The 221,855-nt window shown below is 44.6% G+C and overlaps 6 protein-coding genes across 15 annotated transcripts in view; 4 read left to right on the top strand and 2 right to left on the bottom strand.

The window, feature by feature from the left end:
- The first annotated feature begins 3,926 nt into the window (after window positions 1–3,926).
- Window positions 3,927–27,240, top strand: SNUPN (snurportin 1). Of its 3 annotated transcripts, XM_027571474.2 has the most exons (10): window positions 3,993–4,176; window positions 5,588–5,641; window positions 7,911–8,073; window positions 11,238–11,385; window positions 17,509–17,613; window positions 18,587–18,683; window positions 20,263–20,360; window positions 23,051–23,128; window positions 24,652–24,732; window positions 26,657–27,240. In XM_027571474.2, the coding sequence occupies exons 3-10, from the start codon at window positions 7,916–7,918 to the stop codon at window positions 26,975–26,977; spliced, it is 1,086 nt and encodes a 361-aa protein (XP_027427275.1). In that variant the 5' UTR covers window positions 3,993–4,176; window positions 5,588–5,641; window positions 7,911–7,915; the 3' UTR covers window positions 26,978–27,240. The 3 variants fall into 3 exon arrangements, with proteins under 3 accessions (XP_027427274.1, XP_027427275.1, XP_027427273.1); XM_027571473.2 differs by lacking the exon at window positions 5,588–5,641 and having other exon boundaries at window positions 3,927–4,059; XM_027571472.2 differs by lacking the exon at window positions 5,588–5,641 and having other exon boundaries at window positions 3,995–4,176.
- A 13,538-nt stretch (window positions 27,241–40,778) lies between these two features.
- Window positions 40,779–117,470, top strand: PTPN9 (protein tyrosine phosphatase non-receptor type 9). Of its 2 annotated transcripts, XM_027569918.2 has the most exons (14): window positions 40,806–40,928; window positions 78,304–78,447; window positions 80,285–80,374; window positions 81,084–81,208; window positions 86,184–86,289; window positions 94,190–94,300; window positions 96,452–96,518; window positions 96,633–96,780; window positions 103,092–103,185; window positions 108,513–108,579; window positions 112,963–113,041; window positions 113,998–114,148; window positions 114,566–114,773; window positions 115,579–117,470. In XM_027569918.2, the coding sequence occupies exons 1-14, from the start codon at window positions 40,866–40,868 to the stop codon at window positions 115,791–115,793; spliced, it is 1,668 nt and encodes a 555-aa protein (XP_027425719.1). In that variant the 5' UTR covers window positions 40,806–40,865; the 3' UTR covers window positions 115,794–117,470. The 2 variants fall into 2 exon arrangements, with proteins under 2 accessions (XP_027425718.1, XP_027425719.1); XM_027569917.2 differs by having other exon boundaries at window positions 40,779–40,928; window positions 96,452–96,780.
- A 12,597-nt stretch (window positions 117,471–130,067) lies between these two features.
- SIN3A (SIN3 transcription regulator family member A) lies at window positions 130,068–197,113 on the top strand. 2 transcript variants are annotated; one of them, XM_027571235.2, is made up of 21 exons: window positions 130,068–130,324; window positions 146,269–146,490; window positions 150,397–150,573; window positions 154,931–155,037; window positions 155,755–156,037; window positions 157,088–157,339; window positions 158,844–158,996; window positions 159,117–159,275; window positions 161,055–161,144; window positions 163,879–163,997; window positions 164,762–164,972; window positions 165,278–165,394; window positions 167,729–167,967; window positions 169,619–169,802; window positions 170,766–171,339; window positions 174,019–174,188; window positions 178,809–178,982; window positions 184,409–184,501; window positions 185,409–185,503; window positions 191,741–191,948; window positions 194,105–197,113. In XM_027571235.2, the coding sequence occupies exons 2-21, from the start codon at window positions 146,302–146,304 to the stop codon at window positions 194,333–194,335; spliced, it is 3,825 nt and encodes a 1,274-aa protein (XP_027427036.1). In that variant the 5' UTR covers window positions 130,068–130,324; window positions 146,269–146,301; the 3' UTR covers window positions 194,336–197,113. The 2 variants fall into 2 exon arrangements, with proteins under 2 accessions (XP_027427036.1, XP_027427037.1); XM_027571236.2 differs by lacking the exon at window positions 130,068–130,324 and adding an exon at window positions 135,859–135,937.
- Window positions 197,114–197,446: 333 nt separating this feature from the next.
- Window positions 197,447–208,974, top strand: MAN2C1 (mannosidase alpha class 2C member 1). 5 transcript variants are annotated; one of them, XM_027571238.2, is made up of 26 exons: window positions 197,447–197,671; window positions 197,946–198,071; window positions 198,504–198,627; window positions 199,993–200,063; window positions 201,178–201,355; window positions 201,695–201,884; window positions 203,168–203,274; window positions 203,445–203,555; window positions 203,861–203,953; window positions 204,125–204,205; window positions 204,387–204,482; window positions 204,584–204,990; window positions 205,107–205,230; window positions 205,551–205,672; window positions 205,756–205,841; window positions 205,968–206,123; window positions 206,320–206,417; window positions 206,587–206,681; window positions 206,917–207,021; window positions 207,104–207,260; window positions 207,355–207,498; window positions 207,861–207,970; window positions 208,095–208,174; window positions 208,284–208,432; window positions 208,516–208,625; window positions 208,699–208,970. In XM_027571238.2, the coding sequence occupies exons 1-26, from the start codon at window positions 197,571–197,573 to the stop codon at window positions 208,823–208,825; spliced, it is 3,348 nt and encodes a 1,115-aa protein (XP_027427039.1). In that variant the 5' UTR covers window positions 197,447–197,570; the 3' UTR covers window positions 208,826–208,970. The 5 variants fall into 5 exon arrangements, with proteins under 5 accessions (XP_027427039.1, XP_027427040.1, XP_027427042.1 ...); XM_027571239.2 differs by having other exon boundaries at window positions 204,089–204,205; window positions 204,584–204,729; window positions 208,699–208,969; XM_027571241.2 differs by having other exon boundaries at window positions 204,089–204,205; window positions 204,584–204,729; window positions 206,307–206,417; window positions 206,549–206,681; window positions 208,699–208,969.
- Window positions 208,975–209,603: 629 nt separating this feature from the next.
- Window positions 209,604–216,232, bottom strand: NEIL1 (nei like DNA glycosylase 1). Its single transcript, XM_027571244.2, has 10 exons — window positions 215,804–216,232; window positions 214,336–214,791; window positions 211,860–211,979; window positions 211,705–211,768; window positions 211,365–211,464; window positions 210,848–210,975; window positions 210,458–210,485; window positions 210,216–210,277; window positions 209,905–210,070; window positions 209,604–209,743 (listed from the first exon to the last, which is right to left on the bottom strand). The coding sequence occupies exons 2-10, from the start codon at window positions 214,767–214,769 to the stop codon at window positions 209,673–209,675; spliced, it is 1,173 nt and encodes a 390-aa protein (XP_027427045.1). The 5' UTR covers window positions 214,770–214,791; window positions 215,804–216,232; the 3' UTR covers window positions 209,604–209,672.
- A 5,277-nt stretch (window positions 216,233–221,509) lies between these two features.
- COMMD4 (COMM domain containing 4) overlaps window positions 221,510–221,855 on the bottom strand; it is a 5,620-nt gene continuing 5,274 nt past the window's right edge. For both annotated transcript variants that reach the window (XM_027571245.1, XM_027571246.1), the window contains one exon: window positions 221,510–221,786. In XM_027571245.1, coding sequence (XP_027427046.1) covers window positions 221,746–221,786 — 41 coding nt within the window. In that variant the 3' untranslated portion in view covers window positions 221,510–221,745. The remainder of the gene's footprint in view (window positions 221,787–221,855) is intronic.

Raw genomic sequence — 221,855 nt, 5'->3', positions numbered from 1 at the left:
AGGGCTGGGACTCTTCCCAGCCTGGGAGGTGAGAGGGCAACGTGGAGATGAACCAAGTCACCCATTCAGGTCACCAGCTGAAAATCAGGAGCAAAACAAGACCCCCTTAAAATACACAGCACGCAATGTCTCATGGGCTAAAGATAAGGAACTTTGGACTCACTAGGGCCTGGATTAAAATCATGGCCCATCACCTTCTGACTGTACTGTGACCTGGGCAAGCACTTTTATCTACAGGGAAGAGACTCTTGGGCTCACCTAATTAGAAATTGACATACTTATGATTAAGTAAATCAGAAGGGAAAGGTTATCTTATAACAAGAAGTTATGTACTGGGGCGCCTCGGTAGCTCAGTCGTTAAGCGTCTGCCTTCAGCTCACGTCATGGTCCCAGGGTCCTGGGATCGAGCCCCGCATCAGGCTCCCTGCTCCGCGGGAAGCCTGCTTCTCCCTCTCCCACTCCCCCTGCTTGTGTTCCCTCTCTCGCTGTGTCTCTCTCTGTCGAATAAATAAATAAAATCTTAAAAAAAAAAACAAAATAAGAAGTTATGTACTAACAAAACAAGATTTTTGAGGATTTACTCTGTGCCAGGTACTATCCTAATCACCTTACCTGGATTATGTCACTTAACTATAACCGTCTTGGGAGGTAGGTGCTATTATTAGCCACATGGGGGAGGAAACTGAGGCATATGTAGGTGAAATAAGTCACATAGGCCACAGAGCCAGCCAGTAGGTGAGTCTGGATTTGGACTCATGCCATCCAGCTCCAGAACACAAGACCTGAACCACTCTGACATGCTTCCTCTCACCCAGAGCTGGGCCTTAGGGAACTTGTGGGAGTGGGGGAGAAGGGGTTTGGCCCCCTGAGCTTTAGGGTCTCCTGTGCCTGCAGTTTCTGCACCCTGGCTCGCACAACACCTGTTAATACATGACTTTGCCACCCTCTCATGTCAGAGTCTCCCTCCTCCCACAACTGGCTGAAGAAAGCCTCTCTTACATGGTCACCAAGTGGGCGGTGAGAAGCACTGGTCCTCAAGATGGCTTAGATGGTACAGGGCCTAGGCCTTAAATCATATCAAATTACATGGGGAGAAAGCTGTTCCCTTTTCAATTCTCTTTCAGTTTCAGTAACCTCAGGGGAAGGTCTTGGCTGTATAACTCTTGCTACCTCCTCCCCCACTTTGAGAACAGTAAGCCCTCTCAGTTTTTTTTCTGGATATATCCCAAAGGCAGCCCTCCTGCCACAACTTGAGTGCAAGCCCCGCTCACTGGCCTCCTGATCACCACGGGGACTTCAGTCCTCCATTGAGTAGCCAGGATGAGCTCTTTCAAGCTCAAATTTCGTTATCTCATAACTTTAAAAACCTCCATCTGCAATGCAGATAAAATCCAAACTCCTGGCTATGGCCTACAGGCTTCTGCATCCCACCTGCCTCTGTGACCTCATCTCCCCAGTGCCTCCCCTTCCTCCTATGCCTCCTGTCCACCTCCTCACACAAAGCCTCTCTAGAAATGCATTCAATCTCCCTGTCCTCAGGGATGGCTCCTTTCCATTATTCAGGTCTTGACGCAAATGTCACCTCCTGAGAAGAGTTCCCTGAATACTGACCCCAGCAGCCCCACCCACTCCCTCTCAACCCAGCCACCTGAGCTCCTTAACACTGGTCTGCACCCACCTATAGCACCTATCTCTTGGCTTTCTCTACCACACAACTAGGCTGTAAGGTCCTGGAGGGTGGGGACTAGGTCAGTCTTGGTCATTTTGGTATTTCCTGTGCTTGGCTCAGTACCTAACCAACAGCAGACATTAAACGCATATCTGTTAATTGACCGATGACAGAGTGATACTCGGGGGTCCTCCTGAGAGCCTCTTCTTTTGGAAATGGCTGGCAACCTTCCTGCTCTTGAGGTCCTCTTTTTTAGGTTGGGATTCTCCCACCAGTGGGCACTTACCAGATGATTTTAGGGGGTGCACAGATTCCACCTTAAATAACATTGAATCATGGAGAAAGGGGAACTTCCCTCTTCCGTTCTCTTTGAATTTTCCTGATTATACAAGAGAAAAATTCTGTTAGTGTTACTCCTTATCACTTCTCTAACACTTGCTAATCTCAGATTCTTACAAAGTCCTCAGTTTCACAGTTTTCTGCACATGCTGATATTTAGCTAGATTATAACATTATACTATTTTCACTGTGTATATATTTTATAGATACTTTGTTAAAGTGGGAAGTGATTTAAGGTAATGCTATGGCGTACCTCTTTTAAATAAATGTATTTAGGGTTTTTTTAAATAGCAAATTGATTTAAAGACTTCAAACACAGGTGTATGTGTCTGTGGCCAGTATTGTGAAGGTGGGGTGCCACTGGTGATAGTTGGGGGACCTCTCACTGTTCCAGGCAGAGCAGGCCCTTCTGGAACACAGACTGGCTCCAAATGAGCCCCTGGACCAAGTGCCATTTAGTTTGTTCAGTGATATGAGAAGTTTTCAGCTGAGTATGAATGAACTTTTTCCCTGGACCTCAGTGCATGAATTTGGGGGACCTCTTTGTCAATCTCAGTCTATTTTGCTTTAATGTGTAGGGCCTCTGTTCTTTTCTGTGCAGTTCTGACCACTTGGTATGACCACCATGGTCATGAGTAGAGAATGGTGGATCCAGAACACAAAATACTTAAAGCCTGATGTCAAAGTTCCCTAGTGAAGTCAGGCCCTGGCCTTTTCTTTGTCCGTCATATAAACCAGGCAAACATGAGCTGTTATTTGTGGATGCACCAAATAAATAACCTAGTGCACAGCTTTGCTCAGCCCAACTATTGAAAGACAGAACTCAGCTACATAAATTCTGAGGTCCAAAAAATTGGGTCTTCCAGGGCCCTAAACACCCTTTACCCTGTGTCAGTCGGATCTCCTGTTCTTTTTAGTCCAAATGGATGGTGTTAGGTATTTAAAATATGCAGCAAGTATACATCTTGGCATTCCCTGGAATCAAAATGTGCCAGCTTTGTGTATTTTCTGTAGTATACTAATATCCAATTTCTAAGTCAAACATTCAGCAAATTCAAATGTTTGGCTTGAAAGCTGTGTGACTTTGGCCAAGTACTTACCCTCTCTGAGCTTCAGTCTACTTCCTTGTGTTATTTGAAGATTAAAGGAGATAATGCATGTGAAGCAGTGTCTGGCATTCAATAAATGGCTGTCATATTTTTAGTTTGCATCTCATCAGGCCCCTCCGTCGAAGAGGCTGCACTCTAATTTGATTAGCTCTCCAAACTAAATCTCGGCTGCTTCCCCTCGACCCCTTGCAGTTATTCAGTCATTTCTTTACCAAGCTCTACTGAGTGCCATGTTTTGTGCTGGACGCTGCCTACCTAAGCAGGAATCAAGCCAGGTCCCCGCCATTGCCAAGCCCACAGCCGAGTAAGAAAGAGACTCCCAAACGGAGCAAATGGGCTGTAATCGAGGTATGTCGCCAGTGTAGTCAGAGCGAATGCGGCGGGAATGTCTAATTGAGACTTAGGGGTGCGACGAGTCGATGGAGAGGGGTTGTCATTCAGGTAACTGGCACTGTCCGTACAAAAAGCACAAGCACAGGAGAGGGAGCAGACGGCTGGTGTACCCCTAAAGCCCGGGTGGATCTGGCGCAAGCTTCAGGACCCGGGGGCCGGAGGGCTTTGAATGCTCGGCCCCGATTTCGGGGTTCCTCCCACTGGCAAAAGGAGCCCGGAGGAGCTTGTGCTCAGGAATGAAGCCTCGGTGAGGCCAAGTCACCTTGCAGGAATGGTTCCGGACGTGCATCACAAGAGCCAGGACCCCTGTTCCGACCGACGGATAAAACGCCAGCCCTTGAAGGCGGAAATAACGGCCCGCGAACTACCGGACAGCGACTGCGCTACCGGTATTCACGACGGTGGGCGGAACCGGAAACTCCGGGCGCGTGGCGGGTGGGCCTGGCTGCGCGGCTGCGGCCCAGGGGGCGGGCCCGGCTCTCCCTGGGCCACTGATTGGTCGGCCCCCGGCAGCAGCGGCCGCGGCTCCTGGAACTGTCATCTCCGCCGGTGAGTCCTGGGTTCGAGCCTGGGCCCTGCTGGCTCCCGAATTGCTCCTCGGCGCCCGGCTGTGACTCCATCTGGCCGGCTAGCACTGATCCAGACTATCGGGCCAGGACCCCTCAGGTAGTCTTTGTGGGGGAGGGGCGAATCATGAGTGGCCTACGGGACCTCGTCCCTAGAGAACGGTAATGCGGCGCTGTGGTGGGGAGGACGACTGAGTGGAGCAGGTAGAGGCCAGAGGCTGAAGCCCGGTGGAGGCCTCGATCCCGGACTGAGGGGTGGGAGGGGGAGGAGGCGGCAGCAGAGGCGGCAGGGGACGCGCGTGGGTCTGGACGAGACCACCCAGGATAAGGTCAGAACCCTTGCAAGCAGGACCATCCAAGGAATTGATTAAAAGCTCAGGAGCCAGCCAAGAACAGCCGTAAAGGTACAGAGGGCCGCCCCAGTATCCAAGGCGTGTTTAATGATTTTGTGATTCTTGGCAGAACGGGAGGCCACACCGAGATAAAGCGTGATACGACCTAATAAGTGTATTTTATTTGAGGGCATTACTTTGATAAGCTGAAGAAATAATTAATTTTTTTTAAAGAGCGTATTTTGGAAGTGTTTAGATGTATACAAAAGTCAGTAAAACACGGGAAATAGCATACCATTATGGATCCCAAGTACTCATCACCCAGCCTCACTCACAAATGGCCACCCTGGTTGCGTTACAAATATGTTAAGATTCGCCTCAAATCCATACCGATAATATGTCAATCTTAAGTTTAAAAAAAAAAGTTCCTTTTGTGGCGCCTGGGTGGCTCAGTCGTTAAGAGTCTGCCTTCGGCTCAGGTCATGGTCCCAGGGTCCTGGGATAGAGCCCCGCCTCGGACTCCCTGCTCCGCGGGAAGCTTGCTTCTCCCTCTCCCACTTCCCCTGCTTGTGTTCCTGCTCTCGCTATCTCTCTCTCTGTCAAATAAATAAATAAAATCTTTAAAAGAAAAAAAAGTTCCTTTCATTTTAATGGGTATAGAGGTTCAGTTTTGCAAGATGAGAAGAGTTCTGAAAATTGGTTGCACAGCAACTACTGAACTGTAACTTAAAAATGGTTAAGATGGCATATTTTATGTCATGGGTTTTAACCACAATTTTTTTAAAGTTCCTTTCAAATTAAAAAAAAATGCTGCAAATTAGGGGGAAAATCTGACTTCAAATGTGCAATGGAAAGTAACTCATTGCCAAGGAGAGGCCCATAGAATTGTTTTTAGCTATGGAGGCTCTGGAATGAACCTGTTGGTTTTGGTGCTCAAAGCAGGGGGACCCTGCCTGAGGTGGAGTTTAAGCCTTGGTGGTGCCCTCTGGTTTATTCTAGACCTGAAGGGTTAGGCCAGCCTGGCTTTGCCAGTCGGATTTCCCCCATACGTTTCTCTTTCTTACACTCTGAGGCACACCTTTAACCCTTAGCTAAGCTCCTATGCCACTTCTTCCCTTCATTCACAGGAGGCTGAGTGAAGTGTGAATTCACCTTTTTCTCTCCATTCTCATTCTTTAGGGCACACCTGGGTACTCTGTCTCCAATCTACTCCATTTCCCAAATGTACCACAGGTCAGTCTTTCACACTCCTTGGTGTTAACTGGTAGGCAGCCTTCTACATTCTAGCTCTTTTCCAAGTGAGTCCTGCATGGATAGCCCTGAAACCTTCCTTTTGTCCACCCCAAACAAAATAAAACAAACTATAAAATGAGAAAGCAACTGCCAGGTTTGGGTTTTGGGCTCCCCCTGTCTTGCTCTGGGGCCCCAGGACCAGCTATTTTCTTACTGTAAGTTGGCTTTTATTAGAGAGTCAAACAACAATTGGATAAAATTTGCATCAGAAAGTTATATTACAGGGCCACCTGGACGGCTCAGCTGGTGGAGCATGTGACTCTTGCTCTCAGGGTTGTGAGTTCAAGCCCCACATTAGGTACAGAGTTTTAAAAAATAAAATACAGGCACCTGGGTGGCTCAGTTGAGCGTCTGCCTTCAGCTCAGGTCATGACCCTAGGGTCCTGGGATCTAGCCCCATATTAGGGTCCCTGCTCAGCAGGAAGCCTGCTTCTCGCTCTCCCTCTCTCTCTGCCTGCCACTCCGCATACTTGTGTTCTCTCTCTCTCAAGTACATAAAATCTTTATTTATTTTTTAAAGGTTTTATTTATTTATTTGACAGAGAGAGACACAGCGAGAGAGGGAACACAAGCAGGGGGAGTGGGAGAGGGAGAAGCAGGCCCACCGCAGAGCAAGGAGCCCGATGCGGGGCTCGATCCCAGGACCCCGAGATCATGACCCGAGCCGAAGGCCGACGCCCAATGACTGAGCCACCCAGGCGCCCATACATAAAACCTTTTAAAAAATAAAATAAGGGGGCACCTGGGTGGCTCAGTCGTTAAGCGTCTGCCTTCAGCTCAGGTCATGATCCCAGGGTCCTGGGATCGAGCCCCGCATCGGGCTCCCTGCTCCGCGGGAGGCCTGCTTCTCCCTCTCCCACTCCCCCTGCTTGTGTTTCTCTCTCTCTCTCTCTCTCTCTCTCTCTGTGTGTGTCAAATAAATAAATAACATCTTGAAAAAAAATAACTTCACAATGTCAAGATAATTTAAAAAAAATAAAATAAAATAAAAATAAAATAAAATAAGGAGGGGTGCCTGGGTGGCTCAGTTGGTTAAGCGACCACCTTTGGCTCAGGTCATGATCCTGGAGTCCTGGGATCGAGTCCCACATCAGGCTCCCTGCTCAGCAGGGAGTCTGCTTCTCCCTCTGACCCTCTTCCCTCTCGTACTCTCTATCTCTCATTCTCTCTCTCTCAAATAAATAAATAAAATCTTTAATAAAAAAATAATTAAGGGGCGCCTGAGTGGCTCAGTTGTTAAGCATCTGCCTTCGGCTCAGGTCATGATCTCAGGGTCCTGGGATCGAGCCCCGCATCAGGCTCCCTACTCCGTGGGAAGCCTGCTTCTCCCTCTCCCACTCCCCCTGCGTGGGTTCTCTCTCTCGCTGTGTCTCACTCTGTCAAATAAATAAATAAAATCTTTTTTTAAAAATAATAAATAAATAAAATAATTAAAAAATAAAATAAAATAAAATAAGGAGCCTGTTTCTCCCTCTGCCAGCCCCTCCCTCAGCTTGTACTCTCTCTCTCCTTCTCTAACAAATAAATAAATAAAATCTTAAAAAAAAAAAGAAAATAAAGGATGCCTGGGTGGCTCAGTCAGTTAGGTGTCTGCCTTTGGCTCAGGTCATGATCCCAGGGTCTTGGGATCGAGTCCCGCAGTGGGCTCCTTGGTCCGTGGGGAGCCTGCTTCTCCCTCTGCCTGCCTCTCCCTCTGCTTGTGCTCGCTCTCTCTCTCTTTCTCTCTAACAAATAAATAAATAAAACCCTTTAAAAAATTAAATAAATAAAATGTATGCCTTAAAGAAATAAGTTATATTATTGAGTAATGGCTATTTAGAACTATTCAGGAAAAAATTAGGCACTTGATCACATCACTAGATGTTAATGATGGTAAAAATGAACTAGTGACAGGGCTGCTGGTAATGAATGACAGAGCAAAAGTTAGATTCAGTCACAGGGTGAACTTGCTTAGTGTTCGATGTGTACATTTATATCTGTTCACTGAGAGCTCTTAAGATGATCATTATTAAAATATCTGCAGGAAATAATGCTGTTGCTCATATATAACTCATTTACCTTTAACTTCCTTTTTCCCCATAGAAACAGTTGTGATTTTGGATTAAGTGAGTTTTTGTTAGGAATGTAGCCATCATGTTACATCATAACTGCCTGTACACAGGAGGTGATATGAAATCAATGAACTGTTTTCTTATGTTTTCCTTTGTAGGGAAGATGGAAGAGCTGAGTCAAGCCCTGGCTAGTAGCTTTTCTGTGTCTCAAGATCTGAACAGCACAGCTGCCCCACACCCCCGCCTGTCCCAGTACAAGTCCAAGCACAGTTCCTTGGAGCAGAGTGAGCGGCGCCGCCGGTTATTGGAACTGCAGAAATCGTAAGGGATGCTTTAACTCTTTGGTCTCTTTCTTCAGGCTGGGAGCTGTGAACCAATCAGGAGGCTCTAGGTCTGTCTCCTCAAAGTAGACCCTTTTATAGGTACATGTTGCCCATGGGATTGGGAGGGGTAAATCCTAGCAGAGGTAGACATCCTTTACACCGAAAGCTTAGGAAAAGATGGAAACGTAGGGAGAGACTGAAGTTTGAAAGCAAAAGCTGTTATTTGGTTAAATTTTTCTTATTTTCCTGGCAGCAGTACTGAGCTTTGCGATTTAGGGACTTGTGAAAGCCACGCCCAGACTTCCACTCCCCACATTCCCTGTGTGGCTTCTGCACTCTGAATCCTGGCATTGGTGTGGTCTTCCTGTCTGCCTTCAGCCCAAATGTTTCTGTGGAGCCCTTGAGAGCTCAATACAAATAATTCCGCAGGGAATCTGAGGAAATGTCTTCCATACACTGAATCCTCAATGCCAAGATGAGCAAGCAGGGGGAGAGAGCAGGATAGGAGTGTTTGAGGCTGGGCTGCCCTGAAGGCAGGGCCTGTCCATTTATCCTGAGTACAACATGGGCCTCCTCTTGGTCATAGGAATTGAGGATTCGAAGGAACTATTAACAGTACACAGTTTCTCTATGGTCTGCATTCGGCCCAGTGCTGCATCATTGGATGTGTTTAGCAGAAATGGTTCCCTGTGGCCTCTGGGTTGCTTGCAGATTACATTCTCAGATCACCTCCCCTGCTCCACACCCCCACCTCTGTTGTTTAAAAGTTATTTTGGAATAAGTAACACATTAATTGTATGTATTCACATGCAAAATTCAAAATTTGTAAGAATATATGGTGAAAAGTCTCCATCCCAGTATGATGCTAAGTGAAATAAGTCAGACTGAAAAAGAAATACCATGATTTCACTCATATGTGGACTCTGAATAATAAATAAATAAACAAACAAAAAGTAGAATTGGACCATAAACACAGAGAACAAATTGGTGGTTGCCAGAGGGGAGGGGGTAGGAGAATGGGCAAAATGGGCGAAGGGGAGTGGGAGAGGCAGGCCTCCAGTTAATGGAATGAATGAGTCACGGGAATAAAAGTCACAGTGTGGGGAATACAGTCAATGATATTTAATAGTGTTGTAGTAGCTACACTTGTGGTGAGCACAGGATAACATAGAGAAGTTGCATCAGTGTATGTTCACCTGAAACTAATGTAACATTGTGTGTCAGCTATACTAAAAAAAAAAAAATTTTAAAGAAAATAAAGTCTCCCTCTCAATTCTGTCCTCTGGCCTTTCAGTTCCTCTCCCATATTATAGTTTCTTTTGTATCTTTCCAAAGATATTCTGTGCAGATATGAGCAAGTGTGTGGTTGTATGTATATATAACATTTTTTTAAACAATTAGTGTACAGACACTGTTCTGCACATTTTATTTAAAAGCAGTTTTTAGAGAGATTCTATATCAGTACCATCTCATTCCTTTATTATGGTACCAGGTATTCTAGTGAATGGATATTTCATAATGTAATCTAACCAATCCCCTACTGATGGGCATCTGGGTAGTTTCTTCTCTTGTGATTACAAACAGTACATGGGAAAGAACCATGGATATGCATCCTGTGCACATGTACAAGTACACCAGCTCTTCCTCATTCTTGAAATAAAAGACCATTGTGCTCGCATGTGCTCTCCGTGGTGTGCACCTTCATGGGAATGTGCATGAACTCGTGTGTGTGTTTGAGAGGAAACCACTGAGCTGGTCTCCTTGCCTCAGTGGTGGATCTTGCTTTAGCATTGAGGAAACCAAGTGCAGGAGGTTACATGGTATCTACAAATCACTTTGGAACAATCAGATTCCAAACACTTCTTATTCTTTCTTTTTCATTTTTTTTAAGATTTTACTTCTTTATGAGAGAGAGCATGAGCTTGGGGAGGATGGAGTGGGAGGGAGAGGGAGAGAGAGAATCTCAAACCAGACTCCATGTTGAGCACTCAGTCCAACGACCTCAAGACCACAACCTGAGCCGAAACCAAGAGTCAGACGCTCAACCAACTGAGCCACCCAAGCACCCCAGTTCTTATTCTTTTTTAATCAATTGCCCAAGCTTTCTAGAATATGTATTTTTTTAATGAGGGTAAAAATAAAGGGAAATAAGTATAAAGATATATTAAATTGAGGGACGCCTGGGGTTTCCTCCCCCACTCGTTCCAGCTTTTACTCTCTCTCTCAAATAAAAAATTTCTTCAAAGATTTTATTTATTTATTTGAGAGAGAGGGAGAGCACAGAGGGAGAGGGAGAAGCAGACTCCCTGCTCAGGAGAGAGCCCAACTTGGGGCTCGATACCAGGACCCTGAGATTATGACCTGAGCTGAAGGCAGATGCTTAACCGACTGAGCCACCCAGGTGCCCCAAATAAAGAAAATCTTAAAAAAAAAAAGAAAAAAAGAAATGGAAGAAGGCCTGGATGCTCCTCAGAAAGCTGTATAAATTAGGGGCACCTGGGTGACTCAGGCAGTTAAGTGTCTGCGTTCTGCTCAGGTCATGATCCCAGGATCCTGGGATCAAGCCCCGCATCAGGTTCCCTGCTCAGCAGAGAGCCTGCTTCTCTCGCTGTCCATCTGCTGCTCCCCCTGCTTGTGCTCTCTCTCTCTCTGTGTCAAATAAATAAATTAATTAAATATTTTTAAAAATAAAAAAAGAAAGCTGTATAAATTGGAAAGTCCCAGAAGTGGTTCTTGTTTTAAACTCCTCACCACATTTCAGTGATTCCTCTCTTCAATCACTGGGGGCCTTTGGATGAGATGCCTGCCCGACAGGAAAGTGTCAGCTCCAAGGGGGGTAGAGATGTGAATCTGGAATGGGGTGGGCAGGAGCGGGGTCAGCCTTTCCAGCTAGTGAACCTTGAAGATTCCTTTCAATATGTTACTCTGCCTGTTTTTAGGAAACTGAGGAAGGCCGATTGTGTTCAGAGGAGGCTTCCTACCTAGGACCAGTGAGGGGGCCATCACTAGGTTAGCCTTAACATAGGAAATTCTACCATCTCTGCCACTAGAATCCCCAAGGTGATCCTGAATTTGAAACGTCTGAGTTAAAAGTAAATTTGTCACATTGTAGAGGGTCTTCCTAGGAGACAAAGGCCTGTCCTTGTGCCTTCTTTTCTCCAGCAAGCGGCTGGATTACGTGAATCATGCCAGAAGACTGGCTGAAGATGACTGGACAGGAATGGAGAGTGAGGAAGAGGAAGATAAGAAAGATGATGAAGAGATGGACGTTGACACTGGCAAGAAGTTACCAAAACGCTATGCTAATCAAGTGAGTAGTCCAGGGAAGGTGAGGCCCAGGTCCAGCCCCACTGAAGTAAATGTTCCTGTAAAGAGAGAAGGAGACAGGAGGAAGGAATGGGGGACTTCAAAGAAGCTGCTTTACATGCATAAAGTGTATGGACTTAGAGAAGAAATGGCTTATGGTGTCATGTGCTGAAGGGGGGGGTCACTGAAGGAGGCTGTGGGTGCTGGGTTTGAGAACCTTTACCCCATACTATAACCAAAGGTCACCAGCCTTCTGCAGAAAGCCCCTGAGCTATTGCTACACTACAAGAGTCCCTGCACTTGTCATTTCTTAGTGGTCGTTGTAGGGCAACTCTAGATTGGGCCTGCCCAGGCTAGCACTGCCCCCATCCTACCTCCTAGGTTAGTAGTCTTTCCTGAGCAGTAGACTAACATGTCAGCCTTGGATCTTCACATTCAGATGGTGGAAGGTGGGCAGAACAGCTGCCCTTGAATATGGGGTGCCTGGCCAGCAATGCCAGGCCAGCCCATTCATTGGCCTACATGTGGTTGAGGCCATGAAACAACAGATGACTATGACAAACTTGACTAAGTGGCCTATTGATTGCAGAAAGAAACCAGTGTGGTTTGTGGAGCTATAGGGGGAGCAGGCATGAAGACTGTCAGTGCTTCAGGCAGTCCAGGTATTCCAGAGGCAGTGTATGGGTCCAAGTGGGGCCAGGGCTCTACCTGGCTATTATATTCTCTCTATAACCCAAGTGTCTTGTCACTTCAGAATCCTGTCCCACCTTAGGATATGGTTTCTGGGGGCGCCTGGGTGGCTCAGTCGGTTAAGCGTCTGCCTTCAGCTCACGTCATGATCCCAGAGTCCTGGGATCAAGCTCTGCATCAGGCTCTCTGCTCAGCGGGGAGCCTGCTTCTCCCTCTCCCTCTGCCTTCTGCTCCCCCTGCTTGTTCTCTCTCTCTGTGCCAAATAAATAAATAAAATCTTTAAAAAATATATGGTTTCTGGGTATACACACTCCCATCTTCTTTCTGTGCCCCCAGTACAGCACAGATAACATCTTCTATGACAAAGTGCAGTTCAGTCCTGTTCAGCAAGCATTGTTGAAGACCCTGCTCTGTAGTAAGCTAGGCTATGTGTGGGAAGATGGACAAGGGTCAGAAATGGCCCTTGTACTCCTGGAATAGTTGGAGATGATGGTTTTTGCTATAAGAAAGTGAGATTAGCTAATAGCGAGGAAGGAAGTAGGATTGTGAAATCAGGAAAAGGTTAATGAAAGAGGAGGCAGCTTGTTTCTTTTTTAAAGATTTTATTTATTTATTTGCAAGAGGGAGAGAGTATGTGCATGAGCTGGTGGAGGGGCAGAGGGAGAAGCAGACTCCCTGCTGAGCAGGGAAGCCCGACACAGGGGCAGGGCTCACCCCAGGACCCCGGAATCATGACCTGAGCCAAAGGCAGCCACTTAACCCACTGAGCCACCCAGGCGCCCCAGGAGGAGGTAGGACATTGACAGGCAGACGTGCAGAGCACTCCAGGGCCTTCCAGGCAGCAGGAAGAGGAAGAGCAAGAGCCCTATGGTGTGCTGAGAGCAGCGTGCAGGCCAGTGAGGATGGAGCAGCATAGGGCTGGGAGGAGGAATACAGCAGAAACATCTGCGGGAGTACAGACTGTGTTTTAGATTGTGGGGAACCACCGAGAATTTTTGAGCCAGGGACAGAGCTGGGACTTTGTATGGCATGCACGTCCATGTATAGAAGGACCTGGAAGAGAGAGTCTGGAGTAGGGAGCTTAGCTTTGCTAAAACACTCTGCTGCTGGTGCTGAGGGCAGTGAGGGTGCGAAGGAAATGAGGTAATGAGTGTGAGAAGTGTCGCCACGATGAATGGACAAAATTTAACAGTGGACCGGATAGAAGAGGCAGTGTGAGAAGTGGTTAATTATTTAAGCTCTGAAGTCCCATCGACCTGACCTCAAAATCAGGCTCCTTGTTGACCTTGAGCAAGTTATTTAACTGCTCTAAGTCTCTGGTTTCTTATCTGTAGAATGGGGATAGCCTCCTTCAGTAGTATTTCACAGGATTGTTAGAAGGATTGAAGCAGATAATGTACCCTAAATACCGAGCGCAGAGCCCATAATAGATGTCCCACAAATATTAGCTACTGTTTTTTTAAACAGCCGTGTTGAGATAAATTCACATACCATACAATTCACACATTTACAGGATACAATTCAGTGTTTTTTAGTCTAGTCACAGGGTTGTGCAGCCATTACCACTCTCTAATTCCAGAACATTTTCATCACCCCCAAAAGGACCCTCATACCCATCGGTAGTCAACTCCCATTCTTCCTTTCCCCCAGCCCTTAACAGTCAGTAATCTACTTTCTGTCTCTCTGGATTCGCCTCTTCTGGACATGTGCTATAAGTGGAATCAAATGAGATGTGCTCTTTGTGTCTGTTTTTTTTCACTTAGCATAAGGTTTTTTAAGTTCATCTGTGTTGGAGTGTGCATTAGAACTTCGTTTCTTTTTATTCCCAGACAATGTTCTGTTGTCCAGATACCCGGCATTTGGCTGGTCTACCCATCAGGTGGTGGCATTTGAGTTGCTCCCACTTTCTGGCTGTTGTGAATAATAAAGCTGCTGTGCATAGTCACGAACAAGTTTTTGCATGGATATGTTTTTATTTCTCTTTGGCATATACCTGGGAATGGAATTACTAGATCATTCTATGTTTGACGTTTTGAGGAGCTACCAGACTGTTTTCCAAAGTGACTAGAGCATTTTACATTCCCACCAGCAGTGTATGAGGGCTCCAATGTCTCCACATCTTTGCCAATGCTTTTTATTGTCCATCCTTTTGAGTATAGCCATCCTAGAGGGTATGAAGTGGTGTCTCATGGTTTTGATTTGCATTTCCTTGAGGACTGATGATATCGAGCATCTTTTTATGTGCTTATTAACCATTTGTATATCTTCTTTGGAGAAATGTCTATGCCCATTTTTTTTCTTTTAGAGGGGGAGAGAGAGAGAGAGAGAGAAAGAAAGAGAGAAAGAGGAGGGGCAGAGGGAGAGGGAGAGAGAGAATCTCAAGCAGGCTCCACGCCCAGCACAGAGCCTGACAAGGGCTCAATCTCACAACCCTGATTATGACCTGAGCCAAAATCAAGAGTCGGATGCTTAACTGACTGAGCCACTCAGGCACCCCTCTATGCCCATTTAATTGAGTTGTCTTTTATTATTAAGTGGTAAGAGTTCTTTATATGTTCTAGATACAAGTCTCTTATCAGGGGGCACCTGAGGGGCTCAGTCGGTTAAGCATCTGCCTTCAGCTAAGGTCATGATCCCCAGGGCCTCGGATCAAGCCCCCATAAGGCTCCCTGCTCAGTGGGGAGCCTGCTTCTCCCTCTCCCTCTGCCTTTCGCTCCCTCTGCTTGTGCTCCTCTCTCTCTCTCTCCCCCTGTCAAATAAATAAATAAAATCTTAAAAACAACATAACAATCTCTTATCAGATACATAATTTGCAATATTTTCTCCCATTCTGTGGGTTGTCTTTTTACTTTCTTGATGGTATTACAGGCAGCACTGAAGTTTTAAATTTTGATGTAGTCTTATTTATCCTTTGTGTTGTCACTTGTGCTTTTGGTGGTGTAACACTACCATTCTTTAAGGATGTGTTGATTATGCTTGGTTTAAGATTCGGTAACAGAGAATGGTATTGCCATTAACAGGGCTACAGGATGCAGAGGGGAAGTAGGGGGGTTTCAGGGATGGAAGCTACTTGGGTGACCAAAGACCATGAATCCTGTTTTGGGGACCCTGAGTTTAAGGTACAGAGGGAGTAAGCAGAGAAAGAGATACCACGTGGATGGCTGGAAATACAGGTCTGGAGAAAAGGAAAGCAGTCTGGACATGAAAAGGCAGGAGAATTGGGGTACCTGGCTGGCTCAGTCAGTGAAGCGTGTGACTCTTGATCTCGGGGTTGTGAGTTTGTGCCCCGTGTTGGGTGTAGAGCTTACTTAAGAAAACAAAAGCAAGGACAGAAAAGAAACAGAAGGAGAATTGGGGGGTGTCCTCTCAGAAGTGGCAGGTGAAGCTGCAGAAGTAGTTGCGACCTAGCCCCGAGCGGACAACCTCTGAGAGAAAAGAAAAGGAACCTAAGACAGCCTCCTGAAGATTCTCTACATGTTTTGGGGGAGTGTGTGGAGGAGCGTTTGGAGGAAAAAAAAGAATAGCACTGGCTCACACGGCCAAAGGGACATGTGTCGAGGATGAGGAGGTGGTGACATGAGCAGTGGAGCAAGGGGGATAAGGGGGAGGAGAGAGAAGAGAGACACGTGGCAGCAAGCGGGTCCCTGACGGCCTCTGAACGGGCTGCGGGGTAGCAAATCTGGACTGAAGGTGTCAGAGTGGGCGGGAGGGCAGCATCTAGAAATATGAAGTCGTCTTAAGAAGGACGAAGTGGGATACTTTAACAGAAATGCAGAGTGATAAAATGTTTTCATTTTTGTTTTGTTTTTGAAGATTAGGGCGTGAGCATTTTGTGGGCCAAGGGGAAGGAGAGATGAAAGATTCTGTGGGGGCGATTCGTTGATAGGCCAGTCTCTGTGTAATGGGAGGAATTGTGAGCCAAGAGTGGAAGAGTTATTCTTTGCAAAATTCATTTCACCACCACCACCACCCCCCCCTTTTTTTTAGTTTAAATTTTGTTAGTTACCATACAGTGCAATATTGGTTTCTGGAGTAGAATTCAGCGATTCGTCACTTCCATACAGTACCCAGTGCTCATCACAAGTGCCTTCCTTAATACCCATCAGCCATCTAGCCCATCCCCTACCCACCTCCCTCCGTCACCCCTCAGTTTGTTCTCTATCATTAAGAGTCACTTATGGCTTATTTCCCTCTCTCCTTTTTTTCTTTTCCCCCTTCCCATATGTTCATCTGTTTTCTTTCTTAAATTCCACATAGGAGTGAGATCATATGGTATTTGTCTTTCTCTAACTGATTTATTTCACATAGCATAATACACTCTAGCTCCATCCACGTCATTGCAAATGGCAAGATTTCATTTTTTTTTAAGATTTTATTTATTTGAGAGAGAGAGAGAATGAGAGAGAGAGAGCATGAGAGAGGGGCAGAGGGAGAAGCAGACTCCTTGCTGAGCAGGAAGCCCCACACGGGACTCGATCCTGGGACTCCAGGATCATGACCTGAGCCGGAGGCAGTCGCTTAACCAACTGAACCACCCAGGCACCCCGCAAGATTTCATTCTTCACCCCCCCTTTCTTGAGGCAGATTTCCTAACATCCTTTGTACAGTATTTGGGGTCACCAGTTTGGGAAATGATGATCTAGATTAAGAGCATCTCAAGGTCAGGGACCTTATTCATCTCTGAGGTATAGCCCCTGGAACATAATAGTTATGAGAACAGCAGGTGGATGGACAAAGTAAGAGGAAGAAGGAGGTCCTGTCACCCAGACACAGGAGGCGAGGTAGTAAGAATGTACTATGGAGGGGCGCCTGGGTGGCTCAGTTGGTTGGGCGACTGCCTTCGGCTCAGGTCATGATCCTGGAGTCCCGGGATCGAGTCCCACATCGGGCTTCCTGCTCAGCGGGTAGCCTGCTTCTCCCTCTGACCCTCTTCCCTCTCGTGCTTTCTATCTCTCATTCTCTCTCTCTCTGAAATAAATAAATAAAATAAAATAAAAAAGAAACATCTCTCAAAAAAAAAAAAGAAAAGAATGTACTATGGATGCAGGAAATGAAGACGAGGAGAGAAGTTGAAGCTCACAGTGAGCGGCCTCCATTCTGTCAGCTGAGACAAGTCGACTAAGAGCAAGTGGGCAGAGGTCTACCATCAGCCTTATATGTATTTTCATTATATATATATATATATATATATATATATATATATATATATATATATATATATATATAGGATGTGAATTCTTTGTCACTGCAAACATTGCAGCAGCACACCCCTGTTGGTTTTTTTTTTAATATTTCATTTTTCTAAGTAATCTCTCCACCCAAGTGGGGCTTGAATTCACAACCCTGGGAGATCAAGAGTTGCATGCTCTACCAACTGATCAAGCTGGGCAGCCCCCACCCCTGTTGATTTTTAATGCCATTTTTTTTGTGTTCCCAGTTGATGCTGTCTGAGTGGTTAATTGATGTCCCTTCAGATTTGGGGCAAGAATGGATTGTGGTCGTGTGCCCTGTTGGAAAAAGAGCCCTGATTGTGGCCTCCAGGGTGAGTTGCTTCTTCCTCCCTATCCCAGCATGCTGGTCTATAGCAGGAGGAATTCTTTGCACTTTGTGTTCCTTTTTTTTTTGGTGGGCAGCAAAGCGAGGTTTATTGAGTGATAGCAAAGTGATAGTACAAAGCTCCCAAGGAGGAAGGGGACCCGATTGGGTTGCCACTGGAGTTTCTAAGTCTAGGGGGTTTTATGGGCTTGTTAGCGGGCTGTTTTCATCTGATGAACCCTCCCTGCGCCTGTCATCGAATCAGGTTTTTGTCATCTACCTATCACATGAGAAAGGGTGGAGGGCTCCTTCAGGGTGGTGTAAGATCCTTTCAAGGGTGGTTTCTCTTAGGGCGGGGGCCTCTTGTCCCTACCTGTCTGCCTTCCAACTGTCCTTCATCATTCCCCCCTCTGAAGAGGTAATCGTAACTGCTGTTAGGGAAGAAGGATGACAACCGTTCATAGCTACCTTCTGCTGGTCAGGGGCATCTCGTCCCGATCTATCAAGAGGTCCCCTGTGGATGTCTGGTTTGACCTCCATGTGAGGCTCCATCTGAACCACCATTTGGAGTTTGATGACCTTTATTGGTTAGTTGTCCTTAATGGTGGTGGAGATCCCGGACGAGCCCCCATAAATGTTTCAGGATTTTTTTCTCCATCGGTGCCCATGGTTCTTGGTCTCATCACTTCGAAAAATGAAGAGGTAGACCAGACAGAGTAGTGGGCAGCAAAGCAAGGTTTATTGAGCGACAGCAAAGTGCTAGTACAAAGCTCCCGAGGAGGGAGTGTGCCTGAAGGGTTGCCCACACTTTGCGTTCCATAGCTGCTGCAGCAGCTGTGCCTGGCATGGGGGTTGAAATGCTTTCCTTCCGGGAGGATTTGCTGAGAGCCATCTTTGGGCTGATGACACCTCTGCAGATTGTGGAAGCAAGAGGGTAAGGAGACCTTGATACCTAATGGGAATGGTAACTTTCCACACAGGGTTCTACCAGCGCCTACACCAAGAGTGGTTACTGTGTCAACAGGTTTTCTTCCCTTCTGCCAGGAGGCAATAGGCGAAACTCAACAACAGCAAAAGGTACCTACATGAAATCATCTATTTATTAAGTTTGTTTGTTTGTTTGTTTAGAAATATATATATTTTTTTACATAATCTTTACACCCAACAGGGGTTCAAACTCACCACCCCAAGATCAAGAGTCACATGCTCTACCAAGTGAGCCTGCCAGGTGCCCCTATTTATTAAGTTTATAATTAGTAAAAGACAGTGGAAGGTCCTTGGTTACTTGCTTTAAAGACTCACTCTGAAAGCATACCTTTGAAACTGTACATCTGGATTCAGGCCATCTTCTTCAAGGTCAGGCCTCCTCAACTGCAGAATAGATGCAGCCCTGTGAGGCCTGCTGGGGAACAAATCCCTGAATTAAAATCGACACACCTTCCCTGTGGACATCCATTACAAGGTGACATGTGCAGTTTTGGGGGGTTAGGTTCCTCAGAATGCCGAGCGTAAAGTACAGTGAGCTGTTGCTGGGGCTTCCTGCCAAATTCCCTTTTCTCCTTTATCGTTGTTCTAACCTTAGCCTCTCCTTCCAACCTAGGCTCAGCTGAGGAGACTAAGATCATGGAGGTTAAATCACTTGCCAACAGCCGTTCATTGAAGTGGCAGAGCTGGGCCTGAACCCTGTTCTCTTCCCTGCCTGCTCAGGCTCCCTTGGTGTGCTTGGTACTGAGCCTAGACTTTTCTGTTTGCTTTTGGAGTGCTTCACACGTGAACTTTGGTTCACCCATCCTCATGTCTTTCCCCTACTCCTTATACACATTCCTAGCTCTATTCACCTCGCTTGCCTGCTTGTTGCCCACATGTGCCCCGTTCGTTCTACCTATAGACCTTTGTTCACGCCACATCAGTATTCTGGTCTGAAATGCCATTCCACCTCCCCTCTGCCCTGTTGTTTTAATCCTCTGATCCCGGAAGACTACGTTCACGTACCATCTCTTCTGTGAAGCATTTCCTGCTATGCCAGTCTCCCTCTTCTGGAATTCCTGTTGCTCTTAGTTTGTGTTGTATAGTTCAGCTCTTGGTTCTTTTCTCTATGATCATCTTATCTCCTTAACTGGATTGTCACTTCCTTAAGGGCAGGGACTATTTATGGTTAATATTCCCCACAGAGCACACCACATATGATAGGAACTCAAAAGTGCATGTAAGGGGCGCCTGGGTGGCTCAGTCGTTAGGCGTCTGCCTTCGGCTCAGGTCATGATCCCAGAGTCCTGGGATCAAGCCCTGTATCAGGCTCCCCACTCTGCAGGAAGCCTGTTTCTCCCTCTCCCACTCCCCCTGCTTGTGTTCCCTCTCTTGCTGTGTCTCTCTCTGTCAGATAAATAAAATCTTTAAAAAAAGAAAAGTGCATGTAAATTAAAATGGATTACTTGCTTTTGGACTGGAGCTTTTCTAAGGTGAGTAAATGTCCCAGTTTATCTAAAAGTTTAGAATTCCCACCTCGCTTAAGGGTTGCCTTGATCTCTCTCATGCTGTCCTACTCACATCACCCTTACGCGCACCAGGAACAAGAAAGGGCCATGAAGAACTTTCTCCCTAATGAACTCTGATTGGAAGGGGTACCCTGTACTGACTTTCTGCTCTGTATCCCCAGACTACACCATTCTGGACTGCATTTACAGCGAGGTGAACCAGACCTACTATGTTCTGGACGTGATGTGCTGGCGGGGACACCCTTTTTATGACTGCCAGGTAAGGATTGATACTCTCCTCATATCTTCTCCTGTTTTCTCCTCTCCTCCCAGGAAAGTGGCTCAGCATGTGGGTTTGGTACGTGACCAGCTTCTTGGTGTGCACAGGATGTGGTATATCAAGAACATTATCTAATGTTCCTTGCATCTTTGAATGTGTTTAAATTAGCTTCATTAAAAAAAAAAAAAGAAGTAGGAGGAATTAAGGGAAGTACAGCAATTCTTGAGGGGAGGAAAGAGTGAAACAGAGCAGAGGGGTAGGCTAGGACTTTGTAGAAGCTGCCGCCGCCGCCCTGCCTCCCCAGAGTGGGGGAGGATTGCTGGCAGGGGAGACTGTGGGCAACAGGGATGCCACCTTGTGCAGGCAGCACAAGGAAGAGAAGGTGGAATTAAGTCACCACCGAAGAGTCTCCAGCCAGCTCTGCTGCCTCACCAACCACATCCTGACCCTGAAAACAGAAGGGCCTCCTTTGTATGACACAATGGCGCAAATCTCTGAGGGGTGAGCTCTGGAAGGAGATTTTCCAAGTGAGAGTGAGGAGATGCCCCAATATTCTCCCCTCAAGTTTCACCTTCCCCCAAGGTTTTTCTGAGATCGGTGATTCCTATGAGTGACGGTGGCAGTCATTGGAGTGAGGCTGGGTCAGCCCCTCAGACTCCACTTCTGTTCCCCACACTCCCCCATCATTGTCTCAGTTTTCTAGTGGTTAGAAATGCAAATTCCCAGACCTACTGAATGAGAAACTCTGGGGTCAACTCATGTTTGTTTGTTTTTTTTTAAAAGATTTTATTTAGGGCGCCTGGGTGGCTCAGTTGGTTGGGCGACTGCCTTCGGCTCGGGTCATGGTCCCGGAGTCCCGGGATCGAGTCCCACATCGGGCTCCCTGCTCAGTAAGGGAGCCTGCTTCTCCCTCTGACCCTCCCCCCTCTCATGTACTCTCTCTCTCTCTCATTCTCTCTCTCTCAAATAAATAAATAAATCTTTAAAAAAAAAAAATAAAAAATAAAAGATTTTATTTATTCATTTTAGACACAGAGATACAGAGAGAGAGAGAGAGAGAGCATGAGCAGGGGAAAAGCAGAGGGAGAGGGAGAAGCAGGCTCCCCGCCGAGCCAGGAGCCCAATGTGGGGCTCGATCCCAGGACCCCGGGATCATGACCTGAGCCGAAGGCAAACGTTTAACCATCTGAGCCACCCAGGTGCCCCTCAACTCATGTTTTAACAAACCTCCAGGCAATCTTCATGCAGGCCCAAGTGTGAGAATCACGGGTTGTCACTATAGGCTGTTTCTTTCCGTAGCCATTAGCCGAAGCGTGATTTTCCAAAGCATGCTGCTAGATGGTGGTGCTTCAGAATTCGAATACATGCCTCATTCTAACAATATAGCTAAGACTTGCATTGCCAAGCACTTTCTAAGCACTATCTCACTGAAGCCCTTACAACAGCTCCATAAGGTGAGTACTGTTGTCATTCCTCATATAGGTATGGAAGCTGAGAACCACAGATGGTGAGTACCTTGCTCTAGTGCAGAGCCACACCTAAAACTCAGATCTCATAAATTTAATCTAGAACATATTTTTCTTTAATTCTGCTGAAGGATGTTTTATAACATGTATTCACAACTTGTAAATTTGGATACTAAAATTACCTGTATTTCGGGGTGCCTGGGTGGCTCAGTGGGTTAAGCATCTGCCTTCGGCTCAGGTCATGATCCTGGAGTCCTGGGATTGAGCCTTAGGTCGGGCTGCCTGCTCAGCGAGGAGTCTGCTTCTCCCTCTGCCCTTCCCCCTGCTTATGCACACACGCTCTCTCTCTCTCAAATAAATAAAATCTTTAAATAAATAAAATTACCTGTGTTTCTGTAATATATAGAATAGACTTTTTTTATTTTTAAGAGCAAAATAATGTACAAGAAACAAAAGGCACTTAATGGCTACAGAAGTATACATATCAGTAATTCAGAGAATAAAGTAGTTTATGAGAAGTTACAACTATATAGTAGTTTCCTATCCTCAGAATTAAAATAAAACAAAGGTTGGGGTGCCTGGGTGGCTCAGTCATTAAGCGTCTGCCTTCGGCTCAGGTCCTGATCCCAGGGTCCTGGGATCGAGCCCCACATTGGGCTCCATGCTCAGTGGGAAGCCTGCTTCTCCCTCTCCCACTCCCCCTGCTTGTGTTCCCTCTCTCGCTGTGTCTCTCTCTGTCAAATGAATAAATAAAATCTTTAAAAAAAACAATAAAATAAAACAAAGGTTAACATAATGTGCTTTGGAGTTAGAGTCCTGGGTCACCTTGTATTTTCTATGGGGAAATGATATAAGCTCTGTGAGCCTCAGAGTCTTCACCTATAGAATGGAAATAATGGCAATCCAATTCTCAGAGTGTGGTTGAGGATTAATAAGATTATGTGCATAAAGTCCTTAGCATGGAGCCTGACACAAAGTAGGCCATCAGTAATATATGTTGGCTCAACTGCTTTTAAAAATCTTATTGGGTTTTAAGAAAAAATCTTCAAAGATTTTATAAACATTTTCCTGACCTTATGGCAGTGTTTGAAGGGACAATGAGGTAATGATAGAGGAGCTTAGGTCTCTATAAATTAGGTGGCCATTTAGAATGGGGTGTTTTTGTTCAGATTATAGTTTGAAATGAGCAGCATTTCATCTTTCTATTTCCCTTCTCTGTGGCAGACTGATTTCCGATTCTACTGGATGCATTCAAAGTTACCAGAAGAACAAGGACTGGGAGAGAAAACCAAGCTTAATCCCGTAAGGCCTGGTGTTAGGACTATAGGATTCTTTAGGGGGATTGGTTTGGATTGTTCTATTATCTGAATATAATCATTATAAATGAAATTATCTTGTTGTTGAGGCAGCGTGGCACAACGAGAAGGATGTGGGCTTAACAGTCATCCAGATCTGAACTAGTTTTGGCTTTAACAATTACTAGCTAAAGTTAATAACCTCAGTTGGCCTTAATTTCTTCATCTGTGTTATAGGGTTAATAACACCTACTTTACCGGGTTGTTCTAAGAACCAAGTGATACAAATGAGCAAGTTCTCCTAACATGATACTTACGGTAGTCACTCAGTAAATAGTGGTTGATATAAAATGCTAATCACTGTAACTGATATAAAATGCTAATAGCTCTCGTACAGTGGTTCTCAAACTGTAGCATGTGTCAGCAGTATCTGGAGGCTTGGTAAACATAGATGCCTGGGCTTCCTCGCCTAAGTTTCTGAATCAGTAGGTCAGGGTGAGCCTGAGGATTTGCATTTCTAACAAGTTCCCCAGTGTTGCTGGTACTGCTAGTCCGCGGACCACACTTTGAGAACCTCTGTTCTTGTATCTGAGCTGAGAGTGACCTCATCTAGTCAGCTGCCTCATTTTACAGATGAGGATAAGCTCAGAGAGGGGACTGCCTTCCCCAAGGTCCCACAGCCCAGGATGACAGCCCATGTGTCTTTGCTACCCACTCAGCGATGAAATATGTGACAGCTGTGTTCAGGGCATTTTATTAGCAAAGCCCCATAGATTGGCATTTGCTTGGATTGCTTACAACACTTTTAAAGGGATTCGGATAACCAATTACAGGACAGTAAATGGGGTCAGTATCCAGTGATGTTACCAGAAAGGTCTTGAAAGAACATATATTGAGGAAGGGGAACATGGGAGCAGCTGGGTCTGAAATGTTCTGAGTGCTCTGCATGTATTATCTCACTGAACCCGTGCAACAACCCTATGAGGGAGATACTTTTATTATCCTGTTTTATAGATGGGACAGCAGAGGCATATACAGATGAAATGATTGGCAGAGTTGGGAGTCAAACCCAAGCAATCTGACTTTAGAGTTTTAGTCCTAATCACTTTGTTACACTGTTCAGTCTAAAAATCCTTGCTGATGTGAAAGGGGCTGCACTAGTCCTTCTTTAGCACTGTCATATGGCTTCGAGAATAACATACAGTCCCTAAACCTAGCACAGGACAGTGGTTGTCAGTCCTGGTTGTGTGTCAAAATCAACTGGATAGCTTTAAAAAAAAAATGCCTGGGACCCAGGCCAATTCAGTCAGAGTCTCGGGGTGGGGCCTGGGCTTCAGTGATTTTTAAGAGTTCCCCTGGTGATTCTTGTGGATAAAGCAAGGTTGAGGACTACCAACCCGGTAATTCATAGGGTGGAGGCGGGTAGGGAAGGATGAGACTGAACTTTTCTTCTTTGATACAATTTTTCACTTGCTGGAACCAATACTATTTGTAACATGTACTAATTCTTTGCTCTAATTTATATTTTAGTTTAAATTTGTGGGGCTAAAGAATTTCCCTTGTACTCCTGAGAGCCTGTGTAAGGTGCTGTCTATGGATTTCCCTTTTGAGGTAACAACTATTGTCTTTATTGCTCTGACCCGATTGCAGGATGCAGGGACCCTTGGCTACACAGAGTCTTAGGATATCCTCTGACTTTGCTGTGTCAGAGCATCAGAGAAGGGCTGAAAGCTGATTCCTGGGAAAGGATGTGCCACTGCCCTTCAGAGCCTCAGCTCCACCCTGCTAGTTAAGTCAGAATGCCAGGGCTGGAAGGGCCCTGCAAGGACAGCTCATCTACACCCCTCATTGTACATATGGAGAGGCAGGGGTGCAGGGAGGGCCAAGGCTTCCATTCCCAGGTCCTTCTTGGGTGCCTGTTTCCTGCTACGAGCCTGATAGCCAGGCCCCTTGTTTGACTGCCATAGCTGATGGTAAAGTTGGGGGCTCCTGTGACTGACAGACCAAGGGGGCACGAACTCCTTATCCTCCCTCCCGAGAGTAGATGGTCCCTGGGGGTGGCGCTGCTTGCTGAGCAGTGGCACGGCAGCAGGGTGACCAACCTGCCCTGGTTTGTCCAAATCTTTCCCAGTTTAGCACTGCAAGTCTCATGTCCCTAGAAGTTCCTCAGTCCTCGGCAATCTCTTGTCATCCTCAGAACCTGCAGTTACCCTCTCCAGGCTCAGCACACAACCTTTCCTTTGCCCCTCATACCCTTTAAAATTCTGCCTCGTCACCCACAAGTATTTGCTTGAACTCGATATAATTTTGCTAAAAGGATCACAGCTTCCCAAATGAGGAAATGGCAAAAGCCAAGTTGCCTTCATTTCTGGGAGTCAATTAAGAAGGTGGTAAAAACACCATCTTTATTTATAATCCTTATGCCCCAGTGACAATAAATGCTTTTTAGAGATGAGTCACTGAATCATGGAAAAGAAAATGTGGGACTGTAGGAGGTCTTCCCGTTGAGAAAAACTGAGTTTCCCAGAACATAGCTTGCAGACAATTTAGGGGGAGGTTAGGCAGCCAACAATGGCATGGGGAGCAGGGCTTCCTGACAGCCTGTTTCCCCTGTGCTCAGCAGTCCAGCATCTTGGAGGGGCCTGTCCAATTCCCCTGCTTTGTTCCCTGTGTGGAGCACATTCCCCATTACAGAGACATCTGAGTGGTGAAAAGTGCATGGGATCTGGGGACAGAAAACCTGGGTTCAAGTTGAATTTCTGCTTCATACTGTATTTTTATTTTTATTTAATTATTTTATTTTAAAAAGATTTTTATTTATTTACTTGAGAGAGAGAGTGAGCAAGAGAAAGAAAGAGCACACGCCAAGGAAGAGGCAGAGGGAGAGGGAGAAGCAGGCTCCCCACCAAGTAGGGAGCCCAGTGTGGGGCTCAATCCCAGGACCCTAGGATCATGACCTGAGCCAAAGATAGACACTTAACCAACTGAGTCACCCAGGTGCCCCTATTTTTTTTTTTAAGATTTATTTATTTGAGAGAGAGAGAGAGAGCCCGAGCGGAAGGGGCAGAGGGAGAGGAAGAGAGACTCTCAAGCAGACATCGTGCTGAGCATGGAGCCCAATGCGGGGCTTGATCTCACAGACTCTGAGATCATGACCCGAGCTGAAACCAAGAGTCGGACACTCAACCAACTCTGCCACCCAGGCTCCCCCATACTGTGTTTTTAGGGAGGACCCCAGAACTAGCCCTAGCCCCTTTTCTTAAACACCCTCAGCAGTGGGTAAGAGGATAAAGTAGTGGGTAGCAAGCACCCTGCAAACAAGAAAGTGCTATTTATGTTTTTATTTTCTAAAATTTAGTTACTAGGCCATTTCTTCATTTAGAGAAATTGCATGTGTGAGAAACAAGGATTCTTTTTTCCCTGGCAGTGATCCAGGAAAGGGAGTTGGCACCCTAGAGCTGCCCCGGTGTGCATGGACTCTCCTGGAACATGGGGCCCGGGAAGTCATTTTGGTCCCTGGTTTCCCCTTTTATAGGTAGATGGACTTCTCTTCTACCACAAGCAGACCCACTATAGCCCTGGAAGCACTCCTCTGGTGGGCTGGCTGCGCCCCTACATGGTGTCCGATGTTCTTGGCATAGCCGTGCCAGCCGGCCCGCTGACCACCAAGCCAGAATATGCTGGGCACCAGCTCCAGCAGATTATTGAGCACAAGAGGAGCCAGGAAGGCATGAAGGAGAATGTCACACACAAGGCGTCTGAGAACGGACGCTATGAGTTGGAACACCTGTCTACCCCCAAGCTGAAGAGCCCTCCCCATAGCCTGGACCCCCCTGGGAGCTTCATGGAGAACTGAACAGGGTGGCTCCTTGGGGAGTCACAGGATGGTGCTTCATCCCAAAAAGAAGTCTGGGGAGGAAGACAGTGACAACAACAGGTTATTTCATTTTAGAGTGGCCTTTCCAAAGCCACTCCAGTTGGCTACTGCTTATCTCCTATCTGAAATGCTGGCTCAGACCGTTGAGAGAGGTTCCCAGATTGGGTGGTCTTTGGATTTGAACAGTAATTCCTGTGAAAAGTGTATCCCAGATATCCACAATGTAAATATATGTAATTCTTATGAAAGAAGTTGTTTGTGGTTCTTAAACTTCAGATGGTCGTGACCCTCCCTCACCTTCCCCCCCCCCCCCGCCCCCAGGCTACCTAAACCATGACTGTTCAAGTCTTGGCCCATTTCACTGTTTTTAGCACTTAAGCATTCAGCTGAGTTTCCAGTCGCTGCTGTTAGTAACGTCATTTTCTAAACGGTCTTACCAGGAACTGCAGTTCTTGGTATTTGAATATGTTCCCTCTTCTGAGAAGTGTGATTCTCTTTGGTTTAGACAATGCCAGAGATAAAATGCAAATGGAGTTCATTCACAACTTCAACAAACATTGCGCCTTTCAGAAGATAAGCCTTGTGCTAGGCCCCAGTGATGTAGAGGGGGTTATGCAGATAGGTAGGACTCAGACCCTGCCCTTGAGGATTAACAGTCCGGTTGAGGAAAGAAACCCACCGGCATGGTGGTGAGAAGATTGCTTTCCGGCTGAAAGATGCAGAGAACCCTGGGCGGGAAAGCAGAGGGAGGCTCCTTAGAGGAGGTTTGGAGCTAGACTGAGGCTCGGAGCAGGACAGAAAGGGCTCTGCAGAGGAGGAGAGCAGGAGTTTCTCACAGAGGCAGGAGAGTATGCAGTTGCCCCCTCTGGAGCGGGGTCAGACTCGCTCTGGGACCTGAAGCAGGTTCAGCATGCCTCAGGCTTAAATGTGGGTTGGGGAGCTACCCAGGAGGAGGCTGGAGAGAGAGGTGGGCCTGGGTATTCTGCAGAGGTTTTAGATTTTATGTCATGGCAGAGCTTTGAGCAGGCCAGATCCATTTAGATTTGTAAACTAGGGCTCTTTGGCAGCTGTGGCAGTGGAAGATAGTGTCTAAAACTAACCAATTCATTTCTGCTCTGTGTTCAGGAAATGTGTCCCCATTTCCCGTGGCCTCAATCTGCTGCTCACACTGCTTTCCACCTTTCTAGGATTTCTTTTATCAGACAAAAAGAGTTCACTATTTTACTCCCACAATACTAGCTAGTGTCCTGTGGACAAAATTTTGGAGGCATGCAGGTCGGATCTTGTCTGACTTGCAGTTGGTTCCTTTGGGTTGATTAATTCTGGGAACAGATCTGGGCAGAAGTTGTGGTTAAGTGGAGCCTGATTACACAAATTCAGCACATCAGTGGAACTAGCCTCAGTGTTGGGCTTTTACAGAGCTGCTCAAGCTGACTCTATAAAATCGGAGAAGGAAGACAACACCCCCCCCCCATAATGATCCTGCTGGCTGCAGATTTAAGCATGCCTACATCAATAAGCTCTTTTCTGAATTTGGGTCAATGCTGCAATAGGAACATTGTATTCCTCTTGCCAAGAAGCATGTTGTCAGCTGCCTAGACGCTACATGATCTTCCCAAGGAGAATGCACTAGTCTGTGCTCTTAGCAAGCCAACTGTATCATTTCAGGAGCTGCGCATGCTAGCTAGTCTCAGTAGAGACTTGGCTGGGCCCTGCTCAGAAATAAGCATGTCTGGAGAGACTATTTCCACAAAAGGACACTCTTGGGAGACAGATGCACGAGTCACAGAATATACCAGGCAAACGTACAACCGAGCACAACTTGATATTGTTGAATGATAGCTTGAAGGATGTATTTCAGAGGAGTACCCCTTCTATTTTTAACTGAGGAGTCAATATTATCAATCACTGAATAGCATGTCCTCTGGTCATATTTCTTGTGAATTGTAAAACCACCTCCTGCCACCTGTTTCAAAGATGGCTGTGTAAATAAGTTGTTGTGATTGGATATTAGTTTTCTGGCCACCCTTCTGAATAGCGACCAGTTTCTTTTTTTGTGGAATTATCTCTTCCTTATGCAGTGTGATCTGATGGGACTGTATCTGGGGGAACTGCGCTCCTTTAGCCAAACATCAGGCTCATGACTCAAGATGGACCAATCACCTGCTCCTTACCAGGAATCTGTATCCTGAGCAGAGGAACAAAGAAAGTGAATCCGTTGGAATCCATTTATTTTGCTCTCGGAAAGGTAGGGGGTGTTGCTTGTTCTTGCTATTAAACCAACGAGCACCCAGTAAATTCAGTCTTGCTTAAATTAGCCGGAGCTGATTTCTGGGCTTGCAACCAAAGAATCCTAGCTGATACTATTGGCCGTGGCCTATCCTGCTTGCCTTGGCTAGAGGGCCAGCTTGGCATGAGTTAACTGAGGACTACTAGTTGAGATCACCTATTTCATCTCAAGTGCCATTGGAACCCACACACCTGGAAAAGAGTAGGCTTTTCAAACAGTTGATACAAAGTAAGCAGTCCTGGTTGTTTTACTGTTAACTCAGAAATCCATGCTAGGTTCTTTTTTTTTTTTTTTAAGATTTTTTTTTTATTTATTTATTTTGAGAGAGAGAGAATGAGAGACAGAGAGCACAAGAGGGAAGAGGGTCAGAGGGAGAAGCAGACTCCCCGCCGGGCAGGGAGCCCGATGCGGGACTCGATCCCAGGACTCCAGGATCATGACCTGAGCCGAAGGCAGTCACTTAACCAACTGAGCCACCCAGGCGCCCTCCATGCTAGGTTCTAATGCCTGCATCAAAGAGTTGGTGTCATCCTAATTCACTTGTGTTTGATATTAGTTTGTCTATAATCACTGTTTTTTTTCTTTTAAAGATTTTATTTATTTATTTGACAGAGAGAGAGCGAGAGAGGGAACACAAGCAGGGGGAGTGAGAGAGGGAGAAGCAGGCTTCCCGCTGAGCAGGGAGCCCGATGCAGGGCTTGATCCCAGGACCCTGGGATCATGACCTGAGCCGAAGGCAGACGCTTAACGACTGAGCCACCCAGGCGCCCACTGTTTTTTCACTAGTTCACTTCACACTTACTTGTGTCAGAAATCTGACTTCTGTTCCTACCACTTTTGGGTGCTCTCATCAAGGGACTGGTGTTCTCCTCTTTTCCAAATGTAAGGGACATTTCCCAGCCTTTCTCTTTCCTAGCTTCAGCTGCTGTATATGTGCTGATGCCTTCCCTACGCTCTAGCCTGGTCTATATATCTCACTCCTTACCAGTCAATCTCCCAGTCATTTCAAACTTGGCACATCCCAAACTGAACTCATTATCTCTCCCCCACAGTCCCTCTCAATCATGCTCTCTTCCGGCGATCCTTGTCTTTGTTAATAGCATTTAGTCACCCCAGCTAGGAACCTAGCTATTATTCTGATGATTCCTGTCCATTCCTTACCTTTCACAGCTAGTAGTCACCCAATCCTTTAAACTCCACCTTTCTCTTCTTCATTTCCTCTATGACCTAAAGCCTTAATTCAAGTCTTCATCATCCTGGAGTACTGCCAGAGTTTCTTACCTAGTTTCCGTGCCACTAATCCTCCCCCCGCTGCCATCCACTCCTGCCATAACTGGCAGAGTGATCCTTCCTAAAAATGCGTTGCTTCAAGGATTTCCCATTGCCTACAAGCTTCTCAGCCTGCCGTGCAAGTTTCTTCATGACCTGGCCTTAGCATATCTGTCCAGCCTCATAAATTACCTTCCTTCCTTTGCTGCCTCCTCTCCCGTGATGCTGCTTTACAGTTCCTTGTACAAAAACATGTGTTTCATACCACATCCTCCCACCCCCACCACCATGTCCCTCTTCACTCAGACTTCATTCATCTGGTAAATGTATCTACTCATCTTTGGAAAACTCCATTCAACAGATACCTGGTTGAACCTTTACCTCTGCAGGTAGAATTAGCCATTCTCATGTTTGTGCCCTCCCCATCCCACTGCATATATCTCTCTCTCCCAAATTTAGGGATAGTCCTCAAGACCACACTTAGGTTTGATAATTCACCAGAAGAACTCACTTAAAGCTGTTATATTCACAGATAGAGTTTGTGACAGTGTTAGGAAACAGATTAGTCAGCAGAGGGAAGAAATGCATGGGGCAGAGTCCTGAAAATCCCAAATGTGAATCTTCCAGTTTTCCTCTCCCAGTAGAATCATGAATAGCATTAACTTCCCTGGGACCTGTGTATGATAGTACTCAGGGAGTACTGCCAACCAGAGAATTTCACCTGAGCCTTGGTGTCCCAAGTTTTTATTGGAACTTGGTCATTTGGACCTGGTTGGCTGACCTCAGTCTCCAGACTCTCCAGAGGTCTAGCTGATAACACAGGATCCAAAGTCCTCCTTTCCCCCAGTCACATTGCTAGGCTATCTGGTGTGGCCAAAGACCCCTAGGCAAACAAACTTTCTTAGGACATTTCAAAGGCTTAGAGGTTATTTCCTAGGAGCCAAGGGCAAAGGCCAACTTCCCTTTGAGCAAGATTAAATTCCTTACTACACACTCCATTAGATTGCAAGCTTTTTTTTTCAAAGATTTTTATTTATTCATTTGACAGAGAGAGGGAGAGCGTGTGTGCACAAGTAGTCAGAGCAGTAGGCAGAGGGAGAGGGAGAAGCAGCCTCCCGGCTGAGGAGAGAGCCCAACTCGGAGCTCGATCCCAAGACCCCAGGAACATGACCTGAGCCAAAGGCAGTTCTGCTTAACCGACTGAGCCACCCAGGCGCCCCTAGATTGCAAACTCTTTCAGGTCAGAGACCTGGTCTTATTCATCTTTAGCTCCCCAATGCCTGGCATTTATTAAAATGTTGGTTGGGTGGGGCCGCCTGGGTGGCTTAGTCATTAAGCATCTGCCTTCAGCTCAGGTCATGATCCCAGGGTCCTGGGATGGAGCCCCACATTGGGCTCCCTGCTCCGCAGGAAGCCTGCTTCTCCGTCTCCCACTCCGCCTGCCTGTGTTCCCTTTCTCGCTGTGTCTCTCTCTGTCAAATAAATAAAAAATCTTTAAGGGGCGCCTGGGTGGCTCAGTCGTTGAGCGTCTGCCTTCGGCTCAGGTCATGATCCCAGGGTCCTGGGATCGAGCCCCACATTGGGCAACCTGCTCGGTGGGAAGCCTGCTTCTCCCTCTCCCACTCCCCCTGCTTGTGTTCCCTCTCTCGCTGTGTCTCTCTCTGTCAAATAAATTTAAAAAATCTTAAAAAAAATCTTTAAAAAAATGTTGCTTGGGTGAATGAGATGATGAGCTGGAATGAGAAGGCAGTCTGAGGGACAGTCCCTCTTCTCTTCTGCACAGAGCAGTGACCCTGGAGAGGAGGCTGAGTGGAAGTCTGTGGTGGGCTGCTAATGGGTGGATGGATATGCTGCAGAGTTCTAAAAACAAGTACTATATTTAGTTCTCCGAATGTGCTTAAAAGGACAACCTAAAAACTTCTCATACATTGGAGGAGGGAAAGAAATGATCTTCATAGCTACAGATTTCCTCTCTAGTAAGGAAGTGAGCAAAAACCTCACAATACATATTTTTAAGCAGATATGGCCTTTTGTTTTATGCATTCTGCTATGTAGGGCAGGAAAAGTGGACAAAAGCCTGGAGATCTTGGCAAGAGTATGACTGCTTGTTTTGGTAAGATGGGCTGATTTCTGAGTTTCTATCCTGTCTGAGGATTCTGTGATTATACCCAGTGCTTATGTCAAAAAAGAAGAAAATTTATTTTTTTTAAAGATTTTATTTATTTATTTTAGAGAGAGTGCATGTGCGTACAGGGGGCAAGGGCAGAGGGAGAGGGAGAAAGAGTCTTTTTTTTTTTTAAGATTTATTTTTATTTTGAGAGAGTGAGAATGAGAGAGAGAGAGAGAGCACATGAGAGGGGGGAGGGCCAGAGGGAGAAGCAGGTTCCCCGCTGAGCAGGAAGCCTGATGTGGGACTCAATCCTGGGACTCCAGGATCATGATCTGAGCCGAAGGCAGTCGCTTAACCAACTGAGCCACCCAGGCGCCCGAGAAAGAGTCTTAAGTAGACCCTGCACTGAGCATGGAGCCCGTAGATCTCACGACCTTGAGATCACAACCCGAGCTGAAACCAAGAGTCTGACGCTTAACGGACTGCGCCACCCAGGCACCTGGAGAACCAAATTAATTTAAAATTTTTGTTTCCGGGGCGCCTGGGTGGCTCAGTCCTTGAGTGTCTGCCTTGGGCTCAGATCGTGGTCCTGGGGTCCTGGGATCGAGCCCCACATCGGGCTCCCAGCTCGGCGGGGAGCCTGCTTCTCCCTCTCCCACTCCCCCTGCTTGTGTTCCCTCTCTCGCTGTGTCTCTCTCTGTCGAATGAATAAATAAAATCTTAAAATAAAATAAAATAAAATAAAATTTTTGTTTCCCCACCAAGTCCTGAGAGGTTTGGTCTTGGGTGTTGCTTTGATTGTGACTCACCCTCTACGCCCCTCCCCAGTGGGTTTACTGCAAGGCAGAGGCAAGAGGAGGGGCCTGGGGGAGCTGGAGGTTGGCGGTAGTGAAGATGAATCAAGAGTGGCCTCAGGCAGGAAATGACTGAGGGAAGAGACAGAGTCCCTAATCTAGGATGTGTGCCTTTGTTTCTCACATCCATTCCCAGTGATAGTGATTATTTTGAAAAGTGGATTTTTGTGTCTGTTTTGAGGAGGTAGAAAAGTGGCCAGAGACAACCTGGGAAACTGGGGGGTAGGCCTCACTATGGGGCCCAGCCCAGAGGCATTCTCCTCATCCTCAGAGACAGTATGGAACCAGAAGAGACAAAATTTGAAACCTATAGAGTTCTTCTGGCCAAGTGTTGGCACAGACCACTAGCATTTGTAGCAAGCTCCTTTCCAGCTGGCTGGAGGTCCCTTCAAGCCTCTCCCTCTGCTTTTGCCCTGCAGGTTTTCTCCTCTGTCAAACTGGGGAAATAAAAGGTGGAACTCCAGTCTGTCAGTTCTGCTTCTTGCTGGCAACGTTAACAAAAGCTTTTGTAAGGGAGGAAGTTGAAACTGGTTCAGACAAGGTTCTGTCTATTTGTGGACTTAACTTATCCCTTCTGTTCTGGACTCCTGTTAACACAGATAAGTCAAAGTGAGTGAAAGCAGTGTAACTCAGATGGTACCTCCCTCTTACACTGAATGTTTTTTTACAAGCAACGAAGTATCCAGGGTAACCAAACCAGTTTGGTATTCTTTGATAAAAATTGGACCTCGTTGGCTGGGAAAGGACAGATCCATTCTTTCAGCAAACATTGAGCACCACCTGCTGTGTACAGTGTATCGCACTAGGTTCTGAAGAGAGAGGAGTGACTAAGACATGTTCCCTACCCCCAAGGAGCTCATGGTCTAGTGGGAGAAATGGGCAAGGAAGCAAATAATTGTCCTCAGAGTGTTAGGTAAACTGCAGACACAGGTGTCAGATACAAAAGTAACATAGAATAGTGTCTGATTAGCTTGTGATTTAGGAGTGGTGCATAGGATGTCAGATGAGAAAATTGAATGTGGAAAGAGACAGCTCATGTTCTAGTTTAAAAAGAAGACAGAAGCAAAACAGTCAAGAACAGCAATAGGGAAGGATGGTCCCTGGAGCATTTTGGGTAATGGGGGAATGTAATCTACATGGGATAGGGTTTTTCACCTTCCTTGCAAAGCACACCTTCCGCCATTCTACTGGTGATAGATTTAGCCTATGAGTAAATAAGAAAAAAAGTCCCCCCTAGACATCGGTTAGCAGTATGATCTTATTTAGCCTGTATCTGTTTGCCTTTTAGAAAAAAGGCAGTAAGAATTTGGGGGGGAATCTTTTATAGCCAAAGCATGTGTGTATAACACAACATATCTTTTCCATAGGCAGTAGACATTTTGGAGCAATGTTTGAGAGGAGCTTTGGATTTTATTTTATTTTGTTTTAAGATTTTATTTATTTATTTGACAGAGAGAGAGGGAGAGAGGCAGTGGGAGAGGGAGAAGCAGACTCCCCGCTGAGCAGGGAGCCCAATATGGGGCTCGATCACAGGACCTTGGGATCAGGGCCTGAGCCAAAGGCAGATAATTAACTGGCTGAGCCACCCGGGCACCACATGAGCTTTGGATTTTATTTTATTTTATTTATTTTTATTTTTTATTTTTTATTTATTTTTTTAAAGATTTTATTTATTTGACAGAGAGAGACAGTGAGAGAGGGAACACAAGCAGGGGGAGTGGGAGAGGGAGAAGCAGGCTTTCCTCTGAGCAGAGAGTCCAATGCGGGGCTCGATCCCAGGACCCTGGGATCATGACCTGAGCCGAAGGCAGACGCTTAACAACTGAGCCACCCAGGTGCCCCAAGCTTTGGATTTTAGAAGTAAAGGTGTTTTGGGGGAAAGTGTTGTAAAATTCCAATCACAGTTTTGGAAATATCTCTTTTCCAAACAAATATACCTGAGCAAGTATAAGAAAGGCAGGAGAAAATGGCAAGCTAGAGGTCTCAGAGTTAAGGTGGCTGTCTTTTTAAGTTTTATTTCATTTATTTATTTTTGTAAGGTGGCTGTCTTCACTGATTCAGTCATTTAACACATTTATGAAGGGCCTGCCTACTGGGTACTAGGCTCTAGAGTCTGAGGGGCCAGGGGCCAACAAGACAGAGGTGGTTCCGGCCTTCCTGGAGCTTATAGTCTAGTAGTACAGGCAGAGACTAGGCTGATGGACATGGAAACAAGAGCACAGTTAGAAACTGTGATCGGCTCTCTGATAAAAAAAATAATAAGAGGGAGAGAGAGGGCAACAGGGCGTCTAATTCAGTTTAGGGAGTAGCCAAGGAAGATCTTGCTAAGGAAGTGACTTTTGAGCTGAGACCTTAAGGATGAGTCACATTTGTCTGGTGAAGAAGGTGGGAGGAAGCGGAGGAAAAGCTTTCTAGACAGAGACCTGAAACCTTTGCTTTAAAAGCAAAAGACAAAAGTGCAATTCATAACACACCTCCCCCCAAGGTTCCCTCTTTGTCATGTATTTTCTACTTTCAGATTTCAGTTCATGTTAATTTAATAAAAATGTGATTTGGGGGGGCGCCCGATTAGGTCAGTCATTGGAGCGTCTGCCTTCGGCTCTGGTCATGATCCTGGGGTCCTGGGATTGAGCCCCATATTGGGCTCCTTCCTCGGCGGGGAGCCTGCTTCTCCCTCTCCCTCTGGCCTGCTGTGCTCTCTCTCTCTCTCTCTCTCTCTCTCTCTCTCTCTCTCGGTGTCAAATGGATAAATAAAATCTTTAAAAAAATTTTCATTTTGTCTGTCACCTACACTCCCCCAACCCTACCCTCACCTACCTCCCAAGGCCCTGTAGCCAAGCATTAAAAAATCTGAGGAGGCTATGTAAATACATGTGGATCTACCTTGATGTTTTTTTTTAAATGAGGATAATTTCAGCTATCTCATACTGAGATGGTGAGATTAGATGAATGAAAGTCATGTAGAACAGTGCCTGGCACATGATAGGGACATAATGAATAAATACGAACTTATTTCAGTGTATATGTGTACTATAGTATATTTATTGAGTTTTCTACTGATGGGCCATTATATTGTTTCCAGTCTTTTGCTATTAGAAACCATTTGGCCTCTCTAAGATTTAACTGAGCAGGATGACAGTAGCATACTTGATTTTGTTGGTTCAAGCCTGTGGTTAAAGGCAAGACTTTGTACTCTGGTTCTCCTGAGATGACCACTCAGAGCAAATCCAGCCAGCTCCCTTGCACTTAGTTTTGTTACCCATGTGTCTGCTCAGAAACTTCCGAACGTTGTCCTCTTAGGACTGTGATATGCAAGCAGTTCTGGAGAACTGTTCCCTTACACACCCACACGCCCACACACACAGCTGTGCCTCCAAAAACACTGCTGAGTTCTCTTTCCTAGCTCGCTCTGTGAAACCTTTCCCTTTATTAACTCTCTTCACCAGATCACTGTACTAGGAGTTTGAATGCCTGGATCCAAGTTCTAGCTCAATACTAATCAATTAGCTGTGAATCTGGACAAATCACTGACCCCTGGTGTCCTGAGGATCACTAGGCAAAACCTCTCCTGTGTCCACTCAGTGGTGTGTACTGCTCAGGTCCTGCCATTTCCTACTCCAGCTTCATCCTTTTTTTTTTTTTTAAAGATTTTATTTATTTATTTGAAAGAGAGAGAGAGCACAAGCGGGGGTGGAGTATAGGAGAGGGAGAAGTGGTGCTCCCTCCTGGGACCCGGGATCACGACCTGAGCCGAAGGCAGACGCTTAACCGACTGAGCCACCCAGGCGCCCCACTCCAGCTTAGTCCTAGAGCCATTTGCCTGCTCTGGGAGAAAAACTATATTTAAGTTATTATTAAAATTTTGGGGGAAAGGTTATATATCCACATGCAAAATTTAAACACAGACACACTATGCCATTAGAAGCCAAAATAGTGGTTAGTCTTGAGGAGAGTAGGGACTAGGAGGGGACATAGGGGGACTTTGGCAAGTCGGGAATGTTCTCTTTCTTGATCTGTGTGCTGGTTACATGGGTGAAAAGTCATCATGTTGTATACTTACATTTTCTCCTTTCTGTATGCATATTATACTTCAATAAAAAGTTTTTTTTTTGAAGATTTTATTTATTTATTCATAAGAGACACAGAGAGAGAGAGAGATAGAGAGGCAGAGGGAGAAGCAGGCTCCCAAGGAGCAGGGAGCCCGATGTGGGACTCGATCCCAGGACCCTGGGATCATGACCTGAGCCGAAGGCAGACGCTCAACCATCTGAGCCACCCAGGCACCCACTTCAATAAAAAGTTAAAAAAAATAAACCAACCAAACAATTTAAAATGTACAAAAGACCATATAGGGAAAAGTCTCTTTCCCTTCTTTCCCCTCTTGAAAGATGCAGTGACCTTTCTTGTGTATCCTGCCAAACCTTTTCTATCTATAAGTAAGTTTATATGTTCTTTTTTTCCCTTTGTACAAATGACATCATTATGTACACTATTTGAGTCTTGCTGTTTCCACTTTACAATATAACTCAAGGATCATTCCATATCCTTACATGTGGAAGAGACCATGTCTTTTTTTTTTTTTTTTAAAGATTTTATTTATTTAATTGACAGAGAGAGACAGAGAGAGAGGGAACACAAGCAGGGGGAGTGGGAGAGGGAGAAGCAGGCCTCCCGCCGAGCAGGGAGCCCGATGCGGGGCTCGATCCCAGGACCCTGGGACCATGACCGGAGCTGAAGGCAGTTGCTTAACCAACTGAGCCACCCAGGCGCCCCGAGACCATGTCTTCTTCATTGTAGTAACCCCAGTGGATAGCCCAGTGCATGGCATAAAAATATACTTGTTTAATAAATAGACTGTCATCCAGAGGAGTATCTGGTTGCAATACTGAAACTGTAACTCTTGTATGGGATGATGACTTACCTGAGATAGAAACACATCCAAGTACCAGGGGTTACTTGTTTTATTCATAGCAAATTATGCCCAGAGACTGAGATTATCTTTGCCAATAATTTAACACAGGTTCACTGCAGGAATTATAACTTATAATATTTCATAAGCCAGTAGCATACAGGATAATGTCTCTTAATAAGTCAATAAAGAAATAACATACTCTAAACCAATGATAGATTAATTACACCGTTGTTTCAGGCAAAGGGACAATGAAAGAAATAAAGTCCAAATTTAGATGATGTGTACATTTCTACCAGTTGGTTCTTGGTAGAGTCAGCCCTTCCAAATAAAAGTGAGCTATCAGCTGCCAGGTTTGGTCCCTCTCTGCTTGGGGCATGTGGCTAGCAGGCTACAGCACCAGTGTTGGCAGGCAGAGTGGGTTGCTCCGAAGGTTATCACTCCAGGAATATTTACAAGTCTTGTGCCATTGTCTACAAGGAGTAGCCTGGCCACCGCTGGAACAGATATCCCTTCTCTTCCTCAAACTGCTGTACAGCTTAACACCACTGCTAACCATGAGTAGCCTGGCCACAGTAGGAACAAAGTTGTCTCAAGATCTTTGGAGAGCCATTAAGGTCAGTGAATAGCCTTGCCCAAACTGAACACTCTAGGGTTACTGGTCAAACCTCCTGGTTTTTAAAGTTTAAAAGTCCATCATATGATGGACACCACTGCTGTTACTATGGTGTCAGTGATGTAATGGTCCTCTCCATTCAGGGTGCAAGAGTTCGATAAGAAAGTCCTAATACCCAACTTCAAAAGAATTTCATCAAAACAAATTCAAACCACAAATAACTTTGTCCAAAACAAGCTTTCAAAACATAGATTTGAAATCGTGACAAGTCAGTGCACAATACTTTTCTAACCAAGGGCAACCTGAAGTTCCTATTGCAATGATGCAAAAATGAGGTGAAGTCAGAGGTTGCTTCTGAAGTCCTAGAAGGAGCACCAGAAGCCAGAGCACCTTCCTCAGTTGTCTGCAGATCTCTCCCTTGGGTCTCTCTCCTAGCTCTCCAGGGCTTCAGCCCTTGGGACTACCTGTTGCTTGTTAGCTGGATCCCTTTTGGAATATTTCTTTTTGGTCTGAAATGATGCAACAACAACACAGCAGACCAGCCCTGCCTTCCCTGTGCCTCTCAAACTGACTCCAAGACTGTATCCTGTAACACCCCCAAGCTCTTTGCTGTGATTGCCAGAGTGAAAATCCAAGGTTTGCAAAGGTTGCGTGATTCCTGAATGAAGTTTGAAATCGGGTGCTGTTCTTGTGAGGTACTAAAATCAGCTGTACCGGCGAGGGATTACAGGATACCGCCGGCAAAGAGAACGAGAGCGCGCGCGCGCCTCGATGAGCAGGGTCTGTTCCCTCACCAGACATCCTGGAACTCGCAGGCAACATTTCCAGGGTCTTCCAGTCACAAGTGACATGGAGCTAGACGAGGATGGTGGGCCCCTCACACGTCGGGGGTAGCAGCTAATAACTCCGGCGAGGTGCCCGTCAGCAGCTCGTTTTCAAACGAATGTATTCTCTTCCTCCTCCACGGAGCTGAACCGTAAAACTCACGCCCCTTTCTCCCTCGTTCTTCGTCCCCGCACCCCGCGGCGACGCCGAAGCCCCTCCCCGCGCGGGTCCCTCCGGTCTCCCCTCCCCCTCCCCCTGCTTCCCCCGCCCGGGCTCCTCTCTGTCTCCCCCTCCCGGACAGCGTCCGCGCGCGGCCGGCTCTCTCCGCCGCCTGTTTGTGAATGAGGCGCTCGGTTTCTCAATGGAGCCGCGGGGGGCTCGGGCGGACGCAGCGCGGCCGCAGCGCTGGCCCTGAGCCCGGAGGGGGGCGCCTCTTCCTCGCTCCCTCTCCCCGTCCCTCCCTCTCTCCGCCGCGGCTTTTGAGGAACGGGGCTGAGAGGCCGTTGCGCAGGTCGCCGGGGCCCCGAGGACGACTCCTCACGCTCTGGAGGAGCAGGAGCGCGGCGGGGGAAGGCAGGACGCCGAGGAGGCCAGCGGCCTTCGGGAAATTTCCGCCGCGACCCTCCGCTCTGGGCGTAGAAAGTTCTTGAGTTCCTATTTCCTTTTTAAATCCCGCTCGACTATTAGCTCCTCGTCGGCACTTTGGTTCGGTTTTGTTTTTTTTTTTCCGGGAGAGGAGGGGGAGTGCGGGGAAAGGAACGAAGAAAATAAAAAAGGATTTCCGCTCCGAAGAGAGCGACAGTTGTGAGAGCTTTTCCTTCAGGAGACAGAAGCGGCGTTCGCGGCCGCCGCGGCCGCCCGGCCCCGCCGGCCCCACCATGCGCGAGCCGGCCTCGCGCTGCTGAGGCGCGGAGACGCGGAAGCGGCGGCCGGCGGCACCCGGCTCCCCGCGCTCCCAGGCGCGTTCGGTCGGCCGGGCGGCGGCGGCGGCGGGATGGAGCCCGCGACCGCGCCCCAGCCCGACATGGCGCCGGAGCTGACCCCGGAGGAGGAGCAGGTAAGCGGGCCCCTGGCCGCGGCGGTGGGTGTGTCCGGACCCCCGAGGCCTAGGCCGGCCCTCTGCCCGCCGAGGCGGCGCGCTCCACGGCCCCCGGTGCCCCTTCCCCCGGCGACCGCGCCCCAGGCCGTCAGTCCCCGACCCGGCGGACGCCGCTGGACGCGGCTCCCGGCCACCTCTGTTCTTGAGGCTTGCGGGCCTCACATCGCCCCCTCCCCCCGTTCCGATGGTAATTAAAGTTCCTCGGACCGGGGGGGGGCCTCCCTGTCCCTCTGACCACCCCCAACCGGTAGGTTTGCTGAACACCTACTTGTCCTCTGGCCCCTCCACCCCTATAAATGTTCAGCTTTTTTACTTGAGGGTTTGTGGTTTTTTTAAGGACAGGCAAAGCCCCAGTTTGGGGGGAGGGCCCTTGCGGGTACCATCCCCCCTCCGGAGGAGAGTGGTGGTAGGCACTGGGTACATAGATGCCCTAGATTTGGCTGTGGCAGGCCTGCTTAGGCAGATTCTGGAAGATCCAGGCCCTTTCATGTTCCCGAAGTCCCTGGCCTGGACCGCCCTATTCAGCTCTCTCAGACTGGGCGCATCCCTTCACCCCCAGTTCCCTGCCCCCCATCTCATCTCGCTGTCTCCATCTTTCTGGAGTCTACATTGAGCTCCATTGTCCCTTAAAGCTTATGACCTTCAGTTCCCTGAAGGAAGTGGTTTGCGGTGTCATTCTGGGGGTTTGGGTAAGGGAAAAGCCCAGGGGCGTTGTAACTTTCCCTCCCCCACCTTCCTTCTGGGGAGACACGGACAGCTCCTTCAGGGGAAGATCGGAAAGTCTGCAGGCTGAGATTGGGAACCCTAAAGCCTTTTCGCTGTCTCTTCCTTGGCACTGCCCATCCCCAGCCCTGGCTATGCTCAAATATAGCCATAGTCTGATTTCATATTAAAACAACAACAACAAAAACCCCGAAATAAAAAAGATGAACCGTACTGGTAACTCATTTCAAGCTCTTCAGCCCTTATTCGTAAGGACCACTTTTGGTAGCACAGTCTCTAGGTTGGAGACAGTCTGGTTTTACAAACTAATTTTTAAAAAGCTCTTGACTTTTCTCCTCATTTGTGGAGATGACATTTTTCACATTTGGCCTCAGACCACTGTCTTGCCTTTTCACGCCTTGAGATAAAATCAGCATGGGAGAAAAAAAGAATTCTGCTCTGTACAAGCAGTGGTAACATCCTGGTAATTGCAGTTGAGTGTTAATAAAATGCTTGTCAGGGCCTAGTGCAAGCAGGTGGCCAAGGAGCCCCTCTCGTTTCAGAATTAGGGAAATACTTCAGTACTATGGTGTGATGTTTTAGATTGATTTTATTTTATTTTTTTTAAACTTATTTATTTATTCATGAGAGAGAGAGAGGCAGAGGGAGAAGCAGGCTCCCAAGGAGCAGGGAGCCTGATGTGGGACTCGATCCCAGGACCCTGGGATCATGAACTGAGCTGAAGGCAGACGCTTAAACATCTGAGCCACCCAGGCGCTCCTAGATTGATTTTAAAGAGGCAACACTTGTTCAGTTCTTTTCCTTGGATTAGTTAGAGTTTCTATGTTTCTAATACTTCAAGGCATTAGTATTCCACTATGAAAGTGGCACTAGGGTGCACATTAAAAAAAATTAAAACTAAGGAAAGTAAATATTTAAGTATTGAAGTATTGATAAAGTCGGTGCTTTACTCTGCATAGAATATATACATATACCAGTGTGTTTAGTAAAAATCTTTTACAGTGAATAACGTGATGGGCATTAACAAGAACTGGATGGGAACAGTAAAATACATATTAAGATCAACAAGGAATGTGGGGTTTTTAAACCTACAAAATGTCACATTTTCTACAGGCATTTCAAAATGTTGAAACAAAAATAGCATAATTCCAATAGTAATGCCTGATAAAATGTCATATTTTAGTTTAATATCACATAAGAGCACTCTTTACTGTTAAGCTTTATTTAAAATGTTTACCTTAAGCAGCAGCAAATTCATTAGTCTTATCTAAGTAGTCATCATGGGAAATGACACATTCATTCCATAATGCTGCCCCATTGCTCAAACCAGTTTTAGAACTCATTTGGAGTTGATTTCAAAGCTTATGGCAGAATCTTTGAAATATCTTCAGTGTTGGAAGCATTTTGCACTTTTGAGAGTCAATTTGATTTTCAGAAATAGCAAAAAGTCTTTTGGAACCCTATATCATAAGTAAAGTAGCATATCCCGCTGGGTTAACACAGGTTCAGGCAAAAGTAAAATGCATTTATGCTTTTTGGTCCTTTTGAGGGTAAGTAACCAACTACCTTAAAGATGTTCTGGAGCAGATCTCTCCTGAATATAGATATCCTTCTGTACAGTCATGTGAATCAGAAACCCAGAAGTTTTCTTGGACAGCTTGCTCTCCCTCAGCCCCTGTACACAACACATCATCAGATTTTTCTGAGTATCTCTTGAATTTATCTACTTCTTCCACTACCACCATCACCCTACTCCCCAAGCTATTGTCATATCTTGACAGAACTTTTGTTTCCCACGTGATCTATTTGCATTCCTTTGCTCTTATTCGAGAAGGCAAAGGCAAATTGCAAATCTAATTGCATCTTCCCTTTAGTCTCTGTCCCTAAAATAAGCATTTATAAAACCCTTCAGTGGCTTTTCACTTCTCTTGGGATATTACAACTCTTGAACATGATCTACAATGCCTCAGCCCCTGTGTGGTCTAGAGCCCTAGCTAATTCTCACACCTCATCTTTCCTCCCAACACCCTGGCCCTTTGGTCCCCTATTCTTGCTGTTTTTTCCTGCTACCGGGTCTTTGCACAAACTGCTTTCCCCTGTCTGGAAACAGCCTCAACTGTTAACTCCCTCTTCAGCCTTCAGCTCTTAGCTTTTGCTTCCTCAGGAAGGCCTTCCTTGATCTCCCCAATTAGTTTAGATCTGTGTTACTGGCTCTTAGAGTACCATGTACTGTCCTTTATATCACTTATCACAAGTTTACACTATTTGTGGGATTGCATGACTGGAAGCTCCATGAGGATCAGAACTGTGTCTGCTTTTGCTCACTATCATAACGTACGTTGCCTAGCATAATGGCTGGCAGTTAGTGTATGGACATTCTGGAAATACTTGTGGAACGAAGAGTGGTTCTGTACATGAATTGTACACAGGGAGCATCATCTCCTTTCAGAGGGGCTTATAAAAATATGGGCATTGTTTATTTTTTTATTTTTTTAATTTAATTTTTTTTTAAGATTTTATTTATTTATTTGACAGAGAGAGACACAGCGAGAGAGGGAACACAAGCAGGGGGAGTGGGAGAGGGAGAAGCAGACTTCCCGCCCAGCAGGGAGCCCGATGTGGGACTCGATCCCAGAACCCTGGGATCATGACCTGAGCCGAAGGCAGATGCTTAATGACTGAGCCACCCAGGTGCCCGGGCATTGTTTATTTTGATATGCTAAGGATATTGTTCATTTTGATATATATGTCTAAAGGTCATCATTATTGCTTCATAGTCTCCTTTCCTATCTAGGCATGTGTTGAACTATTATACCAAATCTTCATTTTTTTTATTCATTTTTTAATTTATTTTATTTTATTTTATTTTTTTTTTATTTTCTTCATTTTTTTTAAAAGATTTTATTTATTTATTTGAGAGAGAGAGCGAGCGAGAGAAGAGAGAGCACAAGCCGGAGGAGGGAGGACCAGAGGGAGAAGGAGAAACAGACTCCCCACTGAGCAGGGAGCCCGATGCAGTGCAGTGCAGGGCTCCATCTCAGGACCCTGGGATCATGACCTGAGCGGAAGGCAGATGCTTAACTGACTGAGCCACCCAGGCGCCCCCCCACATCCTTATTTGTAACTTTGATGTTCCTTGCCTTTATTTTCTCAGTTCTCAGTAATTACAGAGCCTACAATTGAGTTACAAGAAAAAGTGTGCTTTGCCTTTAAGGGGCTTACGTGAATAACAACAGGGTAATAACAGTAACTGTTTCCTGAGCTCCTGCTTTGAGTCCAGCTCTGTGCTGGGCATTTCACATACAATTAATCCTCACAAGATTGGAATTATTATCTCATTTTTCAAATAAAAAAACTCAGACTAAGAGAAGGAAGTTGCCCAAGGTCAGTCCCATAGCTAACAAGTGATGGAACCATGATTTCCACTCAGATCTGGGTTATTCTGCCTCCACTGCAAAGGTTCCCTCTATTAGACTACGTAACCTCTCATGAAGCGGTTAGTCAACTTACTAAAATGTCTACATGGACATATACTAGCCAGTTTTGTTGGTTTTGGAATTGATGTGTGTATATTTGGTTTTGATTATGATTCTTAAAATATGGTTTGAAAAATGCACAGAAGAGGGGTGCCTGGGTGGCTCAGTCAGTTAAGCATCTGTCTTCAGTTCCGGTCATGATCTCGGGGTCCTGGGATAGAGCCTGGTGCCTGGCTCCCTGCTCAGCGGGAAGTCTGCTTCTCCCTCTCCCTCTGCCCCTGCTTGTGCTCTCCCTCTCTTGCTCACTCTCAAATAAATAAATAAAATATATTTTTTTAATGCACAGAAGAAAAATTTTGGAAACCTTTATTCAGACCTATGTATTATCAACAGAGACATATCATCTAGTCTATGCAAGAAATTGTGATGAAAGTACTCTGGGGAAAAAATGTGTTCCTTTTTTGTTTTGTTTTGTTTTTAAGATTTTTATTTATTTCAGACAGAGTGAGAGAGTGCATGAGCAGGGGGAGCAGCAGAGGGAGAGGGAGAAGCAGGCTCCCCGCTGAGCAGGGAGCCACATGCAGGGCTCCATCCCAGACCCTGGGATCATGACCTGAGCTGAAGGTAGATGCTTAACTGACTGAGCCACCCAAGTGCCCCCCCCCCAAAATGTGTTCTTTAAGATAGAATTGACAGCTCTCCATTTTGAGATGGTCACAATAAAAATTTAATTTTTTGATATCTTCTTTATCTTTTGTACAAGAGAAATAACTATTCATGGGGCCAAGTATGAAGAATATTATCTCTCCAAACTTTAAAAAGCCAGGTGTTTTGTATCAGGAATGCATTTTTTGTGTTTATGTGTAAATATAAAAGCCTTTCTTAATGGGCTGGCAAAATTGTAAATCTGGCTGTATGAAGGGTAATTTCTGCATATCAGTACTTATCTTCATTTTTTTTTTTAAAGATTTTATTTATTTATTTGACAGAGTGAGACATAGCGAGAGAGAGAGAGAACCCAGGCAGGGGGAGTAGGAGAGGGAGAAGCAGGCTTCCCACGGAGCAGGGAGCCTGATGCGGGGCTCGATCCCAGGACGCTGAGATCATGACCTGAGCGGAAGGCAGACGCTTAACGACTGAGCCACCCAGGCGCCCCAGTACTTATCTTCATTCTTAATGTTGTTTTTTTTTTCTTTTCCATGGACCAATCTAAGTTATTTTTTTAAGCCATCTCCTCCCATAAGCAAAGGGATGAAAGATCAGTATATTGGTCATCATTTGATCAAGTAAGGAAGGTGAGCTTAAGATCCCATAGACTTTTCTTTTTTAAAAAAAATTTTATTTATTTATTTGACAGAGAGGGAACACAAGCAGTGGGAGTGGGAGAGGGAAAAGCAGGCTCCCCGCTGAGCAGGGAGCCTGATGCGGGGCTTGATCTCAGGATCCTGGGATCATGACCTGGGCCAAAGGCAAACGTTTAACGACTGAGCCACCCAGGCACCCCAGTCCCACGGTCCCATAGACTTTTTTGGTCCATGTGCAGAGTCATGGTCCAAACCAGTGCTGTGGTCCCCACTGGGTGGTGGTCCAGGTTCTCTTTATTCATCTTCATAGCAGGTTGGAAGTGGATTCACATGAGACTTATGGAATAGAGTATGAGTACCGTCTCCCTGGGGAAAGGGCTTGGCCCTGGTGCAGAGATGAGGGTGGGCGATTGTGCTCTCTGATGTGACTTGAGGAAGACATTCAGCATGCTCACTCCCATGCCAGGGAGCTCTATGAAGCACCTGTGAAGTAGGTGAGGGCCTTCCACATGCGAGCTGAGCCCTCCTTGTCATGGGCGCCACTCGACATGGCTGTGCCCTGGATGGACCTAGCAGTGCGGACAGTGGGACGCAGCTGCCGCCACTGCCGCAATTTTCGACCTCCATTCTTACTATGTTATTAATTGTCTTAATTTTACTTGCTCAGAGCGTATACTTACATCTGTAAGTGGACCTGAAGTTGGTAATTTTATTGAATTTTCTATGTAATTATAATTAACTTGACCATCACGGATTATTAAAGATTTCCTCATCTGTTCTAGGTCTAAAACCTACAGAAAGTTAAGTGGGGCTCCCTGGGTTACATCTGTTTGGGCATAAATTGTGAGGAGAACTCCCTCTTCGTAATAAGCCATAAAATAAAGATTCAGCTAGGATTCTAAGGATATTCGAATTCTGCAATAGCTTTTTAGGGTCTTTTGATTTTGCATGGATTTCCCAGTAGTGATTGATAAGATAGAATAGAGTAGTTTTCTAAAATACTTATGCATTTATACATATTTTCATTTTAGACCAAAGATGGTTTTAATAACTTTGTATGGTGCTTCTCTCACATTAAAAATAATTCATGAATTTCTTTAAAGTTGCTGTAACAAATAATATTTATATTCAAAACCTCTAAAGAAAATTCCTAATTTATTTTTTATTTTTTAAAGATTTTATTTATTTATTTATTTATTTATTTATTTATTTATTTATTTATTTAACAGAGAGAGAGACAGCAAGAGAGGGAACACAAGCAGGGGGAGTGGGAAAGGGAGAAGCAGGCTTCCCATGGAGCAGGGAGCCCAACGTGGGGCTGGATCCCAGGACCCTGGGATCATGACCTGAGCCAAAGACGCTTAACAACTGAGCCACCCACGCGCCCCAAGAAAATTCCTATTTTAGAGTTAATGTTGTTTAGAGCATTATTGTAAGGATAATAAGCTAGTGCATGTAGAACACTTACCTAGTAAGCACTCTGTAAAGTTAGCCATTATCATGATATTCTCTGTTTTTGAATAGTGAAAGTTTTTAGAGCCAAGTTAGGTTAAACTAATCCCAAGGGGGAAAATATTTGTATTCACCCTGGGGACCATCACTTAGCATGGATTCATATGAATGTCAGGAAATAGTTATCTTGTGGGGCCCTGGGTGGCTCAGTCTGTTGGGTGGCCCACTCTTGATTTCAGCTCAGGTCTTGATCTCAGCTCAGGGTCCTGAGGCCCAGCATGGAGCCTAATTAAAAAAATAAATGAATAGGGCTGCCTGGGTGACTCAGTCGGTTAAGTGTCTGCCTTCAGCTCAGGTCATGATCCCAGACTGCTGGGATCAAGTCCCACATTGGGCTCCCTGCTCTTAGGGGAGTCTGCTTCTCCCTCTCCCTCTGCCTGCTGCTCCCCCTGCTTGTGCTCTTTCTCTCTCTGTCAAATAAAATCTTAAAAAAAAAAAATAAATGAGTAAAATAAAAATAGTTATCTTGCAACTTTATAATGTAGTTTCAAAAACCTAGTCTAATTCTGTGCTGTGGTTTGTGTTCTTATAACAGGGATCATCTAAAGTTAAAATTTTAACTGCCTTGCAGTGGACTTCAGAGATTTTTGGCATTTTTCCCAAGGGCAAGGGTTTTGTGCTGGTTCTTGTGGCCAAGAACTTCCCTTTTCCCACAGCCTCACATGTCCTGTGCTAAATGTCATCTGTCCCCCCAGAAGTAACCATACGTCAAGGACCAGATGATTCATAATGTTAAGTAGAGGCCTTCCAGAAAGGGAAAGAAGATGAGGGAAAGGTGAAGAATTCTCATTATTTTTGTTATTGCCCGTAACTACTGATGTTGTAATTAATAATCAAGTGAAAATCTCATCTGGATGTGAGAATTTTACTCTGTTAACAAATTTCTGAGCATATCAAGGGTCTTTGACTTCACTTTTGTGAATGTTAAGGAACCTGGAGGTTTTCTCAAAGGAACCTGACCTTTAGTACTTATTAATGAGTTGAAATGTAAGACAGACCATGCTTTGGAAAGGAGCTGAACTGTTTCACAGAGGTAATAGTTAAAACTCCTCGTAGGTCAGTACATTTGAGTCTCATTCTCTGACTTGTATACCTTTATTATATTGGAAAAGACTTAATAATGTTGGGATACTCCAATTTTGTCTTTTAAATATTAAGCCTCGTTTTATTTTATTTTTAATTTATTTTAATTTTTAATTTTTAATTTAATTTAATTTTTTTATTTTTTTTAAAGATTTTATTTATTTATTTGAGAGAGAGAGAATGAGAGACAGAGAGCATGAGAGGGAGGAGAGTCAGAGGGAGAAGCAGACTCCCCGCCCAGCAGGGAGCCCGATGCGGGACCCGATCCCAGGATCACGACCCGAGCCGAAGGCAGTCGCCCAACCAACTGAGCCACCCAGGCGCCCTATTTTTATTTTTTTAAGTAAACTCTGCTCCCAATGTGGGGCTTGAACTCACAACTCGGGAGATCAAGAGTCACATGCTCTACCGACTGAGCCAGCCAGGTTCCTCATTTAAGCCTCATAGCAGAATGGCTCATCCACAGCAGTGTCAAGATTAGACGCCATTACCCTAACTCTGATTATTTGTTCAGATACTAAAATCTGCAGTGCAATTTCAACCATTTCATACTTTTCCTTCCATCCTGCCTTGATGTCTCCCATAACTTATGTCTCCCATAACGTATTTTCTTTTTCCAAATCAATCATTATCACATTTGCCCCCTATGCATACTTCTGTATAAGAGCTCCTTGGTTGCTCTTTCTGGCCACTCGAATAGTCACTGTTTTGTTTTGTTTTTTAAAATTTTATTTGCGAGGGGGGGTTATGAGTGCACACGACTGAGCAGGGGAAGGGCAAAGGGAGAAAATCTCAAGCAGACTCTACACTGAGTGGGAGGGCTTCATGCAGGGCTCCATGTGGGGCTTGATCCCATGACCCTGAGATCATGACTCTGAAATCATGACCTGAGTGGAAACTAAGAGCTGGATGCTTAACAACCTGCGCCACCCGGACGCCCCTGGAATAGTCACTGTTTTCTATTCCTCTTCCTCTGGAGTAGGGGCAGATGTTCCTCAAACTGGTCATTTAGCCTGCACTCTTCAGAGCTGGAGGGCTGGTACCTTCTGGAACGAGCACTTTCATATCTGACTTTGAAAAGATCTCCTGAGTACCTAACTGAGACGGCACGGGATAGGCAGCAGAATAGGGGTGAGAGTCTGAGAAGTTCTCGAGCCCATGGGAAGAGTTTTTGTTAAAGATTGGTTATCTCTTAGATCCAGATTATAAAATAGACCAAAACAGTAGATTAGAAGTGACTTTTTTTTTTAGTTTCTCCTTCTAAGAAAAGCATTCCATTTTTCTCTAGGAAAGACAGTTTCTGTTTTATGTATTGGTTTCCTCTGAAATACCAAACCCATTCAAAACACACATGCATAGTTCTTGCCTTTTTATCCAGCACGGGTGCCACAGATCTGACTAGGCTTATGGAATTATTATGATACCAGAATTTATTCTCAGAATTGGTAGGCAGATTTTAAAGAGAGCCATCTCTGACTTTCGTACTGAGGTTTCTAGGGACATTAATCTATGAATTACTTGTTCATTCCTTGAACAACTGGCTAATCTTTACCTTTGCATTTGCTTTCATATACGTCATTATTACATGATATACATCATTATTAAAATAATCCTTTAAAAATAGTCTTTTTAGATTCTTTGCAATGACCATATGTTTCTTTTATAATTAAAATCAGTAACATCTTGTAAAAGGTGCTGCATGCTCTATACAAGTTTGAGGTTAAGTTATTAAGTGCTGAGATCCCAGTATTTAAAATTAATGCAAATCTGACCTTTTTTTTTAAAGATTTTTTTATCTATTTGACACAGAGAGAGAACGAGAGGGAATACAAGCAGGGGGAGTGGGAGAGGGAGAAGCAGGCTTCCTGCTGAGCAGGCAGCCCGATGTGGGGCTCCATCCCAGGACCCTGAGATCATGACCTGAGCCTAAGGCAAACGATTAACAACTGAGCCACCCAGGCGCCCCTGACCTTTTTCTAAACAGAACTATTTGCAAGTAAAACCTGGGCCTTTGGGGAGGTGATGGCAATGAGTCTTAAGTAAACATCAGGAATCCCCAGCTTCCTTTGTGGCTCCAGGAGTTTTATTTTATATAAGTAAAATCCCTTACAGTTACAAAATGCTCAATAAATAGTTGTGATGATGGTATTCTTGTTCCCTGTGCTACAGGAAACAAAATTTTTTTTTTTCAGATAAGAATAGGAAGAAAAATTAAGAATCTGACTTTGTAGCAATGAGCTGGGTGATTTCAAGATTGTCTGACTTCTGGCAGTTACCATGCATGAGTAATGTATCTACAAGATGGTAGCAGGGCTGCCTGTAACTCATTTTATGCTGTTAACACTTTCTGTACCATCCATTGGTTCACTGATTAATTTCTTGGGTTATAGATTACCTTTAGGTACATTGGTCATCGTCTTTTTTTTTTTTTCCAGATAAAACTTTAAAAGGTCGTCTGATCTAAAAATGACTCATACGTGGAGTGCAAAGAATAACAACTTATCTGCCATATCTTTCATAAACAGCCTTATAGCCTTTGTGAAAACATTCTCATTCCATTGTTTATCTCAGTGGTTCTCAACCACCATGATTTCAAACACCCCCCACCCCCAAACAAATGTCTCTGTCTAGAGATACATTTGATTGTCACATTTGGAGGGTACTACTGGCATCTAGTGGGTAGAGGCCAGGAATGCTGCTAAACATCCTATAATGTATAGTACAGCTCACCACAACCAAGAATTACTGACCCAAACTGGCAATAGTGCCAAGGTTAAGAAACCCTAGTTTAGGGGCGCCTGGGTGGCTCAGATGGTTAAGCATCTGCCTTCGGCTCAGGTCATGATCCCAGGGTCCTGGGATCGAGTCCCACATCGGGCTCCCTGCTAGGTGGGGAGCCTGCTTCTCCCTCTGCCTCTGCCTCTCTCTCTCTCTGTCTGACTCTCATGAATAAATAAATAAAACATTTAAAAAAATATTAAAAAAAACTCTATATCTGAAGGACTTTGTAGTTCTTAGGAACAGAGATACAAGTTCATACTTTTTAGTTAAAGATAGGTTTTTGGCTAACACATTTAGTATTTATTCAGATATGTATCCCCAGATAATGATTTCAGGCATTAACTTTACCTACTGAAAAAATGAAAAACTCTAGTCTATTATTTTATAGCATAACTATCCCGCAGGATAAAATGAGCCATTTAGATGGGTTTTCAGAGATGGGGGGATTTTATAGGACTAGCAGAACACTACTGAGCTCTGTCATGTAATGATAATAATGGGAAGTGTCAGTTTTGCTTTCCCCTCTTAATGTTTCTGAGTTTCTGTTTCCCAGGAGAGTAAGGTGATTATTATGTATCAGTCTCCTCCTTTTCATGTTAATGTTCACTGAGAGGAAGATTATAAACAAAATACAATTTGTTCATTCAGCAATCATTTATTGTCCACTGTGTACCCAGTTCTTGAACATGGATGAGGGGCTCTCTGTCTTTGAGGAATTGCCCTCTAGTTCTCTCTGAGCAGTTCTTGAATTGTGGGGTTACCCACCAAGGAAAAGAACCTCTTTCTTATACATAGTGAGGGCAGGGTCTCAGTCTTCTCTGCATCCTTAGTATACATTGTGAGAGTTCAAAATACATTTACTGAAGAATGAGTGAAACTATATTGAAATTCTTCACATAACCCATGAAGCTGGTATTTTGCTCAGGATGATTGTCTTTGTGATAATAGAGATGATGTTCAAAAGCTTTCAGTAATTTACCAAGAAGACAACTCTGACTAAATGCAGTGCTCTTTCTAGTAAACTTCATCTGTTTTACCTACATATTTCTGTGTATGACATACCTATATACATATACACCAAAAATAGCTCTCTTGGCTTTTGGGGATTGAACGTTCCTGGTTTCTGCCCTTCACAAGTTTTCCTACAGAGATGGGGCTACATTGTTACTAGCTGCTTGTTGTACATTTATTTTTTTTAAAGATTATTTATTATTTATTTATTTATTAGAGATCACAAGTAGGCAGAGAGGCAGGGAGAGGGAGAGGGAGAAGCAGGCTCCCCGCCAAGCAGAGAGCCTGATGCTGGGCTCAATCCCAGGACCCTGAGATCACGACCTGAGCCGAAGGCAGACACCCAAATGACTGAGCCACCCAGGCAGCCCTTATTGTACATTTATTTATGAAAGAAAGCATATGCTTTAATGGGGTTATCGAACTTGGGGGTTCGTGTAGGCCTCTGGCTGTACCTCTCGGAATGTCATAAGTCTCCTTTGCCTTTATAAATCCAGTCATTAGTTTTCTATATGTAATGTTTAATCTTTCATATATAAACATCAGCATAATGGGGAAGCATATATAGTATACTTGCCTACTAATAACTAGGATGAAACTACAGCTTTTTAAATTGTTTTTCCCATGATACCTACACATTGCCCGTTTTTGTTTTTTTTTTGGCTGTGCTTAAGCTCCTAGTAGAGTTTATTTCTCAACTCTTTTTTTTTTTAAAGATTTTATTTATTTATTCATGAGAGAGGGAGAGAGAGAGAGAGAGAAGCAGAGGGAGAAGCAGGCTCCCAAGGAGCAGGGAGCCCGATGCGGGACTCGATCCCAGGACCCTGGGATCATGACCTGAGCTGAAGGCAGACGCTTAAGCATCTGAGCCACCCAGGTGCCCCTATTTCTCAATTCTTGCCAAGTGTAAAAGTAGAGGAAAATTTTTCCAAAAAAACAAAAAGGATTTTTTTCTCCTTGTTTTTACTTACCTTTTTTTTTAAAGATTTTTTTATTTATTTGAGAGAGAGAGAGAGAACACAAGTGGGGTGAGGGGCAGAAGCAGAATCTGACTCTGCTGAGCAGATAGCCCAATGCGGGGCTCAATCCCAGAACTCTGGGATCATGACCTGAGCTGAAGCCAGACCCTTAACCAACTGAGCCAGACAGGTGCCCCTTGTTTTTACTTCCTGTACTCACAGATTTTCTCTTTCTTAGATTCATAAAGGAAAAAAAAAAGTTACTGAGAGGAAGTCCTGAAACCTTGAACATAATACATGAGCACAAGAAAACAGTTTTATTTGGGAAAAGTTGTTTCACTGAGAGTTTAGCTCTTCCATGCCAGGAAAACCCCAAAAGTGAAGAGAAAATTGTATTTCTGATGAGGTCAAGGACTTAAAAGTGATATAGCTATCAAGATTAAAATATCCAGGATTTCCAGCATACTTTTGTTTTCAAAAACATAACCATCCATCTTTTTTTTCTTTAGCTACCCAAAGCATCATTTTCTTTTTTCAAATTTACAAAAAATTTTAAATTTTTATTTACTTTTAAGATTTTAGTTATTTATTTGACAGAGAGCACAAGCAGGGGGAAGGGCAGGCAGAGGGAGAGGAAAAGCAGGCTCCCCACTGAGCAAGGAGCCTGATGTGGGGTTCAGTCCCATGACCTGAGCCGAAGGCAGCTGCTTAACTGACTGAGCCACCTAGGCTTGCCCCCCAAAGCATCGTTTTCTTTCTTGGTTGATGTCAACCTAAGGAAATGCTAGCTTTGGAGGTGATTTTTTAGAAAATTAGAAGCAACTGGAAATTTGTGTTTTGAATGAAAATGCTTGGAACTCTAGTCAGAACCTCTAATTGGTTTTTTTTTTTAAGATTTTCATTTATTTATTTGAGAGAGAGAATGAGAGATAGAGAGCACGAGAGGGAAGAGGGTCAGAGGGAGAAGCAGACTCCCCACTGAGCGGGGAGCCCGATGCGGAACTCGATCCCAGGACCCTGGGATCATGACCTGAGCCGAAGGCAGTCACTTAACCAACTGAGCCACCCAGGTGCCCCAGAACCTCTGATTGTTGTGGTGCTGTCCTTATAGTGCTTCAAATACTGGTAAAAGTCCACATCAAAACTTGTGATAATAACAGTGGCTAAGCATTACCTACTAGGATGGCTATAATTTTTTTTTTTTTTTAAGAAAGAAAATAACAAGAATTGGCACTCTTGGTGGGAATATAGAATGGTGCAGCCACTGTGGAAAACAGTTTGGTGGTTTCTCAAAAGATTAAACATAACAACTACCATATGACCCAGCAATTTTACTGCTAGCTGTATGTCCATGTCATAGCAACATTATTCACAATAACCCAAAGGTAGAAGCAACTTGAGACTCCATTGACAGATGGATAAACGAAATGGGGTATGTACATACAATGGAATATTATTTAGTCTTAAAAAGGAATGAAATTTTGATATATGCTACGATGTAGATGAACCTCAAAAACACTGTGCTTATTGGGGCACCTGGCTGGCTCAGCTGGTGGAGCATGTTGACTCTTATCTCTGGGTTGTGAGTCCAAGCCCCACAATGGGTGGAGAGAATACTTAAGAATAATATCCTGGGGACGCCTGGGTGGTTCAGACAGTTAAGCGTCTGCCTCGGGCTCAGGTCATGATCCCAGGTTCCTGGAATCAAGTCCCATATCTGGCTCCTTGCTTGGCAGGGAGCCTGCTTCTCCCTCTGCCTGCCACTCCCCCTGCTTGTGCTTGCTTTCTTTCTCTCTCTCTCTCTCTCTCTCTGGCAAATAAATAAAGTATATTTTTTAAGATTTTATTTGTCAGAGCACAAGCAGGGGGAGCTCAGGCAGAGGGAGAAGCAGGCCCCCTGCTGAGCAAGGAGCCCGGTGAGGGACAATAAATAAAATCTTAGAAAAAAAATAAAATAAAATCTTAAAAAAAACAAACCCAAACCCACTATGCTTATTGAAATACGCTGGACACAGAAATTATAATTCTATTTACATGAGGAAACTAGAATTGGTAAATTTATAGAGAGAAAATAGAGCAGTAGGGGCTGGGGGGAGATGGGAAAGAGGATTATTGTTTAATGGGTACAGAGTTTTGTTGGGGTTGATGAAAAAGTTTGGGCATATATAGTGGTGATGGTTACCCAACATTGTGACTGTATTTAATGCCATTGATTTGTATACTTAGGAATGGCAAAAATAATAAATGTTATGTATATATTTTACCACAATGAAATAATGGCTAAGTACTATTCTAAGTGTTTTTACAGGTGTTAATTCATTTAATGAATAGCATGAGGCATAGGAAGGAGAATAGGTGTTCATTCCGCTTCTGGTTTGGCTGCTGATTTTGAACCTAGAATCACTTATGTAAGTGCCATTTCTTGGTTACAGAATGTATCTATGTTAATAATTTGTTAGGATGTAAATTGTAATGTTTTAAACTCCTGAATATTTCACCTGTGAGATCCAGTTGAGGTCTACTGTGTAGCAGAAGAAGGAGTTTTCTTTGTAGGACAAAGCACTGAATGTTATGATGCAAACGGACCTGATTTTATAGCATCTTCCTTTCCCCTGCCCCACTCCTAATATAGTTCTGGGAATGACTTGAACTATTACTGATCTAGAGCAGTGGTTCTCAAAGAGTGGTCTCCAGACTAGCAACATGAGCATGCCCTGGGAGCTTGTTAAAAATGCACATATTCAAGTCTCACCCCATACCTACTGAATCAGTAAGGTACAACAATCTGCATTTTAACAGGCCTCACTCAAGTTTGAGAACTAGTGATCTAGAGAATAAGTAGAGTGCTGTTGCCTTAGTGGGGGAACCATCTAAAAGTTTAGATACCTAGGCTCACTTCAGGAAGAGAAGACCTGGATTTACAAATTGAGTCTAGAACTAGTTTGAACTGGATGAAAGCTCCAGGAATTATCTGATTCTAAATTAGAACTGTACTGTTCCGTGGTAAAGGGACAGTAAGACAAAGCTCTCAAAAGACTAGCATTTACCGTGGTTTCTCTCATCCAAAGAAAGAGCAGAGCCTCTGTCTACTTGAGAAATAGAAATGGAACCACAATGTCTACATGGTTAAAACAGCAGGACATTGAGACACCTGATGTCCATTGCAGATGCATTCCCTAGAGAGATGCTTGGCTTCCAAGGGAGTACTGAATGAAAGGAGACACAGGCTGTTTTGATTCAGCCAGGAAAACCTGCCAACTTTGACAAGGCTATTCCACAGGGAAGCTTGTGTTATTGCAATGTCAGTTGCCCTGATAATCTGGACCTAGGAGTTACCAGATTTTATTTTCTGGGTCCTGCCAGGGAGCTGAGCCCAGTTCTAATTGGAATTGAAAATGGGGCGCTGCAGTGAGGACAACCAGATTGCAGTTAGCTTTTCCAGACTTCCTTCTTTGTAGGTTTACAAGTGGCCCCTTAGGTACAATAAACTGTTCTACTTGTACTATTTTATGAGCATGCATAGGTTTGCCCCTGAGTTGCTCTGATAGCTTCCTTAGGTTGGGAAGTATTGATCCAGTAAGTTTGAAATGGCTGAGGTCTGCGATGGCTGATGTTGCCTAATGCAGTCTTCTGGCCAGCTGTATCCTTCAGGGGTAATGGAGCTGCAGGGTATGGAGACATGTAGGAAGAGCCCCAGTTTCTTGAGTATGTGATGAAGACTTAGGATTCAGTTACCTAAGGCACAAGTTGTGGGGCTTATCTCAGGAAAAAAGCAAGGGGCTAGTTAAATTTGGTGTAGATTAGCAGTAGCAGGTCTAATCTACAGGCCAGGGCCAGATTAGCAACAGGTCTGACATGCCAGGTCCTAGAGTTTTAAGCTAGAAGTCATCAGGTCACTCCTGTCAGATCCATGTGACATTGGCAAAATTGAATTTGAGGTGCATGTGGGGAGAGGTTAGAGGGGAAGAGGGAGAGAAAGATGGAGAAAAAGGAGATGAAGATGAAGGGAGAAATATTTTAGTTATTGAGAAACAGAAGCAGTTGAAGGGTTATTTCAGTTGTGTGAAGTGGAGGAAATAGAGAACCAGAAAGGAAGGAACTAGTTGCTATGTTTTCTTTTTTTCCCTAGTTAACTATGTTTTCAAAGCTTCTCAGCATTCTGATCTTTTCTGAATTGATTGTAATTTGCCAGTGACCTTCTTAAAATTTAGCACTTCAGGATTGAAGACGGTCTTACAAGTAAAGTCTGATAGGCCTCCTTGTTTTGGGCTTACTTGTTTTGGACACTGTGCTTCTCTAATGTGTTCCCAATTTGCAATAATTTTTGGCAGTCTTAGCAAACTGTTGACTCATAGGTTCAAGTCAACTGAGATCCCTAAGTCTTTTTTTTTTTTTAAGATTTTATTTATTTGACAGAGACACAGTGAGAGAGGGAACACAAGCAGGGGGAGTGAGAGGGAGAAGCAGGCTTCCCGCTGAGCAGGGAGCCCAATGTGGGGCTCAATCCCAAGACCCCCCAGGACCCTGGGATCATGACCTGAGCCAAAGGCAGACGCTTAATGACTGAGCCACCCAGGCGCCCCCTCTAAGTCTTTTCTTATGTGTTTCTGTTAAATTTCTTCTGGTGCTTCTAAAATTGATTTTCTTGCACTTATCCTATATAAATTTCATTTTGTTAGATTGAATGTTCACTGAACATTTTGTGAACATTTTTGTTAAGCCTTATGTGCCAAGAACTTTACAAATACTACCGTTTCTCCCATCTTCAACAATTCTGTGAGGTATAATTCCACTTTTATAGAGTAGAAATTAAGGCTCAAAGAAGTTAAGTAATTTGCTTGCATTCAAAACAATGAATTGATAGAATCTGGTATTCACACCCATCTTACTGACTCCAAAGCCTCTTGCTTTTGAATATCATCCTTGGCCATTGTTTGATCCTGTTTTGATCTTTGAGATCTGTGTTCTATTTTAAATATATTTGTTCTCTTAGCTAAAGGCCCTCTCATATGGTCAGCATGACCCACTGCTGTTACCTTAATCATTTATAAGCAGTGGGACCAGGCCAGAGATGGATGCAGAGCAAATCAAGGAAAAGAGCACGGCCTTTAGAGTCAGATTTGGTTTTGGAATCTTGGTTGTGTCATCCCAAGTGCTGTGTGACATGGCAAGGTCCTTAACTTGTCTAGGCCTCTGTTTCCTTATATGTAAAATGCCTTAATACCTACAAATTGGCCTGTTGGAAAGGGTGAATAAAACATGGATGCATAGTGCTTTCGCATTTTCCCAGCTGCTACCCACTCCAGTTGGTTAAGGAAGGGGCGAACTAAACAACCAGAAGAGGGGCGCATGGTGGCTCAGTCTGCCTTCAGCTCAGGTCATGATCTCGGGCTCCCTGCTCAGCAGGGAGCCTGCTCCTCCCACTCTCTCGCCCCGCCTCATGTGCCCGTGTGCCCGCTCTCTCTCAAATAAATAAATAAAAAATAACCAGAAGAAGCCTGAAAGGTCATTCTAGGGGAAAAAAAATCTAAAGGACATGGACATCCTCGCATACTGTAGGCATTCAATAAACATTAGTCTACTCATCTCCCTCCTTTCAGGGAATTCCTTTAAAAATCTTTTTATTTTGGGGGTGCCTGGGTGGCTCAGTTGGTTAAGCATCCAACTCTTGATTTTGGCTCAGGTCATGATCTCAGGGTCATTGGATCAAGCCCTGAGTTGGGCTCTATGCTGGGGGTGGAGCCTGCTTAAGATTATTTCTCTCCGGGGTCGCCTGGGTGGCTCAGTCGTTAAGCATCTGCCTTCGGCTCGGGTCATGATCCCAGGGTCCTGGGATCAAGCCCCGCATCATGCTCCCTGCTCAGCGGGAAGCCTGCTTCTCCCTCTCCCACTCCCCCTGCTTGTGTTCCCTCTCTCACTGTCTCTCTCTGTCAAATACATAAATAAAATCTTTAAAAAAAAAAAAAAGATTGTTTCTCTCCTTCTCCCTCTGCCTCTCCCCCGCAGGAGTTCTCTCTCCCTCTCCCTTTCTCTCTCAAAAAGAAAAAAACAAAAAACAAAAAATATATATATATAATCTTTTTTATATGCTTTAAAAATCCATCCTCCCACTGCAATCCTATTGCTCTTGGGATTTTTCTCTTTTCCTCTATTATCAGTTTTGAGCTCTCATAATCAGCTTGGCAAGTGTTCAGGCAAACATGTTCTTCCTACTCCCTGTGAACAGCACTCTGAGAGCCCATAATCTTTTATACATTTACTCATCCGAATGGTGCCAAGCACTGTGCTTGGTGTTGAGTATGCAGTTGTGAGCCTGGAAGACGTGGCCCCTGCACTTCCCTAAACTTAGAGTCTAATGGGAGCTTAGATAGTAGCATAAGCTTTTATAATACTGTGTGCCTGGCTGGAAGGCGGTAAAAACTTACAGGATAAAGAAGTAGGATTTAGGGGCGCCTGGGTGGCTCAGTCGGTTAACTTAATAACACAGTCATTAAGCAGCTGTGTTCGGCTCAGGTCATGATCCCAGGGTACTGGGATTCAGTCCCACATCAGGCTCCCTGCTCAGCGGGGAGCCTGCTTCTCCCTCTGCCTGCCACTCTCCCTACTTGTGCTCTCTCTGACAAATAAATAAAATCTTAAAAAAAAAAAAGACGAAGGATTTAGAACTGACACCTAAAGAGTGATAAGGAGTAAACCAGGTTTGGGTGTAGGGGAAGAAGAATGTTCTAGTATGATCTGGAAAGTCAACTCCAATTTATTGACAGACACATGTCTCCTTTCTTTTCTAAGGTCTCAGCTATCCATTGGAAAAACAGATGAACGTTGTTAGCAAAGGCCTCCCTAACCCAGCAGGTCCTCCATGTCCTTTAGATTTTTTTCCCCTAGAATGACTTTTCAGGCTTCTTCTGGTTGTTTATTTTTTAAAGATTTTATTTATTTATTAGAGAGCAGGCACATGGGAGGGGTGGGGGAGTGGGAGAAGCAGGCTCCCCGCTGAGCAGGGAGCCTGAGATCATGACCTGAGCTGAAGGCAGACTGAGCCACTAGGCGCCCCTCTTCTGGTTGTTTAGTTCGCCCCTTCATTAACCAACTGGAGTGGGTAGCAGCTGGGAAAATGCCTTCAGGTTTTTCTTTAAGGACAGTGACCAACTATCCCTTCCGTCCCGCCCCCCCCCATTCCCCTTGACTCCATCTGGGAACCTGGATGATTGTACCCTTGCTGATGGTGAGGAGCTTTCTGTTTATTCTCCAGATTTCTGTTTTCTTCTTTTTCTCCTCTGTATTATAGTCTCCTACCCCCATCTCTCTTTCTCTCTCTCTTTTTTTTTAAAGATTTTATTTATTTATTCATGAGAGACAGAGAGAGAGAGAGAGAAGCAGAGGGAGAAGCAGGCTCCCAAGGAGCAGGGAGCCTGATGTGGGACTCGATCCCAGGACCCTGGGATCATGACCTGAGCTGAAGGCAGACGCTCAACCATCTGAGCCACCCAGGCGCCCCTCTCTCTTTTTTTTAAGATTATTTATTTATTTATTTGACAGAGAAAGACGCAGCGAGAGAGGGAACACAAGCAGGGGGAGTGAGAGAGGGAGAAGCCGACTTCCCACTGAGCAGGGAACCCGATGTGGGACACGATCCTAGGCCTCTGGGATCATGACGTGAGCCGAAGGCGGACGCATAACTGACTGAGCCACCCAGGCGCCCCTGCCCCCATCTCTTGACATGAATTTTCTCTTACGACAATTTAGAAATGTTTACTTCCTTGCTTTCTTGTTGAATCATTTCCTCCATGGTCTCTGAGAGTTCTTCATTCTCTTTGATAAATTTTATCTGGAGAGTCAGGTTTTTAAGCCTGAGAGGAGAGATGCGAGCTTGTGTTTACTAAACAGGCTTTTCACAAATGCCTCCAGCAAGAAAGTGAGCGTGACACAATTTCTGCAGTGCCTTGGCGCATCCCCTGTTTAGGGCTAGGAGTTCCTTTTTTTTTTTAATTATTTTTTTGACAAAGATAGAGACAGCGAGAGCAGGAACACAAGCAGGGGGAGTGGGAGTGGAAGACGCAGGCTTCCTGCCAAGGAGGCAGGGAGCCCGATGCGGGGCTTGATCCCGGGATGTTGGGATCATGACCTGAGCCAAAGGCAGATGCCTAACCGCTGAGCCACCCAGGTGCCCCTACGGCTAGGAGTTCCTAAAAGCAACTATAATCGTTTGTCCCTTTGTAGAGCTCCCTAACTCATTCCCTTTTGCCCTGATATGAAGACTGTCAACAATCATTTGGTGGCATAGTTTAAAATACTTTACAAAAGCATTATGTTCAAATATCCCTATTATATATATTTTAGTTGAAAGCTATATAAAATTAATAACATTTTATTTTTTTTGAGTAAATGTAGCCACATGATTTAAACTTAAAAAGGTACAGAAGAGAAAATGGTAAATATTCCCTTCTCTTGCCATGTCTGTGAGCCACCTAGCTCTTCTCTGAGATGTAGACTGCCCCAAGAGAGGCCACTTTGGCAAGAACATTATTTTGGGTTAAAAGTAATCAAAACCCAGCGGATGCAGGAAAAGCTATCTTCCTGGTCCTCAGCTGCCTAAATTTACATTGGAAAGGAGAGCCTATACAAGGAAGAGAGCTATTAACACAGGCTCCCCTTTACCTAAGAAACTTATCTGCATAATAGGGCAACCTTTGTTTTTCAAAATCTCTTTTCACCTTCCTGCTGTTGGCTTTCTTCCCCTTTGTATCCTCAGACCTACCCCTCTCCTTAGCTCCTGTAAACTTCATGTTGTCTCATTGCCTTTGGAATTTCTTGTCTGTGTGGATTCCCCATATATACTCTATTAAATTTTACTTTCTCCTATTAATCTGTCTGATGTCAATTTGATACTAAGTCCATCTAGAAGGACCTTGAAGGGCAGAGTAAGGTCTTTTTTTCCCCTGACAGAGACAACCGGTGTCACCAGTTCTTATATATTCTTCCAGAGTAATTTTGGGTCTAGGCAAACACATGACATATATATTATCTGACAAGATGTCTTGTATTTCTCAAGGCCACTTAGGGAGTGGAAAGACTATAGGATTTGAAAAGACTTAAATTCAAACCTAAAAACCTTAGCTCTGTCATTTATTAGTTGAGTGACTTTGGGCAACTTGCTTATTAATAAGCTCTGTGTGCTTTCTTCATGTGGTTAATAATACTTAGCTTGCCAAGGCTGTTGAGTATGTTGTGGTACATTTCCTTCTTTGGTGCATGTTAAATGCTTCACACCTGGGTGGTACCTTTGTTATTTCTTGCTGCACCATACTCGTTGGCCTGTGTGAACTGGGAGAAGGAAGAAGTGAATGGATTTAAATTGCTTTCTTTACTGTAATATGTGATAAATGCTCTCCTACATATGGATGGGAATCATGAGCCAGCAGAGACAGAAATAGCATTTTGAAAGGAATAGGCCGCCAGGAGGGTGGCACGCCGTGATCTTATAGTGGTTATAGTACTCTGCGTTGTGAAAGGAATAGAACGTCTTTTGCTCCTCAATTGAAGACTGGCTATTCCTGATCTGGGGCCTTCACATTTGACTTTTGGAGTGCTTGATAAACCCTAGCCCTTCACTCCACTGGTTAGGAAGTTTTTAACACGGGAGATTTTCACTTTTAATAGCTCAATTAACTCTGGCCCTTCTGTATTGCCTGAAGCTTTGGACTCCTGTGAGAAGCTTAAAACTTGATCAGCCCTACTTTGAGTTTCCTGCTGTTCAGTTCCTGGTGTGATGGTAATCCTTTTTTTTTTTTTTAAGATTTTATTTATTTATTTGACAGAGAGAGACGCAGCAAGAGAGGGAACACAAGCAGGGGGAGTGGGAGAGAGAGAAGCAGGCTTCCTGCGGAGCAGGGAGCCCAATGCGGGGCTGGATCCCAGGACCCCAGGATCACGACCTGAGCCAAAGGCAGATGCTTAACAACTGAGCCACCGAGGCACCCCTGATGTTAATCCTTTTAATAGCAGTTAGCTCTTTTTTCTTTTTGGTTCTTACACAGTGCTCGATGTAATAGATGGAAGAGTCTGGGGTTTAGTACCATTCCCATTTTATTTCATCAGGACGTTGGTTATCTTGCTTTAGCATTTTTTAAAGTAAACTGTAATTTCATTTTATTTGTTTGTTTTTCAGTAATCTCTGCATCCAGTGTGGAGCTTGAACTTGACCCTAAGATCCAGAGTCACATGCTCTACCTACTGAGCAGCCAGGTATCCCTGGCCTTAGTATTTTTGATGGGATTTGTAGGGCTTTGCGTTTGAAGTTCACTTGGTCTCTTCATACGTAAAAGAGATTTTGTATCTTGCAATACATGGATATCAGAGGGGTACCTGGGTGGCTCAGGAGGTTAAGCATCTGCCTTAGGCTCAGGTCATGATCCAGGGTCCTGAGATTAAGCCCCTGCTTAGCGGGGAGTCTGCTTCTCCCTCTCCCTCTGCCTGCCCTTCTGCCTACTTGTGATCTCTCTCTCTCTCTTTGTCAAATAAATAAATAAAATCTTAAAAAAAAAATACATGGATACCAGAATAAAGAGACTTGATAATGTGGGGTTATTTTTTAAAGTAAGAGAATTTTTGAATACCCACCATGCAGTGTTCTAAGCCGCTGGTTGTGAGTTCCCAAAGTCACTGGTTCTGAGTTATCCAGATTGCCAGGAGTAGTCTTACTAATGATTTATCTTTCATAAACAGATACATTTACTGTATCTTCTGAAGGGACTTGGTATTTGAAATATTGGTAAAGAGAACCTAATTGGAGAACCACTGGAAGATAGAAATGTTTACCCATTATAATATATGGGCCTAGGAATTGTATGTCATGTCTTATGAGGAAGAGTGAGATACAGAATTTCTTTTATTACAGAAGAAAAAATTTTGGAAACATTAAAATATCCTGTAGTTTCTCTAACTTTTTGAAGGATAGCATTAAAAAAAGAAAGAGGAGGGGCGCGTGGGTGGCTCAGTTGTTAAGCATCTGCTTTTGGCTCAGGTCCTGATCCCAGCGTCCTGGGATCAAGGCCCACATCGGGCTCCCTGCTCAGCGGGAAGCCTGCTTCTCCCTCTCCCATTCCTCCTGCTTGTGTTCCCTCTCTCACTGTCTCTCCGTCAAATAAATAAATAAAACTTTCAGAAAAAAAAAAAAGAAAGAGGGGCTCCGGGGTGGCTCAGTCAGTTGAGCATCCAACTGTTGATTTTGACTCAGGTCATGATCTTGGGGTTGTGGGATCAAGCCCTTCAGTGGGAGGGCTTGGGATTCTCTCCCTCTGCCCCTCCCCCTGCTCGCTTGCGTGCTCTCGCTCTCTCTCACACACACAAACACACACAAATAAAATATTAAAAAAAAAATGGGGGCGCCTGGGTGGCTCAGGCGTTAAGCATCTGCCTTCGGCTCGGGTCATGATCCCAGGGTCCTGGGATCGAGCCCCACATCGGGCTCCCTGCTCAGCGGGAAGCCTGCTTCTCCCTCTCCCACTCCCCCTGCTTGTATTCCCTTTCTCGCTGTGTCTCTCTGTCAAATAAATAAAATCTCTAAAAAAAGAAAATTAAAAAAACAGAAAATGACGATGAAAATAATTTTTAAACAGTTTTATCCATGGGGGGCATCTGGGTGGCTCAGTTGGTTAAGTGTCAGAGTCTTGATTTCTGCTCGGGTTATGTTTTCCACGTTGTAAGTTTGAGCCCTGATTCGGGCTCCATGCTGGGTGTGGAGCCTAATTAAGATTCTTTCTCCCTCTCCCTCTGCCCCTCCCCACCTAAAAAAAACTTCTATCCATGTTAAAAAAAAATAGTTTGGTCCTTGGAAATAGAGCAGTTAAGTAGAAACAATGAAGGAAAAGTGAGTGAAAGAGGACTTCAGCTACCTCCATTTTGACCTCAAACTTTTAAATTGACTAAATTCTTTCCAGCTTATCTCTTAACTCAGGCAAAAGACCCTGGGGCAAAGCATCCTGTATTAGGAACCGAAAGGACTCCCTCAAGGAATAAGGACTCCCCTGAGCAGCAAGACAATGTGATTGACTTCAAGACAATTTTCAACTTGACATTTATTTCCTACCTGTGTGTACGCACCCACCTTTGTCCCACACTTTGCTGATGTAAACCTGAAGTATTTTCGCCACTTCGGAGACAGTCTTTTGAGACTCTGGTCCACTCTCTTCCCAGGGTCGGCTTTGCTGCAATTACCTCCTTTCTTGTTTCATTACCACTTGTCTCTGTGCCTCAGCATTCTGTCAGTGGCTAGTGGCAGAACCTGGTCTGTTTGGGTCCCCTGGAGCAAGGTGTTCTTGTGCCCCTGCCCTCCCTTCAATGAGTAGAATAAACTTGAGCATACTATAAATACTTTTTTTAAAAAAGTGATGTGAAGCAGGTCTGATTGAAAGCACTACCCGCCTTCCTGTATATATTTTTTGGCAGCTCTAAGAATGATCCAGGAGCTGACCCCAGCTGGAGGTAGATTAGAAATGCACATGATAAACCACTGAAAGGTGGAGGTAGACTAGAAACGCACATGATAAACCACTGAAAGGTTAACAGTTTTTTACTTGGTTAATTGATCTATGGTATATTCATTTTTTTAATGAAAAAATTGTTTTTTCTTTTTAAGAAATAAATGAAAAACACACCTGTCAGAGTGGCTAATATGAAAAACAAGAAACAACAAGTGTTGGTGAGGATGTGGAGAACTAGCAACCCTCCTGCACTATTGGTGGGAATGCAAACTGGTGCAGCCACTGTGGAAAATACTATTGGAGGGTCCTTAAAAAACTAAAAATAGAGCTACCCAGGCGCCTGGGTGGTTCAGTCTGTTAAGCGTCTGCCTTTGGCTCAGGTCATGATCCCAGAGTCCTGGGATCTAGCCCAGAGTTGAGCTCCCTGCTCAGCGGGGAGCCTGCTTCTCCTTCTTCTTCTGTTCTCCGCTCCCCCCCCCCCCCCCCCCCCCCCGCCGTGCTTGCTTGCATGATCACTCAAATAAAATCTTTTTTTAAGGCTTTTTTTTTAAGATTTTATTTATTTATTTGACAGAGAGAGAAAGCAAGAGAGGGAACACAAGCAGGGGGAGTGGGAGAGGGAGAAGCAGGCTCCTGCCTGAGCAGGAAGCCCGATGTGGGGCTCGATCCCAGAACCCTGGGATCACAACCTGAGCTGAAGGCAGACGCTTAACGACTGAGCCACCCAGGCGCCCCAAGAAAATCTTTAAAAAAAATAAAATAAAATAGAGCTACCCTGCGATCCAGTAATTCCACTACTGGGTATTTACCCAGGGAATATAAAAACACTAATTCAAAGGGATACATGCCACTCCTATGTTTATTGCAGCATTATTTACAATAGCCAATATATGGAATCAGCCCAAAATGTCCATCAGTTGATGAATGGATAAAGATGTGTGTGTGTAGATACACATACACACACATACACACACACAGAGGAATATTATTCAGCCATAAAAAAGAATGAAATCTTGGCATTTGCAACAACATGAATGGATCTAGAGAGTATTGTGCTAAGTGAAATACGCCAGTCAGAGAAAGACAAATACCATATGATTTCACTCATATTTGGAATTTAAGAAAGAAATGAACAAAGGAAAAAAAAGAGAGAGAGACAAGCCAAAGAACAGACTCAGAACTTTAGAGAATAGATGGTTACCAGGGAGTTGGTGGGTGAGTGGATGGGTGAAATAGGTGATGGGGATTAAGAGTACACTTATCATCATGAGCACTAACTAAGATACGGATTTGTTAAATCACTATATGATACACCTGAAACTAATATAACTACGTTAACTGGAATTAAATTTTTTTGAAAAGGAAAATAAATGAAAAAGTTATTGCCGTTAAAATGAGGACCATTTAGGGGCGCCTGGGTGGCTCAGTTGGTTAAGCGACTGCCTTCGGCTCAGGTCATGATCCTGGAGTCCTGGGATCGAGTCCCACATCGGGCTCCCTGCTCAGCAGGGAGTCTGCTTCTCCCTCTGACCCTCTTCCCTCTCGTACTCTCTCTCATTCTCTCTCTCAAATAAAAAAAAAAAAAAAAATCTTTAAAAAAAAAAATGAGGACCATTTACAGTTAGAAATGGCTGTACAAATTTGGTTTTAATTTCCAGCTTTTTTTGATTAGAAATTTGGAGGTCCAAATGTCCATGGAGGTTTTGATTTTTTTTCATTTTTAGAAAGTTTTTAGTGGTAATAGTAATTATAGTATAATTTAAGTATATATATATTTAAATTTTATTTATTTATTTGACAGAGATCACAAGTAGGCAGGCAGGCAGGCAGAGGGAGAGGGAGAAGCAGGCTCCCCACTGAGCAGGGAACCCAATGCAGGGCTCGATCCCAGGAACGCTGGGATCATGACCTGAGCCGAAGGCAGACGCTTAACCAACTGAGCCACCCAGGTGCCCCTACTTTAAGTATATTGATAGTAATTTAAGTAAGCAAATAGAACTAATTTGGATTTAACTTGAAATTCATGTATATTTTTCCATTTTATTTCTTCTAAAAGAAAATTTAAAAATGTGGAAACAAAAGGTTTTGATTCAGTGTTTTACAGATTAATGCCATATTTGGGGTATCTTAGTGTTTTTAACAGAAAAATGTAACGTGTTTTGGCTGGATAGTAGCCAATTATATGGACATTTTCTTATTGTTGGTCATTTAGGTTATTTCTAACATTTTGTCATTAGAAACAATGCTACAGAGGCGCCTGGTTCCATTGGGTGGCCGACTCTCTTTTTTTTAAGATTTTTATTTATTTGACAGAGAGAGACACAGCGAGAGAGGGGAACACAAGCAAGGGGAGCAGGAGAGGGACAAGCAGGCTTCCTGCGGAGCAGAGAGCCTGATGCGGGGCTCGGTCCCAGGACCCTGGGATCACGACCTGAGCCGAAGGCAGACGCTTAACAACTGAGACACCCAGGCGCCCCTGGGGGGCCGACTCTTGATTTCTGTTCAGATCAGGCTCCATGCTCATCAGGGTCTGCTTGAGGATTCTCTCTCTCTCCCTCCCCTCCACTCATGCTCTCTTGCTGTCTTATAAATAAATCTTAAAAAAAAAGAACTCTACAGTGAATATCCACATATCCAGTATTCACTGCAACATTGTTTCTAATGACAAAATACTAGAAACAACATGAGCCCGTATATATATATATACATATTTGTCTGCTTTGTACCTTCATGCTTATATTTCTGTACACTACATTCCTGGGAGGGGTGGTGTGGGTTATAGGGTTTGCACTTTTAAAACTGTGCTTTGTCAGTGGCAAATTGATATAAAGAAGTAGCATGAATTATATATAGTTGCCACATTGTATGCACCTATTTCCCATATTATTGCCTATCCTTTATGGTTTCAGTCTTTTTAATTTTGTTAATTGGTAGACAGATGGCATCTTTTTAACATTTATCTTTTTAAATCTATACATTTTATTTAGCTTTTGACTTGGTTATGCATGGACATGACTTAAAATTGAAAAAACATGGAAGTTTATATTTTCCTAGCCTGTTTCCCAATTCAGTTCCTCTCTCCAGAGGTGATCAATATTCTGTGGTTTTTGTGTATCCTTCTATAAGTATTTTATGCATAGAAATGAACAAATTCATATAATGTGCTTTTTTAAAATATGCTTTTTCAATTAATTGGCATATCACTTTATCATACATAAACAAAGGATTGGCTACAAAAATCCTGCATACATAGGATTATGTCTGGATTTTATTCTGTTCTTTAAAGTTCTTCTATTTATGCACCAGGTTTCTTTTTTTTTTTTTAAAGATTTTATTTATTTATTTGACACAGAGATAGAGAGCACAAGTAGGCAGAGTGGCAGGCAGAGGGAGAGGGAGAAGCAGGCTCTCTGCTGAGCAGGGAGCCGGACATGGGGCTCGATCCCAGGACCCTGGGATCATGACCTGAGCCGAAGGCAGCCACTTAACCGACTGAGCCACCCAGGCGCCCTTATGCACCAGGTTTCTTTTTGTCTTAGTTGCAGTATATGACCTTCAGTACAATGTTGCATAGGAGGGGTAGTAAGCGGCCTCCTGGCCTTCCAATCTTTAACAGGAAAAAAAAAAAAAACTTCTGATGTCTCATCATTTAATGTGATTATTGCTTAGGTTTCTGTTAAATAACCCTTACCAAATTAAGGTAATTCCCTCTATTCCTAGTTTGCTACATTAAAAAAAAAAATCATAAATAGGGGCACCTGGGTGGCTCAGTTGGTTAAGCGTCTCCCTTCGGCTCAGGTCATGATGCCAGGGTCCTGGGATTGAGCCCCACATCAGGCTCTCTGCTCAGTGGGAAGCCTGCTTCTCCCTCTGCCTCTCCCCCTGCTTGTGCTCACTTTCTCTCTCTCTCTGTCAAATAAATAAATAAAATCTTTAAAAAAAGATCATAAATAGGTGTTGAATTTTATCCCATCATTTTCATCATCTGTTGAGAAGGTTATATACTCTTTCTCCTTTAGTATCTGTTAACATAAAAATTGCTTTGATAGGTCTCTTGATGTTAAATTGCCTTTTCATTCCTGGGATAAGCCCTCTTTGGTTATGATGTGTATTTCCTCTGTTATACTGCACTTTATGTAACATGAGAGCTATTTGTCCCATGAAGGTTTAGGAGAACATTATATAAAACTAATCTGAGTCTGTTAGTATTTTTTTTTTAAATAAGGGATATTTGACAACTCTTGTTTTTTAATTTACATTTCTTTGATACTCAGTGGTCACTGGTATTATTTATTTTTTTAAATTTTTATTTAAATTCAATTAACATATTGGTTTCAGAAGTAATCACTGGCATTTTTAAAAGTAAATCCTAAAAGTTTCTTGGCTCTCCCTTTTTCTTCTGTCTAAATGTTAATGTTCTTCAGAGTTCTATTGTTCATTCACTTGTCATATATATTTGTTAGGAGATGTTATTAGAGATTTTTTTTTTGTGCCAGGCATAGTGCTAGGAACTAGTGAATAAAATAGACAGTGATCCCTGCCTTCACAGAACTTGCCTTCCTGCTGCTAAACTTTCCTTTTCCAGTTTGGCTTCCCTACTGCTAACAATAATTTTGAGGGGGACAGGAGGACCAAAGTGATCATCTCAGCCCTTTGCTTAAAGATCTCTGTTGACTCCTTCATGTCTATAGGATCATGCCTGGAATCTAGAGCACAGTATACAAGGGCCTTCCAGTTGTGGCTTAGTCTCCAAGTCAGGTCATTCCCTCCATTCTCTGTGATACAAACTGGACACACCAGCTATACCATGTCTCCAATAATTCCTGTTCTTTCCCAACTCTGTCTCTACACATTTTGTTTTCTCCATCTAGAATGCTTGTGTCTGCCTGGCAATTTCCTACGCATCCTTCAAGGCACTCCTCTAAAAAGGTTAAAAAAAAAAAATTGTCCTAGAGATAGTTTGAATTCCATAGCACTCTGTGTAGATATGTCCTAGAATGTATAAAATTATATGACAGTGATTATTTATATTTCTGTCTCCATATTTAAATGACTGTAAAGTGCTCAGAGTAGTCTTTATCTCTCTAAATTTATCTCCTGTACAGCTACTATACTGCTTAGCACAGAGTAGACCCCCAGCAAATACTTGTGAATGTTTGCCTGACTACATGACCACCTGCCTGAAAGAACTCTACTGTTTGGTCGCCTTGAAGGGAATACTACTGCTGCTAGTTACAGCAGGTTCCCAGAGAGGCCAGGATTCCCTCAACTAGAACAATATACCCTCGAATAGTCCCTCTTTCTTCTTCACACCCCGCAAGAGTTGGGGGGGGAGGTTGTGGGATGTATATTTAGATAATTATATATTTATTGGTATTTTTCCATTGACTTTAATTTTTAAATTATTAAAAATATGAAAACTATATAAGATGATTGGATCATGGATAACTTTCTTTTTTGCAAATTTCCTTTGTTTTAAAATATGATAAAATCAGAAATTTTTCTTAAAACTTTTTCCTTCCCAGATGCAATAAAATCCTATTTAAGAAAGCATTGGCTCCGGGTGCCTGGGTGGCTCAGTCGGTTAAGCATTGTTCTCTTGGTTTTGGCTTGGGTCATGAACTGATGGGTTGTGAGATTTAGCACCCTGTGTTGGTGTGGGCTCTGAGCTCAGCAGGGAGTCTGCTTGAAGATTCTCTCCCTCTGCTGCTCCCCCAACTTGGGCATGCTCTCTCTAAAATAAATAATTTTTAAAAGAAAGCATTGGCTCAGAGTACACTTATCTTGATGAGCACTGAGTAATATATAGAAGTGTTGAATCACTCTACCGTACACTTGAAACTAACAACACTATGTTAACTATACTGGAATTAAAATTTAGAAAAAAAGAAAGCATTGGCTCTTCTAAAATAACATTTTCTTGGGGCACCTGTGTGGCTCAGTTGGTTGAGCGTCTGCCTTCAGTTTGGGTCATGATCTCTGGGTCCTTGGATCCAACCCCACGTTGGGCTTCCTGCTCAGTGGGGAGTCTGCTTCTCTTGCTCTCTGTCCCTCCCCACTGCTTGTTTCTCTCTCTCTCAAATGAATAAATAAAATCTTAAAAAAAAAAAAAAGAAAGAAAATGTAATTTTCTCCCCCATACAAGTGGGGAGGAGAGGGAGAAGCAGGCTCCCTACTCGGGAGCGCCATGTGGGGCTGGATCCCAGGACTCTAAGATCACTACCCAAGCCGAAAGCAGATCCCCCTTTTTTTAAAGATTTTATTTATTTATTTATTTATTTATTTGAAAGAGAGAGAGAGAGAGAGTGATAGCAAGAGAGAGAGCATGAGCAGGGGAAGAGGGAGAAGCAGGCTCCCCACCAAGCAAGGAGCTCAATGCGGGGCTCAATCCCAGGACCCTGGTATCATGACCTGAGCCAAAGGCAGATGCTTAACCAGCTGAGCCACCCAGGCACCCCCGAAGGCAGACACTTAACCAACTGAGCCAACTAGGTGCCCCAAAATTACATTTTAAAGAAAGGCAAATTTTTCCGGATAAAGTGAAGATATTTGAGATAAACAAGTAAATATTAATTCAAAGGAACTAGGTTTATTTCCATATTAGGCACAATAACAAAGGGCTAATGGAAAGATGATAGTTTTCAGTTTAGAAATGGAACAAATATCACCTCACTGCATGGTAGCAAGCTAGTGTGCTTTAGCTTAAATTCTGTTTCCTTGCAGATTGATATGAAGAGTTTAGGCTTAACAACAGTTCATGGGGCGCCTGGATGGCTCAGTCAGTTAAGCATGTGCCCTTTAGCTGGGGTCATGATCCAGAGTCCTAGAATCAAGCCCCACATCAGGCTCCCTGCTCAGTGGGGAGCCTGCTTCTCCCTCTACCTCCACCTGCCGCTCCCCCTGCTTGTGCTCTCTCTCTCTCTCTCTCTCTCTCTCTCAAATAAGTAAATAAAATCTTTAAAGAAAAAACACAACTGTTCACAATGAAGGAAAGATAGGAAAACAGGCATTATAGAAAGATAGTTTACTAATGCGTGTCACTGAAACTGATGAAAAAGCATATTTGATGAAATACAGAGGTAACATCAAAAACATGTTAGAGGTAGTAGGCAGTTGCAGTCTTCTATTGAATCAGTTTCCTTATTTAGGTATTCAGTGCAGGGTAACTGCATTTTTTTGCATGGTGTGTGTCCTGTACAAAGTTGTTCCTTTATTTTAATGAGAAATATTCTCTAGTCAGTTTAATGCTCGGATGGCAGTGTTAATCCCCAGAGCTGCCAGTGTAGTCTGAAAGTAGGGACAAAAGGATTTAGAGATGGGAGGGGGAGTGGTATAAATACTTCCCAACCCAGCTTCTTCTGTATTGTGCAGAGCCCTGAATGAGAAGTTGCTCCTTTAGAGACTTTTGTCTTGCAGTTGAACACATTTTGGAGGTTTCTAATTTAAATTTATGCTTTTGGGTAAAGTGGATTAGAGAGATTGAATTGCTAAAGGCTAAAGAGAAACATATCACTTGATTCTGAGGAACTCTAACTATTGAAATAAGTTTTAATGTGAAATGACTGCAGTAAAGAAAAAGAATGAACATCCATTCAGAGACTCCCTACTACTTGCCAGATACTGTGGTGCTTTTCTATCCATTGTCTCATTCATGCCTTATCTTTGCAGAGGGCATTGAGGCTGAGAGAGGTTAAATGACTTGCCGAAATATCACACAGCAGAGAGTGAGAGGATGGGTTCTTTCTGACTCCCAAACCCACTAGACTAGTAGATTTGTTCTTTCGTGGTTCAGTGGCTGATATATACCAGGAGACAGAAGTTTTCTGTTTCTTTCAAATTAGGTTTGTTATAGGTCTGGCTCTTCATTCTCTCCCATTTGTGTTGGAACACAGAATTTAAGATACTGTGGAACTGAGCATGCCAGCATCTTTTTTCTTGATCTTTTGGTTGGCTAGGCCCTTGCCTAGAGCTCGTCTCAAAATCATAGCTGCTTTTGAGAATTTGAGGTAACATGAAGACTTTTGATTTTATTCTCTCCAGTAACATATTTAACAGCAGTGGATAGTGTCTAGGGTGTAATCCACTTAATTGACAGATATATCAGCCATCTTACATCTACAGGTTCCCTAGTATCTTTATCCTCATGGCTGTAGTCCAGAAACTTGTTTTTATCTATTTAAACATGATTAAACCAATCTTACCTGTACCTAAAAAGTGGATTGAGGAAGGTTATAAGTGGTAATGTTAGTTTTTCTGTACTTCAGTTCAGACCTTTTTCCCAAAGGAAGACCAAAGTTGTTTGAACTGTGACCCATGCCTTAGTTGCCAGGTGTTAACAACTTACAGTTAACTCATAAACCTAGATAGATTCAAACCATTGACCTTGAGTTGAAGTATTTTATAAGCCGTGACTCATCTTTTGGCTCATTCTTCTGTTCACCAGGAAATAACACAATATTAATTTCAGGAATTTTGATTATCCCTTATGAAGAGTGTGTTGTTCATTAAAATTGCTGGGACTTGTTTCTCTGGTACCAATAGGACCACAAATTGGTCTATACTTAGTGGTTGTGCTGAATTCATGTGTAAACAGAGGAAGATAACTTACTAACTTTCTAGAGAAAAACTGTTGAAGCTGAGGCCATCTTTTCTGACTTCTTTAAGAGGTTTGTCTCTTCCACAAGAGGGATAGGAATGCAGGATGGTGAATCTGAGGCTGAACATAACAGATGGTGTGTGTGTATGTGTATTTGTATCTGTAAATATCACATCACTGTTTACAGTACACTGGACTCTGTTCATGCAAGGCCTGGTCAGGCCAAATCAGGAGGAATTGTTCCCGTGCTTAAAGCCAAGAATAACATCCTGACCAGCAGGGGACAGAGGTCAGCTCAAGGCAGTAGCTCTTGGGAGCTACAGGACATTAAGAACTTTGAAGGAACTGAGTTTAATAAGAAGGAAGACAGTATGAAGTGTGTGAAAGCTGCATGTCTCTTATTGAGACGTGGCTTATTTATGAAAAATGAAAAACCGTCTTAGTAATTGGATGTGTTAGGAGTTCATATCACCCCCTAGCTATTTAACTATATTTCCTCCTCCTACCTGCATATTGATTTGTCTGTTTATTATTACTCTGGTGTTTTTTTTTATAGGCAGCTTCAGCCAAGCCCAGGAGAGGGCTGGATTTAAAGATGATATGTTAATTAAAAAACAACCCTTTACAAAATCTCCTGGGGACCTTCCAGGCTGGCTGAGGTTTTGTTTCTGGGATCTTTCTGTGCCCACTTCTCTTTTTTTCCCTTCCATCTTTCCTCATTCTGATGCTGGCCACTCACCCCACAGAGGCAACTCAAACTGTTTTCTGGTGGAGCATTCTAAGTTTGTCCTGTTGTCTTCTCCGGGACTCATTTCTCTGGTCCCACTTAAACTGGTTCTGGGCCAAAGTGATCATCTGAAAGCTTTTCTTCATGGCCTTTATTTCTTGGCTCTTTTTATGCACTTTTCCTGATAAGTTTTGCTGGTTCTCTCCTTTTCCAGTGGTGTAAGTTATATTGCCTCCATTGAAAGGTTCTAAAGCTCAGGTGCAGCCTTTGTCCTCTTAGATTTTACTCTGATTTATAAAGTGTCTTTTTCCTAGAAATTGGGCAATGAATCAGGTGCTCTCTTATGAAGTATTGCTGACTTTCCTGGGACTCTAATTTGCTAGTTGTTTAAATCCTATGTAGTGGGGCACCTGAGTGGCTCAGTCGTTTAAAGCGTCTGCCTTTGGCTTGGGGCTTGGGTCATGATCCCAGAGTCCTGGGATTGAGCCCCGAGCGCAACCCCCCCCCCACATTGTGCTCCCTGCTCAGCAGGAAGCCTGCTTCTCCCTCTCACACTCCCCCTGCTGTGTTCCCTCTCTAGCTGTCTCTCTCTGTCAAATAAATAAAATCTTTTAAAAAAATTTTTAAAAAATACTATGTAGCAATTCAAATTGTATTTGCAAGGTAGGACTTATTGCCAAGATTCTGAAGTCAGTTGCTTGTTACTCTTTCTCCCCTTGTCTTTTTTCTTTATTCTTTCTTTCTTTCTTTCTTAAGATTTTATTTATTCATTTGAGAGAGAGAGAGAGAGCATGAGTGGTGGGGGAGTGGCAAAGGGAGAGGGAGAAGCACACTCCCCCTGAGCAGGGAGCCTGCCTTGGGGCTCGATCCCAGGACCCTGAGATTATGACCCAAGCTGAAGGCAGATGCTTAACCAAGTAAGCCATCCAGGTGCCCCTCCCCTTGTTTTTCAACTGAAAAATTAGAGATGAAGAGAATATTACCTTGTCCATGGCCACATAGTAGGTTAGTATTACACCTTTTAGAGCAAACCTTATTTTGCATTCCTTGTATTTCTTAGCACAGATATTAACAAGTAGTTAATAAATATGTAATAGTTTAATAAATACATCTTAATTGGGGCGCCTGGGTGGCTCAGCCAGTTAAGTGGCTGCCTTCGGCCCAGGTCACAATCCTAGAGTCCTGGGATCAAGCCCCGCATTGGGTTCCTTGCTCAGCAGGAGCCTGCTTCTCCCTCTCTCTGCTTGCCGCACTCCCTGCTTGTTGTTTCTCTCTCTCTCTGTCAAATAAGTAAATAACATCCTAAAAAAAAATCAATACATCGTAATGGGGCACCTGGATGGCTCACCCAGTCAAACATCTGCCTTAGGCTCAGGTCATGATCCTGGGGTCCTGGGATCAAGCCCCTGCATCGCATTGGGCTCCCTGCTTAGCGGGGAGCCTGCCACTCCCCCGCTTATGCTCGCATACTCTGTCAAATAAAAAAATAAAATCTTTAAATGAATAAATGCATCTTAACTGTGGGTTGATTGGATGATCAGTTAAATTTCAGAATTCTCATCGAGTTGGTCACATTTTGGACCAACATGTGAGAAAAGTTTCTGGGTGGAAGGGACCAGATAGCCATGCAGAAAGTGTTCAGCAATTGAGAACATGCATGCAAAAAATCCCAGTGTAGGGGTGCTTGGCTGGCTCAGTTGGTGGAGCTTGTGACTCTCAGTCTCGGGGTTGTGAGTTCGAGCCCCACATTGGGTGTAGAGATTACGTAAAAAAAAATAAAAAGTCTTAAAAAAAAAATCCTGATGTAAATCCTATTCAAAAACTCAAGAAACAGAGGAGTAGTTTGGCTAGAGCAGAAACCGGGTTATAAATGTAAGGAGAAATAGGTTGAAAGAGGATAGAAGGATATGGGTTAGGAACAATTCTAGAAACAGGCATCTTGCCAGCTTGGGATCAGACAGTGAAAATGAAAATTTCCTACTCCTCCTCCCCCAATATGAGGCTTTCCACCCTCTCCCAACAGCCACTATCCAGAGGGGCTGTTAATGACTCTGGGCACTAGTGTCTGGTTTTTGGGATGCCATGTGAAGCATGAAGAGGTCCTGTGGGGTCAGTCAGGCAAAGAACAGTTGGCCTTTTGATTTGTTAAATTCTTCTTAATAGCTTTGCTGCTCTCAAATAGTGTTGCTAATTCCAAAGCCAAAACCATTTTCTGATGGTTTTGCTGTATATCCAGTTGGCTTGCTGGGACCAAAACAGCAGCTTAGACTGCTGTACCATGATGCACATTATGTAATAACCCTTCAAAGGGCCCATCCACCTTCTTTTATCTTAAAAAATAACAAAAAAACCCAGACTGCTGTTTTTTAGCTTTGGGGCCAGTAATTTGCATCCCATTTGGGTGCCTTGGTTTCCCCCCTCAGTTTTTCTTCATGCATCCCCGTGCTAAGCCCTGCTCTCTGAACCTAACTCTGGCTTCTGGCCTCATTGCGTAGTATAAATTTTAACTATTTCTGCTTTCAGACCTGTTTTCCAGCTTTTGTCTTTCCCTGCTCCCTGTAGGAAACTCTGGGTTCAGACTTGCTTGAGGAGAGGATGATATTTTTTTCTTGCTTGTTTGTTGTTTCCATAAATATGTTCTCTACTAACTAAATTTTCTTTATTTTCTTTGTCAAACAGGCCACCAAGCAGTTTCTTGAAGAGATTAACAAGTGGACGGTTCAGTACAATGTTTCCCCCCTCTCTTGGAATGTGGCTGTCAAGTTCCTCATGGCCCGGAAGTTTGATGTGCTTCGTGCCATAGAGTTGTTCCACTCCTACAGAGTATGTAGCTGGGCAGGGGGCGGGGGGGGTTGGATCTGTGGCAGTTGGGCTCTCTATGTTGCTGTTTTCTGTGCCACACACTACACGAAGTGGTCCCACTCTCATTAAAAAAAAGCAGGTCAGTATCTAGGAGCCCTACCTTGAAGTCAGAAAATCCTTCTGAAGACATGTAGAATCTCTCTAAATTAAAAAAGGAGGACAAGGCATGCCAGGATTAGTGCAAGACTAAAAAGCTCACTTATGCCTATCTTGTGGGTCATCTCCTACAATATTCACTCATTTTTTCAACAGATATTTATTGCATATGTACTATGTTCCAGGTGCAGAGATTAAACTGGTGTGTAAGGAAAGAAGAGTCCCAGGTCTGTCTTGGGTGGCAGGGTAAATGGTAGTAGCATTCACTAATTTTAGGAAACACTGAAATAGGTCATGAGTTCAGTTTGGTCGTGTTAAGTCTGAAGTGCCATTGGGATATCCAAATAGATATGTTCTCTAAGAAGTTGGAATGGTGTTCAGAAAAGAAATCTGGACCAGAAATAGAGATTTCAAGTGACCAAAGTAGAGCTGAATATTGGAGCCATGAGAAAGAGTGAGGTCATTCCAGGAGAATATGAGAAGAAGATATGTAGGGCTGAATATCACATCAGACTTTTTGCTATCTTTGGTTCAGTATTGTCTTAAGAGTTGAATTTGAATGCTTTAGGTAGGGCATGCACTCTCCTTTAATCCTAGCACAAACACTGTCTTCACTTGCTGCCCTGCCTCTGAAGGCATTTGAATTTTATTTTAAGGATGAATTGGGCAAGAATATAAACAAAGACCTAGTGTGTTTCATTCACCAATGTGTTCCTAGCACTTAGCTCAGTGCCTGGCATATAATAATTGCTCTACAAATATTTGCAGAATAAATGAATGAGCCAGTGAATTAATTGAGTGAGCAAATGAATGCAAATAAAAAAACCCCCACAAGGGTCACCTAGGTGGCTCAGTGGGTTAAGTGTCCAACTTAGGTCATGATCTCAGGGTCGTGAGATCTAGCCCCATGTCACTCTCCCTCTCCCTTTGCCCCTCCCCTCCTCACGCTCTAAAAAAAAAACAAAAAACAAAAAAAGGAGACTTAGAAGCAGTAGTTGAAGAAATAAGAAAACAGAGAGAGTATTCTCTATCTCTGATAGAGAATGTCTCAGGGGAAAGGGAAGGTGCGTGGTCAACCTTGTCATATAAAAGGAGAGCTGAAAATGCCCACTGGGTTCACTGACAGGAAGGAAGGTCCTGGCATTGGAGCGGCAGTTCTCAGTGCGGTAGTTAGATTGGGGGGAATGAGAATGCAGTAGACTTAGTATAAGGGAACTGAGGATGAGCTTAGAGAATCTTGCTGTGGATATAAGAAAAATGAGGTCATGGTAGGTCTTGTTGGAAAACATATCGAGGGGACGGATGGCTCCTTTTTAAGATGCAGGAGGCCTCAGCCTCGGATGTGTGAGGATGTCTGCTTCCAGACATTTTTTTGGTGCATATTTAATGTCTTGCTGCAATATCACTGCTGATGTATGCTTAAGAACTTTGACCCTGCACTCTAACAATACGTATTAGTTGATCTTCAGGGTTAGAATTCTCACTGATAAAAGGAAAGTATCATACCTAAGAGGCTGATAAGGTAGCATTGGACGAAAATTCAGATTAACACTCAGTTGGCCTGTAGGATGTTACAAAGGAATTCGTGACTCAGTTCGTTGACTTCTGAAGTCCCTTATCTCTGAGATTTGATGGTTACATAAAGCTGTCCTGGATATACAGTATTTTCATATTAATTTATCCTGCTGTGTTTTATTCTTAGGAAACACGAAGGAAGGAAGGCATTGTGAAGCTGAAACCTCATGAGGAACCTCTCCGTTCTGAGATCCTTAGTGGGAAATTCACCATCTTAGTGAGTCTTTATGAACCCTTCTTGTAGTGTCTCGTTACTTCCTTTTGTAGCTGTTGTCCTCTTTGGATTTTGTTCCTAGATACCTTATCCTGAATCTAGAGAGTCTCAGCATTCCGGAGCAGACATGAAGCAGCTGTGTAGTTTACGCAAAATAATTCTAGTAACAAGTGAAATTATTAAGAATCAGTTATACTGTAGGTCAAGCAGAGTTTCTTCATTGGTCTATTAAGGTTAGTCAAGGTCTTTGGGTTGGTATACAGTGGCTCAGAGGCCCATTCTTATTGGATTCAAGCTTTCTCCACCTAGAGATCACAGCCTTTTGAATAAGTATACAATGGTACTTTTAAGGCAGAGCATGGAAACCATGGTTGTATTCTGTGGTTTTCCCCTGATGTATGTTTCTTTTGCCATCCTGTCTGGGAAATTAGCTAGGCACCCAGTGTAGACCATCCTTTAATCTCTCTGCCATTGACAAGTTAAGGGAATGTAGTTTTTCCCTACCACACAAATATGATCCAGGGGCTGCTAAGAATCAGGCATGGGATGAAATAAACATTCTTCTCTTCCTGGAGTAACTGATGCAAGTCAGAAAAGTATTGCCAGCATCTCTTCTCTTCATATGAAATTTTTGTCTAGAATATAGAAGCCTAAGTGATTGTTGTGATTTTCTATTTAGTTTCTAAATATTTCTTGTTTTATTTGCTTCTAGAATGTTCGGGACCCAACAGGAGCCTCCATTGCCCTCTTCACTGCCAGATTGCATCACCCCCACAAGTCAGTCCAGCATGTGGTACTTCAGGCTCTGTTTTACTTGCTAGACAGAGCTGTGGATAGGTGAGCATAAAGATTATCTTTTAGTTGGTCTACATCCAGATGGGGAAGTGATAGTCCTTGACTAAGTTGATTAACTCAGCAGTGCCTTCACCATGCTCCTAGAATGTGCCCTGGGAAGTGCTGTGAATAGAAAACATTCCATGTCTTTAAGGGCTTGGCAGGTTTCCAGGTACTATCAAGATAGAGGGTATTCTTTGTATCTTTACCTGCTAGGCTCTATTTTAGGGTCACAGAAGCTGAGAAACCAATTAACTAATTATCCTCATTTTATTGAGAATCACTTATTGAGAGAATATGAAGGAGAAATGACTTGTGCTAACCTTTTGCTCATTTGCTCTGAATATTGATTTTCAAAGCACTCTGGGGCCTCACTTTCTTTGTAAAATAGGAATAATGTCATTTAGCTCAGGATTTTGAGAATCAACATTCAGGAGAGAAGAGTCCAAAAGTACAAAGTTAGGCAAAATCATCTTTATAAACAGGTGCATGAGCAAAAAGAATCCGCTTAGGTCATTTCTTCTTCTGTTTCCAAGGTAAATGGTATTATGACTATTTTAGGCAAAGAAACCGAAGCCCCAAGAAGTTACGTGACTCTTTTACAGTCATCACATACCAGTCCAGTTAGGCCTAGGATCCTAGTTTCTTTGCTCTTGGCCAGAGCTATTTGTACCCTATTATGTTGTCCTCTTGCCGTACTTCCTTAACCCTGGTGAATTTTTCCCTCGTGAAAATTTACAGTTTAATATTGTGCTGGATGTTATTGGTTAATCCTCTGGCTTAGAAGTGATGTATCAAGGGCTAAAACCTAAGATAGCGAAAGACATCTGTGCACAACTTCAGTCATACCGTGGGCTTAGAGGATGTGGATAGCCAGATGATTGTCTGAAGTGGGTCTCTGTCGAATTCACTTGTCACTGCCTTGTTAGTGTTATTTCCATAGTATTTAGCTTCTGCTTTTGATGCTCAATAGGGAGCTATATCCAAGCCACACACAGCATTATTCTGAAAAAGAGAAGTTTACTAAGGTAAGGAGAGAGGACCAGTGGTCTCAGGGCCCCTGTACTGCCCAATCAGAAGTGTGAAATTTCTCAGTTCTTCTTTCCTGTGATTGGTCTTCAGGCATTATTTCCAGAATATAGGTTCCTTTGAAATGCTTTAGCTCAGGAGAAATAAATGAAAGACTCTTTGTCAGAAAATTCACTGGCCTTCCGTTGTGGGCAGCTTACAGTCAGAGCATTCCTGTAGGCATGGCAGTGGCCAAAGCTTGCTTGTATTGATTGGATCCCACAGGAGACCACACAGGTAAACATACTTAAAACTGTGTTCATTATATCCACCCTTTTCTTAAAAACTCTTAGTGACTCCTCATTATTCAGAAGGTGCATATAAGATAAATAAATGTGAAACCTTTTCTCCAAGCAAAATATTCTCACTAGTGTGTAGAAATTCTTGTTTTACTATGTTAACTTTCACTGAGAGCAGGAGTAGAGTGGGGAGGAGGAGAGGGAGAAGGAGAGGCAAACACCCCGCTAAGCAGGGAGCCGGACACAGGGCTCCATCTCAGGACCCTGAGATCATGACCTGAGCCAAAGGCAGATGCTTAACTGACTGAACCACCCAGGTGCCCCAACAGCAGTTATTAATAATACCAATTATTTTGTATTGAACTTTACACAGCTTTATGATGCAATTTATCTTATACTTTTGTTTTCTATATTTACCACTAGATTGTAAGCTCTGTGAGGGCGGGAAACCTTCTTTTTCACATTATATAATAGAAAATCCTCAGATCTCTTTGGGTGGCATGGAAATGGTATCATAAACTTCCACACATCATCTGTTTTCAGAGTGATCTATAACCAATCTTATTTCACTGATCGCCTCTCACCCACCCCCTACCCTCAATTATTTTGAAACAAATGTCAGGGACTGTGTTTTAAACATCTTGGTGTTCTCAGGGAGCATCCAGCTCAGGAATCAAACTCAGTAGGAAAACATTTATTCTTAGTAAGGAATTAGCTATCATTGTAAACCTCATATTCTGTACACAGAAAAACAAAGATCCTACCACATTTATATTTATTTCTTGTGCCTTTATAGGATGAACAATTTTTAGGAATATAGAACCTGCATCATTATGAACCATAGCTTCTTTTTATTAAATTCTGTTTCCCCTGGCACTGACTTCTCTTTGTTTCAGTCCTCTGCCACAGGCTGGTGCTGTGAGGGGAAAACCTATAGTTCTTTGAATTTGGCCGTTGATGAGCTTGTGGAGAAATGGGAAGTCTCTAGACCTGGATAGTCTACTCAGTAATTGTGCTACTCTTGAATGCCATCTTTGATCTCGGTGAATCATAGTCTCTCTGGAATCATGAAAAAAGGAGTCAAGATTTAGTATTAACTGTAACCTGTCGAGACCATTTGAAACTCAGAAACTGCTGGTAAAACTTGGGTGTACTTGGGTGTACCTCAGAATTAGAGATTTTTGAACTGAGATTTTTGAAATGCTACTTCATGGGTGGGTACTTCCACCATGCCAAAAATTTAGGATACAAAATAACATTGAGATCTCTGATTTCAGGATTCTTTTGTGCCCAAAAATTTTCTTAATTTTAAGTAAGTAGGAAAGTTATTGCTATCATCTATGAGTAATCAAACAAAAAATTTATTCCTAATGATCTTTTAGGCATGCAGATTGAAATAGGTAAGGATCTGGCTTAGTGAAGAATACAACTTTGAGAAGTCTTTAGGCAGTAAGGAGATTGAACTGAGGAATACTTTTCATATCTTCACATGTTTTTTGTTTTGTTGTTGTTGTTGTTTTTAGAGAGAGCCCAAGTGCATGCAGCCAGAGAGGGGCAGAGGGAGAGGGAGAGAGAATCATAAGCAAGCTCCATACCCAGCAGGGAGCTCAACACAAGGCTCAATCGCATGACCCTGAGATATGACCTGAGCTGAAATCAAGAGTCAGGTGCTGAGCTGACTGAGCCACCCAGGTGCCCCTCCTCACATGTTCTTAACCTCAGTGTGGTAATAAGCTCTTATTTTCAAGATGCTTTCCTAAGACTATGTATGGGTTTGTTCTCTTCCTCCAAGTCCTAAGAGTTTCATTCACCATCATTGAGCTTAGAGTTTTGTTTCACAGTTTCCCACAGGTCTGAAGTATTTTCTTAGCAGTAGGCTTCCAGTCCCACTGAATTCTAATTCAGTGACCATTTATCATGTACCTATTTGCAAGGACTGTGCTTGGGACTGTTGGGAGTAATGAGGTGAACAAAACATGTTTTTGCTCCCAGGAGAGAATCAGATGGCTATACGAAGTTAAAGTGCTTTGGGGCACCTGGGTGGCTCAATTGGTTAAACATCTGACTTGGCTCAATCATGATCTCAGGGTCCTGGGATCGAGCCCCCAGGCGTGGGCTCCTGCTCAGTGTGGAGTCTGCTTCTCCTTCTCCCTCTTCCCCTCCCTCTGCTTGTGCTTTCTCTGTCTCTTTCTCAAATAAATAAATAAAATCTTTAAAACAACAACAACAGGGGCTCCTGGGCGGCTCAGTCGTTAAGCATCTGCCTTCGGCTCAGGTCATGATCCCAGGGTGCTGGGATCGAGTTCCACATTGGGCTCCCTGCTCGGTGGGAAGCCTCCTTCTCCCTCTCCCACTCCCCCTGCTTGTATTCCCTCTCTCGCTGTCTCTCTCGCTGTCAAATAAATAAATAAAATCTTAAATAAATAAAAACATAAATAAAACAAAACAAACTTGAAATGCTTTAAGAACCACAAGAAAATCCTACAGGAAGATTTATGGGGCTACAAGGGGGTGAAGGACAGCAGTACATTTTGATCACGGTTATCAGGGAGGTCTTCACGGAAGAGGAAACTTTTGAGTTGAACATGGAATGTTATGAAATTTGGATAGGCAGATTCAGAAACCTGGGAGGAAACAGTTCAAATTTTGATAACCTAGATGTTCTGGGACATTCTCAACCTAGGAGTTTGGCACTTGATAAATATACATCAGTAAGCATAATTCCAGTTCCAACATGTGGGGATTTTCTGCCATCCAAGCAGTTCTCTGATACCAACTCAGTGTTTTACAATTCAACTCAATTCTGACAGTCTGCCTGATAGATCAGATCCCACAGGTTAAAAGTTTTCAATCCTTTAAGACTAGTCCCCCAACCCCAACTCCCACACACACATGCTTAGTGGCAAGTTCAGGTTGTCACCTAAGCTTTTTATCAACAGGCTATATAGATTGAAGTTTCCAACAACCCCCTTCTTGGGTTCAGTGAATTTACTAGAGTGGCTCACAGAACTCATAGAAACATTTTACTTACTAGGTTACCAATTTATTATAAAAGGACATAACTCAAAATAGCTAGATGGAAGGGATGCATAGGGAAAGGTATGGTGAAAGAGGCTTAGAGCTTCCATGCCCTCTCTGAGAGGGCCACTCTTTTCAGTACCTCCATCTGGAAGCTCCAAACCCTAATCCTTTTAGGTTTTTATGGAGGCTTCATTACATGAGCATGACTGATTAAATCATTGGCCGTTTGAGATTGAACTCAATCACTCATCCCTTTCTCTTCCCTGGAGGTGGGGGGAGAGGGTGTGGGATGAAAGTACCAACCCTCTGTAATCACAAGGTTGGTTCCCCTGGCAACCACCCCCATCCTTATGTGACCCAAGGGCATTCCAGTTGTCTCATTAACATCACAAAAGATACCTTTAACTCTTCACTTACGAAATTCCAAGAGTTTTAAAGGAGCTCTGTGCCAGCAACCAAATATATATTTTTTATCATAAAATCATAATATCATAAGAAGTATAGCAGATACCAAAGATAAATCATCTTTTTGTAAGACCAGTTATATTTTGGTCCCACATGTGTCCCATAACTCAGTTTTTTGCCCTAGGCTTTCAACCCTCATCTATCTTATTACTTATAAATGTTTTTGTTCAACCGTTGGTTTACAGCTTTGAAACTCAGAGGAACGGACTGGTGTTTATCTATGACATGTGTGGTTCTAATTATACCAACTTTGAACTGGATCTTGGCAAGAAGGTCCTAAACCTGCTGAAGGTAAGGCTGTGAGAGGACCCCTCAATTCTTCACTGGTTGGGAGACTTTTTTCTTTTCTTTGGGAGACTTATGAATGATGTGAACTTCAGACATTACATTCAGTGTAAAGGTCACCTGTAAATGATGACTAATATGTGCTTCCTCGGAATACCAAATGTCTTAAAAGTAAAGTGGGAGGAATTATAAAAGAAAATGCACAGGAACGTTCTGAGTCATAAAGGAGCATTGCCCCTTTCCTGGAGTTGTGTTGAATAAGAATGAAGGCCTAGGTATGTCCAGTGTCTGAAAAATGTCACATAGCCAATGACTTTCAGACTTTTTGTCTCCATCTAGTCAGAAATAGGTTTTACATGTTGACTTCATACACAAAAGTATATGTACACTAACCTATACACATATGTGTGGAGTTCTATATATAGATAAGTTCTCACTCTCTTATCCTAAACTCGTAAGTCCAGAGGTATTTTGTAATCTTTCGAACTTTAAAAGATAATATGGTATATGTGCCACTTTATAATCAAACACATTAATATTTTTGCAATGAAATGTATTATTCATAATGGCTATAATAAAGGCTATAAATAGCCTGTGGCGTTTCAGGTCAGATTTTGTTGCTCCATGAATTCTTGCACTAGACTTCAAAAGAAACTTAGGGTTTTCAGAGCTGTTTAGATTTCAGAGTCCCAGGATGAGGAGGGTGTATAGATCTTTGTGTACATATTTATACACAGAACAAAAAAGTCACAAAACAAGCTTTACCCCTTACTATGTGCAGTCACTTTAATTATTCTATTTCATATTTTTAAAAAGTGAGTTATTAAATTAATTTGAGGACCCATTGAGTGACAACTTGCAGTTTGAAAATCATTGATCTAGGAGTCTATGTAGCCTTCGTTCTAGGATCTAACTTGGGATTACTGTGGAAGTAGATTTTTTTAGAAGTGCCGTTATAGCTTTATAACAGTATATAAAGAGGGTATTATTATTGCATGTTGTTTTCTGGTACTTCCATTGGTCACTCATCATCATATTACTAAAACCCCTATTATGGCATTTAGCTGTGATTCAGTTCTTTTTTTTTTTTTTAAGATTTTATTTATTTGAGAGAGAGAGAGAGAATGAGAGAGAGAGCACATGAGAGGGGGAAGGGTCAGAGGGAGAAGCAGACTCTCTGCCGAGCAGGGAGCCTAATGTGGGACTCGATCCAGGGACTCCAGGATCATGGCCTGAGCCGAAGGCAGTCGCTTAACCAACTGAGCCATCCAGGCACCCCTGATTCAGTTCTTTTTATTGATGAGGATGATATATGATTTTTTTTCTTTACAAATATGGAGTAATACTATATCCAATGGTTATAACTTGCCATTTTTTACTTAACAGTTGTGTCTTCGTCATCCTTCTATGTCAGTACATATAGCTATTACTCATTTCTTTTCTCTCTCACTTCTTTTTTTTTTTTTTTTTTAAAGTAAGCTCTGCACCCCGCCTGGAGCTTGAATTCACAACCCTGAGATCAAGGGCTGCGTGCTCTAGCAACTGAGCGGGTCAGGCACCCCTTTCCTCACTTTTTTTAATGGCAGCAGAGTATTCTTTTTATGGATATATCAAGCAGAAAAAATGAAGTTCATGCCATTTTTTTGTGTTATTATAAAGGCTTCAGTGAGTATTGTTTTACATACATTTTTGTCTATTTGACCAATCATTTCCTCAGGTTAAATTGCTATAAGCAGATTTGTAGGGTCAAAGAGTTCACACATTTAAATTTTGATAAATATTGCCAAATAGCCCTCTAAAAACTTAGCTCAGATTTACACTCCCATCAACATCCTTTTTCACCAGTTTTATCAACATTGATTTGTTGTTTGGATTTTAATTATATTCATGTTTTTGTGGTGTTTCTCTTATTACTGATGAGCTTCAGTGTATTTTCATGTTTATTGCCAACAGCTATTTAAATATTTTTTCTTTTCATATACTTTACTCAATTTTTAAAAAATATTTATTTATTTTAGAAAGAGAAGAGGGTGCACAAGAGCGAGCACACACAAGTGGGGGGAAGGGCAGAGGTAGAGGGAGAGACAGAATCTCAGACTCCCCACTAAGCGCAGAGCCTGGGGCACCACCCTGAGATCATGACCTGAGCCAAAACCAAGAGTCAGTTGCTCAACCTACTGAGCCACCCAGGCCCCTCTCATATACTTTACCCAATTTTTTACCAAAGTGTTTATCTCTTACTAATTTGTAAGAGTTATTAAAAATATTATTAAGTAAAAAAATATATATTATTAAGTATGTGTTACCAGCATTTTTTAAAGTTTCTTACTCAGTTTTATAGTGTCTTTTCTCATACTGCCATGTTTCTTTATTTTTCATTGTAATTTTTATACTATATATACTTTATTTAATAATATATATCATATATGATACATAATATTATAAATAAAATAATTTGCTTTCAAATCGCTATCCTGGCAACATTTACTAACTAAAACATTTTTTTCTACTCATTTGAGATAATACCTTTATATTACACTAAATTCCCATGGTAGGCATGTCTATTCTGACACTCTCTTCTATTGATCTAGCCACCTAGACCAACATACGCACTGTGTTATTTATTATAGTCTTAAATAAAGTTTAATATCTCATAGGTCAAGCTTCCTGTCACACTCTTATTTCTAAAAGGTGTTTTGACTATATTTTTTGCATTTTTATTCTTTTTACATGTACTTTTGTTTGCTTTTATTTAAATTTGTTTTTAAGATTTTATTTGAGAGAGAGCAAGCGAGAGAGAGCACAAGGTGGGGTGAGAGGCAAAGGGAGAGAGAGAAGCAGACTCCCCCCTGAACAGGGAGCGCTTTGCAGGGCTGGATCCCAAGACCCTGGGATCATAACCTGAGTTGAAGGCAGATGCTTAGCCCACTGAGCTACCCAGGCTCCCCTTATTTTATTTTTAAGTAATCTCTACACCCAACATGGGGCTTGAACTCACAACCCTGAGATCAAGAGTCACATGCTCATGGGTGCCTGCCTGGCTCAGTAGGTGGGGAGTGTGACTCCATATCTTAGGGTTGTGAGTTTGAGTCCCATGTAGAGTGTAGTGATTACTTAAAAAAAAAACAAAAAAACCTGCATGCTCTACTGACTGAGCCAGCCAGACACCCCCTCGTTCTTTTTTTTTTATTATAAAAGCAATTAAGAAGCAATTCAAGGAAATGTCTCTGACCCCCTCTCTCAGACACCCCGGTGCCATTGCACAGAGGGTAACCACTTTTTCCAAATTTTAGATCTAAATTTGATGAGAAAAAAAATTCTTTTTAAAGATTTATTTATTTGAAAGAGAGGGAGAATGAGCTGGGGAGGGGCTGAGCGGCTCGATCCCAGGATCCTGGGATCATGACCTGAGCCGAAGGCAGACGCTTAACGACTGAGCCACCCAGGCGCCTCTGAGAAAATTTTTTTAAAAAATCATCATCTTTTGATTAGATGAACTTCAGAGTCATTCAGTCAAGTTTGGGGAAATGAAAGACTCTGGATTTTATTTGGCTATAATGAATGAATTTAGGGAGAATTGACATCTTTATAATTTATTATCTCCCATCCAAGAATAGCTATACTTTTTGGGGTGCGAGGGTGGCATGGTTAAGCGTCAGACTCTTGGTTTCAGCTCACATCTTGAGATGGGGCCCACTTAGGGCTCCATGCTCAATGCAGAGCCTGCTTGAGATTGTCTCTATGGGTCCCTCTGCCCCTCAAGCTTGTGTTCTCTCTCTCAAGTTAATTAATTAATTAAAAAAAAGAATGCTATACTTTTTAAAAAGTCTTTTGTTATGTCTTTTTTTTCTTAAGATTTTAAAAATTTATTTCGGGGGGTGGGAAGGGGCAGAAAGAGAGGGAGAGAGAGAATCCCTGGCAGACTTCCTGCTGAGCTTAGAGCCTATGGCCCTGAGATCATGACCTGAGCTAAAACCCAAGAGTCTGACACTCAACCTACTAAAGCCGCCCAGGTGCTCCTTGTTAGGTCTTTCAACAAAGTTTTTAAATTATTTTATCTATGTTACATGTGTCTTATGTAGTTTATTCCTAGGCTAAAAAAATATATTCATGTATTTAAGAACACAGCAGACACCAAGAATAAATTATCTTTTTTGTAAGACCAGTAACTTACAGGGAGAAAAAGAGAGGGATAGAAATAGCGTATGTGTGCCTAAGAGTTATTATAAATCAGATGTTCTTACCATTATAATTTTATGCTGATTATTATTTATAAGGTGGCTAATTTTTTCAAAATTTATCTTTTATACTTAAAATACTGTTAGAATCAGAAAAAATACTGTTAGAATCAGAAAAAAATTTTCATTGTAGAAAATTTTGGACAACTCAAACATTAAGATTTATATTATGCAGAAATAAACACTTGACATTTTGGTGTATGGCACTTCCTTCTAGATGTTTTTCAGTATGATCTTAATTATGTTCATACAATTTCAATATACAATAAGCTCCTAAAAGTTTATTTTATGAATACTTGTAATTGCTGAATAATAGTCTATCCTGTATTTACTATAATTTATTTAACCAGTTCTATGTTGTTGGATATTTTTTCCCATTTTTTATAATAAAGTTTTTTCAACAAACACTTTTATATTCATATCTTTTTTTTTAAAGATTTTATTTACTTATTTGAGAGAGAGAGAGAGAGATAGCGAGAGAGAGAGCACGAGCAGCGGAGAGAGAGAGAAGCAGGCTCCCCCCACGCAGGGAGCCCGACATGGGGCTCGATCCCAGGACCCTGGGATCATGACCTGAGCAGAAGGCGATGCTTAATCAACTGAGCCACCCAGGTGCCCCAGGATATAAACATTTTAAATAAGGTTGTAAAAAAAAATAAAAGTAATACAAAGTATTATAGAAAATACAATAAAAGAATAAAATTAAAACAACTCATAATCTTTTCAGAGATAAACTATTGAACTTTTGATATAATTCTTATAATCTTTTTTCTCTGTGAAAGTATAAATGTATGTGTCATTTTTAAAACAAAATTAAGGTTATAGTTTTAATCCTGTTTAGTTTAATTAAGATTATATTGTGAGTATTTTCCATAGTTGCAAAAAAATCTTTGAAATCTTCATTTTAAAGGTTATATAATCTTATTATAGGATAATACCATTTTTGTTAACCCCTACCCATTTCAGACATATATATTCTTTCCAGTTTTAAAGTACTATTTTTAACTATCAAAAATAAAGATGCAATAAACATTTCTGTTCATAAATCTTTGTGTTTCTGGTTATTTCCTTAGGATAGAGTCTCAGAAATGGAATTACTTGATAAGAGGATATACACATTATTTTTTTAAAAGATTTCATTCATTTATTTGATAGAGAGACAGCGAGAGAGGGAACACAAGCAGGGGGAGTAAGAGAGGGAGAAGCAGGCTTCCCACTGAGCAGGGAGCCCAATATGGGGCTCGATCCTAGGACCCTGGGATCATGACCTGAGCCGAAGGCAGCCACTTAACGATTGAGGCACCCAGGCACCCCAAATATGCACATTTTTAAGGATATATAATGCTAGATGCCTTCTAGAAGATGTAACTATTTACTGTCCCATCAACAGTATATGTGGTTGCTATACAGTCATTTAAGTGGAACAGGCCTGAGTGTGTAGTTCTTTGCTCTGAAGAAGTAGATATAATGGCTTCTGCTTTTTAGTTACCATTTTGTGGAAATATAGGTATTTTTCCAGACTGCTTTTTGACTTGGCAGGGGCCTTGGTATTTAGGTCCTGAAATAAATTGTTGTTGTTTAAAGAGTTTGTTTATTTATTTATTTTAGAGAGAGAGAGTGCATGTGAGCACACGCATGCAAGCGGGGGTGGGGGCGGGCAGAGAGTCACTCTGCATGACTCTGCATGGAGCACAGAGTCCAATTCGGGGCTCCAACTCACAACCCTGAGATCATGACCTGAGCTGAAACCAAGAGGTGCTTAACCAACTGAGCCATCCAGGCGCCCCTAAATTGTTGTATCTCAGACTTTAGTGAAGAGGAGTATGGAGCATTTTGTTCTAGATACTGTATAGTCTCTATTGGGAATGTTTGTGGACCCCCAAAATCAGTGGAAAAGTAGCCAAAAAGTGACATGTCAAATTGAGAATCAGTCTTTTGGAAAAGAATAGGTAACTACAATTTCCTCTTTTTTGTTGTTTTTTGTTTTGTTTTGTTTTTTGATTCCTTGGGAATAATTTCTTCCCAGTTACTTGGTATCCCTGCCTGTGAGAAGGGCTGGGATATTAAACTAAATGAAACCTAGAGCTATGAATTAGGAATGAATAATTTTTTATTTTTATGCTTCGTGAAGATCAGGGTGTCTCCTTCCCTTTAGATTTCATTTGCCCTTGTGCCCACTAGATTATATTTATTTATTTTTATTTTTTTTAAAGATTTTATTTATTTATTCGAGAGAGAGAGAATGAGAGATAGAGAGCACGAGAGGGAAGAGGGTCAGAGGGAGAAGCAGACTTCCTGCCGAGCAGGGAGCCTGATGTGGGACTCGATCCAGGGACTCCAGGATCATGACCGGAGCTGAAGGCAGTTGCAACCAACTGAGCTACCCAGGCGCCTAGATTATATTTATTGACTGAATAAATGAATACATAACTATATGAAGAGATGGGTAAAAAAAAATGATTATAAATACACAGATGTCAGAAAAGGTTATGGGAGATGTTTCTTTCATGTTCTGTTTATTCATGATCTAATTTTTCCTAAAATTTTTAAAAGATTTTATTTTATTGTTTTAAAGATTGATTGATTGATTGATTGATTTTAAAGATTTTTACCTATTAGAGAGAGAGAGCACAAGCAGGGGGAGCAGCAGAGGGAGAGGGAGAAGCAGGCTCCTCACCAAGCAAGGAGCCCGATACGGTACTCGATCCCAGGACCCTGGGATCATGACCTGAGCCGAAGGCAGATGCTTAACGACTGAGCCACCCAGGCGTCCCTTATTTATTTATTTGAGAGAGAGAGAGTACAGGGGGTAGCGCCTGGGAGAGGGAGAGAGGGTCTTAAGCAGACTCTGCTCTGAGAGCAGAGCCTGACACCAGGCTGGATCTCACAACCCTGAGATCCCAACATGAGCCAAAACCAAGAGTTGGACACTTAACCAACTGCACCACAGAGGTGCCCCAAGATTTTATTTACTTTTAAGTAATCTCTACACCCAACATGGAGCTTGAACTCACCAACTCCAGATCAAGAGTTTGCAGTGCTCCATGGACTGACAAGCCAGGCGCCCCTTTCTTAAAGTTTTAATAAGCAGAACTTAAAGGCGCACACATATATGCTGACAAGAGTCAGTATCAATTTTTGATCCATAAGGCTTATGTTGACAACATAACATTGGAACTTTTAAAAGTAAATCACCTATTGGGGTGCCTGCGTGGCTCAGTTGGTTAAGCATCTACCTTTTGCTCAGGTCATGAGCAAAAGTGTCCCAGTGTCCTGGGTTCCAGCCCCGTGTCAGGCTCTGCTCAGCGGGGAATCTGCTTCTCCCTCTGATTCCTTCTCCCTCAGCCTGCTGCTCCCCCTGCTTGTGTTCTTTCTCTTTCTCTCTGTCAATTTTTTTAAAAAAAGTAAATCACCTTTTAAGTTTTTTATTAAGCTTTTAATTTTAATTCCAATATAGTTAACATACAGTGTTATATTAGTTTCAGGTGTATAATTTTAAAATTTTTAACCACTTCTGTAATTACTGAAATGAAACCTGAATTGGGCTTTAGACTCCCCCTGCTGGGTAAGGATGGGGAAAAGAGCAGAAAACCTACACTCTGGGTTTGAACAGTCAGATTCCAGTGCCTTAATTGATATCTTTAAATTTTCATGTGTGTTCTCCACAGGGAGCATTTCCTGCTCGTTTGAAAAAAGTACTGATTGTGGGAGCACCAATATGGTTCCGAGTGCCCTATTCCATCATCAGCCTCCTCCTGAAGGACAAAGTCCGGGAGAGGGTAAGGCATGCTTTATTTTATTTGTAGGTGGAGGTGGTTATTTGAAGAAGGTGGTGAACTTCCCATTTCTACTACTGAAACCTGCCAATTAATTTTTTACCTTCAATAAAATTCTTCCAGCCTGTCTTCTAAGGTGCATTCTGCTTCTCTTAGTGTATCCACTTATATTCTCTGCTATATTCTTTACAGTACAGGCTTCCTCTCTCACTGTACTACAAGTTCTTTGAAGTTAGGAGCTAGACATAGTTTGTCTGGCACTCTCCCGCCATAGCACCTTGCATAGAGATAGCACTGAAGGAGTGTGTCCCATGGATAACTTAGGGATAGCTACTCCTTCCAAAAATTAGCCTTGTGCTCTTCATGCATATTTAACAATCTCTAATACACTTGCATTAGTTGAACTGGTGTTTGAAGTTGTTCAAGTATAAATACTAATCTGTCCTTTGACCACCAGCGTGGTGGAGGAGAATCTCTCCTTTATGGAGATATTCTTTATGTCTACTTCCATTCCTGGCATTTTCTCTTAAAACACCCTGCTGCTTCCTAACTTCAAAAGTGTTGTCTAAAATTATCGTAATTCTGTTATTATCTCCTCAGTGTTCTAGAACTAAAAGATTATGGTTTTATTCATTCATTCATTTCTCACCCTTGAAAGAAAGGGCACATGAAACATTGACACAATCTAATTATAGTTGTTGTGAAATATTATTAGAGATTTTTTGTAGTATAGAATTACGAGGTTATATCAACAACAATGCAGATCTTTATAGCTGGTGAGACTTGTGTTGGAGAGGGGAAACTGAAGACATTTGGCTCTGTGGAAGTACTTAGGGATCTAGTGACCGAGAGTAGGAGAAATCTTTTCCAAGGTACTCTTTGATAGGACTCCTTAGGCAAATTCTTGCACTTGTTATATATAAGTATTAATGTATGTACAAACTCAAAATATATGAGCACCTTTACAGTCCAGGCTCTGGGCCCTGGGAATTAAAAATGGAGTGAGATTTTCCTTACTTACAGAGCTCATGTTCCTGATAGGGAACACAGAGGTAGACATGTACAGAGAACTGTGGCCCTATAGGAGCACAAAGGAGAATATTGTATTGAGCAGTCCGGGAGGGCTTCACAGAAGAGGTGAGCTTTATAAGCTTGTCCATGAAGAGGCCGAGGAGGAAAAGAGGGCATTCCAAGAAGGGACAACAGCAAGAGTGACAAACATTCCCATTTCACACAGATTTCATGAAAAACTAACTAGGCCAATTTCGTCCAGTAAGGCTGTGTCTAAGCAGAGAGCAGAATTAGGATTACTTTTCTGGCAGTTTTCCTGGGCTACCCTGTATTGGGTGACTGGTCTAGTGTTATTTTCCTAGAAAACTACCTTTGAGAACATCCATACTGAGCTGTGAGTAAAGCACCAAGCTTAGAGTTGGTTACCTTAGTATGGAGTTGACCAAAAAAAAAAATCACTACCTGTGCATTCTTAATAATCAAAACAGCAAATACCTACATGAGATGTCACTGGGAAGCGTTGTTAATAGTATAAAGGCTTTTGGGGCACCTGGGTAGCTCAGTCGTTGGGCGTCTGCTTTCAGCTCAGGTCATGATCCCAGGGTCCTGGGATCAAGCCCCGCATCGGGCTCTCTGCTCAGCGGGAAACCTGCTTCTCCCTCTCCCACTCCCCCTGCTTGTGTTCCCTCTCTCGCTGTGTTTCTCTCTGTCAAATAAATAATAAAAAAAAAATCTTAAAAAAAGTATAAAGGCTTTGTTAACTGTACCTTCCTTTTGAGGTATATAACAAGGCTCCCAGGGCACTAACTGGCTCGGTCAGTGGAGTGCATGACTCTTCATCTCAGGGACGTGAGTTTGAGCCCCATGTTAGGTGTAGAGATTACTTAAAAATAAAATCTTTAAAAAGGCAGGGGCAAATTCTAGGAGTGAATTTGATATACATTCTAGGAAGTCAGACCTTTGGGGAAATTATAGGACTTTAATCCCAGGCAGATGAAATGCAGTCTACTCCTTTTACAAGTATACCAAGTATTTCAAGCAAATCTCATCCCATTCTTCAAACCTAATATAAACACATTTGTTCTTTATCTTCACTGTCTTTATTTCCTGTCCATACTCACATGGTTCTTTCTGGCTTTCCAGATTCAGATATTAAAGACATCTGAGGTCACCCAGCACCTGCCCAGGGAGTGCCTTCCAGAAAACCTGGGTGGGTACGTCAAAATTGACCTCGCGACTTGGAATTTCCAGTTCCTACCCCAGATGAATGGCCACCCAGACCCCTTCGATGAGATCATCCTGTTCTCCCTCCCTCCTGCCTTAGACTGGGACTCAGTACATGTTCCAGGCCCCCACGCCATGACCATCCAAGAGTTGATGGACTATGTTAGCACCAGGCAAAAGCGGGGGATATATGAGGAGTATGAAGACATCCGCCGTGAGAACCCTGTTGGCACTTTCCACTGTTCTATGTAAGTAGGAAAAGTTTGGGCCGACAGTGGGTTACCAACATGCTTCTGGTACATGCTGGCAACAGCTCCATCCACATCTCATTTCCTTAACAGAGGCTCTTCCTTGTGTTAAGGAGCATCATTCTCACTCAGATGATGGCTTTCTCATCCAGAAAGAGGCACCTCCTGCTTTGGTGCCTATTGCCAATATCCTATATTCTGAATTTCTGAAGGTCTTTAGTACCAACAGGGAACCATGTAATAATGGATGCATAAAAGATTTTCCTGAATGCAAATGTTTTGGGGAAGAAAATAGGTTCAAAATGTAGGTTCAAAAATGTAGGCTCTCTATTCCTGTCTTCAGTGTGATCTCTGGACCTTTCATTTGGGCAGTTTCTCCCTAGAGTGCTTATAGTATAACATTACTTTCTTAGGTGGGGTGCTGGTGCATTTAAAATAATCCACAGTCAGTAAGAGAAAGCAGTTGACTCTTAGGAATTTGGCCTTGTAGGATTTTCTTTCTATCCAAATCTTACTACAGAACTACCTGGCTAGTTTATAACTGGTTCATAATTACTTTGTAACTATTGTTGGCCATAGGGCATAGATCATTTTTCTTACTGCTCTCATTTTATCCTGTTTTCATTGGCTGCAATAGAAATTTCTGTCTCTCTGTTGAAAACTAGAGAAACTGTCCCAGGCTCAAGTTCCAACACAGCCCAAAATCTCCTCTGTGATTTATGCAGGTTTTTCCCTTGCCTGCACCCCAGTTTTCCTGTGTGTAATAAATGATGTTAGACTCGGATATCCACCTGCTTGTGTAGCTTAAATGTTTTAGGTATCCATGATTCTGTGAATACGTCTTCCCCCTTGTAATTCCTGTCCAGCTTAGTCAGTGTACTGTAAAGAAGATGCCTGGAGAGAGACTTAGCAAAAGAAAAGAGGGAAAAGAATGAGTTAGGAAACCGGTAAGAGAGAAGAAACACTTGAGAAGAAAGTCAATAGGCAGAGCAAGAATGCAAAGCAAAGAGAAAAAAAAAAAAGCAGAGCATATATCAAAGTGGAGAGAGTGTCCTTTTCTCCCACACAGCTGTTTCTTTCTTACCAGTTCACAACCTCTATATGCATCCAGTCTTTCTCCCAACCAGTTTTTCCCCCTGTACTTTTTTTTTTTAAGATTTTATTTATTTTTTGAGAGAGAGAGAGAGACAGCAAGAGAGGGAACACAAGCAGGGGGAATGGGAAAGGGAGAAGCAGGCTTCCCAAGGAGCAAGGAGCCTGATGTGGGGCTCGGGGCTCAATCCTAGAACTCCAGGGTCATGACCTGAGCCAAAGGCAGACGCTTAATGACTGAGCCACCCAGGCGCCCCTCCCCCTGTACTTTTGAATCAAGGAAGTATTATGGAACAGAGAGGAGTACTGGGCTGCTCTAAGAGGATGCATGCTTGACTTGGGGATTCCTAACTTTGTTCTGACTAGATTCTGATTAGATTAGGACCACTAATCTGGTCTCTGTTACTATAGTTTTTCATTTCAAGAATGTTCTTACGTAAATGGAATCATACCATAAGTAACCTTTTGGGATTGGCTTTTTTCAACGTCAGTATAATTCCTTGGAGATTCACCCAAGTTGTTGTTACATGTATCAATAGTTCATTCCTTTTTATAAGTACTATTCCATGGTATGAATGGTTTGTTTAACCATTCATATGGTTAAACAAATGTTTGTTTAACTGTTCACCTAGGTTATTTAGAGTTTCTGGCACTTGAAGTAAAAAAAAGTAAAGTAAAAAAAAAATTAAAGCTGCTATGAATGTTTGTGTCTAGGTTTTGTATGAACATAAGTTTGCATTGCTCTCAGATAAATGTCCAAGAGTGTGATAGCTAGCTCATATGGTAATGAGATACTTAGTTTGTTGAGAAACTGCCCAGCTGTTTTCCAGAGCGGCTGTACCATTTGACGTACCCCCAGCAATGTCTGAATGATCCAGTTTCTTGGCATCCTCACCAGCAGTTGCTGTTGCCACCACCATTTTTTGTTTTAGTTGTCCTAATGGGTGTGTAATGAGGTCCCATTGTCAGTGTAATTTACATTTCCCTAATAGTCAATGATATTGAACATCTTTTCATGTGCTTATTTACCATCTGTATATCCTCTTTGTAAAATGTCATACCTTTTTCCCATTTTCCATTTGGACTTTTTTTTAAACTGTTGAGATTTGAGGTTTTTTTAATATATTCTAGATATCTGTTCTTAGTTGGATACATGTTTTGTGGATATTTTCTTCTAGTCTGTAGCTTATCTTTTCATCCTCTTAACATGGTCCCTGGTGAAGCACAAGTTTTTATTCTGATAAAGTCCTTTAATCAAGTTTCCCTTGTATGGATCACACTCTTGATGTGAGATCTAAGAACATCTAACCCGAGATTCCAAAGATTTTCTCCTTTTTTTCTAAACATTTTATAGTGTTATGTTTCACATTTATTTATTTAAGTATGTGATCCATTTGAATTAATTTTTGTTTAAGAGGTAAGGTTTAGGTTGATGTTGATGTTGTGTGTGTGTATGTGCACATGCATTTGCGCACGTCTGTGGATATCCAATTGCTCCAGCACCATTTGCTGAAAAATCCTTCCTCCATTGAATTGTTCTTGGGATTTTGTAAAATATCAGTTGGACTTATTTGTGTGGGAAGAGGGAATTTTTTAAAATATGGAAAAGTACAGAGTATAACATGATAAACAACTATGTTCCTGTCACCAGAATTAATACTGACAATTTTTAATATTTTGTCATATTTGCTCCATCTTTTTTTGTTATTAAAAGAAAGAATTCGTTGTAAATCCCTTCTAATCCTCACCCTCAGTTCTCCCCTCTTCCCCAGAAGCAGCAACTAGTATGAATATGGTACATTTCCTTCCAGACTATTTTGCTTATTCCATTACATATTTGTTGGTAACTATGAACAATAGAATATTATTTTATATTAGAGTAATATTTATATTTTAGTAATTTTTTTTGCTTCTTGATCAATATATGTACAATTTTTTTTTTAAATAAATAGTACCAAAGAATAGGAATGCTAAAATTAATGGTAATCCCCTGCCTTACCCTTGGTTCCTCTAGGTATCCATTTTCAACTTTTTTTTTTTTTCAAAGATTTTATTTATATTTACTTGACAGAGACACAGCGAGAGAGGGAACACAAGCAGGGGGAGTGGGAGAGAGAGAAGCAGGCTTCCCGCCGAGCAGGGAGCCCCATGCGGGGCTCGATCCCAGGACCCTGGGACCATGACCTGAGCCGAAGGCAGACACTAACGACTGAGCCACCCAGGCATCCCCATTTTCAACTCTTAATAGCTTTTTCTTCTGGTATTTCTTCTATGATTCTAAATAAAATACTTACAATACTCTTTCATTGATTTTTATGGTAGGTAAGCATTTGGCTCTTAACACCCTGTCTCCAGTTCACCTTTCACTGTTTTTCCAATATAATTATGTCATATTTTTTTATTAAATCAATTGTCATTGTTTACATTATTATGGCTATGTAAATTTTTCTAACGCAGAAATGGGCTTCTTTGGGCGCCTGGGTGGCTCAGTTGGTTAAGCAACTGCCTTCAGCTCAGGTCATGATCCTGGAGTCCCAGGATTGAGTCCCATATCGGGCTCCTTGCTCAGCAGGAAGTCTGCTTCTCCCTCTGACCCTCCCCCCTCATGTGCTCGCTCTCTCTCTCTCAAATAAATAAATAAAATCTTTAAAAAAAAAAAAGAAATGGGCTTCTATGAAATCAAATATATTAAATTTTATCAATTCAATTTCTTGTTTCTTCTGGAGTTAATTACCTAATTTAAAAAAAATTTTTTAAAGATTTTATTTATTTATTTAAGAGAGAGAGAGAGAGAGAGAGAGGAACTACAGAGGGAGAGGAGAAGCAGACTCCCCACCAAGCAGGGAGCCCGATGCGGGGCTTGATCCCAAGACCCTGAGATCATGACCTGAGCTGAAGGCAGACACTTAACTGACTGAGCCACTCAGGCGCCCAGTTACCTAATTTTTTCATCTGTTTTTAGTTTTCCATGTTCCTATCTTTATTTTTTTCCCTATGCTTAATCAAATTTATTTTACACTATTGTTAGTATTTTCCAAGTGGTCAAATATATCAGATAATGAATTGTTTTTTTTTTCCCTTGGAGACCTCACTTCCAGAAGTTTTTGGGGTTTTGCTCCAGTCTAAACTGAGGTTGGTGTTGTCTGGACTTTTTCCTGATTTCCGCCCCCACTTTCCTTTATTGGCTCTTGTTTCCTGGTTCCCCCATCTTCTTTCTTTACTTAGTCTTGTTAGAGCATAGAATTCTAGGTTGGAAATAATTGTACCACAGAACTTTTAAAACAATCCGTTTCTAATTAGTAGCAATGCAACTAAACAGTCTGATGTTATTCTTATTCCTTCTCAAGATGTTTTGGACATTTTTAGATAATCTGTCTTTCCATTTAAAAATTTCACAGTGATATGTCTTGCTTGATGTGGGTCCTTTTTTTTCATTCATTTTGTTGGGTTCTTGATAGATTCTTGCACTCTGAAGGCTTGTGTTTTTAGTTCTAGGACTTTTTTTTTTTTTTTACATTAGCTGTTTTTCATTCTCTCTTTCCTTGTATTATGTCAGTGCTCTCTTTTTGTGGACTATTTCTGTCAGTCTGGTTGGATCTCCTAGATCAGAGATTGACAAACTTTCTCTTGAAGGGCAAAATAGTAAATATTTTAGGCTTGTGGGCCTTTACAATCTCTATTGCAAGTGTAATCAACTCTGCCATTATAGTGTGAAAAAAGTCATAGACAGTACTAAACTGACAGGCTTGGTTGTGTTCCTGTAAAATTCTTATTTACAAAAAACAGGTTGGCCATGCCATAGTTGCTGACTCCTGCTCTGGAATGATTGTCTTGTTTTCTTAAATTTTTCATCACTTTGACTTTTTGTTTTATTCTGGAAAATTTCTTCCACTTTCTTTTTCATCTTTTCTATTAAAGTTTTTACTTTGGATATCCTATTTATTTTCCAAGAGTTTCTCGTCTCTGTTCCTTTCTCATAGCATCCTATTCTTGTTTCATAGATACAGTACCTTTTTCTCTCTGAGGGTATTAATTATAGCCTTTTAGAACTTATTTTTTCTTTTTTTAAGTTAAAAAAAATTTTTTTAAGATTTTATTTATTTATTTGACAGAGACACAGCGAGAGAGGGAACACAAGCAGGGGGAGGGGGAGAGGGAGAAGCAGGCTTCCCACGGAGCAGGGAGCCCGATGTGGGGCTCGATCCCAGGACCCTGGGATCATGACCTGAGCCAAAGGCAGACACTTAACGACTGAGCCACCCAGGTGCCCCTAGAACTTATTTTTTCTTACTGACACTCTTTTGTGCTTTTTCACTGCCATGTGTTTGGTCTCTTTTTTGTGTTGGAGCCTTCTGTAATTATCTGGAGATTTTTGGCTGTTAGTTTTACACGTTGGGGGTGAGGACCTTAAAAGCTGCTTGGAAATGCTGTTTGTGTGAGTGATCTTCAAATTTAAATGATCAGCTAGCTTGTTGTTGGTGTACTCTAGGTGACAGAATTCTTTAATGTAGGGCTATTCACTTTCTCCATAGAGGAATTCTCCACTCTTTTGCTTGGGAGGGTCCAAGCTTGATAGAAGTATAGGATAGGAGAGGACAGGGAGAAGAGGGCTGGGAATTCTCACTGTCTGTCATTCATATTTTCACTTATTCCTCTGTTTTTAACCCTGTGACTCGCCTTGCTTTCCAGCGTGTGGGAGTGGTGAGAGTGAGTCATTGTGTCTCTCTGTAGATACCTCTGTGGGTCCTAGTTTTCTGCATTTGGCCAAGTCAGCCAAAATTCCTCCATCTGTTTTCTCTCTGCCAAAATGGATTTCACTCTTTATCTGCTGAAGTCTCTGCCATCACTTTTGGGGTTTGTACTGATTAGTGCCTTTATACTGAGGCTACTAGATAGAGTGGAGTCAAACATATGTTGTCAACCTACCACGTTCAACTGGAACTTAGGTTTCTTAGCAGCCAGATTTTTTTGGTGCTATATCCCTATTTCCCTCTCATTTTCTCTTTTGAATGGAAATATCTTTATTTTCACAGGAATACATACATATTAAAAATGTTAAATGATATGGAATATGGATAGACTAGACCATTGCTCCATGTCTCCAACACCAACAGTAACGGATACCCACCTTTGCACTCCTGGACTTTGTGTGTACACATACACGCTGCTTCCACCTTTTCTTTGTCTTTGTTTTAGTTTGTCTGTTTCATTTTCTTCAGGTCTCCAGGAAACCTAGAGAAGAACCGCTATGGGGATGTACCCTGCCTGGACCAAACTAGAGTGAAGTTGACCAAACGAAGTGGCCACACGCAGGTACACAGATAAATGCTATCTTTTCAGGAGCACTGAGGGAAATTTTCCAAAATGAAGCTTACTAATATCATAGTAGAAAGAGCATGGACTCTAAGCCAGAGAGATCAGATTGGAGTTTTAACTTTGCTATATACGAGTTAGTCTGTTACCATAAGAAGTCCCTATAAGCCCATCTCACAGTACGAAGTGGAAATTAAATGGAAAAATTTATGTAAATGCTGATAGCGCAAGGTCTGGTATATCATAGGTGCTTGATAAATGTCAATTAGTTCTCCGTTTACTCCTTAGTTGTAAAATTATAGTCCTATTTTCTACCATATTAATGAATGTATATGTATCAATACGAGGCAACTCTAATTATAAGTGACCTATGATTTTTTTCATCTAGAAGATCTTAAAATAATTTTGGACAACTAGTGTACACATAAATATCTAGGGATAGAGTTAAAATGTTCAAATGATTATATTATTTAATATATTAATTTGATCACATATTCATATTTAAAAATCACATATATATACATTGTAGTGAAACTCTTCACATGCACCTTTAACATCAGTGTCCTTGCCCTCAGTTGAGCCACTTCCTGAGTCAATCTAACAGTTTTCCAGAGCACACAATTTTTACTTCTGTTTAAGTATATGGTATTGTCACTGAAAAGTTTATCCTAAACCAGAAAGAGCTATTAGCATAACATTAACACAGTTTATTCTTTCCTTTCATCCTGTATCTCATGCATTTTCTGTAGCATAATCATTCACGTATTCTTTTTTAAAGTCCTCTTTATTATCCAACACTTAGAATTTTGAGGTCAACAACTAAGTATGTGTTACATTTCTTCTTTTTCCTTTGGATATACCTGTTTTGTCTGGTGCCCTCCATATGCATCAAAAAAATAGCACTGGGGCACCTGGGTGGCTCAGTCGGTTGAGCGTCTGCCTTCAGCTCAGGTCATGATCCCAGGATCGTGGGATCAAGCCCTGCATTGGGCTCCCTGCTCAGTGGAGAGTCTGCTTCTCTCTCTCTCTCCCTCTGCCCCACCCCCTGCTTGTGCTCTCTCGCTTTCTTTGTCAAATAAATAAATAAATAAATAAAATCTTAAAAAAAAAAAACAGTATTGATCGAGGCTGTTGTTCAAAGTAAAGGAATTTAGATAGTGCCCCTTTAACATGACATACATTATAGGGACTTGTTATATCCCCTCTCTTTTTTCTGGGGGATAATTTTTGGGAAAATCGTTGCCTTGTATTTGGGTATATATGATATGTGGATCGGGACACTAGGATCATGGTTTTAATCTCTTTTGACCTTACCATTTCAAGTATATAAACTGAATTCAATTGATTCTCAGCCTTTTGGCTAAGATCATGTGTAAACTGCATTTATAGCCCTGTCCAGGACCCTTACAAAAGGGTCTTCCTGGGACATCTGGGTGGCTCAGGTGTTAAGCTTCTGCCTTCGGCTCAGGTCATGATCCCAGGGTCCTGGGATCGAGTCCTGAGTTGGGCTGCCTGCTCCGCGGGGAGCCTGCTTCTCCCTCTCCCATTCCCCCTGCTTGTGTTCCCTCTCTCGCTGTCTCTCTCTCTCTGTCAAATAAATAAATAAAATCTTTAAAAAAAAAAAAAAGAAAGGGTCTTCCTGCAGGACCATTAGCTCAGAGTCTGGCTGACTTAAGGTAAGTTCATCACTATTACTGAGATCATCAAGTATATGCTCTCAAGGAGTGGTGTATAATGGTTAAGTTGAGGCTCTGGAGTGAGCTGTATTTATCTGTTCTCTTGACTGCTGTGTCTCCAGTACCTAGAACAGTATATATCACACCTTCAGTAAATTATTTGTGAAGGAAAGTGAATCCCAGTGTACCAGCAGACTATTCTAGTCATCCTATAATTAATCTAAAGATCATCACTTGAATTAAATTCCTTTCATTACTACAAACATTGGCAGAAGCTTTATTTCCACAATAAATGGTGGATTCAGGTTTATTAGTGAATTGTTCATCAGATTTGCTCCTGGAATTATAAAGCTATTAGTCACAGTTTCTATTGAACATGGCCCATAACATAGTATACTTGGTTTGATTCTCTGCTATTTCAGTTTGCCCCCAAATCTATACTTTATCTCTGAGGTCATTTTCAGTTTTAATTTCTGATGATTCTTCTGAAATTGTTGATTTTAATTCCCAGTGCTCTCAGAGACAAGGATACTGAAAGCTGGTATCCTTATTTATAAAGAAATAGTAAGTCTCCATTAAAGAAGTGTATTTCTTTTCAAAGCATGAAGGTAGTTCCAAGAGTGTTACAGAATAGTGTCGACTGGCATGTACCAGGTAAATCCTTTGTATTTTTCTATGCCTTCTTTCCTGGGTCCTGCAGGTTTGAGTCACTCTGAGCTCCCTAGAGTGGAGTCGAGTATGAGTTCTCTTTAGTCTGACACGGAAACTTTTTGTCTTTTTTTATTTTTATTTTTAAAGATTTATTTATTATTCATTTTGAGAGAGTGAGAATGAGAGAGAGAGAGTACATGAGAGAGGGGAGGGTCAGAGGGAGAAGCAGACTCCCTGCTGAGCAGGGAGCCCGATGCGGGACTCGATCCCGGGACTGCAGGATCATGACCTGAGCCGAAGGCAGTCGCTTAACCAACTGAGCCACTCAGGCGCCCGGAAACTTTTTGTCTTTTGTGCCCCTGTTCCCCTCCACACCCTCTGCTATTCCTAGTACCTGCTAGATACTCTCAACTAGTTGTACTATGACTTGACACTGTAGCTGCGTCTGTGTTTCTCTTTTACCAGCTTGGATTATCAGCAAGGATGTTGGCAGAGATCTTGTGAGAAGGTATAATAAAAATAATAAAAATTAAAATCCTATTTAATTTCCCTGATAGCTAATGACGTTAAAATAAGACTGAGGACACGAGGAGATGAGAGAAGGCCCCCAGAAGAGAATGAGTCAAGAGCTGTTCATTGAGACCTTTCTGAATTTGGCTGTTGCTTTGTGTTAATTCAGGTAGTAAAGGAGCCTGGGTGTTTGGCCCATGCTGTTGATGGTGCTAGATATGAGGTATAGCTTTCTTCCTTCTCCAGTCACACTTTGCCTTTTGTGTGTGACAGCATGGACAGGATGTTCCTGCTCAGGGTGCTTGGCTTGCCTCCCATTTGGTTTTGAACCAGTGCTGCAAGTCTTAATGGGCTCCTTTTTTGGTAAATAACAGCTTTATTGAGATGTAATTCACATATCATACAATTTATCCATTTAAAGTGTATAGGGGTGCCTTGGGTGGCTTAGTTGGTTGAGTATATGACTCCTGATTTCGGCTCAGGTCATGATCTCAGGGTCCTTGGATTGAGCCCCATATCTGGGTTTGCACTTGGTCGGGGGAGGAGGTGGTTCTGCTTGAGATTCTGTCTGTCCTTCTCCCTCTGCCTTTCTCCCCATTCACACGCACACTTTCTCTCTCTCTCTCTAATAAATAAATAAAATCTTAAAAAAATAAAGCATATAATTCAGTGGTCTGGTTTTTGTCCTTTTTTTAAAAGATTGATTGATTTTGAGAGAGAGCACAGGCGCTTGCAAGTGGGAGGAGGGGCAGAGGGAGAGACTCTCCCACAGATTCCTTCCTGAGCATGGAGCCCAAAGTGGGGCTCATCTCTCGACCTAAGAGATCATGACCTGAGCTGAAAGCAAGAGTTGGACACTTAACTGACTGAGCCACCCAGGTGCCCCTAATTCAGTGTTTTTTAATATATTCACAGAGTTGTGCAACCACCACCATAATCAACTTTAGAACATTTTTATCACCTGAAAAAGAAACTCCATACACTTGGCAGTCACCCACCATTTTCTCCCAGTCTGTGTAGTTTCTGTCTCTATGGATTTGCCTATTTTGGACATTTCATATAAATGGAATCATACAATATATAGCCTTTGTGTCTGGCTTCTTTCACTTAGCATGTTTGCCAGGTTCATCCATGTTGTAGCATGTGTCAGTACTTCACTCCATTTTATTGCTAAATAATATTCCGTTGTATGGATATGCCACCTTTATTTACCCATTCATCTGGTGAATACCATTTGAGTTGTATTCATTTTTGGCTATTATAAAAAATGCTGTTATGAATATTTGTGTGTAAGTTTTTCTATGGACATATGTTTTCGTTTCCCTCAGGAGTGGAATTGCTGGGTCATATGGTAACTTTGTGTTTAACCTTTTGAAGAACTGCCACTGTTTTCCAACATGACTGCACCATTTTACATTCCCACCAGGGGTATATGAGGGTTCCAGTTTTTTCACATCCTTGCCAACATGTGTTGGTATCTTGTACCTGTAGCTATCCTAATGGGTATGAAGTTGTGTCTTATCATGGTTTTGACTTTTCACTTTTTTTTTTTTTTTAAGTAGGCTCCATGACCAGAGCAGAGCTCAACATGGGGCTCGGACTCACAACAGTGAGAGCAAGACCTGAGCCAAGAACAAGAGTCGGACGCTCGACCCAGGCGCCCCTCATTATGGTTTTAATTTGCATTCCCTGGTGCCTAATGATGTTGAGCGTGTTTTCATGTGTTTATTGGCCATTTGTATATCTTCTTTGGAGAAATGTCTGTTCTGATCCTTTGCCCATTTTATTTTTATTTATTTATTTTTTTTTAAGTAGGCTCCATGCCCAGCATGGAGCTCAACGTACGGCTTGAACTCATGACCCCAAGATCATGACCTGAGCTGAGATTAAGAGTCATTGAGTAAATGACAGAGCCACCCAGGCGCCCCCCTTTGCCCATTTTAAAATTGGGTTGTCTTTTACTGTTGAATTGTGAGAGTTCTTTATATATTCTAGATATAAGTCCCTTATCAAATATGTGCATTCTGTAGGTGGTTTTACTTTCTTGATGGTGTCCTTGGAAGGACAAAAGTTTTTAATTTTAATGTAGTTCAGTGAACCTGTTTTTTTCTTTTACTGCTTGTACTTTTGGTGTCATATCTAAAAAGGCTTTACCTAACCCAAGGTCACAGAGATTTAATCCTACATTTTCTTCTAGGAGTTTTATAATTTTAATGCTTAACATTAGGTCTGTGATCCATTTTTGAGTCAGTTTTTGTGTTTAGTGTGAAGAACAGTCCAGCTTGATTTTTTTTTTTTTCCTGCATGTGGATCCAGTTGTTCCAGTAACATTGGTAGAAACCAAGTTTTGAACTGATGCTTTTGCTCCTCACTGTCTGTCTGACAGGGAAAGAATATCTATACCTTGGGTTTTATTTACCTGGTACATAATTTTCCCACCCAAATGGTGTATTCCACACAGCTGCAATGACATTTCCTTTTTATCATTAGACAGATTACATCAATGCCAGTTTCATGGATGGCTACAAGCAGAAGAATGCTTACATTGGTACACAAGGTAAGTTAGGGTGCTCCTTACAAGTTGGTTTTATGTCAACTACCTATGATCTCTTGTACCAGATGATTGCATAGTTTTTGAAGGTAACTTGAGGTGGTGATGTGGCCACTAAATCCTGGCATTTCATAAAGGTTGGGTGTTATTGAGAAGGCAAAGGAGAGGTATAGAGTTTCTGTACCAGATACATGTGGAAACTTGCTGCATAGAGATAAACTGGAGATTTGAACATACAACACTAGTACAAGTTTTTTGGACTATGCATTGCCAACCGAGGGGAATGGGACATCTGAACTCATTGGCCAGTGAGATGCTTTTTATGTCCAGTAGGAGGCCAAAAGTGGCAGTGGAGCTTCTCAGAGATTGAGTCCAGTCTATGAAAGGGTGTTGCTGTCCTAAGAGACTTTTGCTGGTTCCTGTACCATCAGAGAGTACCCAGTAGTCTTCTGATACAGATAGTCTGTACTAGGTCTGACAGTGAAGATTTCAGATAAGAGTTTCTATGAATGCTCCTGTGGGCTCCAGTAGTCCTCCTGACCTGGCCTCGGCCATCTCAAGGAGAATACCAAGTTGCCTTCAAAAAGGGTGGGGAGAGGAGGACGTAAGAGGCCACCCTATGGGCTTTAGGCCCTTTGACCATTGCAGAGCATGGCCAGCAAGAGATCTGGCAAATACCTCTATAGCAAGTGATCAAACTTAGTATCACCAATAATAGATATCATGCCTCTGTTGTGATATAGTGAGAACTATATAACATAACCTTTATTGTTTGTTGCCAATTTTTAAGTCTGAATCTAATCGTGAAAAGTAAACCAGACAAATCCAGATGGTGGGACATACTATTAGAAAACTGGCTTAGACTCTTCAAAGTTAATGCCAAGAAAAACAAAAGCAGGGAACTCTTCTAGATTAAAGGAGACTAGAGACACATGATAACCAAAGGCATGTGCCCATTATTAGAACTTCAGTTTAGAGAAGAAAACTGTTAATGACAAACTTGGGATAATTGGGGACTGTATATTAGATAATATTATTGTATCAGTGTTTAATTGTTTCAGTGTGATAATGGTATTGTTCTATAGGAGAAAGTCCTTGTTCTTCTAAATATGTGCCCAAGTATTTAGGAATAGATGTCATAATTTCTTTCTTTTTTTTTTTTTAAAGATTTTATTTATTTATTTGACAGAGATCACAAGTAGGCATAGAGGCAGGCAGAGAGAGAGGGGGGAAGCAGGCTCCCCACTGAGCTGAGAGCCCGATGCGGGGCTCGATCCCAGGACCCTGAGATCATGAGCTGAGCTGAAGGCAGACACTTAACCGACTGAGCCACCCAGGTGCCCCGAAGTGTCATAATTTCTGGAACTAACTTTTAAATAGTTACAAAATAAAAAGTGTGTGTATTTATAGATAGAAATAAATGTTGAAATAATAGCTAAAAACGATAGCTTTTGAGCTAAAGAATTTATGAGTACGTTGTAGTAGTCTTCCAACTTTTCGTTGGTTTCAAATTTTTCAAAATAAAAGTTGAGGGAGAAAAAAATGGATTCTTGATATATTGTTAATTGGTCTGATGATCACAGGTTTATATTTTCCTCCTAGGAGGGACCACTCCCTCCTAGAAGAGTCCTTTTAAGACCCTAAGAAGAAATGAGAATTATCAGGAAAAATTTTTGGCATATATGATATGACGTGATCTGCCTGAGAGTAGGGGCTTTGTTGAGGAGGATGGTGTTGGCAGATTGGGCTTATGGAGGGTAAGGATTGGCTCGAGGGTACCCCAGAATGCTTCCTTCTCCAGGTTTAGAAGGCAAAGCTACTACTCAAGAGTTTCAGGAACTGGATTCTTTAGGGTGGCTTTGAAGGCCGTATCCGGAAGAAACTCCCCTAAGAGTATGAGAGATATTTTGAGTCAAGCACAGATCACCTTTAGACAGCATCAGTACTCTCTTAGGACTGGAAGATGGGGGTCCTGTGCTGTGGAGCAGGCTGATTTGATTTGCCTGGCTAAGTTTCTTGGCTACATTCAGTATTTTGATTCTTATTAATAATACTATTTCTATTAATAATATCTGTTATCTATTGAGAATATCTATTATATATCAGGTATATAATCTTCATCTAATTATTACAGAGACTCTGCAAGGAAGGTTTATTAACCCATGAACAAACTGAAGCCCAAAGAGGTTAGGCGATGTTGGATCACACAGTAAGTGGCAGAGCCAGGATTTGAAAGTATGTCTGTTTGATTCAAAAGTCCTCACAAGCCAAGTCAGAGGATTGTTTCACCCATGTCAGAATAAACCACTGACTTGAGTTCTTCAGAGAAGTTCACTGTTAAAGAGTAATCTGGGAGGTGCAGCTTTCCCTTCTAAGTCTCTCTTACGCCTTGGAGGATATTATGAGCCCTCTTTGCGAAGCCTGAGTCTGAATGGTATCTGGGTGGTCAGGCGCTCTGATTGGGAACACCATTTTTGCCAGTGATTTGAGTGTGGAGAATAAAGCATATGAGTGCTGCTGTGGTGCAGGGTAGTAGGATGTGGACAAGGCTGGGGTCAGAGATGGGGAACGGGAGTTCTTATTATCTTCACATACATACTATGGTAATGTAAGTGCATTGTAGGAAATTTAGAAGATGGAGATGAAATTCACTCATAACCCTAAGACCCAGAGATAATGTTAACATTCTGTAGCATTTCCTTCCAAACTGTTTTCTGTGCAAATAGATACAGACATATAAAATATCTAACAAGATGGGTTCTTTCTCTATGTTACTTCTTTGTTCATTTGGTGGTATCTTGTGAATACCTTTCCAGAGCAAAAATAACAAATCTTACAACATCACCTTTATGGACTACAAATCGGGGATATGCCATAATTTAACAACTCTCTCTTGATAGACATTTAGCTTGCTTCCAAGATCTCACATGCTTTTGGCAGTGTCCACTTCTGCCAAGAGGGAATTCTAGTATCATAAAACATTAATGCTCCTAAAAGGCTTTAGCAAAAACGGTAGTAAAACCAGCAGACTTCCAGCACAAAATCAACCCTTGATACTGCCCTTCTTCCCTAAAAGCAGAGGAAAAAGGACTGGGAAAGTACACGGAATTATCCCAAGTTATTACTTCCTTGCTTAAAAGGGAGTTGGTGGCCCACAGGTATCTTCAAAGTTTCCCCTGAGTGCCCAGTCCTGTGAAGGTTCTAACTCTAAAAGGAGAACTTGACAATGTGGCTCTTACCCTCAGCACCATGTTTGTTGAGACATGATTCATTCTCACAAAGTAAAGTGACTGATATAAGACCACATACATTAAATGGTTAAGCTGTTTTGATCCAGCTATGCCGTCAAGAGCTGTCTATATTGTGATGAAGCAAGTTTTTATTTTTTAATTTATTTTTTTAGAGAGAGATTGAGAAAGTGCGAGCAGGGGAGGGGCAGAAGGAGAGGGAAAGAGAGACTGTTAAGTGGCTCCACACTCAGTGTGGAGCCTAATGAGTGTGGAACCCAACAGGGCTTAATCTCACAACCCTGAGATCATGACCTGAGCCAAAATCAAGAGTCGATGCTTAACCAACTGAGCCACCCAGGTGCCCCTGTGATGAAGCAAGCTTCTAGAAAGATTCAGCTGGCAGGGGTGTCCAGAATAGACTGGAAGGGAAGGAGTCCTATTCAGAAAAATAAACCAAGATGGTATTACAGTAACTCAGACAAAAGATGATGTGGTCCTTGTGGCAGTGAAGTTGGGTCAGGAGGGCATGATGAAAACCAAAAACAATCCAAGGCAAAAAAATCTCTAGGACTTGGTGATTGCTTCTGGAAGATAAAGGAAATGGATAAGTCAGAGTTGACTCCAACTTTTTAAAACTGAGTGATTTAAGAATGCCAATACTTTTTTGAACAGAGATGGGAAAACAGAAAGAGAAGGCTAATTTTGAAGGAAGAGATTGAATGGCAAGCATGTTGGGTCTGAGGAGACCCATGATGGGACATGGAAGGGGAGTGGTTTAGTAGGCTACTGATGATTATAAGGCTTTAGGGAGATGAAAACCGCTAGAGTCGTGTACACAGTTGACCCTGTCTGGATGTGCCAGCTCAAGTCCTGATGGTAAGGCTCTTGAGAAGGTACGTACAGTATTTCTCAAACTGTAACTTACCTACAGCTTACCTGGGATCTTCTTAAAATGCAGATTGCACATTTCTAATACTCTCTCATACAATGCTGGAGCTGGTGGTTCAAGGACCACCCTGAATAGCAGGGATGCAGTGAGAAGAGCAGGGAGCCAGCATCTGTGCTTTGGAGTTACTAGCTGGGGACAAAACCAGAAATGCCTGGGGAGGAAAGAAGGGCTTCCCAGGGTAATGTTCCTTGTCTTATCCTTCCATTCCAGGCCCTTTGGAGAATACTTACCGTGATTTCTGGCTCATGGTATGGGAGCAAAAAGTCCTGGTGATTGTCATGACCACCCGGTGAGTTCTTCCCTTTTCCTCCTGTTTAGCTCATAAAACAATGAGGATTAGGAAAACCATGGCAAAGAGTTTGAGACGTTTTAGCTTTTTCTTAGTTGACCCAGAATTAACATAGCCAGGATATGGTGGAGATTGATAGATCTAACTTGTCAGAGTTTTAATCCTTGGCTCTGGTGACCCTGTGCCAGTTACAGGCTACTCCAAGGTCCTGGCCTTATCCACTAAAGGAAGTGTGGGAAATGTGGGGCAATTCACTTTTAATCTGCTCCCTACTTCCAAAGGGCAGCTGTCTTCCTGGCTTCTGAATTACCAGCTCCCCTTCCCTACCACTTTCGACAGTTTTTCTGCTCATTTGTATTTCCACCTATAAGAGAACTACAAAAAGAGAGATGAAACATAGTTGGTCAGGCAGGAGGCTCTGGATGAAAGGAATCCTTTTGAAATTTTGGTCTACATATCTGCCAAAACTTGGGGAATTACAAATTCATTAGTATCATCATTATCATTATGATAATTAGAACCTATTTCAGATGAGGAGAAAAACGTGTGGGTTTCCCCCTCCTCTCAGCCAAGGGCCCTTATTGGGGAAGAGCATGAACAGTGGCTGAGATACAGGGCAGAGAGTTCCGTCTGGCCCACCGTAGTTTCTCTGATGTCTTTTTTTGTCCACCCAGTATTTATCCTGGATATGTGAGGAGTAGCAAGAGGTATCAGGAGAGGTGCCAAATGGTATAATAGGCACCCAATAAATGTCTGCTAAATGAATACACGCAGAAACTTTAGCTGTTGCTAACATCTGTTTAGAATGAAGGTCTCCCACCTTTTCTGCCAAGAAACAAAGGTATAAGTTAGAAGCAATGCAAGAGATGACATTGCTGCTAGGGGGACAGCAGATCATAGCTTACTACTATGGAGAGGGAGGATGGAAGGCTTACCCTGCTCTCTGCTGTCTTCAGCTTTGAGGAAGGCGGCAGGAGAAAGTGTGGCCAGTACTGGCCATTAGAAAGAGACTCTCGGATCAGATTTGGCTTCCTCACGGTGACCAATCTAGGCGTGGAGAACATGAACCATTATAAGAAAACAACGCTAGAAATTCACAACATAGAGGTAAATCCCGATTTTATTTTCTCACTGTTTTTAAGCTGGGGGAGAACTTTTACTGTAAAGAAAATCTCCAAATGGAATAGGCAGGAATCTAGGCAGCTTATAAGTTACTTTCATTTTTCTGGGAACAGGATATGGATATTCAGCTCAGAGCCAATATAGCCATATTGTCTCAGTGCAACAGTGGCATTACTTAGGAGTAAAACTTATAAGAAATCTGGGTCCTACATAGGGAATTCTGTCCTCTCCAGACATTTAACCTGTCCTTTGGGTTTGTAGAGAAGCAACTGTGGAGAAAGTTGAGGGTCGTAGGCAGGAACCTTGGTGGGGATACCAGGGGATTGAGAATCTAGAAAAGCCAAATGTAGTCAGGGGCAAGCAGAAATGACCTCATTAACTTTTGCTTCTTTTCTCATCAAGGAGCGGCAGAAACGCCAGGTGACCCACTTTCAGTTCCTGAGCTGGCCAGATTATGGTGTCCCTTCCTCGGCAGCTTCTCTCATCGACTTCTTGAGAGTGGTCAGGAACCAGCAGAGGCTGGCTGTCAGCAGTATGGGAGCGCGCTCCAAAGGGCAGTGCCCTGAGCCACCCATTGTCGTCCACTGCAGTGCAGGCATTGGCAGGACAGGTAATGTACCTGATGGTGCGGCAGCCCTCAAAGCATCCAGAGGCAATAAGGATGGGGGAGAAATAACCAAGCTCTTAGTTGCCAGTTTGCGAGAGTTTGATTCATTGGTAGCAAATTGCCATGAAAAATTCCTCTTTAATGTCCTTTTGGTATCCCTAGCGCCAGCTGTGCTCTCCAAAATATACACTTCAGGGGCCAGGGCCCCTGGGGGTTGATGCTTTATACATCACATCAGCATGATTATCGTATGACCCCATCACTGTCACCTGGATGTTCTGGAGAGCTCAGCTGGGCTGTTGTTTCCTTCTCATCCCCCTCCCTAAGGAGATCCCCACCCTGAGCTGTGCTCTCATTCTGGAGCTGGTTAGCAGCTTTTACCTTAAGGGATGTGCATTGGAGGGACTGCTGGTCTTTTTAGTTCAGAGGTCCCTTTGGGAGAAAGTCAGGAAGAATAAGTTTCTGTTAGGTCTCTGTGGACAAATTGTGGAGTTTCTGGAAATTAGGGCCCAGGTGTGGGCTGTCATTCTGTCTTATCTAAGACAGGCAGTTCTTCTATGTCACCTTCCCACCTTCTCTTCCTATTACCTCCAGTACTGTCTTAGGAGACAAGAGGCCTTCTCATTTCTCTGGACTCCCAACACTCCAAAGTGACCTCCTTGAATCCTTTCAGGCCTAAGGCCACCTGGCCACCTCCCATAAGGCACCTTGCCTTTGAATTCATTCATCCAACCTGCCTGGGTCATTTGGTAGAGGGGGGGACAGAGGAGAGATAGACCAGGTATGACTACTTCTTTCCTTCCTTCAGGTACCTTCTGCTCACTGGACATCTGCCTAGCACAGCTGGAGGAGCTTGGCACCCTTAATGTGTTCCAGACAGTGTCCCGCATGAGGACCCAGAGGGCCTTCAGCATCCAGACCCCTGAGCAGTACTATTTTTGCTACAAGGCGATCCTGGAGTTCGCAGAGAGGGAGGGCATGGTGCCTTCCAGTCACAACCTCCTGGCCATGGAGGGTCAGTAACTGTCCCACGATCCTCCCACGTGCTGGCCAGCCTTCCTTAAACTACCCTGGACACCGCTGAGCCTATAGGTTGCCGTCAGTTATGCTGAAGCAATGGACCAACCTCTTCCTCATGTCTCCTGGCGCACTCGTGCACGCAAGGCAGCCGTTCCCTTTGGCTAGATAGATGTGGTGAAATTGCCACTAGAGAGGGCCAGCAGCAATGTGTTCTTAATTCCTAGCACCTGCTATCGAACTGTGCCTTATTAAAACCAAATTGTGGCTATCGGTTTTTGCCAGGGGCCCCGAGGTAAGTGGGGAAGGAAACTCCCTCCCCCCTTTCCCAATGCCATTCTCCTTCTTGAGGTCTCTTTCCCATTCCTTCCCTTTGCTAGGATTTGATGGGGAGGTTTGATGAGCGTCCACCTTCCTTCCCAGAGAGCTTGACCAAGTTACATACTCTAGAGAACGTCCCGAGTGCCAAGCACGTTTATACCTAGGGCGTGTATTCCAGTCTTTTCTGTCATTCTGTGTGTATGTGTGTGTGTGTGTGTGTGTATGCGCACATGTGCGCGCGCACTTACATGTATGGGTCCATATGTACGTGTGTATATAATATATATTGTATGTAATAATATGGTCGTATTCTATAAATACATATACACAGAGATACTCCTTTGTAGACTTTCCTGGGGCTCCGTGTTGCAGTTCAGGACTCTTTGCTTCTTGGACCCAACTGTTTATCCTGGACTAGCTGGGGCTGGGGATCACATCCCTTGTTGTCAGACTGCAGAGTGGTGGAAGAGAACACACACACACATCCACTCCTCATGCTCCTACCACAGGCCCTCATTCTTACGTAAGGACTTACCTCTTTCCAGAATACTGGAGCCAAGAATTCTGATTTATGGTGACACTGGTTTAACTTAGCATGAATTGCCCTTATCTAATGATTTTACTCTGTTTACTTTGCCAATGTGGGGAATAGACCTCCACTGTGATTCCAGACCCCTCTTTCCTCTCTCTGTCTCTTGGGGCTTGGGGTCTGGGAGTAAAGAGCAGTCAGAGCCAAGAGCAATTGGTACGAAGTCTTAGAAGAAAAGAGAGGGAGCCCAGGTGTGGGAGAGAAAGGAAACTACTATGAGAATCCCTCCTTGGGAGAATGAACTGGGGCCCCTTTTTCTTTTGCTAGAAAGTTCCTTTCCTTATGCAACTTGGACCTGTCCACTTAAATGCCCATCTCTTCCTTCCTAGAAGCCTGCCAGATCCTGGAGCTCAGGCTGGGTGGGCTCTGTGTCAATAAAAAGCTTAACCCCTGGCTGGGTAGCGCAGTTGCCTGCAATCACTGTTTGCCCCCTATTCACCCATCCTGTCCCTGTCTGCTCCCAGCCTGCCCAGCCTGATGTGCCAGGGATGGAATCAAAGAGTCCCCAGCACTCCACATTCGCAAGAAAATCCTAGGAACCCATAAACCTTCTCCCATCCCAGATGAGGTTGGCAGCTGATCAGACCTCAATACTTTTATACTGTAATAAGCTCTTTGAATGTATATATTCTTATTTTTACAATCTTTTCATTTTGTATTTAACATCAATGGACTGAGTCAGATTCAGAAAATAATTGTAAATGTTCATATTCAATATCTTATAGCGATACAGTTTTGTATTTACATATAAATATACCGACATGATCAAACCCTTTTAGCTTCATCAATTTAGTAGCATTCTGGGCTGGGAAGGTGAGAAGGGGGTCCAAGAGCTGGTCTGGGAGGGATGGGGAGGCAGAGTGGGACCCAAGGCCTGGGTATCTCAGACTTTCAGTTCTCAGAGCCATCTACTTTATCCGTAGGCCATAGCCCTAGCTATAGGCAAGCAAAGGGAATCACCAGTTGAGTGCTTGCTGGGTGCCAATCTCTGTGCTTGGTTGCTTTCCTCCCCCATTACCTCATTCAAACCTAACAATAATCCAGTGAGGTTATTATGCTCACTCCCTTCTATTTCTATATAGATGAGGAAGGTAAGGTCTGGAAGATTATAGTGATTTGCTCTAGAACTGGAGCTCAGGTTGGTTTGTTCACAAAGCCATTGGCCTCTTCACTGTGTTGCTCTCTTTCAAAGATCAAGGTAGTGTTTTGTCCTTGGAAACCAGAGGGAATTTTTTTTAGCTCTCCTTTCAGAGTATGAACAGTTCCTAGATTCCAGGTATTTGATCTTGAGCCCATGCTGCATGTAGGGTGACAGAGTTGGTGACCGATGCTCCCAGGTAGGACCTCCTGGTGTAGGGTCCTGAGGTCTGCAGAGTACCAAAGGGATCATTCTCCCAGGAAACACCATACATAGGGGTACACTGGTTTTTCTGGGAAGATCTTGAGTCATTCATTTGCATCTCTCTCAGAATGGAACCAAAAGCTTTGTCCGTGTAGCACCATGCCCCGTGTCATGTAGCTATTCCCTGTTGACCAGTGACAGCCTGCCCAGTTGGGGCAGTTCTGACCTGGAGAGTGTGCAAATATTGGGGTGTTTTTTAATAAAAGTGATAGCTAACATCTATTGGGTCCTTAATTCTGTTCCACAAACTGTTCAAAGTGCTTTCTAGATACTATTCACCACCCTCAAAACAATCTTTTGAGATAGGTATTGATAAAAAAAGAAACCTGAGGCACAGGAAAATTTAATTAGCCAATCAAGAACCCAGATCATCTGACTTGAAAGCACCTGTTGTTAACTCTTATACTAGACTTCCTCTAAGGATCCATCTCCTGATCTGCCAACAGATGTTTTGAGTTTCTTACTTCAATCAAGAGCTGAAGTGTAGAACGAAAGTTTAAGCCAACCCTTTCCCTGGATGAGTCTGTGTTCTCTTGCGGGCAAGTGAGCATAAGAGGTGAACAGGGAAATCTGGGAAATCAGAGGGGTTTGGTGAAATGTGGAGGAAACAGGATTAATGATAGATCTGGAGGAGGTAGCCTTGAACTATCTTTTGTTTGAAAAGGCTGTAACCAAAGTGCTCTGCAAATTCAGAAGTTATACATGAGTTGCACATCTGAGGATTGGTGAGGTAATGACTTGTAAGAGCTCCATAAAAGCGCAGATTCCTGGGTCCTGCCTGGTAGGTGGTTAAGTGAGTGACAGGATGAGCCAGGCCAGAAACACTCTCAATCTGTGTCCCTGACTCTGAGGAAGGTTAGCAAATTGATGTTTCCTAAATCTGAGAGCAAGGGATCAATAACTTTCCCCTACTGCCATAGTTTACTTGTAGCTTTTACATTGTGAAGAGAGTGATTTCCCAAAATGTGAGCCTACTAGGTGTTTAAAGAGGGAAAGACAGGGGAAGACAGAGAAGGAGCCTAGATCTGTTCAGGAAGTCAAGGCTCTCACACAGGAGGTTGGTGAACGAAGCAAGAGAATCCACTATCAAATGCTGGACTGTACAGTTGAGAACATAAGATAAAGTGTTCGGGGTGGGGGGAGAGCATTGTGGGCCAACTCAGGCTTCTTCCTATTTGAGTGCTATTTTTTCACCTAACTTACTGCCTCTAGCATTGGTCCCTTCATCCTGCCTGTCCCTGTCAGCTAGGATGGGACTCCTGAGGTAAAGTATGCCCTGACACCCTCAGCTTAGGAGACCTACCATTGTCAATCTCCATGTCACCACATGCAGGTAAATGACAGATTGGGACCAGTTCTTGGGAGACTGGACTATTTAGCATTGGAGATTGAGGGAGATGAGACTCCTCTTAAAAGCTTCCCAACTCTAGGGACAAGCAGACATGCATATGGAAACACAAATCAGAGACCTGGGGGGAAGTGGGCCAGGAAGAAAGCCTTCCTAGAGTGACTGAGCTCTTTGGTAATTTTGAGGTCTCACCACTCAACTCAGGCCAACTCCTAGCTTCCTTTTGTGAAAGAAGGGGCTACATTAGATGATACTACCACAGGCCTTCCAACTTGTAAGGGGCTAGTTCTTTGATGGACAGTGTGAATTCCTATAGAGGAACCAGCAGGCCCTTCTCTGGTTGGGTCAGCTCCCACTCCCAATCCCTGGTTTTAAGCTTGTTTTCAAAGTCTCTTCTTTCAAGCTGCTCCCACTTCCCTATATTGTCTTAGGTCCCTTCCCACTTGGCCCACAACTTGGAAAGCAGGTCAGGTTTCCCTTGTAATCCCCAGGCCAAGGCCTAGGCCTTTAAAGCTTCTGTGCTGCTCCATGTGGAGCTGACAGGGTGAGTCAGAGTCAAGGAATGAACCAACCAAGGTCCCAGAGTTCCCTGCTGAGGTTCTTAGGTTTCTCTCAGGCCTTGGTCACTAACCACAGACCACCATTCTCTTACCAAGGGCAGGAGCTAAAGCTCCCAGTAGGGAGGGAACCATATTTTCTCTTGGGGGGTATCTGCCCTGTAGTTACCATCACAACAGTTGTGAATATTAAGTGTTGTGGATTGCTACTCTTAACTGACCACAGAGAAGACTGGGTCTTCACTACAAAAGAAGGATAGCACTCTCAGAAACCCGTTGAAGTGTTTAATCTCCCTCTCCCTCCACCACTTACCATCACTTTTATAAAGATCTATATAAGCTAAATCTGGTGTGCTGCAGGTTTTTTTTTTTTTTTTTGAGTATAGCAGACACATGATGTTGCATTAGTTTCAGGTGTACAATAGTGATTCAACCTCTCTGTAAGTTATGCTGGCATTCTGCAGTCTTAAATATCCATATTTTTTCCAGCTAAGGCCAAGATGGACATAGCTAGCTACACCAGAATCCTAGCTGGGAGTGTTGAATGGAGATTGGGAGCAGTAATCCCTTTTCAGCTGTTCAGGGTTATATGTTCCTGATGGTTGTTAGAACTCAGATGGAGATGAAAGTAGGAAAGCAAGACAGTGAGATGTAGATAGAAGGGAGTCAAAAAAGGCACAATGCCCCTCCCAGCTCCAGGCTTACTTCCTTCTACCACCACCCCCACCCCCCCATCAGGACCTGGCTACTTCTCTATGCTAATGTAGTTGTCTAAAGCCTCAAAACTGGCCAGATGCTCAGCTGAGCCTAGGTCAGCCATTTCATCCTGTGGGGTCTCCTTTTCTTCCTTGACCTTGAATGAATACCTTATTCTATGGCCAGCAGCCAGTGGATATATGGAGTCTGATGTTCAGGACAGATCTTAGGCTGGAGATGTCAACTTAGTTTATTTATTTATTTATTTATTTTTTAAAGATCTTATTTATTTGAGAGAGAGAATGAGAGATAGCACGAGAGGGAAGAGGGTCATGGGGAGAAGCAGACTCCCTGCTGAGCAGGGAGCCCGATGTGGGACTCGATCCCAGGACTTCAGGATCATGACCTGAGCCGAAGGCAGTCACTTAACCAACTGAGCCACCCAGGTGCCCAATGTCAACTTAGTTTAGATAAAAACTGGAGGCCTTGGAAGTGGGTGAGAACAGAAGGAGAGCAAGAAGAGAGGAGAGATTTGGAGTTACCAACGTTAGGGAGAGGATAAAAAGCCTGAACAATTCTGATTAATAGACTGAAGTAACAGAGGACGTGGCCAGGCTGTAGTCTCCCAGTCTCCCAGTCTGGTCAGTGGAAGGGAGCAGTTAGGATGAATGAACAGGATTCGGAAATGTAGGTTCACTGGTGGTCTCAGGGCAGGGTCTGACAGGGAGGTGGTGTGAATGGCAGGTGAAAAGAGTAGAGACTGCAGTGTTTGGGCTGTCTCCAAAGCACAGCAAGGCCCACATTTATCTCTTCCATGTTAGGGCTCTGAATAAGATTGCAATAGGACAAAGTGACCTGCTGCTTTGAAAAAAAAGTCACCAAATAACTGACATACAAAAGAAAACATTTTGAAAATGTAAAGCCAGGTAAACTGGGGAATATATTGTTATACTTATTTTTTATTAATGCTCAGTGAAGGGAAGACATTTCATGGCAGTGAGTAGCAATCTTAAAACCCACTAAAAAATTCCAAGCCTCCAAACCACCCAGAAATTAGGAATATGGAATACGTACAACCTAAGCCAGTTGGTTGCCAGAGAAATGGTTTCTTCATATAGTGGGATTGTTGGGTCTTTTAGGCCAGTACTGGGCTCTTCTCTCAGACTGTAACACCAGGGACTTTACTTGTGAAAGGCCAGGCAGAGAGGGAATGGTGAGGAGATAAGGGAGAAAAAAGTCTGTGAAGCCCTGACTAAATGCTAGGCATCCTTTTTTTTTTTTCGTAAGTAATCTCTATACCCATTGTAGGGCTCGATCTCACAACCCCAAGATCAAGAGTCATATGCTCCACAGACTGAGCTAGCCAAGCGCCCCAGGCATACTTTATTTTTAATTTCACAACAGCCCTGAAGTGGGTATTCTTATTCTTAGTTTATAGATAAAGGAAATCCAGAAGATAAATAACTTACAGAAGACCTCCAGCTAGGAGGTGACTAAACTGGGATTCTGACCAATAGTTTGAGCTTTTCCCCCTTGAACCTATAGGGCGGTTTGGATTGGGAGTGAACAAGCAAGACTCAGATGCCCCTCACCTGCATATTCCCAAACTGGCAATGGTCTTCTATAGCTGGCAGAGGTTCTGTCAGGGTACTGGCATTGACACTTTCTTGGCAGAGTCACTAAAGTGCAGGCCCTAAATGTCTCAGTCACCACCTACCATAAACACCCTAAATAAATGAGTCCTTTTTGTGAATGACGGTGTATGCACGCATGCACATGCATGATGCTTGTGAGACAGGGTGTCAGTGGGTGTGACAATTTTGAGTGGTGTTGTGAGGTAAGGATGCATGTATGTATGTGGTTGGGAGAAATATCTTGCTTCTTTGAAGATAATTTTTTTGGAAAGGGCCAGAAATCATTTAGAACTATCTGGGGACAAACTGCTCTTGGAATTAGGGAGGTAAGGGGGGTGGGGCAGGAGGGAGGCCGTTTTTCTCCACAAGTCCCAACAGGATCATGGGCCCTAGTGTGTATAGAGACAGGGCGGGAGTGGACAAAGCTCAGGCTTTGGGTCCAGACAGACTTGACTTGGGCAAGTCACTCTACTGCTCAGTTTACTCAACTATAATTAGGATAATAATCCCTAACTCATACAAAAGAAGCCTCCTGGGAATCAGAACCTGCCTTCCCATTGTGACTTCTCAAAGGAAGGCCCTCATAAGTAACCATTCACTGTTTTGTCCTGATAGAGTAGGGGAGGGGTAGAGTGGATGTAACCCATACAGCTGGAGGGTCAATGTCACCAAAACAAATACTTTCCCAATGAGTCCGGGACTGGTTCTCCTATGTAGGCATCACTGTACCGAGAAACAATAATCCCTGGACCCCTTCCAAGGGGCCCCCTGTGCCTGATTGCTATGGACACTGGGTGCTCAGAGGTGAATTAGATAGAGTGACTATCCTCAAGGAGCTCTGTTTAGGAGGGTATTGCCACCAGGCTGGTGCACTTTGGAGGGTAGGGAGTGTCAGCAAAACCTGGTTCTCTGAAGTAACTACTCTGGTTGCAAATGTTCCATAAGTTCATCCACAGTATACCACTTGCTGTTTAGGCTTACAGTCAAATGCTTGGGCCTTTGGCCTCCACAGAAGCTCAGAACTTTACTAGGTGTATTAAAGTACATTTAATCATCACATTTGATCTTCAAAACAGGGCAAGGATTGCTGTTACGCTCTTGTATAGGACAGGATGCTGATCCATAGATAAGAAGAAGAGACTAAGTGAGAACATAGGATTCAACTTCCAGACTAATGTTCTTTCTGGTCTACTATGCCTTATCTCATATTCACACAGTATCTGTTATGCCTTCATCTGGGGCAGAACCTCTTGGAAATAGAGTAGAAATCTGAGATGGGGCTCCAGACATAAGAGGATCTGTGTTCTGAATTAGAAAAACTCGGTTCTCACCCTAGGGACCCCCCAGTCTGAGAATGAACCTCGACCTCCATGGCCCTGCTAGGTGGTAGGCCTCCCACTGAATACACAGTCCCCATCTCCTGGCCTTCCCCACTCCACACCCTTTCCTTCAATGATTACATCAACCAAGCTACCTCCCAAATTCTAGACCCCACTTCACATGGGATGACCCACTGCCCTTCCCAAATCAGTATTTCTTCCCACCTGTCCTCTCTCCTTAATGGCAAGCTTCCTTCCCCATTAGAAAACCCCCTTTCCTATGGATCCTGAGTGAGGGAAGGGTCCTTAGAGCCTGTCTTTCTAGTCCAATTTCCACCCCCGTTTCACAGGAGTGAAACAGGCCCAGGGGAAGAAGTACTTGCCTAAAAATATATCACCAGTCACTGGCCAGGTTAAGTCTAGAACCCAGATTACCCAACCTTTAGCCTTGAACTCCACTACCTCTTCACATACCAGGCCACAGACTTCTTTCCCTCCATCACCCAAACTGAATTAGTCACCCAGGCCCCTTGAGTCTTTCTCAAACACATCTCTCCTTTTTAATTTTTTTTAAAGATTTTATTTATTTGACAGCGAGAGAGCACAAGCAGGGGGGCCAGTAGAGGGAGAGGGAGAAGTAGGCTCACCACCAAATAGGAAGCCTGATGTGGGGCTCGATCCCAGGATCCTGGGATCATCACCTGAGCCGAAGGCAGACACTTAACCATCAGCCACCCAGGCGCCCCTCTCCTTTTTAATTATTTTTGCTTCCCGTTGCCATTGCTGTGGTCAAGTCTTCATTACATCTCACCTGAATTGTTGGGACAGCCTAACTAGCATCAGGCCCCACTCTGCCCACAGGACTCTAAGGCCCTTCACATTCTGCACACCCCACGTCTGCCACATGAACTTCCTTTCCTGGATGCCTCAATCAACAGGTCTTTCTTGCTCACTCCGTGTGTTCTGGCCCTAGGCTCAGCTCTGATGAACACAGAGATGTAGGGTAGCCTCTTTCAACTTCTGGTTCAAAGTTAGGACAAACAGCAAATGATTCAGGGAAGGATCTGAGTCAGAGTTTTTGACTTGAGGGCTACTGAAGACTTTCTGGATTGGGTGGCTGGGAGAGAGAAAATATATTTTCCCTTGGCCCCACCATGTACCCCTCCCACCAGAAGATGTATCTCTGTTGTCTCCAAACCCAGTATTACAATAGCCTTTGTGCCTCACCTTGCTGCCTATAGGCACCCCTCACTTAACCACTCTCAGAACCAATCTAGCTACTGGGATGTTGAGCATCTTAAACCATAGTTCTGAGCCTGCAGTCCTGTGACTATGCTGCTAGCACATTATGTTGTGCGAGTCTAAGAATTTTAATCAGGTATTAAAGTCTTCTGCTATTTGGTTCCATCTTTCCAACCCTAATTTTCATTACTATAGTCACACTAGGAGGTCCTTAACAATGTTTTCCGTTTACCCCTTTGTGCCCTTTGTTAAAAATGACTTGCCCCCTTCATTTCTGCCTGATGAAAGCATTAAGACCCTACTTGAGTGCCAGCCATCTCCTCCATGAAGACTTTCCCAGTTTTCCTCAGCTAGGAAGAATCTCCCTGCTCTGAGCTCCTAGGTCTATTTATATACACATTTCTGCCTTGCCTTACTTAGCTCTTGCTGTAGCATCAACTCGGGTAGGTCTGGAGCCCTTGAAGGGTATAGAGAGAGCATCTCATCCAGCCTCTGTAATCGCGCTCAGAAGCAGGTGCAGGATGAATGTGTCTGCCTCACCCACGGTAGACAAGCGCCTGTTGCCTGAACACAAGACTCGCCGCTTACACCACTCATGCTTAGGTAGCCACCTAAGAGAATGGGCTGGACACGGTTAGGTTACACAGCCTGGGGAATTGGGCCATTCCAGCCAGTCGCTAGGATGTCCCTACCAGCCTCCGCTACCCAGCTCCAAATGGGGTGTGAGTGCGAAGGAAGTGGGGCCGGGTAGCCCCGCTGGCTCCTCCTCCGAGTCCACCCTGCGGATCTCTGAGTCTCAGGTCTCCTTCCAGTCCAAGGGTCTCAAGAAACTCGAAGGGGCGGTACCGGAGAGATACGGGCCTCTACCGCGGATGCGCTTCCCACTCGCGGCTAGTTTAATTTATTTATTTAATGTTTTTTGGAGGGAGGGAGCGTTCAATGAAGGGGAAGAGGTGGAGCGAGGGAAGGAGGCGGGCCCAGGCTGACTGACGCTAGCGCCGGGGAGCCAATGGCCGGTGGGGGGCGTTCCCCCCCATTCAGGACTCCTCGCCTGGCTCGGAAGGTATGTTAAACAGCTGCTTTTAATTTGGTCTCCCCAATCTCGGGCGTTTGGGGGGCTAGCTCGCTGGTCAGTGGCTCAGGCCGGTCCGCCCCGGTGCGGGCGCCGCGGGCCCCGGGACGGAGCTAGGGGAGGCTCGGAGTCCGGCGGCCGAGGGAGGCGCGGGGCAGGCCAGGAAGGAGAGCTCTTGGCGCCGCCCGCTCGCCAGTGTGTGTGTTTTCCAAGCCGGGCCGGATTCGTGGGGAGGGGGTCGGCCCGGCCCGGGGTCGTCAGTGCGCCGGCCGTGCTGCCTAGTTTATTTCACCGAGCAGTCGGTTTCGGTAGGTTTCGGCGGCGGACTGGGTAAGGGGCGGGCAGGGGGAGATTCCTTCCCCCCTCGCTCCTGGAATGCCTTTAAAAAAATTATTGTAAAGAAGAAAATAGGGTATATTCCGTACGCCGACTGGAACCGAGCCTGGGCTGCGGCGCGCGGGCTCGGCAGGGGGCGGCGGCCTGAGCCCGGCGGGCCAGGCCCACTGAGCCCGCGGCGCCCGGAGTTGGTTGAGAGCTGGAGTTAGCGAGCGACCCGCAGCCGGCGGCTTTCCCCGCTAACCATGCTGTGCGAGGGCGGCAGCCACCCGGAGGGTTTTGTTTCGGCCCGCAAACTTGACGGAGGGGGCGATGGGCGCGATCCGGAGAGGCGCGGGCGCCGTGGGCCGCGGTTGTTATGGACTCTGGGGGCGGGGGCAACGCCGGACTTGCGGGAGGGGCGGCCGGGGGCGGGGGAGGCCACCGGAAAGAGCCCCCCGCGCCTGGCCACTAGCTCCGCGCGCCGGTCTGTGTTCTCCGAACTCCCGGGCCGTGGCAGTAGAGCCAGCATTCGGCGCCGGAACCCGCCAGGCCGCGAGCCCGCGCGGAACTCGGCCCGGGGGTATGGAAAACCTCCAGGAACTCGGTGGCGGCTTCGACCCGCGGCCCCAGCTGATCCCCTTGCAAACATGGAGCTGCCTCCTTCCCCGCCCACCCCAAGCCGACCGCGGCGGCGGCGGCTGCGGCTCCCTTCTCCTCCCCCGGCCGTGCGGCTCGCCCGCTCATGGGGCGGGGGCGGGGGCGCGGGCATGTGAGCGCGCCCACGAGGGGGTGGCCTGAAAGGGGCAGTGAAGGTCGGAAACTGGGAAAACAGTCTCCACGCTAGGAATCGGGAAAAGGAAATGCATCAGCGGGCGGGGAGGGGCGCGGGGGGCGCGCCTGTCAGCCGGGATGGCGGCCGCGGGCTGGAAGGCGGGGCGCCGGCGCTAACCGCCGGGGTCGGATGGGGCGATGCCGGGAGAGGAGGCGCCGGGGCCCCGGCCCACGGAGCGCCGGGTTGCCCCTGCCTCCACTCCTTGGCCTAGCCTGTTTACTATCTACTCCAGCAGCCGCTGCTTGTGCAACCCTCCCGGAGGGGAGCTGAGGGGCGGAGCCTCTCCCTCTCTCTTCCACCCACCTCGGGCTCCTCTAGAGGGCCCGCCTTCTCTTGTCTTCGACTGGCTGGGCGAGACTCCCTTTTTTCCTTCTCGGTTCTCGACTGGATGACATTCTCTCGAGCTCCGCCTATCGGAGGCCGGGCTGGAGTTTAAGTTGCTAGGATTTTTTTCCGTGAAGGGCGGAGGGAGGATTCCTACGACTTACGTGAGGCGCAAGGTCCCGCCCCCACTCCTGATTGGTGGGATGGGTAATCTCCGCCCCCTCCGCCCGAGCGAGCTAGGATGGGGGGGAAGTCCACCCCCTGTTCTCCGCCCCTTCCCCTACCCTGTGTGCGCGCTCGGCACATGTGTGAGTCCCGCCTTGCTCCTTCGAACTGTCCTCCCGCCCGGAAGTCCCGGGTTTGGAGTCCTTGGCGCGGGGAGGGGGGAGGGGGCGAAGAGAGCTGAGAAGGCACACAATGATTCCTCTAAGGCTGGAGATTCTGGTAGCTTTGCGATGAAGTTAGGGGTTAACGGCATGAGTGGATTTCGGGGCCCTCGGCTCCAGGGATTCTGCAGGGGTGGATCTGGCCTTCCGGGCCAACTACTAAAGTTCTGACCCTGCGGCCTGGCTATTCTCGCGCCTCTTGACTTCCCGGAGATCACCCTGAATTTAAGCTTGAGAACGCCGCGGACGCCGGCAGCTTGGCCTTAGGTGGCTTTAACTAAAACTCTGAGCAACCTAAGATTGGCCTGGGTGCTTTAGGCAAGGTCCAAGGTGGTTCACCCCTGTTGACAGAGAAGTCGGGGGCGGCCCAACTCTGCTTGGATTCGAAGTGATTCTTGAGGTCCAGGTGGAGCGTCGTGTGGCACCCAGTCCAGGGAGCCGGGGACGGCCCAGAGTGAAAGGTACCGTCGATAAGTTCTGCAAAAGTGCCGCTTCTTCCTAACCTCGAAGAGATTTGATTTGAGCGTCGCTTTCGTTGGTGTGACCTTTTTTTAGAGCTCCGGCTTTGGGCAGGGCTTGGCTCATCCTTAGCTACTCATGGAGTTCACAGTTCACTGCCTTGTCCTTACGGCTCGAAGCCATCATTGGAGTCAGGCCCACCTGTTGCCAGCGCTGGTTTCCTTGCCGTCTCCCCTGGATTGCGGAGGGAGGACAAGATAGGACCTGGGAGCGGGTTCCCTGGGGCCTGCCACTTGGGGACTGACACGGCTCTCGGGGGAGTAGCCTTTTGCTGGAGAGCGGGAAAACTCTAGTCCCGCCCCCTCCTTTCCTGGCGCTCCTTGAGCGCCCCCCAAAGCAGGGCCAGCGTCCGTTCTCCGCCCCATTTCGTGAATAAATAAAAGCAACCTAGGCATTGCAAGCACTTTGTCTCTGTGTGTTTGAAGCACTATAACCTACACAGAGAAGGCCTAGGGACTGCCATTAACACTTGTTGGCCAAAGGAGTAGGTGAACAGCCATTCTTATCTTTTGTCACCAACTGTGGAATTTTTATTCTTTGTATGAAGTGTGGGGTGAAGGTTCATTTATGCTGTGGCCTGTTTGGTCTCCTTACTCAGTTCGAGTCCGAGTATGCCTCCAGATACACCCTGGAGATCGCAAACGCTTTACACCTCACGCTCCGCCTTCCGGAGGCTTGCCAGGGCGGTGGCTGTTAGGGCCCTGCCTTCATTTTGGTTATCTCCGCCCTCTTAGGACTGCATACTCAAGTTTAGGGATTGTCGGTGTTAGAAGTGTGCAGCCAAAACTAGCTGCGGGTTGGCAACCACTGGGACTATTTTTCGGCTTGGGTCTCCAGCTCTTAATTCTGTACGTACTGAAAGGAGTTGTACGGGTCCGGTTGCTCCGGATATTTGTGTTTACAAGGAAGCAGCGTGCGGAAATGTAAATTGTAGAGAGAACTGGATAGGATGAGGTTTTCTTTCTTTCTTTTATTTTTTCTTGTAAGGGGTCCTCCACGGTGGTGTGTTGCTGTCTCTCCCTTTCAAATCCCAAGGCTTCGGATCTCAGCTGCTGAGCTCCGCGCCCCCTCCTGTTTCGGGCCCTGGAACTCTCTGCACTTCAGTCTCTAGTGTAAACATTCCACAAAAGGACTGCTAAGGTTCAGCCTCCTCACGCGGGGCGGAGTCAGTTCCTTTCGAGACGGGCGTCCTGGCCAATGGAGGCTGCTACCGGCGCCGAGATATCCAATCGGGTGCTTGGGGGCGGGGCCTGCCTCATTTACGGACATTTTACCCCACATCGGTTACTTACCTTCCTGGGGCAGCGAGAGAGCCAGGGGTAGCCTTCCAATGCGATGACCGGCGAGGGCGGGAGCCGACTTGTTGGGCCTGTGGCTGAGACCGCACGGGGCGGGATATGTGGAGTCCTCCAATGAGACGTGAAGAGCTCCCCTGCTTCCTCCAATAGTGTTGAGGCGTGGGGGTGGGATTCAGCAATTCGCCTCCAATAGGCGGGGTTGAGTTAGGGAAGCTCCCCGCCAATAGGGGCGTGGAGAAGGTGAGCGGCTCCCCCTCCCCTGCCAGCCGAGGGGGAAGGGGCGGGCAGCCGGCAGGCAGGGCACAGCGATTGGTTAAACCTTTGACGGGCGGATAATGCGGCCTGTGGCGGAGCGAAGTTGAGTCTTCCCTCTGCGGGGCGGGCCGGGGGAGTGGGCGGGATTTCCCGGGTAACAGAGAAGCGGCCGCGGCGGTAGAGGCGGCGGAGACGGTTTCTCCATCTTTCCCCCCCTCCCCTTCCCCCCTCGGAGTTTCCCTCCCTCCCTCCCTCCCTCCTTCCCAGTCTGGGCACCGGGGCCTGTGACCGTTTCGTTAGCGGAGAGGAGGCTGCCAGTCCGCTTCGGCGGGCCTGTGCCTGCGCCGTTCTCGGGGCCTCCCTGCTGAGCCCGAGGCTCACGCCGAGAGGGACACGCAGTGAGGAGCGGCCGAAGCAGCTTTGCGGTGAGAGCACGCCGGGCCAGGGTCGGGGCGGGGAGCCTGGTGGCGGGTAACGCTGGACTCGAGGGTGTGTATTTTTAGGGGGCCTGACCTCCTCGGCTTCCCGTAGAGCAGACGGGCGGGAGGTGTGTGGATGTGTGAGGGGGGTGGGGGGCGGAGCGGGGTAGCTCTTCGTGCGGGAGGGGGAGGAGAGCGTAGTCCCGGTGCGCGCGGAGGGGGCGGGCTCTCGCGCCGCCGCTCAGGGGCGGGGCCGGCGCGCGCGTGCGATTGTGGAGAAAGGGGCGGGGCCGGCCCTGGCTAAGTGCTGTTTGCGGTCGACCACCCCTCCTATCTTCCCGAGGTGGGCGGGGCCTCAGCTGGGCAGCCGCGCACTGGCATGGTGGGGTTGGGGGACGGGCAAGGGGTCTCCCGCGTGTGGTTTCGGGGCGCGGCAGGGAGGGGGCGTGAAGTCTGCTTTCCTCCGCCTTCTCGGGATCCGGTTGGCCGGAGGGGCCGTACGGAGCGGCGATGCCACTCCCCCAGGCCGTCCTCCCCCCTCCCCCCTCCACCCGGTTTCCGCCTCCTTGGCAAGTGAGGCGGGGTTCGGGAAAGCCCGCTGTCCGGTCTGGCTTGGAGTCGCGGCGCCCAGATCTGCCCCGCCCTACGTCTCCGTGGGGGTGGGAGGGGCTCCCGCCGACTCTGAGCTGCGGAGGTGTCAGGACTTACTCTTGTGCCTCGGCCATGCCTTTTGCCTGGGGCAAGAGGGCTGTGTGCCAGAGCTGTTGTCTGTCTTAGCTCCACGCAGCATAGATGGCACCGTTCAGCCTTGGAGAGTGGAAGCACGGTCACCGCCGCTTGTAATTATTGGGGCGAGGTGCTCAAGGTCCTTTCGTTGGGAGTCTTGCAGTGGAGTGGCTGCTCGTGCTGTGACCATGCTTCCGCAGCGGTGATTGTGGGGGGAGGGGCGGAGAGTCATCAGAGACTAGAAAATGTGGCCGGGGACAACCTTTCTTGGAGTTCCCTTAGGTTCAGTTACTATGGCTGTACGGGGCGGGGTTTCCTTTGAGCCAATAGGGTGGTGGGTAGTTAGACTTGGCCACTGTTAGGTGTCTTAGGACTTCAAACCCAGTTAGCCAGAAAAAGTCTTTAACTAAGCTGAGATTTAGAAAAGGAAGGGTTGGATTTACATTTTACTATTTAAAAAAACTATATGTTTATAAAAGATGGTGATTTAAAAAAAAACTCAGACTGAATAAAATACTCTTGATTTCTTCTGCTCTTGCATTTTTGAAAGCTTTCATTGTACATACAGGTGGTTCTGATATGTAAGCTTAATTTCACAAATAAGTTGCAATTTAGGTAACGAGGTGTTCTTGAAAAATCTTCTCTTCTGATTTTATGTAATTGTTAGAACATCTAGACCATTTCTATTTATATTCTGTAAAACATAGTGTTCTTCCCTGTTTTGTTACAGAGGGTGAAGTCGAGGACTAATGTAGTTTTGTGTGTGTGACTTTCATAGCATTGCCCTCCAACCTGTATTGGGGAGTTGCCTTAGGACATTTCATGTTTAATGAACTATTTAATTTTTTTAAGTTTTTTTTTTTTTTTTTTTAATTTAAGTAATCTCTATACCCAACATGGAGTTTGAGCTCAGGAGATCAAGAGTCGCATGGTCTTCTGGCTAAGCCAGCCAGGCTCCCCATAATGAATTATTTTAAATGAGGTTTTTGCTCTGACTTGATACGTTCTCTTTTCTTAAGAGAAATTACATGTTTTTGATATTTTTTTATGAGAATATAAACACGGAGGAATATATTTATAGACTAATATCTGAGCAAGCCCTCTGACTGATACCTGAAGTTAAATTCTAGATTTGTGCTTTGTTCAGGTGGGACTGAGAGCTTGATGTCCTGCCCTATATTCATGTGAAGAGAGTAAGTCCTATCTCAGTTAAGGAAGTAGCAATGGCAAAGGTAGCTTTTTCATTTGAGTGATAGTGACTATATTAGAATTGGTGTGGAGACAGAAAGCCTGGGTGTTTTTCTGATGTTATAAACTGCCAAAGATAGTGGAGATAGTGGAGAGGAAGGTTTGGTCAACACAAAGTTGTTCACACCATTTGCAGTGCTGTCTGCTGGGAAACGTGGAAGACCTAAATCGTGCCCTTAATATGTTGTCTCTTGGGGCACCAGGGTCAGAAGTCCCACATATGCTTTAAGGATTCAAGTAAGAACCTGGATGTACTATATTAGGGAAGTTTTTATAAATGCTTCTTACCTTTCCAAATAGCAGTATGATATAGACTATAGTTTTGTCAGAGTTAAGACCCTGATAGATTGGCATTTTGTAATTAAGGTTTTACCCTAAGAGTAAGATTTGTGTGTGTGTGTGTGTGTGTGTGTAAAGAGGTATGTAATAATTTGATAAGATTCTTGGTAAAGCATAGTCCTGTTTATATCTTAAGTACAGACAAGATAACTGGAGATCTTTTCAAGGCAGATGTAATGGCTGCAAATTTTAGTCAGAATTAAAAGATTATGTCCATGTCATTCAGTAATCTAGTGAAGTGCTTTAGAAGGCTTTCTCAGGGCGCCTGGGTGGCTCAGCTGGTTGGGTGTCTGTCTTCGGCTCAGGTCATGATCCCAGCATCCTAGGATTGACTCCCGCATCGGGCTCCTTGGTGGGCAGGGAGCCTGCTTCTCCCTCTGCCTGCTGCTCGCTCTCTCGCGCTCTTGCTCACTCTCTCTGACAAATAAATAAAATGTTTAAAATAAAAAAGGTTTTCTCCTTGTAATACTAGTAAGAGTTGTTAAGCTTTACTTTCTGTAGATTCTCCTAAAAATGATAAATGATAGTTAACATGCTTTTTATTTTTTAAAAAAAGATTTATTTGAGAGAGCGTGTGCATGGTGGGGGGAGGCACAGGGGCGGGGAGGCCCAGAGGGAGAGAAAGAAAGAATCCTCAAGCAGACTCCCTGTGAGCACGGAACCCAGTGCTGGGGCTCCATCCCAGAACCCTGAGATCATGACCTGAGTCGCAGTCAAGAGCCGGCTGCTTAACCAGCTGAGCCACCCAGGCACCCCATTAACATGCTTTTTAAAACTGTATCCTCTGTCTATATGAAAAATAAGAACTTTCATTTTTTTCTAAAGATTTATTTTTTTTTAATTTAAAAAATAAAGATTTATTTATCCTATAGAGAGAGAGAGCACACGCACACATATGAGCTGAAGGGGCAGAGGGAGAGGGAGAGAGAATCTCAAGCGGACTGCGTGCCAGCTCAGGTTGAGATTACAACCTGAGCCAAAACCAAGAGTGGAAGGCTTCACCGACTGCACCACCCACACACCCCAGTAAGAACTTTCATTTATTGAGCCCTTATTATGTCCCAGGCACTGAGTTAGGCACTGTACATTTATTAATCCACTTAATCTTCATGATAACCCTGTCTAGTGGGTGCTACGAAGTCCTTGTTTTAAAGATGAGGAAACAGTGACAGATTAGAACTGTGGTAAGTGGCCATGACAGATGTGAACCCTGGTGTTCTGGTTCCAGAGTCCCTGCTCTTAACTCTACACTTCATTTATGTCTGGTCTAAGGATAGTAAACAGAGAAGGAGCAGTGTGCTATTAAAAACAAGGTAAAATATATATAACAAAATTTACTGTTTTAACTATTTTTAAGTGTACAATTCACTGGCATTAAGTACACTCACTTTGTTGTGCAATTGTTACAACTATCCATCTCCAGAACTTTTTCATCTTCCCCAACTGAAACTGTACCCATTAAACAACAGCTCCTTTATCTATCTCTCTATCTGTCTTTAAACATTTTGGGGGGGCTCCTGGGTGGCTCAGTCATTAAGCGTCTGCCTTTGGCTCAGGTCATGATCCCAGGATCCTGGGATTGAGCCCCGCTTTGGGATTCCTGTTCGGCAGGAAGCCTGCTTCTCCCTCTCCCACTCCCCCTGCTTGTGTTCCTGCTCTTGCTCTCTGTCAAATAAATAAATAAAATCTTTAAAAAAAAAAACATTATTTTATTTTAGAGCATGAGTGTGTGCACAGGGGTGGGGGCAGAGGGAGGGAAAGGGAGAGAGAGAAGCAGACTCCCCGCTGAGTGCAGAGCCCTTCATGGGGCTCGAGCTCAGGGCCCTGAGATCATGACCTGAGCCGAAATCAAGAGTCAGTTGCTTAATCGACTGAACCACCCAGGTGCACCAACAAACAGCCCCTTTAAATCCCTCAACCATTCTACTTTATGTCTGTGTGAGTTTGACTACTCTAGGTATCTTATATAAGTAGAATCATATAGTATTTACCCTTTTGTGTCTGGCTTATTTCACTTAGAATAATGTTCTCAGGGTTCATCCATGTGGTAGCACATGTCAGAATTACCTTCCTTTTTTTTTTAAGATTTTATTTATTTGAGAGAGAGAGAGAGAATGAGAGAGAGAGAAAGCACATGAGAGGGGGGAGGGTCAGAGGGAGAAGCAGACTGCCTGCCAAGCAGGGAGCCCAATGTGTCACTTGATCCAGGGACTCCAGGATCATGACCTGAGCCAAAGGCAGTCGCTTAACCAACTGAGCCACCCAGGAGCCCCAGAATTACCTTCCTTTTTAATGGCAATTAATATTCCATTATATGTATATATCACCTTTTGTTGATTCATGCATCAGTAGACATTTGGGTTGTTTCCACCTCTTGGCTATTGTGAATAATGCCATAAAGAACATGGATATTTATATATATAAATAAATATCTTTTCAAGTACCTGCTTTGAATCCTTTTGGGTATATACCCAGAGGTGGAATTGCTGGATCAAATAGTAAATCTGTGTTTAATTTTTTGAGGACCTAGCAGTGTGCTTTTGAAAGCAGCTTTGAGGGAAAAAATTGGGACTCAGATTCTAAAGGGGAATTGAGTCAACACCCATTTATTGACCACCTTCTTAAATAGCCCTGGGGTGACACAGGAAGAGTCTTTGTCCCGGAAAAGTTTACATTCTTAGAAGGAAAGGCAAATATTCACATGATGATTTTACTACACATCATTGGAGATTGAGTGCCATAAGAGTCCACTACAGAGACTTGAAAGGAATTCAGAGGAGGGAGAACCTACCTTGGGTGGTGGAGGAGAGGACACTGAATGAGCAACTGGAGGGTGAAGCCTGAAGTCATAGATCCAGTTGAAGCAGGTTGTTGTTGTTTTTTTTAAAGATTGTATTTATTTATTTGCTAGAGACAGCATAGGCGAGAGAGAGTGAGCGAGAGTACAAGCAGGGGGAGCTGCAGGCAGAGGGAAAAGCAGGCTCCCTGCCGAGCAAGGAGCCCGATGTGGGACTCAATCCCAGGACCCTGGGATCATGACCTGAGCTGAAGGCAGCCGCTTAACCAACTGAGCCACCCAGGCGTCCCGAAGCAGGTTGTTAAATGAATGATCTTAGACATCTCAAAAGTACCCCCAGAGAGTGCTTTGGGGTGTTAGAAGGAATGGCATTATGTTGAAATTTGCACATGAATTGTAATCTCTTCCAGAGTTTGTGAATCCTGTTCTCTTCAGTTTACAGACCTGATTGCTTCTACTGCTTTGGAAGGTGTTTAAGAAACATAGTGAAGAAATTACAGACTTGGCACGTATGTCCCGGTTACCCTGTCAAGCTCAAGATAGATTAGTATGGCCAACTATTGTTTACTAATACCTACTTTCCTTCACATGTCTTCCTATTTGTACTTCAGTAAGTGGGTAGAAGAGGTATTATCTTGGGACTTTTATCTTTTTCTGGTTACAGCTTAAGTAAATAATTCTGGATACTCTTTTGTTAAGGTTAAGGTATTCCAGCAGCATACCCAGCAGGGTAGTCTGTATTCCGCCATTATTGAGTTATATTCTTCACAAATATTTCAAAGAATTTTGGTTTTGTGCCACTTTTTCTTTTTTTTAAGTAGGCTTCCTCCAACGTGGGGCCTGAACTCATGACCCAGAGATCAAGACCTGAGCTGAGATCAAGAGTCGGATATTTAACCGACTGAACCATCCAGGCGCCCCCTGCCACTTTTTTTTTTTTTTTAAGATTTTATTTATTTGAGAGAGAGAGGGCAAGGGGCGGGGAGGGGAGGAGCAGAGGGAGAGGGACAAGCAGACTCTGCTTAGCACAGAGCCCAGTGTGGGGCTTGATCCCATGACCCTGAGATCATGACCTGAGCCAAAATCAAGAGTCGGATGCGTAACCAACTGAGCCACCCAGGCGCGACAGTTATCTGTCTTAATTGTCTTTTAACAACATATTAAAAATACCGAAAAACCTTGGCTTCCTTTAATTATGTAACTTTCTTTTTGGGTCTTTTTCTTCAAAAGACATACCTAGTGAGATTTGTTCTCATATATAATCAAACGTATAGAGGTTTTTGTCCCTATACGTTTGTGGGGCAACTGGTTTTCTTCAGCAAGAGCTGCACCAATGACTTAGTCCATCTAGACTGGGACTTAACTTTTGTGATAGCCTCAGTGCCTAGGATAATATTGGCACATAATAGGTGATAAAAAGTATACAAAGTGAACTCAAATTGCAATTTAAAGTTTGTTAACTAGAGGCTACATCTGTTTAGTTGCAATTAGCTTCAAAGTTAGACATTTATTTGTAGCAGTTTCCAAGGCATACCTCTTTTTTGACCTTCCCTTCTCTTGCTTTTGTACTACTCACCACCTTTCCGTCTTGTGTGTCTCCATGTTATTTGTACTTAGAGCATCATGGCTGCGGGTGCTTCCTCAGTCCTGCTGATATGATATCTTTGGGGACTTGAGGCTAATGAAGGATATACAGGTCTGTAATCCCTAATCTGCAGCTCTGAAACACAAGAATTTTTGTTTTTTGGTAAGTTTGGTTCCACAACTAATTAAGGGCCACCAGCCTGGTCTAGGCTGTCTCACTTGATGCAGAAGTGTGAATGTGCTTAATTAAGGAGAGTTACCTTGTATACTCTATCACCTTTCTAAAATCCAAACAATGGTGATAACTTCCAAATTTCTCTAACTGGGGACCTCTCCCCTGTACTGTAACTAAACATAACCAGTGGCCCACTCCATATTTTCTCTTGGATATTTATTAGGCATTTGACTTCTTTTTTCTGTCTTTTTTATATTTGATCTTCAGCAAATCCTATTTGCTCTATATTCAAAATACTACCCAGAATTTGATCACTTAATACCACCATCACCACCCTACTCCCAACTATAGCAGTGATTGCAAGTACATCTCTAGCTTGGATTATCAGTTACCTTAACTGTTCCCTCTGCTTTGTTATTCAGCATCTCTTTAGGCTTTTCTTAGCACAGCAGTCCAAGTGAGTCTTAAAACTTAACTCAGACCATGTCACTTTTCTGCTTAAAACCCACCAGTGGCTTCCCATTTCAGTCTGATTATTAAGCTTGGGTCCTTATTATGACCTTTGAGAAGAAACACAATATGCTCTTTACCTACTACCCCCAACCCCATTACCTCTCTGATTTCATTTTCTACCAGTCTGTCTTTCCTCCATTCTGTTCCAGTTATACAGCCTTTTTGCTATTCTTGGAAAATATTAAGCACATATATGCATCAGGGTCTTTGCATTTCCTGTTCCCTCTACCTTTAATGCTTCCTCACTGATTTCCACATGGTTAGCTCTCTACTATTTTACCCAAAAGTTACCTTATTGGTGAGGTATTCTTTGGTCACTTGTATCTAAAATTTCAAAAACCCTTCTTTTTCTTCTTAGCACTTGTCACTGTCTAGTGTTCTGAACACTTTGTGTACTTTTTCTCCCTCTTCATGCAAACTTCATGAAGGAGGAGATTTTTGTTTGGTTTACTGCTATATCCCCAGCTCCTAGAAGAATGCCTGACACATAGTATGTGCTCAATATATATTAGAGGGTGCATGCATGAGTGAGTGAATGATTTGAGTTCTACCATAGACAAGACTGTATGCTATGCACAGTGGAGGATACAAAGCTGGTTAAAGGTGTACATGCCCAGGCCTGTGTGGAGGCAGATGGATAGCTAATAGGATAAAAGACAGGAAGAGGTTAAGTGACACATCTACCTATCCCGTTAACTGTCACAAGTCCTATTCTTTTTTTAGAGAGAGCAAGAGAGTGTGGGGCGGGGAGGGACATAGGGAGAGGGCAAGAGAGAATTGTAAGCAGGCTCCACACTCAGCACAGAGCCCGAAGGGGGGCTTAATCTTATGGCCCTGCCATCATGACCTGAGCCAGAATTAAGAGTTGGATGCTTAACTGGCTGAGCCCCCCAGGCGCCCCTCAAGTCCTATTTACAGTGCTTTCTTGATAGCTGTAGCTAGCTTATCTTCTGTTATTTATGCTCAGTCTGTTTTAGACCATTCTCAGTTAATTTATAGAAACCTCGTTACGGGGCGCCTGGGTGGCTCAGTCGGTTGGGTATCTGCCTTCAGCTCAGGTGATAATCCTGGGGCCCTGCGTCGGGCTCCCTGCTTAGCGGGGAGTCTGCTTCTCCCTCTGCTTCTCCACCTCCCCCCTGCTCGTGCTCTTTCTTGCTCACTGTCTTTTAAATAAATAAAATCTTAAAAAAAAGAACCTTGTCACATAAATGTTCATATCCTTTAGAATAGGACTACAGAATGATTTCCTTCTTTCCTATTCTCATTCTATTAATACTTAAAATTTTTGTTTACTTCATTTTGAAATAATTTTAGACTTCAAAAGAAGTCGCAAAAATACTGCAAAGAATTGTTGTATAACCTTCACCCAGATTTCCCAAATGTGTTTTACAAAACTGTAGTACAGTGATCTAGATAAAAAAGTTAACATTGATACAATTTTTAATACCTTTTGAATTGAACTAAAGTTTCCTGTTCATTTTCTGCCTACAGAATCAGTATCATTAGGACCCAATTTTTTTTTTTGAGTTTTTTTTTTTGAGTTTCTTTTTAAGCAGTACTAACTACCTGTAAAGATTTAAATTTCATGACTTTATTCTTTATTGTAGGTCTTTAAAAGAACAAAGAGAGGCACCTGGGTGGCTCAGTCTGTTAAGTAGCTCCCCCACCCCCACACTCTTGCTCTCCCCCCCCAAAAAAAACAAGAACAAAGAGAGAATTTACTTACTTTCTTTTTAATGGGATAAACTCATTTTAGCTATTACCATTTATACATCTGAACTATATTCTGGGATCTTAATGATCTTAGTTTTCCTATAGCTTGAAACATTTTGGTATTTCATCATCCTAGGAATTATTTCATCATTGCTCATCAGTTATTCCCTATTCTAAAAAAAAACTAAAATAATAAGAAAAGGGAAGAATGATGGCATTGCCTAGAAGGATAATGCAGTGGTAAAATAAGTCATCATTGTTACACTTCAGTTTTCTTACTGCTTTGCCTGAAGCATTACAGTATCTTCCAAGACAGTGTACAAGTTGGGAGATACCATCTTAAACAATCTGTAAGACATTAGCATCTGGGGAATCTGAGTGAAAGTTATATGACCATTTTTTATACTATTTTTACAACCTTTTTAAGCTTTCAGGAAACATATTTGGTAATCCTTAATTTTTTTTTTTTTGCCTCCTGTAATGGCAAAAAGAAGAAAACTAACAGAGGAAGACCCCTCACACCAGAGGAGCTAGTAGACAAATGCAGTCCAGCAGACAGAAGCAGGCTAGATTGGGGTGATGATGGTAAAATTGACTGTGAGCCAGTTCACAGACTGTATAGTCTTCAGATGACAATATGATGAATTTTCTCAGAATGAAGAATTTACACGTGCACCATGTATTTTTGGGGGGCGGGTAAGAAATAATGATATCCTCATCCAGGTAGTCATTCAGCAGGAAGGACTTCAGAATGAAGTGTTTCACCATGAATTAAAACCATTTCAATTTGCTAAAAGGGTATACGATTGTATCCTTTCATCTTCTAGGATGTTTATGCACCAAAACTGACTTGTGAGTGGACCTTTGCTAAAGGCAGGTGTACAGAGGTGATTGGAAGGAAACACGACATAGAAATTAAAAAACAACATTGGATCAATTGTTCTAATTGGCGTTTATTAGCCTAAAACTGAGAGTGTTTGCAGTTATGGAGCAAAGAAGATGATTGTCCTTGCCAATAAAATTAAGAATTAAATTCTCAAAGTACTGTGTGTGGTGATGCAAAAAAAAGAAAAAAAAATCCCAAAGTGATGATAAGCTAGAACTTTACTAGAGATGTATCTGAAATCAAAATTTACCGAATGGCTATGTTCCAACTTCATGTTGTGATAGTTGGTGACTACTCAGTTGCATTTTAAAGGATATTGCTTATTTTGGGTATTTATATCTTCAAAAGCAGGAATATAGGAAATAAAAATTAGGATTTGCTATTTAAGTTCTTTTTTAGAAAATTTACTTATTTTTATTTTGGAGAGGGGGAGAGAGAATCTCACGCAGACTCCCTGCTGAGTGTGGAGCCCAACCCAGGACTTGATCCCACAACCCTGAGATCATGACCCCAGCTGAAATCAAGAGTCAGATGCTTAACTGACTGAGCCACCCAGGCGCCCTTTTTTTTCCTTAAGATTTATTTATTTAATTTAGAAAGTGTGTGTGCACAGGTGCTTGTGGGAGTGGGGGAAGGGATTAGGCAGAAGGGGCAGAGGGAGAGATACCCAAGCAGACTCCACGGGTGTAGAGCCCAAAACGAGGCTTGATCCCACCATCGGGTGATCACGACCTGAGTGAAAATCCAGAGTCCCAACGCCCAACCAACTGAGCCACCTGGGTGCCCCTAGGCGCTCCTTCTATTTAAGTTCTTAAAGTTTCTAATAAAGTTGTTTTTCACCCAAATGGTAAATGATAAGTTTTTCTGATACACCAAGGGTTCAAGGTAAGTCACATGAGAGATATATTTTGAATCAAGATGACTGTTCTGAGCTACCTTGCTAAAAATTGTTGTCATACCACAGTATGACATAATCCCACCAAAGCTCACAAAAGGTTTGTACATTTGGGGTTAGCATTATATTAGATCCAGGTTTCTCAACCTGGCACTACTATATTTTGGCCAAATAATTCTTTGTTGTGGGGGGTTATCCTGTGCATTTTAGGATGTTTGGGAATTCATGAGATGCCAGTTGCACTCCTGTCCCCTAACTATGACAACCAGAAAATGGCTTCTGACATTGACAAATGTGCCCGGGAGGGTGGCAAACTATTCTGGTTGAGGCCCACCTCATTAGAAGAATGTAAAACTGATTCTGGGAGGCTTGGGTATTAGATCTTGTGTTTTAAGAAGAATGGGTTGTTAATTTTATTGAGCTATTAGTCTCTGTAAAATGGAAAATCTAAATAGATTGCCTTTTTCATTTATTCTGGGATACTTTTCCTTTTCTAGCAGATCTAAATCCAGAAGTGGATTTTTTTGTTTTAAGATTTATTTTTATTTATTTGAGAGAGAGTGTGTGAGGGTGCACAGAGGGAGGGGCAGAGGGAGAGGGAGAAAGAGTCTTAAGCAGACTCTGTGCTGAGCGCAGAGCCTGATGCAGGACTTGATCTCACAACGCTGAGACCAGGACCTGAGCTAAAACCAAGAGTTGGATGTTTAACTGACTGTGCCACCCAGGTGCCCCTCCAAAAGTGGATTTTTGGACAGGTTTTGAGGTTGACTATGGTGGGCAACTGCACTGGATTGAAGTACATAATTACATTTCACTATATGCTTTGATAAAAATCTATTTGCTTTTGAAGAGAAACTTTCCATTTTTCCGCAGTATTTATTGATGTAAACTGACCAGGACACATTTTAATATGATTTTATGTGATGCTGACCGCCAATAAGAGAATAATTTCAGAGGATTTTTTTAATTACATAAATAAAGGAATTTAAAAATGTGGCTAATTGAGGATAACAGTACAAAATTAAGAGGCACTGTAAAGGGTCAACCATAAATTAAATGCATTTCCAAAAGAAAGTTGTATACTTAAAAGCCTCCAGATAGAGCACTTTAGTTTGTTCCATACACTCTCTTACTTTGAGCTTATCTTGACTTAAATTGTTACCTGTATTTAAGCCAATTTATGAATTTATTATTTATTATTTATTTTTGTACATAAATAAAGCAGGGCTCACTCTCACAACCCTCAGATCAGGACCTGAACTGAGATCAAGAGTCGGATGCTTAACCTACTGAGCCACCCAGCTGCCCCTGATTTGTAAAATTTAATCTAAATGAAAAGATAGATTTTTTAAAGTTGGATTTTCCATTTGGATTTTAATAAGCATGGGGAACTGTCTGAATTTCTAAGAGGCCAACTTTTTACTGTAATGAAAGACATTTTGGGTTGTAGAACTAGAAAATTGGTTTTTATATTTATCGTTCTGAAAGGGTTAGCTTTTACTTCAGCCCTTCTAAAATTTGTCTGAAATGTGACACAGTGACTTGTCACTTGTTCTACCCTATTCCAGAAGACTGCCCTGCAATATCAGAATTATCCTGCTCTGCTTGCTTTATTTGGGAATTATGATTTCTTCGCATGATGATTTGGAGCTATCCCCACTTTTTATTATAACACATGGCCAGGTGACTTTTTAATGTTCTGCTGCCATTGTTCACATTAGTCCTTCTTCACTAGTTTCTGTCCTTCAAAGTGCTTTTTTCCTTGTTTAAATTCTGTCTTCATAGACTAGAGTTCTGATAACAGGGTAAGCTCCAAATCTGAAACAGTTGGAGACCATAGTAGCAGATGAAAATCATGTCAGCTGAAGCAGGGCTTGAAAGTAGCTCTGTGTCTGACTCTTGTGGCTCCATTATTTGGCATTCAAATACTTCATAGTCTGGAATTTCACTGTACCTCTCTGCAAGCAGGATACTATTGTCTGTCCAGTATTTCTACTCCAGATTGGTCATGCATTCCAAGGAGAAAGAGTCTAACTCCTTGCCATGTGACCTTGAACAGGTCACTTAATTTCTTTTGAATATCACTTTCCCTCTAAATAGTGTTCTGGGTGTGCCCATCTGACAGGACTCTTGGGAGGAGCACATTGACTTACAGCAGTCGTGTTTGGAAGATCCATTGTGGGGCAGGGAATCTGTCCTATTCAGTGCCTGGTCCCTCACATAAAGCACAGGGTCTGGCATGTGTAGATTCTTGAGAATTATTTGTGGAGTAAATGAATTGGCAAAGACTGTAAGTGGCTCATTATCACCTGTAGGTCCACAGTTACTGTAATATTTTAATCTCATCCTGTGTACCCCCTGTGCCCTAATTCATTCCTAATTTTCAAGATAAAACCAAACATTTATCTTCTCTGTAGAGTTTTTTCCAGTGTACACATTTCTACTCCTTACCAAATTTATAGTACTTATTATAGTATTGTACCACTCATGAACTGGTTTGTATTGTTAACCTTTCCTCCCAATATTTTATTAAGAACAATTTCAAATACACAGCAAAGTCGATAGAATTTTATAGCGAATACCCATATACACACTAGATTTTATATTACCATTTTTATAGTACTTGCTTTGTCATATATGCATTCCTCCATCTATTAATCCAAACTATTTTCTAGATGTATTTCAAAGTAAATTTCAAACATTAGTACACTTTCACCTAAGTACTTGAGCATGCTATCCTTATTTAGAGTTCAGTATTTGTTTATAGCTTTTTCCTTCTGATGCAAAATTTACAATGAGATGCACAAATCTTAATACATTGTGTGTGGGTGTTGAAATCACACCGTATATATTCTGTAGCTTGTTCTTTTCATTTAATAGTATGTTTTGGAGGACTTTCTTTATAGAGGAACCCCAATCTAATTGCTACATAGTTTTCCCAATATGGATGTATCAAGTTCAGTTATTGATAGACATTTAGATTTTTCATAATTTGCTGCAGTATATATACTTGGCAGATGTATAGGATAGACACCTGGAAGTGAATTGCTAGGTAGAAGGGTATGACCATTTTATTTTATTTTATTTTTTTTTTAAAGATTTTATTTATTTATTTGAGAGAGATAGAATGAGAGTTAGAGAGCACAAGAGGGAAGAGGGTCAGAGGGAGAAGCAGACTCCCTGCCGAGCAGGGAGCCCGATGTGGGACTCGATTCCGGGACTCCAGGATCATGACCTGAGCCGAAGGCAGTTGCTTAACCAACTGAGCCACCCAGGCGCTCCCGGGTATGACCATTTTAAATTTAAAAATTTAATGGATACCACAAGTTGCCAACCACATAGTCCATGCCGATGAAAACTTCTGCCAGTAGTATTTCCCTCTACCCTCACCCACACTCAATATCATCATTTTCTTTTAATTTTTGCCTGTTGCTTTGGGGGTAAGTATCATTTTACTTTTTATTTCTTTGATTACTAGTGAGGCTGTATATGGTCTTCCCAAGTGGCTTTTAAGCTTTTATAGGACACATACCACCTTCTTATCTGTTACCTGAGTATTTGCTAATTGAAAGAGTGAACGCTGCCAAAGCCTTCCCACTTTGTTGGGTTGAGGGTGAAAGGACGAATGAGCTAAGTGTGGGAGAGGTTAAAGAAAGCTGACGTTGCTCAGTGCATGCATGTCTTAAATAAGTAAAGGGACTCTTCTCCCTTTATTTCTTATTCTGTGAGAGGTAGGAGATACTGAGGTGGTTAGGAATTTTGGCTCTGGAGGTAGATTTGGTGGATTGACATTCCAGCTTTGCCTATTAGCTGTGCAGCCTTGGGCAGTTTACTTAATCCTTATATTTCAGTTTCCTCATTTATAAAATAAGGAATAACAGCACCTTGCTTATAGGGTTGTTGTGGGGATTATAATAATATTTATAAATTGTGTAGAATGGTGCTTGGGATTCATTATATCCTAAATATTATATTAACTATTAACTCTTATTTTTTTCCCTTCTGCATGGTCAGTATTTGAGTGTGTGATGTGGTAGGACTGTGGGGAATGCAGACAAAGTTGTAAAGAACCCTACCTTGAAGAAGCTTTGGATGTTGGAAAAGCCCTGAAAAGACCAGACTGGATTCCTAGCCAGAATATTACTAGACTTTTAGTGTCCTGCAGGAAAGAAAGTGTCCCTCCACAGAGGAATATTATTAATAAGGGATTCTGGAATCTCCTTAGTGTTAAGGAATGTTGGAGTGAGAAATAACCTAGAAATGATCTTTTCCAGCCATGTCATTTTAGTCATTTTTTTTTAAGATTTTATTTGACAGAGAGAGAGAGAGATAGAGAGGGAACACAAGCAGGGGGAGAGAGAGAGGGAGAAGCAGGCTTCCCACGGAGCAGGGAGCCCGATGCGGGGCTCGATCCCAGGACCCTGAGATCATGACCTGAGCCAAAGTCAGACGCTTAACGACTGAGCCACCCAGGCGCCCCCAACCATGTCATTTTATAGTTGGAGAAACAAACTCACACGGAATGAGGAAGTTGTTGAAATGTACATAGCTCCTTAAGTTGGCAAGTCTAGAACCATCGTCCTTTTACTCCTGGCCTACTGCTCTTTCATGATAGCATTTAATTGTTGAAACAACTGATATTTTAAAAATTAGACCACAATTATGGTACTAGGTTTTGAGAGGTTAGAAAGAAGCACTTGAATGTTTTTGTAGCATGTGAATGTGTCGTTGACATTAGGAATGATGGCATTTGAGAAGAAAACTAGAGAATAAAGAAAGGAAAGGTGTATTTTCGTGTTTTTAAATTGGAGGTTATTTTTCAACTCCATAGTCCCAGGTTAATTCAGACTATGTTATTATTTAAACTTCTGTCTTTGAGTTATGATACACTGTCCACTGTGGGGCCTGTGTGTGCAAGCATGCACTTAAACTAGCCAGTGATCATCTTCAGGATGAAGTAAATAGTTCGTTTTGGGAGTTGAGCTTATAGTAAATTTGGGCGACTGGTCCTAAGTTGTACACATTACATTGGGGTGTGAATTGGTTTGCATATCGATGCTTTTGGTTTCTGCAGGTTTTGTGGTGCATCCCTGAGCATGAGCGCAGAATGAAGCGACGTTTGGATGACCAGGAGTCACCGGTGTATGCGGCCCAGCAGCGTCGGATCCCTGGTAGCACAGAGGCTTTCCCTCACCAGCACCGGGTGCTTGCCCCTGCCCCTCCTGTGTATGAAACAGTGTCCGAGACCATGCAGTCAGCCACAGGAATTCAGTACTCCGTGACACCCAGCTATCAGGTAAGCTGGAGCCCAGCAAGGGACTCAGTGTAAGGGAGGGGCATTGGTGATTATGTCCAATGAAAAAAAATTGTATTAAGCATCCAGTTAGATACAAAATTATATTTATAGGATATCTGTAAGTAAGATATAACAAATAACAAAAACAATGTATATTTGGGTAATCACCACACAGGTTTTTAATTATTTCTATTTTTTAAATGTTTTTAAGTAATCTCTGCACCCAGTGTGGGACTTGGACTCACAACCCCAAGATCAAGAGTTGCATGTTCCACTGACTGAGCCACCGAGGAGCCCCTTAAAGATTTTATTTTTAAGTAATCTTCATACCCAACTTGGGGCTTAAACTTACAACCTTGAGATAAGAGTCACATGCTCTACCCACTGAGCCATCAGGCACCCTTATATATTTTTCTTTAACTCACTTTTTTTCACTCAGTGTGGTTCCCGAGGCTTACCCCTATTTTTATGTGTAAATAATTGAGTCATTTTCACTCTTTTATGAACTATATGAATATATCCCATCAACTTACCCATTTTTCTTTTGCTGTACTCTCAGGCTGTTACCAGATTTTTATTTGTAAAGGTGCTATGTGACTGTTTCTCCTGGTGCAGTGGTGCTCACAGTGGCAATCCATGACAAGATAAGCTTGCACCAGAATTTAAATCAATGTGCTACTTTGTTTTAAATAAAAAAAAAGAAAGTGTTGCCATGGGGAAACAAAGGCAGCTGAATTAAATAGTGTGCTTATTAGTGAAGCAGTTGGTTTACATTGTGGTGCAAACTCCTTATCTTCTTGCAGCCCGCTCAGCAGGTTTGAGGGCACATGAAGAAGAGTTTTTCAGGTATCTAGGAGAGGGATTGCTGGGTCATAGGGTGTGTGCGACTTCTCCTTTAGCAGGTAATGTCAAATTGTTTTTCAGAACTGTACCAATTTATATTTCCACCAGCATTGTATATTCCTATCATTCCATGCCCTGACCAGTGCTGATCTTTCATCTCTTATCTCTTTACTCTGTTTTGTAGAAATGGAAGAAATTTGTTTTTTGCCTTTTTTAATTATGAAAGTAAATATCACCATGTTTTTTTGTTTTGTTTTGTTTTGAAAAATGATCCAAGATGACTTCTTTCTCTGACCCTTCGGACTTTGAGCCATTCGTGATTTCTTGGGTATCTATACTCACCTGCCTACCTATCTATATACACTTCTATTTTTATGTAATTTGAATGATACAGTATACACTGTTCTGCTATTTGCTCTTTCCACTTAATATATAGTGGACAACTTTCCACTTAAATACATATGTATAGATCTAAGTAATTTTTAAGAAATCACTGCATTTATAATATTCCATTCTAGGTCAATCTGAATCATAATTTATTTTACTGGTCTGGAGAGGCCTTCTTCATTCACTAACACTAACATGTTAGCGACTTTTAAAAAGTTATGTACTGGAAACATAAATTAGTGTAAACTTTCTTGAGAGCAATTTGACAGTTATGGCAGATTCCTTAATTACTTTTTGACCTAGCAATTCCATAACTCCATAAATTTCTCAGAATTTATTATAAGAAGACAAGGAAGAGGGGAATCCAGGTGAAGTAGGAGATGGTGATTCCTTAGGTGTCATTCTTTCTCAGGAGTCCCCTTTGCAGTAGTACCATGCCCTCCTATGAGACTGAGGGCCACAGTGAGAGGACTTTAGTTAGATCTTGGAAGAATCTTTAGTTAGATCTTGGAAGAAAGGTTGCTTGTGTTTCTTGGGTGATTACTTTTATCTGAACAGATTGATGACTGTTTCCTATACTTGGGATAGTTGCATCTATTCATATATTAGAAACTATAATGTGCTCACATAAAGCTAGTCATCTCAAGTATTTATAAGCTCCAATTAAGCCTTTTAAAAAACTGTTCAAAACATATATGTTGGAATATAGAAGCTCAGAATAATAATCCTTGCTAGAGATATATTAGAGCTTTCAGAATTGTCCAAATAGTTTCTTTTTACTCCTAATGTGTAACTATTGTTTGTGGGGATTTGTAAGTAGTTGTCTATTTCCCACCCTCCCCTCTGTCCAGGGGAATCTTTATAAATTTGTGGGGACTTCAAAAAAAAAATTAATCCTCTCTTACATTGTAGTATACAACTTCCATTGTTTAGATTAAGTCTCACGTTGTTTAGTCTTCTTATTTTGGAGATGTGCAAATCAAGGATATTGTCCTTCCTTAGTTGTCTTCTGTGGTGATTAACAGTTCTGAAACAGGAAAATAAAAAAAGCTTTGGAAATTTTGTGTAGCATTTTTCGCAATAGAAATGGAAGGAAAGGAGCTTGTGTTTTATTTCACTCTAAGCTTATAAGAGAATGAGAGAAAGAATAGAAAATAATTAAGTTTGAGGCCAAACCACTAACAATTTGGAAGAAAGTTTTGTTTAGCAAATAAGGATAGGCAAAATAAATAGGGATAGAAATAGAAAATAAGGATAAGCAAAATAAAGCAAAATAAAAGTCATCTCTAATTCCATCACCACAAGATAAAATGCTAACATTTTGCTATATATTTGTCACCTAAGGTTTAAAATCTTTTTATTGATTCATAGATACTGCTTTCTAAAAAAATATTTAAAAGTTTAAAACCATATGCAGCACATGACTACATTTAACTCAGAGATTATGAACATTTTATAATGTGAAAATATATGTATCTATATTAGTGCTATTCAGAGTGTGGTCCACAGATGGCTGATGTGCATAGTTTATTATTAGTCTATTATGACGTGTATAGAAATTGAGAGTATTTAGAAACTTACAGCGATTTGGACATAGTAATTTTGTAATATATCTAAAATGTGGGGATGGAAATTACGGGCTTATTTTTCATTCCACTTCTCTAGTAATTCATTTTTATCATATTTTATAAAAGTAGTGGCCCATGATGGATTGGAATTGAAGAAAAAAACAAGATGGGACCTTTGCCATAGATAGTTTGAGAAGTATTGAGCCATATAATTTTTAATAGTGGCAGAGAATTCTGTTGTAATATGGGTGATTTCATTTCACCAGTTCCCTTTTGTGGGAAATTAGGATTTCTAATTACTGATGGTCCCCGACTTAGGATAGGATAGTTTGACTTCCAATTTTTCTTTTCTTTCTTTTTTTTTTTTTTTTTAAGATTTTATTTATTTATTTGACAGACAGTGAGAGAGGGAACACAAGCAGGGGGGAGTGGGAGAGGGAGAAGCCGGCTTCCTGCTGAGCAGGGAGCCCAATGTGGGGCTCGATCCCAGGACCCTGGGATCATGACCTGAGCCGAAGGCAGACGCTTAACGACTTTTTAAGGGCATGCAGGCGCCCCTCCAATTTTTCAAATTTATGATAATGTGAAAGTGATTTATAGTAGAACCCATACTTGGAATTTTGACTCTGGGTCTTTTCTCAGGCTAGCACTATGAAGTACTGTAGTCTCGTCTGATGCTGGGCAGTGGCAGCCTCCGCTCCTGGTCAGCCACGCGATCACGAGGGTAAACTACCGATACCCTCAGGCCATTCCAGTTTTTCTCTTAGTATAGTAGTCAACATATTACCTGAGATATTCAACACTTTCTTATAAAATGGGCTTTGTGTGAGATGATTTTGCCCAACTGTGGCTACTGTAAGTGTTCTAAGCACATTTAAGGTAGGCTAGGCTGAGTTATGTTGTTTGATAGGGTAGCTGTATGAAATGCATTTTCAACTTAGGATATTTTTAGCCTAAAATAGATTTATCGGGATGTAACCCCATCATAAGTCAAGGAAGAGCTGTAATTCTGTGTGTGTGTGCAAAGGTACACATGCATGTCTTCTAGATGCATCTGGGGAAGAATGTAGAAGCCTTGACGTTTTTTGTCTGCCTTTTGTCGCCCCAGGTTTCAGCAGTGCCTCCGAGCTCTGGCGGTCACGGGCCCAGCATCACAGCGGTTCACAGTGGCCACCATCACCCGGCCGCTGTGCAGCCCCATGGAGGCCAGGGGGTCCAGAGTCATGCTCATCCCGCCCCGCCAGTCGCACCAGTGCAGGGACAGCAGCAATTTCAGAGGCTTAAGGTGATATTCAGCTCCTCTTCTTCCATTAAAAAGTTCTGTCTCTCAGCAGGAAGCATCGGCTTCAGTCTATTAGTAGTGGCATTATAACTTTTAACATGCCAGACTAGGGGTTGAATCACGAGTTTTACTTTGTTTTTGTTTTAAAACCTACTTAGATTTCCCATCTTACCCTCAGTGCCTGATCCAGAGAATTACATTCAAGAAATGTTCTTGGAATGTATGAATGCATGGTACTCAGACGTGTCAGGATAGAGGGACTGTTTTCGTACGCAATAAACAAGGTCCATTTTTTTGGATATCTCCTTTTGAACTCTTAGTTCTTAGTATGGCAGAAGGTTTTATTGAGCACACGTGGTTGGCTACGGTCCTGTACAGTAACTGGGTCCAGTATTACCTTACGATTTAATCTTTTTATCCCTGCTTATAAATAGCTGAATGGGCTGGCATCTTCCAGTCCATCCTTGTAAAACACATGCTCCTTTTTTGGGAACCTTTATAAAGATTGGGGAAGACTATAATTGTGAATGAAGTGTCAGTGTTTTCATCTGTTCTGCTGAGTATGTGCTGTAGGTTTTCAGTGCTTTTGAAATTCATGAGGCATCTGTGGAGAAGTGGAGCTTGTGTTCCCAGCTAACCCTCTCTCTGCTTACTGGAATGTTACTTTTCAAAATAAGTAATTGTTGGAGTAAGTGTTCCAGATTTCATTTTTTCTAATTTTACATTTATATAAAATTTCTTTTTTTTTTTTAAGATTTTATTTATTCATTTGCGAGAGAGACAGAGAGAGAACAAGCAGGGGGAGAGGCAGAGGGAGAGGGAGAAACAGACTCCCTGCTGAGCAAGGAGCCCCATGCTGGACTCGATCCCAGGACCCTGGGATCATGACCTGAGCCGAAAGCAGACGCTTAACCATCTGAGCCACCCAGGCGCCCTTATATAAAATTTCAAATCGAGTTGCAAGAAATACAAATTAAAGAACTATAAAGAAATGGGATGTTGGGTCTTCATTTGGTCCTATCAGCCTAATTAAATAGTGTCCAGGTGGGAATGAAGAGTATACCCTTGAAGGATACTTCCATGTGTAGCAAACATTTCGGCCCTCTGTTTTCCTTGATACTTAAATCTAGTTCTCCCTAATCCCTGCCCACATTGGTTTGAGTTCTCAGGGACTTGTTTAATTTTGGCCTAAGGAAACTAAATGCTACATAAATATATAAAGCATACCAAAACTAAACTATATAGAGGGATTTTGTAAAATTTATTTTGTCTATATTAAGTAATTAAGAGTTGACTATACTTAAAAAAAAAAGAGTTGGCTATACTTAGGCTTAGTCTTTAAAGAGAATACAAATTATTTGGGCCTGAAACTTCACTCTGGGCTCTATCTTTGGGAAAATTTGTGTAAGCTATATTGATGTTTTTCTTAAAACATTTTGCCTGTCTCCTTGTAGAGTGATGGCTGTGTACCAAACTGTATTATTGCCATGAACTTAGCATTTCACAAAGTCCTGAAAATATTTTTTAAAGTTGGTTGGTATGATTTAATTCAGCAATTAGTTAATACCTTAATGATGCCAAAGAGCTTCTAAACTTGCTGTTAAACTAACAGAAATGTTTATTTCTATAGGCTTTTTCAGCCAGTCCTATGAAAGCACAGCACTATTTTACTCTTCTCCCTGACTTGGGTATAAGTATACAGATGTGCCTTGTCTGTTTTACAGAAACAGTCAAGGAAGCAAGAAAGCGTTCTGGAGTTGAGGTTATAGAGTGAGTCATGGGCGGAGTCAGTTGCTCTGTTCCTTCTCTTCTCACTCTTGTATATGATTCCTGGATACAATAACGTGTTGAATTCCCGTTCTGGTGAGGAGGGGTAAAGTGCTTTTTTGTGCCTCCATTGTAGCTTCATTCAATGTATTCCCACATTGCCTGCCATTTTTGGATCAGTCTTAAAATGCCTTACAAGCATTTGAATCAACTTCAATAAACTATTTATATTCTATAATGAGGAGTGTTCAGTGAAAATACTTAGGTTATTTCAAGCATCAGCATTGTCTATACTTTCTTTTTTGTCTTTGGCAGATTGATGACAAGAAAGATTTGAATAATTTCAGGCATGTTTGATGTGATTTAGCTACTTGTTGTGTGCTAGCAGCATAGATATTTGGCACATCTTTAGCAAGTTCTCTTTACAGTTGTTTGTGTTTGTTTCCCCTACAAGATTGTGAACTTTAAGAGGTTAGGGACCTCAATAATAAAGGCCTGTTGAAGTGAGCCAAGAAAATACATCAGCAGACTTGGGGCCTCCCCAAGTACTTCCCTAGGACTGTAGCTTCAGAAGGACCAGCTCCAAGTTGTTTTCTTCTGAGCTGTGGTTCCTAGAGCCTCATACACTCTTTTGTAAAGAGTTGAACTATACTTTAGGTAATGAGAGAATTTCCTCACTATGTTTACATACAGATAGTATGTTTGTTTATTGGGGTGGAGGGGCAGAGGGAGAGAGAAAATCTTAAGCTGGCTCCTAGCCCAGCACGGAGTCCGACACCGACCTCAATCTCACAATCCTGAGATCATGGCCTAAGACGAAATCAAGAGTCGGATAAGCCACCCAGGCCCCCAGATAGTTCATTTATAATGTGGTTGTCATGCTGGGTATTTTTTAAGCATAGTGTTGGTTTATAACTAATTTAAATAGTAGTTCACTGTGACCAGTACCTTTTTTTCTCTAGACATAAACATATCACATAATTTCTTTGATTCAGGCAGCTGCACTTTTTCTCTCTGTAGTAATTATTATTATACCATAGCATGCTTACTTTTTTATTCACAATTTTGTGTTTATTTTTGACAATCTTCCTTTGTCATGTGGTTGTGAATACTATTCTTTTTTTTTTTAAGATTTTATTTATTTATTTTGACAGAGAGACAGAGAGAGAGGGAATACAAGCAGGGGGTTTGGGAGAGGGAGAAGCAGGCTTCCCACTGAGCAGAGAGCCCAATGTGGGGCTTGATCCCAGGACCCTGGGATCATGACCTGAGCTGAAGGCAGACGCTTAATGACTAAACCACCCAGGCGCCCCATGAATGCTATTCTTAAATATCTTCCAAAGTCTTTGTTTCTTCTGCAAACTTAGTTTTATGTTCCATCACCTTGATCATTAATGAAGCATTTCAGTATGGAAAGTTCTGAATATGAAGGGGGAGGAGCAAAGGGAGAGAGAGAGAATCTTAAGCAGGCTCCTCTCCCAGCCCAGGGCCCGATGCAGGGCTTGATCTCACCACCCTGAGATCATGACTTGAGCCAAGATCAAGAGTTGGATGCTTAACCTACTGAGCCAGCTAGGCACCCCTAAACTGTTTGGGGTTTTTTTTGGTCTTTGTTTTGTTTTTAAAGATTTTATTTATTTGAGAGAGAGTGGGAGCACGAGTGAGGGGAGGGGCAGAGGGACAAGCAGACTCCCTGCTGAGTGTCAAGCCAGACTAGAGGCTTGATCCCAGGACCTTGATATCATGACCTGAGCCGAAGTCAGGTGCTTAACCGACTGAACCACCCATGCGCGCCACCCCTATACTGCTTTTTAATAAGATTTACAAGGCCTTTTGAGGTCTAGATCCTGCTTGCTCTCCTGTCTCTTCTCTTGTCATTCTTCCTGCCACGTTCCTCCTTTTCACCACAGATCCTTCAGCCAAACTAAACTGTTTTCAGTTTTCCCAGTCTACCAGATGGTGTCCTGTCTGGGATTTTGCTCATGATGCTTCCTCTGACTTTCTTTGTAGGTCTGTCTTCGTTTGTGCTAACTTGTACTCATCCTTAGGACTCAGTTTAGATTTAGACGTCACTTCTTGGGGAAGCCCTCCTTTATGTGCCCATGGGTTTTTCTTAGTGCAGAAGTGCCCTTCCCATGTGCCCTCTGGGCATTCGGTGATCCCCCATTTATCCCGCTGTATTAGAATTCCCAACTAGATGTGAATGAACTTCTGTAGAGCAGGGGCTGTGGCTTTTTTGTCATTGACTCCTTAGTACCTCATGTTGGGCCTGGTGTGGTATGTTGTAGCTTAGTAGATATTTGTGAAATGAATAAATGAATGAATAAGTGAATACTATATTAATGTGATGATTTTTTCTCTAATCATTCTCCCCAAAATTATCCAAGGCAAGGCTACAAATTTTATGAATTGATTTTTATTTTAAGCTTGAGTCTTATTGGCATCCATACTAATTTTTTAATACTCTCATGTATATTTACTATATTTTTTATTTCATTTAGTACGTTAATTTTATTTAGGCATAAATCATTTGTTTTTTAATAATTCTTGGTTTACTTTCTTTTTATAACCTTGAGATTTATCCCTACCTCAGGTGGAGGATGCGCTGTCCTATCTTGACCAAGTGAAGCTGCAATTTGGTAGTCAGCCTCAGGTCTACAATGATTTCCTTGACATCATGAAGGAATTTAAATCTCAGAGGTAAAAGATCTCTGTGGTTGTATTCAAGCTTTGTGCTTGAAATGTTGATTTTGGAGGGAGGCTATGGCTCATTCTCATGTGCTGAAAGATAAAGGATGCGGTCTTTTGGGGGGTTTAATTTTTAGGGTCTTGCTTTTATTTTATGTATTGCCTTATTGATGACAGTTACGGGCCCTAGACCTTTGTATTCTCCCTATTGGTTAATTTTTCTTAACTAAAATTTTTCTTAGTACTTCACCTCAATCAGGGAAGTAGACTGGTAATGATTAGGCTACCGGCTCTTTGAGTTGATTTAAGATACACTAATATTCTGGCATGGTTCACTGTTAGAATAATTCGTGAAAAACGTAGACACATAATGATTTATACTGGTGTGTCAGAGGGTGGATCTTGCATGGGAATTGCTGCTTTGATTAACTCTTGAGTATCTGCTTGTTAGGACTGTTACCATGAATGTAGATTCTGTTCAAAATTGTGACCGAACCTCTTTGAATATAGGGCTAAAATTGCTTTGCAATGTCAGAGTTCTTTATGTTTTGTTGATTTTGTAATAATGCAGGTTGATTTTTAGTTGTTTTCCTGTTCAGAGAACCTAGTGGAATGTGTATTTTTTTCTTAATAGGGTGTTGTCAAGCTTGCCACTTTAATTTTTGTGTTTGTGTGTGTGTGTGTGTGTGTGTGTGTGTGTGTGTGTGTTTTGTTTTTTGTTTTAATCAGCATTGACACTCCAGGAGTGATTAGTCGTGTGTCCCAGCTGTTCAAAGGCCACCCTGACCTGATTATGGGCTTCAATACCTTCTTGCCCCCTGGCTACAAGATTGAGGTGCAAACCAATGACATGGTGAACGTGACAACTCCTGGCCAGGTTCATCAGATCCCCACCCATGGCATCCAGCCCCAGCCTCAACCACCACCCCAACATCCTTCCCAGCCTTCAGCCCAGTCAGCCCCAGCTCCTGCCCAGCCAGCTCCTCAGCCCCCACCTGCCAAAGTCAGCAAGGTGAGCACTTGGAATACTTTGCATCATGTAAAATGCATCCTTAGAGAGCACCTTCCTTTGACATTTCCCCTTTATATAAGACTTAGAGACAACAGTTGTAATGATTTCACCAGAGAAGATGCCATAGTCACATCCCTATAAGTTGGTTTACATTTACCTTCCATATATTTAGATATCTGTTTAAATCAACACATCCGTAACCTGTAAGGACTTGTTTTGTCTCCACCTCCTGCCTAGTGAACCCATGAGCACCCCAACAGATGGCCACTTTACTTGTGTACTAGTACTTTGACAGCACAGGCGGAAATGGTCATCTGATGATCAGATTATGCTACTGCCCACAGGGTCATCATTTTATAAAAGTCACTCCATTTACCAGATTAGTTCATATCAAGCCAAGCAGAAGACCCTATTGATGGTGGTGATGATGGTGGTGGAATGTTCTTATTCTAGAACTGCACTGTCTGATACTGTAGCCACTAGCCACATATGGCTGTGTTTAAATTTAAACTAATTAAATTCAGTTTCTCAGTTGTAATGGCTACATTTCAAGTGCTCAGTAGCCCCAGGTGGCTTAGTGGATGTATTCTGTAGGACTGTGCAGTGTGAAAGAACATTGCCATTACCTCAGTTCTATTGGACAGAGGTAGTTTAGAAGATTTTTATGTGGATTTCTGCAACAAGTGTCTTTTTACATTAAAGATATGGAGAGTGAGGGTTGGTTGTTCTTTCCCCCCGCCCCTCTTCTGTTTGCACCTGTTGAGTGACCTTAAAAATTGCATTAGAAAAATTCTTCCCTGTAATTGGAGATGCAGCCACTTTTCAGGTTGTATTTAGAAAATTTGGGACTAAAATATCTGTATTAGAATGTGTGAGCCCTTTGCACCCCCCACCTCTGCCCAGTATGATTTGAGTTGGGCTAAAATGGCCTGGCCAGAGTGAATTAAGGATGTTTGTTGATCAGACATCTTGTTTCTCTTTAGTTTGACCTTTTTTCCTATGTCAGATCATCTGTGTTCCTGAAGAGAATAATGACTTTTTTCTTTTTAGCCTTCCCAACTACAAGCACATACTCCAGCCAGTCAGCAGACTCCCCCTCTCCCACCGTATGCATCCCCGCGCTCTCCACCTGTTCAGCCTCATACACCAGTGACAATCTCGTTGGGAACGGCCCCATCCTTGCAGAACAATCAGCCTGTGGAGTTTAATCATGCCATCAACTATGTTAATAAAATCAAGAACAGGTTCCAGGGCCAACCAGACATCTACAAAGCGTTCCTGGAGATTTTGCACACATATCAGGTAAGAGAGTCTTAACCAGGTCACATGCTGAGGGCATCTGGTCAGAGAAGAACTTGAATAACCATTATTATGTTCTCTTAATTGTTACTGGAAGTCAACAGGTTAAAAACTGTGATGTGTGTTTATAAAGCTAGTTTGATTTGCCTGACTTTAATTGCTTTATAACAACTAAACAGGATTTTTAAGTTACTGCCCTGTGAAGCAGATGCTTATTATCTGGGGGGGTTCAGAGGATGTTTGTGTAGTGTAGTTCCATCTACGGTTGAAGGAGAAGACATTTCTCTAATGTATTGTGTTTTATTGGTTGGTAATGGTCCCCTGAGCATTCACGTATACTGTCTTACTTTTATTTATTCTTTTATTTTTTAAAGGTTATTTATTTAACCTCTGTACCCAACGTGGGGCTCGAATTCATGACCCCGAGATCAAGAGTTGCATGCTCTAGAAGAAGAAGATAGCAGGAGGGGAAGAGTGAAGGGGGGGAAATCGGAGGGGGAGACCAACCATGAGAGACGATGGACTCTGAGAAACAAACTGAGGGTTCTAGAGGGGAGGGGGGTGGGGGGATGGGTTAGCCTGGTGATGGGTATTAAAGAGGGCACGTTCTGCGTGGAGCACTGGGTGTTATGCACAAACAATGAATCGTGAAACACTACATCAAAAACTAATGTAATGTGTGGTGATTAACATAACAATAAAAAATATAAAAAAGAGTTGCATGTTCTTCCAACTGAGTCAGCCAGGCATCCCTGTCCTAGGTTTTTGTTTTTGTTTTTGTTTTTTTTTTATGTTATGTTAGTCACCATACAATACATCATTAGTTTTTGATGTGGTGATCCACGATCCATTGTTTGCGTATAACACCCAGTGCTCCATGCAGTACGTGCCCTCCTTAATACCCATCACCGGGCTAACCCATCCCCCCACCCCCCTCCCCTCTAGAACCCTCAGTTTGTTTCCCAGAGTCCATAGTCTCTCATGGTTCATCTCTCCCTCCGATTCCCCCCCTTCATTTTTCCCTTCCTTTTCCTAATGTCCTCCATGCTATTCCTTATGTTCTACAAATAAGTGAAACCATAGGATAACTGACTTTCTCTGCTTGACTTATTTCACTTAGCATAATCTCCTCCAGTCCCATCCATGTTGATGTAAAAGTTGGGTATTCATCCGTTCTGATGGCTGAGTAATATTCCATTGTAGATATGGACCACATCTTCTTTGTCCATTCATCTGTTGAAGGGCATCTCGGCTCTTTCCACAGTTTGGCTATTGTGGACATTGCTGCTATGAACATTACCCCTGTCCTAGTTTTAAAAAAATTGTCAGCCACCATCTTCCACTCATTTCTCCTTAAAAGCTTGCAGTTAAAACAAGTGCTAAGAACAGAGACTTTTCTTCTTAGGTACAGCCCAAGTAGATAACATCCCAGAAAGTGTGCAAAAGGGAGTCATTCAAAACAGTGGCCTTCTAATATGATACCTTCCCATTTGCAATTTCCTGTCAGAAAGAGCAACGAAATGCCAAGGAAGCTGGAGGAAACTACACTCCAGCATTGACTGAGCAGGAGGTCTATGCCCAGGTGGCTCGTCTTTTTAAAAATCAGGAAGATCTGTTGTCAGAGTTTGGACAGTTCCTACCAGATGCCAACAGCTCTGTGGTAAGTTTTACTTAGAAAGAACTACACTATTTAGAATTACTATCTTAAATAAGTTAGGAAGCTGGAAACAGAAGCTGACTTTTTTTAAATGATATAATTTCTTTCATGTGTCTTACTTAGCTTTTAAGCAAAACAACCGCTGAGAAGGTTGATTCCGTGAGAAATGACCATGGAGGCACTGTGAAGAAGCCGCAGCTGAACAACAAGCCACAGAGGCCCAACCAGAATGGCTGCCAGATCCGTCGGCACTCGGGATCGGGAACCACCCCTCCGGTAAAGGTGAGAGTGGGCGGCGGCTGCACAGTCTGACTCTCAGGAGCAGTTCTCATGGACAAGTACTCTAGGGTTGTTCACGGGTTCTTATCCAAGCGTGTTGAAAGTTGGATCATGGATACTCAGAGTGAGTTGGTGTATGTCACAGAAACTCAATGCAAAGCTTCTTATCTGGCTTTGCGAAAGGATGTTAGAATATCACTGATGACAAAAATTACTGAACTTTTTGAGTTTTTATTGTTTTCTCTATATTTTTTCTCTTTTTTGCTATTAGCCATCATGTCTTTTTTTGTTTGATGCTAAAGGTTTCTGAGACCTACTAATTTTTCCCTTCCTCTGACTTGGTGCCTTCAACCTGCCTTGTGATAATAAGAAGGAAGATTATTAAGCTAATTGTTTCAGAAATAAGTCAAGTGGTCTCTAAAGTCCTCCTGTGAGTAAAGTGTGTATACTTTGTGAGATCTCTTTGGTCTAGAGGCCCATCCTGCCCAGGTTTCTTTGTTGGGTTGCCAGATCTTACCTGTATCATCGTAATCTCCAAGGCAGGACCTTTGGGCTGTAGCAGGGGGGGATCCTAAATTTCTGTTAGTGATGTATCACGCGATGCTTCTCGTTATAGTAAACACCGGTGGTCTGCCTGCGGAAAGCTAAGCCTGTGCTCTTCCACTTTGATGTAGTGCAGCTGTGTTAGGGACAGAGCTAGGTGTATGTACTGAATGTTGCTTCAGTGAATTCCAAAGCAGTGTGTAATGTGGAAGAGATGGACGTGTCTGCAGAATCTAATGAATGAATAATAAAAGTTAGTGGAATTTCTAACAGTAGGAGGTGACTGGTGAACAAGAAGAGGACTACAAAGACTGACAGGTGTTGCTCACACTTTTGAAATCAGACTTTTTTTTAGTGTTTGTAGTGGCTTTTCCTTTTGAAAGCAAATTGAACGTAGAAATAGTTTATATTTCGTCACTTCAGTAAAGAGTGTTATATGGGTAGCAAGAATGAGGTTGGCAGTTAAGCTCCACTCTTGCATTGGTCCCCGCCCACACTTGATTACCCTCAGGTGGAAACACTAGAAAGGGGGATTAGAATTCCCTACTTACTTTTCTCCTTAGGCAGCCTAAGCAGCAGAGGCTTTGGATCTTGAGAGAGTGCACTCTGAGGTGGTCAAGGTAAATGTGCTGTTTCTCCCAAAGTTTGTGCATTTCTTTGCAGGTAGTTGAGAGATGGCTTTTTAAAAGTGAATTCTTGCCTGACAGTTATGTCATGGCCTACTCATTCCCTTTGAAAACGTAATCTTAAATTGGTCCGAGTAGATCTTGCTGACGAGAGAGAGTCATTCCTTCTCTTAGGAAAATAAATTGTGCCTTTTTTCATGAATTTTTAAATTGAATTATAGTTACGGGTTAAAGATTGATTTCTATCCACTTCTGCCAATGTGCTTCCACTCTTTGCCTCCACCTCTAAGAAGATGAGCTAGTGGCACTAGGTTCCAAATAAAGTTACTTTGGCTAATGGAAAAAGTTAGGATGTTCTGTTATCACAGTAATGAGGTGACCATTTGTAGAGAGAATATTTGGGAAATAGAATGATCTGTGAACCTCAGGGTGAGATGGAGAAGATAGGTGGAAATCTTTTAGGGGGTAGAGTGAGTGAGTGATTTGAATTCTCTCATTTGTTGCAAATTATTGACAGCAGTGGTCAGTGATGGACCCATTGAACACAGGTGAAAATAAAACTCCAAGAACGCTACTCCTTGGATCTCACATGTGTATTTTTCCTTTTTTGCAGAAGAAACCTAAACTGCTCAGCTTAAAGGATTCTTCCATGGCAGATGCCAGCAAGCATGGTGTAGGAACGGAATCATTGTTTTTTGATAAGGTGAGTAATGATTGAATTAGATTTAATATAGGCTATTAATGCCAGAAGAAAATCACCCAATCCCCAAGAAGATTTTGTTATAGAGACTTGAAGCTGATAGGACTTTCTGCCTGTTAACATAGTTTCTAAGTTGTAGGTCCTTTCAGGCTACCGGAACCATTAGCACAGCTAGGGAAATAGCATTGTCTGTTTGGGTTTTGTGAAGTAGTTTATAGGATTTCCCATGGTGGAAGACCGCTTTTAAAAAATGCATGATGTTGGGCGCCTGGGTGGCTCAGTTGGTTGGGCGACTGCCTTCGGCTCAGGTCATGATCCTGGAGTCCCGGGATCGAGTCCCACATCGGGCTCCCTGCTCAGCGGGGAGTCTGCTTCTCCCTCTGACCCTCTTCCTTCTCGTGCTCTCTATCTCTCATTCTCTCTCTCTCAAATAAATAAATAAAATCTTTAAAAGAAATAAAATAAAAAATGCATGATGTTACTCTTGAAAGATGTTTGGAGCTCCCCACTGTATATCCAGGTCTGTACCAGTTGTTGAGGACTTCAGATGACTTGTAATCTTCTAATTGCTTGTGGTACTTATATGTGGTATTGCATATAGGGTTTGTGGGATTTCTGATATAACTGTATGTTTTCAAAGTTCCCTAGGTGATCCTGATAAGTAGCCAGCGTTGCGATTACTGGTGTAAACAGTGTTGTGTGATGTATTGGTTTAACTCTCCTCCTATGTCTGACTTCCTCCTTGGAGTCAACTTGATGACTAGCGGGCTGCTTTCGTCAGGGTAATTGGTAACTGTCAGACTTCTCACTGGCAGGAACCAGCCTGGAATGATCTGGTGCAGATTTACCCTGTCTTGCAACTTTGGGTTTTTTGCAAAAGGGCAGGTGTTTTAGCATCTCCATGATTGGTGCCTCCTGATCTCTCTCTAGCCTGCTGCACCTGTGTGAGCTCTCCTGCCTAACAGTTGAGTCTTTGGCTCTGATTTGAACCATTCCTGAGGGCTTCCTGGGCATTTGGTGCTTTTAAGGGAAATGTGGAAGCCCAGCTTACAACCAACAAATGACAATGCAAGAGTGGAGGGGTGGTGTGTGAATAAGTTAATTTTTTAAAGAGTGATGGTATTTTTTTGTTTGTCTTTGGAGTACTTATTTCTTAGAGACACATACTGATATAGTTGACCCTTGAACAATGCGGGTTGAAAATCTGAGTATAACTTGTGACTCCTCAAAAACTTACTGTTGACCAGAAGCTTTACCAATAATATTTAACAGTTGAGTAACATATTTTGTATGTTTTTTTTATACAGTATACTGTATAATAAGCTAGAGAAAAGAAAATGTTATTAAAATCATAAGGAAGAGAAAATACATTTACAGTGCTGTATGTATCAAAATCCCCGTGTGAGTGGGACACAGTTCAAACCTATGTTGTTCAGAGGTCAGCTGTATAGATGAAATGTCTGAAATATGCTTTAAAATTCAGTGGTGGAGGAAATAGTTGTAGATGAAATAGAATTTATATTGATCATTGAGGCTGGGCAAATACATGGGGTTCATTAGACTATTCAGTCTACTTTTGTGCATGTTTAAAGGCTGATAAAAAATTAGAAGTCAGTCAATATTATGTATAGTACAAAAAGGACAGTTCTCTTTCATCTTTGGCTTTGTGAAAATGCATATTCCATGTAATGTCTACTGACTGATAGTTATAAAAGTATACAGGAGCCTGGAGAAGGGGTTGTTGCTAAACTGCTTGGTTTGGTGAGGATCTGTCTACAGTCCTCACTAAAGGACCACAATACTAAATATTTACTTTCATTTTTTTTTTTTACTTTTTAAACTTTTTTTACAGTTTTTTTGGTTTTTTTTTTTAAGATTTTATTTATTTATTCATCAGGGAGAGAGAGTGAGCACAAGCAGGGAGAGGTGCAGGCAGAGGCAGAGGGAGAAGCAGGCTCCCTGCTGAGCAAGGAGCCTGATGGGGGACTTGATCACAGGACCCTGGGATCATGACCTGAGCTGAAGGCAGACACTTAACGACCTAGCCATCCAGGCGCCCCTAAATATTTACTTTTGAAATTGAAACTCCACATTGCTCATCTAGTCAGGCTAGTTTTACCTTGTGTATGCCCTTGACCATTTTTAGGTTTTTGGATGTTAAAGTGTTCAGTGTTATAAGTGGAGGAAGGAAAAGGATCAGTTCAGAGGACAGAAGTGTCTTATTTAAAAAATTATTCAAGATTACCAGAGTTTAAAAACAGTGTTGACAAAGATTCTTGCTGTAACCATCTGTCAGGAGAAGCAACAAAAACTAGGGTAACTCTGATATGGTTGGAAAATCAAGCATATAAGAAGGTAAATGTAATACTCTAGGATCTCATTTATATTTTTTTTATTGTGGAACATTTTAAACATGTGAAATGAAGGAGCCGAGTGGAATACTCCTCATGTACCCATCATCCAGCCTCTGCAGTTCCCTCCTACTAGCCAGTGTACTTGTTTCATATGTACTCTCACCCACCCTGGCTTACTTGGAGACAAATCCTAGATATTATGTTATTTCATCCATAAGTATTTAGTAAGTTTCCTTTTAAAGTGACACTTTTCTCAAACATAATCATTATCACATCTAAAAAAACTAACATCAGCTCCTGTAGTATCATCAAATAACTTTAAATTTCCCAATCTTTGATCTCTTGATTTCCCATCTAACTGTTTCTCTTGTTGTCTCCATAAGGTCCGAAAGGCTCTACGGAGTGCAGAGGCCTATGAGAATTTCCTGCGCTGTCTTGTTATCTTTAACCAGGAGGTGATCTCTCGGGCTGAGCTTGTACAGCTAGTCTCTCCTTTCCTGGGGTAAGTGGAGTGAAGGGCTCAGCCCTGATGGGTGCTATGGAGGTGAGGGTATGTGATGGGCAAACATGATTTGATGATGGTGGGTCAGTTAGTTGACTCATAAAATGTCAGTGTCACAGGAGTCCTCCGGGAATTCTTCTAGTTTAACTCTACAGATGGAAAACTAGGCAGAGAGGGCATCGGCCAAGACTAGTGGTTTCCCGGTGCGCTGACCACTCTTGGATGTTTATAGAGACCAGTCTCTTCTGGGGTTCTAGAATCTTTTTTTTTTTTTTAAGATTTTTTTATTTATTGAGAGAGAGAGAGAATGGTAGAGAGGGAAGGTCAGAGGGAGAGGCAGACTCCCTGCTGAGCAGGGAGCCCGACGCGGGACTCGATCCCGGGACTCCAGGATCATGACCTGAGCCGAAGGCAGCCGCTCAACCAACTGAGCCACCCAGGCACCCCTGGGGTTCTAGAATCTTGACTGTATTTGACAACCTAAGAATGATCTGAGCATTAAAGCGGTCTTCTTGATTAGAAGAACAGCTGGTTATTGCTTAGTTTTGGTGCAACTCTTCCATCAGTACCCTAACTGGTCTTGGAGTGCTCTACAAGAAAAGGGGAAGCCAGATGCTCAGAAGCAGGACTTCTTAGGCAGGAAATAATAATTGTCATTGGAATTTGTCCCTGGTAGCAGAGTTCTGACCCAACACCAAATAGTAGTAGCAGGATAACTGCATCGTGCTTCTAATTGCTCACCAGTTTTTGGTTTGATTCTTTAGGAAATTCCCTGAATTGTTTAATTGGTTTAAAAATTTTCTGGGCTATAAGGAGTCTGTACATCTGGAAACCTTTCCAAAGGAGCGAGCCACAGAGGGCATTGCCATGGAGATAGATTATGCCTCTTGTAAACGGTTGGGCTCCAGCTATCGAGCCCTACCAAAGAGTTACCAGCAGCCCAAGTGTACAGGACGGACTCCTCTCTGTAAAGAGGTAAGGCTTTCCCTAGAAAGGATCAGCCCTCAATCTTCTCCTGCCTCCAGAAGGGAGTGACACCAGGGATTGAGAATTTATGTGAATGAGGAAATCAAGTCCCTTCTTTGTCTTTTCTCAGAAGAAAATGTTTTATACTACTATCCAGAACCTTTCCCATCTTTCCAAACTTGCTAAAGGTGAAAGCTGTAATGTTAGTCATTTCTCCCATTCCCTAGAGTTATGTCTGTCTTTTTACTGAGAATGCTTAATTACCAGAAAGCTTTGTTACACTTTAGCTTCAGTTTCTCTTCTTTTACCCAAAGGTTTTAAATGATACTTGGGTTTCCTTCCCTTCCTGGTCTGAGGACTCCACCTTTGTTAGTTCCAAGAAAACCCAGTATGAAGAACACATCTATCGTTGTGAAGATGAACGCTTTGAGGTACAAGCTCCTTCATCATTTGGAGGTTGTGGAAATGGGAGGCACTAAATGCTAAGATATCTTAAATACCTGTCTGTGAGGCTTGGCTTTTTAAGACCAAAGAGCCAAAGGCTCATGTTCTTCACTAGTAAATGCTTATTGTTCTACTTACAATGCTTTACGAGTTCATCAAATATATTAGTAGTATTTTAGGGCAAGTGTAACCTATCTAGGCCATTTTAACCCTTTTGAAGTTATCCATTGATGGCTGAATAATAATTCCTTGAATTTTTAACAACATTTTAAAGTTTATTGTGTTTTACAGGGTATACAAAACACATACGTATCTTATATCTTAAGGCTGACTGGACTTTCTTAAAGAGGTTTAATTATTTAAAGTGTATATTGTCATTCTTAGCAGGTATCTTGACATGGTTAGCAAACCAACTCTCCTGTGAGAACTGGAATTCTTCTCTCCTATATCTTATTTATTTGGCTCCTTGTGAAAGAAAGCGAAATTAGGGCTTTATTTTAAAGTAGTCGGGAAGGGAAGAGCTGGAGTAAATAAGTGAGCTGGGAGAGCCTCCGTACAGGAGTAGGAGCAGTGAGAGTGGGCTCAGAATCCCCAGTGTGTTAAAACATCTAGCTCACTGATATCAACAAAAAGGGAATGTTCAATGTGTCTGAAGAGGTAAAATGATGTGTATCCTATTTAATGTATTTATTATATAAAAGTAACTGGCCCTGCTTATTCATATAGATGGGAGAGATCTTGCTCTTTTTTAAATCCATGCTGATTTAGCTCTGCCAGCCATTCCCCCTTCACACTTGATTCAGCTGTTTCTGGCATGTCTTGAATGAAGAGCCACATGTTGTGGCAGTCACTGGCAGGTGACTGGCCCCAGTGTTCATGAGGAGTTTCAACCATTTGCACAAAACGAAATCATGACAGATGCTAACTTCCATGGAATGTGTATCAGGCTGAAGAAAGCATTTCCTTGTTACCTACGTTTAGTAAGGTTAAATGAGGAGTTAGAAAGCAGAGATTGGCATCTTTTTCTGACAGGATGTTCCTATCCTCAATTGGTATGCCTATAAAAGGCAACATCCGCATTTCCCTTCTGTGATTACAGGCATGAGGATGAAGGTGTGTGTGCATGTGCTTAGGATTGAGTGGGATGGGCTAGTTTGAAGGAGCATTCCTTTATACATCAGGATAGGTTAGTGATCCTGCAGTGTGGACAACCCCCAAATTTCAGTGGCTTGAAAAAAACAGATTTATTTCTTGATCATGCTACATGTGCATTGATGTTTAGTGGGGGATCCTGCTCATCAGAATTACTTTGGGACACTTTTTTTTTTTTTTTTAAGATTTATTTGCTTGAGAGAGTACACGTGCACACACATGTCACAGAGCAGGGGAGGGGCAGAGAGAGCCGGGTGGGGGGAATCTCAAGTAGACTCCACGCCGAGCGCTGAACCCCCCTGAGGGGCTCAGTCTCAGGACCCTGAGATCCTGACCCGAGCCGAAACCATGAGTTGAAAGCTCAACCGACTGTGCCACACTGGGAACACTTCCATAGACATTTGGTCATGGGACCCTGAGACTTCTTGTTTACTTCATTTTCTGTTTCTCATATGGAGAATTTTGTGTGAAGCTTAGGACAAGAGTTACTCAAAGGTTGCTAGTCATATCCTTAACCAGATCTGGGTAGGCCCTTGCCAGAAAGTAAGTGCCAGGAGTTCTGTTAGAATTTAAATGATTACTCACAGATACGACATTGAAGTCCTTAAGGAATGATTGTCACTGCTCTTATTATTACTGAATGTAGAACAAGGCTATTAAACATTTAAATATTTCAAGTTACCCTGAAAAACCTTACACATAAGACTGATTTATCATCATTTATCATCTTTTGGGGATTGTTGTGTATTTTGTTTCATTTTGTTTTCATTTTATCATTTGTAACAGATTTTAACAATCCAGTAAAGTTCAGGGGAAAGTGTCAGTAAGGTTGCCTCCTGTGAGGTCCCTGTGGTCTGGGGTCAGTAGTCCTAAGCAAAGCACACTGGTGTTGTTAGAAGTAACAATTACCACTTAATCTATCTTTTATTGGATGTTACATGCTGGGCCTTGCACTAAACCCTTTAGTTGGATTATATTGTCTAATCTAGAAAACAGCCTATGAGAGTAGGTGATGTTATCCCTATTTTATTGATAAGGAAATAGAATTTTGTATGGCTACTGTGGCAGAGCTAGGATTCAAATCCAAGGAATTTGGCTCCCTACTTCATACTTTTGACCGCTATTCTATTCTGGTTTGGGTTCTGAGCACACTTTGTCTTTTGAATTAGCTTGATGTAGTTTTAGAAACCAATCTGGCAACGATCCGGGTTCTGGAAGCAATACAGAAGAAGCTTTCTCGCTTGTCTGCTGAGGAACAAGCCAAATTTCGCTTGGACAACACCCTTGGGGGCACATCGGAAGTTATTCATCGAAAAGCACTCCAGAGGATATATGCTGATAAAGCAGCTGACATCATTGATGGTCTGAGGAAGAACCCTTCCATTGCCGTCCCAATTGTCCTCAAAAGGTAACTGACTGAATGTGCCCTTCGTGCTTTAGTGTGCTTCATGACAGATTCAGTGTCCCATTAACTAAGGCCCTCATTTTCAACCTGGTTACTATCCCACAAGATCTCCATTTCACCCCAACACTGGTTGTTGGAAATTAGGTTCAGCATGGGATAATGGAGCTTCTTGATGGGGTTCTGTGTAATCAGCAGTAGAGAACAAACCTTGAAAGTCCATAGTGGAATGCTCTTTGTGTTTAAGGGGATATTTTAAAATATGGAAAAGAACAAAGTAGAACACAACCACTCACATTCCTGCCACTCAATATTAACGATTGTTAACATCTTTGTTTTTTAATAAGGAAAACACTCTTTTTTGTCTTTGTAAAATTGATGTTTATTTAAAAAGGCTAGCTTGCCATTTTTACCAAGAACGTCTTACTTTTTCCTCCTGACAAGCCTTCAGCCTGAGGTGTAGAGGGGCTGTTGTACCCACCCAAGACCAGGCATCAAGGAGGCCAGAGCTACAGCTGAGCCCCAGGCTCCTCCAAGTCCATGGCGCTTTGCTGTGAATCCCAGCTAACAGCTGGGACCTCTCTCAGTATCCCCTGCAACGGTGGTGTGAAGGAACTCTTGTCTGCTGCACAGCTCACAGATGCCCGGCTTTTCTTGTTCCTCCCTAGTCATTCGCTCAAGAGCTGGCACAGGCTGTCCCTCTTCTTGCCATGCTGGCAGCATTTAACTTTTGGCTTTGAGATGTAGGATACTCTTCAGTTCTAGTGCTTGATTTTACTCTCCTCGATCGGTTGTGCCATCAGAAATTCCCAAACTCTGTGTGCAAAGGAGCATTACTACTATGCAAGTTCTCTGCTCTCGGACTTCTGCATTTACATTAGTGTAGTGAATGTTCTTAGAAGTCCTGCAGCAAAGAGATGTGCTTGTTTTAGCTGGCCAAGGAAGTGAACCCCCTTTTCAAGGGTATTCTGTGGACTGCTGTTGAGAAATAACTAGGTAAGATTTCTGACTTTGGGACAAATTACCTCCCCAGAATAAGTCCTGGATGAGTAATTTCCTCATGTAACAGAGTTCAAGCCTGGATTGATTAACAGTATAACAATTTGAATAACAGTATCCCAAGTTGCCAATAATTTTGACCTATTGTATCTTTTGACCTTTGAAATAAAGTAAGTCTGATACATTTCTCACTTCTAAAGCCTTAGAGAGGGGCGCCTGGGTGACTCAGTTGGTTAAGCGTCTGCCTTCGGCTCAGGTCATGATTCCAGGACATGGGTCCTGGGTTCGAGCCCCACGTTGTGCTCCCTGCCCAGCGGAGAGTCTGCTTCTCCCTCTGCCTCTGCCCCTCCCCGTCTCCTTGCTGGTGCTTGTCTCTCATTCACTCTCTCTCAGATAGATAGATCAATCTATCTTATTATTATTGTATGTAGAACAAGGTATTAAACATTCAAATATTTCAATCTATCTATCTTTTAAAAAATAAAAGAAAAAACCCTTAGAGAGTAGGTGCTGTTATCCCTATTTTCCCGATAAGGAAACCATCTCATATGGCAGAGCCAGGATTCAAACCCAAGGAGTTTAACTCCCTCCCTTAAAATTCCCACATCTGAATTCCCATGTCTTGTTGTTTCTGCTTCCCCCATTCCCCCCCCTCCAGGTTGAAGATGAAAGAGGAAGAATGGCGAGAAGCTCAGAGAGGCTTTAACAAGGTGTGGAGAGAGCAAAATGAGAAATACTACCTGAAGTCTCTGGACCACCAGGGCATCAACTTTAAACAGAATGACACCAAGGTCCTGAGGTCAAAGAGCTTACTCAACGAGATTGAGAGTATCTATGATGAGGTGAGCTGGAGGTTTTTATATTTGTGAGAGGACCCCAGGCTTTATGTTCAGCACGACTTTGATTCCTGGAAATCATCTTTGGTATATGAAAGCAAGACCTTCTGAGACATGTTGATTCTTCAAAACTGCCACAGCCTTCTATTCCTGATTCTGCCATTTTAAATCCAAGCCTTACCTTTATTCCTGAGCTGCTTTACTGGTTTCCCAGTTTACCATCCTGGCTTTGTCTGTGCCTGCTGCCTCCCTCTTCACGTGTCTTTCCGTCTGTTTCCCTCAAAACGGTACCTCTTCTTCATTCACGTAGCCCCTCTCAACTTCCCACAACTGAAACTTATCATTAATCCCCAGACACTTTCTTTTCCGTGTTTATTCAGCATACTTACCAGGAGTGTATATAGTACTGGGGGGCAGGATACAGTGATGATTAAGAAATTGATCCTGTTCTCTTGGGGCTCATAGTCATGGGGAGTGGATAGAGACATAAATACAGTATGATTGAGCATTCCTAAAAGTTATGTGATCTTGAATTTTTAAAAGCATTTTATCATGAAAATGTCAAACATAGACGGAAGGCGTGAGAGTGGTAAAATGAGCTCTTACATAAACTTAAATAAGCATCCCTGTTTTGTTAGATCTGTCACCTTCCACACCTCTCCCCCCAGATTGGAGACCTCAAGTCCTAGACCTCATGTGGTATCCTCCATATCCATAAATACAGAATTTTGAAAGATGGTCCCAGTTTTGTCCCATTGTCCCCAGTAGGTCTTCGCAGTGTAGAAGATACCAGTATGTTGGTGTCAGACCATACCTCCCGCATTATCTATTTCTGTTTCTGCAAGTTGTGGGTTGGAAGACAGTTGCCACTGTGGTTAATAATGGCATGTACTGCTGGCGCAGTCTCGTAGGTCTTTTTGTTGTTGCTGGACACATGTCACATAATACTTTGCGTCTCTCTCCTGTTAGAGGCAAGAGCAGGCTACAGAAGACAATGCCGGTGTACCTGTTGGCCCACACCTCTCACTTGCCTACGAAGACAAACAGATCCTGGAAGATGCCGCTGCTTTGATTATCCACCATGTGAAAAGGCAGACCGGCATTCAGAAGGAGGACAAATATAAAATCAAGCAAATCATGCATCATTTCATTCCAGATCTGCTCTTTGCTCAGAGAGGTGATCTCTCAGATGTGGAGGAAGAGGAAGAAGAAGAGATGGATGTAGATGAAGCCACAGGGGCAGCTAAGAAGCACAATGGTGTTGGGGGCAGTCCCCCTAAGTCCAAGCTACTGTTTAGTAACACAGCAGCTCAGAAGTTAAGAGGGATGGATGAAGTATACAACCTCTTCTATGTTAATAACAACTGGTATATCTTTATGCGACTGCACCAGATTCTCTGCTTGCGGCTGCTGCGGATTTGTTCCCAAGCTGAACGGCAAATTGAAGAAGAAAACCGAGAGAGAGAGTGGGAACGGGAAGTGCTGGGCATAAAACGAGACAAGAGCGACAGCCCTGCCATCCAGCTACGTCTCAAAGAACCTAGTGAGTGCTTAGACTGTTGGTGTCTGGACGATGTGAGGGGTTGGGGGGCCTCAGAGCCAAATTAGACTCGAGACTGCTTTCTTTTATGCATAGAGCACAGGCAGGCAGGCCTTAGAGCCTGGCCAGGGTTCAGATCCTAGCTCTGGAATTGACTGGTTGTGTGACCTTACTTCAGCTCCCCAAACCTATGTACCTATGAAATGGAGGTGCTCCTTAATACTTTGTGGGGTTGTTGGGATGATTGGGGAAAGTATGCAGAGCACCCTGTGCAGTGCTAGGATCATGGACATTCAATGGCTGCTGCTGTGGACACCTGGGTAGTGGGTGTCATTTGCCATCAGTTTCCCAAATGGCAGATCTCTGCGGTATTGCAGAGTGTGTTAAAGGACAGGGTGGGACTAAAATGTCACAGTCCATTCTGCTCCATGACGGAACAGAGATTCCTAGTTGTTCATGCCTAAGACAGATGGGAATTTTCTCAGATATGTTTGGGCAGGACTTCTTAGCCAGTGAGGTTCATTCCTTAATAGATACAAATAGTTTGTGGAAAGGAGATTGAAAGTCGAGAGATGGTGTGAGACAGCAGACCAGACAGAACAGAAATGAAGATAGAGAACACAGGAAAACGAAAATAAATGTGGGCTGAGGAAGCCACCATGTGCTTTAAGTAACTCTCTGTTACCGGCTTCTAGAAAACTATTCCGTTCATAAATTAGGTTTGTGAACCAAAAACTTTTTCGTGGAGCCTTTCTTCTGTGCCCTTGAAGAAATAGCCGATCTGTGGAGTGAATTATCTAAAAAAATTTCTAAACTGTTGCTGATGTAAGAAGCCCGTGTGTGACCCTCACTATCTGTTGAAGAGCTAATGACACTGGATATTAATGTTAAAAGCCTTTATCTCGATAATCCTAGCTTGAGAGAGACAACTTTTGGATCTCAGAGCGGTGATTCCATCTGCTTGGGTAGAAATGAGAGAGCAAATGGTCTAATCCTGGCTTGATCACTGACTTAACCTGGTTTGAGGCTTACGTTGTTGGGTCTTGAGCAGTAACGCCAAGCCTCGCACTGATCATAACTCGTGGGCACAAGTCTGAGTTGTGCTCCTAGTGTTATTCTGGCTTAAGACCGTCTGCCTAGCAGTAGCACAGCCCATGCCTGTGCTGTGGGTCTGAACAAGGTGATATTCTGTGGTGAAAGTTAAGCCAGTTGCTTTTAAACTGTATTCTCTGTTTTGCATGTCTTTGATGAGCCCATCACACTTCAGATAAACAGAGATGGACTTAGCTTTTGCTCTCAGCCTGTTTTCTCTTGTATAGACTTTACAAACGGTAACCAGATGTCAGGGACAAAAGAGTTCTTGTAAATTTTTTTTTTTTTCAGTTTAGTGAACTTTTTATCAAGGTGCAACATACATATAGAAAAATACACAAATCCAAATTGTGTAGCTCAGTGAATTTTTACAAAGTGAACACACCTGTGTAACCAGCACCTGGATCAAGGAACAGTATAACCTCTAGCTCATCCACGTCGGTATTATGCTAAGCGATATAAGTCAATCAGAGAAAGACAATTATCATATGATCTCACTGATATGTGGAATTCGAGAAACAAGGCAGAGGATCATTGGGGAAGGGAGGGAAAAATGAAACAAGACGAAACCAGAGAGGGAGACAAACCATAAGAGACTCTTAATCTCAGGAAACGAACTGAGGGTTTCTGGAATGGAGGCGGGTGGGAGGGATGGGGTGGCTGGGTGATGGACATTGGGGAGGGTATGTGCTATGGTGAGCGCTGTGAATTGTGCAAGACTGTTGAATCACAGACCTGTACCCCTGAAACAAATAACACATTATATGTTAATTTATAAAGAAAAGAAACAGTATAACCAATACCCCAGTGACCCCCTCACGCCACCGTCTTGATTGCCAGCACTGGATATCAGTAAATAGGTCTTATGTAAGTTTAAGGTAGAGTCCTTTCATGCTTCCTTTTGCACTCTGCTAGTTGCCAAATGCTAGATGCCAAACAACTGAAAAGATTCTAGCTGCTGGTTGAAGTGATTCATGTGCAGCAAGTACAGATCATTTAATGCAATTTGTGAAGTACAACGTTGGGAATCCATTTTTAAACAGAAGGACTTTGACAAATGCAGGTTACTTCATTATTCATAGGGGATTTAATTTGCACTCCTATTTTTCTGTTCCTGAGAGGTTTCCCAGGGCTCGAGTGTGGTGCTGTCTGCCTTTTCTCATCTGCACTTTATGCTTCATTGAAATAGCTTTATGAGCAAGTGACCCATGTGAGGAATGCTCTCTGCCGGCTGGGAGGGCAGGTTCCTCTCAGCAGAAGAGCCAACAACTTTTTGAAGAAACTTCTTCCCTGGAATATTCTGCTCTGTTCTCCTCTCAGGCAGCTCTAGTGTAATGAAGTGTCTTTCTGGCATGGACAGAGTGTTAGAGCCCCCGTTAAAGTTGCAGGGTCACTGTCCCCTGATAGAACTGGCCATTGTAGCCACCTGTCAGATGTCACCTCTGGCTACGGCTGATTAAGTGCGTATGTTTGAATACCTAGGGTTCTTTCATCAGAGGCTCTTTAGGCAAGCTGCGGCGTTTCGCCCTGCCCTCTCTCCTGACCTTTTCGTAGCAGGGTAAGGCCTCACCTCTCCCATCTCTCCCACAGTGGATGTTGACGTAGAAGATTATTACCCAGCTTTCCTGGACATGGTGCGGAGCCTGCTGGATGGCAACATAGACTCGTCGCAGTATGAAGATTCACTAAGAGAGATGTTCACCATTCACGCCTACATTGCCTTCACCATGGACAAGCTAATCCAGAGCATTGTCAGACAGGTGAGGGCACGGTGGAGGCTAGGTTTGGTGAGGGAAGAAGTCCTTACCTAAAGATGGATGAGGCAAAGAGAAAAGGCAAGATGTCTGTTGGAGAAAAAAGGGCAGTTTGCTTATAGAACGATGTTTATGGATGTATGGCTCTCTAGAGGAAAGGGGGGAGGTTAAGGTGATGTCACATCTCTCATGTTAACAGAGTGGGAGTACTTTAGCCGCTAAATGGACTCCTTTGCTCTGCTCAGTGTGCCCTCACAGTTGAGTGAGCCTCCCGCTGACCCAGTGTCTTGCCCCTCTCTCGCTGCCTACCTATAGAGCGAGCATTGGTACTGGCCCTGCTCTTACCTAATCGCCCAGTGGGGAGCTTTCAGTGGGTAACGCTTTCACTTCTGTAGGTGTTGGTGATTCTGTGTATTTTCCTCATTTAATATTTGAAGTTCTTTTTGTGAGAATGGTTTCATACAACATCTTCTATAATACTATCCCTACCTCCCTATCTGAGGTTCCGCTTGACTTAGATTTGTGGTTGGTTTTGTGATTTGTTCCTCTGGCACTCTAGGAGTTGGTAAGTATGTTCTTTACAGCAATGATAATTTATAGCAAATAGGTTTCCACTTTTGCCTTGAGTTCTGAATTTCTGAAGGGATCAGAATGTCTTGTTGGTGCGTCACTTTCTTTAAAGTGAAAACTTGGGGCAGCTGGGTGGCTCAGTTGGTTAGGCGACTGCCTTCAGCTCAGGTCATCATCCTGGAGTCCCGGGATCGAGTCCCACATCGGGCTTCCTGCTCCTCGAGGGGAGTCTGCTTCTCCCTCTGACGCTCCCCTCTCTCATGCTCTCTCTCTCTCTCAAATAAATAACCTTTAAAAAAATAATAAAGTGAAAACTTGACAAAGAAAATTCTAGAGTCCTCACTGCCACTATGGGGAATAAAAGCTTGTTGCTCAGTGTTTTCTTGGAGTAAAATATGGAATTCTTTGCGAAGTACCCAGGCTTTTGCCTTGATTTCGGAAGGACGCATGGCTCTGCGCCCTTTTACAGGATCTCCTCAGAGTCAAGGAAGAACACTTCACGTAACTGACTCTTGGCATCTTCATGAAGGTTGTCAGGTATTCAGTTTTTTCCTGGAAATCGAAGAAGTTAAGAGGCCTTCCTAATTGAAATCATTATATGGGTACAAACATAAATATAAATATATGTAAAATCTAAATATATGTAAACTAGAAACTCCAGTTATCATTTGCTTCTGCTTCCAAGTGTGCTGCTGCTACAGCTAGAAGTAAAGTCTTACACACTGCCAGCCCAGCACCTTTAAACATCCAGTAGAATTAACTTTTATAAACCCGAGGTTGGTTTTTGAAACAATACATGTAATTGTCCACTTATTAGAAGCACCTGGTTATGATTTTGAGTCAGTAATACATAATGTCAAATCTTTTTAAGAAACAGGTTTTGTCCAGAAACCCAAATACAGTGGGATTTTTTTTTTAAGATTACATTTGAGAGACGCGCGCACACGCGCACACGCACACGCACACGCACACACACACACACACACACACACACACACACACGAGAGGCAGAGGGAGAGAATCTCAAGCTGACTCCATACTGAGCACAGAGTGCAGAGCCTAACGTGGGGCTCAGTCCCTCAACTGTGCAATCACAACCTGAACCAAAATCAAGAGTCAGATGCTTAACCGACTGAGCCACCCAGGCGCCCCCAAATCCAGTGTTTTTAAAACCTATGTTCATGCTTCTCATCTTACTCCTCAATTGGAGGCATATCTTCTCTCATTCTCCTCATCCTGTTTGATGTTCTCCCAGAGTTCATTGCTGACTGGAGGTAGAACATATATTTCAAGGTCAAGCCATACATTTACCTTTTCCAGAGTACAGTTGATGCTTGAACAACAGGGCTTTGAACTGTGCTGGTCCACTTACACATGGATTCTTTACAATAAATACAGCATAGCACTGTAAATGCATTTTCTCTTCCTTATGATTTTCCTAATATTTTCTAGCTTTGTTATAAAAATACGGTATATAATACATATACAAAATATTTGTTCATTGACTTTATGTTATCAGTAAGGCTTATCAGTCACTAGTAGACTATGACTAGTTAGGTTTTGGGGGAGTCGAAAGTTATATGCAGATTTTCGGCTTTGTGGAGGGTTATTGCCCCTACTCCTCACATTATTCAAGGATCAGATGTAATTTAATAGGGATTTGTCTTAACACAATAGGCGGTCTCACAGATATCTAGTATAGAACTCAGAAAATGGCCAGTGTAGGGATTGAACTGGGAAGTTTGTTTTTTTTTTTCTCTCTCCTGCATGCCTTCTTTCTGGAAATCTGCTTCATTCTCATGCTTCTCTCTGCAGATGGATATTTGGCCACGTACTCAAGGCTTCTCCAGCCCCCTGGGACTTTGGCTTGCCATGGCAGTGCCTCTGGCCCCAGCATTGCTTGACCTTTCCATCTAGATGCTCGTCTGTCTACCAAACACATTCATTGTGTCATTTTAAATTATCAGGAGAGAGAATCTGAGCAGCCTAGCTTGGGAGCGCGAGCTGTCCAGTTGTCCCTGACTTTTTTTTTTTTTTAAGATTTTATTTATTTATTTGACAGAGAGCACAAGTAGCAGAGAGGCAGGCAGAGGGAGAGGGAGAAGCAGGCTCCATGCTGAGCAGGAAGCCCGACGCGGGGCTTGGTCCCAGGACCCTGGGATCATGACCTCAGCCGAAGGCAGCCACTTGACCAACTGAGCCACCCAGGCGCCCCAAGTTGTCCCTGATTTTATAGGGCTGCCCTTTTCAAAGACTCTAGGAGGGACCAGATATCCAAGAAGAGGGTGTGGATGGGGAGTCAGTGACAGGGTCTGTTTCATCAAGACTGTCTTAACCAGAAGTGTCCACGTGATAGAGACCATGCTTTAGATACACTTTTTTTACAGTCTTCCCCCCCCACCCCGCCCCGAACACTGTATCTTAAGCTTCTCCCTATGTTACCAGGTTATCATAGGCATTATTTTAATGGCCACATTAGAACCCATTGTCTGGACTAATTATAATTTAACCATCTCCAGTTGCTGGCCTTTCTACTGCTGACAGATCAGTCACCCTTCTGACCTTGCACTGTGTCCATTTATCTACAAATACACATACTTGTCATTTAAGACTTTACGTTAAAAATAAGTAGTTGTCATAGTTACTAGCACTTCAAAAAGGATGTATCTTCCTAAAAATAGAATGGCTTAGTGGTTTTTGAGAATTTTAAAGTAAAACAGACAAATTGATATTGCAGTTAACATTTTGCTTTTTTCTTGTATATGTTTTTCACATTCTCTTGCAATTTTTATGAGTAAAGTTTCATTTGAGGGAATTTTTATTCCTCCATAGAAATATAGTCATGACTATGAGAATGGAAACTCTAAAAGGTTCAACTTTCCAGTCATCAGATAGTTTAAGCGTGGGATGCCTGGGTGACTCAGTCGGTTAACCGTCTGCCTTCGGCTCAGGTCGTGATCCCAAGGTCCTGGGATCGAGTCCCATATCGGGTTCCTTGTTCAGCAGGAAACCTGCTTCTCCCTCTGCCTACCACTCCCCCTGCTTGTGCTCTCTCTCTCTCTCTCTCTCTGACAAATAAAATCTTAAAAAAAGAACATAGTCTCAATAATTACCAACAGTCAATAGTGACTGACCTGTGTTGAAATTGAGTCAATTAACATTTACAATTTAAGTACTATATTTTTTATCTGATGTAGAAAAATAAGTAATGTATTAGAAAGAATATCCGCCTAGGGGTCAGGAAGCTTGAATATTAGTCCTAACTCTATTCCTTCAGCTGGGAACCCCTGGGTAAGTGATTCAGCAACCAAATCTGGAATACTAAGTGAGTTTCAACTTTGTACCCAGGCTGGGAATATAGACAGGGATCTAGCTTTCATGGTTCTCCACAGCCCCTGTCCTCACCTTGGCACATAGTGAGTGTTCTTACCTAAAATGGAAATTTGTCTCCTGTGTAACAGGGCACCCCCTCTTCAGCCTCCTGCCCGGGGTAGTTGTGTAGATCAAATGAGAAGGAGTATGAAAGCAAGTTATAAACGGTAAAGAAGCACCATAAAAACAGGAAGCCATGAAAAATTTCTTTCATGTAAAATTTTTTTACAGTTCCTTAGAACTTTAAGCAGCACATTAACATGAGCTGCCTAAGCTTTTGTTTGTTTAAGATTTTGTTTATTTGACAGAGCACAAGCAGGGGGAGCTGCAGAGGGAGAGGGAAAAGCAGGCTCCCCACTGAGCAGGGAGCCCCATGTGGGGCTTGATCCTAGGATCCTGAGATCATCGCCTGAGACAGACGCTTAACTGACTGAGCTACCCAGGCGCCCTAGTTTTGCTTTTAAATAAATAGGAAAGCTATACTCATGGACCAGTGAACTGTTGAAGATTTGGGCTTATTCTCTAAGAATATGAAATACTGGTTTTGTGTGATTAATTTTCTAAAGTAACCAACCAAAAAAACTTTTTGAGCTGAGTCACTGGAACTATCAAAGGAAGGTTGACTGTATGAAAGGGAGAAATATTTTCTTGGTTCACTGATGACTTGCCTTTGCTTAATTCCAGCTGCAGCACATCGTGAGTGATGAAATCTGTGTGCAGGTGACTGACCTTTACCTGGCAGAAAACAATAATGGGGCCACAGGAGGCCAGTTGAACACGCAGACTTCCAGGAGTCTCCTGGAGTCAACATATCAACGGAAGGCTGAGCAACTCATGTCAGATGAGAATTGCTTTAAGGTGAGAGTTACTCATGTAGTCAAGGACCATGCTGGTGACAGTATAAGTTGTTGGAACTATGTCCATCAGAAATCAAAGCCATACCAGGATACTTTGATCTAGTGATTCCACTCCTGGAACTCCTTAGAGTTCCTATGAGCTCACTGGAGGGAATAAAAAACATGGAAAAGTGGAAGTAAAAGACCATCTCCCATGGACGGTCTGTTACTTTCTTGCCTTTTAAAAAAGTTGCCAAATATGATTTTTATAAATTTGTATTCTGCCTTTTTCTCTCTGGTTGTTTTTTCATAGTATAATGCTTTGTAAATATTATAATGCTTTATTTAAAAATGTTAATACAGAGGGGCACCTGGCTGGCGTATTTGGAAGAGCATATAACTCTTGATCTTGGGGTCATGAGTTCAAGACCCATCACTAAAAAAAATAAACTTAAATAAGCATGCTAATACACATAATCCATGATTGTTGTAGAAAAGATAGGAAATGCAGAGAAAAGGAAAAATTGTCACCTGTAGTGCTTCCCAGAAATAATTACTGATGACATTTCTAGACTTTTCTGTGCTTTTATAGGATTTGAAAGAGGGTATACAGGGCAAAATGGTCTGTAACTTATTTTGCTCAATTAGCAATATGTAGGTCTTCATCTTTTCATGACTGATATTTTATAGAGAATTATGACTGTCTGGTCATTTAGGTGTTTTCCATTTTCCACCGTTACTCCACTGTTGTTGCTAGTTAATAAAGCAAGTAGTTGGGAACAACCTAGATGTCCAGTCCACCGTGGGAATGGTTAATAGCAGCCTATTGTGTGAATTCCAGGTGGCATATTTTGGAGCCTGTAATAGTGAATCATAAATTATAAAAATACTGAATCAAATAAAAGGATACAAAGCTATGTGTACTATGATTACAGCTGTGTAATGAACAAAACTTGTATGTATTTGCATAAGAAGGGCAGGTTCCTGTGGCCCAGAATAAGGTTTGTAGTTGGCCAAGCAGAGAGAGCTAACATATCCTTGTTAGATCTGTTCCATGTACTTAATGATCTGACCCCAAATCGTCCACTTAGTTGTCTGCTTCTACTTTCAGCTATTTCTTTAGTTTCTAATCCATCACCTGTACTCTTTGCAGGACTGTTTTTTTTCTTCAGGGTTTTAAACCTATAAATGTTTATTAGAAGTTTACTGTGTGTTTTTTTGTGGTGAGTGGAATTACCATCCCCACCCACAATGACTTAACAATGGATTACATTGTGTGGTGAAGGCCTATGAAGGAATGGGTAGACTTACCCTATGGATAAGAATAGTTTTCAGTGTGGCAGACGGAATAGCAGAAACAAAGGCTTAGTAACCAAAAAAATTATGTCAGTGATCCTTTAAAATGTTCATATGGAGAACAAAATTTGATACTATTAACATTAAGCATAAGCAGCCCTTCAGATCCCCTGCCCACCCCTGAGCCCCAGCCTCCTGTCCATTTTGTTTCTGTGTACATCGTACACTGCTTTTTAAAAACTCAGCCACGTTGGGCACCTGGGTGGCTCAGTTGGTTAAGCGACTGCCTTCAGCTCAGGTCATGATCCTGGAGTCCTGGGATCGAGTCCCGCATAGGGCTCCCTGCTTGGCAGGGAGTATGCTTCTCCCTCAGACCCTCCTGTCTCTCATGTGCGCGCGCTCTCTCTCTCTCTCTCTCTCTCTCTCTCTCTCAAATAAATAAAATCTAAAAATAAAAACTAAAAGCTCAGCCACGTTTAGCTCTCTGTGTATCCATTCAGACCCTCTTCTGTGCCTTTACATACATACGTGTGTATATATGGAAATAAATGACATTAGGCTGCACATTCTGCATCATGGTTTTTTTTCACTTAGTATGGCTTAGAATTTCTCTGTTTTAATTTATAGAGATCCAGCTCATTTTTTCAACTGCTTTGTCATACTTAAGAGTAAAAATGTACCATAGTTTAAAAAAAAAAAATCATTCCTGGGGGGAAAAAATCTTGAAAAAAAGGGGGGCGGCGCCTGGGTGGCTCAGTCGTTGTCGTTAAGCGCCTGCCTTTGGCTCAGGTCATGATTGGGATCGAGCCCCGCATCAGGCTCCTTGCCCATTGGGAAGCCTGCTTCTCCCTCTCCCATTCTCCCTGCTTCTGTTCCCTCTCTGTGTCAAAAAAAAAAAAAAAAAAACTTTAAAAAATAATTTTCAGAAAATCATTCCTGGGACACCCGGGTGGCTCAGGACACTCTAAGCATTTGACTCTTGATTTCCGCTCAGGTCATGATCTTGGGGTCTTGAGATTGAGTCCCATGTCCGGCGCACACTCAGTGTGGAGTCTGCTTGAGATTCTCTCCCTCTGCCCCTCCCCCCGCTCACCCTTTTTCTGTCTCTCAAATAAATAGAATCTTAAAAAAAAAAAAAAATTCTCTTCGCGGTGAACATTTAAACAATTTCCATTTTTTACTTCCTCAAATAGTGCTACATCCTAGTGCTTGTATCCTAGTGCACATATGTTAGAATTTGAAGTGGAGACCAAGAAATGAAATCACAGGGTCAAAGGATGTGTATATTATACATTTTAAATAAATATATATATATATATTCTTTTAAATTTTGTTTTAAGTAGGCTCCACACCCAACATGGGGCATGAACTCAGGGCCCTTAGATCACAAGTCACATGCTCCACCAACTGAGCCGGCCAAATGTCCCTGAATGTTATATTTTAGTGGAGAATGCCATTTCACTCTCTACAGCCACAGGCTGTATATACTAGAGTACTCTTTTTCTTTTCTTTTAAGAATTTATTTTTTTATTTTTTTGAGAGAGCACGTGAGCAGGGGCAAGGGCAGAGGGAGAGAGGGATTCTTAAGCAGGCTCCATGCCCAGCCTGAGCCCAGTGCAGGGCTTAATCTCACAACCCTGAGATCATGACCCTGAGCAAAATCCAAAATCCGATACTCAACTGACTGAGCCACCCAGGCTCCCCTAGGGTGCACTTCTATAAGAGCATTTATTTCTCCATCCTTAGTTAACACTGGGTAGTAATCAAACTTCTTTATTTTGGCCATTTGGGTGGCTAGAAAATTACATTATTCTGATTCATATTTCCCCGTTCTCTATCATTGCCCATTTCTGTTTCCTTTTCTGTGTATTGCTTATTCATATCTTTCACCCTGTGTTTGGGAGGGATATATAGTTCTTTTTATGTACTTTTAAAAATAGGGTTTTCTCTGGTGTAGTTCTCTGAAATTGATTGGACTTCCCCTATATCCTTCAGTGGCCACCTGAGTGTCACTTCAATGACATGAAATCATTCTCAGCTCGCCGAGGAGCAATTGTTTATTCCCATAGTATACTGCCCATGTCTCTAGAATGTACCTTGGTAGTTACCTTAGTTGTAATGTAAATATAGCTGTTTTTATTCCTGTTTCCTTTACTAAATTGGGCTCCTCCAAACTAGAAACTGTGCTATCTTCTAAAGGTACCTGATAAATAATAGACATTCAGTGACCATGTGTTGAATGAATGAAGTATAGGATATTGGTGAAGGAGATGTGTAGAAAGAGGGTCCAAATACTAGAGGATCCTCAGCCATACTAAGTAAAAGGTTTGAATTTTCCTGTGGTTGGTGAGTGGTGAAGCATTTTTAAGGACTATCCCACTGGATTTGAGCTTTGAGGATCAGTTTGGTAGCATTGAGTAAGGAGGAGCAGAGGAACCAGAGGTGTGTTTACAACTGGAGGCAGTTACCATTTGGGTGATGGATGTGGGCAGTCAAATAGAGACTAGTCAAGACTTGGGGAGTGGTTGCCCAGTTGCGAGAACCAGGGTAAACACATGGTTAAGGGCCTAACAAGACAGGTGACAGGTGGAGGAACCTGTTGGGGGTGAGATTAAATTCAGTTTTAAGTAGAAAGGAGACAGTCTCCTCAGTATCACTTTAAAGACTGATTTCCTTAAGCAGTAGGATAAATCTTGACACTCTAGGTCATCCTAGATCAGGTGGGGAGGAGCAAACTCCTAAGGACAGTTTTTTAAAATCTATTTTGGAAGTAACTGTGTTTGTATTTATGTTGCATATATTATGTTCTTGTCATGTTTTAAATTTTACTAGCAGGTAGGAATTTTTAAAGCTTCTCTGAAAGAACACTTGGAACCAGAACTGGCTTCTGGTCCTGTTTACTTACTGAATCAGTGGACTTGAGAAGTGAGAACTCTCATTTTTAGGTTTTTCCCTGTGTAAAATGAAGAAGGTTGAAATAGATGCTTCCTTGTAAAATGATCTTCTCCATGTGATTTGGACAGTAATCTTACCTGCAATAAGCCATTAGGATAAGGACATTGAAAATCTTGGGATTCTGACGGGAGGTCCCATGTGCCACCACCATTTGATAGTTTTTTATGCAAAGCATGACTTGTTTTTTGGCTCTAATCAGTGTATTGCTTTCATTTTTTTTTAAGATTTTATTTAATTGACAGAGAGAGAGAGAGGGAACACAAGCAGGGGGAGTGGGAGAGGGAGAAGCAGGCTTCCCGCCTAGCAGGGAGCCCCATGCGGGGCTCGATCCCAGGACCCTGGGATCATGACCTGAGCCGAAGGCAGTCGCTTAACCAACTGAGGCACCCAGGCGCCCCCAGTGTATTGCTTTTAAATAGGAATTTTTTAAAAAATCATAAATGTTAGAAATCAAAATTTTGAGAACTTCAAATATGATTGATACCATTACAGCAGATCACTTTGTTAATACGTTGATGCTTTGTATTCCTTACATCACAGTGTGTATGATGGCTTGGGTAGTCTTTTTATTTTAAGATTTTATTTTTAAGTAATCTCTACACCTAATATGGGGTTGAAACTTGCAATCCAGAGATCGACTATCACATGCTCTACGACTGAGCCAGCCAGGTGCCCCCTTGGGTGGTCATCTTTATGGCAGTAGAATTGATTGCTGCTCTCTGTTGGGTTCGATGTTTTCTGCTTCACTTTAGTATGAGAAGTTCCTTTTCCTTTTCCTTCTTTATTTCCTTTTCTTCTCTTTTTTCTTTCATGCTTGTTTTTGTATTAAGTTCCAAAAATGGGATTATCGGGTAAAATGGCATTGACATTTTCTGGTTCTGGCTTTATGCTATATTTCTTACCAATGAACAAAATAAGTTTAAAACACTCTTCCATTGATTATTGCTTCAGCTAATACAAGAGGTACGAAACATGAAATGGTACTTTTTGCTCTAACCTTTCATTGTGCTGGTAGCAAGATTGGACTTTTGCCTTTTTTATCACCTGTCTCCTAAACTTTGGAGTACCTGCCTCATCTCTTCAATTAGAGTGAAGTTTTATAACTTTATTGCCTCCCTACCTCCCAACCCTTGAGTAGCTAGGTTATAGGTTTGGAAGAGATGGTCTTTTGTTTACATCCTGGTTTCTTATTTGCAGCTTATGTTTATTCAGAGCCAGGGCCAGGTTCAGCTGACCATTGAGCTCCTGGACACGGAAGAGGAGAACTCCGATGACCCTGTAGAAGCAGAGGTACGAACAAGCATATTGCAGAAACTGTGTGCTTAGAGAGCGGCCCTGCCGAGAATCTGCCTCGTGACGGTTTCTAGAAGGCCAAGACAGCCTCAGGCGTGTTAAGGGTCAGAACCTGATGCTTAAAGTACAGGCCATTCCAGCCATGTGTTCCACAGAAGGGGAGGGCTGCCTAGTGCTAGATATTTAGGGTTGATGGCAGTCTCATTTAGCCGTCAGTAAAGCCATCTCTCAGGACAGCTCATGGTTGGCAACGTTCCTGTTTTTCTTCTAAAGTATAAGAAACCACACATGAGGTCCCATCTGCCCGGTATCATCTTGATTTTGTGTCATGTTTACTTTTTATTGGGATAGATGAAGCCAGGAGTTGTCAACCCCACAGAGTGGATAGAGTGAGTCGGTTATCAGAGCTAGGCCTAGCAGGTAATGTTAATGAGAGACGCGAGCCATGTGTATGATGTTGAGGGGCTATGGAAGGGAGGTTGTTGTTCTGTGGGAATACTGGCTCCTGGTTGCCAAATCTTTGAAAAAAAATTTTCTGAGATTCCAGAAATCCAGATTTTAATGTGAAAGATACTGATTTTCAGACATTTGCCACTGTATGTTTTCTTCTTTAACAACACCCTCTGTGGGGAAATAAAACTTGTCAGTGAGCCAGTCTCTACCCATTTATGACCTCTGATAACTTTTAAAGTATCTCGGACAAGCTTCGGGTTTTGTTACCTAACAGGAATTTAAAGCTGTGTGTCAATACCAAGTAACAGCATGTCATTATGGAAAGATATTTTTGATGTTAAAATTTAAGGGTTTCTGAAGTTTAGTCCTTGAATTTGCTAGACTACCTGAGGAGGATGGAGTCCAGTGTTTGTACTCTCTCTCCACCCCTGTTTTGTGTTTATAATCCTAGCGTTGGTCAGACTATGTGGAACGATACATGAATTCTGATACTACCTCTCCTGAGCTTCGTGAGCACCTGGCACGGAAACCAGTATTTCTCCCAAGGTGAGTGAACTGAGTCACAAATTGGCAGTATATACTTGCACAGGGTTGAGGAACAGAAAGTTAAATGACTTTCAGATCCTTGGTTTTCGCTTACTCAGTTCGTTGTTCTGTCTGCTGAACAGCAAGGACACTGAGGACACTAATTCAAGGTTTCTATGGCTGTTCTTCCATGAGCTTACCTGGAGCATGTGCCCCAAAGCATGAGAGAAGTGAGAGCTTTAGAGAATCAACGGTAACTTTCCTGTGTTGGAGAGGAGTATGTGGCGGAGTCTCCAAACCTTGATGATTCATGAGGAAGACTCACAAGGCTCAGCATGTAGTCATACTCACAGTGATGATTTACAGTGAAAGAATACAGAGCTAAATCAATATGGGGAGAAGGCGTCTGTGACAAAGTCAGAGGAAACCAGGTGCAAGCTTCCAAGAGTCCTCTTCTATTGCAGCTACGTGGGACACTCTTAATTCCTCCAAGCAACAAATGATGACAGTATGTTTGAAACACTGTCTACCAGGGAATCTCATTAGGAGACTCAGTGCCAGGGTTTTTTATTGGGTGATACTGTCTGCCTAGCATGTAACAAAATTCCAGACTCCCAGAAAGAAAGCAGGTTTTCAGATGAAACCACATATTTATGTGAACAATTTAGGTACAGTGAGCCACTTTTATTGCTTAGGGAATGGTGGAAACTCTCCCCAAATCCAGGATTCCAGAACCCAGCCAAGTGACAACCTTGAAAGCAGACCTTTCAAAAGATAGCAATCTTACCAAAAATAATAAGATACCTAGGAATAAATGTAACCAAAGAGGTGAAAGACCTATACTCTGAAAACTATAGAACATTGATGATGGAAATTGAAAAAGACAAAGAAGTAGAAACACATTCCATACTCATGGATTGGAAGAAGAAATATAATGTCTACACTACCTGATGCAGTCTATACATTTAATGCAATTCCTATCAAAATACCACCAGCATTTTTCACAGACCTAGAACAAATAATCCTAAAATTAGTATGGAACCACAAAAGACCCCGAATAGCCAAACAACGTTGAAAAAGAAAAGCTGGAGGTATCACAACTCCAGATTTGAAGTTATATTACAAAGCTGTAGTAATCAAAACAGTATGGTACTGGCACAAAAACAGACATGTAGATCAATAGAACAGAATAGAAAACCCATGATTATGTGGTCAATTAATTAAGCAGGGAAGAATATCCAATGGGAAAAAGACAGTCTCTTCAATAAATGGTGTTGGGAAAACTGGTCAGCTACATGCAAAAGAATGAAACTGGACTGCTTTTACACTATATACAAAAATAAATTCAAAGTGGATTTTAAAAGACCTACATATGAGACCTCAAACCATAAAAATCCTAGAAGAGAACTCAAGCAGTAATTTCTGTGACTCCCCTATAGCAACATTTTTCTAGATAAGTCTCCTGAGGCAAGGGAAACAAACTTTTGGGACTACATCAAAATAAAAAGCTCTGCACAGCAAAGGAAATAATCAAAACTAAAAGGCAACCTACAGAATGGGAGAAGATATTTGCAAATGACATATTTGATAAAGGGTTAGTATCCAAAATATCTAAAGTACTTACACAACTCAACACCCCCCAAAAACAATCCAATTAAAAATGGGCAGGGGGCACCTGGGTGGCTCAGTCGGTAAAGCGTCTGACTCTTTATTTTGGCTCAGGTCATGATCTTAAGGTCATGAGATCGAGCCCTGCGTCTAGCTCTACACCCAGCAGGGAGTCTGCTGGAGATTTTCTCTCTCCTTCTGCCCTCGTGTGCCGCCCCCCCCCCCATGAGTGCACTCGCTTGCTCTTCCTCTCTCTCTCAAATCTTGTAAAAAAACAAAACAAAAACGGGCAGTAGACATGAACACACATTGCTCCAAAGAAGACCTATAGGTTGCTGACAGGTAATATGAAAAGGTGCTTAACATCACTGATCATCAGGGAAATGCAAATCAAAACTACAATGAGACATTGCCTTACACCTGTCAGAATGGCTAACATCAAAAAATACAAGAAATATCATGCTGGCAAGGATGTGGAAAAAAAGGCACCCTCTTGCACTGTTGGTGGGAATGCAAACTGGTGCAGCTACTGTGGAAAACAGTACGGAGGTTCCTCAAAAAGTTAAAAATAGAACTGCCCTGTGATCCAGGAATTGCTCTACTGGGTATTTACCCAAAGAATACAAAAACACTAGGTCAAAGGGATACATGCACCCCTATTTTTAGAGCAGCATTATCTACAATAGCCAAGATATGGAAGCAGCCTGTGTCCATCGATAGAAAAATGGATAAAGAAGATGTGTATATATACAATGGAATATTATTCAGCCATAAGAAGGAATGAAATCTTGCCATTTGCAACAACATGGGTGGAGCTAGAGGGTATTATAGAGTATAAGCTAAGTGAAATAAGTCAGTCAGAGAAAGACAAATACCATATGAATTCACTCATATGTGGAATTTAAGAAATAAACCAGCCATAGCTGGTTTATTATTTCCCACACAGGGGAAAGAAGAGAGAGACAAACCAAGAAACAGACTCATTTAACTAGAAAACAAACTGGTGGTCACCAGAGGAGGTGGGTGGGGGAGTGGGTGACATCGGTGATGGGGATTAAGGAGGACACTTGTTGAGATGAGCACTGGGTGATGTATGGAAGTGTTGAATCACTATATTGTACATCTGCAGCTAATACAACACTGTGTGTTAACTATATTAGAATTACATTTTTAAAAAATAAAGTAGAGCTCTCTTTTGAAGATAATAGGGAAAACCCACAAAAGATAGCAGTCTTAGGTCTGCTATATTCACTTCACAGAATTTTTAAAATTTCCTCCCTATTTATGGGCAGTATATTGTTGGTCCTCTATCTGAGGATGAAAATGGAGTTTCAGAAGTAGAAAAGAGGTTTTGCTGTAGTAGAGTAGCTTTCTTCCTTCCCAGAAGCTCATAATTGAAATCCCAGGTCTTAACATTTCCAGAAAGGTATTATCCCAATAAAGATGGTCACCCACTTAGGATAGTTTGACTTAAATGATTTTTGGACTTTACAGTGATACAAAAGTGAGACACGCTCACTAAAAACCATTTTGAATTTGGAATTGGGTCTTCTCCCAGGCTAGTGATCTGTGGTATGATCCTCTTGCGATGCTGGGCAGGGGCCCCAACTCCTGGTCAGCCTTATGAGCACGAGGGTCAAGAACTGACACACTTAGCACCGTTCTCTACCCATACAGCCACTTCGTTTTCATTTTCCAGACAGTAGTCAATAAATTACATGATATATGCAACATTTTATTACAAAATAGGCTTTGTGTTAGATGATCTTGCCCCTTTGTAGGCTAAAGTGTGTTCTGAGCACTTTAAAGTGGGCTAGGCTAAGCTGTGATGTTCATTCAGTAGGTTAGGTTTATAAAATGCATTTTTGACTTACAATATTTTTAACTTCTTATCGGGATGTAACCCCTAAGTCAAGGAAGATCTGTGTGTTGTTACTATTAGACTGAGTTCTAGTCAGAACATGGAAAGGGGGTGTGTGAGCAGAAGGGTCCTGCCAGCCTCCTCATTTCTTGGTTCATTTGGCAGACTTTGAGCAGCTGCTCTGTGCCAGGCCTCTCTTCAACAAAACAGACTTCGTCTCCAGGTTTATGAACTAGTACTGTAAACGTATCCTGTATTTCTCACCAGGTTGGCCAAGTTTTTGAAAGATTTATAACCTGTGTTGTAGAGGGTGTGGGCTAGGAAAGCACTTTCATATTCTGTGGGGAAAATAGAAATTGATACAGTCATTCTGGGGCCAGGGCAATTAAAATGTATGGGAACTTTACCCACAGCTTTGGTTTCTTATCATTTGCCTTACAGCTATTATAGCTGAGGTTCTCAGTCTTTTTGGCTTTGAGATCCCTTATATTCCTAGAGACTGAATATTCCAAAAAGCTTTTGTTTATATGGATTATATCAGGTTGCATTTTTTTAAATATTTATTTATTTGGGGGGGGAGTGTATGAGTGGGGGAGGGGCAAAGAGAGAGGAAGAGAATCTCAAGCAAATCCCCACTGAGCACGGAGCCCCGGGCCTGGCCTCCATCTCATGACCCTGATATCATGACCTGAGCCAAAACCAAGGGTCCGACACTCAAACAACTGAGCTACCCAGACGCCTCTTCATTGTTTTTTTTTTTTTAAGACTTTATTTGACAGGGAGAGGGAACACAAGAAGGGAGGAGTGGGAGAGGGAGAAGCAGGCTTCCTGCTGAGCAAGGAGCCGGACATGGGGCTCGATCCCAGGACCCCGGGATCATGACCTGAGCCGAAGGCAGACGCTTAATGACTGAGCCACCCAGGTGCCCCATTGTTCATTTTTTGAGAAAATAGCTGCCGGCACATACTCCAGGATGGCTAGTGCATTGTTCTTTCAGGTAAAAAGAGTGATCCATTTGCCACTCAGGCAGTGCTCGAGTGCTTCCCTTTAAGAATCCCATAGTGTTTTGGCACACTAGGGTGCTGTATGTGTAGTTCCCATTTTCCCACATAGCATATTAAAAGGATGTGAACCTAAGGGGCTGGGATTTGAAAAATATGTTACTGCTTCATCAAGGATGTGTATTATTGTTGTTGTTGTTTTTAAGTTTTATTTTTTTAGGGATGCTTGGGTGGCTCAGTTAAGCGTCTGCCTTCGGCTCAGGTTCCTGGGATCGAGTCCCGCATTGGGCTCCCTGCTCAGCGGGGGACCTGCTTCTCCCTCTGCCTGCCACTCCCCCTGCTTGTGTTCTCTCTCTCTGGCAAATAAATAAAATCTTTTAAAAAACAAAAATATTGATTTTTTTATTTGAGAGAGAGAGAGAGCAAGGAGAGGGAGAGAGAAACTTAGACTCTACGTTGATCACGGAACCCATCAGAGGGCTCAATCTTACAACTCTTGAGATCACGACCTGAGCTAAAACCAAGAGTTGGATACTTAACTGACTGCGCCACCGAGGCGTCCCCATCATGGACATTCTTAAGTGAAACCAGCTTACCTCATTTTTTTTTTTTTAAGATTTTATTTATTTATTTGAGAGAGCATGAGCAGGGGGAGAGGCAGAGGGAGAAGCAGACTCCCCACTGAGCTCGATCCCAGGACCCCGGGATCATGATGTGAGCCAAAGGCAGACACTTAACTGACTGAGCTACACAGTGCCCCCAGCTTTCCTCTTTTAATTGCCAGAGCATGGCCAGAGAATATAAAGGTTTCTAAGGACAGTTTGGTGCCAACAGCATTTTTATTCACCATTACTTTTGCACTGCCAGTGTAAATGTTAACATAGGAAAATAAGTTTTCTATATATGTTTCAGTATTACTATGTTTTAGTATTATTATGAAAATAGTTTTGATCTCATAGATCTCCTGAAGAGAGTCTTGGGGGCCCCCAAGGGTCCTTGGACCAAAGAACTGCTGTCCTACGGAAATACATGTATACAAAGATATTCACTGAAGCAGCGTTTTTTCATAGCAAAGTATTAGAAACAATATAATTGTCTGGCTGACAAGCTTTCTTCTGATTGCTTTTGGAGAGAATTCAGCTCTAAATACCTGCCAGGGCATCCATTGATATGAATTGTCTTCTTAACTGTGTAGGTAGAATACAGAAGTTATGTACCATCTCTGCGGGGGGGATTGAAAAAATACGCAAATAATCATCTTTGCTCCGTGGTTCAGGTGAGGAGCCCTGATTGATTCCTATTAAGGAATGGTTCAATTAAGGCATGTTACTCTGCAGCAATTCAAGAGAATGTGACAAATCTTTGGTGAAATGAAAGAAATCTTCACATTAAGTGAAAAGTGGAGAATAATAAAATCTTTATAGTATGATCCTGTTTTGTCTTTAAAAGCATCCCAAAGCAGAACTATAGTGAGTGATTACGTATGTGAATTCAGAGAGGCCTAGAAGGTTTAAAATCAAAACTATCAGTGGCTACCTCTGCCAAGGCACATGGGATTCAGAGAATCTGGGGTAGGAGATGGTTAAAGATTTCTACTTTATATTCTATGTATTTCTGCATTTGAAACTTTTTTTTAACAATGAAACCATTGGAGATATATATATAGATATATGTAACTAAAATTGTGATAACTGCTATAAAGGCATACGAGGAGAACCCCTTTGAGGGGACTCATAGGAATCTGCATCAGGAGGAGCTCTGATCCTGCAGGGCTTCTCTGCTTTGTAGGAATCTGAGGCGGATCCGGAAATGTCAGCGTGGTCGAGAACAGCAGGAAAAGGAAGGGAAGGAAGGAAACAGCAAGAAGACCATGGAGAATGTGGATAGCCTGGATAAACTGGAGTGTAGATTCAAGTTGAATTCCTACAAGATGGTGTATGTGATCAAGTCAGAGGACTACATGTATCGGAGAACTGCCTTGCTCCGGGCTCATCAGGTAAAAACCAGTCACTGGAATTTCTCCATACTTCTCCCTCCCCTGCCAGACCCAGGCCTACTACAGAGGTTCCTGACTGTTTCTCTCCCTTTATGAGAACCACCTCTTGGATTTGAGAATTGTTGAGTAAGCAGGTGTATTAGTCTATTAAAGATGTCAGAACAAAGGTCCACAGACTGTGTGCCTTAAACAACAGAAATTTATTGTCCTACAATTCTGGAGGCTAAAAGTCAAAAATTGAAGTGTGGCAGAGTTGGTTTGAAGCAGGGCTGTGAGGGAGAATCTTTTCCATGCCTCTCCTCGCACCTGGTGTTTTGCTGGCAGTCTTTGGCCTTCCTTGGCATGCAGGTCTCCGCCTTCATCTTCTTCACATTGCGTTTTCCCTGTGTGCCTGTGTCCAGTGTCCCCCCTTTTAAAGGGGGCCGGTCATACTGGACTCTAGGTCTACCCTACTACAGTCTGACTGCATCTTAACTGATTACATCTGCCACAACTTTATTTCTAAGTCAGGTCACATTCTGAGGTACTGGGGGGAGGACTTCAGCACAGTGATTTGCAGGGGACACAGTTCAACCCACAAGAGCCAGTGACACCTCAGCGAAGCTACTCCCAGCTTTTGCATTTCAAGTGGTATTGCTTATGAATTCTCTTTGTTCTCACATGCTGTCTCAATTGTGAAAGCTTCCTGGGGCAATTTTGTAGCAGGATTGTACCAGGCCCTGGGGCACAATCAGGAAGGAGAGAAACTAGGTGAAGTGATCATGGGGAGCTGGCATTCAGGCCCTGTTTGTGTGGTGGGGGAGACCTCCCTTAGGAGGTGACGCTTGAGGTTGGAACAGTGACCAGGATCCAGCCTGGTGAGGACTTGAGGGTTGGTGCTTTCTAGATGAAGGAAACCAGCAAATGCAATGCCGGAAGGGAGGAAAGGACTCAGCATGTTTGAGAAACTAGAAGCATCAGTGTGACTTGAGCCGGAGGGAGAGTGGCATACTTGGAGTTGAGGGGTGGGCAGAGACATCATCACTAGTCTCATAGACTGTGGTTTGGATTTTGTTTGCAGTACATGGGGACATTGTTGACAGGATGGCTTGGACTGCTGTCCATCCCAGTGGGGACGATTTGGGGCATGAAGTTGGAAAGACAGAGAATGCTCAAAAGATGCTCTTGTCCAAGTGAGATGTGACTGAGGGTGGCAGTGAAATTGTAAGAATTAGATCAAAGGTACAATTTGGAGATAACAGTTGTCAGGATGTGGAAATGATCGGATGTGAGTAGGTAAGAGAAAGTAGAACATCAAAGATGATGCCTGGTCTTGTTTTGTTTTGTTTTTGTTTGTTTCTGCTTGAGTAAATAGGCAGTTTAGGGGTATAATCTGTTAGGAAGGGGGGTTGGGGGCACATCAAGCCTGTGTTTTGAACTGCTGAAGTTTGAAAGGACTGGAGATCATACAAATAGGAGATGTTGGATAGACCTCTCATGATGCTGTGTGTTGTATGTCTGATGCACATTATTTGAGGACCTGGGTAATACCTAATTCATCTTTGCATCGCCTACTCTGCCTCACACATAGGCACTGATAAACATTTACTGGATGGGTAGGTAGGAACATAAACCTCCCCTGAAGGTCTGCCGTGTCCCATGCCCTGCTGGGCAAGGTCGGGTAATACCCTGAAGGGAAGGTGGGTTTTAAGCCCTTTGCCTTGCTCTTAGTAGGAGTGGATTTCCACGCTGACAGAATGACCTAATAGCTGCAACTCATTGTGTCTCATTCAGGTACATTAGAAGCAGCTGGGCTGCTAGTTTAAAAATGCAGATTGAGGAAAACGAGGAAATCTGTATTTTTATCAGATTCCCTAGTTGATACTAATGAATGCTAAAAATGAGAACTACTAAGCTCGTTCTGCTCAGACCCCATGTTGGCATTTCTGAAGGGGCTTTACGGGTTCCAACTCTTTACATGCTCTGTGTTTTTAGTCTCTTTCAGTTTTCTTTAAACAGAGACTCCTAACTAACCGGTAGTATCAAAGGCTTGACCCCACATCCTTTCCTCTGCTACTTTAGGAGAAAATTAGGCTTTGTATTTGAAGAGGTGTTTGTTTGTTTTGTTTTGTTTTGTTCATTGTTGGTTTTTTTTTTTTTCTTGCTCTGTTTTGCAGTCCCATGAACGTGTAAGCAAGCGGCTACATCAGAGGTTCCAGGCCTGGGTAGATAAATGGACCAAGGAGCATGTGCCCCGTGAAATGGCAGCAGAGACCAGCAAGTGGCTCATGGGTGAGGGGCTGGAGGGCCTGGTGCCCTGTACCACCACCTGTGACACAGAGACCCTGCACTTTGTGAGCATTAACAAGTACCGTGTCAAATATGGCACAGTGTTCAAAGCCCCGTAACTGCAAAGCCAGAGCAGATAACTTGAGGGGGGTGTGTGTGGGGAGCGCGTGCACTCACGCACACTGAAGAAACAAGGAAGATGCCTTTCAAGCCTCACTGGGCCTCTCTGGGACATGGCCACCTGATCAGTGTGTGGCTGGTGCAACCTGGCACCAAGTGGGCTACATATAAGGAACATGGATACCTTACAAAGCCAGAGCTGGAACTTTTCCCAAGGGGTTTGGGGTCTTAGCCTGCCCTGGAGGGGAAGGAAATCCATGCAAGCACAGAGACATGCAGCTTGCTTGCACACACCAGCAGAGCCAAGACTGGAGTCTCCTGGGGCCTGACCTTCGATGAAGGAGCCAGATGCTGTTCACACCTTGACTGGATGGGCGTGCACTGACAGACTGGGGAAGGACTCACCGCTCAGATGGATTGTAACTCTGATGGTCACTGCTCCTCTCCTCTCCCCCCAAAAGGAAAAAAAAACTGGATTTGATTTTTTTTTCTCCCCTCCTGGTCACTCGAGCACATCTAGATCACCCATTAGATTTTATCTGGGACCTGCAGTTTGGCTTTGGGATTGATCATCTTGTGGGTTTTTCCTGACAAATCCCTCGCTGCCCACCCTTTACACTCTCCTCTGGTTCTCAACCTCAGCAAGTTCAAATCCGTCGTCCTTTTTAGCTCCCGTGGAACTGTTTTGTACCTGCTTCTTTACTAGTCTACCCTAGTGCCATCCACCAGCTTTACTCTCTGACACACACACACAGACACACACGCACACAATTTTAACTTGGTTTTTCTTTTTCTTTTTTTTTGTAAATAATGTACATACTGTCGATTTTTTATTAAAAGAAATATGCTTTGATGTGCTAGCATAACTGCTCTAGCTTCTTGTGTACCATAGTTCTATGTGGCTTCAGATTTAGTACCTATGAACAGATGTACAAGACATTTATTACACTTTTTACCAAAGGGAGTTACTGTTGTAGTACTTTTGTGTAAAACTTGTCTTCCCCCTTGCCCCAGCTTTTTTTTTTCTTTTTCTTTCTTTCTCTTTCTTTTCCTTCCTTCCTTTCTGTCTTTCTTGTTTTCTTTCTCTCTCTCTCTTTCTTTCTTTCCTTTTTTTTTGTAAATAAATAAAGCTTGGTTCTTACTTAAGGAATGAACTCTCAACCCAAGTCCCTTGTCCTCACCAGAGAACTATTGTGGAGCAGGGATTTGGGCTTCAGTTCCTTACCCTCGGCACAAACAGGAATTTGCTTTAAATAGTTACCAGTTCATTGCACTTGTCCCAAATCAAAATATTCCAAATTTTTAAAATAGAATACTTGATTCTTTTAGTACATGTTTTTCCCCTTATTTCAACTGTTTGGAAATATTTTCTATTTGGGTAGTTGTCCGGCTATTTGGTTTGCATTTCTCTGTGTTGTTTTTCTTATCCTTAATTGGAAATGGGGGTGAACAACTTAAATACCAAACCAGTATTTGAAAGAAATGTGTACAAGGTGTGTAGTATAAATGGGGTTGGGAGAGAGAAGATTTGCTACATTATTAGCAACTGCAAATGGAATATATATATTTTTTAATTACATAAATTTAGACCGGCAGACCAGACATTTAAACTGAGTGATTAGGAGTTTTATATGTCTTCACCCTGGAGTTTCTGAACAAAGACCAACAACCTCTCCCAGTACTCTGGTAGATTTATTCTCCATCAACCATTGCCCTAGTCTCAGTTGTAAAGTAACCAACAGTGTTTTGTGTGGTTTTGTTCGCCTAAAAACCCCCAACACTGCCACCAAAGACTACAAATTTGGCGGCTTCTGAACTTTAAAAACACATGGTATAGACTTCTCCAATTTTAGACCTTTTTGTTGCAGGGGAAAAGGAGAGACTGAGCCCCAAAGTGTAGGGGGTGGTAAAAGAGCCTTGTGGGAGGAGATTGTAGGGTGAACGTGGCGCCAGTGCCGGACTTGGAGGTACAGTGATACATATTGATTGAGGGGAAAGATCTTCGGGTTTTCCCAGATTAGCTCACCTATCGCCCTCTGCTCACTCAAGAAAGGTCATGTTGACTTGGAATTATGGGAGAAATTGATGGGGTCTGACCAGGGGCAGCCCCAGCTGTTAGCTGTTCTTGCACTGTTACGTCCAGACCTACCTGCCTGCAGGTCAGGATCTGGTTTCAGGGCCAAGTTCAGGAGAAAATGCAACCCATCAGGGCAACCAAAAGAAGAGGGAGCTTCACCTACAGCCAAGGTTTTCACAAGCACCATCTTGATGCCTCCGGCCTTCTGAAAACTGAACTCCCAACTCAGCCCAACGTGTTGTAGCAGCGAGTTATCTTTAGTTTAAATCACGTTTGGTATTCTGTACTTAGTCATCTTTCCCTGTGATTTGCACTTGAAATGTGAACTTGGTCAGTATTTTCATTAAAATACCAGGGCTAATGTGTATATACTTTATTCTTAGTAATGACTTTATAGACAAACACTGCTTGGCAATCCTAGAAGGGGGAAAAAGAAACTGCCAAGACTACTAGGGTAAAGATGAAATTGGAGGTGTTTCTGGCATTGTGGCTTTTCTGAACTCTCCAGTCCTGTGTGGTGAAATGTTATTCAAATGGGATCTTGAATGCTATGACTGATTGCCATCACATCAAAATATTCTCAGGGTTTCTGGTGATGACAGCTATATACACAAAATATGTAAGAGGCGGCTCCGGTTCTTGCGGTGCAAAGCCCTCCCTATTTAACACATGTCTGCCGATCAGCTTCAAAGCACAGGTCCTGGCTCCTGGCTCTTCCCACGTTAAGCAGGTTTTCGAGATAGCACCAGAGGTCTGGCTGGGCCTGGAGAACTAGCCGGTTCCCGCTTGTGGCTTCTGAGCCCGGGTGACCTGCGTCTGCAACAGCTGGGGCTCCCGCCTGTCCTGCCTAAAGTCCCCGGTCTCTGTGTCGGGACTTTCGGAGAATCTAAGCGTCAAACTTGCCGTTCTACTTAGGGATTTGCCCAGTGGCTCGCCGGTTCGGAAGAGCTGGAGGAGAGCCTCGGAAACCGCATTCTTGGCTCTCAGCTGCCCGCTCAAAGTTCAGCGCGGCGGGGCTTCCGAGAGCCGCCAGTGTTCCAAGAAAAGCTGCCCGGGGACTGAAAGACGCCTTTCGGACGCCGGAACCTTTGGTTCCCGGCTGTGGGCCCCACCGGCAGCGGCAGGGGCCTTCCGGGGAGAGGAGCGGGCGCGCGGCGATGGCGGCGGCGCCGGCCCTGAAGCACTGGCGCACTACGCTGGAGCGGGTGGAGAAATTCGTGTCTCCGCTCTACTTTACGGACTGTAACCTCCGCGGCAGGTGGGGGCCCCCTCGCCCAGCGCGCCGGCCCGCCGCGTCCGCGCGCGCCAGCCTTCCCTTCCGGAAGGAAACCCAAGCCGCGGCCACCCGGGCCGAGGGACGAAGTGCCCGCCGCGGACAGGGCAGGGGCCTGGGAGGAGGGGTGGGGAGAGGCTGTGCTGGGGGGCAGCTTTCTCGGCGGTGGATCGAGGGAACGCGCATCCCCATTGCCAACTGGCCCGCGGGCGGAACGGGGGCGGCCTCGAGCGCGCGCCTACCCGCTCCTCCCGCCCAGGCTCTTCGGGGACAGCTGCCCGGTGGCCGCGCTCTCTAGCTTCCAGACGCCCGAGCGGCTTCCCTACCAGGAGGCGGTGCAGCAGGAGTTCCGCCCCGCGCAGATCGGCGACAGCTTCGGCCCCACGTGGGTAACGCCCGGAGGGAAGGCGGGGCCCGCGGGCAGCCCCCTCCGTCGCTCCCTGGCTCGAAGGGCCACACCTCCACTGTCGTCCCCGGTCCTAGACAGCCACTCGGGGCAGAGCAGCACCCTCTGCTGGAAGCAGCTCCCTGGTCCCTCATTTTCATGGAAGAGTTTTTATCCCCCCGCCCCTGCCTTCTCGCAGCACCTAGACACCCCTCAGGAAGACACTCTAGGACGGATCACAGACCCCTGACTTGTTTGCCTTTTCCCCTCACCTTGCTGCACACGTTGTTGCTCCTTTCTTGTGGATCCAAGATGAATACCTTGTGATGCTGTGGATGCTTGGAGAAAGTCTCAAGTCCCCGCTGACCCTTAATCCAAGGCAAAAGGAAAAGGGCTTCGACCCCTAGGCCCATCCCATTGGCTGTCTTGCAGGTGGTGGACCTGCTGGTTTCGGGTAGAGCTGACCATCCCGGAGGCATGGGTGGGTCAGGAAGTTCACCTTCGCTGGGAAAGTGATGGAGAAGGCCTGGTGTGGCGAGATGGAGAACCGGTCCAGGTGAGTAGCCCTAGGGATGGGTTTGGCCCCCTTTCAACCCAGGTCTGTGAAGAAGGCACAGCTTAGTGGCTCTTCCTGCAGGGTATCAGAATTTCAGGACTGGGGAAGTTGCCACTTGGGCCCTCGTGTGATAGGTCCCTCTCATATTGGAAGGTTGAATGGATGGCTTATGGGTCTTAACATAATCATAGTGCTAAACCAACCCTGCCACTGACTGGCCACTTTCTCATTCTGGCCTGAAAATAGTTGCTAACTGAGTACAATAATAATAGGTACAGCAGATCCATTTATTAACCCTCTACTAGGTGCCAGGTGCCAGGCTAGTGGCTTTGCAGACCATATCACTTTTTAGTTGGTTTTTGTTGTTGTTGTTTTGTTTTTTTAGAGGGGGGAGGGGGAGAGGGAGAGAAAGAATCTCAAGCAGAATAAGCACTGAGTGTGGAGCCCAACATGGGGCTCAGTCTCACAACCCTGAGATCATGACCTGAGCTGAAATCAAGAGTCGGACGCTTAACTGACTGAACCACCCAGGCACCCCTATTTTTAGTATTTAATAGACCAGTTTTTATTATATATAGCATATACTTATGGGGGAAAACTTTGAAACAGTTCTGTATGGTATAAAGTAAAAATTCAAGTCCTCTTGCCCTGAAGTAATGGATCTCTCCCTATCACAGCATCCCCAGTTTCCCAGATATACCAACAATTAAGTGTCTTGTTTATGAATCCACCCATATCAGGTTTAATCTTTATAATCATATGTGGTGGGTCTTTATGCCCATTTACAGATAAAGAAACTAAAATATACAGAGGTCAGTTCATTTGCTCAGCTTCCATTCCAGCTAGACTAACTTCCCATCTCAGGGTAGGACTGTTGTTCTTTTGGTATGGAAAGATGGTAAACTCCTCCCCCTCCCCTCTTTCCTTTTATTGGCTCAGCAGAGGTCTCCTGAGTGCCCTCTCTGGGCCAGGCCCCATGCTAAGCGCTTGGGATATAGCAAGGAATGAGGCAGCCCTGCATCTGACTTTACATAGAGTTCCCCTTCAGATACTTACTCAGTGATACAGGGGCCACCAGAAGCCAAACCCACGCTTCATGGTACCTGCCAAGACCCTTCCCATAAGATCAGGGGCTTTTGTGAAAGCTGGCAAACAGGTGCCATTTGGTGATCCTGGCACTTGGGCTGCCGTGGGGTTTGGGAACGGGCTACCAGGGGTCCCTGATTTGCCAATCTTGGCCTTGAGTAGGAGAGAGGAGCCAGGCTGGGGACTAGGTGGAGAGACCTGGCCTCCCTCGGCTTATATATTTCACCTGAACTGTCCAAAAGCCTCAGGCCCTATCTCTTTCATTCCACTCCCCACCAGGGTTTGACCACAGAGGGGGAGAAGACCAGCTACGTCCTGACTGACAGGCTGGAGGAAGGAGACCCCCGGAGGTGAGGGAGTCCCCGTGCCCTGGTTAACCATGCTGGGGGGCAGGGGCCCCAGTGGGTGAGGAGGAGCTGAGGCCCAGAGTGACCCAAAACGCCCACCTCCCACACAGGCATCCTCAAATCTCACAGTTTGTTTTTAAAGAGTAGGGGTTCCCCCCCGCCCCGACTAGAAAGATACTGTCTGCCTTCTTGTGGTAAATACAAGAAAGCACAAAGAAGTAAATGACTTCCATTATCCCACTACCTAGAGGTGAGCATTAACATTTCAGCACTCACCTCAGGAACTCACTCAGGTGTAGTTCTTACTAGTTAAGGTTGTATTTCTTTGATAATTTGCACCTGATTTTTTCGTCCCATATTATGGGCATTTTATGACACCATTCAGAACTCAGACATAGTATTATTGTATTTCTAATATTTATTGAACACTGTAGCTGGTGCTTCCAGATACTAGCACTGTGGTAGTGAGTAATGTGGTCCTTGACAGCAAGGGGGACTCACAGAACTTATATGATTACAAAACTGATGAGGACTATGAAAGCAGACACCAGGAGCTCAGTATGGGCAGCTGTCCCAGACTTAGGAGAGGGGTGGCAGGAGGGTCAGGGAAGGCTTCTCCCAGGAAGTCCCGTTTGCTCTCCGAAGACTGAATAGAACAACAACACAGGCTACCGTGCGGCTCCAGAGAATGGCCTGCCCTGTGCTGGCTGCTGGATCTTTGCTCTCCTGAAAGACTGGACCTGGGGGATCCAAACACGTTTTTTGTATGCGAAGAGGGTTCTGAGACCAAGGCAGTGCTTCGTTTTTTTGTTTTTTTGTTTTTTTTTTTTTTTCAAGGCAGTGCTTCATAAAGACAGTTGTGGAAATGGAAATAAAAGGCTGGGCAGCAGCATAATTCACACGGTTCCCAGCTTGGCTACTTATTGCCCCTGCCCGAGGCAGAACGCTCATCAGCAGAACAGGACCCTCTTGCACAGACCCTGACATACTGTGGGATCTTCTGGGGGGTGGACCCCGCAGGCGAACAGGGACGGGTCAGTGGATGCCTCCTTGGTCCTCCCTCCCCAAGCCCCCCCCGCCAATCCGTTGGCCTGAGGCTGCCTCCCCACATTTGTAGCCTGACCATCTATGTGGAAGTAGCCTGCAATGGGCTCCTGGGGGCCGGGAAGGGAACCATGATCGCAGCCCCTGACCCAGAGAAGATGTTCCAAGTGAGCCGGGCTGAGCTGGCTGTGTTCTGCCGGGATGTCCACAGACTCCTGGTGGATCTGGAGCTGCTGCTGGGCATAGCCAAGGTAATCGACACCCCTTCCCCACCCGCTCGCTCTAGAGCCCTTCCCAGCGCCCGTCCCCCGCCCCCCCCAGTCCCCGGGGGGCAGGTTGTATCTTGGGTTGGAGAGTTGGGAGTCTGGGAATCCAGAAGAGGGAGTGTATTTCTGCCTGCTTGAGTATTGAAAGGATTTCCCTCTGTAAAGGGGAGGAGGAAGACAGTACTAAGCAGGGGGAACCAGAAGGAGCAAAGGGTTGGAGGTAGGGAAGAGCTCTGCTGAGAACCATTGAGATGTCAGCTGGGGCCGAGTTCTGGAGACTCCCCTTGCTCCAGACGGAGATTAAGGGGCAGAACCCTGCTGCAGGGCCTTGGAGAAGACAACCAGCGCAGCTTCCAGGCCCTGTACACAGCCAACCAGATGGTGAATGTGTGTGACCCTGCCCAGCCCGAGACCTTCCCGGTGGCCCAGGCCCTGGCCTCCAGGTTCTTTGGCCAACGTGGAGGAGAAAGTGAACATACCATCCATGCCATGGGGCACTGCCACATTGATACAGGTAGGGCAGTGGCTGGCTGGGTTGGCTGGGCAAGGCAGGAGTGCCCTGGAAGCACTGCATTGTCCCCAGCAAGCTCTTGTCCCTCTGGGACCTCAGTTTTCCCCATTTATAAAATGGGCTTCACTAGGTGTGGCTTCATTTATTCTTTCAACAAAATCTGAGGCCCCACGTGGCCCTTGCTAGATATTGGGAGGTAGGCCTATAGAGACTGATGGCTGTAAAATAGGCAGACAGGGTTGGGGCCATGATGGAGGCACTTAACCCTAAAGGGTCAGGAGGACTCAGAGAGGCTCCATGGAGGAGGTGACCTTTGAACCGAGTGAGAATGAGTAAGAGTTTGACAAGGGTGTCCCAGTCCTCAGAGGGGAGTGATGTAGAAGTAATGGAGATGGGGCTCATGTGCAGGGGCAGGTTTCCTGGGCATGGGGGGTGGGGGGAGTCATGAGTTCAGCTTTGAACTTGATGAGTTTGCAGCATCTGTGAGGCTTATGGGAAATCTGCATTTTTTTTTTTAAGATTTCTTATTTTATTATTTGAGAGAGAGAGAGCACGAGTGGGAGGAGGGGCAGAGGGAGAGGAAGAAGCAGACTCCCCGCTGAGCAGGGAGCCCCGCAAGGGCTCAATCCCGGGACCCTGGGATCCTGACCCAAGTTAAAGGCAGACGCTTAACCGACTGAGCCACCCAGGCGCCCTGGGAAATCTGCATTTTTAACAAGCTCCCCAAGGTCCTGATTCTGATGCAGCTAACATTTCTGAACCACAGAACAAGGCTGTCTGTGCTGTGCCATGGTTTGCAGTGGAGTGTGGGAGTTCTGGGCTGGTGAGGAAGGAACCGGGGCCTACAGGTCAGGAGGGGCTGGAGTGCCTCCCACAGGACGGCTGGCCCAGGCAGATCCATCTCGAGATGCCGTGCCCCGTCTTTTGCAGTAACCACCCATGTGTTAACCCCTGCCACCTTTTATAGGATCCTCTCAGGGGTGGAGGGCCCTCAGCCTCAAAGTGAGGCTATTCCAGGGCATGGGGCCTCCATTTCCTGACTTGTAAAACTGACAGTCTCCTTTCCCCAGCCCCTACTCCCACCTTGTGAGAGTGTCTTGAAGTGAAAGCTCAGAGGGACGCCAAAGGGCCTTGCAGGGAAAGGGGCCTGGGATGGGAGGAGGACAGCCCTCTGGAGGCCCAGGCTGGGGGGGCAGGGTGCTGGGGCGGCAGGGGTGAGGCTGGAGATCTGTGGGGAGCTGGGGACCTTGCTGTTCTCCCTCCACCTCCGACCCCCTCCCGTCCAGCCTGGCTTTGGCCCTTCAAGGAGACTGTGCGAAAATGTGCCCGGAGCTGGGCGTCAGCCGTGCAGCTCATGGAGCAGAACCCGGACTTCATCTTTGCCTGCTCCCAGGTCAGAGGGACACCCATTGTGGGGCAGTCCGAGGCTGAGGTCCTGGGGGCTTCTCACGCCTGAGGAGGAGGGCTTTTCCCCACCCTCAGCCGCCCACTGGCCCCAGATGCTAAGGCCTGGGTGCAGTCCTTGTCACTCCTGCCTCAGCACGGGTCCCATCTGCCCCACAGGCACAGCAGCTCGAGTGGGTAAAGAGCCATTACCCTGGCCTACATGCCCGGCTCCAGGAGTTCGCCTGCCGAGGGCAGTTTGTGCCTGTGGGGGGCACCTGGGTGGAGATGGTAAGTGCCATCTGCAACCCCTCAGCCTCAGGCCACGCTGCTGTGGCTTCCCCTCCTTGGCTTTGCTGGTAGGTGACTTTCTGCAGGCCCTTCATCCCCCTTCTGGGGTGGGGAGGCGGCTGGGAAACCTCCCCTCCAGCAGGTAGAGCCCTGGGCCCGAAGCAAAGAGATGGACAGCCCTGGGCACTGGCTGTGAGCCTCTGTCAGAGCCCTGGTTCCTCCTGCATGGGCTGGGGGTGGCCCAAGCTCCTGCCTGGTCCCCGTTGGCACTGATGCCGGCTGCCTCCGTCTTCACGCACTGGTAGGACGGGAACCTTCCCAGCGGAGAGGCCATGGTGAGGCAGTTCCTGCAGGGCCAGAGCTTCTTCCTGCAGGAGTTTGGGAAAATGTGCTCTGAGGTAGGCTGGAAGCTGCTGCACCTGCGGGCAGGTGGGGCCGGAGCTTGACCTTGAGCCGGGAGAGGCTGAGAGGCTGGGGCTGCTTCACCAAGAGCCCCGGCTCCTGCGTCCCAGAGCCCCTTTTCCCCCCCGCAGTTCTGGCTCCCAGACACGTTTGGCTACTCCGCACAGCTCCCCCAGATCATGCGCGGCTGCGGCATCAGGCACTTCCTGACCCAAAAACTGAGCTGGAACTTGGTGAACTCCTTCCCGGTGAGCAGACCTCAGGGGACCAGGGTCCCCACCTGGCCCGTTCATCTCCCGCCCAGCTTACTAAGGGGTCCTGGACCAACCACCCAACCCCCACCCGGAGAGGCTGTGCCCCCCTCCCCCACCAGGGTTACACAACAGGCCTCGGCCCTGACTTGTCCCTCTCCTGTCCCCCTCCCCATAGCACCATACTTTTTTCTGGGAGGGGCTGGATGGCTCCCGTGTGCTGGCCCACTTCCCACCTGGCGACTCATATGGGATGCAGGGCAGTGCGGAGGAGGTGAGGGGGCACCCGGTGGCTGAGGTGGGGGGTGAGCGCGCTGGGGAGGGCTGGGTGCCCTGTCCTAGGCTGACCCGGGTTGCCCTGCCCCGCCTGTCCAGGTGCTGAAGACCGTGGTCAAAAACCGGGATAAGGGGCGGAGCAACCACAGTGCCTTCCTCTTCGGCTTTGGGGACGGGGGCGGGGGCCCCACCCAGACCATGGTGGACCGCCTGAAGCGGCTGCACAATACGGACGGGCTGCCCAGGTCCGCCCTGGCCCTCCAGCAGCCCTTGGACCTCACTGTGCCCTGGCCTGCAGCCCTGCTCTCCGCTCAAACATTCGGTCCAGCTCCTCTGAGGGACCTTGCCTCGCTCCAGTCCCGCACCATTGGCTCTTCCCAGCTTCCACCCTGGGGGTGGGGCGGGGGGGGGAAAGCTGCCCGTGGGAAGGGGCTTAAATCTACTGGAGACAGAACTCTCCTGGTGTGTCCACAAGTGGCTTTGCGTGGACAGGGAGCATTCTGGAGGTGGGTGGGGTGCTCCTTTCTGTCGGGGCTGGATCTCTCGTCCACTCCGGCATGGAGGAAGGGTGGGCCACATGGTACCCCCAAGGCTGGGCGACCCAGGCTGTGGTCTCCCTCAGGGTGCAGCTGTCTTCTCCGGGGCGACTCTTCTCTGCACTGGAGAGCAGCTCAGGGCAGCTGTGCACGTGGGTTGGGGAGCTCTTCCTGGAGCTACACAATGGCACCTATACCACGCATGCCCAGGTCAGGAGCTGCTCCCTGAGCCCAGCAGGGAGCGTGTGCCCTGGCTCTGTGGGGGCCAGAGTCCAGTCCAGACCTGGGGGGAGAGGCTTGTGTTCCGGGGCGGCACCAAGAGGAGAGAAGTACCAGAGCAAGGCAGGCCAGGGGCCTGGAGGAGGCAGGGCTGAGTTGTCCCTGAAGAAGGCAAGCTGCAGGCTGAGCGGGGGGCAGGTCAGCCACCAGAGGTTTTATCTGGGAGGCCCTGGGGAGCCTCAGGGGTTCTGAGCATGGGAGGGCTTTGGAAGGTGGCCTGGGACTGATCCCCCCACCCCAACCCTGCTCAGATCAAGAAGGGGAACCGGGAGTGCGAGCGGATCCTGCACGACGTGGAGCTGCTCAGCAGCCTGGCTGTGGCCCGCAGCGCCCCGTTCCTGTACCCAGCAGCCCAGTTGCAGCACCTCTGGAGGTCAGCCCGGCTTCTGCCCGCCCCCGCCACCGCCCCGAGCTCACTGCAGACAGCTTCCCCATCCCCACCCTTGGCTCCCGCAGGCTCCTGCTCCTGAACCAGTTCCATGACGTGGTGACCGGAAGCTGCATCCAGCTGGTGGCAGAGGAGGCCATGTGCCACTACGAAGGTAAGGTTGATGACCCGCCTGCCGCTGTCGCCGACGCCTGGGGCGGAGCCCAGAGTGTGTCCTGTGGGATACTCGGGGCCCATCCCAAGCCCACCGCCCACCCATGACCAGCCGGTCTCCCCACAGATATCCGTTCGCACGGCAACACACTGCTCAGTGCCGCCGCTGCAGCCCTGTGCGCTGGGGAGCCGGGGCCCGAGGGCCTCCTCATCGTCAACACGCTGCCTTGGAAGCGCACTGAAGTGTTGGCCCTGCCCAGGCCTGGTGGGGCCCACAGCCTGGGTAGGAGCTGGGGGGAAAGGCTGCTGCTGCAGTAGGAGGGACCGAGGCCAGACCCCGGGGTGGGGACACTGGCCCGGGGCTTGCTGCCCCAGGACACCCGAGGCTGGAGGGAAAGAGGGGGAGGACCCACCCACCCCTCAGGCAAGGCTCCTGGAGGGTCAGGGAGGCTGCACTGATGCCCAGGCTTCATCCCCAGCCCTGGTGACAGTGCCCAGCATGGGCTATGCTCCTGCCCCTGCCCCCACCTCACTGCAGCCCCTGCAGACCCAGCAACCTGTGTTTGTGGTACAGGAGGTGAGTGTGGGCACATGCTGGTGGGCGGGGCCTCTCCTGGGCCATCCCTGACAATGTGGGGATTCTGAGCTCCCCAGCTGGAGCAAGTGGTGAGGTGGGGGCTGGGCTGGGGTGCTGTTCGTGGTGGGAAGTCCCCGCAGACTCAGCTTCAAGGACCCCTCCCGCCAAGACCGACGGTTCTGTGACTCTGGACAATGGCATCATCCGGGTGAGGCTGGACCCAACCGGCTGCCTGACGTCCCTGGTGCTGGTTGCCTCTGGCAGGTGCCAACTCCTCATTGCCCTCTTCCAGTGCCTGGCGGGTGGATCCCAGACCCCGTTTCCTCTGTCCCCTGGTCCCAGTACTGCCCATGGCAGCCCACCTGTGCCTCTGGACCCACACAGGGCAGGGCAGGCTGGGCTAGGAAGGAGTCCCCTTGTCCCCTGGGCCTACTCTCCCTGCCCCCACCCCACCTCAGGGTCATAAAGTTCTAAAGCACCAATCTCTGCATCCTGCCAGGGAGGCCATTGCTGAGGGCACCGTGGGGAACCAGTTTGTGCTGTTCGATGATGTCCCTCTGTACTGGGATGCATGGGACGTCATGGACTACCATTTGGAGACACGGTTCGGTGTGGGCAGGACCGGGGTGGTGGTGGGCCCCCTCCATCAGCTTGCCCTGGCTCAGCTCCGCCACCCCATCCCACAGGAAGCCAGTGCTGGGCCAGGCAGGGACCTTGGCAGTGGGCACTGAGGGTGGCCTGCGGGGCAGCGCCTGGTTCCTGCTGCAGATCAGCCCTAACAGTCGGCTCAGCCAGGAGGTCGTGCTGGACATTGGCTGCCCCTATGTCCGCTTCCACACCGAGGTAGCAGAGAGCAGGGTGGTGGGCATCTATTCCCGGGTGTGGCTGGGGAGGAGGGAGCTGCCCAGGCCTGTGTGTGTCTGTCCTTCCACCTCAGGTGCACTGGCATGAGGCCCACAAGTTCCTGAAGGTGGAGTTCCCCGCCCGCGTGCGGAGCCCCCAGGCCACCTATGAGGTTCAGTTCGGGCATCTGCAGCGGCCCACACACCACAACACCTCTTGGGACTGGGCTCGATTTGAGGTCTGACATGGGGTGGAGTGGGGTTTGGATCCTGCCCAGCTGGGAAGAGACTGGTGTGGTGTTGGGTCAGGAGGAGGTCGCTGATCAGTATTTGCTGGCTCCTGTGTGCTAGGCCTTGTGCTAAATGCTGTGTTCGGTTTTTGACACTCGTGCCCATTTGGTGGGGGGTGAATTCTATTATCCCCATTTCACAGATGAGGAACTGAGGCCTAGACAGGTTGGATGGTGTGCCCAGCGCCTCCTGTGGTGAGAGCTGGAGCTCCATCTGCGGTCCCAGAGCTGGCTCTCACTGTGGCCGACGGGAGCTCGGGAGCCCAGGGAGGGGGCGGGGCCACCAAGCGGCTCTGGGATCTGCCCTCCAGGTGTGGGCCCACCGCTGGATAGACCTGTCAGAGCACGGCTTTGGGCTGGCTCTGCTCAACGACTGCAAGTACGGCGCGTCAGTCCGAGGCAACGTCCTCAGCCTCTCGCTGTGAGTGGAGGGCCCGCCAGGCCCCGGGGGGGTGGGGGGGGCCCGGCATCGGGGCGCGGGTCAGCGTCCGGGGCCAGAGCCTCTGCAGTTCCAGCCCGGCCCACCCCCACCCTCCCCACCCCAGCTTGCGGGCACCGAAGGCCCCCGACACCACTGCCGACATGGGACGCCACGAGTTCACCTACGCGCTGATGCCGCACAAGGGTGGGTGCTGCGGCCCGGGCCACCTCTCTGCCCTGCTCTGAGCCTCAGTTTCTCCCAGCGGCCCGTGGGCAAAACGCCAGCACGCCCACGCCCCCACCCCCATTTCCAGGCTCCTTCCAGGACGCTGGCGTTATCCGCGCTGCCTACAGCCTCAATTTCCCCCTCTTGGCACTGCCTGCCTCGGGCCCGGCGCCCGCCGCCTCCTGGAGCGCCTTCTCCGTGTCCTCGCCGGCGGTCGTGCTGGAGACTGTCAAGCAGGCAAGGGGCGGGGCGGCAGGGGTGGGGGCGGGGCCCCGCCTGGGTCCACCCCGGCCCCGCCCACCACCCGCCTCCCTCCGCAGGCGGAGACCAGCCGGCAGGGCCGCACGCTGGTCCTCAGGCTGTACGAGGCCCACGGCAGCCACGTCGACTGCTGGCTGCACACGTCGCTGCCGGTTCAGGAGGCCGTACTGTGAGTGGGGGCGCGGGGTAGGGGTGGGCGTCCTGTCCTCGCGGGGCCCTCATGACCCCCCCCTGTTCTCCAGCTGCGACCTCCTGGAGCAGCGCGACCCTGCCGGCGACCTGCCCCTTCAGGACTCCCGCCTGAAGCTCACCTTTTCTCCCTTCCAAGTGCGGTCTTTGTTGCTGCTGCTGCAGCCCCCTCCAAACTGAGCCCCTGACGGTGGGGTTTTACGTGTGGAAGGCTTCGGGGGCTCCTCACTTCTGCCTCCCCAGCCTGAAGCAAGGATCAGTCACCTCTTGAACAATAAACCCTTGACTCAGGAACCCTGCTAGCAGTAGTTCCTGCTCACTCCCCTCGGGGCCTGTCCTCAGGGAGGAAGCCTTTTCCTCAGGCGTTTGGGGGCAGGGGCAACATCCGAACTTATCAGTGTGTGCAGGGTCTGGGTTGCAGCCCCTCCCCCCCCCCCCCCCGAGATTTGGGATATCAGTGACCACAAGCTGGCAAAGAGACCAGGGAGGGGAGGAAGCCAAGAGGGTGGATTCCGGCTGGCCGCCCACTAGGAGAGGAGCACTGGCCGGCAACAGTGCTGGGAATTCTGGACTGGAGGAGCTGTGGGCCACCCCCCGCTGCCCGGGGCCAGGGTCTCTACACCACCTCTGAGAGGCTGTACCTGCAGAGGCAGGCCATCCTCTGAGAGCCAGGGCCTGGAAGACTGGGATGGGGCTCAGTCATCCTTGCCCAGGTGGCTCTCCTGTCTCCAAGGTCAGGCAGTAGTTTCTCCCAGGTTGGCCTTCCTAGACCTTCTGCAGCCAGCCCAAGAAGTGCCAAGAAATTCAAGTGTATTAGTTTATTAAAAATGACAGCATTTTTCAGGTGGACTTAAAAAATGGGGAAGGTGGGGTACAATTAAAAACATCAGAGGTGTGCAAAGAACAGCCACAGGGCCAGGGGCACCTGGCCCCCCAGCAGCTCCAGCCTGCTTCCGGTGAGCCGCCCAGGGCCCCCCGCAGGGCTCGGCAGAGGAAGCAGGTGGACGTGAGCAAGGAGACCCTCCGGCTAGGAGGCTGCCGTGCCCTCGTTCTCCAAGGATGGGGTGTCAGCCTTGATCCTTCGGGGTCTGCGGTGGCCTGGGAGGAGGGCAGGTGAGGTGGCCGCTCAGACCCCAGGCTGAGGGCTGCCCCAGCGGCCTCTCCCTGCCACCTCCATCCGCAGTCCTCCCACCTGCGCTGCCAGCCCTTCCTCCTGCAGAGCCTTCTCCCCCCAGAGCAGCGTGCTGAGCAAGGCCAACCTGCGGCTGCTGGTCGCCTCCTCCTCTTTGCCTTCTCGGGGACTCGGGGGGCCTCTGGGCCCTGCTGGAGGCTGGTGCCCTCAGGCTGCTCTGCTCTACTTTGCTCAGGAGGGCCTCTGCTAGCCCCACATGTGCCGGGAGGGGCCGTGCTTGGAAGGAGAGGGTCCTGAGTAGAGGAGATACAGGTCCCCAAGGGGCTCCGTGAGCAGTTCAGAGGTTGGTGAGGACCCACCATTGCCCCCCATTGTCAAGGGAGGGCGCCAGGGAGGTGCGGCTGGCGGGGCAGGGGAGAATGCAGGGAGGGACCATACCTCCATTCTGTGCTCAGGCCCCTGCTGTGCTCCCTTGGATTTCTTCTTGCGGGACTTGCCTCCTGCAGGACACTGACACTGGGGCCGGAGGGTCCTCTGCCCTCAGCCCCCTTTATGCAGACTCCCGCTCTGGGGTGACTCCCCGGGGTGGAGTGGGGACTGGGATGGAGAAGGGTGATGTAACTCTTGCAAGCAACTAGTTCTTTCTGCTCTCCCAGCTTATCACGTTAAGAGTAGCTTACCTTTGGGTGCCAGGGGTCCAGGATCCCCCTAAAATGGAATGAGGAGAATTCAGGAATCAACCTGGCTGGGGCAGGGGGAGTTTTCCTTGGAGAGGCAGAGCTCACAGCTATCCTTCCAAATCAGTGGAGCTACTCCCCTAAGAAGCCCCTCTGACTGCCCCGTTCTCCGCAGGTGGGAGCCACATCAACAAGGCCACCCTGCCTTGGGCTACTCTACTGGCTGGGACCCTGGGGCTGAGGAGAGGAGGGGTAAAGCATGGGGGGCAACGGCAGGCCCTGGACATCTGCTCCTGGGAGACCCCAGCTCCTGCCCTGCTGTGACCCCAGGTCTGGCCACCCCACTAGCTTCCTCAGGATTTCCATTTGCCTATGTGAGATTAGGGCCCAAACCTGGAACCAGATGGTCCGACCACGCCGGTCCCGCAGGGAGCTCATGCCGGGCGTGCCATAGCACTGAAGCCATGCTCGAAAGGCGGCAAAGTCCTCCTCCCCGCTCTCCGGCCCGTAACCTTTGCCCCCTGTGGGACAGAGGAACCAGGCCGAAGTCAGGGCGGACTCAGGCTGGGAGGAGGGGGAGCCTGGTCGGCCTGGCCCAGACCTCAGCTACTAGCTGATGGACTGAGTCAGGGGGCCGAGGCTCTCCCTCCTCCAGCTGTGTGCCCTCAGGCTGGTGGCTTCCCCACTCTGGGCCATGGCTTTCCCATCATGGGGTGGGGTGAATAATCCTTGTCCTGCCGGCCTCCTGGGCTGCTCAGAGGACATAGATACCTAACAAGTGAGGAGGCTTGTTGCTTGTAGCAACAACTAGATCTACAGACATCCATACCCCAGGTAGGGCAGGAACTGCCCTGGGGTTACACAGTATACTGAAGCAGAGGTAGAGCCATCTTTGGCTCCCAGGCCTCACCCAGCTGGACCACTTCCTTGGGCACGGAGTGACACAGTTCCAGCAGGTCTGGGTTCTGCAGCTTAGCCCTGATCTTCTGGCTCAGAGTCAGCTCCGGGCTCTGGAGAAGGGGCAGAGGCAGGAACTGGCTGTCAGCCTGAGGCAGGGCCACTCAGGAGGCAGCTGAGCAGTGGGGAGCAGAACCCCAGGAGCTTGGCAGGACTGAGAGACAATCCATCTGCCCCCGACCCCCGACACTGCAGAGAAAGGGAAATGGGCCCAAAGCTGGAGACCTAACCCAGCCTATACACTTGTTGGCCTGCTCTGATCGATCTGTGCGCTTTCCTCCCCACACCCTCACCAGCCTGTGCTGCTGCAGCGCCTCCAGAACCTTGCGGGCCTTCTCGAAGGGGGGTATCCTCAGCCTGCAGTGGGGTGGAGAGAGGGAGCCATGCTAAGCAGTGGAGAATGTGGGCGCACCCAGCCCTCCCTAGTCCTCATGGCCGTCCTGCTGACCGGTACAGGATCTCTGCCCGAAGATAGTTGCCAATACCATTGAAGAACCTCTGGTCCAAGAGGGCCTCGCAGATGGGCTGGTCAAAGACCTTGTCCGCTAGGTTTCGTAACACATTCTCCCTGGAGGAACACAGCCAGCCCGGGCACATGAGACCCCTTCTCTGCCCCCATCCCTGAGGCCTTGCCACAGGATAGAGAGGGGCCGGGGGTACCTGGATGCAAGGGGAAGGAACGTGGGAGCCCCAGTTCCCAGTTTCCCAGCCTCAGTGCTATTTTGGCAGCAGGAACCTCCATTTCCTTTTTTTTTTTTCCCCTTTTTTAAAGATTTTGTTTATTCATTTGAGAGAGAGGCAGAGGAGAGACAGGAAGAGGAAGAAGCGGACTCCCTGCTGAGCTGGCGCCCTCCATTTTCCAATTTATTGGGAATAATTTCCTACTTATTGGAAACACCAGTATGAGATTTGAATTCATTATGAAAGGTGAAAAATGCCAATCAAAAGCAATGTGTTCGGGGCACCTGCGTGGCTCAGTTGGTTAAGTGTCTTCCTTTGGCTCGGGTCATGATCCTGGGGTCCTGGGGTCCTGGGATCGAGCCCCGCGTGGTCGGGCTCCCTGCTCCGTGGACAGCCTGCTTCTCCCTCTCCCACTGCCTGTGCTCAAATAAAGTCTTTCTTTAAAAAAAAAATGCGGGGCGCCTGGGTGGGTCAGCCATTAAGCGTCTGCCTTCGGCTCAGGTCATGATCCCAGGGTCCTGGGACTGAGACCCGCATCAGGCTCCCGGCTCCGCGGGAAGCCTGCTTCTTCCTCTGCCACTCCCCCTGCTTGTGTTCCTGCTCTGGCTATTTCTCTCTGTCAAGTAAATCAAATCTTAAAAAAAAAAAAAAAGCAACGTGTTCAAGGAAACACACAAGTCTGTAGATGTGTGTCTATCACCAAAGACCCTCAGGTTCAAGGGTCTTAGGTGGAGAACAAGGTGATCCCAGGAGCTCAGGTGTGCCTGCAGTCTGGAGCTCCCTGTCTTCGAGGAAGCTGGTACTGGTTCTGTGTAGCAGGTGTGTGGTGACAAGTCCTGGCTAGCGAGTGTCCCGGCAACCCCCACCCCACCTCCAGGGGTCCCCGATCCCTCCTCACCCCCACAAAGAGGAAATGCACCTCGTTTCTTTGTGGGAAAGGTTCCTGGCGAGACTGACTCAGTAACGGGCACGAAGAGCATATGAAGTAGGGGCCAGAAGACAGAGTTTGGGGTAAAGGTAAGTGTGGAGCATTAGCCTAGGTGGTCAGAGCACTAAGGGGAGCAGACCCCTGCACGCTCCCCAGCTGTGAGACCAAGAAAAGAGCCGAAATTCGCAGGTGAGAGAAACTTGAGAGCCAGGTGGCAGAGAGTGAACTTGTGCCATGACTTCCCAGCAAAGTTGGATGGGAGGCATCCAGGACGGTGACAGACGCTTCCCTGGGGTGCACTCAGGGTCGAGCCTGGGAAGGCCAGGAGTCAAGTGCTCAAGACTCCCTGACCCACTCAGGACAACCAAGTCTAAGGCCCAATGGAAAGCATGCCAGCCCCAAGGAAGGGAAGACTGGCTAAGTCCACTGCAGGCCCTGAGTCTGTGATTCTGTCCCTTACAGTGCTTTTCCTCTAGGGCTTTGCAAAGGCTGGCTCCTTTTCCTCGGGCAGGCCTTGGCTCAAACGTCACCTAGAGTCGTCTTTTCCTAATCCTACCCCCCCCCCGCCCAACCCCTGGCCAAGAGTCATTCTCCACTTCTTGGATTTTTCTTCAGGCATGTGTCTGTTTAAATTCATCTACTTTGTTCCTTGTTCCCCCTGCCTTATCTGAACTTTAGCTCTGTGGGAGAGGGACCACATCCATCTTGCTCACTGTGGTACCCCTGACACCTGGCAGAGGGCTTGGCACAAAATAGAAACCCATTCATGTTTCACCTTTAGAAGAAGGGAAGTGGCCGGCAGCATGCCATCCTCTGTGACACGCATCACATCCCAGGTGGGGTGGTGACCCCTCCAGCAGAGACCATGGGACAGTCACAGACCAGTGGGCAGGCAGAATGTGGGAGACCGCAAACCCGATTCAGAAACGTGTCATGAGGTAGTCCCCTGCCCACCGCTTTGAAGCAATTCCTTCCTGCTCAGCCGCCTTTCTTACCAGGTGGTTAAAGCCCCTTCACCTTTCTTCTTAGCCTCCGAGAAGCAGAGCAGGAGGCTGAGCCCCAGCTCTGACACGAACTGGCCATGTGTCCTCAGGGCAGGCCTGCCCATCCTCCTCTTGCCCCCCCCCATTAGTTGCGGGGTTCCACATCCATTAGCTCAGAGAGTTGTCCCCGGGAAAGGACACTGTCCCGGTCGACACACAAAGGGACTGAGGACCAGAGGGGACTAGATTTGCCCCTCACTGGCCAGCGAGGCACTCACAGAGCCAGGCCCGGAGCCCAAGACTGTGTTCCTCACGCCTGGTGCTGGGCCTACCTGAACTGCTCATACTCCAGCAAGACACAAGGCCCGCGGCCGGGCTGCCACTCGCCCCCGAGGTCCCAGTGGCCGAAGCGGCGGGTATCCACGAAGCAGAGGGCGAGTGGGGGGCCGGGGGGAGCTGTGTAGAAGCGCAGGTGGGCATGGGCCGGCAATGCGTCCCGGGGCGCCAGCTGGAAGGAGCCAGACATGCCGAATCGGAAGACCAGAGCCAGTGGCCCCCGGGGGGGCTCGGCCCCAGGCAGGGGGCTCAGGGTCAGGCGCAGCTCCTTGCCACGGGCCGAGGATGAGATGCAGTACGCACTGCTCTCAAAGGGCACCTCAGGGTTGCGGCTGACAGGTGACTTCTCCACACACCCGCCGAACACCAAGCCCCTGCAGGCCTCGTTCACGAAGCGGCTGGCCAGATGCAGCTCAGGGCCCTCAGGCATTCTGTGGGCGGGTGGCTGGGCCCTGGGGGGGAGGATGACAGCGGGTGGGGCCAAGTGGCACCTTGTGAGGTAGAAATTATCCCCCCGTTTTATAATGGAGAACCCTGAGGGCCACAGGGGGCCACTACCAGCTGGGATCGGCGGACAAGTCAACTGGCCCGGTCACAGGTCCTGGTCCCCACCTGAAAGTGCTGAGAAAGCCCAGGGCACTATGGCGCTCAGGCTGGGGAAGCGAGACTCTGCCTTATTTTACACCTTCCATGGGGCTTTCGTGAGCCCCCCACTGCTTTTAGAATAAAGTCCAGATCCTTTCTGGGCCCACACTGTCCTCTCATTCCTCCCACACTCGCCCTCACTCACTGGCTCCAAGCACCGTCTTCCCAGGCCCATGTCTTTGCCCCTGCTGTCCCTTCAGTCTGGGACACTTGAGAGAGGCCCTCGCCGACCACCCTCTCCGAGGTAGCATCCCCCCGCCCACGAGTTTTCTTTTCATGGCACCCCCAGAATCTGAAATGATCTTGTTTGTTGTCTGCCTCTACCTCCACTCCCACCCCAGAGGACAAGCTCTGCTTGCTCACGACTCCACTTCTTAGGACCCGGCCTGCACCTGCTCCGCAACAACTGAGGGAGGGAACCTGATCCCGCCGGGGGAACGAGAACTGGGAGAAGATGCTAGACACTCTGCCCGCAGCGAGGACCAGCCTGCCACGACGCACTGCTCGGGACCAGAGCGAGGACAAGGAGGAGGGAAGGCAGGTGCGCTGGCACCAGGTGCCCACGGCTCTGAGGGAGGAGGACAGGGGTGACAGGAAGGGCTCCGGAGCTCCGGGTCAAGGTCCGGGGGTGGGGGCACAGGAAACGCCCACAGCGGCTTCGGGGCCGAGCGAAGCAAACTCCATCCCGCCCGCCGCCCCCCACGCCTGGCTGCGGGAGGGGAGTTTCCACTCTCCTTTTTCCGGGACCTGCCCAGATCAAGGCCAGGTTTTGTGTGGGGCAGAGGGGGGCATTCAGCTAGGTAGGGCAGACTGCCTTACCCCTGTCCCCCTCCTCAGCGCCGTCCGGGGTCTGGCACTCGAAAGGCTTCGTTTTTCGGGAAAAGGTGAACGTCCAGATTCCTAACTTCCGCAGGGCGGGCACCCACCCTCGTGCTCACCTCCCCTTCACCACCCCGCCCCGTTGCCCGTCCCCGAACTCCATCCCCTCCTCAGCTCTGCAGCACCGCCGCCCCCGGGTAACCTGCTCCCCGCGCGGCTCCCCGCCAGCCGGCAGCCACTGAGAGGGTTAACGCGGAAGCGGGGGGGGGGGGGGGGGGGGGGCGGGGAGGTGCGGCGGACCGCGCCCAAGAGCACGCTGGGAGCTGAGGTCGCCGCACCGGCGCCTGCTGGGAAGTGTAGTTTCTCCGGCAGGTGGCAGAGGCTAGCCGGGGTGAGCTGGAGGCCCCCGAGTGTGGGAAAGCCTTTGGGGCTGTCACCTGGTCGGGAGGTGGTGGAGGAACCTGGCTTCCCGCTGCTCCGCGCCGGCGGGATCGGGTCAGGTCTGAGGTCCCGGGTTGCAGCTGTCTCCGTGGCTAGGGGCAAGTCACCGGCCTAGTCCCGGACAGGGTCGGCCCTCCCAGCGGGAAACAGCAAGCAGCAAGGTCCTGAGGCCGAGGCACCTGCAGCTGTGCGCAGGGCGCGCAGGTGCTTGATAAACGCAGGCCCTGGGGACCCGATGGTGGCCCCTAAGAATCCAGGCACAGTCAGACGTAACACATAAACAGAAGCACCATCACCACCTGCCGGGTGGCAAGTGCAGCCAAGCAACAAAAAACGGGCGGAGAATTAGAACCCACTTCAGATGGTCAGGTCTGGTCTAAAGAGGCCTCTATAAGGAACGTGCATTCCATCTTAAGTGTGGTCGGCCGGCACAGGTGCCTGATCCATAGCCGGGATCTGCCCCTTCATATTACTTCTGCTTCCTCCTCATTTGGGCGGAAGTATTCTGAAGTAAACTAGGCGAACTGCGACATTGCATCCATAATACTTCAACATGCATCTCTAAAAAGCAATATCCTACAAAGCCACATTTATCATACCTAATAAAATCAGTACCATCTAATACCTAGTCCACCTTCAAATTTCCCTAATTGTCCCCAAAATGTCTTTTATAGCTGGTCTGTTCAAAGCAGAGTCCAATCAGGGGTTATAGGTCTCTTTAATCATTTTTTATTTAGATGGAACCACCCTCTCCATCTCCCACTCACCCCCCCCCTTTTTTTTTTTTTGGTTTTCATGATACTGACCTTTCTGGAGTCCAAGCCAGTTGTTTTTTGAGCTGCCCCATCACATTCTGGATTTGTCTGAATGTTTCCTTAGACACATCTCTCTTTCCTGGGTGCTCTGTACTCCAAGTTGCATCTCATTAGGAGACACCCAACATCTGGTTGTCCAACATCAGTGAGGCTGAAATTGATCATGGGTGAGGTTGTGACAGCCAGTCTCAGCTTTGTAAAGATACGCTTCACACCTTGTGACCACTAAGTAATCGATGGGGTGATTTCTTTGTTGGTCTGTTTTGTTTAAATTAAGGTATAATTTATATACAGTAATATACACCATTTGTAGAGTGTGAGTTTTGACAAATATATACACTCACATTGACTATGGGCCACAATCAAAGAATACATTCCCAGGCGCCTGGGTGGCTCAGCTGGTTGGGCGACTGCCTTCGGCTCAGGCCATGATCCTCAAGTCCCGGGATCTCCCGCATCGGGCTCCCTGCTCAGCAGGGAGTCTGCTTCTCCCTCTGACCCTCCTCCCTCTCATGTGCTCGCTCTCGCTCTCTCATTCTCTCTCTCAAATAAATAAAATCTTAAAAAAAAAAAAAGAATACATTCCCATCACCTCCCCCCCCGCCACCGCAATTTGCCTACGCCCCCTGTAGTCGACACATCCCACCATGGCAAGCACTGATCTGCTTCCTGTCCCTAACCTTTTGGCCTTCTCCATATCTCATGAATGGAATCTTCAGTATGTAGCCTTCTGAGTCTGCCTTCTTAGCATAATGCATTGAGATCCATCCATGTTGTTATGCTTATTAGAGGTTTTCTTTTGATTGCCGAGTAGTATTCCACTATGTAGCAAGCCACCGTGTTTATCCAGTTACCAGCTGGGGGGCGCTGGACTGTTTGTGTGAGGGGATTCTTTAGCAAGTATCATTTCACATCACTAAACTTTTCACCTAATGGCTCTAGCATCCTCGATGATCCTTGCCTCAATCAAGTATTTAACTGGGAATTACAAAGTGGTGGTTTTCTCTCATTCCATGTACCTTAGCTGGAATCCTTCTGTAAAGACGAGCTTTACCTCTTTGACTAAGGCCATTGGGTTGTCCTGAAATGTTAAAAAGATAGGATAAATTCTGAATTCCTTCCCTCTAATGATCAATTTTCAGACTAAGAATTTGGTGCAGTAACATCCAATGGTGACAAATTAGGGCTCATTTAGGGTTTTTGGGGGGCAGGGACTTTGTCTTTTATAGACTCTTTTCTATTACCAATTCATGGATTTTTTTTTTTTTTACATTCAACACCAGGAAATCCATTGCAGCCCTTATCTTACCGCGCTGGGACTACACACACACAGGAATACAATTCCCATCCTTAAGAAATTCAGAAGGGTAAAAGTGGCAAAAGAGTAAACACAAAATGACAATGCCATATTACAACCTGTGGGATTCTGTGACACCACAGAAGAGGGAATGCAACCTGGGAAATCAAGCTAATGTGAAACGTTTGAAGAGACTTAGAATTTTCTGTGATCTTTTGTCTGCCACTTTGTTTTTGTTTATTCCACTTCTCTTGTTTTCTTCTTGCCCTCCTGTGGGCTACCTGAATTTTTAGAACTCCAGTTTGACTTATCAGTAGTGGTTTTGAGTGTAGTACATTGCGTACTCGTCACAGTTCACTGGTGTTGACATTCTAAGTGTAGAAACCTTGCCTCCTTTACCCTTTCCTGTTTATAATAACCTGTTTATAACCTTACATATTTCCTCTACATACTTTAAGAACCACATCCAACAATGTTTTATGTTTTGCTCCAACTGTTGAACATAATTTAAAATGCTCAAGGAAAGTCTAACTGTATCCAAAACTTCACTCCTTCCATTGTTCTTCCTCCCTGATGTTCCAAGATTCCTTATCATTTCCTTTCTGTTCAGAGATCCTCCTTTCGCTTTTAGGTTAGGTCAGCTGGTGACAAACTACATTAGTTATCCTTCATCTGAGAATATCTTGAGTTCCCCCTTTACTCTTGAGGTAATTTTCGCTGAATCCAGAATTCTCAGTTGACGTTTTTCTTTCAGACCTGAAAAATGTGCTTCTTCCTTTGGGCCTCTATGGTTTCTGACAAGAAATCCACTTATTTGCTTTCCCCCATAAGGTAAAGTGTCATTTCGCTCTTGCTGCTTTCAAGATTTTTTTCTTTTCTTTAGTTTTCCTAAGTCTGTTGTATGATGTACCTTGGCATGCATTTCTTTGGGTTTAACCCATATGGGATTCATTCAGCTTTGACTCTGCAGGCTTAAGTCTTTTGCCATACGGGGGAAATTTGTAGCCATGATTTCTCTGCATGCTTTTTCTGTTCCACCCTCTTTCTCCTCACCTTCTGGGACTCCGATGACATGAATATTAGATCTTATGTTACAATCCTGCAGGCTCCAAGGCTCTGTTTTATTGTTTTCTGTGTGTTTATTTCCCAAACTATTTTCTGTTGATCAGATTGGGTAATTTCTATGATTATCTTCAAATTTATGGACTCTTTCTTCTGTTGTTCAGTCCATTTTTACTTTATTACAGATTTCAGTTCTAAAACTTCTATCTCGGTGCACCTGGGTGGCTCAGTCGTTAAGCGGCTGCCTTCGGCTCAGGTCCTGATCCCAGGGTCCTGGGATCGAGCCCCGCATCGGGCTCCCTGCTCTGCGGAGAGCCTGCTTCTCCCTCTCCCACTCCCCTTGTGTTCCCTCTCTGTCTCTGTCAAAAAATAAAATCTTTAAAAAATAAAAAAAATAAAACTTCCATCTCATTCTTTGTATCTTCTATTTGTTAAGACTTGAGGCATTTTTATGATGGCTACTTTAAAATCCTTGCCATACAAGTCAGAGTTCTCTTAGTGTTGGCATCTGTTGTGTTTTCTCACTCAAGTTGAGATTTTAACTCTCGGTTTGTTTGTTTGTTTGAATCCTGGACATTTGGGCTACTGAGACACTGGATCTTATTTAAATCTTCTTGGAGCACTTGGTGGCTCAACTGGTTAAACACCCGAGTCTCCATTTCGACCCAGGTCACGATCTCAGGGTCGTGAGATCGAGCCCCATGTTGGACTCTGTGCTGAGCGTGGAGCCTAAGATTCTGTCTCTCCCTCTCCCCCTCCCCTGCTCACACACACTCTTAAAAAAATATCTGTATCTATACACACACAAACACACACACATATAATATATATATATGTATGTGCCAGGGCGGGGGGTGGTGGAAGAGGGGCTGCAGTTTCTCTGTGGTGTGACCGGAGGAGAGCAGTTACCATCTGTAAGTCTCCTGTCTTGCCACATGGCCAGATCTTTCCTGATCCCCTGGCTCGAGAGAGCATGCTTTGGTTGGGCTTCCAGTCTGTGTCCTGGTGTTTCTCAGGTTGCCAGTCTCCAGCACCCAGCCCAGGACACAGGGAGCAAAAAGGAAACCTAAGGACTGCTCTGCTCTGCTGTTCTTCAGATCCTGAGGATCTCAGTGAATCTGCCTTCTCTTCACCTTTCAGAGTCTCCTGTTTGTTTTATATGTAATGTCCAAGGTTTTCAGCTGTACTTAGTGGGAGGAATGGGGGAAACGCATCTGCATTTTTCCAGAAGCAGAGCTCAGCACTGGAGTCAGTCCTTAACTTTTTGATGCTTAAAACTGTCGCATCTTTGGCCAGTGGGACAAGCTGGCTCCTCTTGACAGCACTCGTTATTGTCTGGTAGCTTCCCTGCACCCCAAGATGTTCTAGGCCACTTGTCTTAGTCAGTTCAGGGTGCTGTCCCAAAATACCAAAGACTGGGTGGCTTCGACAACAGACATTTATTTCTCAGAGTTCCAGAGGCTGGGAAGTCCAAGATCAAGGAGCTGGCAGACTTGTTTCTTAGTGAGGGCCTTCTCCTGCTTTGTTCTCATGTGGCCTTTTCTCAGTACACGTTCTGGACAGAGTCTGTCTTTCTCTTCTTATAAGGGCCTAACCCCTTCATGAAGGTCCCACTCTCATGACCTCATCTAAATCTAATTACTATCCAAAGCCCCACCTCCTGAGACCATCTCATTGAGGGGTCAGGGCTTCCACACAGGAATTTGGGGGCGGACACAAACATTCAGTCCCTCCCCCCCCACTCCTCTAGCCAATGAGCCGTTCAGGCAGGGACCCTCCTCTCTCTTCCAAAGACAGACGGCAGGAAGAGCAGGGCTCCCTCCCTTCTCTCCTCAGGGCGCCCGGCACTGGGGCCGCGTGCTTGCTGCCTGCCTGCAGACAAGGCCAGCACAGGACTGCACGCCAGAACCCCGATTTTCCTATCTCCACCCAAGCTGTTTCATTGCAGTCCTCGATCTGCCTCACCCCTGACCTGCCTCAACCAGTAGTTGAAAAGGGAAAATGAGTAATGGGTCCGGGAGGTCTGTATGTCACTTGGTTTCTCTCACAAAAACCTTTCATCTGAACCCAAAAAGAAACCTGTGCACACACTCCTTTACACTTCTGTTTATTCTTCCTGCTCACGAAAACTGTTGACAAGTGCCCTTCATGGCGGAGGGAAGGCAATGCTGGAAAAGTCCTCAGAATCCTTATGCTGAATTCTCAAGTGGGAACCTAGCAAGCCAGAGATCTGGGAGGCCAGGCCTCCAGGGTCCTGGAGCTGGGGCCACCCACGAAGAGGAGTTTGGAGGGCAGCGACTCAACATGGGCCCCAAACACCCTTCTCCTCAGCCCAGGGAGCTCATCAGAGTCTGAGCCTGCTTCAGTTCTGCAGAGGCAAGAGGTGAGCAGGTGGGTGGCAGTCAGGTGGGATCTGAGGGGGCCCCTCCCCGCTCCA

The sequence above is a fragment of the Zalophus californianus genome, chromosome 6, assembly GCF_009762305.2.
Source record: "Zalophus californianus isolate mZalCal1 chromosome 6, mZalCal1.pri.v2, whole genome shotgun sequence".
NCBI classification, from domain to species: Eukaryota; Metazoa; Chordata; class Mammalia; order Carnivora; family Otariidae; genus Zalophus; species Zalophus californianus.
Note: the sequence above shows the minus strand (reverse complement) of the source record. Positions and strands in the feature narration are given on the sequence as shown.

Bases quoted from the DNA above. Each gene is read 5' to 3' on its own strand.
- SNUPN (XM_027571473.2), top strand. From the start codon at position 7,916: ATGGAAGAGCTGAGTCAAGCCCTGGCTAGTAGCTTTTCTGTGTCTCAA. The intron at 11,386-17,508 runs GTGAGTAGTCCA...TTGTGTTCCCAG, and splicing joins CAAAACGCTATGCTAATCAA to TTGATGCTGTCTGAGTGGTT. The intron at 20,361-23,050 runs GTAAGGATTGAT...TCTCTGTGGCAG, and splicing joins ACCCTTTTTATGACTGCCAG to ACTGATTTCCGATTCTACTG.
- PTPN9 (XM_027569917.2), top strand. From the start codon at position 40,866: ATGGAGCCCGCGACCGCGCCCCAGCCCGACATGGCGCCGGAGCTGACC. The intron at 80,375-81,083 runs GTGAGTCTTTAT...ATTTGCTTCTAG, and splicing joins GTGGGAAATTCACCATCTTA to AATGTTCGGGACCCAACAGG. The intron at 86,290-94,189 runs GTAAGGCTGTGA...TGTTCTCCACAG, and splicing joins AGGTCCTAAACCTGCTGAAG to GGAGCATTTCCTGCTCGTTT.
- SIN3A (XM_027571235.2), top strand. From the start codon at position 146,302: ATGAAGCGACGTTTGGATGACCAGGAGTCACCGGTGTATGCGGCCCAG. The intron at 159,276-161,054 runs GTGAGAGTGGGC...CCTTTTTTGCAG, and splicing joins GAACCACCCCTCCGGTAAAG to AAGAAACCTAAACTGCTCAG. The intron at 169,803-170,765 runs GTGAGCTGGAGG...CTCTCCTGTTAG, and splicing joins TTGAGAGTATCTATGATGAG to AGGCAAGAGCAGGCTACAGA.
- MAN2C1 (XM_027571237.1), top strand. From the start codon at position 197,571: ATGGCGGCGGCGCCGGCCCTGAAGCACTGGCGCACTACGCTGGAGCGG. The intron at 201,885-203,167 runs GTAGGGCAGTGG...CCTCCCGTCCAG, and splicing joins GCACTGCCACATTGATACAG to CCTGGCTTTGGCCCTTCAAG. The intron at 205,673-205,755 runs GTCAGCCCGGCT...TGGCTCCCGCAG, and splicing joins CAGTTGCAGCACCTCTGGAG to GCTCCTGCTCCTGAACCAGT.
- NEIL1 (XM_027571244.2), bottom strand. From the start codon at position 214,769: ATGCCTGAGGGCCCTGAGCTGCATCTGGCCAGCCGCTTCGTGAACGAG. The intron at 211,980-214,335 runs GTAGGCCCAGCA...GTGTTCCTCCAG, and splicing joins CTGGAGTATGAGCAGTTCAG to GGAGAATGTGTTACGAAACC. The intron at 209,744-209,904 runs GTTGGCCTTGCT...CCCTCCTCCCAG, and splicing joins GAGGCGACCAGCAGCCGCAG to GCCACCGCAGACCCCGAAGG.